Raw genomic sequence first — 237,934 nt, forward strand, 5'->3', positions numbered from 1 at the left:
AGTCTGCCTCTCCCTGGTAATTAGCGCCACCCCGTCCCTTAATTCGCCGCCCTTCGCCAGGTTCCCGACTGGAGTGGGTGCGATTGGAGAGGAGGCGCGCTGACGAGGAGAATTGGCGGCGTGTGATGAGGCACACCTAACGAGAATGAAGCCTCATCCCCGCCGCTATTAAATGCTGACTGCGCCTCTCCTCGGGAGACCGGTCTCTTCCCTGTGCATGCACACTGGTGTCTTCGTGGGTCCAAGAAGGGTGTGCGGAGGGATTCCTACGCCGCCGGAGCTGCGAGTCGCCGGACCCGCGGTCCGAACGCAGAACATGCGTAACGCCGCTGACGGGCTAGGATGCCGGGCTACTATTCCGCTCCGTTGTCGGGGCCTAGAGAGGACAAGTCGTGATGCCGAAGCCGCTGCCCCCTCGCGGCTCAACCCAAGGAGAGAGAGAAGTGCGTATGACCACCGGACACCGCCCCCTTACCCCCTTACCACCGACCCATCCCATCTCTTCACTACCCTTCCTTCACGATTCCCTGGCACAACGAGGACACCAGATCCCCTTTTGTTTTAACACCTTATTTCCCCATTTTTTGACATTTTATGTTTATTCAATTTAATAAATGCCTCTCCGTGGCTTGATACCACTCCCACTGTGTCTGTCGTTGGCTCCCCCCCACAGTGGTGGAGAATGCAGGCAAGGCGGAGCTTAGACAGCACAGTGAGTACCAGCTGATGATTTCATTCCCTCTCACTCGCGGAAGTTCATGGAAAAGCTGGACTGGGACAGAGAATCAGCGGAGACAGCCTCCCAACCACATCCAGGGTAAGTGACACTTCTCTCATTGTCATTACCCTGTGGTTGGTTGAGGCTGTCAACCAGACAGGCTGTGTATTTCTGTCCCTGTTCCGGCGCAGTGCGAGAGGGAGAATAGCCCGGAGAGGTATCCCTGACCCGCCCACTCACTCCGCGTGGGGCCTGGCTGAGGAGGTATCAGTAGCACTCACGTGTGGGCGGCGGCGGATGACGGGGACAACACTTAGGAGAGGGGATTTTTTTTAACCTTTATTTAACCAGGTGAAGTCTCATTGAGATTAAAATCTCTTTTACACGAGAGACCTGGCCAAGACACAGCATACAAGAACATAAAGAACAGTTTCCAACATATAAAAGACATCAAGTACACATACATATATAACACAAGCCCCTGTGTTGAATAAGGCATAATACAGCTTTATAAACAGTTACACTGACCAATGTTCACCTGCTCCATATCCCTTAGAGTTGACACAAACTGTCTATAAGAAATAAAGGTAGTCAGTTTCAACGAATTCTGAAGAAGGTTCCAAGCAGAAGGTGCTGCAAACATAAAGGCTTTTTTACCTAATTCTGTTTTGACACGGGGGACCAACAAGTGTAGGACGTCCTTTGAACATAATTCATAATGGCCATGAGTACTTGTTAAAAAGGTACTCAGATAAGTAGGAGCTTGTCCAAGAAGTGCCTTATAGATGAAACATAGCCAGTGAGTGTACCTTTTTGCATAAAGAGTGGGCCATTTAGCTTTATAGTAAAGGATACAATGATGTGTCCTATAATTACAACCAGTGAAAAAACGCAATGCACAGTGATACACAACATCCAGTTTCTTTAAACATTGGGCAGAAGCATTCATATATATCAGATCACCATAATATAATATAGGAAGAAAAGTGGCCATCACCAGGTATTGTCTAGCACGAATGGATAAGCATGATTTTGATCTGTAGAAAAAGCCAAGCTTTATCTTGAGCTTAGAAATCAGATTGCTAACATGGGTTCTGAAACACAGTTTAAAATGAATAATTATACCCAAATATTTATATATTGGAATGTGACGGATCGTCTGCCTCTCCCTGGTAATCAGCCCCACCCCATTCCTTAATTCGCCGCCCTTCGCCAGGTTCCCTGGCAAAACGAGGACACCAAGATCCCCTTTTGTTTTAACACCTTATTTCCCCATGTTTGGGCATTTTTTATTTATTTAATTTAATAAATCGTGAGCTTAGAATTATACAGTTCTATCTCCGTTTAGGGTAGTTCTGAGATATTGAGCATCAAAGTTTTTAAATCCCTGCTGTTTTGTGAGATGGAACCTTTTTATTTTATTAATAACTACTAACAAAATATATTTTTTACAAAAATAACACCACACAGGCATTAATAAACACCTAATGGATAAGATTGTAAAAAACTAAATTTCGACCAAAAGTGGAGATAGAACCATATAATTCTAAGCTCACGAAATGCCTCTCCGAGGTTTGACACCACTCTCACTGTGTCTGTCCTTTGCTCCCCCGCCACACATGTCATGTCAACAAATGGAAAAGTCAACCAGCTGTTTATTATCATGTCTTTAGCCACAGTAGCAGGGGCACCTTTTACCCCAAATACCATACTTTTACATATTCTTCTGTTATAGAAAAAGTGTTGATTTAGTTACCTTGAACAAAACTTAAAATCATTAACATGACCATTGTCTCAAAATATAAACAATAATTTGATTAATTTTAATCTGCTACATAAATCTACACTGTTAGACTTTGCCGTAATTTTACAGTTACTTACCGCAAAAAAAGCACTGTAAAATACCATTTATATTATTTACGGTTAACTACTGTAATATGCACTGCATTGTGGGTGTTTTTATGAAATTTACAGTAACTTACTTATGGGAATTTGCAGTACTTTACTGTTTACGCAAAAGCCATAGTGCTACTGTAAATGAAGAAGGCAGATTTCTTGAAGTGTGTATATTCTGTTGACAAGGACTGCATCTCTGCAGCATATATGAATGGGCATATATGCCAAGCATGGTACAATTAAGTTGTAATCATTGCCTTATAATTCATGGGATGACTGCACTTTTGTTCATTGTGTACAGAACTTGTATTACTCATAGGGCTATATGCATATTGTATTCATGTTAAGGCATATTAAAATGTCATATGATAATATTTTACAGTTTTTTTCCCCATCTTGTTCTGCAGGTGAAAATCATGAATCTGCATTCTCATTTATAAGCTATGCACATGCTGGATGTTTAAAAGTAAAAAAAAAAAAAGAAATAGTTCTTACCAAGAGATCAGAGTAATTTTTATATTAGCATTTTCTCCAATAACAAAATAAATAAATAAATAAAAACTCACAACTGGTTCCCATTCAGGCAATCATTTTATTTATTTTTTCATTATTACTTTTTATGCCAGGTAAAACAGCACACGTGTGTTGATAAATGTTTTTTTTTTTTTTTATTAAAAAAAACTGCTTCACGCCCTGGCGCGTCAGAGCCCGCCAGAATGGGCGTGGCCTAAGCCTTCATATTGGCCCATTCATCCAAAGGTAGTCAGGTTAAGTCGACTGAAGTGATCCCCTGATCAAAGCACAATAGCACGGCGGGTTACGCAATACTCATTCCCTCTTCTCAGGGAGCCGAGGTTATGTAAGTAACAGAACCGTTCCCTTTCAAGAGGTCTCTCGTATTGTGTAAGGCTAGCTTTCGCTATGGGAACCCCCTTCAAAACGCCGTGCGTGCTTAACTTCGCTCCATACTGTAGCCCGAAGCAAGATGCCTGAGGCCCATAGATGAGTAAAGTTATAAATCCCAATATAAACCGGTCATTTGACGAGACTCGTATAGGAAAATAGGAAATGGGCCCACCAGGGCCAAATCCTTAAAATGTATGTATATAAATATATATAAGGACCATAGTCCGAGTTTAGCCGGGACCAGATATGCATCGGGCACTATGGCCTAGGGGGGTTTTTGCTTGCACTTACACTGAAAGAACCCTCGTTTGCAAAGCGAGAACTTCCAGATTATAAAATCTGATAAATGTGGATGGCGATGCCCAGCCGGCCGCCGCACAAATATCTTCCATGGGTATTCCACTTGACCAAACCCATGACGAGGCCATGCCTCTTGTGGAATGAGCTCTGATGCCTAAGGGGCAATGCAGGCCCTTAGACTCATAAGCCAGCGCGATAGCGCCTACTATCCAGCGCAATAATCTCAGTTTTGTCACACCGAGCCCTTTGGTGCGGCCGCCAAAGCATAAAAGAGCTGTTCTGACTGTCTGAGGCAGAACGCTCCAAATAAACTCTGATAGCCCTGACGGGACAGAGTAAACCCGCGTCTCTTACGTCTTTGGGCGAGGAAAGAGCTGCTAGTGAAATAACCTGCGCTCAGAACGGAGTCGAGAGCACTTTAGGAACATAACCATGCCTTGGCTTAAGGACGACTCTGGAGTCGTTAGGTCCAAACTCAAGGCAGGAAGCGCTTACTGACAGTGCTTGTAAATCGTCCACTCTTTTGACTGAGACGAGTACCAGTAAGAGAGCGTTTTTTTAGCGAGAGATGCTTCAGGTCCGCAGACCGCAGCGGCTAGAATGGGGCACCTTTCACCTTGCTCCTTCACAGAAGGAGGTCGTGGAGGGTTCAGCCTTCTTGCCCCTTTAAGGAAGTGTACAATGAGGTTGTTTCTTCCTAGCGATTGGCCGGACACAAGAGCGTGAGAAGCTGTTATGGCTGCCACATACACTTTGAGCGTGGAGGGGGTACGACCCTCATCCCAAAGCCCTTGTAAGAAGGCGGGTACACGAATAGGGGTCCAGGCTCCGTGCAGCGCACCAGCCAGAAAATACCACCCATTTCTGAGTGTAGAGGCGTCTAGTTGACGGCACTCTTGCCTCAGTGATCGTTTTTAGCACCCTTTCCGGGAGACACCCGGGTATGCATTGACAGGCCATACATGAAGGGCCCACAAGTCGGGACGGGGATAGCAGATTAATCGGTTTGCCTGCGTGAGGATGTCTCTCCTCAGCAGAACCAGCCATGGGGCTGTTTCCAGCAGCTGTGCCAGCTCGGAGAACCATAATGGGGTCTTCCAGAGAGGTACTATTAGTGGGCAAGCGCGTGCGTCCCTGCTCTTTGAGAAAAATATTCGGCAATGAGCGTTGTCTTCTGAGGTGAAGAGGTCGACCTCTGCCTAGCTGAAGATGCTCCATATTAGCTGAACCGTCTGTGGGTGAAGAGACCCTTCCCCTGGGGGAACATTGTCTCTGGATAACATATCCGCTCCCTGGTTCAGAATGCCTGGCACGTGCACCGCCCTTAGGGAGCGCAGGTTGTGCCGCCCAAATTGGCATACTTTTACAAATGTGTAATTATCTTAAAAACTATTAATGATAGAGAGGTACGGTCTTTTCTGCTGTCTTCCTCAGATTCCGCTGAAAACAGTGATCATTTAACCGGCTTGTATGCACACTTTCTTGTTGCGCAATACCACTACTTTAAAGGCCAATGAAATCGATGTTGTTTGGCAGATTTACGAGCAACAACCAATGGAAAAATTACCGATGGAGGAATATTTTTCTTACCCAATCAGAGGAAGGTTACAATGACGTATTCTAGCAAATCGGAGGACTCTGTAGCCTTGCAAGGGGTAAGGGAGTATGGGATATGTAAGGGATATGACGCAAACAGCGTTGAGTGGCAGAGACGACAGAAAGCGAACGGACGCGTCGAGTATAAACAAGGCTTTACGGACCGAGAGCGCGCAGAGATATGAGAGAGAGACCGAACAATTATAATATATGTGACCCGATCTGGCGAAATGAGTCGGAAGTCGCAACATTCCATTTTAAGATATGGGCCGATTATGTGGAAAAACAATGAAATATTATTTATTTTTTTGTGCCAATTTCAAAGAACAGACAATCAAAAATAATCTCCCAAAATTTCGTAGTCCAGATTATTGAGTAAATGTATTTAAATAACTATTAAAGTTTACAAAGTTTTCTAAATTCGCTGGAAATGAACATTGCTTTTTTCAACTCCTATCTCACCTCTGAGCAGTTCCTTGGTATCCCCTGAAACGTCACTATCTCTGCTCTCCAAATGGTGTTACACGTTGTATAGAACCAATCAAAAAGCTTAGAAATGTACACAAACGCTGATCATTTGTTGATGGGAAGCCGTTTCGCCTGACTGGCACGCGATTGGTCCAACCACCCTCCTGTCAGATTCGCAGAGAGCACTCTGTGTAAACAAGCTAGCAGATCTCCACAGAAAGGTTAAATATTATTAATTTGAGAAATTCTGCTGTCAAAAGAGAGCAAAGTTGCCAAAGCGTCATCAAGCCCCCTGGCCATTGCACACTGAGTCCGTGTTTTTTTCGTATGCGTTTTTTCGTATTGATTCGGTGGCTCCGAATTGTCAAAACACCATTCAAACTGCTTGCTACGGATGCGAAAAACTTACGTTTTTTTTATACATAGCGTATGAAAGTTTCGTAGACAGTGCAAGCGTGATTGACATAACGTGAGGTTGATTTTTTTTTAACGTGCGAAAATTTCGGATGCGAATTTCAGACTCAGTGTGCAATGGCCTTTATCTGTACAAAAATATCAGTGAGATTTGCCCAAAACCGCCAGTTGACAAAGTAAGTTGTCCCTCTCCCTCTCCAGCTTAGAAGAAAAGAGCTGAAAGGTGAATTTAATGTCAAATTTGAATCTGAGTGAAGTACTGTATGGATGTGATGTGAGTGAGAGCAAATGTGAATGAGTGTAGCTATCTGCAAGGAGAATCCATTACAATGTGTTTGATTAACACAATATTTAACTGTTGGTATCTCCGTTATGAATTTGTTACACTGTTATTGTCAACTAGCCTACACAAAGATATGATTGCATAGACTTGCATTATTTGATCTCTGTTTCCTTGTCTCTCTGCCTCTCTCACTTTCTCTTACAAACACACACACACACACACACACACACACACACACACACACACACACACACACACACACACACACACACACACACACACACACACACACACACAACACACACGCACGCACACACACACACACACACACACACACACACACACACACACACACACACACACACACACACTCTCTCTCTCTCTCAAGCAAAAATGTAGCACCTCTGTTCAATCTTTGTGATTTTAGTATTTTTTTGTAAAAGGTACTTTTAAATTATTTATTCAAATAAAAACTTTAAAATAATTTGAGCTTCAGCCTGGTTTAATAGCATATATATATATATATATATATATATATATATATATATATATATATATATATATATTATAATGTCTTTGGTCAAATTAAGCTGTAAAATAAATAGTTTATCCCTTTAAATGCAATGGATTTTGAAAGATATCAACAAAAAACGGGCAAAAATCTTTAAAAGCGATTTTCTCAGGTTTTCAATTGGAAAAGGAGGGCAGACGACCATAATTCAAATGTGTATATCTTTACAACCATTCAAGATATGACTTTGACTAGGATATCATTTGAAAGTGTATGGTCTCCTCTTTTCATTAATACCAAAATCTCAATTTTAAAATTTGGGTCACCCTGACTCATTTTGCTGGATCAGGTCACATATATATATATATATATATATACATACAATTATAGCATTATTTATTGTTTTAGCACTTTTATGATGGCAAGCAGTAAACAATTTACGTTGGAACAAGCTCTGGAACAATTACTGGAGAGTGACGAGGAGAAAGCATTGCTTAGAAAATTCTAAGCATTCCTAAGTAAAACGCCTGGGACTATTTGTAAATAAAGTAAAATTTTTCATTGTTCTTTACATATTTTATTTAACAATTACACATATCTGTCAAGCAAAGGCTTTGACAAATATATCTTTATTTCAAAAACTGTTCACTATTGTTGTGTGATGTGTGATTTTCAGAAACAAATGCCAAAAATCGAATTTCCGTTTTTGAAATTCTCTAGTTTATTGTACATTTTCACTCATACTTCCTTTATAAACATATTACATGCGTGCTTATGTTAGTTTAGGGGCTTCTGAATCCATAGATACCAAACACATAGTGTTCCATCACCATTACATATAATTTATAAGCCTGAATGTAAAAATTGAGAAACGGACCAAAAAGGACTTAGTCCCCAGAGGGTTAAGCCTCTCCGGGCTTGACCATAGGCCAGAGACGGGCCTGCCCTCATAAAGGGCCCCCAAACCTAGATTGGAGGCATCTGTCGAGATCACTTTTCTCCTCGTAACGAAACCCATACTCACTTCTGACTGATACCAGTCGTCTGCTTTCCAGGGAGCCAGGGCTCTGATACAGCCGTGGTTCGCTCTGATTTGTAAGTGGCCAGATCGACATGCGTGAGTTGGTACACGGGGTTTTAGCCAGCGCTGGGTGCAGTAGTCGGAGCTGGAGTACTGATGATGCTGAAGCCATAAGACCCAACATCCTTTGAAAAGTTTTGAGAGGTGGCACGCACCTGCTCTTAAAGATGCCTATAGGTGCTGAATAGTGAGCGCACGCTCTCTGATGTGAGGCGCGCTTTAATTTCTATCACTTTACCCAGGAAAGAGATACTCTGGCTGGGAGACATTGTGCTCTTGAAAACGTTGATCCTGAGTCCCAGGCTTTCTATATGGCTGAAGAGCCAGGATCTGTGAGTTATCAATTGTTCCTCTGATTGGGCTTTAACCAGCCAATTGTCGAGGTAGTTTAACACTCGCACTCCCCGCTTTCTCAGGGGGGTAAGTGCTGCGTCTATGCTCTTTGTAAAAGTACAAGGTGCCAGTGATAGGCAGAACGGTAGAACTGTGTACTGGTAAGCCTGCCTCGCTAAGGCGTATCTGAGAAATGGCCTGTGATGGGGCGATAACTGGATGTGAAAATAAGCATACATCAGATCCACTGAGATAAACCAATCCCCTGGGCGAATTTGCGCAAGGATTTGTTTGGTTATCAGCATTCTTAAAGGTCGCGTCATAAGCGCTTTGTTCAGGTGTCTGAGGTCTAGGATGGGTCTGATACCACCATCCTTCTTTGGGACGAGGAAGTAACGACTGTAAAAGCCCGACTCGCTTTGTGATAATGGGACTGTTTCCACAGCTCCCTTCTCTAACAGTTTCGACACTTCGGTGCGAAGGACGTGAGCCACGTCTCTTCTCACTGTCGTCTTGACCACGGCTGAAAAGCGCAGGGGTCTGCGAGCAAACTGTAGCGAGTAGCCTCGTTTTATTACGTTCCAAGCCCATTCTTATATACCGGGGATGGCCTGCCAGGCCTCGGCCCGCATAGCTAGGGGCTGAAGGAAAACTGGGGACAGGCCGCTGTGTAATAGGGACCCGGCCACCCAGCTGTTTGGTGTTCGCACTGCTATGTGAGCGGTGCTCATGTTCGGGGCGCGCACTTTACAGCGGGCGCACCTTTTATCACTGAATGAACCACATGTTGGGGTGCAAACTTCACAGTTGGCACACAACTCACGTTTATAACACCTCCCAGACGAGCTGGGGGGAGAAATGACATTACGGTGGCTTTGTTTATGTGTAGGGGTGTACACTTCGTAGTAGGCACATGATCTACATTTGAAGCGTTCCCTGCATGAGCTGGGGGAGAATTATGACTGTGGGAACAGTACTTGTGTGTAGGGGTGCATACTTCATAGTGGGCACATGCACTACATTCATTATTCCCGACATGAGCTGGAGGAAAACTTCTCAGGTTACGTTTGTAACCCTGGTTCCCTGATAGGGAACGAGACGCTGCATTTGAGACGCGGTGGGAACACTCTGCGTGATTACGTCGTGAAGCATGTGTAAAATCAGTCCAATGGAAGCCCGCTACGACATAGGTGACGTCATAGACCAGGAAACTATAAAGCAACCCTGAAATCAGACCGCGACAGCTTCTGAAAGGCCTGAAGCAAGTTGATCAGGGCATGCAGGAAGTATGGCAGGCAAACGCAGCGTCTCGTTCCCTATCAGGGAACCAGAGTTACATTCGTAACCTGAGACGTTCCCTTTCAAGGGAACTCGAGCTGCGTTTGAGACGCGGTGGGAACCCCATGCCCACTACGCCATAGTAACAAATGCCCGTTCTGTGTGAAAGTCCTGCGCACACTAAGAAGTAAGCAACCTCGCCCCAGGAGTGGAGATGCAAGGTCATAAAACCTGACAAATGTATGCGGAGAGGACCATCCAGCCGCATTGCAAAAGTCAAGAAGGGAAACACCCGAAATTAAGGCCGTAGAGGCCGCCATACTCCGAGAAGAATGGGCCTGGACAGCCATAGGTGAAGGCTGTATGGCCGCTTCATAAGCCAATGAAATAGCCTCGACTATCCATTTACTCATCACCTGTTTAGATGCAGGGCATCCTCTCTTGAGTGACCCAAAACAAACAAATAGTTGCTCAGATTTACGCCACAGGGCAGCTCTGTGAACGTAGGCATCTAAAGCCCGGACTGGACATAGCAGGTTAAGCAGTTCCTGATCTGGGGTATTAAAGGGTGGAGGATAAAAGGCCTGCAGCACTATAGGGCCCCCAACATTTAGTGGGACTTTAGGAATATATCCCGGTCTGGGGTAGAGAAATGCCTTCACCATACCCGGTGCAAATTCCAGACATGAAGGAGCCACCGACAGAGCATGTAAATCACCAATTTTCTTGATAGATGAAATAGCGTCGCCGAACAAACTTGTAGGTGACAGCGGTGCGTCCAGAAGAACAGACCTATCTTTATCCTTTATTTCTGATAAATTCAACGATAAATGACGCTCCGTGGCCACTCCGTGGACTTGGCCGTCTCCTTGGTGGCCCGGAGAGATAGCTCTGTCGTGCGACGCAATTCTCGAATTGCATCAGCACTAACTTCCTCACAATCGACCATGTCCCTCGTCAGCCTGGTATGCTTGGAGAATTGACATAGTGTGTAAGCATGCCGCGGCCTGACCTGCTGCCGAATACGCTTTACCCACCAATAAAGATGTATTTTTTAAAGGTTTGGTGGGTAACGTCGGGGCTTTCAGAGAAGAAGATGACTCGGGGGAAAGATAACTCGCTAGTGTGTCTTCCGCGCGAGGAATAGATAGATAACCGTAGTGCTCAATACCTTGAATTTTGCTATAATTACTGGTCTGAGGGTTATTTACTTGTTAGGGTTATTTAAAGATGACGGTTTGGTCCATGATCTCGACACCTCAGTGTGGAGATTGGGAAATAACGGGAGTTCCCGACGAGGAGGTCGTGATCTAGATGGTAGATAACGTTCATCTAACAGACTTTTTCTAGATGCAACATCAACATCATCGGCTGGCCACTCAATATTTAATTTAGCTACAGCACGAGATACAACCTCCATAAGCTCCTCATCAGCAGGGGTATGAGCTGGCGAACACTCAGAATCCCCCTTACCCGAGACATTCAGTTCCTCAGAACTGGATAGCCGCAATATTGGTGCCTCAGCCTGGGAAGGAGAAACCGCAGGGCGGGCTCCTTCCTGGGCAGAGACACCGGATCCAGCAGGTAAGGGCTGAGAAAGGGCAGGGCCCGTCTCAAACCCCGCTACTAGATCCATCTGCGAACCCCAAGATGAAAGTCGACGCTGTGCCTCAGCAACAGCGGGACCCGTAACCCGGGGAACGCGAACTGAACCGTCCTCCTCGAAGAAAGATCGGCGAGAGCGGAAGGTCTTTATAGATAGACTCATACAATGCTCACAATCAGCCCCCTCGAGGACTGACTGGGCATGCTCCACTCCCAAACAAGCTACACAAAGCTGATGTGTGTCCCAAACCCGTAATATAACGAGGGCAGGGAACAACACACAGTCTATAATCGCCATAATAATGATGGATATATGTATATATATTGGGCTTGACAGACAACAATGAATAGACAAGAACAGATATCACAGAGAGCGCTTGCTGAAGGTGCAGAAGCTGTCGCGGTCTGATTTCAGGGTTGCTTTATAGTTTCCTGGTCTATGACGGCACCTATGTCGTAGCGGGCTTCCATTGGACTGATTTTACACTTGCTTCACGACGTAATCACGCCGAGCGTTCCCACCGCGTCTCAAACGCAGCTCGAGTTCCCTTGAAAGGAGAACTCTTTTTGTGCTTTTTTTTGTCACCGTAAGAACTGTGTCTGTTTGCAGGTGTGCATGTTTTATAACAGACCCATTAATTGCTGTTGGTATTTCCAGTCATCTGAAAAGAGGGGACTGGGAAATGTGTGAGAAGCTTTTAATCTGGGGCCGGGCCGTTTCGGGATAGGGACCCGGCCGCCCAGCTGTTTTCATGCTCGTGTTACTATTGGGAGACTGGAACAGCTTATGTTTGCAGGGGAACATACATTACAGTGGGCTCATAACCTGCATTTTGGATACCTCTAGCTTGAGCTAGAGAGGATTGCTGTCCATGCTTAGTCCAATCGCACTTATGCTGCGCTTAGATGGGGGTCTTGTCAAAGTTGAGCTCGACCAATCCCCGTCTTCGGACACTGCCGAAGAGAGTGATTCATGCGGGGCAGGGCCAGCGTGGGCTCGTCTGCTTTGGTGAAAAGATTCAGCTGGGGGACACGGAGCCGGGATTCGAACTCGGGTCTCTGGCACAAAAGTCTTATATTCCACCACTGAGCCACAGGGGGGAGTGAATAGCAATGCATAAGCACAAGAGAAAAAAGTCTCTCTATGTAAAAGTCTCTCTATGTAGAATGTGAGTCACGCAGGGGCGGGACCAGCGTGGGCTCACCTGTTTTTGAGCGCTCATTAATACTCTAACCCCGCAGTTGTGAAACGTGAGGGCGCAAGGGGTGGGGTCGATTTCAGTACGTAAGGAAGCTGGCCGCAAGCGCAGTGAAGAGAATAGCATGACTGTGAGTGAATGCAGTTTCAGCGTGGCTGTATCCCAGACAAGAAGACGCATTCATTGTGTCCATCTGAGTCATGTAGACAGTTCATACATGATGTGCAAATCGGACGTTAAAATGTGCTGTATCCATTTCACCTGCTGTCAGAGCCGGGATTCTCTGGTGCGGAAGTCTTAGAATCCACCACTGAGCCACAGGGGTGGTTATGGCGTAAGACAGTTAGCGCGAGCACAGAGAGCGGTATGTTCTCACCCGTGAACAGCCATCGTGAGAGATGCAGTTACAGTGTGGCTGGTTTCCAGGCCGAAACTCACTCATAGTGTCCATCTGGGTCATGCAGAGAGCTCAAAGGGGCTCTGCATGATGCGCGACACGCGACACAGAGCGAGGCACACAGGGACTGGCCCGGCGTGTATTCGCTCGTGTCTGTCGCTCTGGCATCCGTTGTGAGCGTCGCTTCTTTTAGCGCGGCTCGATCAAAGGAAGAGAGGGAGTGGGATGTGCGGGGTCATCCTCGTGAAAACAGCCAGTCGAGCCCACAGGGTGGGGAGATCCATTTCGTCACACTCAGGGGAGCCGCCCTTAGCGAGTGCAGCTTCCTTGTGGTACCAGCCCAGACAGGAAGCGCAGAGGATGTGACGGTCTCCGCAGAAGAGAGGGCCAAGGCACGAGGCGCATTTTAGAATGAGGTATTTGCAACAACGCCTAGGAAATTGCTCTTTTAGAAAAAGTGTGACTCATCGGCGAACACACTAATGCATTAAAAGGATATAGCGCACCGGATGGCGCAGCAGAACAGCATAGCTCGCCAGATGGCACAGTAGAACAGCGGGCTGAAGGCGTCGTCCAGTTGAAAAACCAGGAAGCCGGCGTCCTCAGAGCTGCAAGGCTGGTGGCTTGTTCCAATGAAGGCTTTCCGACTGCGGCGAAGGCTTCTTATCCAGAGACCAGCGAAGTTGGAATTTCTCTGAAGGATACAAAATCTGACTACCTTTGGCTGAATGGGCCAATATGAAGGCTTAGGCAACGCCCATTCTGGCGGGCTCTGATGCACCAGTGTGCGAAGCAGCCTGATTGGTTCCGTGTCTGAGCCGCCTCGCCCATAGGTTCGTGCAGTTGCCGCAGCACTGCCAATGACCGTGCTAGCCGCTCATCTGTGTCTGCTGTGCAGCTCGACTGCATTTTAAAAATTTGGCTTCAATATTCTCGAGAAAGGCGTTTTTTCCCATAGCGTAAGCTAGCCTTACGCAATACGAGAGACCTCTCGAAAGGGAACTGAGGTTTGAGTGATGTATCGAGTGCGTTCATAATGGACGTCCCTGCTGAGAGTGGATCGCTATAGATAGACGCCAGCTGTGAGTTTTTCTGAGGTAAGTAGCCTACTTTTTACTGAACACATTTCTTTTATAAGTTACTTTTACAAAGTAAACCATTGCCAATATCAATTAAATAGAGCTAAATGTATAAAGAAACCAAATAGTAAAATCTTATAGGCTATTACTAACAGGAGAATCTTAAGGAACTTAGTTTTCCGCAAAAACTGCCGCTTTCATATCCCATTAAATGTCATAGAATTGACTGACTGCCTTTTCCAGTAGATGGACCCAAACTAGTATTTACACAAACAATGGTTTTCCGTCTTTTTTACAACCAGTTATAGCATATTTTACTCATCAGTTAAATGTGTGTGGCGTTTTGAAGTAACTTAGGCCTAGCACGTTTTCTCAAAGCCACTCTCGCGCTCTCTCTCCCTCAGACCCGGTTCTATGGGGGTGCTATGCACCCTCAAACCAGGGAAGAGCACCCACAATTGATACTATTATAATATGTCATGATCCTGGTTCTTCCTATCCTTTTCCGCCCTCTTTTGGTCACTTTCATTATCGCTTTCACCTCTCTTACATGCTCTTAATTACTTACTCTCAGCTGTTCCTTATTTCCCGCTGCGCTGCTCCTATTACTTCACACCTGTTCCCTTTTCTTTCTAATTACGTTTGCTACTTCTTCTCTCTCTTCCTCCTGTCTCTTTGTCAGGTTGTTTTTGACTACTGATGAAAAAAGCGTCTAGTGACTGTACCACCCTTATCTCTCCTGTCCTGACCAGTCCTGTCGGGGACGAGAAAGATCTTGCTGCAAGTATTTGTCTGCTTGTGCTCTAACCAGTTCTCTGTGTACAGTGCCGTGCTTTTCAATGCTGCTGCAGCTCCCCGCTGTCGTCTGTCGTTACCTCTGCTGTGTGATCTAAGCCTTGCCCCAGCTGTGCCCGTGCATCTACTACGGCTATTGCCTTGGATCTTTTCCAAGAGGACTTCTCAGTTATTAATTAACGGCCACAAGTGTTGCCTGTTTTTTGTTGTGTTTATTTCCAAGAAGATTTCTGTTCATGTCTTGCTGGCGGCTGTTTCATTACATTCATTAAATAATTATTTGACTGTCATTTGCTACTGGGTCTTATCTATCCTTACAACAATAATATAATGCTGAAACATATTTGCCAAACTCTCCAGTGCATATTTGTGCTTATTTGTTTTCGCGCTCTGGAGAATGGCAAATTGATCTATTTACAACGCGTTTTCCAGCGGTGAGCAATGTAGCCAATCACAGACATAGTTATCTCATAACAAAGTGTAGACACGATGTAAGAGATGTGACAGCTACATACAGATAAATGCTGGATTCACTTTGCACAGGACAGAAATATGCAGCCCGATCTCACGGCAATTCGTACGAATTTTACGAGGTGGCTAATTCGTACGAATTCATACGACCTCACTCGTACGAATTAGTAAGATTTTTGCTAAATCGTACATATTTTACGAGTTGCCCAATTCGAATGAATTTGTATGAATGACCTACACCTGACCCCACCCCTAAACCTACCCATCACGTGGGTTTAGACAAATCGTACAATTCGTACGAGTGAGGTCGTACGAAGTCATACGAATTAGCCACTTTTTAATCACTCGTACAAAATTCGTACGAATTGGTCGTGAGATAGCGTTAGAAATATGACATGTTAAAATAGTAACGCATTTAAAGCAATGTAAAGGCAGACTAATGGATTAATTGAAAAATATTCATTGCAAAATATTTTAGAAATTATTTGCCAATTATTGGTAAAAGTGTCATCTGAGTGTGTAAGTGATCAATCTAGCAGTCATCCTAGATCTGTGATTTATCATGTCCATAACATATAGTCATTAGACAATAATCATTGATGAAAAATAATGTTTCTTCTTTTTCTCTCTTTTCCCTGTGTCAACAGGAGCTAACTACAGCCCAAAGGCTCTTTTAAGAGTCACAGCACTGAGCATCTTTGGCTTTATAAGTATATGTTTTGATTAACTATCAGATGCATTATGTATGTGATTAACATATTGCAATGCATAACTCGAAGGGCTCTACGCTTACATTTCTTTTTAGGAGCACTTCTGTGAATCAAGACACATTTCTGATTATTTTCAGTTGTACACTTTTTTTTCAGGATTCTTTGAACAGAAAGTTCAAAAGAACAGCTCTCCTGTTCAGTCAGGTAATTTTTTTATTATTTTTATTTTTTATTTTTTATTTTTGGTTGTTGAATGAAATTAATACTTTTATTCAGCAAGGATGCATTAAATTGACCAAAAGTGACAGTAAAAACATTTGTAATGTTACAAAAGCTTTATATTTCAGATTTAAATTTGAAGGGCCATAAAGTTACTCAGTATACCTTTAACGTAATTGTACATTCAGGCAACTAATAGAGTTCCATAACAAGGATGTGTAATAAAGCTATACTATTTAAACAGTACTCGACTGGGAATAACTGCTGTTGCCCAAGTATAAGTTTTAGTAAGGGCATCATACTGTAAAATGAAATTGCGGTAAGGGCAAATTACTGTAAAATGAAATAGCAGTAAGGGCATTATACTGTAAAATTAAATCGCGGCAAGGGCATCTTACTGTAAAATTAAATTGCAGTAAGGGCATCATACCGTAAAACACATTTACAGGTAAGCTACTGTAAAGGGGAACTTCATTAGATATCATTAGATATTAGATCAAATTAGCACAGAATCAACTTTGCGTTGCTGTCCGCGATCGCATCAAGAATCAGCCAAATTTACACAGGCATCATCAAAAGCAGTTGTTAAGAAAACTGTTGAGCTGAATTTCTGTGCCATATTTGTGACATCGACTGGGGCGTTAGGACCCACACAGACCACAGGGTGAGCAGGGCGCTGGCCTCACTAACACCTCTGAATATATATATATATATATATCAGAACATAATAAAAACCATCTGGTCATTAGCAGTTCTTAAAATTAGGTAAATACAACCTCAGATAAACAACAGCAAGTTACATATTACACCGTGTCAAGGACCAGATGATTATTTATTATGTTGTTTATTTTAGTTCAGGACTGAATAGTCCATGGGTTAGTAGTCTGTACTTAATCTGAGTTTCAGAAAGCCATTTTTAAAACCATGATTAACTATTCTAGATTAAGGCCTACTCTTTAAACCCTATCCGGTAAACATCCCATAAATGTCTATGCTAATTCTGAGAGTTTATTTTGCATGTTTATTTCTCACTTCGGGACCTCGAAATGTACAATTTATACACTGCACAAACAATTTTAAATTCTTGCATCTATCATAAAACTTAACAATCTGGACCATAACGAGAGTTGTATTAAAGCATGATGACTAAAAATGCTGTTACTGTTGTATAATGCCAATGTTTAATACCACCATCATTCAGTCAGATCTTTTGGAGCAGACAGCTCTCTCAGTTCTGAGTCCTGATTATATGTTATACAATAAGGCAAGAGCAGTATTGTCATACTGCCCCTGCTTCTGTATGGAATGAGAAATAGTGGTCTATCTGCTGGAAGGCCCGCCTTTAATGACAGTCAAGAAAATCCCAGCCTCCGCAGCTAAGAATTACACAGACTAAAGCCCCATCACCGTTTACACTCAAGTACTCACCCACAGACTCTTGTACACTTTATTCTCATGCATACAGTTCTCCCTCCCCCTACCATACCATCTTATAGCATTGTGAGAGGTTTGAGTGCTGAACACAGCTAAAATTAGCCTATTGATGTAAGCTGGCCTTACACTAACACCGGCACACGCCCCCACCCAAGTGCAAGTCAAGAACAGAGTGCGAGACAAAGACAAATCAGGCGGGATCGATCTATCTAAAGTCTTAATTTGTACAGTCAGAACTCAAGACAAACACAGCTTTAACAGGTAAGAAGAAGCTGGCCTTCCTTGAGAGAGTGTGTGCGCTATGTGGAAATAATGATAACCAACATGTGTTATAACAATATTGGGGGTTGTGTTTTGTGGACAGTCTGACCCTTAAACTATGATAACAAAACATAGGTACAAAGAGATGTTTATGAAACATCTTAAATGGGTAATTTAGAAGATTGATTATGTATAAATGTGCACTTAATAATGGAATGATGACTAAAACAGAATGAAATTTTGAAATTTGTTGTCGCATGCAAATGCAAATAAATAAATTTGATTATATAAACTAAAAAAAATGATTTAATTAGGAATAACAGTCTAACAAGACAAATCAATTTAAGCAATACTAGCAATGTTAAAAAAAGCAATACAAGCAATGTTAAAAAATATATAATTCAGAGATTTTGAAAGTTTATGATGAGAGCAACAAGTAAAATAGCAAGGCCGTGTGAACTGTGCCAAAAAAGTTTGTATTGGCTTTGGTCAGCCTCAGTAACCAAATCTGCACCCTGGACACAATGTTTGTGCATAACCATTGATTTATATCACTTCATGACATAAGATATCTTTTTCTGTATAAAGATGTGGCTTGTGTTCGGTTAGTTTCACCTGTATGCTATCCATTGATTTATATCACTTCATGACATAAGATATCTTGTTCTGTATAAAGATTTGGCTTGTGGTCGGTTAGTTTCACCTTTATGCCTTAATAACCGTTATGGAAGGACATTTACAGTGGCATAGAGAGCCTATATATGGAACTAAAGGATTTGCTTTGGTTACTATATTCTTAATTATTAAAATTGTATTTTCTGTTTTCTATTAAAATGTTCTGGTTCAAAAACTCCATAGCAATCCTTAACAGTTTTACACAGAAGCCCTAAATTAGAAATGTATATAAACAGATTTTTATTTCAGTTAGGCTATATTACAATGAGAGTGGCAACATATTTTGAATATCCAGACTAGCAACATATCATGAATATTAGCAATAAAAGCATACAATATTGTAGTTACAATGATAGATTAATATTTAGAAAGCTTATAGTCGTTGTATCCTCATGTATAACCATGTTCTCTCAGCACTTTTCATCAGGACGTAAGATAGTTCTACTTCAAGTATCTGTGTCCTTTATCTATTGCAGCACTACTGGGATTCTCATTTAAACCAACATGTCACAGTTCAGCACTCTTTCAGTGCGTGAGAGGAAGATGCAGGCAGCTGCCCTTTGCCATGAGGTCCATGGTGGTGCCAATGGTATAACCTTCTATCAAAATATGCCCTCAGATCAGCACTGAATGATTACAGAGCACAGCACAAAAAGTAGCTGCCCATCACAGAGAGAAACGCCAACATTTAGAATGTGGTTCAGGGCCACAGCCTCATTCTAGCCATAAATAATCTTGTATGGATGTTCTGCTGCCTGCCAGATTCACTCTGTCATTGTCATGGGCTATTTCTGCAGAAGCTAAAGTTGGGAGGATGGGGTAGGACAGCTGTGTTGGAGCTGAAATGAGCACAGAATAAAGATCATGTAGAACAAGAGAGATTCTCCTGTTTAAACAAACACTCAAGCTTTTGAATCTTTTTAGATTAGATACAATTTTAAATGTTTTAAGTAACATTAAACATTCTCATACTGAAACATCATTCAGTAACAATTAATGATGCACACAATTAATGATTTCTATTTTAGATATCATGTTTGGAATCATCATGGTAAATGCTCCTGCAGCAAAAGCACATGACATCCAATTTTCCTTTTAACAAAACATTCACAATCATCATGTTTTACCTGTTTATAATGAATTTACGATTAAATTTAAATGTTTTTCCCATGTGACCTGTCATAGAATGTGTGTCTAACACAGGCATCCACACTCACACTAAAATATTTTGTATTCTTGGTTTTGTTTTATCATGATATATGCTATGCTATTTGAATACATGATACATACAGTATGTATTGAAATATGTATTGAAGCAAATGAAGCATCTATAAATCTTAATTTCATTATTAAGGTATTAACAGACAGACCTTATTACATTATAGTACTGTAATCTTCAGTAGTTAATGTCCATATAAACTGTAATAATGGCATAAGCCATGTATGTTCATATAGCCTATATACAAAGCGTTATCCAAGAATTTAGATGATCCATTTTCCATTCAGGATCTGTTTAATTATTTTGTAATAACAAAAATGTTATATTAATGCAGGGTTTACTATGGACCTGGGGAAGAAACTTTCCACTCCAAAAGACATCATGCTGGAGGAACTTTCTCTCTTGTCAAACCGAGGATCACGCCTTTTTAAGATGCGACAGCGAAGATCAGAGAAATACACATTTGAAAGCATTCAGAATGAAGCCAACACCATTTTAAATGTAAGTAGCATCTACACAAATACCCAGGCTTGAGCTTACATGCATAATGAAGTAAGTATATTTGCTTATATTGTGAACAAATCATAATATGACAGATCAAAGGATGCAAATCAATGTAATAGCTACTGTGGTGCTGATAATAACAATAATATCTAACCTATACTCCGGATGTGATAAATATGGCTCAAATATCTAATTTGATGTTTAATTTGATCACTGATACTGAGCCTAAGACCAGTGTTGTGCAAGTTACTTCCAAACTGTAATACATTATACATTACTTGTTACTGTAATTTAAAAGTAATTCATTACCTTACAATATTGCTGTCTCAGAATTGTAATGTGTTACATTACTCCTGTAGGCCTATTACTTTTGAGTTTCTTTCACCAAAATAGCTATACAGTAGTAGAACTTAACATTCTAAAGCCCTATTCGCACGGGATTAGTAGCCTACTTTCTGGGGACCTCGTGTGATTTAAAAAATTACCCCGCCACATCTGAATTTCATGTGGCGCATTCGCACGGGATAACCGAAGCCTGTGATTTTACTCAAATTGAACGACTTCTCCCGGATATAACGTCAATAGGCTATTGCTTGGAAATTTCTTTTCATTATAGGTCTAGCTGTATGATATAGTATGACATAAACAGAATAAAGTTCCTTACTGCATGCTGCTATACATGTCATTCATCTCTTCTGATGATTTTCAGCTTTCACTTTCTGCAAATTGTGTAGTTGTGTATAGCGATATGACCCAGCACCCAAAATACTATCAAAACACTCCAAACCAGCCTCCATTCTTTGCGAAAGATGGATAAAAAGGCGCACATGAAACAAAAACCTTGAAAAATTGATACGATCCGGCCAAATCACAGAGATGTCGATTCGCACGGGTCTAATATTATCACAGGACCTCAGTGTTCGGCGAAATATAGTTGGTAATTTGCGGGGGATTTTTTACTTTACAAATTACAGACATGGCATGGCCGATTCGCACGGGATAAATATCTCAGATAACCTCCGCAATTATTAAAAATTACTAGAGGACACCAGGTAATACTTATCCCGTGTGAATAGGGCTTAAGGCTTAATATGCGATAGAAACCGAAATTGCGACACTCAGATCCACCAACCTGAAGAATCGCGACACACCCCTTCCAACTCCAAGAGGTATCCTTCCCGTCCAGATCCAATGCTATTCTCCAATTCACATCTTTAAATTACTATTAGTATTATTTGAATTTTGAAGTTAACATTATAAAATACGTAGACCTACACCACAAAACTAGTTGAGGATAAATTATTTAAAATTGGGGAATTCCAGCGTTTTGGACATGACATTTGCAGTCAAAACTTGAAAAAGCATTTAATACCAACATATTGAAACGTCTGTTTATCCATAGGACACCCCCTTAAAAGAGTCCAGACATTAGATATCAGTCTACACATGCATTTTATATTTAATATGAGGGAAATACTCATGCGTGACAAAAAAAAATATTTAACTTTTAGGAGGCTAAATATTTGTTTGTAATTCTGTGAATTACACTGCGCAAATCAGAAGTAATACTACCCACCAGATGAAGAAGGGTTCGCTCTCCACAGAACATAAAATATTAAATTTATTTTATTTAATTTTTTGTGTTCGCATTTATGAGGAAAAAACAATGTAGGCTACGTGACAGTTCTCCATTCGTGACCACTCTGAAGCAGCACTAAAAGACTGTTTTAAAACTTTCACAGAGACCTCAAACAGAAGACACAAATTTCTTTAAAGTGAATTTCGATTTGTACTAATTGTATCTTAATTTTAATCAATGTTTCATTCATCAACCAATTGCCTGGATTTAATAAATAAGAAGTAAATATAGCAGACAATAGATAATCACGACACTAGGCTATAAGGTAGCCTAGCCTACTTAACAGACCTGAAATATATATATATATTGAAATGTCTACTTGTAAACAGAACAATTCAAAACGAAAGAAAACGGACTGTTCTCTGCTTATCTGTTTTGAAATGTGCATTTCTCTCTGGCGCATTCACTACTGCGAAGATCGCGAGTCAGCAACGTCAACTTCATCTTTATTAAAAAACAATTAAAATGTCTCCTTGCTATATTTGACATATTCATAATCATTGCTTTTGTCAGTACTTTGTGACATCTTTTAGTTGCTTTCCTTACATCATGTCACGTGGACGCGTCACCACCGCATAAAAAATGAGTGCGTGATGAAAACAAGAAAAATACCAAATAAACATAGCCTAACTGTTTAGAAAGAAAACACAGAACAAATGGAGTAGCCTAATGCGCATACGTCCATCTCGCGAATGTACAGTCTTCTTCATGCCATCTTTACCCATTAGATGCTTTTCCACTGGCCAGCGCGAGAACAGAGGCCGAAATCATGACTCACGGCACTCCTGTAAAAAATAAATCGCTATCAGACGCATTTAGTCTTTATTTAGAAACTTGGACACCACACGCTGCTATTGACTGACCACGAACAGGTAACTTAGCCTACTTGCATTTTTCATTCGTTAATGTCTCGCGGTCTTGGTGTGTTTTGTTGTTGTTGTTGTTTTACAATTAAAACTAAAAGTGTGATGTAACGCAAGTGTAACAGAACATGTAATATAGTAAAATATTACTGAAAATTGATTAGTAATGCCTTACACTACTGCGTTACAGCAAAAAGTAAAATGTTACTGTAATGCATTACTTTTGTAACGCGTTAATCCCAACACTGCCTAAAACTAAACTGTTCTGTAATATAATTGTGATTTGCTTGTTTGAACTGTATGTTTTGTTACTTTGTTAGTAAAGAAAGCATGTGCTCAGCTATATGAATGGCAGACACACATGGAAGATAGCAAATGCCACGTGCCCCGTGTCCTTCCAAATGTTCCTTCTTTAGGGTCAGCACTGCCATGCATCCCTGACAACCTACTTCATTTATCACTGTTCAAGTGTGTGTGTGTGTGTGTGTGTGTGTGTGTGTGTGTGTGTGTGTGTGTGTGTGTGTGTGTGTGTGTGTGTGTGTGTGTGTGTGTGTGTGTGTGTGTGTGTGTGTGTGTGTGTGTGTGTGTGTGCCCATGCTCACCACTGTTTTTCAAAATACATTTATACATAAATGATATCTGTACACTAAAAAGTAAACATAACTGTGAATTTATATCTAATCTACGCAAATGGTAAATTCCTGGGATGTGGTAATATTTTAACTTGGATTTTTTAAAAAGCTATTTTCTAAATACCCCACATCATTAGGCATGTATCAAACCTCCAACAAATAATATTTTCCCACCACAGGCATTATAGACCATTTATTATTTTCAGTTTTTTTTTCAGATTTAAACACCTCAATCCCATAAGGGACTAAATAGAATTGGTTTAATAAGGATTTTACACAAAACTTGTTATAAAACAAACATACCTACTGCTCATGTCCCTCGTATCAGTTTAATAACTACAAAAGTAACATTTATGATAATTTTCACATTTTCATGGGACTGAAGTTAAAAATAGACAAATTGTGTGAAGGTCTCTTTATTTTTGTAAAAAAAAAATGTTTTCAATTTAGATTTTTAACTAAACCCAAAATTTTATCATGGTAGTCTTTAAAATGTAAGGTGGTAGTCAGCTTTCTTTTTTAATTGATCAGCACAGCCTTTCTGCTGCTGATGTGGCTGCCATTTGGATGCTTGTCATTGTCAGTGTTTAAGTGGACACATTAACATAAAATATTCACAATTATGAGTTGTCATGATTTTGGTAAGGATATATTTACTGAAACAATGAATACTTAATATATTACATTAAATAATTAATACATAAATGAGTAATAATTAATACAAAAACTCAACCCTGTCACAAGTTTTAAACCACAAAACAATGTGAAATATAAAGATATGTGACTGGGTTAAGTGTGATGGGGTTAAGTTTTTTTGTTCAAAGTGGCCACTGGTCCTCATGTAGAATAATTAATAATAATGACAATTTTCCATCTTAATTTTATGTGATGGGGTTGAGTTGACAGTACCCTCCCGGACTATAATACGCCTTAAAAATATGAATAAAAAGCAAACTGCTGCCAAAAACAATGTCCCTTTCATGCCACTTTACATCACTTAATGTGAATTGAATTGAAAATAAAGAATATTCTAATATGGAAACAGTCTTTTTTATCTTCTATCTTAATCTTGCTACACATGCACAATAAGATATGTCAATACTGAAACTGACATTTTGTTTCAGAATGAAAATCAAGCAAATGCAGAAAACTCAGAAAATAAAGTTGCATCAAAAACACCACCAAACACACCAGATCCCAGAAACCCAGCAAATCCAGAGGAAATTGCACCAGGTATGTCACAATCTCAATGTTTATGAATGCACATTTAAATCATACTATATATAATATGACAATGTGCTAACAAGAACTAGAATTGTGTTTTAGAACTAATTTTATTTCAAAACAAAAATTTCAAAACAATAATTCAAAATAAAAACGGTTTATGTGAATTATTAATGGGTGTCACAATGGCAGATGAGTCAGGATGATTGCAGTGCACTTGCTGGTTATATACCCTCACATGCTTGTAAGATGTTTTCAAAGCCTTGTATCATCTATGAGAGTAAGTGCAATGGAATCAGAGCGAGTGAAAAGAGAATAAGACAGCAACAGCACACACCACCCCCAACTTACTTTCTATTTTTAGTTAGTGAATCACTCTAAGTGACTTTAAAATGGTTAAAAGGTATGTGTGTCGGTTTCACTCTAAATATTCAACAAATGCATGCTGCGTTTGCTATGTAAAATAAACTTGAAGTCCGCATTGTACTACTATGTCTAAGACAAAACTGGATTCAGAGTTCAGTTTTAATCTCCCCGATTCAGTTTAGTTCTTAGTCCTTTCATCTCAATTTAGGTGTAATGCCTTTCAATTTAAATGGTGTGTTCTACATAAGATATTATTTACAGAGGGCTATACTATTTCCAGAATTTATCAGGCTGATATCAAATGATAACATGCAATCAAAGTCTAAACAGCAGAAACTGTTTCGCAGGATATGGCGGTCCCTTGACAAACATTCCTCCAGAGAGGTTCAATGCAACAGCTATGCCAAAATCCTACCACTCCCCATGGGAAGAGGCCATCATCAATGACCCAACGCTGGCCGACACACTTAAAGTTCACATGCCAGTCCCAGAGCCCAAACTAGAGCTGCCTGACTACAAAAGCTTTAATAGGTATTTCATTTTTTCTTAATACCAAGGATTTTAAGGATAGGTTGGTTTATTTGAAGTCATATTTATCAATAAATATAGTTTAATGACAGTTATTTTAACATCGTTATTTTTAATGTATGACACACTGTTGAAAATGGTATAGTTATGCAAGTGTATACTGTATGTTCAGTTCTGTAATAAACTTTCTGCACATCACAGCACCATCTTGAGGAGATGAACAGGTGGTGCAGTCTCAATATCCATATACAGTATTCAATAATTCATACCTGAAAAATGTGCTCATGCCCTTATATATTGCGTCTGTTTTAAATCTGTTTTAATGTTTGTATGTTTTTTCAATAAAAATCAGCATAACAGAAACCAGTACAGATGCCTCAGTAATTAAATCTCTGTTAAATCTCAGGGTGGCTACACCATTTGGTGGTTTTGAAAAAGCTCCACGAGGGATCTCCTTCAAGCTTCCAGATGTGGACTTGAATGCTCCCCGATATCCTGAGCTCCAAAATCCTGCAGCTAAGCGGCCCACTTTCAACAGGACGGCCCAGGGGTGGATCTCCGAAGGCATGCCTCTCATTTTACCCACTGTCTCTCTGGAGCCTTTCGAGATCCCTGAGTCTGAAGATCTGTAACACTGATTGAATCCTTCTTGACTGTGTTATAAGGTGTTTGTAGATGTCATCCATAGCTTCTGATTGCTGGACAGATTTATTTTCTTTGTATGTTGAAGTGACTTTTGGACAGCTGTTCTTGGGACAGGAATTTCCACTTTTTTAAATAATGAATGCCTCAAAAAACGAAGAATAAAAAGGGTATTGAACAAAACAGTAGTATGAGGCAGGATTAATAATTTTCGTACAACTTGCAAAACAATATGCATACAGAAAGTATAAGAATATACATGTGTGAGTTAATTTATTGATACATTAAGGTGTCATAGTGATTTTCACTAACATTATGCATGGTTATACTGTGAAACATAATCAGTATTCTAAGGTTGCACTCATTTTTATTAGAAATATATTTAGTACAGCATGACATCGTTTTGAGGTTATAATTATTTTTGCACTCTTGTTTCCACAAAAAAAGCTTTTAAAAATCATTCATTTAATTTACAAAATCAAATTGATCAGAGATATATCATTGGTTGAAACAGCCATGTAAATATAATATGCTGAGTTCCTGAAATCTTGTTTGAACTTATAATCTATTAATATATATTTATGAAAAATTAGTTTTGTGATATTTTGGCTGATGTTTAACATTATATTCACAGTGTTAGAACCTTTGCTTGTATTGCAGCTCCAAACTGTACAAATAAATTGCATATTTATTTCAAATTTCTGTCAACATTGTTTATATAACATGGTCAACAACAACAGCAACAACAACAACAATAATAATAATAATAATAATAATAATAAAAATACTGTTCTGCGTGTTGTTTTCACCCATACAGTCTATCTGCATACTAAATCATCAACATCATCATCATCATCATCCAAAACAGTCTCTGGAAGAATCTGTCTCAGTTACCCTGAGACATAGCACACAGACATATCCTCTGACACTAGCTATATTTACAGGAGTCATAAGTAGCCTTGAATTTGACACTCCCTGTGCTACAGTTACAGTAAACACAAAGACTTCCAGACAGTCAGCAAATGCTTCCTTCATACTCTTTAACAAAACATGCATTGAACAACATTAGCAATTTTTACACTAGAATACTTAAAGACGATTAAATAATCAATAGCATTACCGAAATATTCCCTATTAGAACATACCCTAAAAACCAACAACCAAAACCTGCTTTAAGGGAGATGGAATATTCTTGTGATCTGTTGGAAGTTCTTGCCTGCAGCCTGGTTTCACTTCATTATTCACACAACAATGACCAACAAATGCTAATTCTAGTCAGCAAAATATAGATCATACAGACTCATATAAGATGAGGCAATATATTAACTGTAAGCGTACTGTGCTGTCTTCCAAAAACAGAAAGGACACTGTACTGTTACGGGTACTGTTCAGTGGGAGATAAAAAAATAAAATAAAAAAAATCAAGATCAAGATGACAATAAACACATAAAGACAATTATATATATATATATATATATATATATATAGCCTACTTGAGCAGCTTGCTCAAACAAAACAACATATTTCATCACCTTTGAGTCATATGATTTTGCGCGTAGGCTTTTATTTTGCCACAGTTTCGGGTAGAATTGGTTTAGTGTTACATAAGTTTTTGTTAATATCTCGAGGTCATCCACGTCAAACACGCGGGTTATTTCTGCGGAATGACAGTAAATATTGTAGCTGTATATGTGGGGCGGAGTCAGCGTCCATCAGAATAATCTCTCCAGCTCAGGACCTGAACGGATTAAACCCTCAATGTTGATGAGTGTGGAGGAGCAGGAATGCATGAACATAGACACATCGATGCGGTGTTATTGTAAGAGGATCTTTGACCATATGTATTTAGCCTACTGCGCTTTATGACATGCTGAGCAATGAAGGATTCCGACAGCAAGTAACTCGAGCTGGACGCGCACAATGACCTCAGATCGTTATGCGATAAACACACTTCTAAAACCAGGATTTGAATACAAATATACTGGACACATTTAGGTGAGCTTTGCTTGTTTATTAACGACTGTGTCTCAAAACCTTGCTAGTTATCTACATGGACATATTTTTGGGAAATCATAGGCGCGTTCTAATGCCCCAAAATGCTGCAGAGCAGGTTACCTTAAGCGCATGCGCAGTAACAGGTGTAACGGCACGCTGAACGAATTTCTGCTTTTGTTTATCCTCTCATGTTATGCATTTACTTTTACAAGACAACACAGTAGGCATAGGTCTAATGGATTCTGTTTCATAACTACTTAATGGGAGAAAGCACCGATTTGAATGGCTGTATGGTTGACACAATGCGAATTACATTCAGCAGAGCTCATATAGACACAGATCTCTGTGTTAACATTTTTCGGACAGTTCTGTCTCTGTGTTTTTACTGTTCGTTTAAAATAAAAACATAAAAATAACAGTACCACGAATATGGTTCTATGCACTGTTGTTTCATGATGAATAGCTGCAAAGGAATTTAATAAGACGAGCTTTGCTACAGTATTTACAATGATGAACCCCAAAATATTATATATCACACATGAGAACCACACAAATTCTCTGTAAAACCCTTTTTTTGTTGTAATCTTATTTTCATACTGTTAGAAATTCTGCGTTTTTAGTATGAAGAGGCAAGGAATTCAGCATCAGTGCAGCTGCCTACAGCCCATCATCTTCATGCTGTAGCCATGGCAATGGTCCAGCATTTACAGTAATATACTGCATCACTGCGGCAACAAGTTCGACATTCATCCTAACCCTGGCCACTGAGGCTCTGGTTAGAGGATTGCCCCATTGCACAGAAAACCAGTCGGATTTCCTTACACAATAGTCAGTCTCAGACATCATGACACAACTAAACTTCTCCTTAAAGCCAACTGAAAAGGCTGGATGCAATAAATACTGCCATGTATCACCTTGGTTCAAAGTAACTTTAATAATAACAAATATAATACCTCATGTGTAAAGAAATGTCTATTGACATTTTTGGGAAAAATCTATTTTGTCAAGACTTAAATTTCAAGCATCTGTCATTTAGGTTTAATGAGATTGAGAGGTGTTGGAAGTACAAGCAGTGCATCACGATGAATGTTTAGAAATGTAGTACTGCAAATGGGAGTTGATTACAAAAACACAAGAACAAAGAAAAAGTAGCTTGATCTTTCATAGAATATTTTAATCGCATATTAGAAACAAAGTATCATATCTTAATGCAACAATCTTATCTTTGCCATTTAAATGGTCATATCTTCCAAGAATGAGCACAAAGTTGAAAATATTTCATTTAACAGTTATTAGAACTGTTTAGAACTCACAACATTTCAAGTAGGCACATGTAACTGTAAAAATTATTTTGTGTTGCAAATACTGCACAGAAGATTTAGTATTTTTTGCTTTGAATGTGTTAAGCAACATCGAAAGGAAAGACTTGCTTTTACAACCGTTTGTATATATTGATCATTTAACAGATTTTTTTCCCATGTGTTTAAATGGAACTATACATTAAAATTTACCATCATTTAAAATGAAACAGGTCAGTTTTTCTCGACACAACTAAATAAGGTGTTATTTTAAAGAGAGATATTTTAATTTTTTGACTCATGGATGCAGTAAAGATTAATGTGTTCATTAAATATTAAATATCCGGTAACACTTTACTTGAAGGGGTGTACATAAGACTGACATGACACCTTCATAACCATGACATAACATATGTCATGAATATGAAGTAGGGTTTATGCATGTTTATGACAACTGTCATTAAGTGTCTTTCGCTCAATAATGACATTTTGAATGAAACTATGACGTTGTTTAAGATGTCTTTGTTATGACACCTTGACATAAACCATAACATCATAACCTGTCAGTGTCTTTGTCATGACAACTTGACATTAAATTAAGTTAAACTGGCATGTGGTTGGTTTTCACATTGGCTGTCATGAGGCCATTATAACTGTGTCATGAATATTTTTCGTGACCTCAACTACAGTGGTACAAATTGAATTTGTCATTAAACAGTTATAATGGCCTCATGACAGCCAATGTCAAAACCAACCACCTGACAGTTTAATGTAATGTTAACCAATAAAGCTAAGTTGTTTCTTAAGTTTGATAATTAATCTGCTATGTCATGTTTATGACAGGTTGTGTTGTCTTAGTAATGTCAAGTTGTCATGACAAAGACACTGACAGGTTATGATGTATTGGTTTATGTCAAGGTGTCATAACAAAGACATCTCAAAGAATGTCATATTTGCATTAAAAATGTCATGATTGAGCGAATGACACTTAATGACAGTTGTCATAAACATGCATGAAACCTCCTTCATATTCATAACATGTGTCATGTCATGATTATGAAGGTGTCATGTTAGTCTTATGCACACCCCTTCAAGTAAAGTGTTACCCAATATCCTATAGCAAAAAAAAAAAAAAAAAATAATGGAAAAAAGTCAACAACGCAAAATACCCGCTCTCATCAAGTACAGTACTGGATCAGTTCAATTATGAACAAATGTCACTAAGTCCATGTCTTATATATCTTTACAGTAACTGCTTACAGCTATATTTCGGTTTTGTTCTTGGCAGTCTGTCTTGTTTTCAGTAGTCCTCTCTCATAGTTTGCATACCAAAGACCATTAGAGTAGCTGTTTTGATATTTTATCTTGCCATTGTTATTGAGCCTCTCAACAATGAGGTGAATACCAGAGATAATGTCTAATGAAATGTTTGGACTTGTCCTGTGTGTACTTTCAGAGCACAAGCAGTAAACAATTTAAGTGAAAGTGAAAGTGATCGCCAATATCGTAACCCATACTCGGAATTAGTCCTCTGCACTTATTTAAGTTAGTGCTCACACATTTGCTGTGAGTAGTGGACACACACACACAGCAAACCATGGACACACACATGCAAGGATCAGTGGGCAGCCATTTTGCTGTGAGGCCCAGGGAACGATTAGGGGTTAGGTGCCTTACTCAAGGGCACCTCAGTCATTTTCTGCAGGAATCAAACCCACAACCTTCGGGTTGCTAGTCTGACTCTTTAACCATTAGGCCACGATTGCCAAATGTGAGATTACCACGAGAGCGTGTTGTGTATGCTCTCAATAATTCAGATGACTGTGTTGTGACAGAGTTAAAAAACAAACAAAAAAAATCCTGTCATGAAATGTGCTGAGTATGATCTAAAACCAAATATGTGGCTCTTAATTATTATAGCACCAGAGTTCAGTAAAACGGCTATAGTAATCTGAAGTAAATTTCTATTCAACAACATTTGTTTTAACATATATCTCACCTTCTGTACCCCAACCCTTCTGTGTGTCTCTCCCTCTCTGTAGGTCTTCCTTTGTTAGCCTGTGATCTTCTTCAGTGCCTGTCCTGAGGAGCCTTTATGAATTACCCCCATTCAGTGACCTCCATTGACTTTTCTGGAAATGCTGTGGAGAGTAATGGATTTGTTCTTCTATCTGCATCCATCCTCTTATTACCAGTGTGCCTGGATGCAGATGAATCCTCACATACAGAGGAGACAGAGTGTGATCATTGTCATAGTAACAGCTGGACTGATAAAGCAACGTGCTGCAACGTGTGGCTAAAAGTCACATTATCACATTAATTAAAGAGCTACTGTTTTGACTATTGTAATGACTATTTTTTTGAAGTTGGCCTTCTCTGTCAGGTACAGGGACTTGTGGCACTAATGTTGCCTAAAACAAATGCATCAACCTCAAGTTGCTTCAGTAATTGACTCTGGTTGATTGCTGGGGAGGGCCAGGCTCCAACCTCATGGCATGGGTCAAACTTTTTAAAAAGCCTGGAGGCAACATGGCTGGTACAGGTACAGGTACCTTGAGTGGAATAGGGCTGGGCAAGTCCTACCAGCCGGGCAGTATGATCTCTCTCGCTTTGACCAAAGGTCTACTAAATGAGCCAGGCCAGAACAGCTGCTTCCTTAACAGTGCTGTGCAGGTGAGTGAAGTCATTTTAAATACATGTGCAGGTGTATGATTTAACTAATAGATAATACAGTATAAAATATTTTCTGTAATGGGGTTGCTGAAATAAGCAGCTGTTATAAGTAGCAGAAGTATTTATAAGAAATAGTGTCTTTATAGGCATCTGTGGTTCCATTAAGAGCCTTTATCATCCATAGAACCTTACAATTACACAATAGGATCTTTATAGTGTAAAAAGTCTCTTTAGATTTATTCTGTTCAATGTATGGTTCTTTGGGGAACCAAAACGGTTCTTCTCGGTCACTACTGTGAAAACCCTGTACAAACCATATACAGTATAGTTCTTAAAGGGATAGTTCACCCAAAAATGAAAATTCTGTCAGTATTTACTCACCCTCATGTTGTTCCAACCTGAAAGACCTTCGTTCATCTTCGGAACACGAATTAAGATATTTTTAATAAAATCTGAGAGCTGGATCACTCCTCCATACTCCACCATAGGCTTCTTCAGGGATTGAAACTTGCCAGCCCCGAAAAGTCATTAAAGACATCGTTAAAATGGTCCAAGTGACTACTGTGGCTCAATCTTAAGTTTATCAAGCGACGAGAATACTTTTTGTGCGCAAAAACAAACAAAAATAACAACTTTATTTCAACTATTCATTTCCTTCTCTCTTGGCCTCTAGTCAGTTAACTTAGTATGATTGCGTAGAGCTACGTCACACGTATTGGCCGACGCTGGTCATCAGGGTGATGCATGTGACGTACAACAACAGAAGCTTACGCTATTACACTAAGTTAACTGCAGGCCTGATAGCGCTCCGGCGCCACGCCGGATTTCCGGCGTACAGACGTGTCTGCGAAAGAAAAGAAAAAAAGCAACAGCAAAAGAAGCGGAATTCGACCAATCATAGCGCTGGGTTCATTCCCCAAATAGCAAGCGGGTATGATTGACAGATGCGTAAGGCCTATCATTAAAAAGAGACTGAAAATCGACAGCAATAAAGAATCCCGCTCGATCCCGCTTCCACTCCCGCGGCCGCCTCTGACTGAGTTCATGAGCGAGGACAGTAGGCTACAGTAGTCAAGGCACTTCTGACTCCTGAAGGTAAACGGGCTGGGGTGGATGTGTAAAGTTGAAGTATTGTATTGAGTTAACTTAATCTGGATTCTATTATCACATGGAGTGATCGCAATCGCATGGGTTATCTTAGGGTGTATTCACACCTGCCTTCTTTGGTTCGATTGAATCGAACTCTAGTTCATTTATCCCCTTGGTGCGGACTTTTTGGGCAGGTGTGAATACAGCAATCGAACTCGGGTGCGGACCAAACAACCGAACCGAGACCTAGTACACAAGAGGTGGTCTCGGTACGGTTCCAAACGAACTCTGGTACGGTTCGTTTACGGTGTGAACATGAACCGACCCAATTGCAAGAAAGCACTGCGCCTTTGAGTTAACAGGCTTACGTAGTCGGAGTTGCGTTATGGGAAAGTGATCTGTTGTAGCCTACTACATTCCATTCCGGCGCGCTGTCTGGCCACACGATACTGTTGCGCGTCTTTCTGCGCGTCGTGTGTGCATCATTGGAATGGAATGAATGAATGAATGAGTGACAGGGCTCTCAAGTGTCACGCATTGAGCGTGACAGTCACTCATTTCGGTCTTTTGTCACGCTCTCCCGCCACACATTGGATTTCTCACGCGAGCTCTCTCTCTCATGCTGCGTTCACACCGGACACGAATAGCGCGTCAAATTCGCGCGTACCGCGTCTAGTTATACGCTTGACCACTTTAAATCCATTCTTTGTTTTTTACGCGCGTCAATTTCGCTCTTGATCGCGCGTAAAAAACAAAAGTTTGAAGCGAAATTTACGGAGGCGAAATCCGATGAAACTCTGGAGGCGAAACCCGTTGACGGCCATCTTTTTACATGTTTTGATGTCCACATGTTCTTGTTCAAGAAATTACAACGACTGTAGCATTTCTATCGTAAAGAAGGACAAATATTAAAGATTAATTTGTATTTACAACTTACCAGGTTCCCCAGTCTCCTCACTGACCCTCTTCCAAGCTAGGTCCTTTTTGTTCCTGTCTCTTTACAAAGATGAAGTGGAATCGTACAATTCTGGGTGACTGCTTACAGCAAGAATTAATTTTTCCTCCATAGCTGTCAGTGATTTTGGAATGAAAGATTCCGAGCGGGAGTTTACGGCCGTATCTCAATATGCGTTTTTGTCTGTACTTGTGTTCTTGTGGACTTGTGAAACGTCATCAGTCGCTGCCATAGTACTGTCTCAATACACAAGTTTGCATTTTGGCAAGAACGGTTAAAAATCCCGGAAGTGTTCTTGACACGCCCATTTTACCGAGGATGCATCGGTTGGTAACTTGTTTGAACTTGACGGCAGAAATATCCCAGCATTCATTTCGGCATTCAAGGAAGGAGCGGGGAGCAGAAAGGCAGAACAACAGTAAGTCGTTTTTCTACAATTTCGTATGCTATTTCATCACTAAATTCACTTCTGAGAACATTTGATGCGAGAAATCTACTGTGTAGATTTCAAATATTGCCATTTTTACGAAAATTTATGGCGAATCGAAAATATGCTCAAACATTTTCGGTAGTGAAGAATCTCCATAAGCGCACGCGGGTGTAGCTAGCGAGCCAACCGGCCAGTCATGCTAAAAACCTGGCTGTTATCATCAATAATTCTTGTTATGTTTGGGTACTGAAGACGGCGCTGTGCGGGGGTATAGCGCAATACCAGCAAGAACACATCGCCTCAAACTGTCTGCAGCGTTCTGTGTGCTCGTCACCTTGTAAGTTCATTCTTCCAAGAACAACTAGCAAGAGCTTTCTCCCCAAGAACACAAGTCCGTTCTTTGCATTCTTGGTTTTGAGAAACGGACAGATTTTTCAACTCGGGGCGGCAGACGCGAATTCGCGTAAAACGCGTGAATGCACCAAATGCACCATTCGCGCGTAACGCGCCAGATGCTCAATTCGCGCCATTCGCGCGAACTTGACGCGCGAATGAGGCGTATTCGCGTCTACCGCGCCGCGCTCTACGCCTCATGCGCGCCGCAGGAATCTTTTATGCGTGTAACGCGTCTTTGCATTGACTTAACATTGAAATCACTCGCGCCTGACGCGCTATTCGCGTCCGGTGTGAACGCAGCATCACAAACACAGACCGCGCGCACAGAGAGAGATGATAATTGTAAAATGGAAATTGACGAACTGCTTTGTTCTTGGTTGTGGGTTTTTTCCTGTCAAAATGCCAGAAAGCATTTTTTATTATCCATCCCGTGTTTTTAAAATTCGTTAAATGACGGACGTTTTACTATTAACACAGCCCTATATCATATTCTTCTAACATATAGGCTACTTGATATTCTTTTTAGAATAAGTGATTCGTTTTGCTATTATTGGTCCTGTGACAGGACTCCTGTCTATTCATTGTCAACTATTTTCTATAAGTATGTTTGTATTGGCTAACGTTTATTCAGCTAATGTGTGTCCTGTTTAAAATGTGCAATGTTCAAATGCAAAGACAGCACGGCTCAAATAAAAGCCCTTTTCTCTTTTTTTTTATCAAGTAGGCAATCATATTTGGATATTGGAATAACAAATTAAGTAGAACTATCTTAAATGTACAAATGTTTTTTTACTGTTTTCTAGGCGTTTCTTAATTTTAGACTAGTTGACCAGCACACATTATTTTGCAATGCAATATTAATCATGAAAAAAATACATTGCAGTGCAGTGCAAGTGAAATTTAGGATTTGGGTCGAATTCAAAAAACTTTAGAAGTCAAGAATTATGAAGATAGGCATGTGTTTGTGTGTGTCTTGCATTCTCAAAAAATAATGACAAAAATATATGACAACAAAATAAGAAGACTAGAAGAACAATCGCTCATCATTTTGTGTCAGAAATTAGCCGAGGATAAACATGCCCTTACGCATCTGTCCCAGGGAAAAAAGTTCAGGCTCAGGATTTTTTTCTGCTATCACCCCTGTAACTGACTCAAGGCCCAGAGAGAAGGAAATGAATAATTGAAATAAAGTCGTTATTTTTGTTTTGTTTTTTGCGCAGATTAAGATTGAGCCACTATAGTCACTTGGACTATTTTAACAATGTCTTTAATGACTTTTCGGGGCTGGCAAGTTTCAATCCCTTAAGAAGCCTATGGACTAGTATGGAGGAGTGATCCAGCTCTCAGATTTCATTAAAATATCATAATTCGTGTTCCGAAGATGAAGAAGGTCTTACGGGGTTGGAACAACATGAGGGTGAGTAAATACTGACAGAATTTTCCATTTTTGGGTGAACTAACCCTTTAACTAAACAATATTAAGGGTGCAACAAAAATTTAACATGCTACACTATGACAGGCTGATTATAACCAAACTAAAAACCAGTTTCTTACAGGTTCTTTGGCAGCTTGACATCTTCAGGAGGAGCATACGACACCTATCTGGCCATTTCTGCTTGGGGGATGCCTGTATTTTCTGTGCTTTAAAGGTGCGCATGTGAAGGCTAAAATGTCTCAAATTCTAGTGATCTTCCTACCTAGACAACATTGAAAACAACATGAAAATTGTCTCAACTTGTTAACGTAAAATTTTGTGGTACATTTTAAAGTCGGCATTGTAGTCATCTTCCCAATTGTGATATACACCGATGAACCAAAACATTATGATCACCTACCTAATATGCTGTTGGTCCTCCACGTGCTGCCAAAACAGCGCCGACCCGCCGAGGTATGGACTCTACAAGACTCCTGAAGGTGTCCTATGGTATCTGGTACCAAGACTTTTGCAGCCGACTGCAGATTGGATTGAGATCTGGATAATTTGGAGATCAGGGTAACCCCTTGAACTCTTCATCATGTTCCTCAAACCATTCCTGAACAATGTGTGCAATGTGACAGGGTGCATTATCTGCTAAAAGAGGCCCCTTCAACCAGGCCACTTACACCATTGTCATAAATGGGTGTATCTGGTCTGCAACACAGTTTAGGTAGGTGGCACGTGTCAAATTTACATCCATATGAATGGCCGAACCCAGGGTTTCCCAGTAGAATATTGCCCATAGTATCACACTCACTCCACTGCCTTATTGTTGTCCCACAGTGCATCATGGTGCCATCACTTCTCCAGGTCCACGTGATGTAAAAGAAAATGGGACTCATTGGACCAGGTGACCTTTTTTTCCACTGCTCTAAAGTCCAATTCAAGCACTAATGTGCCCATTGTAGGCGCTTTCGACGATGGACAGGGGTTGTCATATACACTCTGATTGGTCTGCGGCAATGCAGCCCCATATGCAGCAGAGTGTGATGCACTGTGTGTTGTGACACATTCCTCCCATAACCATCATTAAAACTTTGTGTGACTTGTGTCAAAGTAGAACATTTGTTGGCTCAAACCAGATGGGATAGCCTTTGTTGCCCTCATGCATCGATGAGCCTTGGGCGCCCAACACCCTGTCGCCAGTTTGTGGTTTGTCCCTTTTCTGACCACTGTTGGTAAACACTCACCACTGCTTACCGGTAGCAATCCACAAGCCTTGCCGTTTCAGAGATACTCTGATCCATTTGCCTTGCCATAACAATTCGTCCCTTTTCAAAGTCGCTCAGATCTTTATTCCTGCCCATTCCTCCTGCATTCAACACTGATTACGAGAACTGATTTTTTGCTAGCCAGACCTTAATATGTGACCTATTAGGAGATGATCAATACTATTCACTTCACCTGTTACTGGTAATAATGTTTTGGCTCATCAGTGTATATCAGGGTGACAAAAAATTTAGGCCGGGATTTGATTTTGTCCATCGGGAATTGATTGGATCAATTGATTGGATCGTTGGATTTTTAGAGCATTGCTGTTTGCCAACTGCTGCACTAATGTGCACAGATGAATCATTTATTAATATTTCATAAAACATGTTTGTCAATTTTGATTTCATAGTGACTTAAATATCTAATTTTGACCAAAATATATGATTAGGGTATCTGAGACAACCAAAGTTAACATGGCACACATATTCATAATCAGATTTATATATCTTACAACAACTTTTCAATTCTCTTTTTCACTTAACACTATTGCATTTCTGATTTGTGTGTATGGCGGTTTGTACGTGAGGTTTATTTGGCTGTTTCTTTTTACAGAGCATTTTCTGTCAGTTCCAGCAGAGTCGAGAGCGGGCTCTGACATCAGACACCCTGCGTCACGCTCTAGCCGAGACCTTTAAAGATGAGCAGCGCTTCCAGTTGGGCCTCATGGATGATGCAGCTGAGTGTTTTGTATGTCTGACTTCAGAGATAAAATCGTCTCGGTTACGTATATAACCCTAGTTCCCTGAAAGGGAACGAGACGCTGCGTCAAACGCTGTGGGAACGGCCCTGAGTGAGTGCGCCCTGAAGCACTTATGGAATCAGTCCAATGCCAAGATGGAACGTCATAGGCGGGTGACGTCATTGACCAGGAAACTATAAAGCACCCCAGAATCACAACCGCGTCAGCTTCTGATAGCCTGAAGCAAGTCGATCACGGGCATGCCGGGAGTATGGCAGGGAGACGCAGCGTCTCGTTCCCTATCAGGAAACTAGGATTACAGAAGCTGCGTCAAGCGCTGTGGGCACGCTAATACCCACGTCTCCATAAGAGCAAGTGTGCGTAGTGTGAAGTCAGAGCGCACATTCAGACGAGAGCACCTACGCCCCTGGAGTGGAGCTGAAGTCAGGGTCATAAAACCTAATGAAATTGTGCGGAGAGGACCAGTCTGCCACATCACAAACATCATGAAGGGAAACTCCTGACAATAGAGCTTTAGAAGCAGTCATACTCCTAGTCGAGTGAGCTCGAACAGCCAATGGTGAGGGCTGACCAGCTGACTCGTAAGCAAGTGAGATAGCCTCGACCACCCACTTGCTCATCCTCTGCTTAGATGCGGGACATCCCTTCCTGGGTGGCCCGAAACAGACAAACAGTTGTTCAGATTTCCTCCACAGGGCAGCTCTGTGGACACAAGCATCTAAGGCCCTCACTGGGCAGAGCAGATTGAGTCTCTCCTGGTCCGACGTCAGAAAGGGAGGAGGACAGAAGGCCTGCAGAACTATAGGTCTAACAGTACTAGTAGGGACCTTAGGAACATAACCCAGTCTAGGGTGGAGAAAAGCCTTTACCATACCAGGCGAAAATTCCAGGCACGATGGAGAAACCAAGAGAGCTTGAATGTCTACAATTCTTTTAAGAGACAAGATAGCAAGAAGAAAGATAGTTTTTAGCCGCCACGTATACCAGGTATATGAGGGACGCATCTGTCGTTAGCGTTATACGACGACCGAGAGCTCCCAACACGGGACCCTGGGACAGGAATCAAGGTTCTTTCCACATGACCAGAGCACAAAGCCAGCACCGCGTGACTTTGATCATGCGGAGTGGGTTTCCCCTCAGGGAGAACCCCTTGGTCCTGAGCCACCACTGTAACAGTCTTATGTACAGCAGGCCGCAAGGTATAACGTTGGACGCTGCTGCCATCAGACCTAACAGTCTCTGAAACTGTTTTACAGTGAACAACTGGCCTAGCTTCACTTGTTTCTCGGCTGAGAGAATCGAAGCGATACGAGCAGGGGACAAGCGTGCCTGCATCGCAGTCAAATCCCATATAACGCCTAGAAAAGAGGTCCTCTGTGATGGAGATAGCACACTTCTTGGCATTTAGCCTCAATCCCAACTTTTTGATGTGGGCGAGGACGACATCTCGATACCGAACCGCCTGATGCTCCGATTGAGCTAGAATCAACCAATCGTCGATATAGTTTAGAATACGAATACCCTGGAGGCGCAGTGGAACTAACGTTGCATCCATGCACTTTTTGTAATGTGCGGGGTGATAAAGCTAGACCGAACTGAAGAACACAATATTGGTACGCTTTGCCCCCAAAAGCGAACCTCAGGAACTTCCTGTGTTGTGGGAGGATGGAAATATTGAAGTATGCGTCCTTCAGATCTATTGTGACAAACCAGTCCTCGGATCTGATCTATGACACAATCTGCTTGAGAGTGAGCATCTTGAACTTGAGCTTCCCTACTGAGCAATTTAACAGGCGCAGATCTAGAATTGGACGCAACCCCCCATCCTTCTTTGGAACGATGAAGTATCGGCTGTAATAACCTGACTCCTGACTGGAAGGAGGAACCCGCTCTATAGCCTCCTTTTGCAGGAGCATTTTCACCTCCTGTTCCATTACCAGAGCCTGCTCGGGGCCCACCACTGTGGGCAGGACCCCACTGAATCGAAGTGGATGAGACCTGAACTGGATAGCTTAACCGTTTTCAATCATTTGCAGGACCCAATGAGATATTTTTAGAAGGCTTTTCCACTCTGCCATAAATTCTACTAAGGGTACCAGCCTCTCGAGGCTGGCCTCTGGAGTATTTTGAGCAGCAAACACAGCGCTCTGTAACGGCGCACCGGCAGGGAACGACTGGTTTGACTGCTCTAAATCCCTCCTCAGAGGGAGGGAGCACCCCTCGGGAAAACGCTTGCTGGGACCGTCTACGCCCCGGCATAAAGGCAGGGTTGGCAGAGCGGGCCCCTGAGGGAACCGAGAGAGAATGGACACCATTTAATGCGGTGAACTCCTTTCTCCCACGGTGGGGACTACCCACAGCATCCTGACGGTGGTGTGTCAGGACTTCTTCTTCGACGAAGCCTTCTTGGCCATAATAATTGTCCTCAGATCAGTTTTACCCCTAGAAGACTTCGCCTGAGAGTGCCGCGCCGCGTCCCACTCTTTTGGTGTTTGGAGCGTGGGACGCGACACTTTTTGCTGCTCCCTGTGTGAGGAGCTTGTCAACGGCCGGGACTGCTCCCGCCCAGCAGCCCCTGGGAGGTGAACGCTGAGTGGCAGGAATTTCTGGAACGCCGCCGCCTGCTTTATCTGTTCTTGAAACCTATTTATGACTAAATTGACAGAGTCACCGAATAGGCCAGCAGGGGAAAGTGGGGCGTCCAGAAGGAAGGTCTTTTCTTTCTCCTTCATCCCCGAGAGGTTCAGCCAAAGATGTCTCTCTGCGGCCACCAGGGCTGCCATAGTACGGCCCATTAGTACGGCCGACTCCTTGGTGGCATGAAGAGATAAATCTGCTGCCTGACGTACCTCGAGAACTACGTCGAGGAGTGTGACCACTTCACAGTGCTGACCTCCTCACTCTCGCTCACGTCCTTGAGTAGTTTGGCCTGGTATGCCTGCAGTGTAGACATAGTGTGCAGGCATGCCGCGGCCTGACCTGCCGCCGAGTAAGCTTTACCCACCAAAGCCGAGGTGTTTCTTAGTGGCTTGGAGGGTAATGCCGGTGCTGTGAATGATGATGCCGATTCAGAGGAGAGATGGCTCGCAAGCGTCTCTTCAGCTTAAGGCATCACCCCATAACCATAATATTTAGCCCCAGCGATATTAGAATAGGTAGATGTCTGGGGGCTAAAAATATGGTTTGACACCGGTTTCTTCCAGGACTTCGACACCTCGGTGTGGAGGTCTGGAAAAAACTGCAAGCGGGACCTGAGCCGCGGGGAGCGCGAACCGAACCACTCACCTAGAAGAGTGATTGGCATGAGTGGAGCGTACATAGTGGGAAACGCTCACAATGCACGCAATCAGTCCCCTCGAGAGCTAACTGGGCACTCCCAAACAAACAACACATGGTTGGTGTGTATCCCCACCCGTAAGATAGCGAGTGCAGGGAGGAACACACTTCCTATATGAATGTGAAACTAAAGACAGACAAAAACACTGGAACAATGATTCACACACAGAGCGCTTGCTGAAGGCACAGAAGCTGACATGGTTGTGATTCTGGGGTGCTTTATAGTTTCCTGGTCGATGACGTTCCGTCTCGCCATTGGTCTGATTTCATACGTGCTTTAGGATGCACTCACGCAGGGGCGTTCCCATAGCGCTTTACGCAGCTCGAGTTCCCTTGAAAGGGAACTGTTTATACCTCTGTTTACCTATCAAAGTGGAACTCTACACTGTGTCATGGAGTTGACGCAATGGGAATGCTCCTTGTTAGCAGGTGTTTGAAGCACATATGCTACACGCCAATCTTGATTGGCTACCGCGGTCAGGTGACATCACACGTTCAACAGCAGGGTATATAAGGGTTTCTAGAAAGGACTTGATCAGCTTATTTGTCTTCAGGAAGCTTTGTCTTCTTGTCTTCAGTTTGTTTACAAGCTGTTTGTGAACTTTCTGTTTGTTTGTCTGTTGTCTGTTTGTATAAAAAATGTCTAGCAAGTCATTCAGAAAGTGTGTGCTGCCATGTCAAAGATATACCCGGAAATCTTCATGAGTTGTCTGTTATGTGTCTTGGAGTGGAGCACGTTTGATCAGCCATCGAGGGGGCTTGTTGTCCTAGTGTGACCACTTCACAGTGAGCAAGCCCTGCTCCTGCCGGGCTCTTTTCAAGGGGGATGGGAGTCAGGCAAACGTGGCAGCCCGGTGATTGCAATTATGGGGGTCGCAGATGGAGTTAGCAGAAGTGCTTGGGACGGGTTTAACCCTCTGAGGTCTGCTATCGCGCCGGTGCGATAGTCTCGCTTTTTTTCTTATCAGTGCAAAAGAGACTCAAAATACTCTGTTGATTTTGATCTTACGTGTTAATGTTATACATCATTCGATCCAGTTAAGTGTGTTTTTTTTGTGTATACTGACAATATAAACAAAGTATTGTGCTTTTAGTCAAATAAAGAAAAATAAACATGATGCTAGTTTTGCCTTCTCTCTGTCAGTGAAGTCCATTCTGAAACGCGTCCGAAAATTAACTGTAAATCCGCGAATACTTGTCATACAGGCACAAGTGTTTTTCCATAATGAAGCTTGAACTCTCTTCTTTTAAATGAATTCATTTATATAAAAAACAAATATTCTCAGTTTATGTAATCTGTATGAAAATAGAGAGATGTCAGTCTTTTTCTTTCCAGCTCATTATACCTGATTACGCGTTAATGTGCCACGCCCACGGAGAGCGCGCGCTATTCAAACGCAAATGATCTAAGGCAAGCCATTCAAACATGCCAACACCCACCAGCTTGATTATAAAACACATCATGTTTAAGAATAAGAATCTTGCACTTTACCTCGTCTTGCTGCGCTGTGAGGAATAACACTATCGAATAACCCAGGAAAATGTACCAGAAGTGCTGGTAGTTTCATTTCGAGTAGCAACGGATCCAGCTGATGTAGTAAGTCATTTATTCTTAAGTGCTTTTTTCTAATCGCGATATTGAATAGTGTCTGAAAACCGCGAAAAGACTGTTTAAATATGAATTGCGTGTCTGTGTGTAGGCTAAATGATGAATGAACAACACAGGCGCGCGCACGTTGTTTACTTCAGTTATACAGCGCGTCTCTGTGCCGTTCATTCACTCTCCCACCTACATTAGTAAACATGTTATTTTTACATGAACACGTCCAAACTATATTGTTATAGCCTACTAAGATGAGTAAAAATAGACTGAAATATGTTGAAATACAATGTCTGTATAAGCAACAAACTGCAAATTAACATGTATATGCTAAAGTATCATAAACACGATATGTTACAGACTAAATATGAATGTTTAGACAAGATTTCGTAATTAGTTTTGGATAGATTATAAAGTTTTGACTGTAAAAAAAAGACTACTGTCACATTAAATAGATAAGCTTTTGTTCGCCAATTTCTGCTCATGTGTTAAATATACTATATGGGATGTTTTGTCAAAAATAAAGTAGGTATATTGAATTATCAACAAAGATGTTATTATAGTGTTTGTTCCAATATTCAAACTAATGAATCCTTACCTTTTTTAATACGTATGATAAAATATATACTTTTTACAAAGAAAGAATACACTTGAAATATTGTTAAAATTGTAATTGTTGTTGTAATTGTAACCTATTTGTAATTGGTTACAATTTCTAATTGTAATATATATAACATATATATAACGCCGGCGCATTTCTCGACCCCATAGGATTAAACCATTCTCAGTGGACGAAACCATTTCCCCCTAGCAACCAGTTACACTAACATTAGGGGGCTGGCTGAACACGGCTATGTGAGGATGCCATGGGTTGAAGATGCGCTTGTGAGCTATCTCATACACGGTGCGGCGTCCTCATGTAAGGCTCCAGCCTTGCCAACAAGACCGAGCCAAATGACATCGATGCTTGTGGGCAAGGCATATTTGGTGGCAAGCCAGGCCGGCGGAGCCCTGCACACCATGTTAAACAAGTGGCCCGTGCTTTGGGCCACTCAATTGCTGCTTTGGTAGCCAAAGAGAGGCATCTTTAGTTTAACCTCTCAGGACTGAAAGAAAAAGAGTGAGCTTCTTGACGCCCCGGTGTCGCCCTTCAGGACTTTTTTTTTACCGCTGTCGAGACAGTGGTCCAGAAATTCAAGGAGGCAAAGGTTAAGTCAGCAGTGTTTGAGTGGTACATGCCTCGCCACAGTTGAGGTCCTACATCGCCATCTCCAGACCCTGTTGCTGGCCCCAGCTGAAGAGGAAGGAATGTGTCACTGCCTGTTTTATGAACTTTACTTACAAGATTGATAATATCAGGGAGAACATTACAACTATGCAACCGTCTACTACAGTATTGCATCTGGCAGTGCATTGTAGTCACCCTGACAAAAAATCTAATCATTCATTGCTATAGGAGAGGAAGAATTTTCTAAACTCATTAAATCATCTAATTCGACAACATGTATGTTAGACCCTATAACGACTAAGCTACTGAAAGAGATGCTTCCAGAGGTCATAGATGAATTAATGATATTAAGACGATCTTAATATCATTAATTCATCTTTGTCATTTGAATATGTACCAAAAACTTTTACGCTGGCTATGATAAAACCTCTTTTTAAAAAAACGCAACTTGATCCTACAGAGTTAGTCAATTACAGGCCAATCTCGAATCTACCTTTTCTGTCAAAGATACTAGAAAAGGCAGTATCTTCACAACTATGTTCCTTTTTAGGAAGAAATGATATCTGCTAGGATTTTCAATCAGGATTTAGACCATACCATAGTACTGAGACAGCTCTCATTAGAGTCACAAATGATTTGCTCTTATCATCCGATCGTGGTTGTATCAATCAATCAATCAATCAATCAATGAATCAATCAATCAATGAATCAATCAATCAATCAAGCAAGCAATCAATCAATCAATCATTTATAGAGCACGTTTAAGACACAACACGAGGTTGACCAAAGTGCTTTACATAGTATAAAAGAAACACAAAAACAAAACTAATATACATACATAAATACCAGACAGACAAAATAAGCAATCAATAGAATAAAAAGAAATCCAGGAAGACAAACTATAGAGTGTTAAAAGCCAAGGTGAAAAAGTAAGTCTTAAGATCAGATTTAAAAGTACATATAGATGGGGCATGCCTAATAAAGGGAGGAAGGCTGTTCCACAGTTTCGGCCCAGCATCGGCAAAAGCACGATCACCACGTTTTTTTTACTTTTACTTTAGGAACTGTGAGACTGCCAAGGTCACAGAATCTCAGGTTTCTAGATGGAATGTACGGAATCAAGAGATCCGTTAACCCTCTGGGGTCCTATGTGTTTTTGGGGTCCTGGAGGTGTTCTGACATGCTCTAACATTTGTGCTTTTTTCAGTTATTTATAAACATGTTAATGGCAAAGGTGTAAATTCACTCTATATAGCACAAACAGGGCTACCATAATATGTTAGCAAGATGTATGTACATGTTTGTATTTTTGAGAGAATATTGTTTATGCATGGTTATTGAAAAAACTAAAACTTAAAGTCTCTGAAATAAGGCCACAAAACACATACTAAATGTGTGTCCACAAGACTTTTGACTAATGGATGTTCTCGCCTAGGATTTTTGCTTCAAAATGATCTGAAAATCATCCTTCCAAATCATTCACATAAAACAATACATTGATTTAAATTTAGTAAAACACTTTTTGTTTGGAAAGGCAATATGCGAAATGGGCGTGACTCATGTATAATGGTCTGATTCACACCTGTGAAGACAAAAGACCTGCTTAATGAGCCTGCATAATGAGCTTTTCACAGGTGTGTCACTGAGCCACAAGAAAGAATACAAGGACACAAGAAAAGAAATGTGTATATATACTACAAAATTGGTTCACAGTTGGAAACATCTATAAAAAAATAGTATTTTTCCACTTGTATTTTTGCTTGCAAATTGTATAATATCCAAGGTGAACATTTCTAGTAATTGTGTAGTTAATTCTCATACTGTATTTTCAGAAAGTTTTGGATATGTATCCTTAAAAAGGTTACAATTACAGCAACAATTAAAATAAAAATATTTCAAGTGTAATATTTCTTTGTAAAAACTAAAGTATACATTTTATCATACATATTTCAAAGTTAAGGATTCATTAGTTTGAATAAAGCCTACATTGGAACAAACACTATTAATAGCATCCTAGTTGATGACTTTATTTTTGACAAAACAAACATAGCCTAATATATTTAACATTTGAGCAGAAATTGGTGAACAAAAGCTTATTGAATGTGGCAGAATGTGGCAGAAAAACTGTTCAGTTCATTCATTCACACACAGACGCGATTCATATTTAAACAGTCTTTTTGCGGTTTACATACACTATGATATCGCGATTAGAACAATAATAAAAAAAAACTTATCAGATGGATCCGTTGCTCCTCGAAATGAAAAAAAACAGTACATGTTCTGAGGTAAATGTCCCAGGATTATTCCTCACACAGCCTCGCAAGAAGAAATAGTAGGCTACATTAATCTGATGATTACATTTGTTGTGTTATCGCATTTATGAGGGGCGTTGACACTTTGCATGTGTTGCTTCAGATCATTTGCGTTTGAATACCGCGCGCTCTCCGTGGGCGTGTCAGATTAGCAGAATAATGAGCTAAGAGAACGATAATGAGATCGGCTGACACCTCTCTCTTTTTTAATAGATTACATAAACAGAGAATATTTATTTTAGTTTTGAATTAGATATTTTAAAAGTACAAACTTAAATGATAATAAAGATATATTGCTCGTGCTTGTGTGAATAGTATTCGCTGAGCTTTGTTTAAGTTTAGAGACGTGCACCAGAAAAAAATTTAACGGAGACAGAGAGGCAGAAAGCACACCCTGTTTATTTTCTTCATTTTACAAAAGCACACGGTTTTGATGTTAATGTGAGTGTACACAAAAAAAAGAAGACCCTCTATAGTTTATAATCATGTATTGATTTTATTTATATGACCAAAAATGACGGAGTATTTTAAGTCTATGTTGCTGCTATGTGGAAAAAAAACAGCAAAACGCGCCGGCGCGTTTCTCGACCCCAGAGAGTTAAGTATTGAGGTGCCAAATTATTCAGGGCTTTGTAGACAAATAATACAATTTTAAACTCAATCCTATACTTGACAGGAAGCCAGTGCAGGGACATTAAAATAGGTGGTATGTGGTTGTACTTTCGCTTCCCTTCAAGCAGTCTAGTGGCTGCATTTTGAACCAATTGCAGACGAGAGATGGAAGCCTGGGAAATGCCATAATACAAAGAATTACTGTAATCAAGCCTAGATGTAACAAATGCATGAATAGCTGTTTCCAAACTACTCCTTGATAAAATGGGCTTCACTTTACTGAGAAGTTGGTAAAAGCATGACTTGACAACAGCTGAAATCTGTTTGTCAAACTTTAATCTGGAGTCAAAAAGGAAGCCCAGATTCCTGGCACACTTTGTGTTATGTGGGGCGAGAAAGCCAATATCAAAATCAAAAACACAGTTCCCTTTCGTTGTCACTCCGAGTTACGTCGGATGACGACGAATGGGGTTTCGCTTAGAAAGCCTATCAACTTCGAGTATTACAAAACGAGCCAATGGCAAGGAAATGCCATGGGTCTGCGGAATTTGCATGGCGTAACTCCGCCCCACCTCGTGGGTATAAAAGGAGGAAGCCGGCAGCAAGCAGATATGTTTTCGCTTCGGAGCCAAGTGTATTCTTCTCTCCACAAGCCATCTCTGAATTGTCAGCTTTACAAACGAGTACCTCGAGTTTTGGTGTGACGGTGATCTACGGCGAGAGCGTGCTTCCTGCTGATCTGTTGCAGTGGTCTGCCAGTCGGTGCGTTTCTCCCCGGGTGCTTCAACACTTGAGTTTTCTCTCACTAAAAGAGCTTACACGTGGCACGTCTTTTTAAAGATGTCTCGCCCGTGTACTTCTGGTTGCGGCAGATTGGTATCGGACTCTGATGGGCACGAGCGTTGCATAGTATGTTTGGGCATTGATCATGCTAGAGCAGCGCTCGTGGATGACTCATGTTCTCTCTGTGGGAACATGACCATCGCGTCATTACGGTCGAGACTCCGTGAACTCGCAAGAGTGAGAGTCCCCTCATCCACCCCCCGTCCTGCGGCTGGTGGCCAGGGTGACCTGAGGGTTACGGTCTGGAACAAGGCGCCGACTATGTGTCCGCGACCCCAGCCCCCCTCTTCAATGACGGTGCCCGCTAGTGAACTGCTGATTCCCGCGGGTCTACCCTCTGGTGGCCCGCGTGCTTCAGTTGAAGCTACAGAGGAAGATGCCATGTCTGTTGCAGCATCACTAGGCGGGTTTGACTCTTCTGGAAGTGAGGGCTCGTCACAGCTGCCACCTTCCGGTGTGCATACGGCTGTGCTCGAGTCTGATCCGGAGATGACGGCCATGCTTTCCCGGGCAGCCGCGAGCATCGGACTTGAGTGGAGGCCTCCACCCTGTCCTGAGCGCTCGCGGCTGGACGATTGGTTTTTGGGTAAGGCCGCCGACCCTCGTCCTCGGCAAACCCCAATACCTTTCTTCCCGGATGTGCATGATGAGATCTCGAAGTCCTGGAAGACCCCCCTGTCTTCTCGGGACCGCTCGCTGGTCTCATCCGCCTTTCCTCCCCTCGATGAGGCAGCTGCCCGTGGGTACACTGGGCTTCCCCCGGTTGAACGCTCTGTTGCCATGCAACTATGTCCTCAGAGTGCTTCTTCTCGGGGCGAGCCTAAGCACCCATCCAAAGCCTGTAGATTTTCGTCGACCCTGGTGGCGAAGTCTTACAGAGCGGCGGGACAGGCGGCTGCTTCACTGCATACTATGGCCACTCTGCAGGTCTACCAGGCCCAGATGCTCAGAGACATGCACGAGGGTAGGACAAACCCAGGGCTCTTTGATGAGCTGCGCGCCGCGACCGACCTTGCTCTCCGGGCGACGAAGGTTACCGCGCGCTCCCTGGGTTTGGTGATGTCCACAGCTGTGGTCCAGGAGCGACATCTGTGGCTGAACCTGGCTGACATACGGGACGCTGAGCGGACCCGTCTGCTTAACGCCCCCTTGTCCCAGGCCGGCCTCTTCGGCGGTGCAGTTGAAGACTTTGCCCAACAGTTTTCAACTGCCCAGAAACAGACCGAGGCCATCAGACACATTCTGCCCCGCCGGCCCGCTGCTGCCTCCACCTTGCCGGCCGGGCAGACGCCTCGACCTGTTTCCCGCCGAGGGCGCCCTCCTGCGTTTCCCGCCCCTCCCGCCCGGACCACGCAGCAGCCTCCACCCAGGGTCGGTCGCGGAGGAAGCCGTAAGAAGGCGCCACAGCCCTCTCCTGCCCCGCCCCCCGCTAAACGCCGGGCCAAGCGGCGCTCCTGAGACGGGCTGCTCAGGGATGATGGTTGTTTCGCAGGAGGTGGTAGCAGGACCACTCCTTCCCCCGGTGGAGGGCCGGGGGAGAATCTTTTGTTCTCCACTCCCCGCTGCTCACCCACGGGTGGGCAGCACCCTAATGTGGTTAAAGTCAGAAACAATCCCCTCTTCCCTGAGCTCACAGAGTTCTCGGGCGACACAGAGCGCCGCCCACAAGCCGTGCTCTCCTCGCCCCCCTCTGTCCCAGAGGCGGTTGACACGGCGTGCCGTCCACGGACCGCTTCGCCCCTGTCCCCCTCTGTCGCCAGACCCCTGGCAGAGCAGGCCCCCGCGGGACGACCAGCCTGGTCCTCCCCTGGCCCCCTCTGCCAGGGCGCGGTTGCTAACTGTGCCCCCTCTCCGGGCCGCTATGCCGTCCACATCTGGGCCAGTTACTCCGCTTCGCTGCCCCTCCGGGGGGACGCCTGTGGCTCGCATGATCCCGTTGGTTCAGTTCCTGGGAGCCTGGCTAGAGCTTCCCCGTCTGTCCCACTGGATCGCGCGTACCGTCAGGCTCGGCTATGCGATTCAGTTCGCATGGTCTCCTCCCCGCTTCAGGGGAGTCCGCTCCACTTTGGTCGGTGGCAATGCCCCTATCATGAGAGCAGAGATTGCCACCCTGCTGGCGAAGGGTGCAATCGAGACTGTCCCTCCAGCCGAGATGAGGTCCAGCTTCTACAGCCCCTACTTCATTGTCCCCAAGAAAACCGGTGGGTTACGGCCAATCCTGGACTTGCGCGTGCTGAACCGCTTCAAGATGCTCACCGCCAAACGCGGTTTCGAATGCATACGGCCCCAGGATTGGTTTGCAGCGATCGACCTGAAGGACGCCTTCTTTCATGTCTCCATTCTTCCTCGACACAGACCGTTCCTCCGCTTTGCTTTCGAGGGGCAGGCATACCAGTACGCGGTTCTCCCTTTCGGGCTAGCCCTGTCTCCTCGCATCTTCACGAAGGTCGTCGAGGCGGCCCTTGTTCCCCTTCGAGAACAAGGGGTTCGCATCCTGAGTTATATCGACGACTGGCTGATCCTAGCTCACTCTCGAGATCAGGTTTGCGAACACAGGGACCTAGTGCTTCGGCACCTAGCCCGTCTGGGCCTTCGGGTCAACTGGGAGAAGAGCAAACTTTGCCCCGTGCAGAGGATCTCTTTTCTCGGTATGGACATCGACTCGGTCGCCATGTCCGCGCAGCTTACGAGCGAGCGCGCGCAGTCACTGCTGACTTGCCTAAGACAATTCGAGGGCAAGAGTGCAGTTCCACTGAAACTTTTTCAGAGGCTCCAGGGGCATATGGCATCTGCAGCCGCGGTCACGCCGCTCGGATTGCTTCATATGAGACCGCTTCAGCTTTGGCTTCGCGACCGAGTCCCGAGGTGGGCATGGCAACACGGCACGTTCCGAGTACCAGTTACTCCGACCTGCCGTCAGTTCTTCACCCCGTGGGCGAACCTCGGTTTTCTCAGGGCCGGTGTCCCCCTTGCACGAGCTTCCCGGCATGTTGTTGTCTCAACAGATGCCTCCACCACGGGCTGGGGCGCCATGTGCAATGGACATGCTGCTGCGGGCTCCTGGACAGGACCCCAGCGGCTGTGGCATGTCAATTGCCTCGAGTTGTTGGCAGTACGCCTTGCCCTGCACCGCTTCCGGGCGTTGCTCAGGGGTCAACACGTACTAGTCCGTTCAGACAATACCGCCACTGTAGCGTACATCAACCATCAAGGTGGTCTACGCTCCCGCTTTATGTCACAACTCGCTCGCCACCTCCTCCTATGGAGTCAGAAGCATCTGAGGTCGCTTCGAGCCATCTTCATTCCCGGAGCGCTGAACTGTGCAGCCGACGAGCTCTCACGGCTTCAGCCCCTCCCTGGAGAATCCATCCCCAGTCGGTTCAGCTGATTTGGGACCAGTTCGGGGACGCGCAGATAGATCTGTTTGCCTCTCACGACTCGACCCATTGCGCCCAGTTATATTCCCTGACCGAGGGCACGCTCGGCACGGATGCTCTGGCGCACAGCTGGCCGCAGGGCCGCAAGTATGCGTTTCCCCCAGTGAGCCTTCTTGCGCACACTTTGCGCAAGGTCAGGGAGGACGAGGAGCAGGTCATTCTTGTTGCCCCTTACTGGCCCACCCGGACCTGGTTCCCCGAACTAGTACTCCTCGCGACAGCACCTCCCTGGCCGATCCCTCTGAGGAAGAACCTTCTTTCTCAGGGACGGGGCACCCTATGGCACCCTCGTCCCGATCTTTGGAACCTCCACGTGTGGCTCCTGGAAGGGACGAGGCAGGTTTGAGTACCCTACCACCAGCGGTGGTGGCTACCATCACTTCCGCTAGAGCGTCGTCCACGAGACACGTCTATGCGTTGAAGTGGAACCTCTTCGTCAACTGGTGCTCTTCTCACCGAGAAGACCCCCGGAGATGCTCGATCAGTGTTTTGCTTTCCTTCCTTCAACAGGGGCTGGAGCGAAGGCTGTCTCCCTCCACCCTGAAGGTCTATGTTGCCGCCATTGCCGCACATCATGACCTCATCGAAGGTAAGTCGGTGGGGAAGCACGACCTGGTCTTCAGGTTCCTGAGAGGAGCGAGGAGACTAAATCCTCCTCGTCCTCCTCTCGTTCCCTCTTGGGACCTCTCAGTGGTTCTAACTGCCCTGAAGAGTGCTCCCTTTGAGCCCCTGCAATCAGTCGAGCTTAAGTTCCTGTCTATGAAGACAGCGCTCCTGGTTGCACTGGCCTCCATCAAGAGGGTTGGGGACCTGCACGCATTCTCCGTTGATGAAGCGTGCCTGGAATTTGGGCCGGCTTCCTCTCACGTGATCCTGAGACCCCGGCCTGGATACGTGCCCAAGGTTCCTACCACTCCCTTTCGGGACCAGGTGGTGAACCTGCAAGCGCTGCCCTCGGAGGAGGCAGACCCAGCCTTGGCACTGCTCTCCGCGCCTATGTAGACAGAACGCAGTGTTTCAGGACCTCAGACCAGCTCTTTGTCTGTTATGGTGGGAAGCTGAAGGGAAAGGCTCTCTCCAAGCAAAGGTTGTCTCACTGGATAGTGGACACCATTGCTTTGGCTTACCAGCAGCAAGGTCGACCGTGCCCCCTTGGTGTGACTGCCCACTCCACCCGGAGTGTGGCGTCCTCTTGGGCTCTAGCGCATGGCGCCTCGCTAACAGACATCTGCAGAACTGCAGGCTGGGCGACACCTAACACATTCGCCAGATTCTATAATCTCCGAGTGGAGCCTGTGTCCTCTCGTGTACTCGCTTCAACCAGCTAGTACCGGACCCGCTCAGGTGTCTTCGCTTGCTCGCCATTCCACTCCACGGACTGGATACGTGCGATATTTTCCTCAGGTGAGCTTCTCCGAAAGCCCTGAGCTCCTCCAGCACTCCTGACGTCGGCGCCAGTGTCTATTGCCTGTGCGTCGGCTAGGTGCCTCCCGTGTGCATGGTCCCTCCTCTGAGCGACCCCCTCATGTGTATTTCCACTGTAAGCCTCTCTGAGCGTGTGTCTTTCCCTTGGCAAGCCACCTTGCCACCCCTGGGGTTGAAATATTCCACCTGCGGCTGGACACCCCAGTGTTTTCCATATGCTTCCTTCGGGTCATATGTGTATTCTCTAAGTCCCCCCCCTCCGGGCTGGCATTAATTGCATACTTCCCCTAAGCTTGGGATATGCTTCCCAGTGTACCTTGGTATTCCTGTGTTATATGGAGTCCTTTGTCCAGGCTGACAGGGATCTCGATTTACGCAGGGCACTGGAAGACAGCTGAGAAGGTGGCGTGATTAGACTGGTAACCCCATTCGTCGTCATCCGACGTAACTCGGAGTGACAACGAAAGGGAACGTCTACGGTTACGTATGTAACCCTCGTTCCCTGAGTAGGGAACGGAGACGTTACGTCTGCCTGCCACTTTCCGCTGTACCGCGGGGATCGCCTGAGCTCAGTCTTGGCTCCTCAGCGAAGAAACATATCTGCTTGCTGCCGGCTTCCTCCTTTTATACCCACGAGGTGGGGCGGAGTTACGCCATGCAAATTCCGCAGACCCATGGCATTTCCTTGCCATTGGCTCGTTTTGTAATACTCGAAGTTGATAGGCTTTCTAAGCGAAACCCCATTCGTCGTCATCCGATGTAACGTCTCCGTTCCCTACTCAGGGAACGAGGGTTACATACGTAACCGTAGATATTTTCCTTGGGGCCGAAAATAATAAACTTGTTTTATGATTTGTTTTCAGTTAGGTTTAAAAAATAGCTTGAAAGCCTTAAGTTCGTTCAGGCAATCTAACAGCGGCTGAGGAGTATATTTATTATTGCGTTGCAACGGAAGGTAAAGCTGGGTATCATCGGCAAAGAAATGAAAAGAGACACCATGATTTTTTTTTTTTTTAAATAGAGGCCAAGGGGAGTTAATACAGAGAAAATAACACAGGCCCAAGGATTGTTCCCTGAGGAACACCACAACCAAGGGGTTTGTTAGTGGATGAGTATTGTCCCAAGTGAACAGTAAAACATCTATCTGACAAGTAAGAGTGAAACCACTGTAAAACAGAACCACAAAGTCCTACACAAGACTCCAGGCGTGACAGAAGGATGTTGTGGCCGACTGAGTTCACTCAAATTCAGCACTTAGATCTAACAGGACCAAGGCCATTGGTTAACCTGAATCAGTGGTGTGATATATATCATTTAAGACTCTTAAAAGAGCAGGTTCAGTGCTATGTAAAGCTTTAAAACCTGATTGAAAAACTTAATTGATAGAATTGTTTAACAGGAAAGATTGTAATTGAGCCAGTACAACTTTCTCCATGATCTTTGATATAAAAGGAAGATTTGAAATTGGTCAAAAACTGGAAAGAGATGAAGGATCAAGATTAGGTGTTTTAATATATGGTGTTATCACAGCATTTAAGGCAAACAGGAACAGTGCCCGTACATAAGCATTTATGAATGACTGATAACAGACCTGGACCAACTGCATCCATAGTTTGTTTGAGGAAATGCAAAGGAACAATATCATGTGGGCATGATGTGGGCTTAAGGCGATCCACAATTTCCTTACAGGAGTGCGAGTTGAGTGGCGCAAACACAGACCATGTAGAGGAGTATATATAAGTCTCTGACGTATATCCAGTCTGAGATATTTGAGATCTAATCGCCAATACCTTATTTGTGAAAAACTTTCCAAAACTTTCACAAAGGGAGACAGAAGGCTCAGGAAAAAGATTAACAGGTGGATTTAGCACAGAGTCAATAACCGAAAAGAGGACACAAGGGTTTTGCCGATTTTTTGTAATCAGATCAGAAAAATATTTACACTTAGCAGCTTTGGCTGCCCTCTGTAAAGTGAATTTATTATGAGATAATTTCATATGAGACCTGCAATTTGTCCTTTTTCCGCTTGCGCTCGGCCCATCTACAACCCTGTCAGAGAGAACGTATTGATTCATTAAGGCAGGAAATTGGCACCGATTTACGAAATTTAAGCTTTAATGGAGCAATACTGTTCAGGATAGAAGCGTAAGTGGAGTTGAAATAACTGAGATGTTCATCCACATCCAAGTTATGTAGCGTAGATTCAGTTTCTGAAGAATTCCACACCTCATGAAATGCTACAGTGAACTCCTCACTAGTGCGTGTAGTGAAGGTAGAGAAATACGCACCATGGACTGATTTTTAAGAGTTTGACCAGAATATGGTTCAGAGAAAATTACAGGCATATGATCAGAGAAGGTTGCATTGCTAATTGAGATATCGAAAACAGATAATCCATGATTTAAAATCAAGTCCAAGGTATGACCCTGTAGACCCTGTGCGTTGGGCCAGATACCCACTGAACAAGGTCAAAAGACTCAATAAAAGGAAAAACTCCATGGATAAAGTTATAGATGCACATCAGACATGAATATTAAAATCACCAAGCAGCAATATTTTATCATGAGCAATAACAAGATCCCCCACAAATGCAGCAAATTCATCAATACATTCTGAATTTGTTTAGGAGGACGATATAACAAAGCAATAGTGACAGGGTTTGCAAGTAGTATTTGAAATAGTTGCACCTCAAAACTGCTATATGAATCTGTAGATAAGGATCGACAAGGAAATTTGTTTTTGAAAGCAGTCACTACCCAACCCCACCACGGCCAGACGAGCACGGGGTATTTAACAAGTTATAACCCTGTGGTAATAGTTCAGCAAGCGAGCTTTGATTCGCCAGGTTTAACCTATGTCTCAGTAACACAAAAGAAGTCCAGTGCTTTGACACTGCATTCGACCACAACATTCTTTTAAATAGACTCGAAAATTATGTTGGCATTATTGGAATTGCACTAGCATGGTTTAAATCATACTTATCTGACCGTTATCAGTTCGTAGCCGTAAATGAAGAGATCAAAAGCTCAGTATGGTGTACCACAAGGCTCAGTACTTGGACCGTTGCTGTTCACTCTGCACATGCTACCCTTGGGAGATATCATTAGGAAGTATGGCATTAGTTTTCACTGTTATGCTGATGATACTCATCTCTATATTTCTTCAAACCCTGATGAAACTTAACAATTCACAAAATGAACGGAATGCATAGCAGATATAAAAAACTGGATGACTAGCAATTTCCTACTACTTAATTCTGAAAAAAAACAGATTCTAATTATTGGACAAAAAACGTCCTCACGTAATAACCTAGAATACTGTTTAGCACTTGATGGCTGCTCTGTCAAGTCCTCGTCGTCGGTTAGGAACCTGGGTGCACTCTTTGATACCAACCTTTCATTTGAAAGTCACATGTCTAGTATCTGTAAAACTGCATTTTTTCATTTTAAAAATATATCTAACTTACGTCATATTTTCCTATTTAGCACCAAAACTTTGGAACAATCTTCCTAACATTGTCCAGGAAGCAGACACATCTCTTTGGCCTAGCATACACATAAAACATTATAGACTTCTATAATTCAATGTGAAGGACTACAAGCCTGCGCACATAAATATTAAAAAACGTGCATACCTATCGACTGAACATGTGATGCTCATATACGCGCCCGTCTGCATTTTTGCGGGTTTGCGTTTTTGATGTTTGCACAGAGATAACGGATAATCGTTTGCACCTTCGAACCTATTTCAGGTAGTGTGTTCTCGAGATGCCAGGCACTGTTTTATGCGGATGGGCGGCCGGAGCGCGTTAAGGGTTTTTCGTGTTAGCGGCCCCTAAGTTAATAACTAATGATCTTCGCAACGGAAGTGAATCAATCAAAACTAACTTTAGCTAACTATCTGCCTAACAATCTGCCTAAACAATTTCTATTATCACTGTAAAGCTGCTGTTAAAGGCACTTTATAAATGAAGGTGACTTGACTTGACTTGTGCCCCAGCTCCTCTGAGGCGGTGACCTTGCAGGAAGCTGAGAGAGAACATAAGGGAAATCATATCGGCCAAGAAAAGTAAGAAGCTAAACCCCTAGAGTCCTCATCTTGGTTGAATTGGGTACAGAGGCAGTTTCAGTATCCTTCATATTTCATATGGGCAGAAGGAGGCAAGATGGACAAATAAGGACAATCCTTCATCATCATTGATCACCCTTCCCCCTTTGGCACTAGGAGTGCAGAGGTGTTTGCGATGTGCTGTGATCACATGTTAATAGGCTGGACAGCACTGGAAGATTGGGCAATACCACTTTAGCGTCCCTCTTCCTTTGCTGTCGTCTTTGGTGGAATGAGGCTAAGAAGCATTAATCTGCTTCTTGTCAAATCATGTTTATATTGGAGTAACAGGCTGGCACTTCCCTTGGGGATGGGCAGCTATCTAAGCCCCCTCCTATATTGAAGGCTGCAGCAGTCTGTTCCGACATATGGTTACAGTAAGGAGAATGAGCTTTTATGCTGCTGCATCTCGCTCCTTCATTTGTCGCCCCTCCACTCTTTACCTGGAGGTGATACGTGCAGATAACACAGTGGGGGACTATGTTTGCATGTTTTCCTAAAGGTTTGTGAGAGGTATTGGGACAGAGTATAAAAGTGGACTCTGTCACAGCTAGCAGCCCAATCTATGTTGTTTACTAGAACTGTAGGAATGGGTAACCATCAGCTGATAAAAGTTACTTGGTAGGGCATGTTCAACAGCACTGTGCCCTCTCAGTACCTCCTCCTGTTCACACTGGAGCTTATAGTCAGACGATTGATGATGACATTTTCCTTAGGGGTTCGGCGGCTGAATTTTTCAGTATGAAGAACATTGCTATATTCTTAGGTAGAACATATAGTTCAGAGAACACAGTTCTCTCCTAATGCCTCTCCTGGTCCTGTAGACAGGATCTAGTTCTTGGTCTTGGGTGTGCTGTGTTGCATTTGTCACGAACACACACAGGACGAGGGAAAATCCAAGTGCAGTAATTTATTAAGAGGGCAATCCAAAATCGTTGTAATCCATACAGAGGTCAAATATACAGAGAAGCAATCCAAAACCAGTACGGGTCTAAACAGACAGAAGTGTGGTAACACAAAACAACGACTCCGTACACATACTAACACAGACAGGGAATATATACACATATCTAACAAGACTAACACAGAACAGCTGGGAACAATGATTACGGGGAACAGCTGAGTGCAATGAACTGATGAGTGACAGTGACAGACAGAATGCTGGGAATTGAAGTCAAATGTGAAGGACACCGTGAGAACGAGGACCTCTAGTGATAAACAAGGGAACACAACCAGACACTGTGACAGCATTGCTTTGGCTGCAGCTTAGCTTACTGGGAAGTTCACAAGCATGGTGAGGAGGCATTTGTTCAGTATGGCATAGTGGGTATTCCGTTCCCATAGCGTCAACTCCATGACACAGTGTAGAGTTCCACTTCAAAAGGGAACGTCTCAGATCTCATGGTTCCCTGAGCATGGGAATGAGACAGAGCGTTGTGTTGCCATACTTCCATTATGCCTGTATGACTTCAATTAAAGGGGTGGTAAAACACGATTTCACTTTTCTAACTTTAGCTAGTGTGAAATGTTGCTGTTTGAGCATAAACAACATCTGCAAAGTTTCAACGCTCAAGGTTCAAAGCAAGATATTTAGGAGATATTTGCTTTTAACCCTCTGGGGACTAAGCTCTTTTTGGTCCGTTTTCTCTATTTTTACATTTGAGCTTATAAACTATATGTAATGGAGATGGAACACTATGTGTTTGGTATCTATGGATTCAGAAGACCGTAAGCTAACATAAGCACGCATGTAATATGTTTATAAAGGTATGATATAAGTATGAGTGAAAATGTACAATAAACTAGAGAATTTCAAAAACGGAAATTCGATTTTGGGCATTTATTTCTGAAAATCACACAACAGTAGTGAACAGTTTTTGAACAAAAAATATATTTGTCAAAGCCTTTGCTTGACAGATATGTGTAATAGTAGTGTTGTCAAAAATATCGATATTTCGATAAATATCGATACTGAAATATCGGAACGGTACCAATACTAATTTCCCGAAGTATCGATACACCGATACTAGCCGAGGGGTCACTTTCACTTCTCGCCAAAGGCGCGTTGACAAACACGACACGTGACGCACTCGTCTCATTCGCTCTGGTTAAATAGCAAAAGTGAATGGGAAGATGGCGAGTGCGGCGCCGCGACCGGCTTTGGTTGATTGATAAAGAACACCGCGAGCGGGCATGCCGTAGAATAGCGCGGACACGCGTAAAAAACACACCGCGAGCGGGCATGCCGGAGAATAGCGCTGACACGTGTAAAAAAACACACCGCGAGCGGGCATGTCGGAGAATAGTGTGGACAGGGCACGCGCTACACACCGCGAGCGGGCATGTCGGAGAATAGCGCGGAGACGCGCTTCACACTCCAATTTGATACTGTTAAGTGCTTTGACACAATCTGTATTGTTAAAAGCAATATATAAATAAAGGTGACTTGACTTCATGCCAATCCATTGAGCATTGTTTCCGCGTGTGATGCACGCACGTTTGCATTTAAATCTGTTCATCAAATTACGTTAATGTAGGCTTTTAACCAGCATTTATGACCGATGAACAATGCATTTGTTACAGTATATTTTAATCTTTGATTTACGTTAATATATTAACCAGCATTTTTGACCGATGAACAATGCATTTGTTACAGTATATTTTAATCTTTGATTTACGTTAATATATTAACCAGCATTTATGACCGATGAACAATGCATTTGTTACAGTATATTTTAATCTTTGATTTACGTTAATGTATTAACCAGCATTTATGACCGATGAACAATGCATTTGTAACAGTATATTTTAATCTTTGATAACAGTAGGTAATAAAAAAACAACGGCTCATGTTAGCTCTTGTCCAATGAAATAATATTAACAGATAGAACTCAGGACATTTTTTTTCATGTAAAATATACCTCATTGTCATGTTCTAGACTTGTTATATTTAGCTTTAAATAAAAAAAGACCCCCTTAATATTGTGGCAGTTTTTTTCTCTGTGGTATCGTAAATGGTATCGAATATCGATATTTTTCAAGGTATCGTATCGAAGTTAGAAATTCTAGTATCGTGACAACACTATGTAATAGTTGAATAAAATGTGTAAAGAACAATGAAAAATTTAACTTTATTTACAAATAGTCCCAGGCGTTTTTCTTAGGAATGCTTAGAATTTTCTAAGCAATGCTTTCTCCTCGTCACTCTCCAGTAATTGTTCCAGAGCATGTTCCACCGTAAATCGTTTACTGCTTGCCATCATAAAAGTGCTAAAACAATAAATAATGCTATAATTGTATGTGTAACATTAGTAATATAATTATTCTGTCTCTCTCTCATATCTCTGTGTGCTCTCGCTCCGTAAAGACTTGTTTATACTCGACGCGTCCGTTCGCTTTCTGTCGTCTCTGCCACTCAACGCTGTTTGCGTAATAGTATATAGTGCCATCCCTTGCAAGGCTACAGAGTCCTCCGATTTGCTAGAATACGTCATGGTAACCTTCCTCTGATTGGATAAGAAAAATATTCCTCCATCTGCAATTTTTCCATTGGTTGTTGCTCGTGAATCTGCCAAACAACATCGATTTCATTGGCCTTTGACGTAGTGGTATTGCGCAACAAGGAAGTGTGTATACAATCTGGGTAAGTTTGTTATCACTGTTTTCAGCGGAATCCGAGGAAGACGGCAAAAAAGACCGCACCTCTCTATCATTAATAGTTTTTAAGATAATTACACATTTGTAAAAGTATGCCATTTTGGGCGGTACCGCCCAATCCGTCCCCAGAGGGTTAAAGAAAAGGACTACAACAAACGGCTGGTAGGGACTACACGACATTCCTCCCGGGTTAGTGACATCAGCAACCCTAGAATTTACATAAACTCCGCCCCCGGGACACGCAGTGCATGTTGAGAAGAGGAAAAGTTGTTGTATAAGAGTACATTTGTGAGTCAGCTCAAACTTTAGCATACTTCTTTTCACATGCAATAAAAAGTCACTCTGTGTGCCTCTTACAACAGTTCCTATACGAGTGATGTATAGATTATCATGACAGAATATGCTAAATCGTAGATAGTTAACTCCACATCAGCTAAATAAATTCATCAACTAACCATTCAGAGACATCCTGTTGCATTCTACATGTTGTCACTTCTTCTTGAGTCTCTCCATCTTGGTCTGACTCTGTTTTAACATTAAAGGCAGAACAGTTTCTGTCATTTTAGTGTGTCTGCGTGAGGTAATCGCAGCTGCTACACACAAGAGCTCTTGAAACCCCACCCTCTGAGGCAGCTCATTTGCATTTAAAGGGAAAGGCACAAAACGGTGTGTTTTTGTTAACCCTCAAAAAGTGACAACTTTAACATGCTATATAAAAATATCTGCGGGGTATTTTGTGCTAAAACTTCACACACACACACTCTGGGGACATCAGAGATGTATTTTACATCTTGTGAAAAAGACATTTTACCACCCCTTCAAAGTTAATGACGTCCTCTTTAGGCGCCCTTATATACCATGCTAGCGAACCTGTGATGTCACCTGAATACGGTAGCCAATCAAGATTAGAGTGTAGCACACATGCTTCAGACACCGGCTCACGAGGAGCATTCCCATAGTGTCAACTCCATGACACAGTGTCTCGTTCCTCTTCTCAGGGGACCATGTATACAGTCGTAACCTGAGACATTAGCTGTGGTACAGGAGGGACTACACCCGATGACAATGCAGTGCTGAAGTGCCAACTAGCCTCTCCCTATGGAGGATCCCTATACCACTCTACAGATAAAGCGTTGTGGATTTTTTTGGTTCGCGTACCTACCCGAAGTGAGAAGATAAAATAAAATTCTGCATCAAAATTTATAGACAAGACAAGTAGTTTGTTTAGGCATGGTTTGTAAGGAATTACAAACCTGCGCCTATATAGTCAAATGCACATAACTATAGAATCAATTCTTAATGCGCATGTGAACGCCATCAGCGTCTATCACAGGTTCGCGTTTAAAGTCTGTTTAGAGAGAACGGTGTCGTCTTGGCGGCCCCTAATTTCATAACAAACTATCATTTAGACGGAAGTGAATCAATCAAAACTAACTTTAGCTGGAAAAAACAATTTTCAAGAACCACTATAAAACTAAACCAATCTCTGTTACCTTAAATTATATGTTTATCTCTGTAAAGCTGCTTTGAAACAATCTACATTGTTAAAAGCGCTATATAAATTAGAATGACTTGACTATTCAGATTTTTACCTTATTTAAGGATCTAATTCCTAGTATCCTGTCTTTCTGTCGCAACATGGCGGCGCCCTGCTCGGCTGCGGCTACAATGGCTCCTGAAAACAATGCACTTTTAATGCCAAATAAGGCATCTACAGGGGCTAGTTTAGCAGTGAATGTTCGTAATAAAAATGGTAGACTAACATACGATCGGCAGTTTATTCTAGAACTACGCTTATACTGCATATCAACGACAGTGGACATCATAACTCTGCACACACTGAACTGCCTCGGACTGCTATGCCAGCAAGACCCAGCGGCCGACGAAGCAGCGGGTGCTCCTATCAGCTCGGGCCGCACCCGGAGGAGACGGAGACGGTGTGATAGGAAGAGGAAGCGTGGTAGCCGCGGAGGGCTAACAGCTAAGCTAAAGGCGAACCCTTGCAGAACGCCGCTCCCATCCATCCTGCTCGCCAACGTCCGCTCCCTGGAGAACAAAGTGGATTACTTGAAGCTGGATTTAACTACAAATCGTGAGATGAAGGCTGCTGTGCTATAATTCTGACGGAGACATGGCTAAACTTCTCCATCCCTGACAATGCTGTTAGTATGGAGGGGCTAACAACTTTCCGGTCGGATAGGAGCTGCGCTCTCAGTGGTAAAACCCGGGGTGGTGGTGTTTGCATCTACAATAACAACAGCTGGTGTAAAAATGCCAAAGTGGTCTCAAGTCATTGCTCTCCAGACATCGAGTTTTTGACCACAAAATGTAGACCTTTCTATCCACCCAGGGAATTTACCACCGTCATCATCACTGCTGTTTACATCCCTCCTAGTGCTAACACCAAGGAGGTTTTGAGTGTGCTCTACCGCTCCATCAGTGACTTGCAAGCTACACATCCAGAGGGTGTTTTCATTGTTGCGGGGGACTTTAATCAGGCCAACATGAAGACAGTTCTCCCTCACTTCCATCAGTATGTAAACTTTGCAACCAGAGGCTCAAATACACTAGATAGAGCCTACACAACCATCAAGGCAGCATTCAAGGCAGCACCCAGCCCCCACCTTGGCTCATCAGACCATCTCTCTGTAATGCTAATTCCTGCATACAGGCCCCTTCTCACTAGAGGAAAACCTACTGTGAAGCAAGTGAGGGTCTGGCCTGCAGGATCTGTGTCAGCATTACAGGACTGTTTTGAGTGCACGGACTGGGACATGTTTAAGGAAGCTGCAACTGAAAACCAAAAAAACAACGTAGAGGAGTATGCTGAATCTGTGTCTGCATACATCCAGAAATGTATGGAGGATGTCTCTGCTACCAAGACCGTCGACACACGGGCAAATCAGAAACCCTGGATGACCAATGAGGTACGTGCAATACTGAGGGTACGAAATGCGGTGTTCAAGTGTGGGGACAGAGAGGCGCTCAGATCAGCCAGAGCCAACCTGAACCGTGCCATCAGAACAGCAAAGCGTGCCTTTGGCCAGAAAATCCAGGGATTCTTCCACGACCCGACAAACAAGAGACGCATGTAGAAAGGCATCCAGACCATCAAAGACTACAGGGCTGCTCCTTTACCCTGCGAGGACAACACAGACTTCCTTAACGCACTTAATAATTACTTTGGTCGGTTTGAATCACTTAACAACACTCCTGTGAGGAAATCCACACCTCACCCAGACGAACATGCACTCAGACTTGAGACCAGCTGGCTCACGTCCTCACGGACATATTTTACACCTCGCTGACTCATGCTGTCGTCCCATCCTGTTTCAAGACTGCCACCATCATACCAGTGCCCAAAAAAACAACAATATCATCACTCAATGATTACCGTCCTGTCGCCCTCACTCCCATCATTATGAAGTGCTTCGAGAGGCTGGTGAAGGACCACATCTCATTCAATTGTATATCGTGAATGTACTGTTGAATGACAATAAAGTCTGTCTAATCTAATCTAATCTTTTTACAAAGATACTAGGCCTGGTTTCCAAGGGCAATAATTGTTTTATAAAAATTACTGATGTATGGCAATCCTTAAAGTAGTATGCATCTCTGGGAAGTTAAAGTGGAAAGGTATACATCATCAACATGTCAGCTGATCTCATTTGATCAGGGTCACAAATTACCTTCACTTGCAGTGGTCTAAGCCATATTTTATAAGCTCTGCAGTGTCTTGCCTACTTTTTTGGGTTATATTTTTATTCTAAGGTGACGTTGTTACAGTGTCCTTACACAGAGAAGTACTGAGTAATAATAATTAATTGAATTAGTGTAAGGTTAAGGTTTGGGGTTGGTTTAGGGTTGCCTGTAATAATGCATAATTTACTTTTACTACTATATTAAGTGCATATGTAACTACATAATTCCTTAATAAAAAGTATTTCCAGTGTTTTGCATTGTATAGTAAAAGTTGAACAACAGAATTAAAGGGACCAGTTCACCCACTAGGCTATTTTTTTTTTTTTTTGTAATGCCACTCCTGTCCACTTGTGTGATGAAATATTTTGATAAACTAAATGAGAAATATTTTGAACGGCCTAAATAGTATATATTGTTCTTATACCGATTTTCTATGGTATTAATGTTGTATGTGTATTACATGCATTGTCCACTTGCTTATTGCATGAGCGATCTAATATACTGGTTCTCTCTTTTTTCCTTTTCTCTCTGTGAATAATTTTAATCTATTTGGTGCCATTAATGCTTTATTTTAAGTACCTGTTTTGTGTTGTTTGACCTACTTTATGGTAGGTTGATGTCACTAATAATAATGACAACTGTTAAAAATAACATGAATAAGTATTAGCCTAAAACTAAGAATAACTGATTCATAACTGATCAGTGTTTCTTTTATTGCTTTCTTTTTGCATCTGTTTTGTAAACTTTGGGAGACAGGAGAATATTCTAGAAAGGATACACCTGCACATCGTTTCTGACTCATCCACAGAATGTTGTACTTCCAAATCATGCATCACCCACCAGAAGTTTGCCATGACTCTCTATGAGCAGGTACTATGGTGTTGTTTTTACTTTTTTCTAACTTACTCTGCTACAGCTTAAAATTATAGTTGTCTCAGTGTTTTCTATGTTAGTCTTTGAATCATAAAGTTTTTGTTAGAAATGTTTAAATTTTTTGCTTAAAAACCTCACTTCACCCTTACAGAAGTTTATTTCGCTCTGTAGTTTGTTTGTCGTAGTTGTGGAGCATCATCAGACCCCCTCCCCTTCACTGAGCTTGTGCACTATGTGTCCTCCACGGCCCTCTGGTGAGTGAAATAATCTACTGTAATCACTATATTTTATGTTTTTTCTTTCTTTATTTTTATGAATAGTGCCAGTGTGAGGATCCAATTGATCCATTATAACCATCATAAACGCATTCTTTGGGAGAAACAAAAGTTAAATTTGACAGATAGAAATAGCTTCATTGAAAATTCTGACTGATAGCTGAAAGCTTCACAGAAAACAACATTGTTTGCACTGAAGGATTACTAAGTGTAAAAGAGCCATGTCTGCAGTCCACTATTGCCCTGTCTACTATCTAGAGTGGTTCAGTGTCAGAAATTATCCTCTTTGTACTTTTTGCTCTTTTGTCAGTCAACAAGTGGAGCGAATCTTGGAAAAGACAGACAGACTGCGCTCTGACATGTTTGGTGAACTGCTGCAGGCAGCCAACACCATTGGAGATCACCGCAACTGCCCTGTATGCCAACTTTTGTTTTCATTTTTAACTAGTTGCATGCACTCTAGATGCCACCACATTTTTGAAACTCTTATTTTTGAAGTTTATTTTTTGCCCTCTGTGTTAATGCATCCAACTAGATTTCATTCCAACATAGTAAAGTCGCGAAGCCTGAAAAGATGTCATATTACATATCACTGATGACATTATTTTAATCAAATAGGCTCATGCATAATTTTGCATTAAAACACTCTTTCTTTGTTCTTTATAAATTTAAGCAAATGCACTACTTAAAAAGCCATTGTTGTCTCAGAAAAACATCAAAGAATTAAGTTTTTGACAGAATATACAGTAGGATGTTGTGTGGAGTGATGTATCACAATGAAACACGAGTTGCATGGTGATGCTCCAGAGCGGTGTCTTAAAAAATCAGGTGAGAAATATATTAATAAATGCATCTCTACCACAGTGATGAATTGAGGTAGAGGGTAGCCTTTTTAGCTGCTTGTATTAGTGAGCTGCTTGCTTCACTGTGAAAAGTCATTTAATGCTTTGGAGTACAGGAGAATATTGCAGAATGTCTTTATCTAAAGAGGAATGATCAGACATTATTTTTTAACAAGACAGCGCTCTTGCCCAAATTTCAGACAACCAAGAAGTGTGTTAAAAAGTCGTCCATCAGGCTCATGTTTTGACCTGGTCAGAGTTTACATAAAATTTATTCTCACATTAAACTCAAACAAACATTTTCCAGCTAGTCATTAACTGTCTGAAGTACAACACAGACACTTCTTCATGTAAAAAAACTTTTAAATAAAACAAAGGGGAAGGCTATTCTGTGTACCATGTTACATTATCTACAGTGCTTGTACAATTCTTGTTAATTTCCTGGTCAAGTCCGTTAAAAAGACCACGAAATATTTTTCCATTTTTGGCTTGGGCCATTTTTTTTTTTTTTTTTTTTTGCTCAGGACTCTATAGTCTCAGATACATTTAAATCATGCTCAGTCTCTTGTATGTTATGTGGTTCATGAGCAATAAGTTGTTGGCTCCAGTTTACTTAACGACCACTGGTGTTGATAATAACAAGGGTTTCTGAATTTTACCCTCACCTAAAGGATTATTAGGAACACCATACTAATACGGTGTTTGACCCCCTTTCGCCTTCAGAACTGCCTTAATTCTACGTGGCATTGATTCAACAAGGTGCTGAAAACATTCTTTAGAAATGTTGGCCCATATTGATAGGATAGCATATTGCAATTGTTGGAGATTTGTGGGATGCACATCCAGGGCACGAAGCTCCCGTTCCACCACATCCCAAAGATGCTCTATTGGGTTGAGATCTGGTGACTGTGGGGGCCATTTTAGTACAGTGAACTCATTGTCATGTTCAAGAAACCAATTTGAAATGATTCGAGCTTTGTGACATGGTGCATTATCCTGCTGGAAGTAGCCATCAGAGGATGGGTACATGGTGGCCATAAAGGGATGGACATGGTCAGAAACAATGCTCAGGTAGGCCGTGGCATTTAAACACTGCCCAATTGGTAAAGTGTGCCAAGAAAACATCCCCCACACCATTACACCAGCACCACCACCACCAGCCTGCACAATGGTAACAAGGCATGATGGATCCATGTTCTCATTCTGATTACGCCAAATTCTGACTCTACCATCTGAATGTCTCAACAGAAATCGAGACTCATCAGACCAGGCAACATTTTTCCAGTCTTCAACTATCCAATTTTGATGAGCTCTTGCAAATTGTAGCCTCTTTTTCCTATTTGTAGTGGAGATGAGTTGTGCCCGGTGGGGTCTTTTGCTGTTGTACCCCATCTGCCTCAAGGTTGTGCGTGTTGTGGCTTCACAAATGCTTTGCTGCATACCTCGGTTGTAACGAGTGGTTATTTCAGTCAAAGTTGCTCTTCTATCATCTTTGAATCAGTCGGCCCATTCTCCTCTGACCTCTAGCATCAACAAGGAATTTTCGCCCACAGGACAGCCGCATACTGGATGTTTTTCCCTTTTCACACCATTCTTTGTAAACCCTAGAAATGGTTGTGCGTGAAAATGCCAGTAACTGAGCAGATTCTGAAATACTCAGACCGGCCCGTCTAGCACCAACAACCATGCCACGCTCAAAATTGCTTAAACCCCCTTTCTTTCCCATTCTGACATTCAGTTTGGAGTTCAGGAGATTGTCTTAACGAGGACCACACCCCTAAATGCATTGAAGCAACTAGCATGTGATTGGTTGATTAGATAATCGCATTAATGAGAAATTGAACAGGTGTTCCTAATAATCATTTAGGTAAGTGTACATACTTGACTCAGAGGGCCTTTTGTACAGCCGTCCCCAAATAAATGGCCCGCAATTATGAGGTATCCGAGTCATTAGGGATGGCAGGAAGTACAATGATCCTTGAAACTGGGCTGGTATAGATTCGTCCCTTGATTAGCGCTTCTGCAGTTCTGATATGCCCATCAGCACTTGGCATGACCTTGGTGACCTTTCCGATCAACCACATAGCCCTAGGCAATTGGGGTTCCCTTTCAGTCGATAACGTCGGACGTAGTCGACGCGACTGAAATGGGACTACGTCCTCCGTTCCCTCCTTCAGGGAACGGTGGGTTGCATTCGCAACCAGGACGTTCCCTTTCAGTCGATAACGTCGGACGTAGTCGACGCGACTGAAATGGGATCACGCTAGGGAGCCTATCATCTTCGAGTACTATTGAACGAGCCAATGTAATTGGCGTGCGTGATTCGCATCACACACTCCGCCCCCGCGGCGCGGGTATAAATACGGAAGTGGATGCACGCACTAGTTGCCTTTCGCTTCGGAGCCGATCGTTTGATGTCTCTGAGAGTGCTGTTGTATACAACGAGCGAGTGTGTCGGTGTTCTTCAGGAAGACTCTCCCAGTGCTGGTGTTCTACAGCGCGAGTGCAGCGGTGATCGCGAGCTTTGAGCTCTCAACTGCTGTTTTAACAGCAACAAATTTCTAAATGTTTGTGTGTGTTGATGGCTGGTTAGAGGGCGGAAAAGTGAGTGCTTCACTGTTTCAGTTCTCTGTTCAGTGTTGCCGCGGTCATTCCCCTGTGTGCTCCGGCACTGGTGACGGTCCTATTTTCTGAAAGAGCAACACGGGTGCGTTTGCGTCTTTTTCAAGATGTCATTCCGCCCGTGCGTTTCTGGATGCGGTCGTTCCCTGTCTCTCTCTGATGGTCACAACTGTTGTGTCACGTGTTTGGCTTACAGCACGCTGAGACAGCTTTTGTGGACAGCTCATGTTTTCACTGTGGGAACATGACTGTCGCAGTGTTGAGGGCGAGACTCGCCTTCGTTCGCGGAGAGCGAGTCCCCATTACCATGCCCCACCCTCGGGTGCTGTGTGGGATGGGTGACCGGAGGATAGTGTTGGATGTCCCACCCGGTAACCATTCCCTGTGGGCTCCTCACTCCTCCCTTCCACTGCAACCACCGGAGCCTCCTGTGTTGTCTGCTGGTCCATCTGTAATGGGTGGGCCAGCGGTTTCACTCGGGGCTCCCCTGGAGGACAGGACGCCGATTGCAGCATCGGAGGGTGAGCTGACTTCTAGAGATGATGACTCGGCTGCATTGTCTCCCTCCGGGAGTTCAATGTTGCCCGAGCCGGATCCAGAATTATCAGCTATGCTGAAACGGGCCGCCGAGGCTGCCGGGCTCGAGTGGAACCTCCACCGTGTCCCGTTCAGTCTCGGTTGGAATCTGGAGTTTGGTATCTTGGGGCGGGCCGCGCTGGTTCTCAGCTCGCCGCCCCAGTGCCTTTCTTTCCCGAAATGCATGGAGAGCTTATCAGGTGGTGAACAGCATCTTTCTCTGCCAGAAACTGTGAATAGCTTTTCCCCCTCATTACCCTTGATGGAGGAACGGTGAAGGGTTGCGAGGTGTCCCTCCATTGGAGCGGTCTGTCGACACAGGTGCACCGGTGTCCGGCGGCCGCTGCCTTTTGGGGGGATCCTCGTCTCCCCCCTAAGGCCTGTGAGTTTCGTCCGTTCCGACGGGCAGAGCTTACAAAGCCTGTGGGCAAGCCCCTTCCTCTTGCGTGCCATGGCGTTGCTGCAGGCTAGGGCACCCATGGCATGCACGAGGGTAATCCAGACCGTGCGCTCATAAGTGAGCACCGCACTGCATCCGACCTCACCCTCCGGGGTACGGGTGTCGTAGCGTGCGTGATCGGTCTGGCGATGTCCACCTTGGTGGTCCAGTAGCGCCTTCGTTGGCTCAGCCTGGTTGGTATGGCGGATGCGGACAAGGTTCGGTTCCTGGTCTCCCCAATTTCCCAGGTTGGGCTGGTCGGCGACGCGGTGGAGAACTGCATCAAACAGTTCTCTGCCGCTCAAGCGCAGACGGAGGTCATCCGGCACATCCTGCCCCGGTGGCCAGCTGCTGCCTCCACCCGCCGCCGGTGGCAGCTCCTCCGCCTGCTCGTCGCCGTGGGCGTTCTCCGGCCGCCGCTCCTGCTGGCCCTCCGCAGCAGCCTCCACCCAGGCCTCAGCAGGGAGCCGGCCGCAGTAGAGACGCCCAGCCCGCTCCAGGCGCTGCCAAGCCAGGTGGCAAGCGACAGCGAAAGCATTCCGGAGCGGGCCGCCCAGGAATGGATGAGATGCTCTTGGAGTGGCACGATCACTCCCTCCCCCCAGGTGAGGGCCGGGTCGAGCCTTTGTTTGTGTGTGTGTCTGTTCCGCCGCTGGCTCCCTAAAAAAAAAAAAAAAAAAAAAAAGCGGAGCAAGCGGTACCCACACTTCAAAGAGAGAGCAATTTCATCTGTTCCTGGGTCCCAAGAGGGCCAGTCTGGCGGGTGTGACCCTGTATAGCCTTACACCCCTCAGCTCCCCCTTGGTCGCCAGCAGGCAGCTTGGTGCGTTCGAGGACCCGGTCATCCGCCTTCTCACGCGCCCCCTGCCGCTTGTGGAGACAGGTAAGTGTTGCACAGCACACTAACACCACTCTCTCTACTTTGCTGCCCCACCTCAGGCTCGGCTACCCCGCTCAAGTCAGTGATAGTCATCACATTAGGTGTTGAGCAGACGTGCTCCTGAAAATTCAGTGATATTCATCACACCGAGTGTTGAGCAGTGCTCCTGACTTGTGCGTGCTTATCTTATCCTGCTGGCGAAGGATTTGATATAGCCGCTCCTCCAGCCGGTACGAAGGCCAGTTGTAAACTCGTTCTTCGTGCTACTAGGTGGTGGGTCGTGACCATCTTGGCCCAAGATTGGTCTGCAGCTTTGACCTGAAAGACATGTGCTTCAGATCTCTACCTCCCGCACCGCAGGCCATCCTGTGTGTTGCGTCTAAGGGTGGAGTATCGGTACAGTGTCCTTCCCCTCGAGTGCTCCAGAGCCCGTTGGGTCTTCAGGTCAACTGGAAGAGAGTAATCTCGCCCACGGGCTGAGTATCTCTTTTCTAGTTTTGGAGAGGTACTCGGTCCAACATGTCTCTCCAATGAGAATGTGTTCAGCTGGTGTTGAAGTGAGAAAGGGTCCCACTGAAAGAACTTTCAGAGGCTCCTGGGGTATATGGTAGTCGCAGCCTTTGGCTCCCTCCATATGTGACCGCTTCAGCGCTAGCTTCACGATCGAGTCCCGAGGTGACCGTGGCAGAGCAGCTCACCCTGTGTGACTATAGTTCATCCCGGTCTGCTGCCAAACCCTCTTCAACAGAGCGGCCATGTACAAAGGGCGTGTTTTAACGGGGGCCTGGGCGACCCCCGACTACACGGGCATTCGTGCCTCGAGTTGTTAGACATTGCGACCGTTGCGCAAGCTTCCCCTGCATGTCACAAACTCACCCGTCACCTCCTCCTTGGAGTCAGACGCTTCTGAGGGCGCCTTATTCCACTCCTCCCGCTTACTCAATCGTGCCGCCATCGAGCCTCACGACAGTTATAGCCAGGGCAAGTGGAGACTCCATCCCCTGGGTCCGGCTGGGTCATGACCATTCCGGGGCCGCTCAGTTGCCCCCCCGGTTTTATTTTTCCGCCAGTGTTTGGGTAAACCGAGCGGACTACCCTTGGACAAACACTGGGACTCAGCGGCCCCAGGGGCCCGCAGAAAATGCGTTTAACCCCAGTGAGCCTTCTAAAAGTGACTGCGACTCATGGTCGCCTTGCTCCTGCAAGTCAGTGAAATCATCACTCTTCATGTTGAGCAGAATTGCTCCTGAAACTCAGTGAAGTTCATCGCACTCAGGTGTTGAGCAGCAATTCTCCTGTAGCTCAGTGAGTCCATCACAGGTAGCTCAGTGAATTCATCACACGCAGTGCTGAGCAGAAATGCTCCTGGTGCTCAGTGAAGTTCCTCGCACTCAAGTGTTGAGCAGAAATGCTCCTGAAGCTCAGTGAGTTTATCACACTCAGGTGTTGAGCAGTAATGCTCCTGAAGCTCAGTGAACTTGTCACACTCAAGTGCTGAGCAGAAATGCTCCTGTCGCTCAGTGAGGTTCTTCGTACTCAAGTGTTGAGCAGAAATGCTCCTGAAGCTCGGTGAGTTTATCACACTCAGGTGTTGAGCAGGAATGCTCCTGAAGCTCAGTGAACTTGTCACACCCAAGTGCTGAGCAGAAAATGCTCCTGAAGCCCAGTGATCTTCACATGTTGTGTTGAGCAATGCTCCTGTCTTTTGCGCCCGTCACTTGCACCTACGTGCCAGGTCAGGAGAGGAACAGGTCTTCATAGTTGCCCCTTATTGGCCCAACTAGACCTGGTTCCCTTCAACAGCCTTCCTGACTTCCCCTGGAAACTCTTTCGGGGACGGGGCACGATGGCACACGCGTTCTTCCCCCGGAGATTCCGGGCGGTCTTACATCTGAACGCGGAGGTTCAGGTGGCTATCACAAGAACATGTGATAGTTACCATCACTTCTGCGAGCACCCCCTAGAATTGGGTAGCGTGCTTACGCCTTTAGAAGTGGAACCTAGTCGTTGAGTGCGTCTTCTCTCCAGAGGAGATCCTGAAAGCTTTCGATCACTTCAGTGCTCTCTTTCCTGCAAAATGGGTTGCAGTAGGCTGTTTTCCTTCACCCTCAAAATGATGTTGCCTCGGTGTTTAAACGACGCTCATCGTGTTGCAGAAGTATGCAGAAGCACGTTCTGGTCGTCAGGTTCCTGAGGAGCAAGGTCTTGTAAATCCTTGTGTCCCTCTTTATCCTCTTGGGCCTTGTCCCTGGTGCGACTGCACTGCAGAGACCGCCCCTGAGCCACTGCAGGCAGTGAGTTAAAAATTCTGTTATATCAGTTCTCCTGCTCGCGTGGTCTCTACTAGAGGGTAGGGACTTGCTCGCTTTCGGTCAACGTATTGTGCCTGGAGTCTGGGCCGGCTAACTCTCACAAGCTGAGACCCCGGCTCGGATTGTGCCCAAGGTTCCTACCTCTCCCGTAATAGGAGCAGGTGGTGAGCCTGCAAGCGCTGCCCTGGAGGAGGCAGATCCAGCCCTGGCTTCTCTGTCCGTTCGCTTGGATGTGTACAGAATGCAAGTCATAGACCTCAGACCAGCTCTTCAAGTATCTGTTGGAATTCAGCAGAGAGGGAAGGCTGTTTCCATGCGAAGTTGCACTTAGTGCTTGCCTTCATTTCGGCAAAGATCTGAGATGCAACATGTCCACTTAGGTGTTGAGCTCCTCTATGAGGAGTGTAAAGTGCTCCGCCTGGGAATTGACGATATACTTTGCTAAACAGATTCTAGAGTTGGGGGCTGGACGACACCTAGTTGAACCGCTGCTCCCCGTGGGCTCCCTTCTCATGAAGCCAGTTTCACCGTGAGCCCGGTTCAAGTGTCGGCTTGCTGCGCCATTCCCCTCCTATGGACTGGATACGTGCGCCTTTCTACTCCAGTTGAGTTCCCTTAAAATTGAACCCTGTTGAGTTCCTCCACACCCCTCCGACGTCGGACGTGCGGAACGTCTGGCGTTAGGCCTACCACTCGTAAGCAGTGTGGAACCTGTGTTAGGCTGGGTCCATATGTTGCGGTCCCTTCGGTGACCCCATATGTGTATTCTTCCACGATACGGCTCCCTGCGGTGAGCCCGTGTCTCCCCTCGGCAGAGTCTCTCTGCCGTCACTGTCCGGTGTGTCTCCCCCCGTCTTAGGCTGGAGCCACCCCAGTGACATTCCATATGTTAGACTGCCCGGTTTCCGCCCAGTTCATATGTGTATTCTCCACATTTCCTCCCTCGGGTTGGAGGTGGCTTCCGCAGCGTCCCTTCCTTCCAATACGGGGAACGCTTTCCCAGTGGTCCTGTAGGAACAGCAGTGACATCCCCGGCCTAAGCCCTGTCCTTCCCCGCCTTAAGTTTGCGGGGGCATCAGGAGGCTTTGGTTTAGGCACTGGAAGGTGGCAGCGTTAGTGGCGTGTTCAATGGTTGATCCCATTTCAGTCGCGTCGACTACGTCCGACGTTATCGACTGAAAGGGAACGTCCTGGTTGCGTATGCAACCCACCGTTCCCTGAAGGAGGGAACGGAGGACGTAGTCCCCTTGCCACTACCGCTGGACCACCGCTGACCCCGGGTTACTCTCGGCTCCTCAGCGAAAAGCAACTAGTGCGTGCATCCACTTCCGTATTTATACCCGCGCCGCGGGGGCGGAGTGTGTGATGCGAATCACGCACGCCAATTACATTGGCTCGTTCAATAGTACTCGAAGATGATAGGCTCCCTAGCGTGATCCCATTTCAGTCGCGTCGACTACGTCCGACGTTATCGACTGAAAGGGAACGTCCTGGTTGCGTATGCAACCCACCGTTCCCTGAAGGAGGGAACGGAGGACGTAGTCCCATTTCAGTCGCGTCGACTACGTCCTCCGTTCCCTCCTTCAGGGAACGGTGGGTTGCATACGCAACCAGGACGTTCCACCAGCATAACAACACTCCTAACGGCAAAGTCCTTTACATCCTAATGCCATTTAGATCAAGTCTGCAGATCACAGACTGTGATAGGTAGTACTTGATGAACACAGACCAGATTAAGTCAGTGAGGAACTGACTGTGGTGCCATTGTTTCCGACTGATCATTTCGCTTTGAGGATATACAACTATTGGGAGAGAGCCGTCCCATGAGAAGATGATTTGGGGAAATATAATCTATATCCGAGACGTCAGATGAGAGGTATCCAAGAGGCTTGGAGTTCAGTGTGGCGAGCAGGATGAGGCCGAGAGTCATGGGAGAACAGCACGAGGCCAGGTTGCGTGATTGCTAATGAGTGACAACTGCCCAGCGCACCGGTCTCGTATCTCTCACGGAGGAGTGGAAGCATAAAAGGAGGAGTGATGACGGTGAAGGACGAAAGAGGCCAGGCCTGGATTTATGCTGTGTTGGTTATGTTTTATTATGTGACAGCAGTCGTCCGTGAGGGGCTGCTGTCTTTTACTTGCGTTTTGTATTTGTTTTATTTTGCTATTATATTCTTTAAATGTTCGCCGGTTCCCGCCTCCTTCCCATAACATCTGAACTGTGTTACATTCAGTGTTCCCTCTACCTCAATTAACACTGTCCCGAGGACCTCCTTGGTAATAGATTGAGCACCAACAGAAGCATACAGAGCTGATTTAACAGATTGTATCTGACGTTCCCATGCTCCTCCGAAATGAGGAGCTCCAGGTGGGTTGAAACCAAAGTGAACTTTCTGCTTCGCCAACTGTTGTTGTAGTTCAGGTGACATAATTTTGAATGCTTCATGCAACTCTCTCTCCCCTCCTTTAAAATTAGTCCCTTGATCAGACCAGAGCTTGAAGGGAGTTATTCTATGTGCCATAAATCTCCGAAATGCCATGAGAAAGGAATCAGTGTCAATACTTGATAGTATGTCAAGGTGGACATATCTGGTTGTCAAACACTTCAAAATTATTCCCCATCTTTTCTCCACTCTCCGTCCAATCTTAACTGAGAAGCGCCCGAAGCAATCCATTCCATTAGAGTGAAATGCAGGGTTGAATAGTTGAAGTCGAGCTACAGGCAAATCTTTTCCCATTTGTGGGATTTCTGGTTTGGCTCTCCATCTCCGATAGTCAGTGCATCGAAATAGGTGATTGCGGATGGCCTCTCTACCACACAGAATCCAAAACATCCTTCTAATTTCAGCCAGAACTCTCTCTGGGCATGGATGTTTCAACTGGCGATCGTAGTTTTGAATTATAAGCTTTGTAAGGGCATGACTGGGATCAAGGAAAACTGGGTGCTTAGTTGCTATGTCGAGTGCCTCAACTCATTGCAGTCTTCCCCCCACTCGAATAACATCTATTTCTTCATCCAGCTCTGGACTAAAAGCAGATTTTTATTAGAAGGAGGATGTTTACCTTGTTTCAGGCATTGGAAGTCATCAAAGAAACTATCTAGCTAAGATGCTCTCCACTGAAGTACTTCTGCTTTTCGGAAATCTCCAGCTGTTAGTGACTCTCCACTTGCCACCCCGTGAACACATCGTGCAGTAGCTTCCAGTAATTCTTTGTAGGTTGCAAACAGGCTGACATCAGTAATCTTTGAGGTGGGTGTCATTACATTTAGGGAACAGAACATCGACTTGCACAACTCTGAATCAACTTCCAGGGAGCTGTTAGAAGGACTTTTAGGCCAATGATCAGAGTGCATTAAGAGGAAGGGGGGTCCATTACTCCATCTGTTTGGGGTGGCTAGATCCTCAAGACGTTTTTCCTTTGTTAGGTCATCAGCAGGATTCTGAGCAGAGTCCACATACCTCCAATCCTGTGGATTTGTTGTTTGTTGCATCTCTGTGATCCTAGTGCCAACAAAGACTTTGAACCGGCACGAATCTGAATGCAACCAGCTCAGCACTGTGGTGGAATCAGACCATAAGGTAATTCAGTGATACTCAAGTGTAAGTTCTCTCCTTAACAACTCTACTAACTGAGCTCCACAGAGAGCGGCGCAGAGTTCAAGTCTATGAACCAACAACTGTTTTTTGGGTGCAACTCTGGAACATGCAAGTAGGAATGCGAACAGTACCTTGCCTTGACTATTCTCAGTTCTCAGGTACAAGACTGCACCATAGGCTCTTTCTGATGTGTCGTAGAACACGTGCATCTCTCTTACAACAGAAGGATTATCCATTTCTGGGGTCACATAGCAACTAGGGAAGGTAATGGGGGAAAGGGATTTGAGTTTGCTTCCCACTGCAGCCAGTTCTGCAAAAGTCCATCACGGAATAAAGGCCCATTCTCTTAGCTTAGCCCACAGTTGTTTGATTAGGTTTTTTTCTCTGGTTGTATAAGGAATGATGAAGCCTAACGGGTCATGTTGATTGGCAAGAATCCGATATAAATTGTGCATGGTGGGCATTCCATACTATAGGGGACGGTGCTTGTACCTAGGAGTGTCGGTGGGACAGTGCCAAGTGCAGACCTAGAGTGGATTCAGGAACTTTTGTTTCCCTGTGTGAAAACCACAGTTCAGAACTGGTAGACTGAGCTTACTTGGGTAGATGGCTTACTACACTAGGTTAGTTTGAGGCGCACTGTTGGATGTCGAATCCTCCACCTGCCAGGAGCTCTCTGAGACGGTTAATCAGCTGTATTTTTGTTATTGTGGGTGACTATATGATGTGGTATGAACCACTTCTCATGGCTCTGTAGTGTTTTGTCTGGATTAGGTTTGGCTGCATACCCTTCTTCCACCAGTTCCTTGATTTCCATAGAATAGATCGGTGCACGTTCAGCGTCTTTCAAGAGATGCCGTTCAGTTCTCCGAAGGTGTGGCATTACTGCTTCTTGTGGGGCGTTAAGACAAGCCATGTTGGATTTACGTAACAGAGGGGTAGTATACCTCTGGATGCCGTTTACATCAACTCTGACAGTTCCTTTGTTTAGCAGTTCAAGGGCCGTCTGATCCTCCCTAGAGAGAGACCAGTTTTTCATTACAGTAGGGAAGAAAGTCCCATTCCCAAAACTTCACAAACTTTCTCATCAGCTCTGTTTGCTTGGATGACACTGATGTGAAAAGGACCTGCTGAGAATGAAGATGATTCAAAAGGAGCTTCGCTGGGCCCTGTAGTGTCCAACCCAGTCTTGTCTTGATGGCGGCTGGCCCGCCAGGTGGTCCAAGATGAACTAGCTCGATTGGGGTGATTAGATGAGGCTGACCGGCACCAATCAGAAGAAGTGGGTGAATGTTCTCAAAGGACTAGATAGGAAGACCCTTCAGGTATTTGTACTTACGAGTGCCTCCATAGGGTAGGATTGTTGAGATAACCCCAGCTGGTCAGCCGTAAAGGCTTGCTTGATATGGTATGTCTTATGTGGTTACACCACTGGAGATATCCCGAATGAAACTGTCGAGCCTTGTAGACATGACACTTTCTGATGGATGGTTCTAATGGATAACTCCTCCTCGTCACCTTGCAGATTCAGTTTCTGGGATGCAGCCAATAACAAGATGGTGCGTTCGGATCCATCGCCAAGGATAGCATACGTGTCCAAGTTGCGGTTCTTATATCTCAGCAGAACTCGGACTACTTTCAGCAGGACCAGGTTATCGGTTTCAGGTCTGTCCAGGTATAAGGTTTCAGCGGTGGAACTTGATGTTAGCGCATTATCTTTGGCTAACTTGTAATTGATGTCATGGAGTAGAAGCAAATGATTACCTTTACATTTGTGGAAGGATTTCTACAGATTGCACTGTGTCCTTCCACACTTCCAACACCACTTGTTTGTTTTTCACTTGTTCAGTCCTGAGCTGCTGAAAGTTGAGGCACTGACTAATCTGTATTCTCACAAAAGGGACAATAGGCTTTACTTTTCACCTGGTTCTCTGGTGAAGTGGCCGGTTTGACTGGAGAGGAATTACTATTCAGGGTGAGACTGCCTGCTCTGTGCAGTATATTAGCTGGTCTTGGCCTTTGCTCTTTGCGTTTCTCAATCCTTTGCTTTGGCCATCCCTTTGGCTGAATGTTTGCCACCAGGTCACTGTTTTGACACCACGATTCAGACTGCAACCATTTGGAGAACTCTAGAAGTGTGAAGGTTGAGGCATGATAAGGCAGCATTTATCTCCTGAAGGCAGCTCTTAAATCAGGAGGGAACTTGGTCAGCAGGCAAACTACGTGAAAGATGCACCTCAATTCGGCAGCTCCATCTGGTCCCAAGGATTTCAGCAGTCCTACAAGGGCTTGAATTTGTAATGCAAAGCTTTCAAAGACTTCAGGGTCTCCTGGACGGACATCTGGTGGATCCATTACTTTATCAATCTTATTCGAAGAAAGTTGATAAGGCTTACCGAATTTCTCTGTCAAAGTGTTCATTGTCTTGCTATAAGGATATGGAGAGTTAAGGAAAGAATCTGCAATCAGTCTGGCCTCTTACAGCAGATGATCCACCAAGATTTAGTACTTAAACAACTCATTCTCAGGTAGCAGATTGTGTAGAGCATGTTTCAGATGTGCAAACTCGTCGGATCTTTATGCACAAGATAAGGCATACGAGGCTTAGAACCTCTGTATTTTGCAGCTGACTATTTTAGCTGATTGGAATGATGGACTAGTAAGACTTTGGTCTTAGAACAGGTAGTGTTGGGTTGTGGTACACATCGCTATTTGATCTAGTGACAGGCTTGTAGCTGCTCTGAAATCTGTCAGATGACCCATAAGCTCAGCCTTCAGCATACTGAGGTGGATGTGCATACCACTGTGAATTTGGGTATTCATAATGCACAGGGGGTGGTTCTGTATAAGGCTGTGGATAACTGGGTGTTTCACCTCTAGGTGTGTCATGCTTTGACGTGACATGAGTTGTAATGACCCATCATTTTGTCAATCAGAACCATCATGTCTGTGGCACTGTGTGGCTCAGTCAGGGAAGCTCTTTGCTGCTGAGGGGGATAACTTGGGTCATTAGCACCACGACTCATGCCCCTGATGGAATAACGTGAAGTCCCAGATACTGTGAATAAGGATTGGAGGAAACCTCAAATGAAGGGGAAGCATGCAAGTCGAATGTTTCTGTTCGTTCATAAAAGGTAGGCGGAGCACTAGGTACATAACCACTTTTGAGCGCACTTTATGGGGCAGGCATAACGTTAGCTGATTGCTCATGGAAGGGAGTAGACACCTCAGGTAGATCCCTGGTAACATTCCGATACTACGAAGGAATGTGCCCTTGAATCTGGAATGTATGTCGACTCTGATGTCAGGTTTGAGTCTCTAGGTGGAGTACGATGTGCCATTTCTTGTGCACCTCCTTTGCTCTCACTGGATTCCAGTTCTCGTCTCTGCTCATACCGTCCTGTGCTTAACCCTTCGGAGTCTTGGGCTATTTTGGCCGTTTTTGAGTACTTTTTATTTTTTTTAAATTTTGCAACATAAAAAAATGTTTACCATACCAATGTTTGGTATAATTTTTTTCAGCACAACATCACCTATATGATCAGACAATTAGTTTTTCACTTTGATGTACTCTATCAACATACTGGACCCAAAATCACACAAAAAACACAAAATCCGAATAGAAAAAGTATAGCTTTTCTACTACAAAAAACACAAACATGCTCAATGAAGCATTTTAAAAGGTTTAAAATGTAAACACAAGTTGTAAATGTCAACATATACAGGTACAATTCAGATATAATCAACCTATATACAAAAAAAAAAATATTTACAAAAAAAAGCGTGTAGCCATAGGCTTTTTTTCTTTCTTTTTAGCTCAGCCACTTTTTAAAAAATGTTGTGCACACAATTATTCAGAGAGCTATATTTAAGGCCTTGCATTCCCAGAGTATGAGGGTTCGCAAATAGTGCAAATACAACATAAAAAATTTAAAATTGAGATAAAATTAAACTATATGCAGCAAAAAGCAGGTGTGGCAATAGGCGTTTTTTCTTTTCTTTTTTGCTTAGAAACTCTACAAAACAATTCATGTACAATTACACAGATATCTACATTACAGGGATTTCATTCCTTGAGTAAGAGGGGTTCCTCAATAGTGCAAATATACCATACAATAGGTAAAATGAACACAAAATCAAATTATACATACAACTATTTACAGCAAATATCAGGTTTTTTATTTTTATTTTTTATCTGTGCCTCTCCTCAAAACAGTTTAGCTAAATCTACTCCTAAACTACCTAAACTACCTAAATTATCTACACTACTCCTAAACTACTCTCAAAATCTACTCAAACTCTTCCAAAAACTAGCAATAATCTCTCTCTATATATATAACGTATATATGTCTATCTTTATCAACTCCGTAAATCCTCTGCCTTTCAATTTTGCGTCTTAGCTCAGTTGGCTCCTCCATTCCCTAAAATGTGCAGCCTGAAGAGCAGAGTCAGCAGATTCACACATTTTTCTCCGTTTTGTTTTATGACAAAAACCGACGAAGTTATTAGAATAAATGCGACGCCTGTCGCATCCCATCTTGCGTTCTTTTACGAACGCGTCAGTATTTTTTTATATAAAGTTTAAATGATCATATCTCCGTTTTTACTTGGTCTATCAACACAAAACAAAAAGTAAAATAGAATTTCAAGCCAGCACTTTCGACAGAAGTGGACGGCAGCGCTCAACGTGACTTTGTTTTTATGCTTCGACGTCTTAAACTGGTCATGTAACTTGATCACGCCGGCGTGATCGGCGACCCCGAAAAGTTAAGTGCAATTCACTAATTGACCGATCACCTCCATAGTCCACTTCAAAATCATCAAATTAGGCAGGATGACGTGTCTGCCGTTTTGGCCGTACAGACTCTGGAACAGTTCCTCTCTGATGCTAATTAACCATTCTGTCACTGTAGCAAATTATATTCGGCTCGAAGGACCACAATGTTAGGAAGAGGTAGGAATAACTGTTAATACGTTGAATTTCACTACAGGATGTCAGTCACGACTCAGGAAGACAGAATCAGGTTGATATAGGTTTACTTGAATGATTAGGATTCAGAATCAGCAACCAGCACGGTATGGCATACAGGGATTACTTTCAGGTTGTAATCTATACAATATGCATGTAAGTATGTAAGGGTGTGGTTCTAAAATAAACAGAAAGGATGCATAATTACTAACTGCAATAGTATCATCATCACAAATACAACATTATGCTCACAAGCTAGAACAATATTAGAATAATATATGTTAGAAATAGAACAACAATCCTCTTTATAAAGTAATTAACTGCAGCAATTAAATGATTACAGCATGAATAGTCACTGTGAATAGTAATTTAACGCTAGACAACATTATACAAATGACGTCTTTCACTACAAGTCATGATTAGGTTAGCAATATTAAAGGGGTGATGAACTGAGAAATCAAATTTTCCTTGAGCTTTTGACATCTAAGAGGTCACCATATTATAAGAATATCCTGTAAGTTTCAGAACTGAAAACGTCCTTGTTAGTCCAATAAATGCTTTTATTGACACCAGGCTCAGCAAACGACTCGTTTTTCAAACTGGGGAACTATGACGTCAAAGAGGATAAAACACCACCCCCGCAGAAGAAGATCAACGCCTACTTCAACACGGCTGGTTTAGCCCCGCCCACCGATTCGCGCATTACACGCATAGCTAAATAACATAGGCCTACCTCGTGATGACAAACCGGATCGAGCTACCGAGCAGTAAACATGCCGTTTACTAAATATTGTGCAGTGCCTGGTTGTGGAAGAAGACAGTCGCTGCATAAGCTTCCTCTGGATTCCAATAGGAATGCATGGTTAAAATTTATTTTTAATGAGGTTCCAGCTGATGTGGGTAAAACATTGTCCGTTTGTTCGCTTCATTTCGCCGAGGACTGTTTTGTAAACAAGACACAGGTCGAGACAGGATTTGCAGACCGATTAAGATTGAAAAACGGTGCTGTGCCTATCCGACAGGAATGGTGCAACACACTTATGTGAGTAAAATTTCTATAAAAACATTAAAGATAGCCTACATTAGAAGTAGCATAAACAATTAACAATAACTTACCACGCTGTCACAGGCTGAAGTATCCGTTGTATTTGAGGTGTTGTTGGTTCATTGTCCTGCGATTCGGGATCGGACTCTGGGTCGAACATGTATGGGCGAAACATTCCGGTTGCCATTTTACAACATTGGAAGTTTTCAAAACTATTTCCCCCACGTGCACTGACGAGTGAGTTGAAACTCATTATTATGCAAAACTGTTATCCACTCACAGCAGTGGGCGTTTACTTCCAAGTCTTCAATGCGAGACGCCCATAAAAACCGAGCGTTTTTGAGCTAGGCTCAAAACTAGGGTAGAAAATAGCCTATTACTTATTCATTTTGATGTTTTTGAATGTAAAAACCAAGCGAACGTCATAAGTTGACCTCAGACAACAATATAATTTTTTTTTAAAAAGCCACTTCATGACCCCTTTAAACCTAGACTAGAAACAAGCTCAAAGTGACATTAATAATAAACAGTGCTTTTACATATCTTCATTGTAGCACACCTATTAAAACCACTCAGGAATCATTATAACAGGCATATTGTATCAGGAACCAAGCGCTAACAGTCCACACCTGATCGAAGTCTCTTGCAATTGCCTCGTAATGTGACGTCCTAAACTTAAACATGAACAGAAACTCACCTACAGCCTTTGCACAAACAATACTCGACAAGAGACAATGGTAACATGAGGGCTATATTATACACAAAGATTAATGAGTTAACAAGAAACACCTGTGAATAATCAACAACAAACCAATGAGAACATGACACATAGAGAAGGCAACCAATCAGATCAAGACAAATTAACCATGGAGCACATGACAGGATCACATGAGGAGAACAGGGAATCACATAACAAACAGGAAGCAGGACACATGACTAAGGCAAAATGACAAAATATAAGACATGAAAACATAAACGAACCAAAACCCAAACCAATATGACACTTCCATTGTGTGAATACTATGTAATCAATAAAAAAGTAACTGTTGTCTGAAAACTATCATTTAAAAAACATAATATTATTTAATTACAAGTACTTTTTAAAAAAAATTACATGTAATCAGTTACTGCAAATAAAACAGTATTATCCCATACAGAAATGTAGTATATGTCAATATATGTAAATTATATTTATAATGTCAGTGCCCATGTATTTCTGCTGCCTATATGAGAATATATGCAAAATTCATATATATAAAACACATAGACATATATGAAACATATATTTCAAAATATAGCAAAAATTGCTGTTTTCATGTAAGTGCCATATATTTCCCAAATATATATATATATATGTCACATATTTATACTTAATGTTGTCCATATATGCGAGAAACCAATACTATACTGTAATATATGCAGATATGGTATCATATATGGATGAACTCAAATCTTTTCTTCACATGTTTGGACACATAAATGTTCATATATGTTGCAGGCATATATTGTGTTCTCAGATTAGTCAAATATATGTATAGATATATGTCATGCTATTTAAAATATAAGTACATATATGGCCATATACTACATTTTTGTATGGGATTATTATACTGCATCATCATGTCTTTGTTTGACATTTTGCACAGTGTAATATGATCTGTAATTTGTAATTTGATCTTGTGCATTGCAGAGTAACTGTGGGCAGAGTATAAAAATTCGACGTGTGCTAATGAACTCTCCAGAGATTGTCACCATTGGCTTTGTGTGGGACGCTGAACAGTCCGATCTCACTGAAGATGTCATCCGCTCTCTGGGTCCAAACCTCAATCTTTCAGGGGTGAGGTTCAAATCTCTCTGCACAACTGTAGCTGAGTGATATGCATACAAGTTCAAAATTAACCATCTATTATGCATTATTACTTGATTTAATATCCTCCTAGGTTCGTTTAGTGTCTGGAACAGTAACTATAGTCCTAGAGCAGTGTCCAAAAGTCTCAAAGTTTCTCTTTTGCATTTTTCTAATTGACTTAAAAATGTTTAATTAAAAATTATGTCATTAACTTAAAGATGAATGAAAAAAATGAATATGAATGTAGAATTACTGTTCTACATTCTAGCTTCCTGGCCTGAGGCCCAGTGAGTCAGATACTCATACTATTAAGATTATTTATTTACTATTTGGTACATCCCACTTTTGCTGATATGACCTCCACAAGTTTATGCAAAACCTGTTGATCCATGTGATTAAACATGTTTCGAGAACGTTTTAAAAGCACATAGTGGCCGTTTACACTTTTGAATAAGTGTAAACACAATAATTCAATAACATAAATTGAATAACTTATTCAATTGAATAAGTTGTTGAATTAGTTCTTAATTCGTGGTCACGATATATTGTTTTTCCTAAATGTTTTAGCTAAATCGTTGCCATGTTGTAGTAATGTGTTCCCTCGTTTTACTTCAACTATGGGCATGTTGGACTAATTCATTCCCTTTTTTTAAATTTGGTTAAATCAGGGGTGTCCAAACTCTGTCCTGGACTGCCACTGTCCTGCAGAATTTAGCCCCAACTTGCATCATCACACCTTCCTGGAAGTTTACATAAATATTTACAACATTTAAATGCTACATGGCTGCTTGCAAATATGTGATGCTAAAGTTATCTATCTGTTGCCATACTCCCCTCTGTTAGACCTCAGTTTCCTCTTCAGCAGTCATATGAGTGCTGCAGGCCAATATCACATAATGTCTAGGTCACTACACTAGAGGAGACATCACGAACCTTGGCACAATATGACAAAACCATCTAGTTTGAACCCCATGAGCTGGAGGCAGTTTAACCTGTTATTTTGATTTTTGAGAAATCAAAGTCTGTAAATGGGATTGCAGTTCCCTTTCGAGGGAACTCGCGCTGCATCGATGACGCCTTGGGAATGCCCCTGTACGATTGCGTCTGAAGCACGTATGTCAACTAGTCCAATGGCGAGTGTGAGCGTCATGGGAAGATGACGTCATGACCAGGAAAGGATAAAAGCACATCCGGTATAACCAGCATTAGCTTCTGTGCCTCAGCAAGCGCTCTATGTCAAAACTGTCTGTCTACTTACTGTTGTCTGTTCAAAAGCATATCCAAGTATATTGTGGTGAAAGAAATGTTTAAGTTGTGTGCTTCTCCCTGCCCGTGCTATTTAACGGGCGGGGATACACACGATTTATGTGTCTTATGTTTAGGAGCGGAGCATGCTATGTCAGCCTTCGAGGGGGCTGACTGTCATGCTCCGCTCTCGCCTGTCACTTCGTGAGGAAAGTGGTCAGCCTCGCAATCCTTAGGGAATCCCGACCCGCTGCTGCTGAGGCAGCACGGAGAAGGCATTCCCGGGGATTGCAAATGGATATCTCGGCGGTGTTAGAGACGTGCTCTGCCTTTTCTCTTCCTGTACCCGCCCAGCGGCTTCTTCCGCCCGGCAAGAGAGCCCAATGCTTCAGTGCTCTAGTTCCAAGGAACTAGATGTATTGAGCATTGGTGGTGAACAAAATAAGGGGGAAGAGGATTCGCCACCTCTTTCCCCAGCATATGAGGAGCTGGTGGAGGTGATAACTCGTGCCGTGGCAAAGTTAAATATTGAGTGGCCGGCCGAGAAAAGGGGCGCCCGTACTAAAATCAAACTAGACAAGCGCTTCCTTTCATCTAATGCATCACCTCGATCAAGGGGCCTTCCATTTTTTTCCCAATATGCACAGTGAGCTGTCTAGATCGTGGAATAAGCCATATTCGTCCCGTCTTTTTAGCCCCAAGTCCATGTATATTCTGATATAAGGGGACTGAAAGAAAATGGCTATGGGACGATGGCCCCGGTTGAACAGACACTTGTGAGCTATCTGTCTCCTGGTTCAGCATCGTCCCTGAAGGCCCAAGTGCTACCCACTAAGCCACTCAAAACAACAGTTAATTTAGTGGGTAAAGCATATACGGCAGCAGGTCAGGCCGGAGCATGCCTTCACACAATGGCATTGTTACAAGCATATCAGGCTGATCTGCTGGGGGATTTGGATAGGAGTGAGGGAGATCTGTCTCTACAGATCTGTCTCTCAGGGCCACCAAGGAGACCGCCAGAGAAATAGGGCAGTCTATGGCAGCCCTGGTGGCCACTGAGAGGCATCTTTGGCTGAATTTAGCTGAGATAAAGGACAAAGACAGAGCCTTTTTATTAGATGCCCCAGTAACACCTTCTGGCCTCTTCGGCGACTCTGTGAATATGGTCGTCGAAAGGTTCCAGGAGGCCAAGAAACAATCAGAGACATTTAAAAAGCATTTCCCTCGCCGCACCCAACCCCCTGGGGCAGCTGGGTGTGAACAGCCCCAGCCATCTAGCTCCTCATACAGAGCGCAACAAAAAGAGAGTGTTGCGTCCCGTGCTCCTCCTCAAAAATCATGGGGGCCTGGCCAGCACTCTCAGCCGAAGCCTTCAAAGCAGAAGCCGGATCTGGAGTCAGACCGCTGAGGGCAGCCCCAACCGGGGTGGAGCAGTGTACACCTCAGTACACAGTTCCCGCTCCATCTCGGTGCCCTCAGAGGGCCGTTCTGCCAACCCCGCCACCCTTGGTGCCTCGGGGCGCAGCCGTCTCCAGCGAGCACATGGCTCAGTGTCAACTTGACACTGCGTCAAACACGCACCCTCCTAGGAGGATTCAAAAGCAGTAAGTTTGGTTGGTTCCTGCCAGTATGTTCCCAGGTGTTCCCATGGCGTCATCGACGCAGCGGCTCGTTCTCTTCTCAGGGAACTAGGGTTACAGTCGTAGCCTGAGACCTTCTGCAGTAGACTAAATGTGACACATTGTTAAGCACAATGCCTCAAAATATCTCCAGTCTTTAGTTTTCTTCACTCTGACAGTTTTAAATGTCAGTTTGACTGTTCTCTCTGTTTATTCTTCAGCTTTTTTATAGAGTCACTGATGAAAATGCCAAGAAAAGAGATCTCCACCTGGTGGGAATGATCTGTTACTCTAGTCGACATTATCTAGCATTCGCTTTTCACAGCAAGTCTTCCAAATGGATCTTTTTTGATGATGCTACCGTGAAAGAGGTATTTAACAAAAGCACACAGATTTTTATACACACAGTATAAGTGGATGAGTGTTGGATCTAGGCTGTTAAATGAAATATTGATGGTTCAAACACCACAAAGGTTGATCCATGAGATTCCACCATTGTGTTCTTGATCATGGCACCTAACCTCAGCTTGCTGCAGGGAGAGCTTGCATTTACTGTCAGCAACATTGGTTGAAAGTTTTTGCTAAATGACAACAACTGCAGAAGCTATATACTTCGAATACTGGCACACTTCGAACACTGGGTACAGCAGCTTGTCACTGGGCACTACCCTTAATGGGACATCTTTGTACCTTATTTACCTAACTTCATAGTAGTACCTTAAATGTAAATATTACTACTCTACGGTACTAAAATGTACTTTTTAGGGGTTAATACGGTACAAAGTTGTGCTTTAAGGGGTACTGCCACAGAGACAAGCTGTTGTACCCCTAAGGCCTAAAGGGACAATTATTGCACATTTCTATTGCATTTCTTTCAAAATGCAGTAAGCTCTCTGATATTTGAACCTTGTTGTATACTGACATATTCTTGTATCCAATATCTTGTATCTAGATCGGCTCCAAGTGGAAAGATGTGGCATCTAAATGTATCCGAGGTCACTTCCAGCCACTCCTCTTATTCTATGCCAACCCGGATGGTACTGCAGTGTCCAATGAGGATGCCCCCAGACAGACCACCATGTGGTCCCGTTATAATTTCCCCCTCAATGGGAAAGGGACAGGTAAGACTGCTCATCTTGTTGAGCATCAGTGTTTAAACAGAGGATATATAATATAATATAATATAATATATAATATAATTATAATATAATCCAAAAAATGTGGCCAATGATTTTAAAATCTTTTGAATAATTTGCTGTTTTTTTGCTCTAATACTTGAAAACATAGCTGTGTAACTTGGGGTGTAATCTTTTTACATTTTTTATATTTTTGACTATTACAATTTTAATCTGTTGGACCTAACAACATCAAGTCGATTCCAACGTTAATAAAATAAATGTTAATCAATCAAGTCATTTTTCTTCAAATCATTATTAAAGTGTTTTTTTTTTATTATTATGAATGATCTTTTGTATGGAAATTAGGTACAGACCACTTTTCAATTATTGCTGATAGTTATGTAAATTGTGTTTTTGTCCATTACAATAGTCTGTTTGTAACTGTTTGTTTTGAGCACAAATCCCAGTTTTGCAGCAAGCATTTGCTGGGTGGATGAGTTGATTTCTGCTTGGGTTTATGAACTCTACCAAGGACAGGGATTATCACCCACGCGCACTTTCTCTATCTCTGCCTTTCACTTTATCGCTCTCTCTCTCTCTTCCTGGCTGTCCTAATCCTTTCTCTCTGGCCTCTGCATTGCACAGTTATTCTCTCTAGTCCACTCTACCGAATTTTCCCTCCATTCTCTCTTCCATTCTTGCTTTCCTCTGACTGATGTGCTAAATGGATATTCTCCCCAGTCTGTCCTACTCACAGAGTCCTATTGGAATGGGAAAAAAAATTGTATTTTCCCATGAAAAATTGTAAGTAGTCATTGTCTTTCTTTTTCCTGTAAGTTTCATTGATTTTTTTCTATTATGTATTATTATTTGTGTCAATAGCTGACCACAGAAGGGAAAATTCATTTTTATTTTTCATTTTGCAGTTTTGTGCACAGTTGGATGCAGCACAGAACAGTGTTGTGCATGGGTAACTATTGCAGTTGTGCAGCAATTTGTGCACTCAATAACTTCCCTACTCTGCTGAACCTTTGTGTGTATCTTTGGTAGTTGCTCAGTCTTGAAAGGCCTAATGAGTTTCCTGGATTTGTTCCTCTGGTGGTTTTGGAAAGATGTTTAATGTGCGATCTGTGCCAGCTTGTTCCTGTAGTCTCTGCTGAGCTCTGTACTTTAGACTGAGTTGGCAACACTTCTGCTGAGCCGAACACAGATGCTCTCTCGGTAGTGATAGACTGCTGCAGTGCCGTGATTTCATCAAAGTTGCTAACTTTTCACTTGCTTCAAATGCTGGGCTTAAAAACAACATTACCAATTAAAGTTTTTCTTTGAAAAAGAATGTTAGTCATGCATCAGTCAAATTAGTCAATAAATGTTTTGTATGTTTATATAACTTATAACTGTAAAAGCACTCTATTTTTCATCTGATGTCAAATTCTGTTACTGAATGCTTTTAAATAATTTCCCCTTAAAATTGTAAAGAAGTGCCAGAGACATGGTGTAGTGCAGGGTTCCTCAAATCTGCACTGCCCCAGTGACAAGCTGCTGAACCCAATGCTCAAAGTGGGCCTGAACATACTTACTTTACCCTCACGTACCCTCACTTTTTCTTGCGGTCCAGCACTTCTCACGGGTTGCTGGTACTCTGGCCACCCCAGAACTCGATTTAAACCTTCGGGAGTACCGGCACTTTTTTCCCACTTTGAGTACTGGCTGTATACAGAGTGTGATGATGTTGCTTTTGCATAGTTTTTGCTCAAATCCTGATCAAACTCACCCACCTGTGATTTTCTAGTGATCCTGAAGACCTTGATTAGCTTGCTCAGGTGTGTTTGATCAGGGTTGGAGCTAAACTCTCCAGGACAATGGCCCTCCAGGGCAAGATTTTAGGAAACCTTGTGTAGTGGTAAATGCACGTTTCCTAGTGCACATGTTGGAGCTCTTGATCCCATTCCACCTTTTCACTCTATAATTTCCTGTAATCTCTGTCCCTGTAAATAAAATTGGCCACGAAAAAAGCCAAACATTATATGAACATTTTTTAAAAGTATTCATTTTATCATTGTATTATTATAGTAATCATTGGTGTGTTCTCTCAGTCAGTTCATGTTTCGATCAGTTCATATTAGGTTTTGTGATTAAAGTTGGCATGAGCCGCAAGTTGGGATAGTCTTTTCTTCCCTGTTGTGACGTACTGAAACGGTTTGCTATTGCTGTGATCTCATGTGAGTGACAGTTTGCCCCACCTTCGTGCGAGTAAACATGTCATCAGAGAGGAGAAGAGATGTTGCTGCAAGACGGAGGGGAAGTTATTTTGAATCAAGATTATGAGGGCATATAAGTTTGTTTGTTTGTTTTAAGTCCATCTCTCTTCAAGTTAGATTCGATTATGATCAATGTCAATTTAAATCCAATACATTTTCTATTGTTTTTATGGTGGTTTAAGTTTAACTGTATTATTATTTTATATTATTATTTGTTTGATTTATTATACATTATTAATGTGTGCATATCCACATTGCTCTTCATCTAAGGGGAATGCAGTAATCCATGCACTTGTTTTTTTCTCTCTTTATACATCTAGGGCGGCTCACTGCGTGTCCTATATAAGCACATGATAAGCAAGTGTGTCCCTTTTCTCTCTCTCTATCTCTCTCCCAGGAGAAGTGTGCAGCCGCAGCAGATATGTAGTATAGTTTAGCAGGCCGTCTCTACCCAAAGCTGTTTGATGAGTTGCAGATTGCATTGGTTTATTTGATTACTTAACTTTCTTTGGATGAGATACAGAATCAAATTGTAAAGGCCTTTCTCTGTGAATAAACCTTGAAAATAGGTCAATCTAATGCAATATAGATAGTATACTATTAAACTGTAGTCCATTATGATACTATAATCACATCATATGCACCTTGCATGTGTTATGACTAAATAAATGTTGTTGTTACTTGAAAATACTGTATTTTGTAAAAGATTACACCAGCCAACAGCCCAGTCATCATTTACTATCCCTTGTGTCTTCCAAACTCATGTTTCTTTCTTATCTGGTTTGTTTTTCTTCTGTGGAGCACAAAAGGAAAAGTTTAACAGAATGTTCTCACTGCTCTTTTTGAAAATGATGGTTCTCTTACGAGAGGTTCTCTCGTATTGCGTAAGTTTAGCTTACGCTACGGGAAAGATTAATTTTCTCGAGATATTGAAGCCAAAAAATTATCCTTAATTTTGTATTCATTGTCAACGCAGTGCAGCAGCTAGCAGACCTAGAGCAGGCCATCTCGCGTGCTCATTGGCTGCCCTGCGGGCAACTGCTGCAGCCTACCAGTGAGCCCGGCGTGACGTCACGCCCAATGAAGGGCGCCCGCGCCTTCATAGCATCACAGCCCGCCAGAATGGGCGTGGCTTAGGGTATAAAAGTAGGGGCTGTAGGCTGACTTCCCTGATTTTTCGTCTCTTCAGCGAGCTCTTCGCATCGCTGGATCTGAGAGAAGCCACCGCCGCCATCGAACAAGTGAAACAGCCAGCTTAGGACAGCGCTGAGGAAGCAGGCCGTCTTCGCCACCTTCAGCCATCTGTGCGAGCTACGCTATCCTGCGACATATCCTTTTATCTCTGTATTCTGTGTTCTACACTTCCTAAAAGAGCAACGAGACGTCTTTTTCAAGATGTCTCGCACTTCCTATGGCTCGTGCAGAGCCGCTCAGCGTTGGAGACCGCCCATCTGCGCTCTCTGCCTGGGCCAGGAACATGCAGCCTTGCCCTCTCGATGAAGGATGCGAGCACTGCGAGGAACTTCGATGTCGACCCTGCAGGCTCGAATCGAAGTCTCTAACCACAGCGCCGCGTTGCTAGCTCTCTTTACGTTACAAGAGAGCTACCCCGCCCTCGCGTCGTCGTTCGCGCGTCATGCAGAGCCCTCTCGAGCTCTCTGCATGACCCGGACGGGCATCAAAATACGCGACGTACTGGATGAGTGGTAAGAGCAGAAATTTTTATACAGTTCTGCTCGACCAACGAGCACGCGGCTAGCTCTCTTTACGTTACAAGAGAGCTACCCCGCCCTCCTGTCCCGGTTCGCGCGTCATGCAGAGCCCTCTCGAGCTCTCTGCTTGACCCTGACGGGCATCATCCGTGTCACATGTAGGTCCTGTGCCCACTACTAGTGCTCGCGCCCTCATACAAACACTGTTCCCAGTTCTGCTCGACCAACGAGCACGCGGCTAGCTCTCTTTACGTTACAAGAGAGCTACCCCGCCCTCGCGTCGCCGTTCGCGCGTCATGCAGAGCCCTCTCGAGCTCTCTGCATGACCCGGACGGGTATCAACATATGCAACGTACTGGATGCGTGGTAAGAGCAGAAATTTGTATACAGTTCTGCTCGACCAACGAGCACAACGGCTAGCTCTCTTTACGTTACAAGAGAGCTACCCCGCCCTCGCGTCCCCGTTTGCGCGTCATGCAGAGCCCTCTCGAGCTCTCTGCATGACCCGGACGGGCTTGCGCGCCGCCGTCGAAATGTCTCGCCCTGTCAGTCCCCTTAGATAAGGCTACTGCAGCGGTGTATTTGGCAGCCAACGAGCCGGTAATGCAACCCGCTCGCCTACACACATCCGCCGTTCTCACGGCGACCCAGAGAAATCTCAAGTGAGTATAATGTCTGGTTATCCGGCTCACGCCGTTGGTGTTTTGAGTGTAGAAAAGGTGCCCACATCTCGGTGTTCACCCTTACACACAAACACGAATCCCCCGTGTCTCCCGCAGAGCCCACTCTCATAAAGCTGGCAAATGCCGCTCGAGTGCTAGATGTAGGAAATGTCCCCACAACTCTGTGCTCACGCCTATTTTCTGCCCACTCTGTCACACGGCCAGAACAGCCTCATACATGCCAGGTTAAGAATGTAAGTTACGTGCCTAGTCATGAGAGCTCACGCTTACTAACAGACACATCGCCTCCGAAAAGACGCGCTTGTCCCGCTGCGGCCGGACCGCCGTCAAAGTTTATTTCCCTGTCAGTCCCCTCCAAACAGGCTACTGCAGTGGTTCATTTAGCAGCCAACGAGCTGGTTTGTTCACCCTCTCGCCTGCACACAAACGCCGTTTTCACGGCAACCCAGAGAATCTCAAAAGAGTATAATGTCTGGTCCGGCTCACCCTTTCGGTGTTTTAAGTGTAGTGAAAGTGCCCACGCCCCAGTGTTCCCCCCTACACACAAGCACTTCGAATCTCGTGTCACTCACAGAGCACACTCTCATAAAGCGCAGAAAAGCCGCTCGAGTGTTGAATGTAAGAAATGTGTCCACAGGTCTGTGCCCACTATCTGCCCGCTCTGTTACACGATCAAAAAAAGCAGGTTATGAATGTAAGTCTGGTGCCCGCCAGAGAGCGTTCACGCTTGCTAACACAAACCTCCCCCCGGGCTCCGCCCGCGCGTTTAAGTGTTATCACAAAACGCAGGGCATTAATAAGACGCTCCCCGTCCATTATGATCAGGACGTCAAATACACTTGTAAGTCTCGTGCCCGCGCACACGCGCTCACGCTTACAGGAAGCTTTTCCGCCCGGAGCGCTGCTGGCGCGTCAAAAAGTGAAAAAAGAATGTTCCCCATCCCTTATGATTGGGACATCTCACATGAATCAGCCGGTTTCGGCTTTCAGCGAGCAGCCATTGCCCAGAACCGAGAGCGCGCGCGCCGTGCTTTTGGCTCCGGTTCAGTTTCACAAGCCGCAAATGGCGGCGATCTGAACCCGGAGGCCATTCGCCCCCTAGCGGCTCACATAGCTGCGTGGGAAACTATCCCAGGGATTTCAGAATGGGTGCTGAGCACAATAAAGCAGGGCTATACACTTCAATTCATTCGCCGTCCCCCACGCTTTAAGTGCATGGCGTTGACAAAGTGTTCCCGTTGCGTAAGCTGAACTTACGCAATACGAGAGAACCTCTCGTAAGAGAACGATACTCGGTTACTAACGTAACCTCGGTTCTCTCTAGAGAGGGAACGAGTATTGCGTAACCGGCCGTGCTCGCGCCACGAGCGACTTCGCTTCAGTCGACGAAAAACCAGGGAAGTCAGGGTACAGCCCCTACTTTATACGTCACGCCGGGCTCACTGGTAGGCTGCAGCAGTTGCCCGCAGGGCAGCCAATGAGCACGCGAGATGGCCTGTTCTAGGTCTGCTAGCTGCTGCACTACGTTGACAATGAATACAAAATTAAGGATAATTTTTTGGCTTCAATATCTCGAGAAGATGAATCTTTCCCGTATCCCGTATTCCCGTATTGCATCATTGGATGTAGACTTACCCCTGTGATTTCTCTGTCTCTCTTTCTCTGTTGCAGACACTCAGCTGTCAAGCTCTAAGAAACTGGACAGTGTAAGAGATGTGAGTGCTGGTTCCCAACGAACAAATCAGGGATCCCACAAAACACCAATGCAATCTTCATCCAATCATTGTAAGTCATCATCATTACTTTATTCCTGTACAGTATTTAATGCTTCTATTCAATGGTTAAAGGGTTACTCCACCCGAAATTGGAAATTCTCTCATCATTAACTCACCCTCATATGTCCCAGTTGTATATGACTTTCTTTCTTCAGATGAACTCAAGCAAAGATTTGTAGAAAAATAATCCCTCTTTGTGAACTTGAGCTCCCGGGGGGCGGTTCAGCGAAAAGAGGAGGCGTGTTACGGCGCAAACGTTCACTGGTGCTATTTTGCAGTTTCAGAAAACAATTCCGCCACTGACCAGGAAAAATGTAGTTTAAAGTCAGTTGCGCGTTGTTCCGATGCTATTTAAAGAGCGCATACTTGGCCATAATGTAGCGTGTGCACAACGCGCATACACTTTGCTTCTTTAATTTACACAGACGCAGCAGTTCACATTTTTGCAAACCATACATAATTACTAGGAAAAATATTACCACACGAGGGAACTCATTGTGGTGTCCATGAAGATTTGAAAAAATAGGCATAAATCTAGCTTACACATTTACCCAAATGATGCCTGTTTAACCGAAGCTAATTTGGGTGGGTTTCTCCGATCCCCATAAAATGTCACTTCTCTGTCATTTACGGCCCTGATGAGAACGTCGGTCTCCTCGGCTGTGAACCCCACCTGACAAATCCGCCATTGTAATAGCAATCCGCCATGCAACAAGCATGCCTGCTTTTATAGGGAATGTGAGATGATGCTCTGATTGGTTTATTGCACGTTAAGCCCAAACCACACCTATGAGTAATGTAGCTTCTTCAGACCAACCCATTTTAGATTTGCGTCGGAAATCCGCCCACAAAGTTACTTACGTTTCACATTTGATACTTGCGTTTCAGATCGTTAAAATAGGGCCCAAAGTCTTCCTTTGTGTTAATTTTAAGAAATAAAGTCATATAGCTACAGAACATCTGGAATTACATGAGGGTGAGTAAATCGTGAGAGAATTTCCGTATCCCTTTAACTAAAGAAAGAAACAAAGTTTGAAGGAATTGCATTTTAAAGATAATTTTCTGCCAAGAGTGAGAGCTCTTTTGAATTTTGATTCTACCAAGTTCTGCCTTTGCAATGTCTCAGTTAAAGTGCTTCCAGAAAGTCCCAGCAAGTTTCGAGAGTCTTCCAAAGATTTTTATCACCGCGGAGGAGGACAGAGGAGAGAGAGTGAAAAAATCTACCGAAGATCAGACTCTCTCCAACACAAAGGTAATATGCCACTGGTAATACGGTATTTTCCACTGGTAATATGCATCAATCATCCTCACACCAAAAAATAATTGCTAAACCTTTTTTATGAGCACTAGAGCCCTTTTAACATAAGCAGATTTCTGACTTTTATTTTGCTACTGTAGTACTGTCCTTTTTTTTTTGCTACTTCATGTCCCTGAAATTAGATTTCATATGAGAATTTGTATGGATTTATGCATCTTTTGCTATGAATTTGAGGCTGTATAAAATTTTTGTAACATATATATATATATATTAGAGATGCACGGATGGGCTATTATTTCATCCGCAACCGCATCACAAAACTCATCATCCATCCGCCATCCATCCGCAACAACGTTTTTGACCCATTTTTCCTCCCGCCATCTGCTGATACAGCAGCGAGACTAGAAACCACCCGCCCAAATTTAATTAAAATATTTTTTTTCGTCACGTCATCCGCCCGAATCCGCGGTTTATCCGCGGAGTCCGCGGCTATAACCGCCAACCGCGCATCTCTAATATATATGTATATATATATATATATATATATATATAGGCCTACATCTAATGTTGTTATTCTATCAGACATTTTTGAATCTATCAGCTTTTAATATTATTAACAATTTTTAAATCCTATCATTGAGTCCACAGAACTATCAAATCTTTTTTTTTTATTACAATGAATTAACTAATCAATGCAATGATTTTTTTTTTTTGCTTTTAGTGAACTTTATTACTTAATTACTTATATGATTTTTTTTTTTTTTTTTTTTAGAATACCACTGTTTATTTAGTTGAGATAGCAGCTTACAGATATTTTTCTGGGAGTTTGAAAACATGAAAGAAGCCATGCGCTCGTTGTGATTCAACATTTCTCTTTTCAGCTGGGGGCGCTTGCTCTGACAGGCGGAGCTTCTAAGGGCAACTTATACACAGGAACAAAGTTTGAGTACTGACTAACCTTCAAAATAATAGCAAACCATCTGTCCTATTAAACAGGCTGCAGAAAGCATATATCTGTTCAAAGAGGCTTAATATTTATGTTAAAATTAATGTAACCTTATGAATGACTTAGTCTTACTAGGTTTCACATAGTTATGTTTGATAACACTTTACAATAAGATACCTTATAACATTAGTTAACATGTTAGTTCACATGAACTAACAATTAAAAATACTTCAAAAGCACCTATTATATCTATTAACTATTAATCTAATGTTAATTTCAACATTTACTAATACATAATTCAAATCAAAAGTTGTATCTGTTTATATTATTTAATGCACCTGAGCTAACAATGAAAAGTTGTATTTGTATTACCTGAGATTAAAAAAGATAATACTGTTAATGCATTATCATTAGTTCCCTATCAGTCGCTCACGTTGGACGTAACGTCAACGTGACGACGTAATTGGGATCGCCTTGAGAGACCAATCTACTTCGAGAGTATTTAAACGAGCCAATGCACATTGGCATGCGATAATTGCATCAGCTGCTCTGCTTGCAGTGCGAGCATATAACGACCAGCAGGTGTGTTGCATATTGCTACTGTTCCTGCTCTACAATCTTCTGACAGTGTTAAACTTCAAAAGAAGAAAAAGAGTCCGCTCTTCAGGAGAACGCCTCTTCAAAGCTGGTGTTGGTGTTACAGCGCAGACAGCGCTGGCCGCGATCTCACCGAGAGCCGGCAAAACAGCTGTTTTCACAGCTCAGAATGTTTCGCCTTCAATGAGAATGTGAGTGCTCACATCAGGCTTGCACTATCGTCATCTTTGTGTAGCCGTGGTCATCCCTGGGTGCTTAAGCACCAGGTAGAGCAGTTTTTCCTGAAAGAGTATACACGGTTTGACACTGCGTCTTTTTCAAGACGTTATTCAAGCCGTATGTTTCTGGATGCGGTCATTTCATATCCTACTGTTCCTGCTCTACAACCTTCTGACAGTATTAAACTTCAAAAGAAGAAAATGAGTCTGCTCTTCAGGAGAACGCCTCTTCAAAGCTGGTGTTGGTGTTACGGCACAGACAGCGCTGGCCGCGATCTCACAGAGAGCCGGCAAAACAGCTGTTTTCACAGCTCAGAATGTTGCGACTTCAATGAGAATGTGAGTGCTCACATCAGGCTTGCACTATCGTCCTGTTTGTGTAGCCGCGGTCATCCGTGGGTGCTTCAGCACCAGGTAGAGCAGTTTTTCCTGAAAGAGCATACACGGTTTGGGCCGGGCGGAGAACTTTTGTTGAACCATCTGTTCTGCCAGTGGCTCAGCCTGTCTGGCTCAGCCGTCTCAGCCAGTGGTACCAAATTCTCAGCAAAAGCAGCCTCTATCTCTGGGTCCCAAGAGAGCGACGTTGGCGGTATGCGACGCTATGCCTTGCCACGCTCTGCCCCCTCTTGTTTCACCAGCGGTAGCCTGATGTGTTCGAGGCCGAGCCAATGCCGTCTCACTCATCCCCTGCCGATCGGTGGAGTCAGGTTAGTGTTGTGCACTCAGACCCCTCTTCGGGCCGCTATGCCCTCCAAGTTGGGGTCCCTGCATTCTGCCCCGCTGGCCCACCTCGTGTACGTCTGTCGTGCCGTTGGTCCCACTTGTACGGTGCCTGGGAGCCTGGCTAATGCTTCCCAGCCCGTCTCACTGGCTCATCCGTACCATCAGACTCGGCTATGCGACTCAGTCTGCCCTGCGTCCCCCAGCCTTCACCAGGCAGAGATTGTAGTCCTACTGGCGAAGGACGCAATCGAGCCGATCCCTCGAACCAATATGAAGACCGGCTCCTACTGCCCGTACTTCATTGTACCCAATAAAAGCTGTGGGTTACGACCTATTTTGGACCTGCATGTCCTGAACCGGTCCCTTCACAGGCTGCCGTTCACGATGCTTACGCAGAAACAAATTTTCAAGTGCATCTGTGCCAAAGATTGGTTTGCAGCGATCGACCTGAAGGACGTGTACTTCCATGTCTTGATTCTCCCTCGACACTGACAGTTCCTTCGCTTTGTGTTCTAGGGGCGGGCATATCAGTACAAAGTCTTACCCTTCGGGCTGGCCCTGTCGACCCGTGTCTTCACGAAAGTCGCGGAGGCGGCCATTGCTCCCATGTGCGAGCGTGGTGTTTGTATCATCAACTACCTCGACAATAGGCTTATCTCTGGCCCAGTCGATAGAGCAGTTGTACGAAAACAGGGACATGGTGCTCAGTCACCTCAGCCACCTAGGGCTTCAGGTCAACTGGGAAAAGAGCAAACTCACCACCGGGCAGAGGATCTCTTTTCTCGGTATGGAGTTGGACTGGATCAACATGACAGCGCACCTCACAGAGGCCCGTGTCCAGTCAGCTCGCTCAGACGCAGGACAGCGGCACCACTGAAACTTTTCCGAGGCTCCTGGGGCATATGACATCTGCATCAGCAGTAACGCCACAAACTCTCAGCTTGTGGTCGGATCCTTCGCTCCAGCGGGCAGGCGTTCCCTAGAACAAGTGTCCAGGCACTCTGTGGTCTCCACGGATGCCTCTGCCACCGGCTGGGGGGCCACGTACAACGGGCATGCAGCTTCAGGTCTGTGGACGGGGCCTCAACTGCATTGGCACATCAACTGCCAAGTTGTTAGCAGTACAACTTGTACACCAACACATCGAGTTGTTAGCAGTACATCTTGCACTGGGCCGCTTCAAAACGCCGCTACTAGGCAAGCATGTACTGGTCCATACAGACAGCACTTCGACCGTTGCATACATCAACCGTCTGGGTGGTCTACACTCCCGCTGCATGTCACAACTCGCCCGCAATCTCCTCCTTTGGAGTCAGAAGCATCTGAGGTTGCTTCGTGCCATTTATATTCCGTGCCTGCTCAACCGTGCAGCCGGCGAACTCTCACGGCAACCGGTGCTACTGGGAGTATGGCGACTCCATCCCCAGGTGGTCCAGCTGATTTTCAGGCGCTTCGGGACCGCACAGGTAGATCTGTTTGCCCCCCCGGACACATCTCACTGCCAGTTATTCTATTCCCTGACCTAGGGGACCCTCGACACGGATGCTCTGGCACACAGCTGGCCCCTGGGCCTACGCAAATATTCGTTTTCCCCTGTGAACCTTCTTGCACAGACCTTGTGCAAGGTCAGGGAGGACGAGGAGCAGGTCTAGTTAGTTGGGCCGTATTGGCCCAACCGGACCTGGTACCCGGAACTGGTGCTCCTCGCTACAGCCCCTCCCAGGCCCATTCCTCTGAGAGAGGACCTGCTCTCTCAGAGATGGAAAGATGTTGGAAACTTCATGTCTCTCCACCCCTCTACGAGGCGCCTTTTTATGCGTTGAAGTGGAACCTATTAGTTTACTGGTGTTCTTCTCACGAGGAGAACCCAGGAACTTGCTCGATCAGAGCTGTGCTTTCCTTCCTGTAAAATGGGTTGGAGCGAAAGCTGTCTCCCTCCACCCTTTTTTGCCGCTATCGCTGCACATCACGATGCAGTTGAAGGTAAGTCGTTGAGAAAGCATGACCTGATCCTCAGATTCCTGAGGAAGGCAAGGAGATTAAATCCGCCTCGCCCGCTCTCTATACCCTCTTGGGATTTGTCTCTGGTCCTTTCGGCTCTTCAGAGACCACCCTTTGAGCAATCAGCTGAGTTAAAAATTCTGTCTTGTAAAACAGTACTCCTGGTTGCATTGGCCTCCATCAAGATGGTAGGGGACCTGCATGCATTTTCGCTCAACTAATTGTGCCTAGAATTCGGACCGGCTAACTCTCACATGATCCTGAGACCCCGGCCTGGATATGTGCCCAAGGTTCCCACCACTCCCTTCCGGGACCAGGTGGTGAACCTGCAAGCGCTGCCTTCGGAGGAGGCAGACCCAGCCCTGGCTTGTCTCTGTACAGAATGCAAAGCCTCAGGACCTCAAATCAGCTCTTCGTTTGTTAAGGAGGCCAGCAGAAGGGAAAGGCTTTATCCAAGCAGAGGATGGCGCACTGGATAGTGGATGCCATCACCTTGGTTTACGAAGTCCAAGGCGTGCCTTGCCCGCCCGAGTTGAGAGCCCACTCCACTTGGAGTGTCACTTCTTCTTGGGCACTGGCACACGGCGCCTCGCTGACAGATATCTATAGGGCTGCTGGCTGGGCGACACATAACATGTTCGCTAGATTTTATAGGTGCTCGCTTCAACCAGCCGGTAACACAGAAGTTCCCGCTCTAGTGTCGGCTTGTTGTGCCACTTCCCTCCACATGGGGCGGATACGTGCATTTTTTTGCTCCAGTCGAGTTCAGCCCTACCCAGGCGAACCCTGTAGAGTTCCTCCTCAACCCTTCGGCTGTCGGACGTTGCAGAGCGTCCAATGCCAGGCCTAGTGCTTGTATGCTTGTGTAACTTTTGCTAGGCTGGTTTCCATATGTGGTGATCCCTGCGGCTATCCCATATGCGTATTCTTCCACGACCAGCTCCCTGCGGTGAGCCCGTGTCTTTCCCTGGGCAGAGTCCGCTCTGCCGTCACTGTCTGGTGTAGCCTCCCCCTTCTCAGGCTGGAGCCACCCCAGTGACATTCCATATGCTGCACTGCCCCTTCCGGCACGTCTATATGTGTAATCCCCACATGTTACCTCCCTTCGGGGGTAAGGTATTGTGGCTTCCGCGGCACCCTCTCCCCTGGAAAGGCATGCTTTGCCAGTGTTATCCAAAGAGTTCCACTGTGTGGAGTATAAGGGAACAGCAGTTGAACTCCCTCTACACAGGCCTTCCGCCCCAGCCAGTTGGGGGTCTGAGAGTCTTGCGTAGGGCGTTGGATGTGGCAGCAACCGTGGTGTTTTCCATAGGGATCCGAATTACGCTGTCATGTTGATGTTACGTCGTACATGAGCGACTGATAGGGAACGTCTCGGTTACTAATGTAACCCTCATTCCCTGAAGGAGGGAACGGGAGATGTAACGTACCGTCACCACGGTTGCTGACCATTGCTGTACGGCCGAACATGTCTCGGCTCCTCAGCGTAAAACAATATGCGGCTTACCTGCTGCTCGTTATATGCTTGCGCTGCAAGCAGAGCAGCTGATGCAATTATTGCATGCCAATGTGCATTCGCTTGTTTTAATACTCTTGAAGTAGATTGGTCTCTCAAGGCGATCCCAATTACATCGTCACGTTGACGTTACGTCTCCCGTTCCCTCCTTCAGGGGACGAGGGTTTCATTAGTAACCAAGACGTTATTATAATGCTTTATCATAATACATTAACATTATTTAATGCATTAGTTAATGCATTAACTAATGTTAACTAATGGGACCTTATTTTATAACCTTTTTTCGGTTAAGTTAAAGCAAAATAATAATAACATTAGAGACATTATAGAGTCCCCTGAAAATGTCTGATCTCTCATACTTTTACATATGTAACACTTTAGAAGATTTATTAACTAAATTAGTAAATATGACTACATTATATTGCCCTATTATCTTACATCATTAATTTGCATTTAAATCAATGGAAACAGCATGAAGCTATGATTTATATCTACTGTGTCCCTAAACAGCATTTGGACAAGCCAGATTTATTAACAGCTTGCGCCAGCGCAAACAATTATTTGCCGTTAAAAAAACTACTGTCTGGATTTACTAAAGTGAGGCAGTGCAAAATTAGCGCTGAAAAGGCATGGACTGAGTTGTTTTTGCGGCTGACCTTATTGCATATGCATTTGTAGGAGTTTCCCTTTCAGACGCAAAATGTATGGGAGGACAGTATTTAAATGAATCATGCAATGCTATTTGCTAATTATTGCGCTAGTCAATTTACTGATATTTGTGCCAATATTTAATGTCCAAAAAAAGCATGTCTTAACCCATTTTGCGACATGACTGCAATTATTGCTGCTAGGAGGAGACACCGCAGAGAACAGAGAGCGTGTGGTAGAAAATATTTTTCACTCGTATTAATTTCTTTGGAATGCCAGAGGAAGATGTTTTCTGAACATATCGTTTGCCAAACCATGTTATTTTTAATTTGTTGCAGGCCATGCTGTTTCCTGAGAAAAGCATATGCATAAAATCTGCATATATATATAGGCCTATATATGTGTACGTGTTTGTCAGATTACATGTAACATGTAACAAGTGCCTGTGTCGACCCGTACCTGATGAGCATCAGCTCTGCTTAATTGCGACCCCACACTAATTTGCGCTGCTCTTGGTAGATTGCGTTGGTCATTATGCAAATGATTAGACTGCGTCTGTGTTATTTAATTTGTGCGTCAGCATTAGATAGCCTAGATCATGCGCAAAACTTGACACTCCCATCGCCGCTTTTGTGGAATGTGTTAAATTTTGCACTCCAAAATTTAACACATAAAACTTTTTTTGTCAAATGCTTTGGCTTGAAAAGTGTATATTTGTAATCATTCTTTAAATTATATTATGTTATGTTATTCAAGAAATTAATTCATTTAAAGTAGCTTAGGTATCCAAATATATTTTGGACCACTGTATATTTATGTTTATATATATATATATATATATTTTTTTTTTTTTTTAGATATGACATATACTCTATCGCCTTCTCTCCCTGAAAATGGCCAGAGGTTTCATTCTGACCAGAGACAGAGAACTCTCTCCTCACGAGTCTCTCGACCTGAGCATTCTACAGTACATGTTCGTGTATCACCCCAGGAGTTGCGCTCAAACCAGGGAATGGCCACTGGCACCAGTCGTCACATTGATTTATCATCTCTCTGCCATCGTGGGTCCACAAATCTCCCAGAGTGTGGCAAGTCCAAGCCCTCATGGAGACCAGTGCGAGAGGTCCTGAATGTGGACAGTGTGCTGAGCGAACTAGAACAACGTCAGCAGCAGCAACAACGTGGGAGCCCTCGATGTGTCCGCCGCTTTGGCCATGAGAGTGGGCTGATGAAGGAGAAACAAAAAGGTCTAATGACTATTTACGAAGATGACTCACGTTTGGACACTGAAAGTCAAAGCTCCCAGGAGTCTCAGCGACAGATGATGGTGACCAGACCTAAAGGTGGAGCAAATGTAGCACAGCGGAGTGATAATTGGATGATCCAGAGGACAGAGTCAGGATACGAGAGCAGTGATAGGTTGAGCAGTGGTTCCACCAATCATGACTCACCAGGTGTTGAGAACTTCACAGGCAAAGAGATCAAACTCAGTCAAGAAGCACAGCACCTCAGGTAGGATAAATTAAGTAAAGATTGGTGTGAAGTTTTTCTTTTGGATTCCTTGGTCTTAATGGATTGGTGTATTTTCTCAGGGATCAAGGCCATAATAATCAAGGTGACTCAAAAATGGAGGCAGTGCGTTCTCCGCTGTATCACAGTGAGTGTTACCCATATGCCATGGCATCAAGTCAAGTCACCTTTATTTCTATTATGCTTTATACAATACAGATTTGCAATGCAGCTTCACAGTGATATACAAGAACATAAAAGAAATCAATGATACAAGCGTCTTTTAAAAGGCAAATTTAAATTCTGCTGTAAAGTTGCTCTAAAAAGTCAAAAGTTTCATTATTCAGCTCAAGTCAGTTCAGTTTGTTGATTCAGTTCAGTTCAATAACTGTGTAAAGTCCATCAATTATGAAATTAGTTAAATACAAAGTTCTGTCTTGAAACTCTAGATGGCGCAAGCTAATAGGTCCTTAACTTAATCTGCTTGCAATCACATAATTCTCTATATGGCACAGCTGATTGGTTCCTGCTTTATCAGTAGCCAATGAGCTTGCGTGCTCAACCTTTAAATATTTAGCTAGCATTTGCTGTAGCAGTGCAGCATGTTTTCAGAAACCCTCAGCTCCACCTGTATAGATCTGCTATAGGTAATTCATGTATATTAAAAAAAATTTAACATAAAAAATTGCCAGTGTAGTTAATTTGCTTCTTTAATATTTTACAATCAAAAGTTCTATAATAGTCTTGACCTAGCAGTTAGCACATTTGCTATGCCAATGTTGAGCCTTTTGGTGCTTATACTGTATGAATCTAGCCCATGATTTCTGAGTTCTGTCTTTCCTTACTCTTTTTTCAGTCAGAATTCTGTGATTTGGCAAAGCTGAATTTTCAGCATCATTACTCCAGTCTTCAGTGTCACATGATCCTTCAGAAATCATTCTTATATGCTCAATAATTATCAGAATCTTAGATTCCAAGATTATCAATTTTGAAAATATTTTCCTGCTTAAGATTTTTGTGGAAAGGGTGATAATTATTTTTTCAGGATTTTTTGATGAATAGAAGGTTCAATTAACAGCATTTATTTGTATTTATTATGTTTATTTTTAAGTGAAACAGTTATTAGCCAGCCGAGAAACAAGGTGCTCGTCGGAAAAGCAATCTGGACAAGCGCTTTCTGTCATCAAGGGCTAGGACCAGACAAGGTTGGAGAGCTGTGTCGGGCCACAGATTTGCCTAGTGCCCCTCCACAAAAATCATGGGGCTTGGGACGACACTCTCAGCCAAAGCCTCCTAAGCAGAAGGCGGATCTGAGGACTGTTCTTCTCGTCCTGACGCCACTGGTGTCAAACTTCTGAGGGCAGCCCCACCCGGGGTGGAGAGGTTTATACCTCAGTATACGGTGCCCGCACCACTTTTGAGCCCTCAGAGGGCCGTTCTGCCAACCTTGCCACCCTGCCTCGAGGGGCAGCGGTTTCCAGCGAGCTTATAACTCAAGGTCCATCACAAGGGGTTGTGTCAAGCTCACACCCTCTGAGCAGGGCCAAAAAGCAGTCAAGTCGTTTGTTTCCTGCCAGTTCGCTTCAGGTCACCGAAGTGGTTGCTTTGAGTAAATCGGAGGCCACCCTCGAGAGGCTAGTTCCCTTAGTAAATTATCTGGCAAAGTGGAGGCTTCTGACATGGCTTCTTCCATGTCTTCATCCTTCCACAACACAGGAACTTCCTGAGATTTGCTTTCCGGGGCGAAGCATATCAGTATCGGGTTCTTCCCTTTGGCCTAGCTCTATCACCCAGCACGTTCAGGAAATGATTTGTTCGCATTCTGTACAATATAGACGACTGGCTTATTATAGCAGAGTCGGAGCAGATGGTGGTTCGTCATCGAGATGTCATTCTCACTCACTTTCAAAAGTTGGGGTTGAACTTGAATGCCAAGAAGAGTGTGCTTTCTCTGGTTCAGAGGACCACTTTTCTTGGTGGGGTTTAGTAACTATGCAGGCCGTCCTATCACCTGCTCGTGTTGCTGTAATCTTCAGATCCATAAAAGAGATAAAGCTAGGCCAGTCACTCACTGTGAAACAGTTTCGTTCCCACCACTGAGATATGGAACATGTGGGTTTGGCCTCAGAGGGGCCCTACTCATAGACTCTGAGATTGTTGAGATTATACTTCACTCCAGAGCTCCCTCCACGAGGAAACTTTATGCTTTGAAGTGGAGAGTTTTTACTTCTTGGTGCAGAATGCGACAGTGGGATCCAGTAAACTGCCCGGGTGGTTGGTTGGTTCAACCAACCCTTCCACACTAAAGGTGTACGTGGCAGCCATAGCTTCTTACCACGTGCATTTGGGCGGTGTATCTTTGGGGAAGGAACATGTTTCCTTCGTGGCACTTTGAGGCTGAGGCCTGCAATTCGTACCAGAGTTCCAGGTTGGGACTTGGCTATTATGCTAGAAGGCTCCCTTCGAGCCCCTTGAGATGGTTCCAGATAAGTTTCTGACTTTAAAAACTGTGTTCCTTCTAGGCATATCTTCTCTAAAGAGAGTAGGAGATCTTCAAGCCCTGTCGGTAACCCCCACATGCTTTGAGTTTGCACCAGGGATGGTCAAGGCATTCCTTTACCAAAAGCCAGGCTATGTCCCTAAGGTGCCGGCCTTTGTACCGTGGCCTATCGTTTTGCAAGCCTTCTGTCCTCCTCTTTTCGGAAATCAGGACCAGGAAAGCTGAAACTTGTGTGTTCAGTGAGAGTGTTGGATACTTATGTCCACAGAGCTGCCCTTTGGAGATAAATCGTTCAGCTATTTGTCTACTTTAGAGTGCCTAAAAAGTGGTCCCCTGGGTCAAAACAGGCAGTCAGCAGATGGATAGTTGAGGCTATTTATCTTGCTTATGAGGTTTCTGATCACCATTCGCCTTTAGCTGTCAGAGCTCATTCGATTAGGAGTATGGCGACCCCCAAGACCTTAATTTCGGGTGTCTCCCTTCAAGACGTTTGTGATGCGGCTGACTGGTCCTCTCCACTCACATTCGTAAGGTTCTGCAACCTGGACCTGGGTGCTGCCCCAGGTTCACAGGTGCTTATGTCCTAGTATTGCTCTCAGTACATACAGGGACAGTCACTTTGGGCATTTGGGCATTATCGTTCCCAAAGCGGTATTAACGTAGCATGAGTACCCTCGAAAGGGAACGTCTCAGGTTACATATGTAACCATAACCATAACCTCTGCCCTGCAGCGCAGGTATAAATCCGTAAGAAGATGCAATTCACATTCAAGTTTTTTCACTGAGGAGCTGAGCTGGTGACCCAGCTGCTCAGTGGTGGGACAGCAACTGTGGTGACGGGACATGGCGTCTCTGTTCACTCCCTCAAGGAACGAGGGTTACATACGTAACCAAAACGTTGGAACCTACAGACGAATTGGGATCCCAAACAAAGTGTCACTATTGCTACCCCTTTCAATGCCCTGCATAAGCTTTCTAATCCCCCGCACATTCTGGGGCAGAAGATGAGACGGCTTATGGCAAGAGGGTCAAACACTGCTGTTCCGTATGACTTACTTAGCGAGACTATTGGATAACACTGGAAAAGTGCCCTCTCTCAAGTTTTGGAAAACGATGCTGCGGAATCCACATCCTACCCGTAGGGAGGTATCATGTGAAAATGACACATATAGACTGGCCATTAGGGAAGTGCAACATATGGTATGTCTTTGAAGTAGTTTCGGCCTAGTTAGGGGGGAGTCAACACCGGTCTGGTCTGACTGCCGATGGTGGTGTTGGAGGAACTCAACGTGGCTCGCCAACTGGGGAACTCTACTGGAGCAGGATAGTGCACTTATCCGGTCTTTAGGAGTGGAATGGCTCTGCAAGCGAGACACGGAGCGGGTTTATTTATTGTTACTGGCTATTTGAAGCCAGTACACGGAAAGATACCGGCACTACACAAATGCTATAATAAAGCAAATGTGTTGGATGTGGCCCAGCCCGCAGATGAACATATATCTGTTAGCGAGGCGCCATGCGCCAACGCCCAAGAGGAAGCAACACTTCTGGTAGAGTGAGCTCTCAACAAGGTGCTGTCCACAATCGGGTAACCTCTTCATGCACTTTCAGAAAGAAAAGTACTGGGGTGGAGCACTGGGAACCAGCACGAGCCACCTCGACAAACAAATCATCCAACCTTGAGGGTTTGGGATACGGCGGAGGCCTCCACACGAGCCAGACTCTCTCGGCGGCCCGGGAAAGCATTGTCGTCAGCTCTGGGTCAGGCTTGGGCAACGCTACTCTCCCCGAAGAGGACAACGCAGCCGGGTTTTCATCCACGGATGACTCAAGCTCACCCTCTGATGCAGCGATCGACATCGGATCATCCGACGGAGCCCCAAATGAGACGACTGGCCCCCATGGGAAGGACCCGCACACTCAGCCGGAAGCGCCACAGCTTGTAGTGTTTTAGAGGAGTGGGGGGTCAGAGGAACCACAGACGTGCCCGCTGTGGGGCAGCGAGGTGGAACGCGGGGCCCCGACTTGGAAGGCACAGCGTCCCAAAGTGGGTTCTGAGTGCGCGGTGCAACACTTACTTGGTTGCATTACATTTCATGAATCGGCACACTACAAAATGCTCATTCTCTGGAGAACATAATTTGTAACCCCCTTTCATGGACTAAATACATATTTAATTCACAGAATGAGCATTTCAGGTCACAATTTGCACCCCGTAAAGTAGCATGTGCTCAAAAGGATGTTTTAATTTAATCTACAAATGAAACTAAGCTCATTCAAACCCCAAAAGATAGACTGCCATTTGGAGTCATTCCAAAAAACTGACTTTTTCTACAGTTTTGTCATGTTTTTGAATACTTTGTGATTTTACGCAACTGTAATTCTCTCTAATTCCATGGTAGCACATGGTAGCATACTAAAAACTGAGAAAATCCCTCTTAAAATTAAAGGCAGCTTAAAATTTAAAACACATTGTACCACTAAAGAGTGTTATATTAGGTTGGAAAATGGGGATGTAGGAGGAAGAGAGAGAGATAAATCGAATTCTTTATAATGCCTTAGTTGCACCATTGTCAATCAGTCTTGTGTGACAGTCACAAAAGCAGCCCCTTGATATCTCTGTCTTTAAAATCTGCATGTACTATTTCCGAATCTTGGTTTCCCAGAAGTCATGGAATTTTAAATCCCATTCTTAGTAAAGAGACAAATACAGGAGTACAGAGAAAGTGGAAATACAAAAATATCATCAGTTGTAAAATGTTTTCTATAACTAATGCCTAAATCTTAGACTATAAATCTTAGAGCACATGTTGTATCCTGTGGCTTTATCCTCACATTGAACTCAGCAGGTTGGCAGGAAAGAGATGAATAGTCTGTCTATTTATAAATAAGTGAGTAGGATGTGTCCTAGTGAGTGTGTCTGTGCCCACTGTGATCCAGATACAGGGATTTTGCCAGTTCTGTTCCTTTGTTGCTACACAGCAATGGCAGAGATGGAAAAATCCACCTTTTAGGCTTTATTGCCTGTTGTTCTATGTCTCAGAAAATAAATGACTGGTTTGCATTTTGTTTCCTCAGGTAAACATTTGGTTAAAATTCAGGGAAAGAACTCAGAACATCTCATGAAAGGCAGCCCAAGTTCAAGGTATTTGCAGGTTTTGTCTTTACACTGCAAATGTGTTGCAATATACAGTTCGCATTTAAAAAAGCATTTTATGGTGATATTTGAATTACAGTTTGACCAGAATAATAAAAAGACAAATATATAAGAATATAAACCCCTCAAAGAAAGGTTAAATACATATAAAAAATCCAGTTGATTACTAACTTGTTTTTATGCCTACAAATAATGCTTTGACAGTTTGGTCAATGACATGCCTCTATTTTTCTTTTTTATTTCTTTTTTTACTTTTTTCAAGAAATGCATACTATGACTTGAATACACCTTATGTTTTAATTTATGAATTGAATTGCATTTTTTTAAAGGGCATAAAATAAAAATGTGAGGGTGATGTAACGTTGATATACTAATGAAGAAAAAGGCCTCATTAAAAAAAATATATGACATTTGTGGTATTTGAGTCATTAAATGCAAACTTTTCTTAAACATGTTTTAAAAGTTTTTCGAAACCATATAAAATCAACATCTATACAACAGTACATTTCCAAAAATTTGGTCCGTTTGTTTTAAACTAGATTTTTACAAGACTTATCCACCTCTTAATCATGGACACTTTGACTGCTTTAAAATCAATGTATATAGGGCAATTGTGTAACAGTCCATTTCTGTAGTTTTTTTGTTGTTATTGCTGTTAGTTCGTTTTGTTAGTTTAAATTAGACAATACAGTATGTTAAGAAAATATCTGCAATATGTAAATATGATGAAAAAAGATGACATCTAAATAAGAGTGTTCATGTTTCACAGAAGGAAGCTTAGATACTCATCCTGTGGTGCCAGGAAAGGCAGCTACACAGAGAAAGACCCATTGGCCTGCGACCTTCAAACAGAGCAACAGGAAGTTTCTATGCGATGGCACCACAGCCCAGAAAGCCCCCTTCTGCGCCGCCTGGGCAAGATCAGCAGTTCAGAGTGTAACAGTTCTGATGAACTCACTAACCCTCTTTCAGAGCAAGAAGACAGTGCTTATCGTTCTAGCACCAGTGAAGTCGCTCCACACGAATCACCGGGCCCTAATCGCACCATTTACCCTTTGCAGCCTAGAGAAGAGTCAGCAATAGCTCCATCAATGCCAACTCATTCCAAACACGCACAGCGACCGATTGAGATAAAGACTCCACCTTTCCGTCCCAGAATTTTACAGGAGCCATCACAGACAGCTTCCAGAGCATCCGACCGTGGCGTTTCATCATTGCACACCACCGCAGTTTACAAGAGAATGGAAATCAATGGCACATGTCCAAGCTCATCAGATGTGAGGTCAAAATCGTGTTCTGACCAGGAAAGAGGGGAGCAGGTGTCCAGTGAGCCTGAGGAAAGATCTTGTGGGTGGGATAAGCCATCTGCTTCAGTGTCTCCAGGATCTGGAGTAGCACTGACCACTTATTTCTCTGTGGATAATTGTATGACAGACACCTACAGACTAAAGTATCACCACCAGAGGCCGTTGGTCCTCTCCATGCCTGAGCCGAGAGGAGCTGTTAAGGACGTGAGGGACATGGGACAGTCAAGCCGCATAGAGAACCAATCTGAACGTGCCAAAAATAAGTCTGACTCTGGTATGTTAGAGCTCAGCTGAGCTGTTCATTCATTCATAGATATATTCCTATATTTAACAAGTTTGTTAAACAAGTTTGGGGTTGATAAGATTTTGTTTTTAATGTTTTTGCTTATCATGGGTAATTTATTTAATCAAGAAACAGTATACACAGTAAAATTGTGAAACATTATTTCAGTTTTAAATAACTGTTTCCTGTTATTTATTTATTTTTCTAAATTGAACTAAATTTACATTTTTTCCTGTAATGCAAAAATTCAAAGCTGAATTTTCAGCAGCCCTTACTCCAATCTTCAGTGTCACATGATCCTTCAGAAATAACTATAATATGCTGATTTGGTGCTCAAGTAACATTTATTATTAATATCAAGGTTGAAAACAGTTGTGCTGCCTAATCTTTTTGTGGAAATCGTGATGCAATTTTTTGTAACATTATGAAAGTCTTTACTGTTTCTATTGAGCAATTTAAAGCATCCTTGCTGAATAAAAGTATTTCTTAAAAAAAAAAAAATTCTTACTGACCCCAAATCTTTGAATAGTAGTGTATGTATTTAGTTATTTACTAACTGTAGTTACTAGCTTAAACAAACTAAGTTGTCCTTTTCAGGCAATAGCCTCAATAAGCCCACTGCTAAATGGCACCCTGTCACTTCAAAAGGGCTTGATGAACATGGATATTTGTGAAAGTTATGGTAAGTTCTCACCAAAACTTCATATATTGTTTTAAACTTAAAAGTTTAAAAGTACTATTCTTCAAGTAATAATATTGCACATTTTTTGTAGCAATGTACTTATTAACTCGTAAGACTTTACAATAAACTACTAAAGTTGAAACATACGAGAATTGAATATTAGTGAATGCAATAGATAACACAAACTAACAATGTGCAATACATTTAGTAAATGTATTAATTAAAAAATAATATTAATCAATCATGAATGAACTATGAACAATAATATATTTATACATTATTTTAACCTGAATTAATTGCAATAAAACAATTGTTCAGTTCTAATTCATGATATAACTGATGCTAACAAATGCTTTTTATAAAGTAAATTATTTATTTAATCATAATCGCTGTTCTAAATAATGATCATCTACTTTACTGCATCACTGTAAACACAAATAAGTTGGCAAAACTCAAAAACTTTGAGTTAATCAGTTACATAAAAAAATTTAAATTAAGAAATCCAAAGTTTAAGTAAACAGAACTGGTTGATTTTCATTTTGTACTCATACATTTTAATTGCTCTTAACTTGAAATATTTGAGTAAGCTAATTCATACATTTAACTTAAAATTATCATGTAATCGCAATCTTAAATATTTTTAGTAGTGGAAACTTGGCTAGCTTTAAAAAGCTAATTCAGCAAATGCGAACTTGTTTAATGGTAACACAATACTTTTATATCATTAGCATAAGTAAGCAATTGCTTAATGAGTACAGTAAAATATAAAATTTCACATACCTATTCACAAATCAAGCTCATGCTCCACTTGTCACCGTGATGGTAACTGTCGCGAATAACCACGGAAGCAAGTGCGAAGTACTCAATGTTTATTGAAGGATAAATGACAAAGTCCAGGGGGCAACAGGCTAGCGACGCAGGGACTCGATGGTCAGAGGTAACAGGTGCGTGAGGTGAAGAGAGGTGACGATCAACAAGACGAATCCAGAACATCCACAGGAACAGACAGGAACACGGAAGGAAGGCTGGAACGAACGAGGGATCAGACACCGGACACCAACAAACAACGATCTGACAATGGAGATGAGAATATATACACAGGAATGAATAGACTGCAGCTGGTGATGAGGTAATGGGTGATTGCTGAACAAGCGCTGATGAGCGGCCACGCCCCTCCAATAAGCACACACACATACAACAACAGAAACACGAGACAAGAAGAAGACATAGGATTTACCAACCGTGACAGTACCCCCTTCCCTAGGAACGCCTCCTGGCGTTCCCAGACTCCCTTACCTGCCGATTGTAATCATCGATAAGGTAGTGATCCAGGATGTCTCTAGCCGGTACCCAACTTCTCTCCTCCGGACCGTAACCTTCCCAGTCCACCTAGTACTGGAATCCGCGCCCCCTCCGTCTCGAGTCAAGAATACGACTGACCGAATAAGAGGGTTCCCCGTCTACAAGACGCGGCGGGGGGGGGGACCGGGGCTGGCGGGAATAATGCGAGCAAAAAAAACGGGCTTGATTTTAGATACATGGAAGACGGGATGAATCCTCCTGTACACTGGAGGAAGATTAAGGCGGACTGTCACCGGACTAATGATCTTGGTGACAGAAAACGGGCCAATGAATTTAGGTGCGAGCTTATTCGAAACGGAGCGGAGAGGAATGTCCTTGGTAGAAAGGCACACTTTGGAACCGACGACGTATACGGGAGGCCTCCGCCGGTGGCGGTCGGCTTTGGCCTTGGTGCGCGCCCCCACCTGGAGTAGAGTCTCACGGGCTCTAGTCCAAGTGCGGTGACACCTCTGGACGAATGCGTGGGCGGAGGGGACCGCGACTTCGGATTCCAGACTAGGAAAAATAGGTGGCTGGTAACCTATGCTACACTCAAATGGGGATAGGCCCGTGGAAGACACTGGCAACGTGTTGTGGGCGTACTCCACCATAGACAGTTGCTGACTCCAAGAGGAAGGATTCTTGGACACTAAACATCGCAACGTTCTCTCCAAATCCTGGTTGGCTCGCTCAGTCTGACCATTACTCTGGGGATGGAACCCAGAGGACAGACTGACAGTCGCCCCCAGAAGTCTACAAAACTCTCGCCAAAATTTGGACACAAATTGGGGTCCCCTGTCAGAAACCACGTCTGTCGGGAGGCCATGAATCCGAAAGACGTGGTCAACGACAATCAACGCTGTCTCCTTGGCTGGAGGTAATTTGGGCAAGGGAATGAAATGGGCAGCCTTCGAGAACCGGTCCACCACGGTCAAAACTACCGTGTGACCCTGGGAGGGTGGGAGGGCGGTGATAAAATCTAGTGCGATATGGGACCAGGGTCTCGAAGGTACCGACAGCGTTTGGAGTAACCCATCTGGAGGTCGATTGGAAGTTTTACCCGTGGCACAAACTGAGCAGGCCAATACAAAATTGTGAACATCACGAGCCATGAGGGGCCACCAGAATCGTTGCTTGACTAAAAACATAGTACGATTAACTCCCGGATGACAAGCCACATTGGAACAGTGTCCCCACTGAATAACGCTGGACCGTAAACTCTCCGGTACGAACAAACGGTTCGGTGGGCAACGAATCGGAGGCGTTACCCCTTCTAAGGCCTTCTTGACCTTCGATTCGACCTCCCATGTGAGTGTAGAGATAAATAGGGTCTCTGGTAAAATGCACTCGGGAGTAGACGGGCGATCGGAACGGTCAAAAATGCGCGATAAAGAATCGGGTTTGATGTTTTTAGAACCCGGCCGGTACGAGAGAGTAAAGTCAAAACGTCCGAAAAAAAGAGCCCACCGAGCCTGCCTGGAATTAAGTATTTTAGCTGTACGAATGTACTCCAAATTCTTGTGGTCGGTCCAGACGATAAAAGGTAACCCCGACCCTTCTAACCAGTGGCGCCACTCCGCCAACAACTCTCTGTTGCCAATGTCATAATTGCTTTCGGCAGGGGATAAGCGATGAGAAAAAAACGCGCAAGGGTGCATCTTGTCGTCTAAAGGAGAGCGCTGGGATAACACTGCACCTACCCCCACCTCTGACGCATCGACCTCCACCACGAACTGACGTGATGGATCAGGGGTTAACAGGATGGGGGCTGAAACAAAGCAACCCTTCAGTTTGGCAAACGCAGCTTCTGCTGCGTCTGACCACCTGAACGTCGTTCTGGGGGAGGTCAAGGCGGTCAGAGGCGCGGCTAGTCGGCTGAAATTGCGTATAAAACGCCGGTAAAAATTGGCGAACCCCAGAAACCTCAGTAGGGCCTTACGGGAATCTGGACTTGGCCAACTTACCACAGCCTTAACCTTGTCAGGATCCATGCGCATTCTCAAAAAGCCCATTCTCTAGCAACCTCTGAAGCACTTGTCGGACGTGTTGCACGTGCTCCTGGAGAGACGATGAAAAAATCAATATATAATCCAGGTAGACATATATGAATTGGTCGACCATGTCTCGCAATACGTCATTGACAAGTGCTTGGAAGACCGCTGGGGAGTTGGAAAGGCCGAACGGCATAACCAAATATTCAAAGTGCCCCCTAGGGGTGTTAAAAGCGGTCTTCCACTCATCCCCCTCCCTGATGCGGACCAAATGATAAGCATTTCTTAAATCCAATTTCGTGAAGATAGATGCTCCTTGCAACCTCTCGAAGGCTGAAGACATCAGCGGCAAAGCATAAGTGTTTTTTACCGTGATGTTGTTCAACCCTCGGTAATCAATACATGGTCGCAACGACCCATCTTTCTTCCCCACAAAAAAGAATCCCGCCCCCGCTGGAGAAGAGGAAGGGCGGATGAATCCCGTTGCCAGAGAATCAGAAATGTATTTCTCCATGACCTCTCTCTCAGGAACAGAGAGAGAATATACTTTGCCCTTAGGCGGAGACGTACCTGGCAGTAACTCTATAGCACAGTCATAGGGACGATGTGGAGGAAGAGAATCAGCCCGAGACTTACTAAACACCTCCTTCAGATCCCGATACTCCGTGGGCACGTTAGATAAATCCGCCGTCTCCTCCTGCAACACACGAACAGAAACAGACGGACAGGCAGACACAAGACAGGACTTATGACAAAAACTACTCCACGCTGCTACTGAATTGAGTTGCCAGTCTATTTTGGGGCTGTGAGCCAGAGGTGACCAAGAACGATGGGTGCAAGCGGAGTGTCCAGGATGTAAAAGGAGATAGTTTCTGAGTGGTTGCCTGACGTGATGAGGGTGATGTCTTCAGTGACCAGAGATATAGTGGGGAGTTCTTGACCATTGAGGGCGTGTACAGCAATCTGATGGGTGAGGTGTTTGAGGGGAACTTGGTGGTTGAGTGCAAAGGTGTGATCCATGAAGTTACCTTCAGCGCCCGAGTCCAGAAGTGCGTGACAGTCGTGACAGTGGTTGGACCATCGGAGTCTACCCGGAAGGAGAGTTGATGTTGATGAGGTCTTCTCGGCGGAGATCCCACCAGATAGTAGCCTCATACTTACTATCGGGCTGGGCCTTTTAACGGGCAGTTATAGGTGAAGTGTCCCGTTCCTCCACAGTACATGCAAAGGCCCTGGGATCTCCGCCTTTCCTTCTCCTCGCGGGAAAGCCGGGCTCGACCCACCTGCATGGGCTCAGGATCGTAGACGGGGCTGACCGCGTCCCCACCTCCAGCGCGTTGACCCACGGATTCTGCCGAAGAATGGTAATTGGGTAATTTCCGATCCACTCGAGACAGCCTGGCGTCCACTCTCAGTGCTAGAGCAATTAGGTCGTTGAGTCTAGGAGGTAAGTCCAAGGCATATATCTCTTTTTGGACGCGGTCAGCCAACCCATGCAGGAACATATCCCACTGCGCCTCCTCGTTCCATTGGCTCTCCGCCGCTAGAGTCCGAAACTCTATCGAGAAGTCTGATACGGATCGTTGTCCCTGCCGTAATTCTGCCAGCATTCTGGCTGCTTCTCTGCCCGCCAATGACCGGTCGAAGACGCGTTTCATTTCAACGGAGAGCGCTTGGAACGAGGTGCAGCAGTCGTCCTGGTTCTCCCACACCGCCGCCCATAGCGCCGCTCTCCCAGTCAGCAGTGTTAATACAAATGCCACCTTGGTTCTTTCCTCACGGAAGGTTCTAGGTTGTAGAGAGAAATGCATGGAGCATTTAGTTAGAAAGGCTCGACAAAAATTAGGTTCACCTGAGTATGTCTCCGGAGCTGGTAAACGAGGTTCTGACTGGGAGGGGTCCACTGGTGGTATTTGGGGAATCGGCGGTGGGACCGGTGCAGTGGGAATGTGCAGCTGTTTGACTTGCTGCGTGAGCCCGGACACCTGCGTCACTAACGCCTGGACAGCGCGAGCTGTGTCGTTGATGTTCCTTTCTTGATTCTCCATTCGCTATCTGCTGTGGTTGACAAAATCCTCCCAGCTTTCTGAATTGCCACTCGCTGCTTCCATCTTTGGGTCAGATCGTTCTGTCACGAATAACCACGGAAGCAAGTGCGAAGTACTCAGTGTTTATTGAAAGATAAATGACAAAGTCCAGGGGGCAACAGGCTAGCGACGCAGGGACTCGATGGTCAGAGGTAACAGGTGCGTGAGGTGAAGAGAGGTGACGATCAACAAGACGAATCCAGAACATCCACAGGAACAGACAGGAACACGGAAGGAAGGCTGGAACGAACGAGGGATCAGACACCGGACACCAACAAACAACGATCTGACAATGGAGATGAGAATGGGATGAGAATATATACACAGGAATGAATAGACTGCAGCTGGTGATGAGGTAATGGGTGATTGCTGAACAAGCGCTGATGAGCGGCCACGCCCCTCCAATAAGCACACACACATACAACAACAGAAACACGAGACAAGAAGAAGACATAGGATTTACCAACCGTGACCATAACCCCTCAATGAACCCCACATAACAGAAACTCTTCTAAATTAGCATAGCAAAACATTAAATACTACTAAATCTGCACTTAACATCAATCTTGCACACACACAAAAAAATTATATAACACTCTTTTCCACGATATATTGAAGCCAAAAATTATTCTTAAATTTGAATTAATGTAAAACGCGTTGCGACAGCATGCAGACATAGGCAAGGCGGCTCACGTGCCTATTGGCTGACCTGTGGCAACAGCAGCAGCCTATCGAGAGAGGCCCTGCATGACGTGATACCCAATGGGGGCGCTTCGCACCCATTACATCACATCCCGCCAGAATAGGCGTGGCCTTGACCTATAAATATAGCTCGATTAGGCTGATACAACTGGTTTTCATCGCCAAAGCGAACCAGAGCTGTTGAATGCACGGCAAGATACGCAGATTCATTACCTCTCCCTAGAGAGAACCGAGGTTACGTTAGTAACCGAGTACGTTCTCTTATGAGAGTATCTCTCGTACTGCGTAATATCTTACGCTATGGGGAACATAAAGCAAAACGCCGTGCGTACTAGGATCCGACACCAAAGTCCCAAGGGCAGTAGCCCGGGGCTCACATAGTGCATAATCACCATAGACTCACAGAGAGTCGGAGAAGAGAGGCTGCAAGCATCATTCCCCATAAAAAAAGCATCCCATAGGAGCTAGTTATGTTAACAGTGTTTCACGCAGACAGGGTGAACGTGTTCAGCCTGAACTAGGTATGAGTACGGGTTATTTAACACCCACGGAGCTGTTCTATCGATCAGTGATCGATGCACAAGCAAAAAACTCAGCATTCCACGCCGGCGCAGCGGGGCAGATAGTACTGAATTTCTAGACCGACAGCAGCATGGCCTGTAAGGCGGGAACCTCTAGGTTATAAAACCTTATAAATGTAGATTGCGAGGCCCAGCCTGCCGGCATACAGATATCTTGCAAGGAAATCCCAATAGACCACGCCCACGACGAGGCCACGCCTCTCGTGGAGTGCGCTCTGACACCTAAAGGACACTGCAGGCCCTTAGAAGTGTAAGCCACGCTATGGCATCGACTATCCATCTGGATAGGCTCTGTTTTGATGCGGCCACCCCTTGGAGCATCCGCCAAACAAAATGAAGAGCTACTCGGTCTGTCTGAAGACAGACGAGCGGGATACATAAGATCTCAGTGCCCTAACGGTGCCCTGACGTCTCCTCATCATGAACCGGGAGGGCGCACAGGGAAATAACCTGGCCCCTGAACGGTGTGTTGAGGGATTTGGGCACGTAGCCGTGCCTTGGTTTGAGTATGACTTTTTAGTCGTTAGGCCCAAACTCCATACATGATGCGCTTACTGAGAGCGCTTGTAAGTCCCCTATGCGCTTCACTGAAGCGAGAGCCAAAAGATACACCGTTTTGAAAGACAGATGTTTCATGCCTGACAAATGGATTGGCTCAAATGGGGCACCTTTCATTGCATCCAAAACCGTAGAAAGGTCCCACACAGGGACTGAGGGGGGTCTGGGAGGATTCAGCCTCCGAGCTCCCCTGAGAAATCGCACGACCAGGCCGTTTTTCCCCGGTGACTGGCCAGACGTCAGTTTTGCAAACGCCGCTATGGCCTTCACGTATACTTTGAGCGTGGATGGGGTTCTGCCCTTATCCAGCAGCTCCTGAAGGAAGGAGAGCACTTCCGTAACCCCGCAGTCTACGGGTGAAAAGCCCTGAGCTTGACACCAGGCAGAGAACACCGACCATTTCGAGGAATAGAGCCGTCTAGTAGACGGGGCTCTAGCCTGCGTGATCGTGTTTAACACTCCCTCTGGGAGGTTAGCGGGTACCCGTTGATTGTCCATGCATGTAGGGACCATAAATCCGGGTGAGGATGCCAAATCGAGCCCTTTGCCTGAGAGAGGAGGTCTCTCCTCACCGGTATAGGCCACGGGGCAGTGCTGGTCAGCCGCATTAGGGCTGGGAACCAAATCTGGTTCGTCCAGAGCGGAGTCACGAGCAGCACTGGGCATCCGTTTTCCCCGATTCGTTCCAGCACTTGAGGCAGGAGCGAGACGGGGGGGAAAGCATAGAGGGGGCAGCGGGGCCATACGTGGGCCAGCGCATCCCCGCTCTTGGAGAAAAAGTTTGGACAGTGAGCGTTCTCCTGGGACGCGAACAGGTCCACCTGCGCTCTGCCGAATGTCTCCCACAGCAGTTGGATCGTCTGCGGTTGCAGCGACCATTCCCCTGCTGGGACATTGTTTCTGGACAGACTGTCTGGTCCCAGATTCAGGCAACCAGGCATATGCGAAAACAGACCAGAACAGACCAGAGATCCATGCCCGGGGTGGAACTCGTGCTTTCAGCCAAAACTGTATTGGGCGCATGCGAAGCAGGCCCAGCTGGAGTACCGAAGATGCTGAAGCCATGAGGCCCAGCATTTTCTGAAACCTTTTGAGCGGGACTATAGAGCCGCGGCGGAAGGATTTGCGGCGCTGAATGTCCAGTCCGCGCTCCGGCGACAGATGCGCTGTCATAGACAGCACTGTACCCAGGAAATACATTTTCTGGCTGGGAAACAGCGAACTCTTCACCCAATTGTGAGACCCAGATTCTCGAGATGCTCGAGTAATGTGGTTCTGTGTTCTATGAGCTCTGAGTGTGATCGAGCTAGAATCAGCCAATCGTCCAGGTAGTTCAAGACTCGCATGCCCTGAAGTCTCAGGGGTGCGAGAGCCGCGTCCTTGCACTTCGTAAATGTACGGGGTGCTAAGGACAGGCCGAACGGCAGGTCTGTGTATTGATATGCCTGGCCCTCGAAGGCGAATCTCAAGAATCGCCTGTGACGCGACGCTATTTGTATTTGGAAATAGGCGTCTTTCAGATCTATTTACATAAACCAGACTTCCTGGCGAACTTGCGCGAGGATTTTCCTGGTTGTCAGCATTCTGAACTAGCGCTTCACAAACACTCTGTTCAGCTGTCACAGATCTAGAATGGGTCTGAGACCCCCGTCTTTTTTCGGTACCAGAAAATATCTGCTGTATAGCCCCCCTTTGCTCTTAGCCTGAGATAAAGGTTCTATGGCCCCTTTGCTCAGTAGTTTCGCTATTTCGGCTCAAAGTAGATGAGATACTTCGTTGCTTACTGTCGTTTCGACTCGTGCCGTGTGACGGCGGGGACGTCGAGCGAACTGTAGCGAATAGCCTCTTTTTATAGTGTTCAACACCCATTCTGATACCCCGGAAAGCTTTGCCCACACATCTGCGTGAATAGCTAGAGGTAGAATGAGATCCGGGCTCTGGCCGCGGCATAGCGGCGGCCGCAGATCTTCGTTGTGCTGAGACATAAACACTGTGTTTACAGTGTGCGAGGCGGGGGGGCACGCCGATCATGGCGAGCAGCCTGGTCTCGCTCGATTTCTCTGACAGATTGTGGAGAGAGCGAGCTGGACAAACCCCGTGGGGTTGAGCGTGTCTGTAAGGGAATGTGGCCGCAGGAGAGCGGGCACACACACTACACTGGGAACACCGTCGGCTTGAGCTGACTGAATGTGTGTTGGTTTCGTTTTTACAGAAACCGTGGGACACGCATCGTGTAGTGTTTGTGGGCACTGTGTCGTGGGCACATTCACAAAATTTTTTGCACAATCGACAGGAGTCGATTTTATTTGTGCTAGCCCTGAACTGTGGCGGGCTGTGTCTGTGTGTGGGAATGGGCACTGAGACGTGGGCATTATTACAACACTCATAACACCATCGGCCATGGCTGGAACGCCAGAAAATACACTCTTTATTGGATTTATTTGGGTAGCCGTAAAAACGGCTTTTGTGTGAAGGCAAGCGGGCAAGTGTTGGCTGCTAAATACGCTGCAACAGTCACATCGCATGGAACTGTACGAGTGAAACGTTTCGGTGAAAATCCGGCCGCAGCGGGATTTGAACACGGTCGCTTTCCTAGGAAGGCTTTGGGACCTTGGGCTTGATCTCGATCCTCGGCCGGGGCCCGCGCTGAGGGGGGCGGCGTCCGGCAGAGCGAGAGCGCGGTCTCTGTTCTCGGGCCTGGCGGCGCTGAGAAGCGGCGGCGGATGGTGCAGGCTGTGGCTGGGAGCTCCGGGCAGACAGCTGTTTCGAGCGACCTGGTGCGGAGCTAGAGCACTTCGGGAGGAAGTGCTTCGTCGCCTGTGATTTGTTTTGAACCTCCTGGAATCTGTCCGCGATGTCTTTGACGGCAGATCTGAAGAGGCCAGCTGACGAAATGGGTGCGTTGAGAAACACAGCGCGCTCCGAATCCGTCATCTCAGACAGCGTAAACCACAGGTGTCTCTCAGCCACGATGAGAGAGGCCGTGTTCCGCCCAATACCCTGTGCAGCAGATTTTGAAGCACGTAAAACCAGGTCCGTAGCGCTCCTTAAATCCGCGACGCTGATCTATTCTTCCATTCTACGGAGAAGGTCGGCCTAGAAGATCTGCAAAATGGCCATTGTGTGCAGCACTGACACAGCTTGGCCGGCGGCAGTGTAAGGATCCAGCCCGTCTCCCAGAAGGCACGCGGACAATGGGGGGGAGGTCCACGGAGCTCGCCCAATCCTCACTATCTGATGCCAGGATGGAACAAACCTCAGCTGTTTTGTCGACCTCAATGGCGGAAGCGGCGGCAGATGGCGGCCCCTGTCCGTCGGTGGGCGACTCGAGCGATGCCGGCGAAGCTGGCGGGCGAACCGGCGAGCTTTGGCGGGCAGGGGAAGGCTCGGGGCCGCGCTGAGCACAGCGCTTTTTACGGCGCGGCACTACAGCGGGCTGGCAGTGCAGGCTCTGAAAAGGATGCCAGGCGAGTCCTCAGAGTCACCATAGGCATCAGCTCACAGTGAGGGCATCCGCCGTCGACGAGAGCGAGAGCCGCGTGATCCTCACCCAGGCAGGAAACGCAGATGACATGACGGTCCCCGTCGCTGAGTGTGGCTCGCATCTTGAAAAAGACGCAGCTCTTTTAGGAGAGAGAATAAACAGAGAGAGTGTGAGTTGCAGCGGCGAACACACACTCTTAGCAGTGAAAAGGATATAACGCCGGAAAGCGTAGCAGGTACGGCGGCTGAAGGCGGCTTCAGGCTCGAAGGCTCATCCCGCAGAAGGCTTACAGTCAGACGGCGTGGCTTCTCACTCCAGATCCAGCGATGCGTGAGCTTCGCTGAAGAGATGAAAATCAGTTGTATCAGCCTAATCAAGCTGTATTTATAGGCCAAGGCCACGCCTATTCTGGCGGGACGTGATGTTAGGGGCGCGAAGCGCCCCCATCGGGTATCACGTCACGCAGGGCCTCTCTCTATAGTTTGCTGCTGTTGCCACAGGTCAGCCAATAGGCACACGAGCCGCCTTGCCTATGTCTGCATGCTGTCGCAACGCGTTTTACATTAATTAAAAATTAAGGATAATTTTATACTTCAATATCTCGTGGAAAAGAGGTTTTCCCCATAGCGTAAGATATTACGCAGTACGAGAGATACTCTCGTAAGAGAACTAAGAACATTCATCAGTTTACTGTTTTAAACATATAACTCTGTAGTTACTGTAAGCAACACAGCAAACAATAATGTAGATTTCAGCCATTTTTCATCTAAATGATCCACACTAGAGAATTGATCTAAGAAAGACCATAAAGGAGCATTTAAAGTATGAAACTGTCTTCAAGCTTCAGGCAGCCCAATGTTTAGCTGAACCAAGTGAACTATGAATGTTACCATACAGATGGTGTGTGTGATGCCCTATTATTTTGATAAAGAATGTGAAAGGAAATGAGATAATAAAGGAGTGGTGAGAAGATCATCAGATGAATTTGTTACCATAGTTAGCTTGATTAAGTTTGTTTTAAATTAAATTAAATGAAATAAAATAAAATGATTAAGCATTAGGTAAAAAACGTAAAATGTTACCTAAATAAATAAATAGACAACAAAAAATAATAATTGAAAAATATTTGACAAAAAAAATCACAAAAAATCATAAAAAAGTCAAAGTCATAAAAAAACACTAAACCACTCAAACTTGAACAAAAAATTTAATGGAAACTGAAAATGTAAAAGCTAATTCAAAATATGAATAAATTCTATAATACTAAAAGAAGGTTATATTGCCTATTCATCCATTGATTGACAATTTCTATTACTAACACTGTATAGCCTAGTTGCAATATTAAGTAATTAAAAAACTAAAATAATAATAAATAATGAATTGATGTTTTCAGACATTGGACTAGTACTTATATATTTAAAAACAATGCAATATTAATAAATCTTCTTTTTTTATTAGGTCCTGGTGACCCAGTGAGAAGTAATGCAAGAGAATTGCCAAAGAAGTTAAATATATGGATTGTTTTTGTACTTCTAATTACAATGTATTTGAAACTGAAGGAAGTGTAGGAGAGATTTGTCCTTTTGTACTCTTCCTGTAAATTGTGAAGTTTGAGTATCTTATGATATCTACAAGAGCCATCCACAAGAGGGCAGTGTGCACTTTGGCTTAAATCAGTATTTGCTTGTGAACAGGAATGACCATTTTATGCTGAATATCAAATTTATTGATTATCTTTTACTTAATCGTGAAAGATAATACAGTATACTACCGTTCAAAAGTTTTAGATTGGTAAGATTTTTTTGTTTTTTAAATTAATCTTATCATTTATTTTATCCAAAATACAGCAAAAACAGTAATATTGTGAAATATATTTACGATTTAAACAGTATATTTTAAAATGCAATTTATTCCTGTGATGTTAAAGCTGAATTTCCGGCATCATTAGTACTCCAGTCTTCAGTGTCACATGATCCTTCAGAAATCATTCTGGGGTTTTTGGGTTTTTTTTTTTTTTTTTTTTTTTTTTCAGAGTTCTTTGATGAATAGAAAACGTTTGTGACATTATGCACTACCATTCGAAAAAGTTAGGGTTCAGTAAGATTTTTTTTTAAAGAAATAAAAAAACAATACTTTTATTCAGCAAAGATGCATTAAATTGATCAAAAGTGACTGTAAAGACATTTATAATGTTACAAAAGATTTTTATTTCAGATAAATCATGTTCTTGTCAACTTGTATTCATAAAATAATCCTGAAAAAAAATTGACACACCTATTTTCAACATTGATAATAATAATACATGTTTCTTGAGCAGCAAATTAGCATATTCTAATGATTTATGTAAGATCATGAGACACTGATGACTGGAGTAATGATGCTGATAATTCAGCTTTGCCATCACAGTGATACATTACATTTTAAGATATATTTCAATAGAAAACGTCTACGGTTACGTATGTAACCCTCGTTCCCTGAGTAGGGAACGGAGACGTTACGTCGGATGACGACGAATGGGGTTTCGCTTAGAAAGCCTATCAACTTCGAGTATTACAAAACGAGCCAATGGCAAAGAAATGCCATGGGTCTGCGGAATTTGCATGGCGTAACTCCGCCCCACCTCGTGGGTATAAAAGGAGGAAGCCGGCAGCAAGCAGATATGTTTCTTCGCTGAGGAGCCAAGACTGAGCTCAGGCGATCCCCGCGGTACAGCGGAAAGTGGCAGGCAGACGTAACGTCTCCGTTCCCTACTCAGGGAACGAGGGTTACATACGTAACCGTAGACGTTCCCTTTCGTTGTCACTCCGAGTTACGTCGGATGACGACGAATGGGGTTACCAGTCTAATCACGCCACCTTCTCAGCTGTCTTCCAGTGCCCTGCGTAAATCGAGATCCCTGTCAGCCTGGACAAAGGACTCCATATAACACAGGAATACCAAGGTACACTGGGAAGCATATCCCAAGCTAGGGGAAGTATGCAATTAATGCCAGCCCGGAGGGGGGGGACTTAGAGAATACACATATGACCCGAAGGAAGCATATGGGAAACACTGGGGTGTCCAGCCGCAGGTGGAATATTTCAACCCCAGGGGTGGCAAGGTGGCTTGCCAAGGGAAAGACACACGCTCAGAGAGGCTTACAGTGGAAATACACATGTGGGGGTCGCTCAGAGGAGGGACCATGCACACGGGAGGCACCTAGCCGACGCACAGGCAATAGACACTGGCGCCGACGTCAGGAGTGCTGGAGGAGCTCAGGGCTTTCGGAGAAGCTCACCTGAGAAAAATATCGCACGTATCCAGTCCGTGGAGTGGAATGGCGAGCAAGCGAAGACACCTGAGCGGGTCCGGTACTAGCTGGTTGAAGCGAGTACACGAGAGGACACAGGCTCCACTCGGAGATTATAGAATCTGGCGAATGTGTTAGGTGTCGCCCAGCCTGCAGCTCTGCAGATGTCTGTTAGCGAGGCGCCATGCGCTAGAGCCCAAGAGGACGCCACACTCCGGGTGGAGTGGGCAGTCACACCAAGGGGGCACGGTCGACCTTGCTGCTGGTAAGCCAAGGCAATGGTGTCCACTATCCAGTGAGACAACCTTTGCTTGGAGAGAGCCTTTCCCTTCAGCTTCCCACCATAACAGACAAAGAGCTGGTCTGAGGTCCTGAAACACTGCGTTCTGTCTACATAGGCGCGGAGAGCGCGTACTGGACAGAGCAGTGCCAAGGCTGGGTCTGCCTCCTCCGAGGGCAGCGCTTGCAGGTTCACCACCTGGTCCCGGAAGGGAGTGGTAGGAACCTTGGGCACATATCCAGGCCGGGGTCTCAGGATCACGTGAGAGTAAGCCGGCCCAAATTCCAGGCACGCTTCGTCAACGGAGAATGCGTGCAGGTCCCCAACCCTCTTGATGGAGGCCAGTGCAACCAGGAGCGCTGTCTTCATAGACAGGAACTTAAGCTCAACTGATTGCAGGGGCTCAAAGGGAGCACTCTTCAGGGCAGTTAGAACCACTGAGAGGTCCCAAGAGGGAACGAGAGGAGGACGAGGAGGATTCAGTCTCCTCGCTCCTCTCAGGAACCTGATGATCAGGTCGTGCTTCCCCACCGACTTACCTTCGATGAGGTCATGATGTGCGGCAATGGCGGCAACATAGACCTTCAGGGTGGAGGGAGACAGCCTTCGCTCCAGCCCCTGTTGAAGGAAGGAAAGCAAAACACTGATCGAGCATCTCCGGGGGTCTTCTCGGAGAGAAGAGCACCAGTTGACGAAGAGGTTCCACTTCAACGCATAGACGTGTCTCGTGGACGACGCTCTAGCGGAAGTGATGGTAGCCACCACCGCTGGTGGTAGGGTACTCAAACCTGCCTCGTCCCATCCAGGAGCCACACGTGGAGGTTCCAAAGATCGGGACGAGGGTGCCATAGGGTGCCCCGTCCCTGAGAAAGAAGGTTCTTCCTCAGAGGGATCGGCCAGGGAGGTGCTGTCGCGAGGAGTACTAGTTCGGGGAACCAGGTCCGGTTGGGCCAGTAAGGGGCAACCAGAATGACCTGCTCCTCGTCCTCCCTGACCTTGCGCAAAGTGTGCGCAAGAAGGCTCACTGGGGGAAACGCATACTTGCGGCCCTGCGGCCAGCTGTGCGCCAGAGCATCCGTGCCGAGCGTGCCCTCGGTCAGGGAATAGAACTGGGCGCAATGGGTCGAGTCGTGAGAGGCAAACAGATCTATCTGCGCGTCCCCGAACTGGTCCCAAATCAGCTGAACCGACTGGGGATGGAGTCGCCATTCTCCAGGGAGGGGCTGAAGCCGTGAGAGCTCGTCGGCTGCACAGTTCAGCGCTCCGGGAATGAAGATGGCTCGAAGCGACCTCAGATGCTTCTGACTCCATAGGAGGAGGTGGCGAGCGAGTTGTGACATACGGCGGGAGCGTAGACCACCTTGATGGTTGATGTACGCTACAGTGGCGGTATTGTCTGAGCGGACTAGTACGTGTTGACCCCTGAGCAACGCCCGGAAGCGGTGCAGGGCAAGGCGTACTGCCAACAACTCGAGGCAATTGACATGCCACAGCCGCTGGGGTCCTGTCCAGGAGCCCGCAGCAGCATGTCCATTGCACATGGCGCCCCAGCCCGTGGTGGAGGCATCTGTTGAGACAACAACATGCCGGGAAGCTCGAGCCAGGGGGACACCGGCCCTGAGAAAATCGAGGTTCGACCACGGGGTGAAGAACTGACGGCAGGTCGGAGTAACTGGTACTCGGAACGTGCCGTGTTGCCATGCCCACCTCGGGACTCGGTCGCGAAGCCAAAGCTGAAGCGGTCTCATATGAAGCAATCCGAGCGGCGTGACCGCGGCTGCAGATGCCATATGCCCCAGGAGCCTCTGAAAAAGTTTCAGTGGAACCGCACTCTTGCCCTCGAATTGTCTTAGGCAAGTCAGCAGTGACTGCGCGCGCTCGCTCGTAAGCTGCGCGGACATGGCGACCGAGTCGATGTCCATACCGAGAAAAGAGATCCTCTGCACGGGGCAAAGTTTGCTCTTCTCCCAGTTGACCCGAAGGCCCAGACGGGCTAGGTGCCGGAGCACTAGGTCCCTGTGTTCGCAAACCTGATCTCGAGAGTGAGCTAGGATCAGCCAGTCGTCGATATAACTCAGGATGCGAACCCCTTGCTCTCGAAGGGGAACAAGGGCCGCCTCGACGACCTTCGTGAAGATGCGAGGAGACAGGGCTAGCCCGAAAGGGAGAACCGCGTACTGGTATGCCTGCCCCTCGAAAGCAAACCGGAGGAACGGTCTGTGTCGAGGAAGAATGGAGACATGAAAGTAGGCGTCCTTCAGGTCGATCGCTGCAAACCAATCCTGGGGCCGTATGCATTCGAAAACGCGTTTGGCGGTGAGCATCTTGAACGGCATCCGGTGAAGGGAGCGGTTCAGCACGCGCAAGTCCAGGATTGGCCGTAACCCACCGGTTTTCTTGGGGACAATGAAGTAGGGGCTGTAGAAGCCGGACCTCATCTCGGCTGGAGGGACAGTCTCGATTGCACCCTTCGCCAGCAGGGTGGCAATCTCTGCTCTCATGATAGGGGCATTGCCACCGACCAAAGTGGAGCGGACTCCCCTGAAGCGGGAAGGAGACCGTGCGAACTGAATCGCATAGCCGAGCCTGACGGTACGCGCGATCCAGTGGGACAGACGGGGAAGCTCTAGCCAGGCTCCCAGGAACTGAACCAACGGGATCATGCGAGCCACAGGCGTCCCCCCGGAGGGGCAGCGAGGCGGAGTAACTGGCCCAGAAGTGGACGGCATAGCGGCCCGGAGAGGGGGCACAGTTAGCAACCGCACCCTGGCAGAGGGGGCCAGGGGAGGACCAGGCTGGTCGTCCCGCGGGGGCCTGCTCTGCCAGGGGTCTGGCGACAGAGGGGGACAGGGGCGAAGCGGTCCGTGGACGGCACGCCGTGTCAACCGCCTCTGGGACAGAGGGGGGCGAGGAGAGCACGGCTTGTGGGCGGCGCTCTGTGTCGCCCGAGAACTCTGTGAGCTCAGGGAAGAGGGGATTGTTTCTGTCTTTAACCACATTAGGGTGCTGCCCACCCGTGGGTGAGCAGCGGGGAGTGGAGAACAAAAGATTCTCCCCCGGCCCTCCACCGGGGGAAGGAGTGGTCCTGCTACCACCTCCTGAGAAACAATCATCATCCCTGAGCAGCCCGTCTCAGGAGCGCCGCTTGGCCCGGCGTTTAGCGGGGGGCGGGGCAGGAGAGGGCTGTGGCGCCTTCTTACGGCTTCCTCCGCGACCGGCCCTGGGTGGAGGCTGCTGCGTGGTCCGGGCGGGAGGGGCGGGAGCCGCAGGAGGGCGCCCTCGGCGGGAAACAGGTCGAGGCGTCTGCCCGGCCGGCAAGGTGGAGGCAGCAGCGGGCCGGCGGGGCAGAATGTGTTTGATGGCCTCGGTCTGTTTCTGGGCAGTTGAAAACTGTTGGGCAAAGTCTTCAACTGCACCGCCGAAGAGGCCGGCCTGGGACAAGGGGGCGTTAAGCAGACGGGTCCGCTCAGCGTCCCGCATGTCAGCCAGGTTCAGCCACAGATGTCGCTCCTGGACCACAGCTGTGGACATCACCAAACCCAGGGAGCGCGCGGTAACCTTCGTCGCCCGGAGAGCAAGGTCGGTCGCGGCGCGCAGCTCATCAAAGAGCCCTGGGTTTGTCCTACCCTCGTGCATGTCTCTGAGCATCTGGGCCTGGTAGACCTGCAGAGTGGCCATAGCATGCAGTGAAGCAGCCGCCTGTCCCGCCGCTCTGTAAGACTTCGCCACCAGGGTCGACGAAAATCTACAGGCTTTGGATGGGTGCTTAGGCTCGCCCCGAGAAGAAGCACTCTGAGGACATAGTTGCATGGCAACAGAGCGTTCAACCGGGGGAAGCCCAGTGTACCCACGGGCAGCTGCCTCATCGAGGGGAGGAAAGGCGGATGAGACCAGCGAGCGGTCCCGAGAAGACAGGGGGGTCTTCCAGGACTTCGAGATCTCATCATGCACATCCGGGAAGAAAGGTATTGGGGTTTGCCGAGGACGAGGGTCGGCGGCCTTACCCAAAAACCAATCGTCCAGCCGCGAGCGCTCAGGACAGGGTGGAGGCCTCCACTCAAGTCCGATGCTCGCGGCTGCCCGGGAAAGCATGGCCGTCATCTCCGGATCAGACTCGAGCACAGCCGTATGCACACCGGAAGGTGGCAGCTGTGACGAGCCCTCACTTCCAGAAGAGTCAAACCCGCCTAGTGATGCTGCAACAGACATGGCATCTTCCTCTGTAGCTTCAACTGAAGCCCGCGGGCCACCAGAGGGTAGACCCGCGGGAATCAGCAGTTCACTAGCGGGCACCGTCATTGAAGAGGGGGGCTGGGGTCGCGGACACATAGTCGGCGCCTTGTTCCAGACCGTAACCCTCAGATCACCCTGGCCACCAGCCGCAGGACGGGGGGTGGATGAGGGGACTCTCACTCTTGCGAGTTCACGGAGTCTCGACCGTAATGACGCGATGGTCATGTTCCCACAGAGAGAACATGAGTCATCCACGAGCGCTGCTCTAGCATGATCAATGCCCAAACATACTATGCAACGCTCGTGCCCATCAGAGTCCGATACCAATCTGCCGCAACCAGAAGTACACGGGCGAGACATCTTTAAAAAGACGTGCCACGTGTAAGCTCTTTTAGTGAGAGAAAACTCAAGTGTTGAAGCACCCGGGGAGAAACGCACCGACTGGCAGACCACTGCAACAGATCAGCAGGAAGCACGCTCTCGCCGTAGATCGCCGTCACACCAACACTCGAGGTACTCGTTTGTAAAGCTGACAATTCAGAGATGGCTTGTGGAGAGAAGAATACACTTGGCTCCGAAGCGAAAACATATCTGCTTGCTGCCGGCTTCCTCCTTTTATACCCACGAGGTGGGGCGGAGTTACGCCATGCAAATTCCGCAGACCCATGGCATTTCTTTGCCATTGGCTCGTTTTGTAATACTCGAAGTTGATAGGCTTTCTAAGCGAAACCCCATTCGTCGTCATCCGACGTAACTCGGAGTGACAACGAAAGGGAACAGTTATTTTAAATTGTAAACATATTTCACAATATTACTGTTTTTGCTGTATTTTTGGATCGAATAAATCCAGCCTTGGTGAGCAGAAGAAACTTGTCTTAAAATGTTTTAAAAATCTTACCAATCTACAACTTTTGAACGGTAGTGTGTATATATATAAAATAAGTCTTAAAGACAGAGTCTTAAAGACAGAGATAGCGATTGTTTCTTTGACTTTAATTTAATTGCAAATGGACCTTTGTACATACTCCCTAGAGTTTGTTTGTGGAGTGCCTTCCTGCAATTTTTTTCATGCAAAATATTGACATAATTTAAAATAAATGAATAATGTAAAATGATATCCGCTATATATTTTTGGAGATGATTATGCAGTTATTTTTATTCTTTGTTTAATAAACTTCAAATGTTCAATCACTGATACAATTTATTTGCATCTTTGTATGATTATTTTTACATCTGAAAATAATCTAAATGTTTTCATTTTTAAACAATGGAACACATTGTAATGTATCACAATTTATTTCTATTAGAAATAATTTTATCCAACACGAGTCACAACACATGCAGCAAATCATTAAAACTGTTCACACAAGAACGTAAAAAGGGCTTTATTAACATAAATATCCAAACTTATTGTGCAAATGACACATGATTTACATATATGTTTGTAAACTTTAGGGCTGCCAATTTGTTAAAACCCTTATTATCAAGTTGAATGTCCAACTAAATGTTGGAATGCTGAGGCCATTTTAACCCCTCTTGAAAATCCTCTTGGCCTCGACACCTTCATAGCAGTAACTCTGCAAGCAACAAAAAATCAAAGGTTTATAGCATTTAATCCAAATTTTTATCTGAGGATGTCCTAATCCATAAGGAACAACAGCTCACCTGTACAAGTTCATCACCGATAATCTTCCTTGTTGTTATTAGCATCTTTCCATTGTCCTTGCGTGTGAAAGTCCCTTTGAGCGTGTCACCCTCCATGACCCAGGATCCCTGCAATCATAATGTCAAAGGTCAGACTCAATTTGAACTCAGCAGTGTGACATTCTCTCGTTGACTTGTTAGTCATTGTTTGTTCAGGAGGCTTGAATAGAGGGTGTTATGAAAGTTACTTATTTTTCTCTGAACATTAAACCTTTGCCCTTAGGTTCACTATGGGTTAAATGTTCTTCATGGAACCATAGATGCCAATACAGAGCCTTTATTTTTAAGGTAGTAAAGACTGAAAATGCCTCTGAAATCTGAAATTGTTGTGCTTACTGTGAGCTCAGTGCCGTCTGCCATAGAATAGTTAAAAGTGACACCCAGAGTAAAGTCAATTTCCACAGTGCGGAAAGTGCTGACTTCCTTCAAATGGAACTTATCTCCGGTCTGCTCCACAGTGATCTTCAGGTTGTCATGAGAAGCGAGTTTCCTTTTCACCATGTTGATGCCTGTTGAAGATATAAAGTACACATGCACAAACACCTTATAAATAATGACTCGCTGAATCACTCAACATCTTTAGAAAGAATATTTCAGCGTTTGATCTTGAAACCAACAATATTCAGGTGATGCTTAATTTGTCTGTCCACTCACCCATTTCTTCCATAAACTTCTCGTAGTTCTCATTGCGGTCAACTTTCCAGGTCCCATTGAAGGCCATGATGACAGACTGCTGTGATTCAGTGATTCTGACGGTGGCCTAACTTTACCCCGCGCCTGTCTTTATACCTGTGCGAGTGAAGGTACACTGTCTTATCTGAGTATTATCTTCATGCTGATGTGGCCGAGTAAAGCTCAGAGTATAAAATTCACCCTCCCTGCCTTGATTCATCATTGATTGTGCAAAAAGAGTGGAGGCTTCAAGTCATTCCACGAGAACAAGTACTCACTTGTATTGGATGGTAAAATTTGCACATGGCATTAGTGTCTCTGATATTCTCACACAAAGTCCTCCTTTTGTTTGAATTGTTTGCTGTTTAAACTGTAGGGTGTGTCTGTTAAACTAGTTGTGGTTTATGTGGCAAGAACTTCTGTGGAACTCTGAGTGGTGCATTTAGCAATGAATTTTAGCTAGCATAATTTGACATCTGTAGCATCTTTTAAATTGAGAACTGTGATGGCGAAACTATTCTATTGGGGTTGTCAATGTATTATTATGCAGCTACAGTATGTATGACATGACTCAACTGTTCATTGAGAGTTTTTCAATAAAGTCGGAAATATTAATAAAAAACCACTGTGAGAAAAGCTGTGGCATATTCACTTATAATGAAAATTTAAACCAAAAAGTGTACATGGCCTGCCCAATTATAAAATAATGCAACATATAGGGTGGAAGTTTTATCTGGAGACTAAATGGCAAGATTAAGAGATATCAAGACTTGAGACATGATAATCTCTGATAATGGTTTATTTTATCCTTCCCTCAGTCTTTATCTCTCAACAGTGCAATAAAATAAGACCTTTTGTATAGTCCCATTGCATGACCTTTGATATCGTCCAATTGAAAGCAAAGACAAGAAAATATCTAAACTCAAAAATATTTAATTATATTAATGTAATGTAATATTTCAACATATTAATGTTCAAAAATGTCATAACTGCATCTTTTACTGCAACTTAAACCCTAATGTTGAACCATAGAGGCTATAAGTGAACATACAGGACTAATAAAACCATATACAGTTGTGGTTATCAGTTTACATACACCTTGCAGAATCTGCAAAATAGTTATCTTATTTTGTTAAAATCATAAATATGACTTCTTTAATAAAAAGTATCTTATGCTTTACAAGGCTGCATTTCAAAAATATAGTAAAAACAGTAATATTGTGATATATCAGTACAGTACAGTATTTTTATTGTGATCATTCAGAAATCTTTGCTGAAAATATTGTTTATTTAAAATATATTTTTTTGTAACATTAGAATAGTTATATACAGTATGTGTTTTAGGCTATTGATCAATTTAATGCATCCTTGTTAAATATAAGTATCAATTTATTTAAACAAAAAGTAAACTCAAATTAACAACAAGCTTTTAAATTATAGTTCCCTTTCAAGGGAACTCGAGCTGCGTTTGAGACGCGTTGTGAACGCTCTGCGTGATTACGTCGTGAAGCACGTGTAAGATCAGTCCAATGGAAGCCCGCTATGTCATAGACCAGGAAACTATAAAGCAACCCTGAAATCAGACCGTGATAGCTTCTGTACCTTCAGCAAGCGCTCTCTGTATATACGTCCTTGTCTATTTATTGTTGTCTGTCAAGCCCAATATATATTCATATATCTATCATAAAATGGCGAGCAAGCAAGATTATAGACGCTGTGTGTTGTTCCCTGCCCTCGCTATATCTCGGATGGGGACACGTATCAGCTTTGTGTTGCTTGTTTGGGAGTGGAGCATGCCCAGTCAGTCCTCGAGGGGGCTGATTGTGAGCATTGTATGAGTCTATCTATAAAGACGATCCGCTCCCGCCGATCGTTCTTTGAGGAGGACGGTTCGGTTCGTGTTCCCCGGGGTGCGGGTCCCGCTGCTGCAGAGGCTCAGAGTCGACTTTCATCTTGGGGTTCGCAGATGGATCTAGTTGCGGGGCTTGAGACGGGCCCGGCCCTTTCTCAGCCCTTACCTGCTGGATCCGGTGTCTCTGCCCAGGAAGGAGCCCGCTCTGCGGCTTCTCCTTCCCGGGCTGGGGCACCAATATTGCGGCTATCCAGTTCTGAGGACCTGGATGTCGCGAGTATGGGGGATTTTGAGTGTTCGCCAGCTCATACCCCTGCTGATGAGGAGCTTATGGAGGTTTTATCTCGTGCTGTAGCTAAATTAAATATTGACTGGCCAGCCGATGATGTTGATGTGGTATCTAGAAAAAGTCTGTTAGATGAGCGTTTTCTACCATCTAGATCACGACCTCCTCGTCGGGAACTCCCGTTCTTTCCCGATCTCCACACTGAGGTGTCGAGATCGTGGATCAAACCGGCATCTTTCAGAGTACATAACCCTCAGGCCAGTAATTATAGCAAAATTCAAGGTATTGAGCATTTTGGTTATCTTTCTATGCCTCGCACGGAAGACACACTAGCGAGTTATCTTTCCCCCCCGAGTCATCTTCTCCTCTGAAAGCCCCGACGTTACCCACCAAACCTTTAAAAAATACTTCTTGGTTGGTGGGTAAAGCGTATTCGGCAGCATGTCAGGCCGCGCCATGTTTGCACACTATGTCGATTCTCCAAGCGTACCAGGCTGACCTGCTGGGGGACATAGACGATTGTGAGGAAGTTAGAGTTCAGCAAAAACACAGCGCCGCCGCTCGGGCACCTCCTCAATCTACGTTTCCTGAGTGGCGGTCGCAGCCCAAGCCTGTTAGGGGTAGACAAGATCTGAGGACTGTTATCTCTTGGAGAGCTTGGTCTATGAAGAAGTCCTGACGTCAAAAAGGCTATCAGGCTTCTGAGGGTGGTCCCCTCCAGGGAGGAACGAATCGGAGGAACCGTCCCTCCTTGGCACCCTCCGGGGGGCGACTCTCCGAGGAGAGCCTCAGCGTTGCCACTTCGGTTGTTCCCTGCCGGTTCGCCGCTTCATGGCGCCGAGGTGTCAGCGTCCCCGTGCAGTCCTCTAAGGAGGGTTGTAGAACGGTCAGTTTGGCTGTTCCCTGCCGGTTTGCCGCTTCAGGGCGCTGAAATGATTGTTCAATCAAATCCAGAGACCAGTCTTTATGGTACCAGTCTCGAGAAACTGGTTCCCTTATCGGAATTTCTGGCAGCGTGGAAACTTCTGCCAAATATTTCTCTATGGGTCCTGCACATAATAGAAAAGGGTTACAGAATTCAGTTCCGTTCTCGTCCACACAGATTTCAAGGGGTCCTCCCCACGGTGGTGGACTCACAGCAGGCTCTGGTTATGGAGCAAGAAGTACTGACACTTCTTCGAAAAGGAGCTATAGAAAGGGTTTCTCCTCCCAGCAGAGAGTCAGGGTTTTACAGCCGTTACTTCGTTGTTCCAAAGAAGGATGGAGGGTTGCGTCCTATTCTAGATCTGCGCCAAAAAAAAAGAAGAAGGAAAAAAAAGAAGAAATAGAAAAAAGCAGATATTCTGTCGAGACAGGGGCTGAGGCCCGGGGAGTGGAGACTTCACCCCGAAGTGGTGGAGCTCCTGTGGAAAAGTTCGGTCGTGCTCAGGTAGACCTTTTCACATCATCAGATTCAACCCATTGTCCCATGTGGTTCTCTCTAACGCACACAGCTCCTCTCGGTCTGGATGCGATGGTGCAGGTGTGGCCGAGGCTGCACCTGTACGCTTTTCCACCGATATCTATGCTTCCGGGGGTTCTGGAGAGGGTTCGCCGAGAAGGGGCTCGTCTGCTACTAGTAACCCCTTATTGGCCGACTCGAGTTTGGTTCTCGGACTTGGTGTCTCTGCTGGACGGCTCCGCCTTGGAGATCCCACTCAGGGTGGACCTCCTGTCCCAGGCCGGGGGCACGATATTTCACCCTCGGCTGGAGTTGTGGAAACTGTGGGCCTGGCCTCTGAGGGGGCCAGGCTCAGGGAATCCGGTCTTTCGATCGATGTTGTAGAAACCATTCTTCAATCCAGAGCTCCTTCCACGAGAAGGCTGTATGCGCTAAAATGGAAACTGTTCACCACGTGGTGTGTTGAACGTCAGTTAGATCCTGTTAACTGCCCTGTTGGTTCAGTTCTTGATTTTCTGCAAGACCGTTTCTCGGCCAGGTTATCTCCTTCCACCCTAAAGGTTTACGTGGCGGCTATATCTGCCTACCACACCCCTCTGGGGGGTACTTCTATCGGTACTTCTATCGGGAGAAACCCTTTAATTACTCGCTTTCTCCGTGGTACATTGAGGTTGAGACCTGCACTGCACTCTAGAGCACCGGCTTGGGACTTGGCCATTGTACTCGAGGGTCTGGCTTTAGCTCCCTTCGAGCCCATCGAGGAGGTTTCAGAAAAATTCCTCACTCTAAAGACTTTATTTCTCCTTGCTATGTCATCTATCAAGAGAATTGGTGATTTACATGCTCTGTAGGTTGCTCCTTCATGTCTGGAATTTGCACCTGGTATGGTGAAGGCATTTCTCTACCCCAGGCCGGGTTATATTCCTAAGGTCCCACAGAATGTTGGGGTCCCAATAGTGCTGCAGGCCTTTTATCCTCCACCCTTTAATACCCCTGACCAGGAACAGCTTAACCTGTTATGTCCAGTCCGGGCTTTAGATGCCTACGTTCACAGAGCTGCCCTGTGGCGTAAATCTGAGCAACTATGTGTATGTTTTGGGTCACTCAAGAGAGGATGCCCTGCATCTAAGTTCTTCTTATGAGTAAATGGATAGTCGAGGCTATTTCATAGGCTTATGAAGCGGCCGGACAGCCTTCACCTATGGCTGTGCGGGCCCATTCTACTCGGAGTATGGCGGCCTCTATGGCCTTAATTTTGGGAGTTTCCCTTCTTGACGTGTGTAATGCAGCAGGATGGTCCTCTCCGCATACATTTGTCAGGTTTTATGACCTTGACCTCTCCACTCCTGGGGCGAGGTTGCTTGCTTCTTAGTGTGCGCAGGACTTCACACAGAACGGGCATTTGTACCTATGGCGTAGTGGGTATGGGGTTCCCACCCTTGAAAGGGAAAGTCTCAGGTTACGTATGTAACCCTGGTTCCCTGATAGGGAATGAGACGCTGCGTTTGCCTGCCATACTTCCTGCATGCCCTGATCGAGCTTGCTTCAGGTTTTTCAGAAGCTATCGCGGTCTGATTTCAGGGTTGCTTTATAGTTTCCTGGTCTATGACGTCACCTATGTCGTAGCGGGCTTCCATTGGACTGATTTTACACGTGCTTCACGACGTAATCACGCAGAGCGTTCCCACCGCGTCTCAAATGCAGTGTCTCGTTCCCTATCAGGGAACCAGGGTTACACACGTAACCTGAGACGTTTATATACACAATTATTATTTTTTTCTGTATAATCAGGCTTTACAATCCCTGTATGCTCCATTGAAGCCTCAGTGGTTCTCTAGGTTGTTAGTGCATTTTCCCTGAGCAATTACTCTTCTATAAAACAAGATAGGTTGTTTCTTAATCAGGATTGTTGTCATGCTTGGTTGCTGTAATCAAATAATTTTGCAATTTGCATTTGCACTCTATCACTATGGTATGAACAATCTTCCCACTGAATCTGAGTTCAGACACAATTCAAAACAATCTGTTTCTATGATGTTTTAATCTTTTTTATGACATAATCAGTTGTCTCACTGCACTTGGCATGTTGATGCATTTTACTAGAGTAACTGCTGGCACAATTTATGTCGAGAAGATAATTATTAACTATACAATCTCTAATCTACAAATGAAAGTTGATTTCTCTATGAGTGGAAATATTGAGGTCATAGTCCTTCAAGAGATTTCAAGGTGAAGTAGAAATTATTAAAGTGGTATTTTGTATAAGTTTTCACTCAGAGCTAAGCATTCTTTTTCAAAGTAGTTTGGCAAAGTGACAGTAGGCCTATTGCTTTAGTATATGGTAATAGCAGACTGTATTAAGGTAACATTGTCATCTGGTGATGATAATACATTAGTCTGCTCATAGTAGAGGTTTTGCTTAGGTTTGTGCAGTCAAAATTATGATCCATAGTAAGCTGCTTTTTTTTCTATCTCATGAAATAAACACCTTTATAATATGTATAATTTAATCTGTACACTCCTGACATTTAATTTTTTGTTGATGTTTCTATTCACACAACACCACTTCTAAAGAAACTGTATAAAGAGTCTGAGGGTCTGTCTGATTTTATGAAAAACAAGTGTAAGATTTCAGATTTGACCATTTATTTTTATTTGATTTCCAAGCAGCCAGAAAGATATATGAGTATGTTAATGGGCATTAGAATGGACGACTTATAAATACTACTAAATATTTTTAACATTGTTTTATCATGCAACACAAACAAACACATTAGACAACAAATAGCAAATATTTTAAACAATATTTTAATACAAGACTTAAATATATGTAGAGGTGTACATAAAAGCATTGTGACATGGGCAGGTTTCCTTTAAATAAAGCTATATGTGAGATTCAATGAATACAAACTCTCAAAATCTCTCCACTTTTTAAACAGTAAATATTCACTTTGAAACATGTTAAGATTATATTAATTCACGCAATAACACATAATAAAACAATATAACAGTAGCATAAGTATATTCTAAATTGTATTCATAAAACAGCTTGTTTATATGTACATGTTTGGTAAATTCTCTGATACAATGTGCGAGTGTAATTATGATTCTTTGCAGGCATTTTTATTATTTACAGCATGCACATTATCCTCAGAAACAGAAAAATAAATTCAGACTTGTGACTTTGATTATGGTTAAACTGAGTATTTCCAATATAATACATTGATACAGTAACAAAATGTGCTTTTGATCCTGAAAATCTACAAGTTATTTCTTAAATAAAGTGCACAATTTTTAAAAAAATTGTTTGTTTTAGATATTTCTGTTGTAGTGCCTGTTAAAGTGTATGACTTTAAATATCATCACACAGACATACAGCACTCAATACAGTGACAAAAGAAAATAACATTTTACTCAGTGTACAACAAAATATTCTTGGATCTAAATACTGTCACATTCTCTACTATAAATAAAAATGATGAAAACAAACACTTGATGAGCACGTCAGCATGTTACATAGCGTTTTTGTATCATTTTCCAGTTGTATTTATTCAGATTTATCTTTATCTTCTGTGTTAAATCAATTCAATAGTTGGCACTCAAAGTAGTATCTTTAATTAATATCAAATGGACAGTAGTTTCCATATTTCTATGTAAAATGTGTACAGCTGCTCACCCTCTACTACTGTATATAATACCCTTTCCCCCCTATTTATTTTTTCATTTTCTGTGAATCAGGGATAATTGGCACTTGAAACAAAGGGGTCACTGAAGAACATTCTTAATTTGGCCTCTGAGAGGGGGAGAATAAAATGATCTTGATGAAGAAAGCAAAGTACAGTATGTTGCTTTTCATATATCTTAGAAATTAATGAACACACATTATCAGAAAACACAATAAAAATTGCATCGCTGCAGCCCCACAATGTGTCTGTTAGGTCTTGCGTGAGAGAAACCACACTTTCATTGGCTCTTTTTTTCCTTTCATGGATACAGGTCCTCTGTACTCCAAATGAAACTGAGGATCAGCATTTTCCACTGACTGCAAACACCTGAGACAAAACAATAAATAACAGCATTCACTTTATTCATGTATATTAATTATTATATTGTAATAATTTGATTATATTATATCATATTTTATATGATATTATTTTATATAATACATTTAGTTTTTGTTCTTGATTCTGATTGGCTGAGAGCCTTTTAAAGCCAAGCAATATTCTACCATTATAAACACTGGAACCGTTTCAGCGTTTGTATCACTGCACTTGCATTTCTCTCACAGCGAGTATCATGGTGGATGAGCAAATGCCATAATTTTACAAATACTACTGTAGTTGTGCCAGAGAATATAGTTCCCTTTCAAGGGAACTCGAGCTGCGTTGAGACGCGGTGGGAACGCTCTGCGTGATTGCGTCGTGAAGCACGTGTATAATCAGTCCAATAGAAGAGCGAGACGTCATAGGCGGGTGACGTCATAGACCAGGAAGCTATAAAGCACCCCTGAAAACAGACAGCAACAGCTTCTGCGCCTTCAGCAAGCGATCGGTGTATTCTGTCCTTGTCATATTTATTGTTGTCTGTCAAGTTTCAATATATATATATATATATATATATATATATATATATATATATATATATATATATATACATATATATATATATATATATATATATATATATATATATATATATATATATATATTATGGCAAAAGAGAGCAAGAAAACTAAGAAATAAACCTTTCAGCGGCATTCCAGAGGTTTCTTCCTCACCAATCTAATGTTCCTAAGACTGCTGGGCGGAAGCAGTCTCGGCCTACTAAGCTCCTCGCAGCACAGAGTGCAAAGAAGAAGACCTGATGCCGAGGCTATCAGGCTTCTAAGGGTGGTCCCTTCCGGGGTAGGGATGGTTTTGAGAAATCGTTTCTCCTCGGCGCCCTCTGGGGTGCGACTCTCTGAGGAGGGTCGCAACGCTGCCAGTTCGGTTTCCTGCCGGTTCGCCGTTCAGGGCACCAAGGTGTCAGTGTCCCCAAACGATCCTCCGAGGAGGGTCGTAGAGCAGTCAGTTCGGTCTCCCTGCCGGTTCGCCACTTTAGGGCACCGTAGTGACTGTTCAACCAAATCCAGAGGCCAGTCTTGAGGGACTGGTTCCCCTGTAGAATTTCTGGCAGCGTGGAAACTACTGCCACATATTTCTCAGTGGGGCCTGCACACTATAGAAAAGGGTTCAGAATTCAGTTCGGTTCTCGTCCGCCCAGATTTCTAGGGGTCCTCCCCACTGTGGTGTACCCCGGGCAGGCTTTGGTTATGGAGCAGGAAGTACTGACACTTCTGCAAAAGGAGCTGTAGAAGGGGTTCCTCCTCCCAGCATACAGTCAGGGTTTTACAGCCATTACTTCATTGTTTCCGAAAGATTGTTGTCACTTCATTGTCACCTCACCCCGAGGTGGTGGAGCTCCTATGGGAGAACTTTGGTCAAGCTCAGGTCGATCTTTTCGCATAATACGATACAACCCATTGTCCTCTATGGTTCTCCCTCACTTATCCAGCTCCTCTCGGACTGGACGCTATGGTGCAGGTGTGGCCGAGGCTGCACCTGTACGCATTCCCCCCAATATCAATGCTCCCGGGAGTTCTGGAGAGGGTTCGCCAGGAAGGGGCTCATCTATTATTAGTAGCCCCGCACTGGCCGGCCCGAGTGTGCTCGGAGCTAGTGTCCCTTGTGGACGTCTCTCCTATGGAGATTCCTATCAGAAGGGACTTGCTATCCCAAACGGGGGGCACAATATTTCACCCTCACCAGGAGTTGTGGATACTGTGGGCTTGGCCTCTGAGGGGGCCCAGCTTATAGAATCCGGTCTCTCGACTGAGGTCGTTGAGACCATCCTTCAATCAAGAGCTCCTTCCACGAAAAAACTATATACATTGAAATGGAAACTGTTTTCTACATGGCGTGGAGAACATTTTTTAAATCCTGTTAACTGCCCGGTTGGTACAGTTCTCGATTTCCAACAAGACCGTTTCTCTGCTGGATTATCTCCCTCCACCTTAAAGGTGTATGTAGCGGCTATATCTGCTTATCGCACCCCTCTGGGGGCTTCTTCTCTTGGGAGAGATCCTCTTATTATTCATTTTTTCCGTGGTACATTGAGGCTGAGGCCTGCACTGCACTCTAGAGCACCGGCTTGGGATTTCGTCCCCTTGGAATTATAAGGTTCTATCTGCGTTCTGAGCAGTTTTGAGATATTGAGCTTCAAAGTTTTTGCATTACATATAGGAAAATTTATATGGGGAACAAGTTTCTTTCAAACATGAAAATAACAGGGACCCTAAATGTATTCTAAATGTACAATATCAAAATCCTCTCAAAATTGTAAATGGTTTTTTTTGGAATGGGTCAAACGCAGATAGAACCTTCTAATTCTAAAAAAACACTTTTCGCTTAGAATTATAAGGTTCTATCTGCCAAAACATTATTTGAACACTGAATATAAAATTAATGTTGTAACAATGTCTCAACATGTGTTAGAAAGTAAAATTGTATCCTTTCTATGACATTTATTTCATATTTTTTAGCACTTCCATGTATTTAGGACATTTCAAATTAAGCAAGGTAGGTCTAAATATTTTGTCCAGTGCAGAATCTTAATTTTCGTTACCAATTTGGTGGGTAATTAAACACATTATTGCAGAAATTGTTACTTTAATCTTTCTTTTGTTTAGACAGAAAGCAGCTACTGTAATACATCTGAGCAGGACTTTATTCCAGCTAAAGTGGGCCAGGTGAAATGGCTTTCTCTCTAGACATCAGTATGGCTGAAATAACATGCTAACGTTTATTGTTGTAATTAAGACCCCATCAATGAAATTGTTAACTATTTGACCTTTAAGGCTTAAAATTGTAAAAATTAAGACATTTTAAGACCTTAAAAACTACAAGAAAATCGACATGCTTCAGCAAATTAATTCATAAAGTTAAATAATCATTGAAAAATGATTCACTGACTATATGATCACAAAAAATGTCAGACTATTTTTTTAATCACACACACACACACACACACACACACACACACACACACACACACACACACACACACACACACACACACACACACACACACACACACACACACACACACACAGTCACACACTTTCACACACACACACTTTCACACACACACACACACACACACACACAACACACTTTCACACACACACACCAACACACTTTCACACACACACACACACACACACACACACACACACACACACACACACACACACACACACACACACACACACACACACACTCACACACACACACACACACACACACACACACACACACACACACACACTTTCACACACTCACACACACACACTTTCACACACTCGCGCACACACACACACTTGTATGTTAAATGTTTTTTTTTTTAATATTCAATTTACTCACTGCATATTTGTATAATTCAGATAATAATAACTATAATAATAATAGTTATTAATAATAACCTCATTCATAATTAATAATAATAACCAATACACTATAAAGAAAATGGCCAAATTGAAGCCACTTCATAACACTACACAATTTAGTGAATATTTAATTTACTGTAAATGTATAGCATTCTGCCTTTATGGGGTTTCTTTTTGTCTTCAAGGAAAAAGCCGGCGACATGACATATAAAGTTGATTCTGATTGGTCCTCTTCTGTGCATTCGAAGTGCTGATTGGCTCACGCAGATAGAACCTTATAGAGCCAAGTTAGAGTTCGATTTTGTAGATAGAACCTTTTTGTTTTTTCAATAAAAAGTCCCACAATGTACACAACTTAAAAAAAACACATCACATAATGTAAATAAGTTGTCACAGAATAAGAATATGTGAATAACTCAATTTTGACAAAAATGTCAGATAGAACCTTATAATTCCAAGGGGACGATTTGGCCATTGTACTTGAGGATCTGGCCTTGGCTCCCTTCGAGCCTATTGAAGAGGTTTCAGAGAAGTTCCTTACACTAAAAACTTTATTTTTACTTGCTATTTCTTGCATCAAGAGGATTGGAGATCTGCAAGCCCTATCGGTGGCTCCTTCATGTTTGGAATTTGCACCTGGTATGGTGATAGAATTTTTACACCCTAGGCCGGGTTACATTCCTAAGGTCCCCACTAATGTGGCGGGCCCTATTGTGCAGCAGGCTTTTTGGCCTCCACCTTTTAATACCCCAGATAAGGAAAGTCTCAATCTGATATGTCCCGTTAGGGCTTTGGATGCCTACGTTCACAGAGCTGCCCTGTGGCGTAGATCAGAGCAGTTATTTGTCTGTTTCGGTTCAACCAAAAAAGGTTGCCCTGCATCGAGACAGGTAATGAGCAAGTGGGTAGTTGAGGCTATCTCACTTGCTTATGAAGCGGCCGGACAGCCTTCACCTATGGCTGTTCGGGCCCATTCTACAAGGAGTATGGCTGCCTCTAAGGCTTTCATTTCGGGTGTTTCCCTTCAGGATATTTGTAATGCGGCAGGCTGGTCCTCACCACATACATTTGTCCGATTCTACGACTTAGACCTCTCCACTCTCGGGGCTAGGTTGCTTGCTTCTTAGTGTGCGCAAGGACTTCACACAGAACGGGCATTTCTCATTATGGCGTAGTGGGTATGGGGTTCCCACCGCGTCTCAACACAGCTCGAGTTCCCTTGAAAGGGAACGTCTCAGGTTACGTATGTAACCCTGAGAGGGAACGAGACGCTGCGTTCTCCTGGCATACTTCCTGTATGCCCTGATCGACTTGCTTCAGGCTTATCAGAAGTTGTCGCGGTCTGTTTTCAGGGGTGCTTTATAGCTTCCTGGTCTATGATGTCACCCGCCTATGACGTCTCGCTCTTCCATTGGACTGATTATACACGTGCTTCACGACGCAATCACGCAGAGCATTCCCACCGCGTCTCAACGCAGCGCCTCGTTCCCTCTCAGGGAACCAGGGTTACATACGTAACCTGAGACGATTTAGAGACTTAGTTCACCAATTTTTTTAAAAATTTCTTATCTTCATGTCGTTCCAAACCCGTAAGACCTTCATTTACCTTCGGAACACAAATTAAGATTTTTTTGATGAAATCTGAGAGCTTTCTGACCCTCCCATATACTGCAACGTAATCACCACTTTCAATGCCCAGAAAGATAGTAAATACATTGTTAAAATAGTGCACAAAAAGCATTTTCGTCGCTTCATAACATTAAGGTTGAACCCTGAAGTTACATGGACTATTTTAACAATATCTTTACTACCTTTCCGGGCCTTGAAAGTGGTGATTATGTTGCAGGGGTCAGAAAGCTCTAAGATTTCATAAAAATATCTTTATTTGTGTTTTGAAGATAAATTAAGGGCTTATGGGTTTGGAACGTCATGAGGGTGAGTAATTAATGACAGAATTTTCCTTTTTGGGTGAACTATCCCTTTAAGATTTTTTTAGGCGGGAATGTAGTAATTTAGACCTCAAATATGTCAAATATTCTATAGTGTGAGGTATAATTAATTTTGGGTGTTTCAAACGGATAATCCGTTTGAAGGGCCCGTTAGATTGTGATTTCGACTTCAGTGACAGTTACATTATTACACCATTAGATGGCAGCAAAAACTGTCTTTATGAGTGAGTCAGTCTTTTGTGTTGTCAGTCAAAGACTTTTATATTGAAAAGGACAGATACAAGGTTGTAAACAATTTAGGGTGTTTCCACAACTAGTTCGGTTGAGCCCTCTTGGAGCAGTTCAGCGTGTATTTAGGTGAACAAACCAAGTGATCTCAGACACCCCTAAAAGGACCCTCTTTTGTGGTTCAATTTCTTTGTGATATGTGAGGTGAACATGATTTCACCAAGTACCAGATGTTCCTGGATCAGCATCTTTGTTGATCCTGGAACAACTTTCAGATCAACCAATCAGATTTGAAGCAAGTTTAGGCTTAGAACCAGGGTAAGGTGCTTCAACATCAGTGTTATTCACCTATCATTTCCCTCTGATTTTAGGGAAAACTTATGGTTAGGGTTAGGTCTAGGGGTAGGGATAGGGTAAGGACTAAATTTTGGGACAGGAATGTTATTCCAGGATCAACAAAATATGTTGATCCAGGAACATGTCTTCCTTGGCAAAATCAAAGTGACCGATATGTGAAGGCAATGAGCTCCTGATCCACTTTGCGCTTCGTTTCGTGCTACAGTGCATTCTATCTTTTGCAGTTCTAGTGTCTCCGTTCCAACATACTGTACAACGCGACATACATTCACATCACATGTTATCGCAGCGCAGCGGTAGAGTTACGCTCATGTGACACTGCACAGTCATGAAAGTTGATAATTTGCATGCATAAATGCATAATATAACATTGCATAACATTTCATTTGCGTGCTGTTCTGAGTGTGAAAACCCGAAAGGCGTGAGTACTGAACTAAGTTATCTTTCGTGTCTTATTGGCAAATGTACACAAAACTTACATAAACACATTCGGTTCTCTTACGAGAGTATCTCTCGTACTGCGTAATATCTTACGCTATGGGGAAAACTCTTTTCCACGAGATATTGAAGCCAAAAATTATCCTTTAATTTTGATTAATGTAAAACGCTGTGCGGCAGCGTGCAGACATAGACAAGACGGCTCGCGCGCCTATTGGCTGCCCTGCGGCAACAGCAGCAAGCCTATTGAGAGAGGCCCTGCGTGACGTGACATCCAATGGGGGCGCTTCGTGCCCATTTCGTCACGTCCCGCCAGAATAGGTGTGGCCTTGGCCTGTAAATACACTCGACAGGCTGATACAAACTGATTTTCATCTCTTCAGCGAAGCACTACTGCATCGCTGGATCCGGAGTGAGAAGCCGCGCCGTCTGATAGTAAGCCTTCTGCGGGACGAGCCTTCGAGCCTGAAGCCGCTGGCCTTCACCTCGCCGCCTTCAGCCGCCGTACCTGCTACGCTTTCCGGCGTTAATATCCTTTTTCACTGCTAGAGTGTGTGTTCGCCGTCGCGACTCACACTCTCTCTCTCTCTCTCTCTCTTTATCTAAAAGAGAAGCGTCTTTTTGAAGACGCTTCGTTCCTGTGGAACTATTGCCATGGTGACTCTGAGGACTTGCCTGGCATTTTTTCTCCGAGTCTGCACTCCCGCCCGCTGTAGTGCCGCGCCGCAAAGCGCCGTACTCAGCGGGTCCTCGAGCCTTCTCCAGCCCGTGAAAGCTCGCCGGTTCACCCGCCAGCTTCACCAGCTTCAATCGAGTCGCTCACTGACGGACAGCGGCCGCCGCGCGCCGCCGCTTCCGCCATTAGTGACGACGAGATAGCTGCATCGGTAGAGAAGGCCAGCTATTGCCATGGTGAGTGAGACTCCCGCCCGCTGTAGTGCCGCGCCGCAAAGCGCCCTACTCAGCGGGTCCCCGATCCTTCTCCAGCCGTGAAAGCTCGCCGGTTCGCCCACCAGCTTCACCAGCTTCAATCGAGTCGCTCACTGACGGACAACGGCCGCCGCCGCTTCCGCCATTAATGACGACGAGATAGCTGCATCTGTAGAGGAGGCCAGCTGCTCTATCCCCGCGTCGGACAGTGAGGATTGGGCGAGCTCTGTGGACCTCCCCCTTTTGCCCGCGAGTCGTCAGGGAAACGGGCCAGCATCAAAACCGCGGCTAGCTTTCTTTACGTTATAAGAAAGCTACCCCACCCCCGCCCCCCGTGGGCATGCGTCACCGGCGAAATGAGGAAAGAGTGTATTTTTAGTCCCGCCGAGGCCGGACCAATCTCCATTTCTCAAACATTTCTCAGCTCCTCTTAGTTTGAGCAGCTGAAAATGTCAATATTGCAGCAATGAGCCTGTTGTATAACACGCACGCCTGCAAACAAACGCCAACACACACAAAACTGTGATGACGCTCTATTATGTGGTCGAGCTACTTTAAGCTTTTGTCGTTTCCCCCTGAGGCTCAGTGGCGAAACCTAAAGCCATCGCACGGGAGACCCGTGTTCGATCCCAGCGCTCGCAGCAGGTAAAATTTAGTCTCGCCGCGGCCAGACTTGCACTGAAATTTTCGCTCGTTCAGTTCCAAGAAAATGTGACTGTTCCAGTGTATTTTGCAATAAACAAGCCGGTACCATGGCCCGCTTGCCTGCACACAAATGCCGTTTCCACGGCAACCCAGAAAAATCATATAAGCAATGTATTTTCTGGTATTCCGGCCACAGCCGATGGTGTTATGAGTGTAATAAAAATGCCCACAGCCCAGTGTTCATTTCTACACACAAACACAGCCCGCCACAGTGCAGGGCTCGCACATATGAAATCGACTCATGTCAATTGTGCATTAAATGTAGTGAATGTGCCCACAACCCAGTGCCCACAAACACTACACACTGCATGTGCCACGTTTTCTGTAAAACGAAACCAACACACATACAGTCAGCTAAGACCCACGGTGTTTAAGTCTCGCCACGGCCAAACTCCACCAAAACCTCTCGCTCGTTCAGTTCCAAACAATGTGACTGTTCCAGTGTATTTCGCAGTAAACAAGCCGGTACCACAGCCCGCTTACATGCACATTAACGCCATTTTTACGGCGACCCAGATAAATCCCAAAAAAGAGTGTATTTTCTGGTATTCCGGCCACGGCCGATGGTGTTATGAGTGTTGTAAGAATGCCCACGTCTCAGTGCCAATTCCCACACACAGACACAGCCCGCCACAGTTCAGGGCTAGCACAAATAAAATCGACTCATGCCGATTGTGCAAACGTAGTGAATGTGCCCACGACAGAGTGCCCACAAACACTACACGATGCGTGTCCCACGGTTTCTGATAAAACGAAACCAACACATATTCAGTCAGCGCAAGCCGACGGTGTTTTCAGTGCAGTAAATGTGCCCGCTGTCCCGCGCCCACATTCGCTCACAGACACGCTGAACCCTACGGGGTTTGTCCCGCTCGCTCTCTCTCTACAATCTGTCATAGAGAAATCGAGCGCGACCAGGCTGCCTGCCGTGATCGGCGCGCCCCCCGCCTCGCACACTTTAAACACAGTGTTTATGTCTCAGCACACCGAAGCTCTGCAGCCGCCGCTATGCCGCGTCCAGAGCCCGGATCTCATTCTGCCTCTAGCTATTCACGCAAATGCGTGGGCAAAGCTTCCCGGGGTATCAGAATGGGTGTTGAACACTATAAAAAGAGGCTATTCGCTACAGTTCGCTCGACGTCCCCGCCGTTACACGGCGCGTGTCGAAACCACGGTAGACAACGAAGTATCTCATCTACTTCGAACCAAAATAGCGAAACTACTGAGCAAAGGGGCCATAGAACCTTTATCTCAGGCTCAGAGCGAAGGGGGTGTATACAGCAGATATTTTCTGGTACCGAAAAAAGACGGGGGTCTCAGACCCATTCTAGATCTGCGACAGCTGAACAAAGCGCTTCTGAAACGCAAGTTCAAAATGCTGACAACCAGCAAAATCCTTGCGCAAGTGCGCCAGAGAGACTGGTTCATGTCAATAGATCTGAAAGACGCCTATTTCCAAATACAGATTGCGTCACGTCACAGGCGATTTTTGAGATTCGCCTTCGAGGGCCAGGCATATCAATACACAGTCCTACTGTCCCCAGCACCCCGCATATTCACGAAGTGCATGGACGCGGCTCTCGCACCCCTGAGACTTCAGGGCATGCGAATTTTGAACTACTTGGACGATTGGTTGATTCTAGCTCGATCACGATCAGAGCTCATAGAACACAAGACCACATTACTCGAACATCTCGAGAATCTGGGTCTCACAGTCAATTGGGCGAAGAGTTCGCTGTCTCCCAGCCAGAAAATTTATTTTCTGGGAACAGTGATAGACTCGCTGCCTATGACAGCAAGTCTGTCGCCGGAGCGGGGACAGGACATTCAGCGCGCCGTGAAATCCTTCAGCCGCGGCTCTATAGTCCCGCTCAAACGGTTTCAGAAAATGCTGGGTCTCATGGCCTCAGCATCTTCGGTACTTCAGCTGGGCCTGCTTCGCATGCGCCCACTGCAGTTATGGCTGAAAGCGCGAGTTCCGCCCGGGGCATGGGCCGCTGGTCTGTTTCGCCTCAGGGTCGACAGGAAATGCGTCTCGGCTCTGAAACCTTGGAAAAAAGCCGACTGGTACCAGTCAGGCGTGAGTCTGGGGACTCCCTCGAGTGTGATGGTGGTGTCCACGGACGCCTCCACCTCGGGATGGGGAGCGCTGCTCGAGGGCAGACCGTTCTTTGGCCAGTGGTCAGAACGGGAGAAGCTCCTACACATAAACTGTCTAGAAATGCTGGCAGTAGACAACGCGCTAAGGCGCTTTTGTCCCCAGATAAGAGGCCGCCACGTCTTAGTCCGGTCGGACAACATGTCAGTGGTGGCGTACATAAATCACCAGGGCGGCATCAGGTCCCGAAGCCTTTACAGGCTGTCGAAACGCCTCCTGGACTGGGCTCAGCACAACCTGCTTTCATTGAAAGCAGCGCATGTGCCTGGTCACCTGAATCTGGGACCAGACAGACTGTCCAGAAATAATGTCCCAGCAGGGGAATGGTCGCTGCACCCGCAGACGATCCAACTGCTGTGGGAGACATTCGGCAGAGCGCAGGTGGACCTGTTCACGTCCCAGGAAAACGCTCACTGTCCGAACTTTTTCTCCAAGAGCAGGGATGCGCTGGCCCACGTATGGCCTCGACGCCCCCTCTATGCTTTTCCCCCCATCTCGCTCCTGCCTCAAGTGCTGGAACGAATTAGGGAAAATGGATGCCCAGTGCTGCTCGTGGCTCCGCTATGGACGAACCAGACTTGGTTCCCAGTCCTATTGACAGCTGACCAGCACTGCCCCGTGGCCGATACCGGTGAGGAGAGATCTCCTCTCTCAGGCAAAGGGCTCGATTTGGCATCCTCGCCCGGAATTATGCTCCCTACATGTGTGGGCCATCAACGGGTACCTGCTAACCTCCCGGAGGGAGTGTTAAACACGATCACGCAGGCTAGGGCCCCGTCTACTAGACGGCTCTACTCCTCGAAATGGTCAGTGTTCTCTACCTGGTGTCAAGCTCAGGGCTTTTCACCCGTAGACTGCGGGGTTACGGAAGTGCTCTCCTTCCTTCAGGAGCTGCTGGATAAGGGTAGAACCCCGTCCACGCTCAAAGTATACGTGGCGGCCATAACGACGTTTGCAAAACTGACGTCTGGCCAGTCACTGGGGAAAAACGACCTAGTCGTGCGATTCCTCAGGGGAGCTCGGAGGCTGAATCCTCCCAGACCCCCCTCAGTCCCTATGTGGTTTCTACGGTTCTGGAAGCCCTGAAAGGTGCCCCATTTGAGCCAATCCATTTGTCAGACATGAAGCACCTGTCTTTCAAAACGGTAGTTCTTATGGCTCTTGCTTCAATGAAGCGCGTGGGGGACTTACAAGCGCTTTCAGTAAGCACGTCCTGTATGGAGTTTGGGCCTAATGACTCAAAAGTCATACTCAAACCAAGGCACGGGTACGTGCCCAAATCCCTCAACACACCGTTCAGGGCCCAGGTTATTTCCCTGTGCGCCCTCCCGGTGAACAATGAGGAGGCGGATGCTAATCTCCTTTGCCCCGTCAGGGCGCTGAGAGCTTATGTGTCCCGCTCGTCTGTCTTCAGGCAGACCGAGCAGCTCTTTGTTTTGTTTGGCGGACGCTCCAAGGGACTGGTCGTATCAAAACAGAGCCTATCCAGATGGATAGTCGATGCCATAGCGCTGGCTTACACTTCTAAGGGCCTGCAGTGTCCTTTGGGTGTCAGAGCGCACTCCACGAGAGGCGTGGCCTCTTCGTGGGCGTGGTCTATTGGGATTTCCTTGCATGATATCTGTATGGCGGCGGGCTGGGCCTCGCCGTCTACATTTATACGGTTCTATAACCTAGAGGTTCCCGCCTTACAGGCCAAGCTGCTGTCGGTCTAGAATTCAGTACTATCTGTCCCGCTGCGCCGGCGCAGAATGCTGAGTTTTGCTTGAGTATCGCTCACTGATCGATAGAACAGCTCCATGGGTGTTGAATAACCCGTACTTTTGCCCAGTTCAGGCTGAACGCGTTCACCCTGTCTGCGGGAAATACTGTTAACATAACTAGCTCCTGTGGGATGCTATTTCATGGGGAATGATGCTTGTAGCCTCTCTTCTCCGACTCTCTGTGAGTCTACGGTGATTATGCACTATATGAGCCCCGGGCTACTGCCCTTGGGACTTTAGTGTGGGATCCCAGTACGCACGGCGTCTTACATTGTGTTCCCCATAGCGTAAGATATTACGCAGTACGAGAGATACTCTCGTAAGAGAACGTACTCGGTTACTAACGTAACCTCGGTTCTCTCTAGAGAGGGAACGAGTACTGCGTATCTTGCCGTGCATACAACAGCGCTGGTTCGCTTCAGCAATGAAAACCAGTTTGTATCAGCCTGTCGAGTGTATTTACAGGCCAAGGCCACGCCTATTCTGGCTGGACGTGACGAAATGGGCGCGAAGCGGAACAGGGTCCCTGCGGAACCCTGTTGCCGCAGGGCAGCCAATAGGCGCGCGAGCCGTCTTGTCTATGTCTGCACGCTGCCGCACAGCGTTTTACATTAATCAAAATTAAAGGATAATTTTTGGCTTCAATATATCGTGGAAAAGAGTTTTCCGCATAGCGTAAGATATTACGCAGTACTCGTTCCCTCTCTAGAGAGAACCGAGGTTACGTTAGTAACCGAGTACGTTATGTGTTATGTCTAAAGTGAAAGTAGACAGTTGCAAGAAAATCGGATGCGTGTCTGTATCCGTGCAGCATGAGCTCTTAAAGAAACAGTAATCAAATAACAAACATGCTGCCGCTAATCCTTAGTGTTAATAAAACAACAAAAGAGAAAATCACTCACTGCTCTTCACTGAAGAACTTCAGTAGCTTAAATAAGAATCAATGTATAATTTATACAGTGAAGTCTATGTAGAGTTTTTTTTTTTACATTTGTTTATTCAATTTCGTATTTAAATGGTAGTGTTATTATATCCACCTACTGTGGCTGAAAAAAATAAAGCACTGTTAATTTCATGTGTATGTTATGTTGTGTATTTGTTATGTGCATCTTTATTCTTATTTTTAATAACAAAGATAAAATAATGAAATTTTTTTTTTTATCTTCGCCCACTATGGCCTACATGGTCTGTCTTTCTTTTTTCTGTTATATTTAACTACATTATATTTTTTTATCTCTGTAAGGCTTCGTTTTTGAAATAGGGAAATTAGTTTGGTTGTAGCCTACTACTCAGTCACTTACAAAATATTAAAAACTACATGAAAAGAATCGTGATGAAATTGAGATTTACCTGAAAAAAATCATGTGATATTTTTGCCATATCGCACCACCCCTAAAAGAGGCTATAACAGAAGAGGCTATAACAGCGCTACAATGCCGTGTAAAAGTAAAAGTAAAAGTAAAAAAAACTTTTATACAAATATGACAGAAGTACATGAGCACCAGTGAAAAAATGTGTTGAAGTGGGGATTCCGCTGAAATAAAGGATTCCTGTCCCTTCAACGACAACCTGGATATAAATTTTGAAATTTTTGACAGATGTTGTCGAAGGTCGAATTGTAGACATGCAAAATGTACAGAAAGCTGGGATCCGAGAACAAGAAAGGGTCTGAGATCACTTCAATGCTGAAGAGGACCAAAAAAAGAACCGGGTCCAGTTGAGTCCAGTATATTGTGAACACCAAAAGGACTGAAGTCACTTTCGGCTGGTTCCCTTTCTGGTTCACTTTAAGTGAACTGGGTTTGGTACTTTTAAAATAAACTATATGTGAAGACACCTTTATAAATGCATTAACTCGTGGGAAATCCTCTTAACTGGGCAAAGACAAAGATATTGCTTTCTTCAGCGGACATTCAAACTGATTTTGTGATGATGAATATCACTAAATTAATTTAAATGAAATGAATATAAGTGTCACGGTTTGGTTTTGTTCCTTGTTCTCGTTTCATGTATGTCATGTGATCCCTTGTTCAAGTCAAGTGATCCTGCCATGTGTTCCCTTGTCTGATGTGTCATGATGTTATTGGTTCATTGTTTAATTGTTCACAGGTATGCTTTGTCTAGTAATTAGTCTGTATAATTAAGCCCTCATGTTTGCCCTGTTTCTTTGTCTAGTATTTAATGTTTCCGATCATTTTTCTTGTTTCTGTTCCATGCCTTTGTTTAATGTTTGATTGTTTTGAATTAAAGTTGCATTTGGGTTCTCAACCAGCTTGCCTCCAGTGATTTCGTAACAATAAGTTTGAACTGTGGTATATATCAGCTAGATGCAGCTAAAGCACTCACTTAGTGGATCTCTCTCTCATAATACTCTACTTTACTATACATAATAGAATAAGCTTACACTTGTGTTGTATAAACGCAATATCACACTCGTAGCCGTTCGATATGGCTCTATATCAGCACGGCTGTGATTATACAAATAAAGAGCGATATCGCACGGCTATATGCAGTGTGATATTGCACGTATATTATATTAAATTAATAACCTTATAACATATTAACCTCATTATGGTTGTCAAAAAATATAAAAATGGTCTTATTCAAGTTAAAAAAAAGATATTTACCCACTGAATAATCCTAAATTATCCTAAACAACGACAAAATTAATTTTAATTAGTTAAATCAGGTAGGAACTGCTCTTTAACATTACGCATTACCATTTTTACAATGTGTTTAATAACATACTAAGTATATTAATTGTACACTGCCAATTTCATAAAAATACAAACATATTTTTGTCATTCAGGTTTGACATGGTTCTCTCACCTGTATGTGTATTCAGACACATTTATCCTTCCTTTCTCTCCTGTGGTCTCAGTACGACTTGTCAGGTTGACCGTGTTTCCAAACAAGCAGTAACGGGGCATTCTTTGCCCTATCACCCCTGTGACCACCTCTCCTGTGTGAATTCCAATGGTGATCTGCTCCGAAACATAACAGTTAGATGGTAAATATGTAAAGCTTGAAAATATGTAAACGCATTTACACATAAAACATTAATAATCAAATTGTCTTCAACAATGCTGACATATTTATGCAGGAGAAATCATTCTTTTTTTTCTCCAGCAAATGCATAGAACATTCCTTATCTGATCTAGGCACGCTCTGCCATGTGTACGTTTCAGAGCAGAGCTAACTGTTCAGAATAAAGTTAATGTGGGTGTATTTTTAAACACTGAAAGGAAGGATGATCTGACGCCGTCTCCCTTTGCCAGACTGTGCTTACTTGTGTGTGTGTGTGTGTGTGTGTGTGTGTGTGTGTGTGTGTGTGTGTGTGTGTGTGTGTGTGTGTGTGTGTGTGTGTGTGTCTTTGTGTGAAAGTGCCCATCCGCCTAATACAGCATTTTTTTCTCATTTAGACGCAGCACATCTTAAACAGCCGCACATATAATAACAAATCTGTGTCTTCTGGTTAAACAAAAGACCCAGCCGAGACTATTCTATAATGGGGACATGTCTAATACAGTTTAGAAATGTATTATAGAGCTATTTTTAGAAAACACAAAACATACACAAGGTAAAATGTATACCCACAGGAGCATGTTTTATGATGGGGGTGTTTTATAAAGGACAGCGTGTTGGGTGGGTGCCTATGTGACCCCAATAGCCAGGTACGTATAAATATGCAAGAGATTTTGTTTAATTTATGCTATGAAGCAGCACATTAAACAAGTCTAAACATTCAACATTTATTTATTCATTAAATTACATATACAATTACCAGTACATACTTGTGTATGTGCAGTGTGCATTGGAAGTATTTTTTATATGAAGTAATTTGCAAAAAAATATTTCTGTGATTAATATTGGCTGTGTAACGCATTAAAAAAATAATTACCGCAACATCTGCTTTTTTAGATTCTATAAAAGGCACAGCTAAATCTGAAATTTATAATAATGGGTTTATGTGAATCCTGTTTTAAGTTAAATTAAATTAAAGGTTGTTAAAATATTTTTGATGTTCTGTAAGTGTAAAAGGGGTCTTTTTTATTAATATGTTCCTTGAGGTTCACTTGTTATGTTAATATAGTTCCCATTCAAAGTGGAACTTCGATGCTGCATCATGGAGTTGACACCATGGGAAACGCCATCAGTGTGACTGGTGTCTGAAGCACTTGTATCAAAGTCAAGTCAAATCACCTTCATTTATATAGCGCTTTTAACAATATAGATTGTTTCAAAGCAGCTTTACAGTGATAATAGACAATTAAAATAAACAGAGATTGTTTTGGCTTTACAGCAGCTCTTGAATAAAGTTAGTTTTCACTCATTGGCTGACGGCAGTCAGCTTGTGAACAAACAACAATCAATAGACAGAGACAGTTTCACACAGAGCACTTGATGAAGACAAAGAAGCTGACAATGTTTGGTCTGGGTGCGCTTTAAAGCTTCCTGCCATGTCTTCAACCGCCTATACGCCATTGGACTGATTTCAGTAGTGCTTCACGACGCAATCACGCAGAGTGTTCCCAAAGCGTCATCTCGACACAACGCGAGTTCCCTTGAAAGGGAATCGCTTTTAAAGTTGTCCATATGTTCGCGATTTTGCTGCATCCACTCATAAAAATATATTTTTTATATATTTACGGTAGGAAATTTACAAAATATCTTCATGGAACATGATCTTTACTTAATATCCTAATGATTTTTGGCATAAAAGAAAAATCGATAATTTTGACCCATACAATGCATTGTTGGCTATTGCCACAAATATACCCGTGCGACATGTGACTGGTTTTGCGGTCCAGGGTCACATATTCTATATCACATTATATATAATTTCATATATTAAACAGTATACAGTATCTCATCTGGAGACTTGCAGAATGCAGTGATACTACGTTATCCTGTTGATTAGATGTTCTGGAAAGAAAGAACTTAAAAGAACCTCATTTGCAAAGCATTTTTTTTTTTTTTTGTTTAAACTTGTAACAGGGACAAGAAAATATTCTGAGTGATCACCTGCACAGGATCCTCATCCACTTTCACCTGTCCAGCGATCTCCATCATGTCTAGGGCCAGGTGACATATGGACTTTGCATGGTGGGTGCAGGGCTCTGGAAGGCCACTCACGGTCATGTACTTATCACCAACAGTCTCCACCTTTCAGAGAATAGAAAGATATTTAAGAAAGTGATGGCTTCAAATTAGAAACCACCAGAAATAGCTAATGTGCCTGTGGTATTATGAACCTCAAAGGATTTTCCTCTGCTTGGATACAGCTCTGCTTGGATATTTTTATATTCCCTACCCCAATTTTATATTTAAGTCATTTAACAGTTAACACTAACCTACTTAAAGCAATAATATTTGTATACCATACAGATATTTACTTAAAATTTTTAATTAACATGTATTGAATTATGGATATCCAAGATTTACTAAGGTAAATCACTAGTCACTAAAACCATTTAAAAATTGTGGCCTTGAATGTCTGGTAATAACTAGTTTGTGATATGAATACAGCCAAGCAAAATAAAATTAAAATAGCAGGATAAACTATTATCCAAGTTAGCCAATTGTAGGATACTTTTGATACATCCAAGTTTTCCTGACGACGCACACTACAAATGTTGCCAGTAAAACTCCTTGTGGTTTTTTTCTCCAAACCTTGCAACAAACTCTAAAACACATCTTCAGAGAGAGCCCAGTCCTTCACGAGACCTTTGTACCAAATAGATACAATTCATTTAAAGTAAATATTGCTTTTTTGGGTAAGCCAACCTTGAAATTCTACCCATCTATTTTGTTTAGTTGGCAAAGCTACATGAAGTGCATTCTTGTCTGTACACCCATGTTTTGAAGAGAGCAATGTACATTATCTGTGCTTGGACAAGTAGAGGCTATGAGGCACAGAAAGTTACAACAAAAAAGTTAGTAAAGCTACAGAAATACAAAACCATGCAGTTAATGGTTGCTCTGGACATTCCAAAGACTTACATTATCCCCTTTTAATATCTAAATCAAGCGTGTCAAACACAGCCTGTGGGGCAAATATGGCTCCTAGAGGAGTCTAATCCAGCATGTGAAATTTTTGAAAGAGAAAAAAGTTAATTTATGCTGAAAAACATTCACATCCAATTAATTTATGGGTATGATAAATTCATAATATTTTGTTTTTAGCTAAATTTGTTTAAATTATAGCTCACATTTTAAAACAGCAGTAGAAATTAAGCATAATATCTGGCATTAAATTGTACTTCCAGCTGAAACGTCTCGGTTACGTATGTAACCCTCGTTCCCTGTAAGAGGGAACGGAGACGTTACGTCAGTGACTGATGAAATGGGGGTTTCGCTAGAGAGCCCTATCACCTTTGAGTATTAGAAAACGAGCAAATGGTATCAAAATACTCTAGGTCTGCGGAATTTGCATCGTGAACGCCACCCCACCGCGTGGGTATAAAAGGAGCCGCGAGTGCAATCTCGCATTATGTTACCTGCTGAGGAGCCGAGACTGTGGGCCCCGGTCGTTTCAGCGGTACAGAGGAAGTGGCATGCGGACGTAACGTCTCCGTTTCCTCCTTTAGGGAATGAGGGGTTACATACGTAACCGAGATGTTCCCTTTTAGTCACTTACTACGAGTTACGTCAGTGACTGATGAAATGGGGGTCCCAATCTAATCTCGCCACTGCGGCTGTCTTCCAGTGTCCTTCGCAAGCCCAGCTCCTTGTCGTGAGATTAGCATGAGTAAAAGGCCAGGCTAACGCAAGAATACCAAGGTACACTGGGTAGCATATCCCAAATGGAATATGTAACAGTGCCTACCCGCTGGGAGGACTTAAAATACACATATGACCCGAATACGGGATGCATATTGAGAACTCAGAGGTATCCTGCCGGCAGTGTGGAATGTTTCAACCTCAAGATGGCAAGAGGGGTCTTGCCAAGGGAAAGACACATGCCCGGAGGAGACTTACCGTGGAAATACACATGTGGGGATTGCCCAACCGGGGAACCATGCACATGGAGGCACCTAACCGAATACGAGGGCTGACCAACCGGGCATGCACTCTGGTGACGGCATCAACAGTGAAGGAGGAACTCAGGGTCTGTGGAGAACTCATCTGAGTAAAATAGCGCACATATCCAGTCCGTGGAGTGGAATGGCGCAGCAAGCTATGACACCGAGCAGGTCCTACTTACTGGCTACTGGAAGCGAGTACACGAGAGGACACTAGCTCTACACAGAGATTGTAGAATCTCGCGAAAGTGTTAGTTGTACCCCAGCCTGCAGCTCTACAGATGTCTGTTAGAGAGTTGCCATGTGCTAGAGCCCAGGAGGAAGCCAAACTCCTGGTGGAGTGTGCCTTCACTCCTATGAGTGAAGACAATGGCGTCCACTATCCAGTGAGACACTATCTGCTTGGAGAGAGCCTTTCCCTTCAGCTTCCCACTGTAACAGACAAAGAGTCTGAGGTCCTGAAACACTGCGTTCTGTCTACATAAGCACGAAGGGCACGTACTGGACAGAGCAGTGCCAAGGCTGGATCTGCCTCCTCCAAGGGCAGCGCTTGCAGGTTCACCACCTGATCCCTGAAAGGAGTGGTAGGAACCATGAGCACATATCCAGGCCGGGGTCTCAAGAAGAGGTCCTCTCTCGATCATCAACGTCGTCGCTCCTCCTTTATGCTTCCGCTCCTCCGTGAGAGATGCGAGACCGGTGTGCTACACAGGTGTTGCTCATTAGCAATCGCACCACCGGCCTCGCGCCATTCTCTCACGTCCCTCAGCCGTCCTTCGCCACAGAGGGACTGTCGCGAGGAGGACCAATTCAGAGAACCAAGTCCAGGTTTGGCCAATGGGCCAAAAGGACCTGCTCCTCATCCTCCCTGATCTTGCACAGGACCTGTGCAAGAAGGCTCACTGGGGGGAACACATACTTGCGGAGGCCTCGCGGCCAGCTGTGCGCTAGTGCATCCGAGCCGAGGGTCCCCTCGGTCAGGGAGTAAAACCAGCGGCAGTGGGAAGTCTGAGGGAGCTGCATCGACGGCTGGGTTGAGGAAGCAGCTGGCCTTCAGGGCAAGATATGCTTTATTGTCTCAGTCTGCTTCTGGGCAGCCGAGAACTGTTAGGCGAAGTCCCCGACCGCACCGCTGAAGAGCCCAGCCTAGGATATGGGGAAGTTGAGAAAACGAGTTCTCTCAGCCTCCCGCATATCAGCCAGGTTGAGCCATAGATGTCGTTCCTGGACCACACAGGTGGACATCACCTGACCCAGGGATCGCGACCTTCGTCGCCTGTAGAGCGAGGTCGGTGGCAGTGGCGAGTGGCTTGAACTCTTGCATGAGCCCCGGGTCAGCCCTGCCCTCGTGCATGACCCTGAGCACCTTCGCCTGATGGACTTGAAGGATGGCCATGGCATGCAGGGCAGAGGCGGCCGGCCCCACAGCTCTGTAGGCCTTCACCACGAGAGTGGCAGAGAAGCTAAAGGCCTTGGAGGGGTGCTTTGGGTCACCACACCAGGTAAAGGCGCTCTAGGGACACAATTGCATTGCCGAGGGTGCGGAGGAGGACGCCACCGGGCCGCGGGAAGTCAATGGGGACTTCCACGACCTGGTGACCTGTTGATGCAGCTCCGGGAAGAAAGGCACTGGGGGCGGGTGCTGGCGGGTGCCAGCACACACCACCCCCAGGAACCAAACATCCAGCTCCCAAGGGAGGCAACGCAGCCAAATTCTCATCTCCAGAGGAATCAAGCTCATCTTGTAACGCTGTGAGTGACATGGCGTCATCCGCCGGAGCCCCGAATGCAACACTGGGGCCCTGAAAAAAACAGGTTCACCCGAAAGCTACATGGCTTACGATGTGCAAGTGTGTGTTGCCTTGGGAAGACTTGTCGGGTTATTCCACACCGTAACCCTCAGATCACCCTGGCCACAAGCCAAAGTATCCCCTCAAAAGGAGGAGATAGACCAGGGTGTAGCAGAGGGAACTCTACCCCCATGGAGGTCATTGAGTCTAGATCTTAACACCCGATGGCCACGATCCTGCAATGAGAACATGACTCATCCACGAGCGCTGTCTGAGCGTGATTAAAGCCCAAACACGCTAGACAGTGCTTGTGACCGTCAGGCGGATGCGCCCACATCCAGAAACACACCGGCAAGACATCTTTAAAAAGATGTGCCCGTGCAGCTCTTTTAGAAAAAAATGCTCTCTCAGCAGTGCCGAAGCGCCCAGGGGAGAACACAAGCCGTGTGCAAAGTCACTGCACAGACAAGCAGCAGGACCGTGAACCCGCAGAAACGCGCCGTCACACCAATACCGACTGTTGCTTTGATGAAGGCGAAGAGAAGCACATAAACACTTCGGCTCCGGAGCAGAAACATAATGCGAGATTGCACTCATGGCTCCTTTTATTCGTGATGCAAATTCCGCAGACCCATGGTATTTTCATACCATTGACTCGTGTTCTAATTCTCGAAGGTGATAGGGTTCTCTAGCGAAACCCCCATTTCGTCAGTCACTGACGTAACTCGTAGTGACTGACTGAAAGAGAACTGGATTTGTGAGTGATTCAACTGTTCAGTTCCCCTTCGTTAGTCACTCTCTACGCACATCAGAGGTGATCTGACGATATGGGGATCTCGCTTGAGAGACCAACCAACTTCGAGTGTAAACTAAAGAGCCAATGCACATTGGCATGCAATGATTTGCAACAGCTGCTCTGCCTCGCAGCGCGAGAATATAATGAGCAGCAGGTGCATCGCATCTTTGTCTTTCACTTTGGAGCCAGACAGTGAATGTTGTTCCTGCTCTGCAATCTTATCTGAGAGTGTTTTAACTTCAAAAAACGAGTCTGATTCTTCAGGACACCTCTTCAAACTGGTGCTGTTGTTTGTGATCTTAAAGAGAGCTGGCAAAACAGCTGTTTTCACAGCTCAGAATGTTGCGCCTTCAATGAGAATGTGAGTGCTCACATCAGGCTTGCACTATCGTCCTGTTTGTTTAGCCCCGGCCATCCTCAGCGTGATGTGTGCCGTCGACCTTCCGGTTGACAGAGAGGTTGTCACGGCAACCCAGTGTGCATCATTAGGAGCTCTAGACTCAACTGCGTCAAATGAGGTGGAGTCCCTTTGTCTATTACCCGATCTAGTTCCTCTTCTGGTGGCCACCAGAAAAGGGCTACTTTGGCTAATAGCACTGGACACTGGTGATTTGAGGATTACAGTGAGCGTTCCCCGACGAGACCACCTCCAAGGGCCCCTCGCTCCTCTAATGCATCACAAACATGCTGAGACTGCGTTCGTGGGTGGTTCATGCTCTCTCATGAGAGCATGACCACGTCAACACATTGTTCGTCTTGCCTTTCTCATGAGGGCTCAGCATGCCGTGTGCCATTGAGTTTGACGGCCACATTCACTGTCTCGCATGCTTCTGGATGGAATTACTTGTCCTTCTCATGAGGGACCAAGCATTTCATTCGGGGCTCCAGGGGAGGATCAGATGTCGACCGCTGCATCAGAGAGAGGGGTGTTACGCTCTGGAAATTAAGATGATGCTGAGTTCCCACTATAATTGTATGTGTGCTCAGGCCTTTTTCGGCGACACTGTTGGAGACTGTGCCCAGCGGTTTTCCACAATTCAGAAGCAGGATGAGGTAACCAAGAGCTTGTCCCGATGTGCTACCACAGTCACTCGTGCGCTGCCCCTGTTCTGTTTGTCGCCAAGAGTGTCAGTCCCCTGCGAAAAAAAAATAAATAAAAAATAAACTGTCACAGCCAGCTCTACTGTGACTTTGAGCCTTTGCAGGAAGACAATGAAGTAGGGGCTGTAGAACCCTGTCTTCATATCGGCTGGAGGGACCGGCTCGATCGCGTCCTTCGCCAGTAGGATAGACTCTGCCCGCAAGACAGGGGCATCGCTGCTCCACACGGAGGTGAAGTGGATGTCCCTGAACTTGGGAGGGCACAAAGCGAACTGAATCGCATAGCCGAGTCTGATGGTACAGATGAGCCAGCAAGACGGGCTGGGGGCGCTAGCCAGGTTCCCAGACACCATGCAAGAGGGACCAACGGGACCCCGGATGTACCCGGAGTCGAGCAGCGAGGTGGAACACAGGGACTCGACTCGGGAGGCAGTGTTGCTGTGCAACATTTACCTGGTTTCAGGGTGGGGCAGAGGGTGTGTGGGAAGGCCTGGTGGCGTCCCCGAACCACACACTGCTGGTTTTTATGAAAAAAATAAAATGGCTGCTGAGACAGGTGGCCCAGGGTTGGACACAGCTGCTCTCCCTGGTGGAGGGACGGGGGGAGAATCTTTTGTTTAATCAAATTCTGTTCTGCCACTGGTGTCTCAGTCAGCGGTACCCAATTTCTCAGTAAGAGCAGCTTCTCTATCTCTGGGTCTCAAGAGGGCGCGGATGGTAGTGAGCAACGCTTCCATGCCTTGCCACCCGTTCTTTCCTTATATTCTCGTGCTGCGAGGCAGAGCAAGAAGTTCCAAATCATCGCATCCCAATGTGCATTGGCTCGTTTAGTTTACACTCGAAGGCGATTATTTTCTCAAGCGAGATCCCCATATCATCAGACGTACGTACGTATCCGTTCCCTCCTTGGGGAACGAGGGTTACCATACATAAACTGAGACGTTTTTCCATTTTGATGAATCACTCACCATAACAAGGACATGTAGAAGGAAAAATAGTTTGGGTAAAATTTTAGAATTTCCCAGTTGTTTATACTGAATGAGTATAGTGGCGTCCATTTATAGCCACTTCCTTGTGTGAAATAGAGTATTCAAAACTAAGTTGATTAGTGAAAACTATTGCATTTACAGAAATATAACAATAGCAGAAAAAAATTATAGTGTGTAGATTGTTGCTGAAGGTCAAATAACTATTTACCTTCGAGCACAAATTCATGCCTGATTACTTTCAGTTGGTTTCCAACATGTAAGGCAGATGCAATGCTTATAGAAGTGATGAGCCATTTTGTAAAGACATCAATATCTAAAAAGATAATTTTAGATTATAGCTATAGCACCTACAATCCAACAAAAAGGCATCAAATTACACAGATGCATGCATCAACACATGACAGTCCACTGTGTTTCGGGTTATCAGACTTCTAAATGAGGGGGTGAAGTTTAACTAGGTTAAACAAGGTCTTTTGATCTTCACAGACTTTTTTGCTTTACTCAAAGTAATTAAATAATCTATATGAACACTGTAGAATGATGGTTACACTATTTTAAGGTGCCCTTGTTACAGTGTAATTATACAAATAAGTATTAAAGAGTCATATTAATTAACAACATGTGTTTACTATATAAATAATATTAGGATTCATGTTTGGTTTAGGGTTAGTTGCTTATTATTATGCATAATTTACTGTTATTACTATACACTGTACACTAAAATAAAGTTTTACCAAACTGGTTTGCTGCTGTTGAACTTGAAATGAGATGCAGGCCTGTAATTTTAATCAGCCTTACAGTTTCTGTAATATTAAACAAAGAACAATATATCAGTATTGTTGTTTGATTAATATTTCCTAATTACCAATTGCATACATATGTAATCTAAAGGTCTCTAGTAAATAAATGAGTTTATTCCAGCGCCTCTCTTTTATCCCAGTAATGGTTACTCAGAAGAATGTGAATTGTGTACACGCTCTGGATTGCCTACAGCAAGGTTGAACAAATAAAAAAAATAAAAAATCAACCCATAAGATGATTCAATCTGGCACTTGACCTAAAATAAGTTTCACACCCTGATCTAAATATAGTAATTCATTTATTGATCTAATAAGGGTACATCATAAAATATTTATTATAAAACTATGTATCATAAATTTTTTTTTTTGTCTTTGAACTTTGTAGCTGGTAGGTTTATTACATTTGTAGAAAGTGACACCTTTATTACAGTAAGTTTGCTAAAAGTGACACTGAAATTAGAGTTTGATATATTTTTCACCTTGCGAGTTATAATGCTTTAATTTACATTGTGGCTAAATTGCCTTCCCAGAAGCACATTCACACACATTTATCCATGTACCTGGGACCTTTTTGTCAAGATACTTTTAGGCCAGTCACAGTCATACAGCGTTCTGTCCTTTGTGTGCTGAATATCTTTGTTTATGTCTGTGAGTATGGCTATAAATGTATTTTTATATCTATTAATTAAGCATTTTCAGTGATCATAAAATAAATATTTATTTTATGAAGTTCCACTAAACCAAAAACAGATTCAATTTCCAGGTTAAAATTCACTCACCTTATACACATAAGGGTTCTTCCGAGAATCAGTGAGAATGTCAAATCTCGTGTAGATGTCGTTGAGTAGGTTGACGATTTTAATGGCTCCCTCTGCTGATGCATGTTTGCTGCAGAATGCATTGAAGCCAACAATGCCACTAAAAAGAATTGTCACGTTGTCGTATCGTTTAGCAGGCACTGGCCGCTTATGCCGCAGTTCATTGGCTACAGACGGAGGCAGAACAGAATACAGCAACCTGAAAAAAGAGGTAGTATTATTTTCATGTGCACTCTTTTAAAAACTACAACATATGTTCATTGAATTCAATGTCACCGAACAAAATATGCATATTTTGAGTCATACAATTTACTGTTCTGTAGTCATTCAAAGCAATAAAGTTGTTTAGTTCAATTTGTTAAAAAAAAAAAACTGTTAAAAAATACATAAATTAACGAATCCTTTTGTGAAATTCACTTCAACTGACCATGGAATAATGTGTATCACTTCATCTTTTAGACACTGTACTTTCCCTGAAGGTTAAGTGCTAATTATCCACCGAGCTGTTTGAGTATTAGCTCCCTAAATTTAGACATTCATCCATCTGTTCTGATCTTATTTCATACTACCAATGGGAAAACACAAATATTAACCTCTGCAATCAAAAAGAATTTCAGAGCTCTGTTATACAACATGATAGAAATTACTTGCTTATACTAATATTATAAACATTACAGCCTCTTTATAAATATGGATGTATTTATTTAAGTATTTTGTGCTCACCACTGTGGCATTTATTTAATCAGACATTGAGCAAATGAAGTAATATTGTAAAATAGTATTACAATTTAAAATAACTCTCTTTTTTTCAATATTTTAATACAAATTTTAATTTAAATTACAATGTCTTTGATGAAAAATCAGATTTTTTCATGTAGTCTTAAGTGTACAACAAAAAACAGCAATCTTCTATGAGGCGAGACCTACTTCATCACCATATAAAAAGAGTGTCCTAAAATACATAAACCTTAAAGAAACATAAACCATATGCATAAACCTTAAAGAAAATGACTCAGTCACAACTCAGTGTCCTAAAGTGACCATCAAGTTTTAGTGCAAGATGCCTGCTAGTGAAGACAAGGCTGCACAATTCGGAACATTCAGAATATGGCCCTTCACCTGTTCACCTGTTATCCACAAGTCACAAACATCCAGGTTTCCAAGAAATACATGTGCATCTAACGCTACTGAAAAAAAACAAGTATGTATATTTGAAATGGACTGAAAAAAATGATGCTAAGTCATAACCACAAGTCAGCTACTGAGTAATTCTTACACTTATAGCTTGTAATTTGCAACACAAATAAAAAACCTACTCTGTATTTAATGAAGATTTTCTAAATCATATATGCCTGGTAACATATGCCTGTTACCATTTTGCCTCATGTAACCGCCCATTTAGACAGGAAGAGATGGTCTGATTGACATGTAATGTAATTTACAGATTACTGTACAAAGGTAATGATAACATGCAGAGGAGGAGATGAGCCTTATTTTATTTATCTGGAAATTAAAGAATACTATAAACCCCACACAGACTGTGAAAGGTCTTCCTTTAGTTAAGAAGGGAAGAAGCAAAGAAATTATGACAGAAATTTAACACTATACTGTATTACATTTAAGTATGATGTATGGTATACTAGTGTTGTCACGGTACCAAAATTTCAGTATTCGGTACCAATACCAGTAAACATCCACGGTTCTCATTACCAATTTCGGTACCAAAGCTCAATTTAGATTAAATGTACATTTATTAAAGTGTATATCACGGTTACAAAGATGGAAACTGTACATCTGTATTAAAAACACTTTAAATAAGATTAGATAAAATTACCTAACAATAAACAATATTTATATACTGTAGCAAGTATTCTCCTTCGGGTTAATTTAAAAATTTACTAATACATTTAGGCGTGCCTGGAAAAACGAGTGCGCCACGCCGCATCGGTCTTATTATGAGCACGCTTGCCCCACGCCTACATTTGAAATTGCGAATTTGCATGTGAACGGCCCCTTATGGCAACGTGACTTTAGCCTAATCCAAAATATTTCCATATGTGGCTCTTTCCTCCTTCCGTGTCAACAATTGGATTCAGAGCCACGCATTAGCAGCGCCGCCGGTCGCAATGTCTCAGAGTGTCTTTAAGAAGAGGACGCAACTGGGCAACTTTCGGTGTACAGTGCATCAGGAACCGGATTAACCCGGTACTTCGGTACCACCAGTACTTAAGAAAAGCTGGTACAGTAACAGTTAAATTTTTTTAGTACCGACTTGGTACCGAAGTACCGAGTCTTTGACAACACTATGGTATACTGTAGCCCGAGAATAGATCAAAAATCAGTGTCGGGGGTAATGCATGACAAGTAATGTGAGCAACGTAATCAGATTACTTTTTGAAGTAACTAGTAAAAAAAATGTGGAAAGCACAGGCCATAGACATATAAGGCCCATAGAAAGAGACTTATTTCCATTAATTCATAGGAACCTTCTATGAATGAACAAGCATATATCCAGCCCTTTTCTTACTCAGTTGTATATTCACTTGAGACACAAACAATTATGCATCTAAATTCTCTGTAACCATAAGTTATTTTATAGTGTTTGCCTATGTATTAATCCTTGAATGAATGTGGTAGTTTTGCTTAATTAACTAAGATCACATATGTACCATTCATGGTATCTACGAATTTGTATTTTGATACATTTGTATTTTTATGACCTACATGATTATATATATATTATATGTTGATACCTGTGGTTTAACCTCCATCAACACCCAATCCAGTTACATATGCAAAATACCATGCTTGAAGACAAAGGATTGTAAACTTTCGCTCTAAAGGTTTAAGTTCCTATTGGATCACTGATCCCTGGCATGAGTGACCTCCACAAGAAGTTAAAAGCCATTGTTGAAGTGACCTTCTTTTCTCTTCCTTCTTCTCCTGGTTGCTGGACCTCACCAGGCCCCAGAGCAGACACAGCCGTGTCTAACTTCCTCGACCATAACAGAGTCAGGCTAACATTGCAAGTTCATCATAATTTATTTATTAAACGTGGGAGAAATTGATTGCAGAAATCGACCACAGAACCATATCAGGACGCTCATTTAATGACTAAAGCATTGCAAGTATCGTACAATTAACTAACTAAACAGAGGTTTAGTATAAGTGGTAGACCCCATGTTACAAAGGTGCTTTGAAGTAAGAAACCAATGGTTCTTTTGGATGGTTAAATTACTCTGTTCGTAGCATCAATCCCCTGTTCTGTTCCAGTTTCATTCACTTTCACTTTTCCATTCCCATGTATGTGTGATGTTGTGTGTGTGTTTGTGTAGATTAGTTATGTGTTTGTGATTTAGTTAATGAAAACTTTTGTGTAATTTAACGATGCAATTACAGCTACATGCTAAGGAAGATTTATTTTTCTGTGACCACGAAAAAATATATTTTCTAAGAGTTGATAGAAGATTTACCAATGCTGGGTGTTTGCTGGACAATCAGTTTAATTGATTGTAATATTAATTCAGCAACAACCAGTTAATTCTATTAATAATGAGTTATAATTAGCTTCCCTTTTGAGCTAATTTGCTACAGCATTCCATCCTTGTGTTTCTGGATGAGGTAGTTTCCTGGCCTCATCTGACATCTGGGTGACCCAGCGTCCATTTGGAGCGCCTGCGGTAGGATCAGATATCGATCGCTGCATCTGAGGGTGGTCTTGAGTCCCTTCGGGGATGAAAAATTAAGCGGTGCTGCCCCCTTCTGGGTGAATGGCGCAGGTCGAGTCAGACCCAGAGTTAACCGCCATGCTTTCACGGGCCACTGCGAGCGTCTGGCTTGAGTGGAACTCTCAACCCTGCCCTGAACACTCTCGGTTGGACAATTGTTTTTTTGCCTCCTGCAAGTCCAAATGGAACTGAGCACAGCGACTAACCTCGCCCTTAGCAGCCATCCAGGCTGCAACATCGAGCCCCCCGCATGAAGCCGCCGCTAAACCCTCTAAGCGGTTGGCGAAGCAACATCCCTGAGATGGAGGGAACTACTCTTATCCAGGAGGTGGTGAACGTACTGCTTCTTCCCTTGGAGGAGGACTGGGTGTAGAATCTTTTGTTGAAAGAGTTTATTTCTGTTCTGCCACTGGCTCAATGGCGATGCTGCGCTTCCTCACTCTCAACCCTCTCTTCTCTTGCCACAGTCCAGGAGTTTGCGGTTTGAGGACACAACGCTTCCTCACGTATTTCTAGCCAAACATATTTTCCAGCTAAACCTTCCATGGAGCAAGGTAAGACTCAAACCACACTCACTGCCTCTACTTCGGGATGGTACGCCTTTCGGGTTTGGGCCAAAGCGCTCCACCTCGCTGCTTCTCAGCAGGTATGTCTGTAGTTCCGCTGGTGCCACTTGCACGGTGTCTGGGGGCCTGGCTAGCGCTTCCCAACCCATCTCGTTGGCTCATTCAGACGATCAGACTCGGTTATACGATTCAGTTTGCCCGGCTTAGGAGCTTAGAGTAGCTCTTTGGCTACTTTGGAGGTCAGCAGGAGGGAAAGGCTGTCTCAAAACAGAGGTTGGACAACTGGATAATGGATGCCATTGCCTTGGAGCATCAAATTCATGGCATGCTGTGCCCCTTCGGAGTTAGATCCCGCTCTAGAAAAAGTGTTGCGTCCTCCTGAGCATTAGTGTATGCCTTGTCTTTAGTAGACATCTGCAGAGCTGTAGGCTAGGCGGCACTTTTTACTTTAAATGAGTCCACCCCACAAGATTACTGTTATAAACATGAACCTTGTCCGAAAAGCAAAGGGGGAGGTGTTGCTGTAATTTATAGTAATATTTTCAAAACCACTAAAAAATCTAGTTTTAAATATACTTCTTTTGAAGTGTTGGTGCTTGATGTAAAAATATATAGTGTAAACGATAAATCACGTTTGAGAATTCTGCTGGCTACTGTATACAGGCCACCAGGGCACCATAAAGACTTTATCAAAGAATTTGCTGACTTTCTATCAGAATTAGTATTGGCTGCAGATAAAGTACTAATTGTTGGTGATTTTAATATACATGTAGATGATGAAAAAGATGCATTGGGATTGGCATTTAAAGACATTGTAAACTCAATTGGAGTTAGACAACTAGTGTAAGGACCTACTCATTGTCGTAATCATACTCTAGATCTAATATTATCACATGGAATCAATGTTGATGCTGTTGAAATACTGCAGCAGAGCGACGACATCTCAGATCATTATCTAGTCTCATGTAAATTACATTTAGCCGAGGCTGCTAAGCCGACTCCATGTTATAAATATGTTAGACCTATCACTTCTGCCACGAAAGATTGCTTTATCAATAATCTTCCTGATCAGTTTCATCATCTCAGCATCCCAGATAGTTTAGAAGAACTCAATATTGCAACAGAAACTTTTAACTCTCTCTTTTCCAGCACTTTAGACACAGTTGCTCCGCTGCGCTTAAAGAAGATTAAAGAAAATAGTCCAACGCCGTGGTACAACGAGCACACCCGGGCCCTTAAGAGAACAGCCAGAAAAATGGAGCGCAACTGGAAGAAAACAAAACTAGAGGTATTTCGGATTGCATGGAAGGAGAGCTCGATTGCTTACAGAGAGGCTTTAAAAGCTGCTAGATCTGCTTATTTTTCAACCCTATTAGAAGAAATTAAACATAATCCTAGGTTTTTATTTTACAAAGTGGCTAAACTAACGAAAAAGAAAGCTTCAAGCCCAGAAGTTTCCAAGAAACACAGCAGTAATGACTTTATGAACTTCTTCACTTATAAGATCGATAATCTCAGGGACAAAATTATAACTATGCAACCGTCTACTACAGTATCGCATCAGGGAGTGCATTGTAGTCTCCCTGAGGAAAAAATTGATTCATTTGTTGCTATAGGAGAAGAAGAATTTTGCAAAATCGTTAACTCATCTAAATCGACAACTTGTATGTTAGACCCTATACCGACTAAACTATTGAAAGAGATGCATCCAGAGGTCATAAATCCTCTTCTCAATATCATTAATTTGTCGTTGTCTCTAGGATACGTACCAAAACCCTTTAAGCTGGCTATGATTAAACCGCTTGTTAAAAAAACGCAACTTGATCCTACGGAATTAGTCAATTACAGGCCGATCTCGAATTTGCCTTTTCTGTCAAAGATATTAGAAAAGGCAGTATCCTAACAACTGTGTTCCTTTCTTGAAGGAAATGCTATCTGCGAGGATTTTCAGTCCGGATTTAGACCGTACCATAGTACTGAGACTGCTCTCATTAAAGTCACAAATGATTTGCTCTTATTATCCGATCGTGGTTGTATCTCTCTATTAGTGTTACTTGATCTTAGTGCTGCATTTGACACCATTGACCAAAACATTCTATTAAATAGACTAGAAAACTATGTTGGCATTAGTGGAATTGCACTAGCATGGTTTAAATCATACTTATCTGACCGTTATCAGTTTGTAGCAGTAAATGAAGAGATGTCTTATCGGTCAAAAGTTCAGTATGGCGTACCACAAGGCTCAGTACTAGGACCGCTGCTGTTTACTCTGTACATGCTACTGTTAGGAGATATCATTAGGAAACATGGAATTAGTTTTCACTGTTATGCTGATGATACTCAGCTCTATATTTCCTCAAAACCTAACGAAACTTCACAAAATTCACAAAATTAACAGAATGCATAGCTGATATAAAAAATTGGATGACTAGTAATTTCCTTCTACTAAATTCTGAAAAAACAGAGATTCTAATTATTGGACAAAAAACTTCCACACGCAATAACCTAGAATACTGTTTAACACTTGATGGCTGCTCTGTCAAGTCTTCATCGTCAGTTAGGAACCTGGGTGTGCTCTTTGATACAAATCTCTCATTTGAAAGTCACGTGTCTAGTATCTGTAAAAGCGCATTTTTCCATCTTAAAAATATATCTAAATTACGTCATATGCTCTCATTGACAAATGCGGAACAATTAGGACTGGCCCCCCGACTGAGCCTGGGTTCTCCCAAGGTTTTTTTCTCCATTCTGTCACCTGATGGAGTTTTGGTTCCTTGCCACTGTCACCTTTTTTTTTTTTTTTTGCCTTTATTCGCCATTGGCTTTTGGCTTGCTTAGTTGGGGACATTTAACATTTAATTTTGAATTTAACAATACTATTACAACTTTACTTTCCTTTTATCTCTGTAAAGCTGCTTTGAAACTATTTGTATTGTAAAAGCGCTGTATAAATAAAGGTGACTTGACTTGACTTAATACCTTTACGAGTTTATTTAATCTCTTGGTGCCTCGTCTGCAGCACCATTCCCCTCTAACGGGAGGTGGGGGGGGGCTATTGGGTAAGAGTCCCTTCTAGACTCTCCAGGTGAGTTCCCCATTTGGCGAACCCTGGATGGAGTTTCCTCTAAGCATCCTTTGGCAGTCAGATGTGGCGGAGGCGTCTCCACTACTCCAGATGCATGCCCAATCAGTCAGCCCCTGTACTGGGCTAGATGCACATATGTTGTGATTTCACTCTGGTAATCCTATATGTGTGGGGCCTAAAACTAACTTTTTGCCACACCTGACAATGGCCGGTGACTTAAGAAAATGTATCGGCCATATATAATTGTTTTACCAGCCATGAAATTGTTTTTGCAAAAACAGGTAGTGATGTCACTAAAATTTTAGCCAGTAAAAAAATTCACAATTCTCAATTCCAATTTTGATACCAAAGATAAAACTACTAGCCTAACTAAAATAAATTTAAAACATTCTTAAAGACAAGCAAACAGTCAGTAATAAAATAAAAACAAATAATTAAATTACAAGCAAAAGCACAAATAAATACAATATAACAAAGATAAACAGGATATAAACAGTGCTTTTCAGATTTTTCAGGTAGGTCTAACAGTAGTTCCCTTTCGTAGTCACTCCGAGTTACGTCGGATGACGACGAATGGGGGTTTCGCCTAGAAAGCCAATCATCTTTGTGTATTATAAAAGAGCCAATGGCGATGAAATGCCATGGGTCTGCGGAATTTGCATGGCGTATCTCCGCCCCACCTCTAGGGTATAAAAGGAGGACGCTCGGCAACATGCAGATATGTTTTCGCTTCGGAGCCAAGAATTTCTCTTCACTCCACAAGCCAATCCTGACTTCATCTTCTGTGACGAGCGAACTCTCCGGTGTTGGTGTGACGGCGGTACCCAGCGAGTTCACATTGCGTGCGATCTGAGCAGTGATCTGCCAGTCTGTGTGTTTCTCCCTGGTCGCCTCAGCATCGCTGATTTTTTTCTCTAAAAGAGCTGCACGTGGCACGTCTTTTTAAAGATGTCTCGCCCGTGTTCTTCTGGGTGCGGTCGTTTCCTGTCTTCCTTTGATGGGCACAATCGCTGCTTTGCGTGTTTGGGCTTAGAACACGCTAAAGCAGCGCTTGTGGATGACTCATGTTCCTTCTGTGGGAACATGGCCATCGCAACACTGAGGTCTAGACTCAATGATCTCATTCGAGAGAGAGTCCCCTCATCTACACCCCGATCTACATCCTCCACGAGACGCTGTACTTCGGCTGGTGGACAGGGTGACTTGAGGGTGACGGTGTGGGACAATCCGACGATGCGTCCTCGGACCACGCCCCCCTCTACAGTGTTGCAACCCGCGAGTGCTGCGGTGATTCTACCGGGTTCATCCTTCGATGCCCCGCGTGTTTCATTCGGCGCTCCAGAGGAAGACTCGATGTCGATCACGGCATCACAAGGCGGGCAAGAGTCATCGGGAAGTGACGATGCGGCTGCGTTGCTTCCTTCTGGAGCTCCAGCGTTGCCCGTATCAGATCCCGAGATGACGGCCATGCTCTCCTGGGCCGCCGCGAGCATCGGGCTTGAGTGGAATCCTCCACCCCGCCCTGAGCGCTCGCGGTTGGATGATTGGTTTTTGGGTGCGGCTGCCGCCTCACGGCCACAGCCAACCCCAATGCCATTCTTCCCGGAGGTGCATGAGGAGTTGACGAAATCATGGAAGGCTCCCTTGACCTCCTGTGTACGTTCGTCAGCTTTCTCCGCCTTTCCTCCCCTCGATGGGGCAGCCGCCCATGGGTACACTGGGATTCCCCCGGTTATACGCTCTGTTGCCATGCAACTATGTCCTCAGAGTGCCTCATCTCGTGGTAATCCTAAGCACCCGTCCAAGGCCTGTAGATTTTCGTCCACCCTAGTGGCGAGGTTTCACAGAGCTGCAGGACAGGCGGCTGCCGGTCTTTGCGGAGCGGTTGGGGACTTTGCCCAGCAGTTCTCAACCGCACAGAAGCAGTCTGAGGCGATTAAACATATTCTGCCCCGACGGCCTGCTGCTGCCTCCACCCAGCCGTCGGTACAGACACCTCAGACTGCTCGCCGCCGAGGGTGCCCTCCTGTGGCTCCCTCCCCTCCCACACGGCCCCAGCAGCAGCCTTCACCAGGGCAGCGTCGTGGAGGAGGCCGCAGGAAGGCGCCACAGCCCTCTCCAGCCCCGCGCCCCGCTAAACACCAGGCTAAGCGGTGCTCCTGAGACGGGCTGCTCAGTGATGGTGTCGGTTTTTTCCCAGGAGGTGGTTGCAGGCCCTCCGCCGGGGGAGAATCTTTTGTTCTTCCACGGGTGGGCAGTACCCTATTATGGTCAAAGAAAGAACCAATACACCCATCACTGAGCACACAGAGCCGGTTGACAGTGCGCGACGCCCCCGGGCCTCGCCGCTCTCATCCCTCTCTGTCACAGAGTTCTCGGACCGCAGTGTGTGCCGCCTCCGGGCCTCACCACTCCCGTCCCCCTCTGTCCCGGAGGGTGCGGACGACAGTGTGTGTCGTCTCCGGACCTCACCACTCTCGTCTCCCTCTATCGCCAGACCCCTGGCAGAGCAGATACCCGTAGAACGCTGGTCCTTCCCTGGTCTCCTCTGTCAGGACGCGGAGCATGACCGCGCCCCCGCACCGGGCCGCTTTGCCACACTCGCCTGGGCCGCTCACTCCGCTTCGCTGCCCCTCCGGGGGGACGCCTGTGGTTCGTATGACCCCGCTGGTTCAGTATCTGACAGCTTGGTTGGAGCTTCCCAGCCTTTCTCGCTGGGTCGCCCGAACTATCAGGCTCGGCTATGCGATTCAGTTCGCACGGTCTCCTCCCCGCTTCAGGGGAGTTCGCTTCACTATGGTCGGTGGCAATGCCCCTATCATGAGAGCGGAGGTTGCCACCCTGCTGGCGAAGGGTGCAATCGAGACTGTCCCTCCAGCCGAGATGAAGTCAGGGTTTTACAGCCCGTGAAGGTGGCGTGATTTCACGGGGACCCCCATTCGTCGTCATCCGACGTAACTCGGAGTGACTACGAAAGGGAACGTCTCGGTTACATATGTAACCCTCGTTCCCTGAGTAGGGAACGGAGACGTTACGTCTCCCTGCCACTTCCGCTGTACCGCTGGGTAGACGCCTGAGTTCAGTCTCGGCTCCTCAGCGAAGACATATCTGCATGTTGCCGAGCGTCCTCCTTTTATACCCATGAGGTTGGGGCGGAGATACGCTATGCAAATTCCGCAGACCCATGGCATTTCATCGCCATTGTCTCGTTTTATAATACACCGAAGATGATTGGCTTTCTAGGCGAAACCCCCATTCGTCGTCATCCGACGTTACATCTCCGTTCCCTACTCAGGGAACGAGGGTTACATATGTAACCGAGACGTTTTCAGGTAAAGAAATGTTGAAGGGATGAGATCTTGAGGGAGATTGAACGCATTGTTAAGCATTTGCTGTGTGTAGCTCTGCCTCTGCTTGACTCTCTCTTGAGGGATGTGAGTAGAGCATCGGCATCTTGCGGGCTGCAGAGGCAGCAAGACGGGATTGATAGTGGGTATTGTAGGCTGAGTGTGGGGAGGAGTCTGACTTAAGTATTCTCCTTTTTGGACTTCTAGTGATAACTTCATTGCTCCCAAGTCCCATTTTGGGATTTGAAAGCTTGCTTTGTAAATTATTCCAATCGAAAATGGAGATTTATAAAGACCTATTGCTCTCATGTTGCCCCAGGAAGCCTGCTCTGCGACCGCTTCCAACCTGTCTGAGAGCATATTATGTAGTGTATCTAGTTCTGAGGAATTAGATGTGCAGAGAGAGTTGAGATCTCCTCCACTGCCCCACATATATGTCTATGAGCCTTTTATTCCTTCATGATCTCCACATTGAGGTGAGGAGGTAATGGAGGAACCTGTATTCGGCTTGCATTGTGTCTCCCATACAGTAAAACTACTAATGTGTGGAAGGGCTGTGTGAGCAGAGATACGTGAGGATGCCCCTGGTTGAAGTGTTGCTTGTGAGCTTTCTCTCCCCTTGCTCTGCATCCTCTTTGAAGGCTCCTGCTGTCACGGTTATAGAGAGAAGCAGACAGGTGAGTAGTAATGTAAACAGTGTTTATTGAACAGAGGCACGGATGTGAACTGCAGTGATGATCGGTGAGTAGATATGTGAAGAATCAGAACTGGATGTGGAACTTAGATTGATGGTTAACTTGATATCTCTGTTATAGATGCGGGCTGGATACAGCATGCAGACGACAGATGGCGGATAAAGAAGCAGCATGAGATGACAGTCGGAGAAGAAGAACAGGAACGGGATCTTCGTGGTAAGTATTCAGGAAAGGATTGTTGAGAGTCTGTGTGGTAACGTAAGGACGAGACCAGACGAGGAAGTGAAGGGGATGTGTCTCTTTATAGTGAGGGTGATTGATGATGTGCAGGTGCGGTGAATCAGAATAGCAGGTGTGGTGAATCAGAAGTCCGGGTAGAGTGAACGAGAGGGCGGAGCGTTTTGATCTGGTGACTCCGTTACAGTACCCCCTCCTCCACGGGAGGCTCATGACGACTGGATGGGACTATGATGACAACGAGGTCTACCTTGACCCCTGGGAACTGGTTAGTCTGGGTGTTCAGAGTGATTTTCTGTGAGGAGTGTGGGATCGAGGATATCATCACGTAACACCCAGGAGCCTTTCCTCTGGACCGTAATCCTCCCAGTCAATGAGGTATTCCAGTCTGGGACCCCGCCGTCTTGAGTCCAGGATGGCTCGAACTCTATAGATGGGCTCTTCCTCTGCGATGTTGGGAGGAGGAGGCACTTCGTCATCACCAGATTCTGTGGGAGGAGAAAACAGAAGTTCAGAGTGAGGTTTGAGGAGTGATACGTGGAAGGATGGTGAAATTCAGTAGTGGACCTATGTACCGGGGACTCAGCTTACGGCAGGGCAGGCGGAGACGGATATCCCGCGTCGAGAGCCAAACCTTCTGTCCCGGTTGGTAGCGAGGGGTAGGTGTTCGGTGGACGTCATCTTGTTTCTTGTGTTTCCGCACTGCCTGTTGAAGATGCATGTGAGCTGAGTCCCAAACTCTCTCGCTCTGTTCGAACCAGTGGTTGACAGCTGGAACCTCAGAGAGGGTACGTCATCTACGTGGGTGTCCAGAGCCTAGGAGAAGTATGAGCTGAGTCCCGGCGGAGCAGGGTTGGAGCGGTTGGTTTCGAGGATCTGTGTATCAATGGCCCACTTAATGGGACTGACGATCATGGCTGGAGGGAGAATGGGTTCTGGAGTTGGGTCATCCAGGGTGATTGATAAAGATGAGATACGGCATCGGCTCTACAGTTCTTGGTTCCTGGTCAGTATGAGACGGTAAAGTTGAATCTGGTGAAGAATAAACCCAACCGGGCTTGACGTGGGTTCAATCTTTTGGCTTCTTGTAGGTATTCGAGATTGCGATGGTCGTTGATAACTTCAAACTTGTGATGTGCTCCCTCCAGCCAATGCCTCCACTCTTCAAGTGCTAGTTTGATGGCAAGCAACTCACAATTTCCTTTATTGTAGTTCTGCTCTACTGGGGAAAGCTTCTTAGTGTAGAATGCGGTTTGAAAGGCTTGTTTGAGTTGAAGGAAGGCATCAGAAGCTGCTGGAGTCCAGGACAGAGACTTGGGCCGGCCTTTGAGGGTTGAAGTTAGAGAAGAACTGAGAAGAATTTAGTTATTGGTAAATCTATGGTAGAAATTAGCGAATCCGAGAAAGCGTTGAAGTTCCTTTATGGTTGAGGGTTGAGGCCAGTTTTGGATGGTATCCACCTTCCTCTGGTCCATCTGGATGCCTTCATGGTCGATGATGTATACCAGGAATTGGACGGAGGTGGTGTGGAACTCGCATTTCTCGAGTTTGAGGTAAAGTTGATGTTGACAGACCTTCTCCAGGACCTGCGTAACGTGGTGGCGATGTTCGGCCAGGTTCCGGGAGTAAATCAAGATGTCGTCAATATAAACCACGACAAACCAATGAAATAACTCCCGGAACACCTCATTCATGTAGCCTTGGAATACTGCTGGAGAGTGGGACAGAGGCCATACGGCATGACCCAGTATTCATAGTGGCCTTAAGGGGTGATGAAGGCGGTCTTCCATTCGTCTCCTCGGCGTATACGAATGAGGTTGTAAGCGATACGCAGGTCCAGTTTCGAGAAGATGCAAGCTCCCAGCTGCTCCAGGGCGGTTGGGACCAGAGGTTAATTACAGTTAATAACAGTTAATTTTTTCATATTTCTTAAGTCTGTATGACCAAAAATGACGGAGTATTTTAGGTCTATTTTCCTGCTATGTGAAAAAAATCGAGCAAAACACGCCGGCGCGTTTTCAGACCCCAGAGGGTTAAGGGAGCTGAATGCACAGCTCTGTTCTGGCTTCACTCTTTTCTTGAGGGATGAGAGCCAAGTGTCTGCACGTCACGGTTCAGGCCCCAGATCTGCTGAAGCTTTCAAGAGATATATCACTCTCAGGGTGTCCGTGAGGGCTGAAAGAGTATTATCTGGTAGAGATGGAGGAAACATATTTCTCTCTTACTCAAGGCTCCTCCCCCTTTGGCTTACAGTGACGTTGGGGTCTGCCTTCATGGACATGCTGGAGTTTTCCTATGGAGGAGTTAAGAGACAGATATACTTTTATACAGCTTCGTCATCCTCTCCACTTTTTATGCTTGGAGATTAAAGCGAACACAATTTATGTCTGTTCGCTTCTATTGAAGAACCCTGCTTAGTGCTTACATTCTGCTTTGGCAGGGGCTTATGCACAGTGTATGGATCCGTTCCCTTTTCTGGTCCAGAAATGCACCTCCGATGTAAGATCTGCTGAGGGCCACATGAAGGTGTTGGTCACGGTTAGATGATGCAACTCCTTCACTTTAATCTGGTGTTAAGCAGAAAGTGGCTGTGAGAAACAGGTGATTTGGTCGATTATTCTGGTGTGTTTATAGCACTTCCATCAGCCAGGTGTGGATGTAAAAGAATCGTCTACAGTTACATAGAGTAACGGAGACGTTACGTCGGATGACGACGAATAGGGTTTTGCTTAGAAAGCCTATCAACTTCGAGTATTACAAAACGAGCAAATGGCAAAGAAATGCCATGGGTCTGCGGAATTTGCATGGCGTAACTCCGCCCCACCTCGTGGGTAAAAAAGGAGGAAGCCGGCAGCAAGCAGATATGTTTCTTCGCTGAGGAGCCAAGACTGAGCTCAGGCGATCCCCGCGGTACAGCGGAAAGTGGCAGGCAGACGTAACGTCTCCGTTCCCTACTCAGGGAACATGGTTACATACGTAACCGTAGACGTTCCCTTTTGTTGTCACTCCGAGTTACGTCAGATGATGACGAATGGGGTTACCAGTCTAATCACGCCACCTTCTCAGCTGTCTTCCAGTGCCCTGCGTAAATCGAGATCCCTGTCGAGACTGGACGAAGGACTCCATTTAACACAGGAATACCAAGGTACACTGGGAAGCATATGGCGAGCTAGGGGAAGTATGCAATTAATGCCAACCCGGAGGGGGGGGGGGGGACTTAGAGAATACACATATGACCCGAAGGAACATATGGAGAACACTGGGGTATCCAGCCGCAGGTGGAATATTTCAACCCCAGGGGTGGCAAGGTGGCTTGCCAAGGGAAAGACACATGCTCAGAGAGGCATACAGTGGAAATACACATGTGGGGGTCGCTCAGGGGAGGGACCATGCACACGGAAGGCACCTAGCCGACGCGCAGGCAATAGACACTGGCGCCAACGTCAGGAGTGCTGGAGGAACTCAGGGCTTTCGGGGAAGCTCACCTGAGGAGAATATCGCACATATCCAGTCCGTGGAGTGGAATGGCGAGCAAGAGAAGACACCTGAGCGGGTCCAGTACTAGCTGGTTGAAGCGAGTAAATGAGAGGACACTGGCTCCACTCGGAGATTGTAGAATCTGGCGAATGTGTTAGGTGTCGCCCAGCCTGCAGCTCTGCAGATGTCTGTTAGCGAGGCGCCATGCGCTAGAGCCCAAGAGGACGCCACACTCCGGGTGGAGTGGGCAGTCACACCAAGGGGGCACGGTCGACCTTGCTGCTGGTATGCCAAAGCAATGGCGTCCACTTTCCATTGAGACAACCTTTGCTTGGAGAGAGCCTTTCCCTTCAGCTTCCCACCATGACAGACAAAGAGCTGGTCTGAGGTCCTGAAACACTTAGTCCTGTCGACATAGGCGCGGAGAGCGCGTACTGGACAGAGCAGTGCCAAGGCTGGGTCTGGCTCCTCGGGGGGCAGCGCTTGCAGGTTTACCACCTGGTCCCGGAAGGGAGTGGTAGGAACCTTGGGCACATATCCAGGCCGGGGTCTCAGGATCAAGTGAGAGTAAGCCGGCCCGAATTCCAGGCACTCTTCGTCAACGGAGAATGCGTGCAGGACCCCTACCCTCTTGATGGAGGCCAGTGCAACCAGGAGCGCTGTCTTCATAGACAGGAATTTAAGCTCGACTGATTGCAGTGGCTCGAACGGAGCACTCTTCAGGGCAGTTAGAACCACTGAGAGGTCCCAAGAGGGAACGAGAGGAGGGCGAGGCGGATTTAGTCTCCTCGCTCCTCTCAGGAACCTGATGATCAGGTCGTGCTTCCCAACCGACTTACCTTCGATGAGGTCATGGTGTGCGGCAATACCGGCAACATAGACCTTCAGGGTGGAGGGAGACAGCCTTCGCTCCAGCCCCTGTTGAAGGAAGGAAAGCACAACGCTGATCGAGCATCTCCGGGGGTCTTCTCGGTGAGAAGAGCACCAGGTGACGAAGAGGTTCCACTTCAACGCATAGACGTGTCTCGTGGACGACGCCCTAGCGGAAGTGATGGTAGCCATCACCGCTGGTGGTAGGGTACTCAAACTTGCCTCGTCCCGTCGAGGAGCCACACGTGGAGGTTCCAGAAATCGGGGTGAGGGTGCCATAGGGTGCCCCGTCCCTGAGAAAGAAGGTTCTTCCTCAGAGGGATCGGCCAGGGAGGTGCTGTCGCAGAGGAGTACTAGTTCGGGGAACCAGGTCCGGTTGGGCCAGTAAGGGGCAACCAGGATGACCTGCTCCTCGTCCTCCCTGACCTTGCGCAAGGTGTGCGCAAGAAGGCTCACTGGGGGAAACGCATACTTGCGGCCCTGCGGCCAGCTGTGCGCCAGAGCATCCGTGCCGATCGTGCCCTCGGTCAGGGAATAAAACTGGGCGCAATGGGTCGAGTCGTGGGAGGCAAACAGATATATCTGTGCGTTCCCGAACTGGTTCCAAATCAGCTGGACCGACTGGGGATGAAGTCGCCACTCTCCAGGGAGTGGCTGAAGACGTGAGAGCTCGTCGGCCGCACAGTTCAGCGCTCCGGGAATGAAAATGGCTCGAAGCGACCTCAGATGCTTCTGACTCCATAGGAGGAGGTGGTGGGCGAGTTGTGACATACGGCGCGTGCGTTGACCACCTTGACGGTTGATGTACGCTACTGTGGCGGTATTGTCTGACCGGACTAGTACGTGTTGACCCCAGAGCAGCGCCCCGAAGCGGTGCAGGGCAAGGCGTACTGCCAACAACTCGAGGCAATTGACATGCCATAGCCGCTGGGGTCCTGTCCAGGAGCCCGCAGCAGCATGTCCATTGCACATGGCGCCCCAGCCCGTGGTGGAGGCATCTGTTGAGACAACAACATGCCGGGAAGCTCGTTCCAGGGGGACACCCGCCCTGAGAAAACTGAGGTTCGACCACGGGGTGAAGAACTGACGGCAGGTCGGAGTAGCTGGTACTCGGAGCGTGCCGTGTTGCCATGCCCACCTCGGGACTCGGTCGCGAAGCCAAAGCTGAAGCCGTCTCATATGAAGCAATCCGAGCGGCGTGACCGCGGCAGCAGATGCCATATGCCCCAGGAGCCTCTGAAAGAGTTTCAGTGGAACCGCACTCCTGCCCTCGAATTGTCTCAGGCAAGTCAGCAGTGACTGCGCGCGCGCGCTCGTAAGCTGTGCGGACATGGCGACCGAGTCGATGTCCATACCGAAAAAAGAGATCCTCTGCATGGGGCAAAGTTTGCTCTTCTCCCAGTTGACCCGAAGGCCCAGACGAGCTAGGTGCCGAAGCACTAGTTCCCTGTGTTCGCAAACCTGATCTCGAGAGTGAGCTAGGATCAGCCAGTCGTCGATATAACTCAGGATGCGAACCCCGTGTTCCCGAAGGGGAACAAGGGCAGCCTCGACGACCTTCGTGAAGAGGCGAGGAGACAGGGCAAGCCCGAAAGGGAGAACCGCGTACTGGTATGCCTGCCCCTCGAAAGCAAACCGGAGGAACGGTCTGTGTCGAGGAAGAATGGAGACATGAAAGTAGGCGTCCTTCAGGTCGATCGCTGCAAACCAATCCTGGGGCCCTATGCATTCGAAAACGCGTTTGGCGGTGAGCATCTTGAACGGCATCCTGTGAAGGGAGCAGTTCAGCACGCGCAAGTCCAGGATTGGCCGTAACCCACCGGTTTTCTTGGGGACCATGAAGTAGGGGCTGTAGAAGCCGGACCTCATCTCGGCTGGAGGGACAGTCTCGATTACACCCTTCGCCAGCAGGGTGGCAATCTCTGCTCTCATGATGTTCGCACGGTCTCCTCCCCGCTTCAGGGGAGTCCGCTCCACTTTGGTCGGTGGCCAAAGTGGAGCGGACTCACTTGAAGCGGGGAGGAGACCGTGCGAACTGAATCGCATAGCCAAGCCTGATGGTCCGCGCGATCCAGCAGGACAGACGGGGAAGCTCTAACCAGGCTCCCAGGAACTGAACCAGCGGGATCATGCGAACCACAGGCGTCCCCCCGGAGGGGCAGCGAAGCGGAGTAACTGGCCCAGACGTGGACGGCATAGCGGCCCGGTGTGGGGGCACAGTTAGCAACCGCGCCCTGGCAGAGGGGGCCAGGGGAGGACCAGGCTGGTCGTCCCGCGGGGGCCTGCTCTGCCAGGGGTCTGGCGGCAGAGGGGGACAAGGGCGAAGTGGTCCTTGGACGGCACGCCGTGTCAACCGCCTCTGGGACAGAGGGGGGCGAGGAGAGCACGACTTGTGGGCGGCGCTCTGTGTCGCCCGAGAACTCTGTGAGCTCAGGGAAGAGGGGATTGTTTCTGTCATTAACCACATTAGGGTGCTGCCCACCCGTGGGTGAGCAGCGGGGAGTGGAGAACAAAAGATTCTCCCCCGGCCCTCCTCCGGGGGAAGGAGTGGTCCTGCTACCACCTCCTGAGAAACAACCATCATCCCTGAGCAGCCCGTCTAAGGAGCGCCGCTTGGCCCAGCGTTTAGCGGGGGGCGGGGCAGGAGAGGGCTGAGGCGCCTTCTTGCGGCTTCCTCCGCAACCGGCCCTGGTTGGAGGCTGCTGCGTGGTCCGGGCGGGAGGGGCGGGAGCCGCAGGAGGGCTCCCTCGGCGGGAAACAGGTCGAGGCGTCTGCCCGGCCGGCTGGGTGGAGGCAGCAGCGGGCTGGCGGGGCAGAAAGTGTTTGATGGCCTCGGTCTGTTTCTGGGCAGTTGAAAACTGTTGGGCAAAATCTTCAACTGCACCGCCGAAGAGGCCGGCCTGGGACAAGGGGGCGTTAAGCAGACGGGTCCGCTCCGCGTCCCACATGTCAGCCAGGTTCAGCCACAGATGTCTCTCCTGGACCACAGCTGTGGACATCACCAGACCCAGGGAGCGCGCGGTAACCTTCGTCGCCTGGAGAGCAAGGTCGGTAGCGGCGCGCAGCTCATCAAAGAGCCCTGGGTCTGTCCTACCCTCGTGCATGTCTCTGAGCATCTGGGCCTGGTAGACCTGCAGAGTGGCCATAGCATGCAGTGAAGCAGCCGCCTGTCCCGCCGCTCTGTAAGACTTCGCCACCAGGGTCGACGAAAATCTACAGGCTTTGGATGGGTGCTTAGGCTCGCCCCGAGAAGAAGCACTCTGAGGACATAGTTGCATGGCAACAGAGCGTTCAACCGGGGGAAGCCCAGTGTACCCACGGGCAGCTGCCTCATCGAGGGGAGGAAAGGCGGATGAGACCAGCGAGCGGTCCCGAGAAGACTGGGGGGTCTTCCAGGACTTCGAGATCTCATCATGCACATCCGGGAAGAAAGGTATTGGGGTTTTCCGAGGACGAGGGTCGGCGGCCTTACCCAAAAACCAATCGTCCAGCCTCGAGCGCTCAGGACAGGGTGGAGGCCTCCACTCAAGTCCGATGCTCGCGGCTGCCCGGGAAAGCATGGCCGTCATCTCCGGATCAGAAGACTCAAACCCGCCTAGTGATGATGCAACAGACATGGCATCTTCCTCTGTAGCTTCAACTGAAACACGCGGGCCACCAGAGGGTAGACCCGCGGAAATCAGCAGTTCGCTAGCAGGCACCGTCATTGAAGAGAGGGGCTGGGGTCGCGGACACATAGTCAGCGCCTTGTTCCAGACCGTAACCCTCAGGTCACCCTGGCCACCAGCCGCAGAGCGGGGGGTGGATGAGGGGACTCTCACTCTTGCAAGTTCACGGAGTGTCCACCGTAATGACGCGATGGTTATGTTCCCACAGAGAGAACACGAGCGCTGCTCTAGCATGATCAATGCCCAAACATACTATGCAACGCTCGTGCCCATCAGAGTCCGATACCAATCTGCCGCAACCAGAAGTACACGGGCGAGACATCTTTAAAAAGACGTGCCACATGTAAGCTCTTTTTGTGAGAGAAAACTCAGGTGTTGAAGCACCCGGGGAGAAACGTAGCGACTGGCAGACCACTGCAACAGATCAGCAGGAAGCACGTTCTCGCCGTAGATCGCCATCACACAAACACTCGAGGTACTCGTTTGTAAAGCTGACAATTCAGAGATGGCTTGTGGAGAGAAGAATACACTTGGCTCCGAAGCGAAAACATATCTGCTTGCTGCCGGCTTCCTCCTTTTATACCCATACTGGATACATGCGATATTTCCTCAGGTGAGCTTCCCCGCAAGCCCTGAGTTCCTCCAGCACTGCTGATATCGACACCAGTGTCTATTGCCTGCACGTTGGCTAGGTGCCTTCCGTGTGCAAGGTCCCCCTTCTGGGCGACCCCCACATGTGTATGTCCACTGTAAGCCTCTCTGAGCATGTGTTTTTTCCCTTGGAAGGCCACCTTGCCACCCCTGAGGTTGAAATATTCCACCCTGCGGGCTGGACACCCCAGTGTTCTCCATTGAGAATTTCCTCTGAGATATGAGATATGCTTCCTAGTGTACCTTGGTATTCCTGTGTTAAGTAGGAGTCCTTCGTCCGTGCCAGTCTCACGACAGGGAGCTCAGACTTATTACGCAGGGCACTGGAAGACAGCTGTGAAGGTGGCGTGATTAGACTGGAACCCCATTCGTCGTCACGACGGAACTCGTAGTGACAACGAAAGGGAACGGTTACGTATATGTAACCCTCGTTCCCTGAGTAGGGAACGGAGACGTTCCGTCTTCCTACCACCTCCACTGTACCGCAGGGAACGCCTGAGTTCAGTCTTGGCTCCTCAGCGAAGAAACATATCTGTATGTTGCCGGAATCCTCCTTTTATACCCACGAGGTGGGGCGGAGTTACGCCATGCAAATTCCGCAGACCCATGGCATTTCTTTGCCATTGGCTCGTTTTGTAATACTCGAAGTTGATAGGCTTTCTAAACGAAACCCCATTCGTCGTCATACGACGTAACTCGGAGTGACAACGAAAGGAAACTATATTTACACGCTACCTTGGTGAACTTGCGGTGATAATACAAACCATACCAACAGAGGAACTTTGTAGGTGCTTATGAAGTGTGGAGATGGTGACCCATCCACTCTGCCGCTCCCAAAGCAGAATTGTGCTCCTTGTGAATGGGTTGATCCCCATCCCCAGGCTACCTAAAAGTCTTTGCAGAATGGTTTGTATCGTGGTTAGTGACTAGTGGTCGGAATTTCTAGGCACCTCACGATTTGATTTGATTACAATTCAGAGGGCTGCGATGCGATGCTAAAACGATTATCGGTGCATCTTTTTTTGTGTGTGACTACTTGGTACTTTTAAAGCAAAGTATTTATAATGACCCATAAAGAATTTACTTCCAATATCTTTTATTAATAAAACAAATGGAAGTGATTTGACAAGTCAACTGTAAGGTTACATTTGCCAGCATATGTCCCAACATTGCAAAGAACCAACAGGAGAAGAAATTTGTGCCTGTACTAGCAGCATACTTGTAGTAAATGAATACAAACTTCAACATATTCTGAATCTCTAACAAAAAATAATAGACTTCTAACCAACATCCTCCTGTTATGTGCAATGAGCAATATAATCCTTCAGACAAAAAATAAATAAACATTTTGCTGTAGCAAAATCACAAACAGCTTTCATACAAAAATATAGAATTATGTACCAGCAGCTTTCATACAAAAATAATGCTTGTGGACTTACGCATATTCTGAATAATTAATAACATAAAAAGTTGCTCTTATACACAAATAACTAATAAAGAGTCTAAGACTTATGACTCTTCAAAGTCTTATAATCAAAAACAGCTTATACAAAAAAAGTAAATGAACACCTGCAGAGAACACAGTTAAAATGTACCTTTTTGTGACTGGAATTGCACTGATACACACTGATACACACTGAGACTGTGGAGTACAGTAAACCTACTTCTAACAGATCTGTTTACAGCCTATTGATGTGAAAACAAAAATAGAAAAAAGGCCACAATGAAATTATGCAAATTTTCCATATGTAAGCTTTTAACGATTTTGCGCTCAGCCATCATGCGTCTCTGTTATGCGCACAACACAGACTGTCCGGGAACTGCACTTCTGTGCTTCAGAGTTACGCCTTTTGCATTCCGTCAATATTACATTATTAGAAAGAGGTTTTTTTTGAAAATCGATTTTTGACATTTGTGAATCGATTCAGAATCGTCCACGTCCGCATCACGATGCATCTAAAAATCGATTTTTCCCCCACCCCTATTAGTGACCCATTCTCTGTTGCCTCTCCAGCTCATTAGTCTGGATATTCTTGGAATTCTTCCTATGCATGCTCCCTTCATTACCCTGCTACCTTAGGCTGGTGTTCAGGTCTGGAAGGGTTATATGTAGAATTGCTGTGAGCAGCTCTGTATTTCATCTATCGCCTGGTTCGGCTGCGAGATGTAGTGCTATGGACTTAGCTGGGGGTATGTCTATAGTCACCCCTGTTAGCTCTGCTCTTAGGGGCTGTCCTGTAGCCGTGGATCAGGCTAGTCTAATGCAGGAATCCCAGTTTAAAAAAATGGTTGAGTATGGAAGCTTTGAAGCATTTTTCCTAGCACCTATAACACTGAGCCTTCTAGGGAGCAAGGCTGTGGTGTCAAAGGATGTGTCCTAATTGGTTGCTGATGCATTAAGGATATTCTGGGTTGAGGCCCATCAAGTCCTTAATTTCTTGAGCCTGACGAGACCTCGCATGGTGACCTTCACAGTGCACAAAGAGGCATTGGTCAGCATGGCGTAGTGGGTATTAACCATCTGCAACTGACACAGCGTTGAGTTTCCTCGAAAGGGAACGTCTTAAGGTTACATATGTTACCGCGGTTCCCTGAGAAGGGAATGAGAAACTGAGTCAAGTTACCATGCTTAGGGCATGATTCTCTTCCTTCAGAGAATTCAAATCTTATGATGTGTAATGCAGGCAGTCTTTTGTACTCTCGGGTGCTCCATGTGACTTCATCAGACTGCCGTTGACCAATAAGACTGCCGTGAATTAACCTGTGCTTCAGCCACCATGTTCCGTGGGACGCCTCCCCATAGTGTCAGCAACTGATGCAGGATCTCATTCCCTTCTCAGGGAACCTGGGTTTGATACGTAAGCCTAAGACGTTATCCCCTGTGGACAATTTTTGGCCACTGCTGTATTTCTATATTAAAATCTGTCAAAGACTGACCTGTCTGTCTTCTTCTTCTCATCTTCCAGGGCTCGGAGAGTGTGCTGCAGACGATCAGTCAGGATCTCCAGCTCCTGGGTCAACTTGTACTCCTCACGAAACTGCTCCCCCAGTAACACAAGGTCACGGGTGGCGTCATGAAGAGGAATGTCACTCAGGTACAGACCTCTCCTTGTAAGGTCATCCAGATTCATTACACTTACATATACACAAATGAAAAAACACTGGATTAAGCCCATAAATTATCAAAAAGTCAAGAAACATAATGTTATTCTCCAAAAAACTGTCTTTAAAAAAAGTATAACAATAAAAGTCAAATACTGTACACCCCAATATAAAAGTCCCATCAGAAAGTATTTCAATGGCATGTCTCATTATAAGTTATCAAAGCCTCTGTGTGCATGCCGTGGCGATTATTGTAGTTTCTAAAAAAAACAGCAGACGATTCAATCTAAACCAGTGGGAAGGACACAGATTATTCTAGTAGTCGTTCTTGCCAGTGAAAGAGTGTCTGAACCAAGTAACCTGTTCAACTGTAAGTGGCCTCAACTCATCTCAGACTGTGAAATAAGGTACTAGCACACATAGTCATTGAAATTAAAAAAAAAGCATTAAGCATTTGGCTTAAAAGTAGCCTTGAGAATAACTGGAATGTAAACATTTTTTAGATACTGGCCCAACTTCTGCTGTACATCGCTGACCATTAGTGTTTTTATTTAGGTAAAATAAAAGTACACTATTTAGGTTAGTGTACTTTACTTCATTATAAATAAAGCAGAAAAGAAATGAGCGAGGTCGTGAAATTTCCAAAAAGTACCAATAAATTACGTAACTGGTACTTTAGCATTTTAGCATTGTGTATTTAACATGGTAACTGTAGTTCCCTTTCGTTGTCACTACGAGTTCTGTCGTGACGATGAATGGGGTTTCGAATGGGGTTTCCGAATGGGGTTTCCGAATGGGGTTTTTGGTTTTTGGGCGCGGCAGCTGACCCCCGTCGGCGTATAATACCTTTCTTACCGGACGTGCATGAGGAGATCTCGAAATCCTGGAAGACCCCCATGTCTTCCCGTGATCGCTCGTTGATCTCCTCCGCCTTTCTTCCCCTTGATGAGGCCGCTGCCCATGGGTACACTGGGGTCCCCCCTGGTTGAACGCTGTGTTGCGATGCAACTGTGTCTTCAGATTTCTTCTTCTCGCGGTGATCCTAAGCACCCGTCCAAAGCCTGTAGGTTTTCGTGTACGCTTGTGGCGAAATTCTATAGAGCCGCAGGACAGGGAGCCACCTCTCTGCATGCCATGGCCATTCAGCGGGTCAACCAGGCCCAGATGTTCAGGGATATGCACAAGGGTAGGACAGACCCAGGGCTCTTTGATGAGCTGTGCGCCACCACCGACTTCGCTCTCCGAGCGACTAAGGTTACCGTACGCTCTCTGGGTTTGGTGATGTCCACTGCTGTGGTCAAGGAGCAACACCTTTGGCTGAACCTGGCCGATATGCGGGATGCTGAGCGGTCCCGGCTGCTCGATACCCCCATATTCCAGGCAGGCTTCTTCGCCAGTGCGGTTGAGGACTTTGCCCAACAGTTCTCGACCGCTCAGAAACAGACTGAGGCTATCAAGCATATTCTGCCCCGACGGCCCGCTGCTGCCTCCACCCAGTCGCCGGCACAGAATCGTCAGTCTGTTCGCCGCCGAGGGCACCCTCCTGAGGCTCCCGCCCCTACCGCCCGGCCCAAGCAGCAGGTTAATGACCGTGCCCCCACACTGGGACGCTATGCCGTCCCCAGGCTCGGCTATGCGATTCAGTTCGCACAGTCTCCTCCCCGCTTCAGGGGAGTCCGCTCAACAATGGTCGGTGGCAGTGCCCCTATCATGAGAGCAGAGGTTGCTACCCTACTGGCGAAGGGTGCGATCGAGACTGTCCCTCCAGCCGAAATGAGGTCCGGGCTCTACAGCCCCAACTTCATTTTCCCGAAGAAATCCGGTGGGTTACGGGAGATCCTGGACCTGCGTGTCTTGAACCACTCCCTTCACTTGCTGCCGTTCAAGATGCTCACGGCCAAACGCATCTTCGAGTGTGTGCAGCCGCAGGATTGGTTTGCAGCGATCGACCTGAAGGAGGCCTACTTCCATGTCTCCATTCTCCCTCGACACAGACCGTTCCTGCGGTTTGCTTTCGAGGGGCAGGCATACCAGTGCGCGGGTCTCCCATTCGGGCTAGCCCTGTCTCCTCGCGTCTTCACAAAGGTCGTCGAGGCAGCCCTTGTTCCTCTACGGGAACACAGGGTTCGCATTCTGAACTATCTCAACGACTGGCTGATACTAGCTCCCTCTCGAGACCAGGTTTGCGAAAACAGGGACCTAGTGCTCCGGCACCTAGCTCGTCTGGGCCTTCGGGTAAACTGGGAGAAGAGCAAACTCTGCCCAGTGCAGAGGATCTTTTTCGGTATGGAAATCGACTCGGTTGTCATGTCCGCACAGCTTACTAGCGCGCGCAGTCACTGCTGACTTGCCTGAAATGTATTTATTTCAGAGGCTCATGGGGCATATGGCATCTGCAGCCGCGGCAACGCAGCTTGGATTGCTTCATATGAGACTGCTTCTGCTCTGGATTCGCGACCAAGTCCCGAGGTGGGCATGGTAACACAGCACGCTCCGAGTACAAGTTACTCCGACCTGCCGTCAGACCTTCACTCCGTGGTTGAACCTCAGCTTTCTACGGGCCGGAGTGCCCTTGGAACGAGTTTCCAGGCATGTTGTTGTCTCAACAGATGCCTCCACCACAGGCTGGGGCGCCATGTGCAATGGACATGCTGCCGTGGGCTCCTGGACAGGACCCCAGCACCTTTGGTCAATTGTCAATTGCCTCGAGTTGCTGGCAGTACGCCTTGCTCTGCACAGCTTTCTTGCGCTGCTCAAGGGTCAACACGAACTAGTCCGATCAGACAATACTGCCACAGTAGCGTACATCAACCGTCCAGGTGGTCTACACTCCCGCCATATGTCGCAATTCGCCCGCCACCTCCTATGGAGTCAGAAGCATCTGAGGTCGCTTCGAGCCATTTATATACCCCGAGCCCTGAACTGAAGCTCTCACTCCTTGCGACAGCACCTCCCTGGCCTATTCCTCTGAGAAAGGACCTCCTTTCTCAGTGACGGGGCACCCTGTGGCACCCTCGTGCCAATCTTTGGAACCTCCACGTGTGGCTCCTGGACGGGACGAGGCAGGTTTGAGTACCCTACCACCAGCGGTGGTGGCTACCATAACTTCCGCTAGAGCATCGTACAAGAGACATGTCTACGCTTTGAAGTGGAACCTCTTCGTAAACTGGTGCTCTTCTCACCGAGAAGACCCCCGGAGATGCCCGGTTAGTGTCGTGCTTTCCTTCCTGCAAGATGTTTTGGAGTGAAGGCTGTCTCCCTCCACCCTGAAAGTATATGTTGCCGCCATCGCCACACATCATGACGCAGTTGAGGGTAAGTCCGTAGGAAAGCACGACCTGATCGTCAGGTTCCTGAGGGGAGCGAGGAGACTTAATCCTCCTCGCCCTCCTCTCGTTCCCTCTTGGGACCTCTCAGTGGTTCTAACTGCCCTGCAGGGTGCTCCCTTTGAGCCTCTGCAATCAGTGGAGCTTAAGTTCCTGTCAATGAAGACAGCGCTCCTGGTTGCATTGGCCTCCACCAAGAGGGTAGGGGACCTGCCCGCATTTTCCGTTGACAAAGCGTGCCTGGAATTCGGGCCGGCCTACTCTCACGTGATCCTGAGACCCCGACCTGGATATGTGTCCAAGGTTCCCACCACTCCCTTTCGAGATCAGGTGGTGAACCTGCAAGCGCTGCTCCTGGAGGAGGCAGACCCAGCCTTGGCACTGCTCTGTCCAGTATGTGCTTCCTGCGCCTATGTAGACAGAACGCAGTGTTTCAGGACCTCAGACCAGCTCTTTGTCTGTTAAGGTGGGAAGCTGAAGGGAAAGGCTCTCTCCAAGCAAAGGTTGTCTCACTGGATAGTGGACGCCATTGCTTTGGCTTACCAGCAGCAAGGTCGACCATGCCCCCTTGGTGTGACAGCCCACTGCACCCGGAGTGTGGCTTCCTCTTGGGCTCTAGCGCATGGCGCCTCGCTAACAGACATCTGCAGAGCTGCAGACTGGACGACACCCAAGACATTCGGATGTGGAGTGGAGCCAGTGTCCTCATGTACTCGCTTCAACCAGCCAGTACTAGGACCCGCTTAGGTGTCTTCGCTTGATCGCAATTCCACTCCACGGACTGGATACATGCGATATTTCCTCAGGTGAGCTTCCCCGCAAGCCCTGAGTTCCTCCAGCACTGCTGATATCGACACCAGTGTCTATTGCCTGCACGTTGGCTAGGTGCCTTCCGTGTGCAAGGTCCCCCTTCTGGGCGACCCCCACATGTGTATGTCCACTGTAAGCCTCTCTGAGCATGTGTTTTTCCCTTGGCAAGCCACCTTCCCACCCCTGAGGTTGAAATATTCCACCCTGCGGGCTGGACAACCCAGTGTTCTCCATTGAGAATTTCCTCTGAGATATGAGATATGCTTCCTAGTGTACCTTGGTATTCCTGTGTTAAGTAGGAGTCCTTCGTCCGTGCCAGTCTCACGACAGGGAGCTCAGACTTATTACGCAGGGCACTGGAAGACAGCTGTGAAGGTGGCGTGATTAGACTGGAACCCCATTCGTCGTCACGACGGAACTTGTAGTGACAACGAAAGGGAACGGTTACGTATATGTAACCCTCGTTCCCTGAGTAGGGAACGGAGACGTTCCGTCTTCCTACCACCTCCACTGTACCGCAGGGAACGCCTGAGTTCAGTCTTGGCTCCTCAGCGAAGAAACATATCTGTATGTTGCCGGAATCCTCCTTTTATACCCACGAGGTGGGGTGGAGTTGCGCCATGCAAATTCCGCAGACCCATAGCATTTCTTTGCCATTGGCTCGTTTTGTATTGTATTCTCGCAGTTGATAGGCTTTCTAAGCGAAACCCATTCGTCGTCACGACGGAACGTCTCTGTTCCATACTCAGGGAACGAGGGTTACATACGTAACCGAGACGTTTCCGTAACCCCAAAATGCTACTTCATTTTCACTTTATGTTATTTTGTATATTTTTAATACACAAAACTGTGTATTAGACTGTGGCTCATTCCAACTTACTAACGTATTAACAAAATCTAGTTCAGGCCTGCTACCTACTTATAGGCTACTGTTTATTCATCAGTATTAAATGGTTCATGAACTGAGAAATCAAATTTTCCTTAAAGGACAAGTTCGGTATTTTACACTTGAAGCCCTGTTTCAAGATCGTTTCTGATGAAATAGAACGATTAAGATTGAAATTTGGACAAATGCTGCTGTCCCGAGAAATTTCGGTTTCTGTGGTAGCACCCCCCCAACCCCCCCCCCCCCCCCCCCCCCCACCTACACAATGGTTTCATAGGGGGACTGGAACAATCATTCATAATTCCTATAAAGACGTGAAAGTCACCGAGTGGTCTGGTGTGTTCACTGATATGCTCCCGCAAAAGATATACCGTACCTCACAGAACATCCAATACAAGTTAATGGAGTTGGATAAAAACTACGATAAAATCTGTTGGAAAGCATCTTTTGCAGCGATTTTTGTGTGAGCATATCAGTGAACACCCCAGACCACTCAGTGAGTTCACGTCTTTATAAACTAAAGTTAAATGCCTTTTATGAATGATTGTTCCAGTGCCTCTATGAAACCATTGTGTAGGTGGCTGTGATCAGCGCACCCCCCGCCTCGCACACTGCAAACACAGTGTCTATTTCTCAGCACACCGGAGCTCTCCGGCCGCCGCTATGCTGCGGCCAGAGCCCAGATTTCATTCTACCTCTAGCTATTCACGCAGATGCGTGGGCAAAGCTTCCCGGGGTATCAGAATGGGTGCTGAATACTATAAAAAGAGGCTATTCGCTGCAGTTCACTCGACGCCCCCGCCGTTGCACGGCGCGAGTCGAAACGACGGTAAAAAACGAAGTATCTCATCTACTTCGAGCCGAGATAGCGAAACTACTGAGCAAAGGGGCTATAGAACCTTTATCTCAGGCTCAGAGCGAAGGGGGGCTATACAGCAGGTATGTTCTGGTACCGAAAAAAGACGGGGGTCTCAGACCCATTCTAGATCTGCGACAGCTGATCAAAGCGCTCGCGAAGCGCCAGTTCAGAATGATTACAACCAGGAAAATCCTCGCGCATGTTCGCCAGGAGGACTGGTTTATGTCAATAGATCTGAAAGACGCCTATTTTGAAATACAAATAGCGTCACGTCACAGGCAATTCTTGAGATTCGCCTTCGAGGGCCAGGCATACCAATACTAAGTCCTGCCGTTCGGCCTGTCCCTGGCACCCCGTACATTTACGAAATGCATGGACGCGGCTCTCGCACCCCTGAGACTCTATTACTTGGACGATTGGCTGATTCTAGCTCGATCACAATCAGAGCTCATAGAACACAGGGCCACATTACTCGAGCATCTCGAGAATCTGGGTCTCACAGTCAATTGGGCGAAGAGCTCGCTGTCTCCCAGCCAGAAAATGTATTTTCTGGGAACAGTGCTGGACTCGCTATCCATGACAGCGCGTCTGTCGCCAGAGCGCGAACTGGACATTCAGCATGCCGTGAAATCCTTCCGCCGCGGCTCGATAGTCCAGCTCAAAAGGTTTCAGAAAATGCTGGGCCTCTTGGCCTCAGCAGCTTCAGTGCTCCAGCTGGGTCTGCTTCGCATGCGCCCACTGCAGCTGTGGCTGAAAGCACGAGTTCCGCCCAGGGCATGGACCGCTGGTCGGTTTCGCCTCCGGGTCGATCTGAAATGCGTTTCAGCTTTGGAATCTTGGAAGATAACCGACTGGTATCAGGCAAGTGTGAGTCTGGGGACTCCCTCGGGTGTGAAGGTGGTGTCCACGGACGCCTCCACCTCGGGATGGGGAGTGCTGCTCGAGGGCAGAACGTTCTTTGGCCAGTGGTCAGAACGGGAAAAGCTCCTACACATAAACTGTCTGGAAATGATGGCAGTCGACAACGCGCTACGGCGCTTCTGTCCCCAGTTAGAGGGTCACCACACCTTTACAGGCTAACGGAACGCCTCCTGGTCTGGGCTCAGCACAACCTGCTTTCACTGAGAGAGGCGCATGTGCCTGGTCACCTGAATCTGGGACCAGACAGACTGTCCAGCAACAATGTCCCAGCAGGGGAATGGTCGCTGCAACCGCAGACGATCCAACTACTATGGGAGACATTCGGCAGAGCGCACGTGGACCTGTTCGCATCCCACGAGAACGCTCACTATCTGAAATATTTCTCCAAGAGCAAGGGAAAAGCTCACGTCTGGCCCACGTATGGCCCCGCTGTCCCCTCTATGCGTTCCCCCCCGTCTCGCTCCTGCCTCAAGTGCTGGAACGAATCAGGGAAAACGGATGCCCAGTGCTGCTTGTGGCTTCGTTCTGGACAAACCAGACTTGGTTCCCAGTCCCGATGCGGCTGACCAGCACTGCCCCGTGGCCAATACCGTTGAGGAAAGACCTCCTCTCTCAGGCCAAGGGCTCGATTTGGCATCCTCGCCCGCAACTATGGTCCCTACATGCATGGGCCATCAATGGGTACCCACTAACCTCCCGGAGGGAGTGTTAAACACGATCACGCAGGCGAGGGCCCCGTCTACTTGACGGCTCTATTCCTCAAAATGGTCTGTGTTCCCTGCCTGGTGTCAAGCCCAGGGCTTTTCACCCGTAGACTGCGGGGTCACGGAAGTACTCTCCTTCCTTCAAGAGCTGCTGGATAAGGGCAGGACCCATTCCACACTCAAAGTGTACGACCTAGTCGTGCTGAACCCTCCCAGACCTCCTTCAGTCCCGGTGTGGGACCTTTCTACGGTTTTGGAAGCCATGAAAGGTGCCCCGTTCGAGCCAATCTATTTGTCAGACATGAAGCATCTGTCTTTCAAAACGGTGTTTCTTTTGGCTCTCGCTTCAGTGAAGCGCATAGGGGACTTATAAGTGCTTTCAGTAAGCGCGTCATGTATGGAGTTTGGGCCTAATGACTCAAAAGTCATACATACGGGTACGTGCCCAAATCCCTCAACACACCGTTCAGGGCCCAGGTTATTTCCCTGTGCGCTCTCTCGGTTCATGATGAGGAGGAGGATGCGAGTCTCTGTCAGGGCACTGAGAGCTTATGTGTCCCGCTCGTCTGTCTTCAGACAGATCGAGCAGCTCTTCGTTGTGTTTGGCGGACGCTCCAAGGGACTGGCCGCATCAAAACAGAGCCTATCCAGATGGATAGTCGACGTCATAGCACTGGCTTACACTTCTAAGGGCCTGCAGTGTCCTTTGGGTGTCAGAGCGCACTCCACGAGAGGCATGGCCTCGTCGTGGGCGTGGTATAGTGGGGTTATCTTGCAAGATATCTGTACGGCTGCGGGCTGGGCCTCGCCGTCTACATGTATAAGGTGTTATAACCTAGAGGTTTCCGCCTTACAAGCCAAGCTTCTGTCGGTATAGAATTCAGTGCTATCTGCCCCACTGTGCTGGCCCAGATGCTGAGTTTTGCCTGTGCATCGCTCACTGAGCGATAAAACAGCTCCATGGGTGTTGAATAACCCGTACTATTACCCAGTTCAGGCTGAACACATAACTAGCTCCTGTAGGATGCTATTTCATGGGGAATGATGCTTGCAGCCTCTCTTCTCCGACTCTCTGTGAGTCTATGGTGATTATGCACTATATGAGCCCCGGGCTACTGGCCTTGGGACTTTGGTGTCGGATCCCAGTACGCACCGCGTTTTCCATTGTGTTCCATATCTTCCGTAAGATATGACGGAGTACGAGAGATACTCTCGTAAGAGAACGTTCTCGGTTACTAACGCAACCACGGTTCTCTCTAGAGAGGGAACGAGTACTGCGTATCTTGCCGTGCATACACAGCTCTGGTTCGCTTCGGCGATGAAAACCAGTTGTACCAGCCTAATCGAGCTATATTTATAGGGCTAGACCACGCCCTTTCTGGCGGGACGTGACGAAATGGGCGCGAAATGCCCCCATTGGATATGTGTCACGCAGGGCCACTCTCGATAGGCTGCTGCTGTTGCCGCAGGGCAGCCAATGGGCGCGCAAGCCGTCTTGCCTATGTCTGCATGCTGCTGCACAGCGTTTTACATTAATTCAAAATTAAGATAATTTTTGGCTTCAATATCTCGTGGAAAAGAGGTTTTCCCCATAGCGCAGTACTCTTTCTTACGCAGTACTCGTTCCCTCTCTAGAGAGAACCGAGGTTACGTTAGTAACCGAGTACGTTTTCCCCATAGCGTAAGATATTACGCAGTACGAGAGATACTCTCGTAAGAGAGATATTCTCGTAAGAGAACTTCCTTGTTAGTCCAAAATCAGCTTTTATTGTCACCAGGCCCAGCGAACGACTCGTCCTGGAATGTTCCTGTTTATGACATAATAAGGTAGTGAAAGGCTGCCAGAAGAAAATCAACGTTGGCTCCGCCCACTGGCGTTAGTGAGATGAGGAAGAGAGAAGAGCACAGGGTCACTCACTGGACTAAAAATAACATTACCTTCCAAAGGATCCTAATGCTAGGAATGTGGATATTTATTTTTAACATTGTGAATGTCTCAGTTGAGCATTATTTATTTGTATTCGGTACATTTCACTGGATTCTTTGGTAAATCAATCAGCAAACGGCGCAGGACCCCAGTACGCACCGCGTTTTCCATTGTGTTCCCCATAGCGTAAGATATGACGGAGTACGAGAGATACTCTCGTAAGAGAACGTACTCGGTTACTAACGTAACCACGGTTCTCTCTAGTTTTTTTGTAATAAACTATTCGGCGCAGGTATTTACGATATGGACTCGACAGTGTTGTATTGCCACAACATGTAAGTAACCCTGTTGATTCTAATGCCTCATCTGTGACCAGTGATTTCTGATGTAATGATTCATGTAGCGATAGTCAGATATTCTTTATCCTGTCACTAAATCAAACCAGTGACTAAACGGTCAACTTTATATTGTTTCTCTTAGAAGGGTGTAAATAATCTGTTATTTAAACTGATTGAATTATATATAGAAAGCGATCAAAGAACGCTCTGTTAACAATAGCTGAAGCTGTTAATCAAACAGCGCGTGCTGGAGCTGTGAATCAAACAGCGCATGTTTATCAGTGACTGAGTTCTGGACTTGCGCCAAAACTCCCATAATATTCAACGAATCTCTTATTTACATTCTGTTTGCATTGTTTGTTATGATGAAAGCATTCGTTAGTGTGCAGAAATCAAGTTGCAATGACAAGATCGCTGCATACATGTCTGTGATCGATCGGCTATGCTCATCACTAAAACCCTTAATGCCACAATCTAAATATAATGCCATAGATCAAATTGTAATGCTATTATCACTTTTCATGAGCATTTAACATTGAGAGCTGTAATAGTAAAAACGTGCTTAAAGTTTTTGAGAGAGTTCCACATGTAATACTAGCTATTTCATATGCACAGCTGTTCAATCACAGCAGTGGGCGTTTACACTGGTCTCTCAGCAGACACGGCCCTTCAAACAGAGCTTTCAAATCAGAGACTAAAATCAGGCTAGGAAAATGCCTTTTATTTCTAAATTATGACCATTTTTTAAGTAATAATCATAATAACATTATAAGTGCACCCCAGGAAACATTATGAAACAACAAAACAATGCAGTTCATGACCCCTTTAATCATATTCTTAAAATGTATGTGCATGTTAAGTAAAGTGGGACGGTAATTGTGTGTGTCAACCATTTTTGTAAAATAAATGTTATATGTATAAACATAAATTGGGACACGGCTTAATGACCATGGGGAAATGGGGTCCCATGGCCAAACCAGTTGAAAACCACTGGTTTAAGCTAACAAAACCATGTGCTTTATTGGTAATACTTTAGTCTTTTCCATCTACCTTGGTGAGCACAGAAAAAGGATGTTCTCAGTCTCAGGAAGTGAAATCATCTGGCCCTTCAGTCTGAGACAGCTGATCTCTGTTCCTGTAAGTTCATCTTCACTCTCAGCAGTCTCTACGTTTAGCAGGCCCTCCTACATGAAACCATTAACAAACCTAAATTTGTATTTAACAAATTAAAATGTTCATATTTCTTACAACATGCATTCTAATCCTTGTACTTGTATATGAGTGTGTGACATGTAACATAGAACTGATAAACACACTTGTGTCAGAACATATTAACCACATTTTTGTTAATGATTGTTGGTGGTTTTTATATCAGACTATATGTAATGTGTTTTGAGGCAGACAGACCTTACTCCGCAGCACGAAGACAGTGTTGATGTGAGACAGGATGCCATGGAAACTAAAGTCTATGTGTGGCCGCACCAGAGAGAACACTGAGGACAGGTTACAGACGCCAGGCTGCAGCTGGAAGATGACACACATAACTTAACATGTTACTCCATCACACTTTATATATACTTTCTAAATTTCTCTCTTTTATTAATAAAATAAACTATATTTTATGAGCAGACGGACCTGTGGCAGAACTCTAAAGATAGCATTTCCACACTGTGACAGCATGAGATCCTTGTCAAACATCAAGTGGAATGGGAAAGCTTTGCAGAAGGTGTATGGACTAATCCGTGTCTCTTGAGTCCCATTCTCCTCAAAACCATCCAAGTCTTCATAAAATGCCTCTTCCTCTGAGTCTTTCTCCTCAATCAAGAACTTAATGTGATCACATTCTTCACTCTTCTGCTGAATAACCTGGTACACCCCCACAAATAACAGATTTAGAGTCTCATTTGGAGAATACATTTCCAAACATTAAACATGGTATGAAGGTAACAGAAAGGAAATACTTGTAGGGTTATTATAGTTAACTAAAACTATAAAAACCATTGCTTGAAATAAAATAAACGTTAAATAAAAAATAAAAAAAATAAAAACACCTTTTATTACAGCTTGTTGCCAAGGCAACATTTTTCATTTTTATTTAGTTTAGTTTGAAGAATTAAAATAACTGACACTGAATAAAATAAAACAAAAATGAAATGAAAATAACTATATAGACAATTAAAAAAACTAATAAAAATGACAAAAACACAAAATTATTAAAGCTTTAACTAAAATTAAAATGAAAACATAGAATATAAAAATAAAACATAATTCAAAATATAATAGTAACACAAACAAAAACTATAATTAGTATATCAATGATAATAAAACACTGGGCTGATATATCGGCAAAGCTGATTAATAGTGTTTGTTTTCCCTTTTTGAGATTATCTGCATGGGCCTATAAGCATATCTGCTTTATTAACAAAAGTGGTACACAAGTGCTCCAATTCTCTATTAAAAAGTTTGAGTATATAATGTATAATAACTGTAAAATAAGTGATTTCGCAATTTCGTGTGCATCTTGGATGAATGAATTCGGGGTGGGGGTTCATTACCTGAGATATTTGTTAATGTATGTTTTAGTTTGAAGTATTGCCACTATTGTTGATGTTTATCAAGGGAATGAAGGTTACTTGTACACTAGTAAATTGGATAATGACTCTGGGAAATCAAAGAGGGATGAACAAAATTCTGCATACTGAGTGTTATCTGTTCTACTTAAGTTTCAATTGTCAATTTTTCAATTTTATGCCTTGGCGTGACAGCGCCTAAAGCACATGTGCAACTATTCCAGTTCTGACTGGCACAACACCTGCAACCCTGTGATGTGTGACAGCATATACCTCTGAAGCTATATAGGATACCTGGAACAAAACAGCGTTAGCTTATGAATGGCTGAAGCAAATAGCTCACAGGCATGCGTATGGCAAGGTGATGGAAACCATGGATACAGTCATAACCTGAGACATTTTGTTTTAAAATCGACAAATGCATGTCCTAGTGTGAGTCAATCAGAGTACAACTTAGGATGAAAGCACTTAAGACTCTGGTTTTAGAGTCCATATTCATGCTAAAAAATGTGACCAATGTGTGTGGAGAGGACCAGCCTGCTACATCACACAACTCTTGAAGGGAAACTTCTGAAAGACAGGAGACAGTCATCTTTTTCGACACAGAGTTCAGGGTTTCGAAGAGAGCAGGGGACAACTCTTCTAGAACCACAAACAAATCCCAGGCTGAAACTATAGGAAAAAAGTTACTAATTGGTGTCTCCCCAAAAGCCCTTCGCCTAATGGTGCGTGGAAGGCAGCTATGGTCACCATGTAAACCTTAAACGTGGAGGGGGATAGACCAACTGAAAAAACGTTCCAGAAGGAACTTCAGCACTGAAGTCACTGGGTAGTGGGTCCAACTGGTGTTCTCTGCACCATAAAGTGAATACTTTCCACTTTAAAGAGGACCTATTATGCCCCTTTTTACTAGACTTAATACAAGTCGCTGATGTCCCTAGAATGTGTCTGTGAAGTTTCAGCTCAAAATACCCCAGAGATCATTTCAGATCCAATTTGTCCCTATTTGGGTGTGAGCAAAAACTAAAACACTCTATTTTCGTTTGTGTACCTTTAAATGCAAATGACCTCCTGCTCCCTGCCCCCTTTCTGGAAGCCAGAATTCGATTAAATTTCTGTGTTGGAGAAGGGTGGATATATAGAAGTATGTGTCCTTTAGATCCATCGGGACAAACCAGTCCTCGGACCTGATTTGAGTCATGATGAGCTGAATCGTAAGCATCTTAAACCTGTATGTCCTCAGAGTATGGTTCAATTGATGCAGATCTAAAATGGGACGCAACCCCTTCTCCTTATTTGGAACTATGAAGTACTGGCTGTAAAACCCGGAGACCCTATCGGGAGAAGGAATGTGCTCCACTGCCTTCTTCGCCAAGAGAGACTGAACAATCCTGGGTAACATTTTTATTTTAATGTGTCCTTGTTACACATATTTGTATTTATTTGTAATAACTATTAAATAGGCATACTTACATGCAACATGTAGTTAATTACTATTACTTAGTACTTAAATGTATAATTACACTGTAACAGGGAGACATTAAAATAAAGTGTAAACCAATCCTGTTCCAGCACCTGAGCCTGATCTGGGCCTACTACTGTAAATAAAGAGAACGAAACTGAATTCTGTACCTATTTTCTATACCTTGCAGGACCCATTGAGACAAAAATAAGCTTGATACCCTGAAGCGAATGACCGGCAGGGAACAACCTAAGACATTCCTTTTAGAACCCTTCTCAGAGGGGGCGAGCCTCCCAGTGCCACAACTTACTCAGGCAGATGCTGAGTAATGAATTTTATGGAAACTGCTGCACCCAGAAATGCCTATGGCGGTAGGGGTAGTATCAGATCGTTTTCTTGAGGGATCCACGGAGGAGCATGCACACTGTGAGCGTGCACACTGTGCCGATACGGGACTTGAACCACGAGGGGCGCGGACCTGGCCACTCTCCTCAAAGAAGGCCAGGCGGTAGCGGGGTGTTCTCAGCGGCAGCCGATCACAATGAGCAGTGAGCCCCCTCGAGAGCTGACTGAAAGCTCCGCACCCAAGCAGCTAACACACAGATTGTGTGTGTCCCCACCGGTAATATAGCAAGGGCAGGATGGCACACACATTCTAAACAGCACATTTGCCATTATAACTAATGTTTTTGAGGCCTTACGGGACAAACAAACACCAAATAAGACAGACAATGTTACACAGAGCGATTGCAGAAGACACAGACTCTAACACTGCTTTGTTACGGGGTAGGTTTAACTTCTGTGGTACACCTTCACGTTGAGTCAATTAGAACTGGAATAGTTGCACATGTGCTTAAGATGCAATCACGCCGAGGCGTTCCCCATAACATCATCAATCAGACAGCATGGAGTTCCCTCAAAAGAGAACCAAAGTCCTTTCCAAGGAATGTTAACATAAGTTAACTAACAATGAACAATACTTCTACAGCATTTATTAATCTTGGTCAATGGTAATTTTAACATTTACTAATACATTTCAAAAATCCAAAGTTGTGTTTGTTAACATTAGTTAATGCATTGTGACCAGGAACAGGAACAAACAACGAACAATTTTATTTTTACTAACTAACATCAAGAAAGTTTAATAAATGCTTTCAAAATATATTGCTCATTATTCGTTCATGTTAGCTAATGCATTAACTAATGTTAACTAATGATACCTATTTTAAGGTGTTACTAAATAAAATAAATTAAGTTAAATGCGTCCATAAAATAAGCTTTATATTAAATTGCATTATTTGCTTTTTTATCCTTCAAAAATTAGCACCATTATAATGCCTTCAATGTAACCTTGATTTACCTTTTTAAAGAAAATTAAGGATTAGTCCACATGATTTTTTTGTGGTAATCAGCATAATGCCACACACGTTGTTGATTGAGATTCATTTGTGTTGAACTCAGAATATTCCTTTTAAGAACAAAAAAGACAGAGTCTAATGGTATCTTGTGATTCCAAACAATATCATTTTAAGTGCTAAGAGCCCAGAGTCTTCAGTCCTTGCATAGCGTTTAGGCAAAAAGAAAGTTACAGCTTCAGGTGTGTCTGAGTGTTTAATAAAGGAGAATGTGTAGTGTGTTGAGTATGAGGCAAATACAGAAATAACTTTGGGATTTTTTACGTAATGAAGACACTCATTGCAGTGTCTCACTGTTTTCTCTTCAGAAATATCACTGAAAATGGCCCCAAAAGTAGAAATATCACTGAAAATGGCCCTAAAAGCTTTTTTATTGTAGACATCATATCAGCTTGGGCTGAATAAAGAGAAGCTGTTGTTTTTTCTCTCTCAGCTTGAAGTTGAGCCCATTTCACTGACGTCAAGTCACTGTTTCTTTGGCCTGCCGTCACCATGACGACAATGGCTAACTTTTTTTTCAACAAGTCAGGTGTTGCATTTCGAGGGTCTGTCAATTGGACTCCCTCATTTCACACTAAGCCCAGATGGAGAGAAAAGGACGGAAAGAGCAGTCTGGCGTCTGGGGGATGATTAGCTCTTATTGGGTAAGGGGGATTTATTTGAAAATAAGGCAGAGAGTGAAGCACGGTGACAAAGAATAAAATGCAGGGAGTTCATCATTATGTTATGTATCGATGAGCCTCTCTGTGAGAATGAGACTAAATCTACTTCTAGTCTACTTCCAGTAATGTTTTGATCATTCCAGATTTTTGCACTTACTTTAATGTAAAAATACCATTTTGTTTTTAAATGTATCATTATATATAAGATTATTTTTTATGTTTTTGAAAGTATCTTATGCTCACCAAGGATGCGTTTATTTGATTAGGATTAACATGTATTAAAAATAGTAATATTTTATATTAATATTATCTATCTATCTTAATATTAATGTATAATCAGACCTGTCTTTTGATTAGGGGTATAAGAACTGACGACAGGACCATCTTTGCAACCAATCTGAATCTGCCAGGCTAAAGACAATTCAAGGAACAAAGCAAAATCTATATGAGAGGATAATCAATGGATAGGCACAGAACAAGCAGACCTTCATCTCAATCTCAGTTCCATGAATCTGCTGTGCAACTGTCTTGATGATGCCAATGACGATGTCCTGAAGACCTTCTCTCTCAGAGTAATAGTGTAGAATAAGGTTGTTCCCTTTCTCTGCATCCGTGCAGCGGAAGGATGGTGCACGCATGCCAGGGTAGATGGTGCCCAGATGGTCATGCAATGCGTCCAGATTCTGAAGGAGAGAACAAGATTATCTCAATGAGGAAATACAAAGAGGAGATTTTTGCTTAGCTGGAATAAGTGAATGCAAGGAAAGGAGGTGTACTAAGTTACATGCGACTCAATATTTAAAGTAGTGAAATTAATCTAGTCATTTAAAAAATATGAGAATCTCAATTAGGCTGGCAGCATCACACTTAAACACAAATGTACAACTAATTTGAAATTTACACTATATGATAACCTGCAGTAATGAGTTTAAATGAATATTTAAATATAGAAATAAAAACATGGAAATGCATTATTATATGTATTTTAAATATATAAATAATGATGAAAAAATAATACATTTAAAAAATACATAATTATTTTGTAAACTAAGCTGCTGAAAAACAGCTAAGATGCTGAAAATGTGTGTTTCTATTTTTAAAGAAACTCACACCATTAGCTACATGGACACAGCCTTAGTATAGAATTTCTCACAAAATAAACCAAATAAATTACTTTCTTTGAAAAACACAATCTGTAATTCATGTTATTACTTCACAAATTGGTAGTGAAAGGAAATTAAAGATTATTTCAAATGTATCGCTGATGAAGTTATTGTCACTTCTGACACAAAACATAGGCTACCATTTCCATTGTTCAAAATAACAAAACTGACCCAGTCTATTATTTTTTTTTAACTATTCTAAAAATCACCCTCACAAAAAGTACAGTACATGCAATGTGTGAAATAGAAAACAGAAAGTGCTGCTTGCGTCACTTCCTCGACATTGCTGCTACTGATTTTGGGTGATAAAAACAGTAGCCTCTTACTTGTAAGAATTCACGGACATTAGAGCCCAACACTCGGAGAATGGTGTCATAGCCAGATTCCTGACAGAACTCAAAGAACATTTTCCCAAACATTTGCAAGATGCCTCCAGCATCTATTTCTAGTGGAGAAGAAATCATATTTCAATCAACAAGGAAAAGAAAAATTATCATCAAAAACATCTAGTAGATTTTTACATTCAAACTAAGTAATTTTGCTACATTTTATTGTGTTACAGTTAATCATGATGTTGTTCTGCATCAACCTGTGAACTAATAGAACCTTTATAATGAATCAAATCTGTTTAAATAACACTTAAAAATTATATATTTAATTAATTAATTTACGTTTTTAGCAAATTATCATCTCCATACTTCAAAAAAAAAAAAAAAAAAACGTACTCAGTACTTTGCTTGCAGCAGCCACAAGGTCATATGTTTTGGCATCTTCATAGATAATTCTGACCAGAAACTGTCCTTCTACATCAACCTGAGCCTCTCTCCTGAAAAAAAAAGATAATATGAAAGATTAAGAACATCAAGCAATTACTATTACATTATCAAATTAACAGAAAAAACATATGCCTAGAAAATAGAAATTTTAAATTTTTCAGTCAAAAAATTTGATTTGCTTGACCATAACTGAGCTGAAAAAAATCAGCATTGACCAAGAATGACCAAAGAGAAGTTCAGTCAAAAAGTTGAAACAGAATCAACAAGGGAAAACACTTAACCTAATAATAGAACAAGAAACATCATTAATCATGCCTGGTACACTGCTCTGAGATATGCTGCTAACCTTGTTGTGGTAATACTGAACCTCGATGAAAAATGCTGCTTTCAAATAAAAATGCCCTGATCATTTACTCACATCCATGTCATCCAAGATGTCAATGTCTTTCTATCTTCAGCCGAAAAGAAATTAAGGTTTTTGAGGAAAACATTCCAGGATTTTTCTCCATATAATGGAGTTCAATGGCAACCAACGTTTTGAAGGTTCAAAAGTCTCAATGCAGCTTCAAAGGCTCGACACAATCCCAGCCGAGAAATAAAGGTCTAATCTAGCGAAACGATCGGTCATTTTCTAAAAATAATAATAATAATTATATACTTTTTAACCACAAATGCCGTCTTGTACTATCTCAGAGATGCGCCACGCATTACGTCATCACGTTGGAAAGGTCATGCGTGACGTAGTCGGAAGACCCAGTGTTTACAAGTTTGGAGTAGGAGGACCGTTCAAAGTTATTGTATGTTGAATGACACATATTTATAAGTATTTGTGTCAGTTGATTGTTTAAAATGGTCCATACGTGTGCATATCTGGATGTTTTACGATGTCACGCATGACCTTTCCAACGTGATGACGTAATGCGTGGCGCATCTCAGAGATAGTACAAGACGGGCATTTGTGGTTAAAAGTATATTATATATATCTTTTTTTTTTAGAAAATGACCGAAGACCCTTATTTCTCGGCTGGGATTGTGTCGAGCCTTTCAAGCTGCATTGAGACTAACATTTGGACCTTCAAACCGTTGGTTGCCTGTTTTCCTCAAAAACCTTAATTTCTTTTCAACTGAAGAAAGAAAGACATGGACATCTTGAATGACATGGGGGTGAGTAAATTATCAGGAAATTTGTATTTGAAAGTGAACTACTCCTTTAATGTTGCCAGAACATTGAATGAGACTCAAGCTTACGACTTGAGCCTAAACAGACTCTAAAACTTATGTTTACATTAAGCACAGCTGTGACTTGACAAGACTGCTCTTAAAAGTCATGTCAAAGAGCGAGCTGGAGGAAGTAAAAATAACTATTTGTGCAAGAGGAAAAAGTTGTACGCATGTGACCTCATCCCAAGACATGTAATGCGTGACTTCTCATGCTCTGAGTCTGAATTAATGAAAAAGTGTATCTGGTAGTAAAGGCTGGGCTATCACAACATCCTGAGCAATATAAAACATTTATTTGGAAATGCAACTACTTTTCCCCCTATATAAAGAGAATGAAATAGCAATTGTTGAAATGTTGTTTTATTTCAGTAGCTTTAGATTTCAATTTTTAAAAAAGTGCCAATATCATTGTCAATAACACATTGATGTAATATAGAAGTACATTTAACTCACTTGATGTCCTCCCACACATCTGGGCCATAATTTCTCAGCACCAGAAGTTCCAGTGCGTGGTTCACAAAACCGTACTGCCAAAAAAGAGAGAGATGTGAAATACAAATACAAATTTAATATGTCTTTATCTGTGACTATACACATAATAATGCATTCTTCTGCCATTTAAATATAGCGCAGAAGAATGCATTATTTACTTTCTTATTGTTTACCAATTCAGCCTATTTAAATACTGTAGTGCGTTTTGTGCGTAAGTCAAAACATGAGCTGTGGTTTCCTGCATAGGTTACATTTTACCACACAAAAAGGCAATACAATAATTATTCACCTATAGAATTACATATTTGAGCAATGCCTTATTTCCATCGCTTTTTCACAGCCGATGATACTGTAAACTACAGAGCAAAATATTTAGGCTACTTGAATAGTGGCAAGAAAATAAATACAACACAAGTACAAACGCATTCATATCGCTACATACCATGTTTCGATTAATTCGCCAATCCCTTTTCTGATAGATTAAATCACTAAACACCAGAACTGACAAACCGTACAGCTGTTACGGTTGAAACCACCATTCCTGAAACGAGCTCGTTGTTATTGACAGAGGATGTAGCCAACGGGAGCGCGGGGATGCAAAGAGCACACACAGCTGGCTCACGCTATTTGCATTTCGCTAGATCCCGGATTGAGGAATTATACTACGTTGAAGGTCGTCTTATGAATATTGATTACGCAACTTGACGTGTGTCCAGAAGACCTACCTGATTGGCTGCGAGGTAGACTTTAGTAGGTGGCGCTATTAAACTGGCGCATCAACGATTCCTACTATGGTTGAAGACCTGGCAAATAAATATTAATTAGATTACGTCTTGTACGCTCCGGGTAGGTTACCAAGCAACTCCAGCACGACCTTATTAATATTCATCAACCAAGTGCAAGTGCAATGCAAAGGAGATATTATCATTGGAGTTACTTAGAAAGATCGTAAGATTGTTAATCGAAATTCTTTTTTTTCTTTTTTTTAATCAAAATTAATAAAAAGCTTTTATAACTTTTGTATAGCCTAAGGACGTTGGAATTTTTACAGTCTGGTTGATAGTCATCATATAAAATGTCAAGATACTACAATTTCTATAATTTTCTCTAATTAAGTGCTAGCAAATGCAAATCACTTGAACCCGAATGTGTCAATTTTGGGTTTTGTAGGCCTGTTCTGAGACATTTACTGAAGCTAACCTTGGTGCATTCCTGTTTATAAAATGCTGCCATTCTAAGTCTTATAAATGCTGTTATATATCAACAGTTTTAACGGTTGTAATATGTATCATAGTGATGAATGTAGAGAAGCAAAATTAAATAAAAAAAATGTATATGATTGTGTGAAATGGTAGGAAGGATTGCCCCTAAATTTCTGTGTTGTACACCTGATATACCACCACATTACTTTTTATAAAGCATGGATTTTAGGAAATACCCACGCTATGTTCAAAAATGTTAAGACACTGCAGAATTTAGAATAATGCAACAGTGTTATATTTTATGTGGTCTTTCTTTCACTTATTTCATGGAAATAGCAGGTGGCATTGAAGCATCAACAACAAACCAAACTTTCAATAAAGCATGTTTATTACAGTCTATTACAATACAAAAGAAATGTCACAATGTTTAGTTCAAGAATGATTGTGGATGAGCTCTGCTGGGGTGATGCTTTACTGTGTGCATTTCTTCGCCTTTTCTGTGTACTACAATGACGTGCTCTATTCAGATTATTGAAATGATACTTGTCCTTAGACTATAAATTATTCACTCTCTTGACTCTATAGCGTTTAAAGAAATCAATCATTATAGATACAATGTGGATGACATTCTTTGCTTTTTAGATTTTTGGTATACAGTTAGGTAGTCAAAATAAACTAATTACTTATTAAAACAACAGTCCAGCCGATCAAAATAACAGGACTCATACTTGACATGTGAAGAAAAACACATTGCTCAATGAAACCCTTCTAATGAATGTTATTTGATAGCTTTTTGGCAGCATCAACAGTTGGGTGATAAACTACCTCTGGCTCAACTAAAACGATACACAGAGTGACAGGCAGTTTCACTGTTTCCACTGTAACCACTGTTTCCAGCATTCATTGTCTGAGAGATTTTGTGTTTTTATCCACTGGGCTGAGTTTCCTCTGAAGCACAGCCTCTGGAAGCAGCACTTGTCTTTTGATCACGAGCCTGGAGAAAGTAACAAACTCCAGGGATGTCACTGGGGAAGTTCGGCGGAAGATCCTCTCTTCTCCGGGGGATGAGAATGAACTCTGGATAATCTTTTAACAATCTGTAATGAGAGAGAAGTAACAAATTATCTTAAAGCCCACTTGCAGGTATACACAGTAAAACTGTTAGTGTTAAATCAGTTGTAACAGAGTGGAATATGACGAAAATACTTATATATGTTATGGCTCAGCCAGAAATGATTTAATAAGGATTATCTTGTTATTCTTTCTTAAACATAAAAAAACACAAATCCATTTGATGGAATGTTCCTGGTCTTTGTTTATGTAAAACTAGTTGCTGACACTTCATTGTACAATAAATAAGTAGCTGTTGAGCTCATTAATGTGTACAAATCATTTTACTCCCACTTAAAGATTAAATATTTCTTTATATCTCAAAACGTACTCTGTTACCTAACGTAACCTCGGTTCTCTCTAGAAGAGGGAACGAGTATTGCGTAAGTATAGCTTACGCTACGGGAAAGATTCATCTTTTCGAGATATTGAAGGCAAAAAATTATCCTTTATTTTTGTATCCATTGTCAACGCAGTGCAGCAGCTAGCAGACCTTGAGCAGGCTGTCTAGTGTGCTCATAGGCTGCCCTGCGGGAACTGCTGCAGTCTACCACTGAGCCCGACGTGACGTCACGTCCAATGAAGGGCGCTCGCACCTTCACAGCGTCGTAGCCCGCCAGAATGGGCATGGCTTATCGTATATATAAGCAGGCTCGTAGGCTGAATTCTCTGGTTTTCATCGACTGAAGCGAAAATCGCTCGTGGCGCAAGCACGGCAGGTTACGCAATACTCGTTCCCTCTTCTAGAGAGAACCGAGGTTACGTTAGGTAACCGAGTACGTTCTCTTACTAGAGGTTCTCTCGTATTGCGTAAGTATAGCTTACGCTACGGGAACACCTTGTCAACGCCGTGCGCGCCAGCACTTATGAGTCCCAGAAAGATACGGGGATTCCAGATCAGCGGGAATAAGCGCATGTAATATAAGCGCAATAAAAACACTCACAGGGAATACAGAGCGGCGATGCCGGTCAATGTATAAGCATATGGCACATAACCTGATACAGTGCAGCTCAACCAGAAGAGCTAGTCACATGAGAGTAGTTTGCGCACGATAGTACCTGGGCAGAACTGACCTCTCACTTAGACTGAGAGTAGTTTCGCCTGCAGGGCGGGAACTTCCAGATTGTAGAATCTGAAAAAGGTGGGCGGGGATGCCCAGCCCGCCACCACACATATGTCATGGATAGAAATTCCACTGGACCATGCCCACGAAGAGGCTACGCCTCTGGTGGAATGAGCCCTGACGCCCAAGGGGCATTGCAGACCTTTCGCTGTATAAGCAGCTGCAATCGCATCTATTATCCATCTGGATAGACCGTGTTTCGAGGCGGCGAGACCTTTGGTGCGCCCACCAAACGAAACGAAAAGCTGCTTGGTGCGCCTGAAAGGGGCGGAGCGCGTAATGTAAACTCTCAGCGCCCTGACTGGGCAGAGGAGATTAACATCACTCTCGCTATCGGATGCTGGCAGAGCCGATTGTGAAATGACCTGTGCTCTGAACGGTGTGCCAATCACTTTAGGAACATAGCCATGTCTAGGTTTGAGGACGACTTTTGAGTCATTCGGGCCAAACTCGAGACACGCGGCGCTAACAGACAGCGCGTGTAAGTCCCCCACACGTTTGACTGACGACAGAGCGATCAGAAAAACGGTTTTAAGTGATAAGTATTTTAGATCCGCAGAGTCTAAAGGTTCAAAGGGGTATGCTTTCAGGGCCTCGAGGACCAAAGAAAGATCCCACATAGGAACTGAAGGGGGGCGGGGGGATTCATCCTCCTGGCTCCTCTGAGGAAGCGGATGATGAGCTAGTTCCTGCCTATCGGCTGGCTGCGCGTCGATTCTCAGAACGCTGCGACGGCTGCCACATAGACTTTGAGCGTGGAGGGGGACCTTCCCTTTTCCAATAGCTCTTGAAGGAAACTAAGCAAACGCGGAACCCCACATTTCCGTGGGTCCAGATTTTTGTCAGCGCACCATTTAGAGAACACAGACCATTTAGACGCATAGAGCCTTCTGGTAGAAGGAGCTCTAGACTGCGTGATAGTGTTCATTACAGCGTCTGGCAGGGCAACGGGTAACCGTTGGTCAACCATACGTGCAGAGACCAGCGCTCTGGATGGGGATGCCAGATCGACCCGCGAGCTTGAGAGAGGAGATCTGCTCTCAACGGAATTGGCCACGGGGCTGCGTCAGCTCCGGGAACCAAGTCTGGTTCTCCCAGCGCGGGGCTATTAGGAGCACTGATTGGCGCGTTTCCCTGATTCTCTTGATCACCTGCGGTAACAGAGAGATTGGGGGGAAAGCATTTAGTGGGCGGCTGGGCCAGGTCTGGGTCAGTGCGTCCTCGTTCTTTGAAATGAACTTTGGGCAGTGAGCGTTGTCCTGTGACGCAAATAGGTCGACTTCCGCTTTGCCAAAAAGGCGCCATAGCAACTGGACTGTTTGAGGGTGCAGGGACCATTCCCCTGGGGGAACATTGTTCCTGGACAGTCTGTCTGGGCCGTCGTTCAGATGGCCTGGCACATGCGCCGCTCTCAGTGTGAGCAGGTGGTGCTAAGACCAAAAGAGGAGGCGTTCTGCCAGATTGTAGAGATTTCTGGATCTGACACCGCCCTGGCGGTTCACGTAGGAAACCACAGACATGTTGTCCGAGCGGAATAGAATATGGTGGTCCTGTATAAATGGGAGGAAACGCTTCAGCGCATTCTCGACCGCTATCATTTCCAGACAGTTTATATGGAGGAGTTTTTCCCGGTCTGACCACAGACCAAAGACTGGTCTGCCCTCGAAGAGTGCGCCCCAACCCGTGTTGGACGAGATGACCTCCCCGGTGTGAGACCGTCCCCATAACCACTCCCCGCTGGTACCAGTCGGCCACTAACAAGGGCTGCAGAGCTGTGATACAGCTCTGAGTCACTCTGATCCGGGCACAGCCTGACTTCCAAGCTCGGTGAGGCACACGAGCTGCCAGCCAGCGTTGTAGCGGGCGCATACGTAGCAAACCCAGCTGAAGTACCGCAGCGGCTGAAGCCATGTAACCCAGCATCTTCTGGAATGTTTTCAGAGGGGCGTCGCTGTCCTTCTGGAAAGACGCGGCCAGTTGCTGAACACACGCTGAATAGTCCAGTTCTATTCCTAAAAAGGAAATTGACTGACTGGGCATTAATGAGCTCTTTGTCCAGTTGACCGTGAGACCCAGGCTTTCCAGGTGACTGAGGAGCACAGCTCTGTGAGACAGTATTTCTGACTCTGATTGTGCTAGAACCAGCCAATCGTCAAGATAGTTCAGAATTCGCATGCCCTGATTTCTCAAGGGGGCGAGTGCCGCGTCCATGCACTTCGTGAATGTGCGGGGTGCTAAGGACAGACCGAACGGCAGGACGGTGTACTGATAAACCTAACCGTCGAAGGCGAATCTCAAGAATGGCCTGTGACGGGGTATTATCTGAATCTGAAAATAGGCATCTTTCAGATCGAGAGATATAAACCAGTCTCTCGGGCGAACGTGCGTGAGGAGTTGTCTGGTTGTAATCATTTTGAACGGTCTTATCATAAGAGCTTTGTTCAAATGTCTCAGATCTAGTATGGGTCTGAGACCCCCGTCCTTCTTGGGCACGAGCGGACTAGAACATGGTGGTTGAACGGATAAGACCGTTCAACATTTTTAACGGTCTTATCATAAGAGCTTTGTTCAAATGTCTCAGATCTAGTATGGGTCTGAGACCCCTATCCTTCTTGGGCACAAGAAAATAACGGCTGTAAAAGCCTGACTCGCTCAGAGAAGGCGGCACTGGTTCTATGGCCCTTTTGCACAGCAGTTTTTCTATTTCTGAGCGAAGTAGATGTGCTACTTCCTCATTCACTGTCGTCGCGGTCCCTGCTCGAAAGCGTGGGGGACGGCGAGCGAACTGTAACGCATAGCCCTGCTTTATTGTGCTTAGCACCCATTCTGATACCCCTGGAATCGCTTCCCATGCATTTATATGTGCAGCTAGGGGCAGAATGACCTCCTGGTTCTGATCGCCGCGCTGTGCGGGCTCGAGAAACTGGACCGAAGGAATGAGCGCGGCGCGCGCGCTCTCTGTGCTTGAATGGGGCGGCTCGCTGACAGCGATAGCAGGCTGTTTCATGTATAGCGTCCTGATAGCTTTGAATGGGGAGCGCTTTACAATCACATTGTGATGCGCGAGCGGCGCCGTGGGCGGCGTGTATGTTAGTAAGCGTGGGCGCTCGTGAGCGGGCTTGACCGGTATGAGGCTGCACTTTGTGACGCGAGTCTAACGGCGTGGGCGAAGTGCATGTTAGTAAGCGTGAGCGCTTGTAAGCGGGCACGAGACTTACGTTCATATTGTGACTCATGTAAGGCTGCACTTCGTAGTGCGCGCGCGGTGCTGTGTGCGAAATGCTTGTTAGTAAGCGTGAGCGCTTGCGAGCGGGCACGAGACTTACATCCACAACCTGATTGATATGAGTCTGCACTTTGTGAAGCGCGTGACTTGGCCGTGTAATAGAGCGGGCAGATAGTAGATGTGGGCACGTGGGCACATCTCCTGCAGTTAACACTCGAGCGGCATTTGCAAGCTTTATGAGAGTGGGCTCTGCGGGTGACACGGGGAGTGCTGTGTTTGTGTGTAGGGGTGAGCACTGTGGTGTGGACACTTTTTCTACACTTAAAACACTGTCAGCGTGAGCCGTATAACCAGACATTATGCTGTTTCTGAGATTTCTCTGGTTCGCCGTAAAAACGGCGGTTGTGTGCAGGCGAGCGGGTTGTGTTACCGACTCGTTGGCTGCTAAATAACTCACTGCAGTAGCCTGTGTTAAGGGGACTGATAGGGCAAAAAGCTCTGACGGTGGTCCGGCCGCGGCGAGACCCAGTTGTCTTTTCCCTCTCACTGTTGCTAGGAGGACTTCGCTTGCTCAGGTTTAAGCGTGATCTTTGGCCGCGGCCCACGTGGGGGGTGCGGTCTGCTGTGGGTAGCTGAGCACGATCTGGGGCGGCTGCCCTGCCGCTGCGAGGATTGGCTGGACTGTCTCGGCTGAACTGGGCGCTTTGTAGTGGCTCGTGCAGGCGGCCGGTCATGTGGGCGACCTGCAGTGGAGCTAGCGCGACGGGGCAGGAACAGATTCATAGCCTGAGAGGTTTTCTGAACTTCAGAAAAACGGTCGACGATTCCGTTCACTGCAGGGCCAAAGAGACCAGAGTGGGAGAGAGGAGCGTCGAGGAAGGCAGACCGCTCAGACTCTCTCATGTCAGCCAGCGTTAACCATAAGTGTCTTTCTGTGACAGTCAGCGAGGCCATGCATCGTCCTAGGGCTTGAGCTGCAGCCTTGGTAGCACGAAGGGAAAGATCCGTCGCGCTTCTCAGGTCCGTTACGGCAGCTGGATCCGGGCCTTTCTCGTCCCATTCACGGAGGAGAACGGCTTGTAGGATCTGTAGGACAGCCATGGAGTGCAGGGCGGAAGCTGCTTGTCCGGCGGCGGCGTATGCGCAACCGACAAGAGAGGATGTAGTCCTGAAGGCTTTAGACGGCAAAGCAGGCTTTGAGCGCCATCTCTCGGTGGCCGGGAAAAGGTGTGCACCAATCACTTCCTCAACCCTGGGGATCGAACTGTATCCCTTCTCGGCAGCGCCGTCCACTTGAGAGAGCGACGCGGAGACAGAGGATTGGAGCCTCGCGGAGAATGGAGCGTTCCACGATTTCGAAAGCTCAGAGTGCAGCTCTGGGAGGAAGGGTGCAGGCCTGGCAGCGGGTGCTCGACGGCGGTGACTCTGGAGAAAGCAGCCGTCGAGTCTGTTGTGCGCGGGCTCCTTGGGCGGCGACCACTCGAGCCCGAGGCGGTCAACGGCCTGTGAGAGGAGGCGCATCAACTCAGCGTCCACTCCGGTGCGGGCCCTGCCGGATTCCTGGGTCGAGGAGGCGGCGGAGTGCTGAGAACTCGACCATCCCTCACTATCAGAAGCCAGGATAGCACAGCTGTTCATAGCGGCGGGTCCTCCCGCCTCATCGTCAGACGTGGGGGCAGAGCGGGCAGAGCGGGCCGTAGCCGGCGGCTTTTTCTAGATCCAGCGATGCGTAGAGCTTGCTGAAGAGATGAAAATCAGAGAATTCAGCCTACGAGCCTGCTTATATACGCTAAGCCACGCCCATTCTGGTGGGCTACGACCCTGTGAAGGCGCGAGCGCCCTTCATTGGGCGTGACATCACGTCGGGCTCAGTGGTAGGCTGCAGCCGTTCCCGCAGGGCAGCCTATGAGCACGCTAGACAGCCTGCTCAAGGTCTGCTAGCTGCTGCACTGCGTTGACAATGGATACAAAAATTAAGGATAATTTTTTGGCTTCAATATCTCGAAAAGATGAATCTTTCCCGTAGCGTAAACTATACTTACGCAATACGAGAGAACCTCTCGTAAGAGAACTACAAGAATTAGAAACATGCTGATTCAAATATAATAATAAAAAAAAAACATTTAGTCAAACAGACTTGCTAATATGTGATGTATACAGAATAAACAAGCAGGACAGTTGTCTCTGTTTATACCTGTATGTGGTGGGACTGACGTTAATCTTTCTTGGCAGGCTACAGGACTCAAACTTGTTGGCTAATGTGACATTATTGCCAAAAAGGCAGTAGCGGGGCATTTTAACACCGACCACACCCGCCAAAATCGAGCCAGAGTGGATCCCGATACGCATCTGAGAATAAAAAAAGCAAGCACTCTGTTAATAAATTAAAAATAGTTTTGCTTCACATCTTTCTTCTCAAACTGTCTTTTTTAAAATATTTCAAACCATGTGTAATATTACTATTTCCGAGCCTCCTGACATCTCCTGATGTCTATTCTTTGCCAATACATTTCATGTTAAAACAATGAAAATGCAGAAGATTCAACCCAATGTTCAAACCAAACATAAATATTACTTTTCCCCAAAATCATTTGTTAAGATAGAAATTATCATATTTTTGTGTCTAAAGCAGCAGTATTCATATTCTAATTCCAATTCTGATCAATTACTTTGTGTGACAATTGCACTGTTATGAATAATATGAACAAACCTATGTTTTGCCTAAAATAGGATACATTAAATTTGACCTTTCAAAAATTATTTTAGTGTGAGGGTGTTTGCACAAAAATGTACAAGCATTATGTGTAAATGAGTCACGCATCGATTTTATTCCACCATCGAACAACATTGTTGAAACAGTTGCATTATTTTGTTTAATATCAGCAGTCTAGTAAAGACAAATGAGAGAAATTTAAATAAATGAATAAAAGAATAAAAGACAATAATAAGTGTATGGAACATTTGACTCATTACATATTATTCATGCTATAACTGTACTCATAATTTGGAAAAACCTGATGAAACATTAACCTTGATGATCTCCCCCATGGGAGTCGTGACCTCATTCGACAATTCCATCATCTTCAGAGCCATGATAGCAATCTGGACAGCATGGGTCGGACACTCTTTGTGTAATCCTCCAGCTACACAGTACGCATCGCCGATGGTTTCCACCTTGAACGCACAAATGAGCACATATGAAAGGTAATGAGAGCAGAGTGCTAAATATTTCATAACACACCTCTGAGTATAGTCAAGGTTCAAGGCTGCCGTAATATTCTGAATTGCCTCTCTTGTGACATTCATGTATTAGTTAAAACCAATTAACAGAACCGTTGTGCATTTAGACAACAATTTAATTAGGATGAATAAATTATATTATATTATTGCATAATTATTATTATATCATATTTTTTATACAAATATGTATCAGATCATAATTTTAATTATCAAAAGCTCACCAGTGCATTCCCAACCATGCACCGAGTTAACTGACTATTTTATGTCATTTTGACCAAAAAATAAATAGAAAATCATCAGTTTCTCACAACGTGAAACCAGAAGTTTCAGTGTTGAAAGTAAGCTATTTTGAAGCCAGCTATAACAAACTAACTTTACATTAACAAAATTGTACAATTTTGACAGCTTGAGAAACATTAATTCCCTGTTATTGCACATTCAGTATGGAGATGTTTGAGACACACATCCTGAACCAGCTGAGAAATGTTGGGAGAAGACAAGAGGGGAATCTATTTTAGGATATAGCTGTCTGTAAGAATGTAAGCAAAGCCAGACACTAAGCTAAACTTTACCTCCACTGTCTTTTACAAGAAATTCATCTCTGCTGCATGTGCATTGGAAATTCTGCTACAGATTACATTAGCCAACCTTCCAGCACTTTATGAGCCTGCATGTCAGAAATTATGAAAAATGAAAAAGATTTCGGGTGAATGATTGTCTCAAAATCCAAGGGCCCCTAGATAAAGTTAAAAGAGCATATTTTGCAATCTCCCAAAAAAACAAAAAAAAAACATCCCCTTTTTTTGCTAGTTTGAAGCTAAAAGACCAAAAAAGGTTTCAATACACTAAAACATTCGAACCAAAGGACTATTCACCCATGAAGAATTCAACACTTATCAGTGAGTAGTGACATGTTCTACATAGTGTTATTTATTTGTTCGGACCAAAGTACAATATCACTCACCTTATACACATCCAGCTCACCGCAGTGGTGATCAAACCTAGTGTAGAGCTCACTGAGCATGTTTACCACCTGCATGGGCGTACAATGTGAACAGGTTGCAGTGAAGCCCACAATATCTGAGAACAGCACGGTGACATGATCAAACTTTTTGGCCTGCACAGGAAGTCCCTGCCACAAACGCTGGGCGACGTTCCCTGGGAATATCGTGAAGAGCAGCTCTACAGTTCGCCTCTTTTCTTCTTCCAGGGCCTGGTGTGCCTGTTCCAGGGCAGCTTTGGCTTTGCCCAGGCGTTTTTTTAGTCCATCTTGGGCCTTGGTCTGCTCCCCAACCAGAACCACATCTCGTAGTGCATTGTGGATGGGAATGTCAGAGAGGTAGAGGCCCCGGCCTGTCAACTCCTCCAGCTTATCCACACACGGAGAACCGAGGAAGAGGAGAGCACTCATTTCTGACATGAAGATCATCTGCCCCTTCAGGTCCATATGCTAAAATGAGAGGGTTGGGAGGATGGGAATTAATTCAGAGGTTTGGACAAGTTTGCTATAAATGTGACCATTGTATATGTATATTAATATATTATGTTAATACATTTTTTATAATACATTTATTTATTAATTGTTAAAATACAATTTAATCAAGGCACTTTCATGGTAATTCTACATACATACTATTTATGCATTTGCGAATTTGTATGAATTTGTACGATCTCATTCATACGATTTTATACAATCTGCTTAAAAGGTTAGGTTAGGTTCAGATGTGTGGTTATGGATGGATTTTTACTTTTTCTACAAAAAAAAATAAAACATTAGAAATGAAGGAAAAACAAAGCACTAAACTTGGTTACGGTATTTATCTGATAAAAATGATTTGGCAAAAAAGGCAAACTACAGCTACAGGTTTTATTTGAATTATATTTAAATAAAGTGTGAAGATATAAGTTTTCCAAAGTCAGACATCACTTTCGGCTACAACTGTATATGAATTTGAGTTTCCCTTTCAAGGGAACTTCGAGCTGCGTCAAACGCTGCGTCAAACGCTGCGGGAACGCCCCTGCGTTGTGCGTCATGAAGCACGTATGGAATCAGCCCAATGGAGAGATGAAACGTCATAGGCGGGTGACGTCATCGACCAGGAAACTATAAAGCACCCCAAAAACACAAGCGCATTAGCTTCTGTGCTTTCAGTCGCGCTACATGTGAATCTGTCCCTGTGTGATATTGTCTGTCTTACATACCCTGCACCACACAAACAATTTATCCCTATATATATATATATTGAGAGATTATGGCGGACGAACAGCAGTTTAGAAAGTGTGTTCCTCCCTGCTCGCGTTATTTAACGAGCGGGGATACACATGATCTTTGTGTTGTTTGTTTGGGAGTTCAGCATGCCCAGTTTGCTCTCGAGGGAGCAGACTGTGAGCATTGCGAGCGTTTGCCGTTAAGGACGCTCCGCTCCCGCCGATCGCTCTTTGAGGAGAGCGGTTCGGTGCGCGCTCCCCGCGGTTCGGGTCCCGCTTCTGCCGAGGCAGAGCGGCGGCGCTTATCGTGGGGATCGCAGATGGATCTCACAGCGGGGTTTGAGACGGGCTCTGCCTTATCTCTCCCTTCACCTGTGAGATCCAGTGCCTCAGTCCCGGGTTCGGAAGCACGCGCTGCGGTTTCTTCCGCTCGGGCTGAGGCACCAATGCTGCAGCTATCCAGTTCTGAGGAACTTGATGTTGTTAGTGTTGAGGGAGATGTGGAGGATTCGCCACCCCACACTCCTGAGAGTGATGAGCTTATGGAGGTGTTAACAAGAGCTGTTGAAAAACTTAATATTGAATGGCCAGTGACTAGACAGGAGTCTGTTTCTAAATCAAAGTTGGATGAGAGATTTTTGCCGTCACGTGTGCAGCCTCCACGCCGGTGCCTGCCGTTTTTCCATGATCTCCACACCGAGGTGTCGAAATCATGGAGAAAACCGGTGTCATATAGAGTGTTTAGTCCCCAGACTTCAACATACGCTAATATTATGGGAGCCAAGGCTCATGGTTATGGTGCTTTGCCTCGTGTGGAAGAGACGCTTGCGAGCCATCTCTCCCCCGAAGCAGCATCATCTTTTAAGGCACCGGCATTACCCACCAAGCCTTTAAGAAACACTTCGGCTTTGGTGGGTAAAGCATATTCGGCAGCAGGTCAGGCTGCGTCATGTCTGCATACTATGTCAATCTTGCAGGCATACCAGGCTGATCTGCTAAGGGACATGAGTGAGAGTGAGGAGGTCAGTACTGACGTAGTTCGCGAACTGCGTCAGGCTGCTGATTTATCCCTGCGTGCCACCAGAGAATCGGCCAAATTAATGGGTCGTTCTATGGCAGCTCTGGTGGCCGCAGAAAGACATTTGTGGTTAAATCAGACTAATATTAAAGAGAGAGAAAAAGCTTTTCTTTTAGATGCTCCTCTTTCTCCTATGGGGTTGTTTGGTGATGCTGTGAATTCAGTTATCGATAAATTCCAAGAAGAAAAGAAACAAACTGCAGCTTTTAAAAAGTTTCTTCCCCTTAAAGTTCATGTCCCTAGGGCTGCTGGGCGGGAGCAGCCCCGGCCGTCTTCGAGCTCATCACATAGAGCGCAGCAGAGGCAGAGTGTCGCGTCTCGTGCTCCCCCTGCTGGACAGTGGGCTCAGCCGCGACACTCTCAGCCGAAGCCTTCTCCCAGTAGAACTGATCTGAGGACAGTTATATTGGCTAAGAAGGCTTCGGCTAAGAAGAAGTCCTGACGCCAAGCCGTTCAGGATGCTGAGGGTGGTCCCCACCGAGGCGGAAAGGTGTTCACCTCTTTTTACGGTGCCCATTCCTCCTCGGTGCCCTCAGGGGCTCGTTCTGCCAACCCCGCCTTTATGCCGGGGCACAGACGATCCCAGCGAGCGCTTTCCCGAGGGACGCTCGCTCCCTCTGAGGAGGGTCTCAGAGCGGTCAGACCAGTTGTTCCCTGCCGGTGCGCCGTTACAGGGCGCTGCGTCTGCTGCTCAAGTTACACCAGAGGCCAGTCTCGAGAGGCTGGTACCCTTAGTAGAATTTCTGGCAGAGTGGAAAAGCCTTCCAAAAATATCTCATTGGGTCCTGCAGACAGTAGAAAAGGGTTATGCTATCCAGTTCAGGTGTCGTCCACCAAAATTCAGAGGGGTTCTGCACACAGTGGTGGGCCCCGAGCAGGCTCTGGTATTGGAACAAGAGGTGAAAACGCTCCTTCAAAAAGAGGCTATAGAACGGGTTCCTCCTCCCAGTTTGGAGTCAGGTTATTACAGCCGATATTTCATCGTTCCAAAGAAGGATGGGGGGTTGCGTCCAATTTTAGACCTGCGCATATTGAATCGCTCGGTAGGGAAGCTAAAATTCAAGATGCTCACTATCAAGCAGATCGTGTCTCAAATCAGGTCCGAGGACTGGATTGTCACGATAGATCTGAAGGACGCATACTTCCATGTGTCCATCCTTCCACAACACAGGAAGTTCCTGAGGTTCGCCTTCGGGGGCGAGGCGTACCAGTACAGGGTTCTTCCGTTTGGCCTAGCTTTATCTCCCCGCACTTTCACGAAATGCATGGATGCAGCACTAGTGCCTCTGAGGCTTCAGGGCATTCGTATTCTCAATTACATCGACGATTGGCTGATTTTAGCTCAGACCGAGCAGATGGCGGTTCGGCATCGAGATGTCGTCCTCGCTCATATCAGAAAGTTGGGGTTGAGGCTGAACGCAAAGAAAAGTGTATTATCTCCTTCCCAGAAGACCACTTTTCTGGGTGTCGTTTGGGATTCGGTATCGATGCGGGCGCGACTCTCTCCGACCCGCATCGCTTCGATTCTCTCAGCTGTGAAACAAGTGAAGCTAGGCCAGCTACTCACTGTCAAGCAGTTTCAGAGACTGTTGGGTCTGATGGCAGCAGCGTCCAACGTTATACCTTGCGGCCTGTTGTACATGAGACCGCTACAGTGGTGGCTCAGGACCAAGGGATTCTCCCCGAGGGGAAATCCACTCCGCACGTTCAAAGTCACGCGGCGCTGCCTTCGTGCTCTGGTCATGTGGAGAGAAACTTGGTTCCTATCCAAAGGTCCTGTGCTGGGGGCTCTTTGTCGTCGCATAACGCTAACGACGGATGCTTCCCTCACAGGGTGGGGGGCGGTCATGAGTGGTCGCCCAGCCCAAGGTCTGTGGCAGGATCATCATCTTTCGTGGCACATAAATTGTCTAGAGATGTTGGCTGTGTTTCAGGCTCTGAAACACTTCCTAACAGACCTGAGAGGCCATCATGTGTTAGTTCAATCAGACAACACGTCGGTGGTCTCTTATATAAATCATCAGGGGGGCCTGCGGTCTCGCCGGCTTTACAAGTTGGCCCGTCAGATCCTCCTGTGGTCCCAAGGGAAGCTACTATCTCTGAGAGCAATGTATCTCCCTGGGTATTTGAATGTGGTAGCAGACTCCCTGTCGAGGCAGGGGCCGAGGCCAGGGGAATGGAGACTCCACCCCGAGGTGGTGGAGCTCCTTTGGTTGAGTTTCGGTCGCGCCGAGGTGGACCTATTCGCTTCCAAGGAGACCACTCATTGTCATCGGTGGTTCTCCATCACTCTTCCAGCCCCCCTGGGGTTGGATGCTATGGTGCAGCCGTGGCCGAGGTCACGTCTGTACGCCTTTCCCCCGATTGCTCTGTTACCAGGAGTTCTGGAGAGGGTCCGCCGGGACGGGGTCAGTCTACTACTAGTAGCCCCGTTCTGGCCGGCCCGAGTATGGTTTGCGGACCTGATTTCTCTCCTGGACGGTTCTCCTTTGGAGCTCCCGGTCAGGAGGGATCTACTCTCCCAGGCGGGGGGCACGATACTTCACCCCCGCCCAGAATTGTGGAAACTGTGGGCTTGGCCTCTGAGGGGGCCCAGCTCATAGACTCCGGTCTCTCAACCGAGGTTGTTGAGACCATTCTTAACTCCAGAGCTCCATCCACGAGGAAGCTTTATGCCTTGAAGTGGAAACTTTTCACTTCTTGGTGTGGAGAACACCTGCAGGACCCAGTTAACTGCCCAGTGGGTGCAGTGCTGGAATTCCTGCAGGAGCGCTTCTCCACAGGGTTATCCCCCTCCACACTAAAGGTGTATGTGGCGGCACTAGCTGCTTACCACGTCCCTTTCAGTGGAGTTTCTCTTGGGAGACACCCGCTTATAACTCGTTTCCTCCGTGGCACTTTGAGGCTGAGGCCAGCAGTTCGTACGAGGGTGCCGACTTGGGATCTGGCCATTGTATTAGAAGGTCTTTCCCTAGCTCCTTTTGAACCTATCGAAGAAGTTCCCGAGAAGTTTCTCACTTTTAAGACTATCTTTTTGCTTGCTATCTCTTCACTAAAAAGATTCGGAGATTTGCAGGCTCTGTCGGTTTCACCCTCGTGCCTGGAATTTGCACCTGGCATGGTTAAAGCTTTTCTGCATCCTAGACCAGGTTACGTTCCTAAGGTTCCTACTAATATTGTTAGACCTACGGTTCTGCAGGCTTTCTGTCCTCCTCCATTTATGTCATCGGACCAGGAGAAACTTAATTCACTCTGCCCTGTTAGGGCATTAGACGCTTATGTCCACAGAGCTGCCCTGTGGAGGAAATCAGAACAACTTTTTGTATGTTTCGGGCCACCCAGGAAAGGGTGTCCGGCGTCTAAACAGAGAATGAGCAAGTGGGTGGTTGAGGCTATCTCACTTGCTTATGAGTCGGCTGGCCAGCCTTCACCTTTGGTTGTCCGAGCTCACTCTACCAGGAGTATGGCTGCTTCTAAAGCTCTTTTGTCGGGGGTTTCCCTGAGTGATGTTTGTGATGCGGCTGGATGGTCTTCACCGCATACTTTTATTAAGTTCTATGACCTAGACTTAAGCTCTACCCCTGGGGCACAGGTGCTCTCGTCCTCTGTGCGCTAGTCTCACATGACGGTCATTTGGTCCTATGGCGACGTGGGTATTCGCGTTCCCGCAGCGTTTGACGCAGCTCGAAGTTCCCTTGAAAGGGAACGTCTCGGTTACGTATGTAACCCTAGTTCCCTGATAGGGAACGAGACGCTGCGTCGCTCCGCCATACTCCCGGCACTCCCGTTAGCGCTTCCTTCAAGCCTATCAGAAGCTAATGCGCTTGTGTTTTTGGGGTGCTTTATAGTTTCCTGGTCGATGACGTCACCCGCCTATGACGTTTCATCTCTCCATTGGGCTGATTCCATACGTGCTTCATGACGCACAACGCAGGGGCGTTCCCGCAGCGTTTGACGCAGCGTTTGACGCAGCGTCTCGTTCCCTATCAGGGAACTAGGGTTACATACGTAACCGAGACGTTTTGAAAAGACCTAAAGCATAATATTAACTGATATTTAGTCTGTGTAAACAAAATTAATGTGCCATTCAGGGCAGTATTTTTTAATAAATAATAATATCTTCCTCTATTTTTCCAAAAGATTACCGAGGGGTAAAGCCTAAATGAATTCTACTTGATATAGATAAATGTAACTAATAAATGAAAGCATATTAGACTAAACATTATTATGAAACATGGATGCAAAAACTCCTTATAATGCCTCATCAAAGTATATTATGTGTACTGTTTGTTTCTTAAATTTATGAGGTTGCAGTGCAATTCCTTTCATGTGTCAGTTAGATCTCATTAACTGTGCCTTTGAGGGGCCTTCCATGTCTTGATATTTGGCTCCATGTTCATTTCATCGTGGTACAGGACTTTATTGCATTGCCCTTATTATACTGATCATCTGCAACCAAGAAACTGAGATTTGCCAATATAAATTTTTCCCTCAACCACCTCATAAAAACTAATTTCAGATCAGCACGAAGATAAGCCTATGAGTTAAAATCCTAGTAATTACTTTGCACTCATTAGTTAAATCATGTTGTGCTTTTTAATTGTCTAATCAACATGAAACCCAAAGTAATCTTTGATTCTTCTTATTCTTTGATGCATGTCGATGTGATAAAATGACACATAGACCTTCAGAGGTTCACATTGTGAATGCAAACTTGCATACATTGCATTCAAAGTTGCAAACATAGATGTTTTTCCACACTCTGTTTAGCTTGTCTTAGCTAAGCAATAAGGTTGACATTTTAGAAAGTCCCAGATAAGCAGTTTCACACATAACTGGTGGCCCATTGTTAGCATCAGCATTTCAATATATAGCATGCAAAGCCACCCTTATGACAGAGGGAGAAAATGGAAAACAAAAAATACCTTTACAGGGCTGTCAGCAGAGCTCGCTCCATGATGTTTCACCCGTAGCACGAACTGTGTGTTAAGCATGGTCAAAATATCCTGGAAGCTGGCTCGTATCTCAGGTGACACAATGGCAAAGTGCTCATTGAAAACAGGTCTCCTTTGACCATCTCTGTATCGCCCAAGCCTCCTTCTCAAACCATCTCCAATCTGCATCAGGACCATTTCCTGATCCAGGAGAATGTGGAAGGGAAAAGTAGAGTAGAGCAGCGAGAGGGGGATGTCTCCAGACGAGTGTGTCCTCATGGGGCTTGGTGTGAGGATCCTGCCATCTCTCACTACCACCGAGTACAGCAGATGGGGCTGGTGACTGGCCTGTAGAGCACCACTGTCTTTACCCGCAACATCCATTCTGACCTCCACCCGTGTGCAGTAAAGCAAACACGCTGCCGCCTGGATGATACCCGAGAAGAAGAGCTCAGTGGTGGGGAGGGGGTTGAAGTAATATACTGTCAGGAGTCCTGGATCTTTGTCCAGGCAGAGAATGGACGCTTGGTGGATGTAACGCTGTACCTCAGGGGTGGGCGGTGTGCTTTGCTTTAAGAGAACATTAAAGCTGTTGAGAAAATCATGGAGAGCTCCCCCGACCACTCTGAGAATATGACCATCCTCCTCATAACAGTCCCGAAACACCTCCAGACCCAGAGAGATCTTTAGTGCTTCCATGGGGATACCTTGTATTTAATGTGAAAAATACAATTATTTAAAAATGTAATTAATATTAATGAATATATAAACATTTTAATGCCTCTTTTATACCTGTTTTAAGTGAGTAGTTTCTCATGACATCGGATAATTGTTCTGCATTTTCCAGTGTCTGAGATCCATCAGAACTGCATGCTACAGGGCTTTGGACACATATTAAAGCATATAGTCAATAAATTAATATGTAGAATGGAACAAGGAGAACAACATCACAGTACTTTTGAACTTTAGGCTGAAGTAGGAAAATATAATATAATATAATTTAATATTATATAGTATAATATTATATAATATTATGTTATATAATGATTCATATTGACAACATAATAGACCATATCATTGAAAATATTGTATGGTAATATAAATATAAAACAATGTGGAAAACAATAATGAAATAATTTGTCATAAGATTGAAAACAATATTCAAACGACTTCTACAACAGTAAATGGTCGACAAATTGTCAAAATTAAAAATAGTATGATACAAGGACAATATTATAATTCATTGTCAACATTAACAGATGTAAGGCAACCTTATGATGAAAGGGAAAAAAACATCTTACCAATTCATGTCTATCTGCTGTTTCATAACTCTGAGCAATGCATTTCGCAATTGCTCGAACTAAAAGAAAAAAATACATTTTATATTGCATAGCAATATATTCGTGTGTGCATTTGATATTGTAATTATTAACTGTCGTTTGTCTGCCTTGCACATTTCTCTTTGCGCGCTTGCAAGCAAAACGCAGAAATTAAACAGATTTTCAAATCCAACGTAGGCTATAAGAATCTGCTGCAAAATATCATCAGGTGAATTAAACATGAATTTACCTCCGGGCACACCAGCTTTCGGATGCTCTCGCCCAGTGAATGCAGATTAACTTTGCTCCGGCTTATTTTGCGTCTGGGCAGAATGTTTGCGATACTGCCCTGCACCTCTCTGGATACTGGCACAACGTTCACCGCATTGCTTTCCTCGAAGTCCGCAGGTTCTTCATTTCCCACAGCCATAGAAAAGGGGCATTCACCCGAAATCTTAAGATCCTTCAGTTTAGCGCAAAACATTATTTGCAAAAGAGTCCTCACCAAACATGCAGCAAAAATATCTACATTGTGAATATCCGACTGAGATCATTCATGCCCATCTGAATACGGGATATAAGCATCCTAATAGATGATAGGAAAATCTAAGCCCAGCCAGGAAATATATTTTGCCCGCACGCACACGTCTTATTCAGGACTAAGCCATTTCAAACTTAGCAGCAGCTATTCAGCCTGCATACAATATTCATAGTAAATACAGGGGCAAATGATGAGCCAAGGATCATTAAGTATGACCAATCACAAGCACTAGTGGAAACCTCCAGCTAGCCAATGGATGCACTGGCAGCCAGAGCTCCTAAAAGATGTATAATACTCGTCTGGAGATGCGTGATATTCTCCTGGAGATGCTGTGTACCATGCGCATCATCCAATGCATTGGCTGGTTATTTTAGAGGACTGCCGTTCTGCACGAGTGTTTGCTCGATCCTCAGCTCATTTGATATGCGTTTAGCGACGTCTAGCAAATATTTAAATGTCACATATACTACTGTATAGTTTAACCCTATCCGTTGGATTAATGGGATTATTATGCAACATCACGTTTTATTTAATTCCAACTGAAACGTTTCCAAAAGGAAACGCACTCGACATCTCGCACTTGGTGTTAATCTGTGTATCAACTCAGAAACGAACAATTTGGACACATGCTCCGCTTTGGGCCTCCCAGATGTCTGCCCAGTTTCTCGCCAACATAAATTGCCATGTTACTCATTACAGTCGCAAATAGATGTTATGTAAGTGTCTCAAGGCATTGCATTATTTCATGGGTCCCTTTTCTTAACAGACAGCCAGGACTTGTCAGGCAAAGAGGAGCATATCGAGTTCAAGAGATCATGCTAGATTCCAGTTGAATTAACCTAATTATTTGGAGAAACAACATAGGCTATTTGATTTTCATAAGAAACAAATATGTCTTTAACCACAAAAAAAAATCATATATTTTTCTATTTTAGACTAAAACAAGGGCAGATATTTCACACTATTGCATGGGGGAGAGTGGGACACAACACTTTTTAATTTTCTCAGTTTGTGTAAATCCATATAAAGTTTTTCTTTTTTCCCCACATTAATTTCACGCATCGTTTACAATTATGTGGTTTTATTTCATGAATACAGTGTATGCTTTTTTTATTTACCCCAAAAGAATGGAAGTGAAATGTGGCAACATGGTGGGGTACAATTGTGACATGTGAGGGGCACATTGTTAGCCTACAAATCTAGACGCACCCTAGCGGCAGCAAAAAATATTTTGCAGCAAAGTGTGGTCTAGCAACTCTCCGTTGGCATTCGAGCTGGAAAAACCAAACTCTGGTCAGGCCAATCACATCGTGTAGAGTTGGTGGGCGGGCTTAACATAATGACGGCAGAGCTGTGACGGTTCCGCATGATTTCCATAGGTGATCTGCTACTTGAAAACAAAGAAGATGCTGCTGGCGAACAGCGGTCTTTCGAATCGGCTTTGGCCGTGACTCTGGATGACTTGGAGTTAAGAGAACGTCACTTAAAGGTGCAGTGTGTGACTTTTAGAGACATCTAGCGGTTCGGTTGCGAGTTTACACTAAGGGCTCAGCCCACCGCTCACCCCTCCCTTTCAAAGAAGCTACGGTGGCTAAAACGGGACAAACATCGTCGTCTGAGACGGCAGAGAATAGCCAGAGTAAACCAAGTTTCTGTACACCAGTCCATTATAAACCACATCATGGATAAAGTTTACAAAGCCATAGTCAGGTAAGGATCAAGGGTCTTAATATATAATATAATAATAGTAATTAGTTGATTGTCTCACGAACGTAACCAGCACATTTATCCCCACATAGCATACCCATAATACAGCGAGGGAGAAGAACCACATGAAACTATGCAACTATATATTTTTTCTAACAGGGTAGTAAAAGTTTAGCTGGCTAATATGAGTTGTTACTGTGGCTGAGCTGGTTAAAGCGGAAAGCCTTGTTTATACTGGACGCGTCCGCATGAGCCCAAAGGTGTGTGCGGCAAAAATAACGTGATTGTAACAGCGCGCGCACCTCCGCATCCCCTAGACACCATTTACTACACACAATAGGCTTTTTTTCTCTGATTTTGGAAACTCGATCGACTTAAAATGCTTCCAAGATCGACGGGTTGGTGATTCCTGTAAATGTTTTACGGTCAATGACAAGAGTACTAATCAGCTGTCTCACGAACGCAACCAGCACATTTATCCCCACATAGCAAAGCCATAACACAGCGAGGGAGAAGAATTAAGTTACATGAAACAATCCAACTACATATTTTACACCACTGACAAGGGAAAAGTCACTACTCACTGTGTTTATGGCTAGCTTCTAGCTTTCTGCGGCTTCTCTTTCAAGGTAGTGACGAAACGCGCTCTGTAACGCTGTTTCTTCGCTGTCGGCTACGGTAGAAACATGACGTCACAATATGTCGACCTTCATAGAAGGGGATTCCCGCACCTATGTAGATATAAATGCCTCATTCTAAGGTAATAAAAACACTACGGTTTATTAAGTAAGTTTTTTATACACCACTGAACACATAGTTATGGATGTCATATTGCATTTCTGTTAATAGATACTCAAAATATTTACACATTGCACCTTTAAGTCATTCTTAAAAAAAAGAAGATTTGTTCGGAATTTTGACGACCGGATACGGCAAAAGTTTAATATAGGCCTATCAACTAGCTCCGCTGGTGGAAAAACGCATGGGACTCACTCAGCCACAGCCGTCCGTTGCTCTGGTTGGTTGTAGCGCTGTCCTATTGCGTGCAGAGGGAATTTGAAAGACAACTGTTTATCCCGCCCCTCAGATTGAGGTATGCCGTGAGTTCCCAGACCTAGCACATTGTAACATGACAGCTTAAAATGTTATCTGATCGAATAAAAAATATACAAGACAAAATAAAATAAAATACAATTATTGACTTTTTTATATAAAATAATGGAATTTTTTAATAATTAAAAATAAACTCATTTTTGAGATTGACACAATGTAAAACACAACTACAGAATAGTTCAAAGCATAATAATAATTAATAATTTCTGAACATTGACTCTCAGTCTTTATTCACCTCTTTTTCATGGTTTCTCAACGTCATAGAATAGCATAGTTCTAGGGGCTGAAAAAAAGTGTTACAATGTTTTGCACCTTTTCTCTACTACTACTTAGTAATGTGATGGATTTTGTAGGCAGGTTAAGAGTGTATTTAGATTGTTTAAATGTACTGTAAAGGAATACCAATGCCTTGTTTAATAATACAAATAATAATTGCATGAATATTTAAATCTGCTGCATTTCGCAGGTAATTTAAGACTGTATTTAGATTTTTAAAAATGTACTGTAAGGGAATACTAATATATTTTATGTTTTAAAAGCTATTGTAATTATTAAAATATGACATGTTTTTGGTGAGTTTGTAATGTAATACATTTCTCAGAATATATAGAGTTGATGAGTGTGGAAACTTTTAAACCATGTGGCCCCACGTTAGGTTGTGCCCTGCTCACCCCTACACATATTCTGAGTGTTCTTATTTTCTGTGACAATGACTTGTTTTCGATGTAGCAGTGGTCTTGAGGATTGCATTAGGGTCCTGCAGAGTCAGACACTGAGAGAGATGAGGAGAGTACATAGTGCAAAACAGATCAATAGCATGTACAAAAGATCAATCAAAACTCAGAATTCAATAATTTTTTTCCTCACTTGATTTTGATAAAACACACTGATCAATGACATAGTCTTAAAATGATGTATTTTGAGATTGAATCGAGTGGGAGAATACCCTAACATCATGGTTGGCTCACGTGGCTGATTATGGTCATGTAAAATGTCTCAAATACTTTTTGTTTAATTGAGATGTTTTATGTTTTTGTAAATGGAAAGTAAATATAAACTGAATATAAAATTATATTTTTTCAATATTTTTTTAGAGGATCGAGCAAACACTCGGTGCAGAATGGCAGTCCTCTAAAATCATTGCTTTTAGACAGCCGTGTAATTAAATGGAAAGAAAATGCAACGTGTTAGATTTATGCTTTTTTTTTCTCCTGACACAAACTATCTTGGATATGTCTGGTCAAAAGAGATCTCAAAAGTGTCACAAACTGTTCTCAGAAATCAGAATTCGGCAAGTCTGAGATATCTTATTTCCCAACAAATTATTCCAATATTCGTAGATGATGTTGTTTCTAATTATTAGTTGTTTCTGATTATTAGTCTAATTATTGTTTCTAATTATTATTATTAAAAAAGAATCAGAGCCAAAACTGATATTTAAATGTAAATATCAACAAATTTTCCCCCCACAAGTTTTTCATCCTAAGAATGTATAGGCTTTCATTTGCACCTATGTTACATAGAATGAAAAAATATTGAACAAAAATTATATCCATTTTCCCCTATTGTTCTTATCAGTGTCTGAACACATATTCAAATAAGCCGAAATCGGCCACCTTACAAAATACTTTATGTAATAAATGAACAGGCACTGGGATATGTAGAATTTGGAATGAGGGCAGTTCCAGCTTCTGTGGAAATCTGCAGCGTTTTCAGTGAAGTTCTGTGGGCCACATAATATTTGTGGACATGCATGAACATTAAAATTTTTCTCAAATTACCCAACTTTTTCTTACTCAGTAAACTAAATATTTGCTCTCAGTATTTGGGAATCAACTAAAAAGTATTGTATAGTGATATTATTGTACATTCTTTTCCCATTCAAACTGAATTTAGTATATGGCATTTCAACCTACAAATTACGGAGGAAAAAAGTTCCAACTGTCTTGATCATTTTTAAAATAATACATGACCTTCATGACATTGGTGTCTGTACCTGAAAATTGTATTATTAAAAGGCAGCTCATATTAGAACCTGTTATCATCATCTTCTTCATCTTGTGACAAATGGAGGTTGCAGACCCTTAAATCCTTGCATCATCAGTTTATGGGACTCAATTAGCTCCACAAGAGCTCACTGATTAACAAACAAGAGGAATCACATGAGCAGCTACTGTGGAGTGCAGTGATCATTCCTCTGATTAACATTAATGCCCACCTAATGGCCACAGATTTGTCAAGGCATGATGCCATGCCGTAGTTTTTACTTTAAGTAAAAAAGTACTTTAAGTCAGTACTTTTTTTAAGACACTTTGAGTTATGCAAATGCTTTTGGTTGTTTACTTGTACACACATTCTGTATGTTTATGTGATATTGGCCTTATCTATGTGATCATTATGTAAACACTGGCTACTCATCAGCATTTAAAAAAAAGAGTCTTCTTCTTATCAGCTACTCGAGCTGCCAACACAGAGCCCAAGTTTCACTTGAAGCACAGAGAAGAAGGCATAAAATAAAGATAAAGAAGGAAAAGTTTTCTTGTTAGTTTGTCCTCATTTGTCATTTGTGGCACTTCTTAGTTGCATGATGTCAAGCTCTGATTCTGTCTGTGCCCACATACTTTAAAAGCCATAATCATCCCCGTCCTCTCTCTCTCTCTCTCTCTCTCTCTCTCTCTCTCTCTCTCTCTCTCTCTCTCTCTCTCTCTCTCTCTCTCTCTCTCTGTCTCTCTCTCTCTCTCTCTCTCTCTCTCTCTCTCTGACCATACATAGACAAATACTCAATATAATGCTAAAATAGCACTCCATTAAGAATTCATTGCTTTAAAACCATTTAAGTTTGGAGCAAAACTGATTCTTGTTAACCTGACAATACAAACCTCTGTTTACAGATTTAACCCAATTTTGCACTAACTTTGATTTTAACTATATTATTTCCCTTAGAATAGCAGTAGTTTGATTGTGTCTTAACTCTTTTCAATAAATGTTAACGTAGCTGCAGCAAAAATGACAGATTGTTACAAAGGGCGCTGACACATGAATACAAATATTTCACCATCAAATGTCACTGAATAAATTAACTCGCCAATCTCCATGTCTGTTACAAGCATGACTCATTTAATCATGCCATCAGTTCATTATCCTACGTCATGTTTGGTACAAGTTTATTTTTTTCCCAGTGGTGCTGGCATGAATAATTTAAAATTCCATGGGTGCTGTGAGACATTTACCATACTGGAATCTCTGCTAGATCTGTGCCTAATATAATAGAGTGATAGAATTGATTTAGAAGTTTGTTCTTCGAGGAAAGTTTGTGCCCTCAGGGAGGTTGCTGATTGGCTAGGTGACATCCATAGCGATGCATCAGGTCCAAAATCCTGTGTAAGGCAGTGTGACTCATTCTTCAGAGGTGGCAAAGGGAACAAACCTCTCTGCAACTGATGACACAAACAGCTTAGAAAGGGCCAACAGAAAAAGAGCAGGTGTGTGTCTTTATGTTATTTGCCCATTCAAAAAAGATGCATATAAATTGGGGACATAATGAAGACATATGAGTACCTGAACCACCCAAACACACCCACACACACACACATACACACACACACACACATGCACACACAAGAATACTATCCTCAAAAACCCTCCGGCACCGTCTACTGCTCTTGAATTTATTTAAAGAACATCACAGGTGTTCCCTCAGAGCCTTGAAATTATTTTTTCTACCTACCCATAAGTGACACACGACACCCTCCCCCCATTTCCCCTTCTAATAGAAGATTACATGACCCAGGGTCCTTGTAGCTGAAAGGATGTTTGTTCTGAGTCATTGCCAATCTCATAATCCAGAGATGTGGATGGCAGAGCAGGATTCGTGTTGAAAGGGAGTTTGCCATTAGGAGCCAATAACAACACAGAAAACAATACTGAACATGAAGCACTCTGAATGATACTCCAAGCCAACACAGTGAGTTTATTCATTCATTTCATCTCTTCATTCTTGAGAATTGGCCTCAAACTGAGCAGTGGATCTCGCAGGCACCTAGCACACAGTGTTTTGACCTTAGACTAGAAATTGTGTGAAAACATGGAATGAAATAAATACCCACTGTGGCATAAAATGATATTTAATTATCTTCTGTGGGGTGAAATGACGAGAGAAATAACAGAACAGGAATGTATTTCAAATGTTTCAAAATAATGAATGTTACATAAATCTTATCGATAGGCTAAACGTTCATTTGTGTGTCAATATTTTGCTATATTGCTCCAACCTCAACTGAAAAGATCAATCAGAGGTCTGTGTACAGCAGATGAACTTTACAGACCGAGTGCAAAACTGTTATTTACAGACTTCCACTCTTCCACAAGATTAGTCTCTGCAATATCCAGGGAGGGAGTCTGTATCATTATGTAATCCTGTCACGTATTTTTGAACGCAATGATGGTTTCGAGCAGCACTGGGAGTTTGTGTATGTGTGTGATTAGAATGTCATAACTCAATGCCATAGCAACACACCCTCCACCAGGAGAAATATTTAACTGAGTCCAATAATGTGACTAAAATATTCTTTCTCCAAGGAAATATTTTCTCTCTAATTGTATCCCTTCTTATACGCTTGCCTGATCACTGCCATGCAAAACAGTAGCGAGGACTGACCAACTTTTTGAAAGTGCAAATATGTAAAGCAAAATGTTACATACAGTACCACACATCGCAATTTTGAAAGCACTCATTAAAACATTGTTGTATACCTCAAAGGATTTTGATCCTGTTTATGGGCCCCTTGCTGCAATCAGTTTTGCAGGAGCTCATTTATTCTTTAGAGCAGCAAAACAGCATGATGAGGACATTAATTAAGGTGCTGTAGGCAGACTGGCCCCTGACAGCTCAGTTTATTACAACCCCAATGTGATTACTGTTATTATTTTTAGCACTTGTAGTAGTAGTAAAAGAAGCTCTGTCTAAGCACACAAAAAATGTATTTAGGTGTGATCTTTTTTTCCTCGACCCACATAATGTAGAGGTCTAAAAATACTCAATAATTTTACCAAACCATGCATTGCAATGCAAAGTCAAAGTGCTGAATATGTGAACCTAAATCAAATGATGGTACAGTAGTTGCATGCCCAAAGCACTTATCCATAGATAAATTGAGGGCACTTGGCAATGAGCTCTGCAGGAGACCTTCCTCTGGAGCATTCTCACGCTGAAACATCACAAACACATTTAAAAGCTTAAATAATAGAGAGAGTTGAGTAAAGGTACTGGTGAGGCTCTTTCTCAATCTTCCATGCCTTCTTAATTAAGCCATGTAAAAAAAAACAATCAGAGCTTTTCTACAACCACTTGAATGCAAACTTCATCAAATATGACAAATTCTGTTGTAAAGCAGCTCCACAGAGGACAACAGTGTCATTACTCAGCTCGTTCAGTGTTTATTCATAATAAATGTATACACTGTGTTTATTTCAGCTAAAAGCATCAGACAATCATGATTCAGCTTGAGTGAGTTA

At 44.7% G+C, this 237,934-nt stretch overlaps 5 protein-coding genes across 10 annotated transcripts; 2 read left to right on the top strand and 3 right to left on the bottom strand.

Moving 5' to 3' along the window:
- The first annotated feature begins 17,741 nt into the window (after positions 1-17,741).
- Positions 17,742-26,944, top strand: myoz2b (myozenin 2b). 2 transcript variants are annotated; one of them, XM_077232396.1, is made up of 6 exons: positions 17,742-17,954; positions 19,106-19,218; positions 20,183-20,349; positions 24,611-24,719; positions 25,424-25,607; positions 26,011-26,944. In XM_077232396.1, exons 2-6 carry the CDS (start codon positions 19,134-19,136, stop codon positions 26,234-26,236), a joined length of 771 nt encoding a protein of 256 aa, XP_077088511.1. In that variant the 5' UTR covers positions 17,742-17,954; positions 19,106-19,133; the 3' UTR covers positions 26,237-26,944. The 2 variants fall into 2 exon arrangements, with proteins under 2 accessions (XP_077088511.1, XP_077088512.1); XM_077232397.1 differs by lacking the exon at positions 19,106-19,218 and having other exon boundaries at positions 17,830-17,954.
- A 1,016-nt stretch (positions 26,945-27,960) lies between these two features.
- usp53b (ubiquitin specific peptidase 53b) lies at positions 27,961-125,741 on the top strand. 3 transcript variants are annotated; one of them, XM_077232404.1, is made up of 18 exons: positions 27,961-28,241; positions 31,582-32,212; positions 36,639-36,731; positions 38,384-38,518; positions 65,547-65,660; positions 65,835-65,917; positions 66,249-66,354; positions 84,913-85,059; positions 88,157-88,306; positions 88,888-89,056; positions 95,381-95,494; positions 96,611-96,736; positions 104,249-104,903; positions 104,984-105,048; positions 110,479-110,545; positions 111,327-112,138; positions 112,745-112,829; positions 125,032-125,741. In XM_077232404.1, the coding sequence occupies exons 2-17, from the start codon at positions 32,030-32,032 to the stop codon at positions 112,819-112,821; spliced, it is 3,096 nt and encodes a 1,031-aa protein (XP_077088519.1). In that variant the 5' UTR covers positions 27,961-28,241; positions 31,582-32,029; the 3' UTR covers positions 112,822-112,829; positions 125,032-125,741. The 3 variants fall into 3 exon arrangements, with proteins under 3 accessions (XP_077088519.1, XP_077088520.1, XP_077088521.1); XM_077232405.1 differs by lacking the exons at positions 27,961-28,241; positions 31,582-32,212; positions 36,639-36,731 and adding exons at positions 37,163-37,229; positions 37,343-37,409 and having other exon boundaries at positions 125,032-125,700; XM_077232406.1 differs by lacking the exons at positions 27,961-28,241; positions 31,582-32,212; positions 36,639-36,731; positions 38,384-38,518 and adding an exon at positions 57,302-57,392 and having other exon boundaries at positions 125,032-125,171.
- Positions 125,742-132,745: 7,004 nt separating this feature from the next.
- fabp2 (fatty acid binding protein 2, intestinal) lies at positions 132,746-133,940 on the bottom strand. The gene is made up of 4 exons (XM_077232433.1): positions 133,734-133,940; positions 133,416-133,588; positions 133,041-133,148; positions 132,746-132,952 (listed from the first exon to the last, which is right to left on the bottom strand). The coding sequence occupies exons 1-4, from the start codon at positions 133,798-133,800 to the stop codon at positions 132,902-132,904; spliced, it is 399 nt and encodes a 132-aa protein (XP_077088548.1). The 5' UTR covers positions 133,801-133,940; the 3' UTR covers positions 132,746-132,901.
- Positions 133,941-139,959: 6,019 nt separating this feature from the next.
- On the bottom strand, positions 139,960-210,305 carry gucy1b1 (guanylate cyclase 1 soluble subunit beta 1). Of its 2 annotated transcripts, XM_077232423.1 has the most exons (13): positions 210,061-210,305; positions 209,580-209,653; positions 207,855-207,955; positions 207,456-207,574; positions 206,452-206,649; positions 201,493-201,723; positions 201,265-201,381; positions 200,908-201,041; positions 189,922-190,119; positions 166,622-166,859; positions 158,367-158,507; positions 156,171-156,325; positions 139,960-141,382 (listed from the first exon to the last, which is right to left on the bottom strand). In XM_077232423.1, exons 1-13 carry the CDS (start codon positions 210,061-210,063, stop codon positions 141,265-141,267), a joined length of 1,827 nt encoding a protein of 608 aa, XP_077088538.1. In that variant the 5' UTR covers positions 210,064-210,305; the 3' UTR covers positions 139,960-141,264. The 2 variants fall into 2 exon arrangements, with proteins under 2 accessions (XP_077088538.1, XP_077088539.1); XM_077232424.1 differs by lacking the exon at positions 189,922-190,119 and having other exon boundaries at positions 210,061-210,254.
- An 885-nt stretch (positions 210,306-211,190) lies between these two features.
- Positions 211,191-230,025, bottom strand: gucy1a1 (guanylate cyclase 1 soluble subunit alpha 1). 2 transcript variants are annotated; one of them, XM_077232419.1, is made up of 8 exons: positions 229,310-230,025; positions 229,042-229,100; positions 228,533-228,621; positions 227,732-228,447; positions 220,485-220,970; positions 219,311-219,454; positions 218,475-218,629; positions 211,191-211,917 (listed from the first exon to the last, which is right to left on the bottom strand). In XM_077232419.1, the coding sequence occupies exons 1-8, from the start codon at positions 229,541-229,543 to the stop codon at positions 211,746-211,748; spliced, it is 2,055 nt and encodes a 684-aa protein (XP_077088534.1). In that variant the 5' UTR covers positions 229,544-230,025; the 3' UTR covers positions 211,191-211,745. The 2 variants fall into 2 exon arrangements, with proteins under 2 accessions (XP_077088534.1, XP_077088535.1); XM_077232420.1 differs by lacking the exon at positions 229,042-229,100 and having other exon boundaries at positions 229,310-229,761.
- Between the last annotated feature and the right edge of the window lie 7,909 nt (positions 230,026-237,934).

The sequence above is a fragment of the Siphateles boraxobius genome, unplaced genomic scaffold (genome assembly GCF_051911475.1).
Source record: "Siphateles boraxobius isolate OS27281-9 unplaced genomic scaffold, OSU_SipBor_1 17, whole genome shotgun sequence".
Classification (NCBI taxonomy): domain Eukaryota; kingdom Metazoa; phylum Chordata; class Actinopteri; order Cypriniformes; family Leuciscidae; genus Siphateles; species Siphateles boraxobius.

Excerpts from the sequence above, each read along its gene's own strand:
- myoz2b (XM_077232396.1), top strand. The coding sequence starts at position 19,134 with ATGTCACAGTTCAGCACTCTTTCAGTGCGTGAGAGGAAGATGCAGGCA. Across the intron at positions 20,350-24,610 it reads AAGCCAACACCATTTTAAAT|AATGAAAATCAAGCAAATGC; the intron begins GTAAGTAGCATC and ends ATTTTGTTTCAG. Across the intron at positions 24,720-25,423 it reads TCCAGAGGAAATTGCACCAG|GATATGGCGGTCCCTTGACA; the intron begins GTATGTCACAAT and ends ACTGTTTCGCAG.
- fabp2 (XM_077232433.1), bottom strand. The coding sequence starts at position 133,800 with ATGGCCTTCAATGGGACCTGGAAAGTTGACCGCAATGAGAACTACGAG. Across the intron at positions 133,149-133,415 it reads CAGACGGCACTGAGCTCACA|GGATCCTGGGTCATGGAGGG; the intron begins GTAAGCACAACA and ends TTATGATTGCAG. Across the intron at positions 132,953-133,040 it reads TCGGTGATGAACTTGTACAG|AGTTACTGCTATGAAGGTGT; the intron begins GTGAGCTGTTGT and ends TGTTGCTTGCAG.
- gucy1a1 (XM_077232419.1), bottom strand. The coding sequence starts at position 229,543 with ATGTTTTGCGCTAAACTGAAGGATCTTAAGATTTCGGGTGAATGCCCC. Across the intron at positions 228,622-229,041 it reads CAGCAGATAGACATGAATTG|CCCTGTAGCATGCAGTTCTG; the intron begins GTAAGATGTTTT and ends ATGTGTCCAAAG. Across the intron at positions 219,455-220,484 it reads GTGAGCTGGATGTGTATAAG|GTGGAAACCATCGGCGATGC; the intron begins GTGAGTGATATT and ends TGTGCGTTCAAG.
- usp53b (XM_077232404.1), top strand. The coding sequence starts at position 32,030 with ATGGCATGGGTCAAACTTTTTAAAAAGCCTGGAGGCAACATGGCTGGT. Across the intron at positions 32,213-36,638 it reads TCCTTAACAGTGCTGTGCAG|GTTCTTTGGCAGCTTGACAT; the intron begins GTGAGTGAAGTC and ends AGTTTCTTACAG. Across the intron at positions 88,307-88,887 it reads ATGATGCTACCGTGAAAGAG|ATCGGCTCCAAGTGGAAAGA; the intron begins GTATTTAACAAA and ends TCTTGTATCTAG.
- gucy1b1 (XM_077232423.1), bottom strand. Across the intron at positions 207,575-207,854 it reads TGCTGCAAGCAAAGTACTGA|AAATAGATGCTGGAGGCATC; the intron begins GTACGTTTTTTT and ends CTTCTCCACTAG. Across the intron at positions 206,650-207,455 it reads ATGTCCGTGAATTCTTACAA|AATCTGGACGCATTGCATGA; the intron begins GTAAGAGGCTAC and ends TCTCTCCTTCAG.